Source organism: Aphelocoma coerulescens, chromosome 4, assembly GCF_041296385.1.
Source record: "Aphelocoma coerulescens isolate FSJ_1873_10779 chromosome 4, UR_Acoe_1.0, whole genome shotgun sequence".
Taxonomy (NCBI): Eukaryota; Metazoa; Chordata; class Aves; order Passeriformes; family Corvidae; genus Aphelocoma; species Aphelocoma coerulescens.
The window spans coordinates 48,920,771-49,182,010 of NC_091017.1; the positions used below are offsets into that span (position 1 = coordinate 48,920,771).

Sequence of the window (261,240 nt, forward strand, 5' to 3'; positions counted from 1 at the left end):
AATGTGAGGGAGGATACTGTGCTTTCATAATTAAAATAACAGGGGTGAAGTAGAATGTATGAAATATGAATCTTCCAGTGAAAAAAATAGAGTCCCTTCTCTCCTAGAAAACATATTTAAAGTATGTAAGGAGTCAGGACAGCAGTTACCAGAGACATATCTTCTGCAGGCTGTCCAGACAGCTAATGTACTCATTGGTCACTCCTGTCACAGTGTCATCCCAACAGATGGCAACAGCTGCTTTCAAAACAGAAGGGACTGCAATAGCTATAATTACTAGTGTTGTAAGGTGAAAGTGCATGTTTAATCATGGCAGAAACCTCTGACATTTAAATAACAGATTCATTGCCAGGCAATTCTTGCAGATTCCTCACACACACACCACCACCCATTTTTTAAGCCTGTAGTTCATAGGATTTACCGCTTCAAACAAAATCAGAACTTGCACTGAATTCTAGTAAAGTTTCTAATTCAAATGGTGTAACATTTATTTTGTTAGTGTGAAGGACAACTTACACTTTTAAATTCAGGAAGTTTATGGCATAGAAATAACTTAGCCTAAGATTTTCAGTTCACATTTTTACTCAAGAAGCATTTTATAGGTAATTTTTAATGGATTCCTTTGGAATCCTCAGATACAGACATCAGCTTATATAGTGCTTTGCAGCTTAGTGATAGATGCTGTATGTGTCCAAAATGTTTAAAAGACTTCTGAGTTCCTGTAACATGGGTCAGTAGGTACAGAGTACCCTCAACATTTTGTGTCTGCATCAGTCCTGTGCAAGAAGTGGGATAATGAGCTTTATGCAGATATACTTGGGCCTCAAAACTCTATGCTTTCAGATACGATGCTTTCAAACCAGCAAACCTTAGAAGTAAAAAAACCCAAACAAACAGCAAACCAATTTTGTAATTTAAGTTACTTAAATAACTGTAATTTTAAAAAGCATCCTAAGTATCTTATAGGTAGCTGTTGAAATCTGAGATTTGTCTACGCTGTAATTTCTCATCTTGCATGAAGTTTTAAGAGATTGGTGAAAATACAGTTGGACTTGTCCAGTTTTACACAAACTTAAAAACATACTTCTCATAAGCACCTTGCTTATCTTTGTACAGTAAAAAGCACCATCTGCCAAAGTCCCACTAATGTTTTATATCCATTTCTGTAGAAACATGAGTGGAAATTTTCATAAAGTTGGTGTATCAATAAGCACATGCTGGTATTGAATCATTAATCTTTATTATAGACATTACACTTTGTCTAACCACAAATGCTTTAATGTGTCACCATCCCTGAAAGCATTCAAGAAATGCAGATGTGGTGCATAGGGACATGGTTTAGTGGTGGACCTGTCAGTGTTAAGTTAATGGTTCAACTCAATGATCTTGGAGATCTTTTCCGTAATAACTCTATGGTAGGAAAAGCAGAGTGGAAGCATATTCTGGTTTAAGTAGGTGTTAGCATACGCTAAATGAAAATATTTGTAGTTACAAAAGAAAAAGAAAGATTCCTCAGTTGATAGCTTGCAGCAGTTTAACTAATTAATTCAGAATAGGTTTATGTATAATCTATGTAAATATTTTACTGATTGGAGGCCTTGGTTTGTCTGTGAAAAGCACACATCTGTCTCACAAAAAATTTTTGAAGTTCTGTCGGCTCATGTTTGCAAGGCAGTGAGATACAGTGGTGATTGGCTTGGCCTATAAATTAATTTTCATATGAAACAATGGGATTTAAAATGCTATGGGTCATACAGTACAAAGTATCCATAGCTATCAGTTTAAAGATGTCATCCTTGTCACCATTAGAATAAAAGCTGATAAATATTTTGGATTTTTCCCCCAAATTACTTTATAACAGTAAAATTATCTTGATCCTCTCCTGGTGCACAAAAGTTGCACTAATCTGTAGTTCAAAGACAACTAGACCAATTCAGATTTTAAGTACTTGTCTTTGACAGAGAGCTTTCTCACAAATTTAAAGGACCAACAAGGAATATTTCCCTGTTTTTCAGCTTGTCTTAAAATGTTTTTGCTTTTGTCTTGAAAATAAAATGAGTGAGTTTGAATCTTGAATAGCTGCCCTAAAATACATGGAGACCTCTAATACAAAGTGGCCTAAAAGGATAAATTCTCATTTTACTGGCTTTTGGAGTTGTATTTTATCAGACTATTTTAGACATTTGTAATGAATCCTGCATACACATTATATTTACAAATTGTAAGAAAATAATTATAGGTTAAATAGACTCTTTTGAATAAGATTTAAGATGTCAAGTGCAAATTTTAGTTTTTATGTTGAAGTTAACTAGTATTTCCTTTATTCCTCTATTTCACAGCTTTCAAAATGAAGATTTTGATAATGATGGATTTTGTCCTTGCAGCCAGCTTGATGGATGTCACTGGCAGCTCTGTAAGTTCTAGTACTTAATTTTAATAGAGTTTCTTCTAAATACTGCATACCTTATCCTCCATAGTGTTCACAATGGACATGCCCTCCATAGTGCTCACAATCTCTACATGGGATGGCAGAACCTTTGATGGAAAAGATTAGAATTCATAAAAAAATGAAGGAATGAGGAAATAGCTTCAAATGGTGTTCAGTGGGGACAAGTTTCCAATAAGGAAAGAGGAAACAAATGCATAAATTTACAACGGAAGATAAATCACTAGGCAATGGCACTGAAGAAAGAAATCCAGTCAGTTTGTGACTGGATCTGATATGAAGTAACCTACAATTCTTTCCTAAAAAAGATGCCATATAGTGTATGGAAGCACATTGTACTGAAGGCACACAAGATGTTTATACTACCATTCAGGGGTAATGCTAACTCAGAATAACACCTGTAGTTTTGAGCAGCATACTTAGAGAAAGGCAAAGCCCAGGAACTCCTGAAGTGGTGGCTGCAGCAGTGGTATTTCTGGTCACTGACACTTGGTATGCAGAATGTTTCTGTCCTTTTCCACCTTGTCCACTTGCCATATAACTTTTTCTCAAACAAGATCCATAAATTTATATTCTTACTTCTTTCCATGTAACTACATTATAATTTACCCTCAGACACAATGACCAAAGCTCCTTCAATTCAAGCTCCCAAAAGCCTCTCCTATATATATTCTGTTTCTCCAACAAAAACCCTAACAAAATCACATACCTCTAGCCTCACCAACCCTGCACTGCATGTTATGGCTGTCCTTATTAGTTTGATATTCAGGTCCTAAATAGCAGAAGCCTAAAGGGATTTAATTCTTGATTCATAATTGCCTAGGTAGAAGTGGTTGATGAATTTACAACTATTATTTGTGTCTTATATTACCTTATGGAAAGCTTTTGTTCAGATAAGTAGCTTTATAGAGGCCGAATGGGAAGCACCTGACTGTAATCACTTCTGCTCAGTGGAAAAAAGTATTACCAATTTCTGCAGAGGCCTACTGGGAAATGAGGCATTACAGTTAAATGCATTTACTTATTTTTTAATTATTATTTTTCATTTAGAATATTGTGGACTTTAAATGACCCTCTGAGTAAGAACTAGGAATATACTGAACTTCATCTCAAAGTTTTCACCTTTTAATCTCATTAAAACACTAATCTCAATATAGAGATATTTTGCAGGTAGTTTGTATTCTAAAAATTATAGGAAATAGCACCACAAGTAAAAACTTTGTCTTTTCATAGTTTTCATAAAGTATTCCGAGTCTAATTTATAGCAATAATTTTAGTGAAAGGTCACTAGCTGCTAATAATTCACACAATAATGAAAGTGAATGCACATTAATTGCAGCAGCTGGTTAAATGTGGGACTGTGTGCCCAAGAGCAGAGCTGTCAGCAGTTGTTAGATAATTGCTTCTCAATGTGCAGTGCAAACAGTTACTTCACTGAAACAGACAGAACAGGTTGTGTTCAGTCTGGTTTCAATCAGTGGGCACCACAGTACACTGGACAGAGTCACAGTAAAATTCACATTTTGTTGAGTGTTTCAACAAAGTAATGGTTTAACTTTGGTCCATATCTAACAGATGGAATAGCAATATGTTTTAGCTGCTGACTTATGACCCTAATTTACATTTTGCTTCTATATTACTTCAGCTGTGCAGTGGTTTAACTCCAATGATTTTAAAAGGGTTATCCTGTGGAAAAAAAGTGTAGCAGCACATTGAAAGAATGTCAATTCAATCCTGTAAACTGAAGATCTAAAAGCCCCATTGATCCAACTGAAGTTACAGTTACCTTGTGATCGTCCCATGGAAAAAATAGACATGGAATTCCAAATATGAGAACTGTGGTTTTTCTGTTCAGCAGCAAAGTCTAATGGGATTTGTCTGGAGCTGACAGAGAGAGACATCACTGAGAAGTCAGGGAGAGAAAGGAAAGTATCACATACCAGTACTTTTCATATGTAGGTTACTTTCAAAATTTTATTTCTGCTCAATCTTTTTTTTTTCCTTATGCTGCAGTTTTTCACTATGGTTAGTCATGTCTTGATTGACACTTCTAATTTACTGTCACTTCCTAAGCACTGAGAGCTTAAAACCTTTTTAATCAGAAATTGCTATGTGTAATGTAGATATATTACTGTTCACCCTATCATGAGTGTATTGTCTGTAAAGTAGATGAGAATCAGCTCATAGTTATTCACTTTTATGAATTGATTCATAATTTTTAAGTAAACAATAACAAAAGATGGATTTAAAATGCAAGTTTAAGAATAATAGAGACACAGCCTGTTGCAGGCTTGTGTTTAATTTAGTTCAAAGGAAAGGACCTTTTATTGTGATATGTGAACTGGTGTCATACTGAATTTAAATACCAAGTTTTTCTAAGGTAAGGTAATATTTTTTCCTAAGTTCTATACTTGTAGTATATAATTTAATCACAGTGGGAGAATGGTTTTTAGCAGTATGAAAAGGGGAACTGATAGATGCATTTCTGCTACACCTGAAAGCAACACACATAGCTGCCTGCAGCTGCCTCTCCTCAAATGCACCGTCTCTTGCTCTTTCCAGAATGGAAGCACTTTGTGGCTCAGATCTGGCCATGTGCCAGAGAGGTTCCCCACCTGAAGTCTTGTCTATGCAATTACAAGGGCCTGGCAACGGGAGCCACTATTTCCAGGTCTCTCCTGTTGCATTTTACCATGTTCTTCAAGGTTGTGAGTACTGAGTTAAGACTGATACAGGCTAACTTTCTCAGTAAAACTGGTAACTGTTGTCATGGTGGCTTCTTCATCGCTCTGAACTTAGTATGATTAGAACAAATACTTGATCTGACTGGGAACATGGGATTTTTTGGACAGCTTTTCTTTTATAGTTAGCATTAGCTGATCAGGGCGAGCCTGGAAATACTTTTTCAATACTTCTAAAATTTATTCACTCTTTCTCAATCCACCTGTGCATCTCTTTCTCTCTCTCTAAAGCTCTGCAGTCCTCTAATTTTCTGTATTCATACAGGACTAGAATGACAATTTGCAGACACCTGTCAAGGAAGCCTCTTCTGAATCTCCCATTGAATTAATTCCCACTGAATAGAAAATTCAGCTTTTGTGAAGGATTTGTATGAAGCTGCAGATAAATTGAGAGAACCACCCTGGAAAGGCTGTACAATAAATAGTGCATCTTTTCTTTGTAATATGCAACATGTCCCACCTTAACCAGTGCGTATAGTCAAATAACATCCCTCTTAGCCACTGTAGCAACTTTGTATGTCCATATATTTTAGCTATTTTCTTCTCTTGTTTCCTGCTAGAAGAAAAGGATGATATGCTAGGCATCTCGTACAGTATCAACATAGCTCTCAGCAACCGGAAAAGATTTCCAAGGGAAGGTTCTTATATAAGATAGGACTTCCGGGATACTACTGGGTCGCGGGCTGCTGTGTCCCTCTAAAAAAGGCGTTTGGGAAATGTGCCTCTGGCCTTCCAGCATCCCCTTGTGGCCAAGAGTCACCATGGTTCCCCAGCAGCTCCTCGGCCAGCACATGGCTCAGCGCTGCGGACGCACAGCGGGCCGAGCAGCCCCACTGGGCGGCCCAAAAGCATCCCGCTGAACCTTTCCCTCTCCAATAGGTCGCTGACAAACTGACTAGTTATGCCACATATGTGCATATTTTTTCCCCCATGCTTTTATTTCACCATGTATATTAGATTGCAGTTAAGTATGGATTAAAGCAAGTCTCTGATACACTTCAGTAATACTTAAGGCAGAGTCTGTGTTCAGGATTGTTCTGCACAGTCTTATGATCAAATTTTTGAGTGTAACTAAATATTGCAGACAAGTGGAATATTTTGCTGGGAGTGTTAATGGACCGTGGGTGAAGCCTGAGCTTGGTGCAAATGAAAGCATGCAGACACCACTAAGGTGTGCCTCACCGTGCACAGCAGTATGCTATTGCAGACATTTCTATAGCTTGGTGTGATAAGGCAATGTTCTGAGATATCAATTCTTCCATATGGATGGCAAATATCACGGGTCTACCTGTAAATAATGTTCCCTATGAATAAGGTAGCACCAATTTAGAACTACTGCAAATTTGATCTTACATGTCAGATTTCCAGAAGGTCACCCTTTGATTTTTGCCTCTACAGTGCTAGTTGTGCTCTTTTACAAGCATCATAGCAACTAAACTCTGCTCATATAAAATTGCAGTGTTACTGATGCAAAATCTGTGTCATGTTTCCAAAGGCTTTTCTCCCTCACACTGAAATCAAATTTATTCAATATCTATTTTAAACCATACAGACTATTTTAATTTAAGTTCTCTAGATCAGGTTCTGTTCACTTTGGCTGTTTTACCATAGTCTTTAATCTAAAACCAATTATTTATCGCTCAGCATGCATTCAGCATGTCGGAATTTGGAACAGCTATTCCAGCTCTTGAGGGTCAAGTGAGTGCTAGGTATCACTGTATCAGAATTGCCACATTTCTCACCCACTCTGCATGGCAAAATTAAGTACACAAGTCACAGTGCAACATTGACTTTAACTTTTGTTTTGACTTTTATTTTTCATGCATATTCATAACTTCTTAGGGACTATTTCAGCATGCCAAAAGTGAGCTTAAAACTTAACAATATTTATGTTGGCAATGTTAGGATTCTTATCATAAGAAGTGTGTCATTTAAAAGCATTTGAAAAATGTGCAATGAAGTTGAAAACATATCCATGTGGATTGCATTTTTTTTAAACTCTTTAGAACCTTCACAATGTTAGTAGCAGACTTCACTGGATAGAAAATCTCTGTGCATGGAAGATGATAGAGGATAAGACATCCTTCTGATGGGGCCTGTATCACAGTGTTTTTCCTCGAAGTCCCAGATGCCTGTTTGCATTTAGAACTGGTAGCACTAAAGCAAAGGTCTTTTTGCAAAGTGTGCATAATATGTATGTTTTGTATATTATATGCAGTAATATAGCAAATAATTTTAAACAAGGTAGCAACAGAGTCAACATGTCTGTAGGAAATTGTGACCAAAATGCTTTATCCAAATTACATTTTATTTATGGTTTGGTTAGTTGGCTCTTTGTGTCACATGTTAAGTATCACAAAAAATTTGTTGATTTACAATAAGATATGTTTTCCTCTCTAGAATTTACAGAAATGTTTTCAAGAGCAGATACAACTTCAGGGCCAAGTGAGGCTTCTGGAACACCGTGTGAAACAGCAGCAGTTAAAAATTATACAGCTCTTAGAGAAGAAAGAGGTTCAGTACAGTGGCAGAGAAGATGAAAACAGTGTCATTGACTTGGGAGGAAAAAGACAGTATTCAGGTTAGAAATGAAGCTATTCTTTTCATTTCCATTCATTGTAATGATACCCAGAAGCTTTAGCACAATTGGGCCTATTGAGTTATTGTTTTACAGCCTCATCGTAGAATGTTTGTTTAAAACACAGTGCTTTTACCTGGACCTGCTGTGCAGGGAAAAATTGTTAATGTCAGATGGTATGAATCAAATATGGATTTAAGAAGTTTACTGATTTATTAATAGTGCATAATTCAAAAACAATCAGTGGACAATAAATTAAGCATAAATATCAGCAATACAACAGATAAAAGCCAATAACAGACATTTACAAAATGTTAATCAGGAGTTACAGATTTCTAAACACCGTTCTTTGACTAATGTCAGAAGTTCTAACAATCTCAAAAAGAACTAACAGGGTTAGTTCACATTCATACGTTCAAATGGTTGCCTGGGTTACAAGCATGCACTGACTTTGTTCCAATTTGTAAAGTCCCTGAGACATCCATATTTACACACATAAGCCTGGCATAATGCCATCTGCATCTAACATTAATAATATTTCTATATTGCACCATTTTGACTGAGTTGGATTCAGCTTATGACATCACAGTTTTTAAAATACTGGTTTAAAGTTGTTTTTGTAATTTCACCAGCATTCTGGTGGTGATCCACTCCCTCTACCGTGGAAGGCTTGTAGAATCTACAGGGAGGCCCATACTCTTAATATAATAAAACACCATCCAAAACAATAGTTGGATTGAAAATACAATTTAGGAGTCTGACTTCTAGACGGTGTTTGTTTCGAGCTGTCCACTGCTAGAAAGTCTTACTATTATTTTTAATAGCCTTGTTTGAATATACTCATAGTGCTTATGCTGCTGGAAGAAATACCAATATATATAACACTTGATCCCAAGGTATCAAATATAATAAAACACCATTAAAATGAAATTAAAAGCAGTTGTAAATCTGACTTTTAATTTTAGTGGTGTACTTATGTAATCAGCATCCTGGAACATTTTATTTTTATTATTAGGACTGACTCATTTGTTACTGGAAAAGATTATTAAACCCACATTTCTCTGAAAGGTATTTGTCCTTTCTTAGCACATGCTTCAATTTATTCTTTTACAATGTTATTCTAAAAAACAGATCCAACTTGTTCCCATTTCTGATGATTCTTTCCCCCATTACTTTTCCACTTTCTTGACAGCTTGGAAAATGCCTTTCCCTATTCACACTGCATTATTTTCTCAAACTGCTGTAGCATTTTAATATCAACAGAGCTGGATAATTTGAGTTAGATACTTAGGAGGAAATTCCACACTATATACACCTGCTAAAAATTAAGATATGTTTGTGTTTTGCTAACCTACTAAGAAATTAATGGACAAGAAAAGCTATTTTCTCTAAGCCAATCACACATTCTGTAGGAAGACAACTTCGCTGTTATTTAAATGATGTTTTCTATTAGAGTTTATTCAAATTCTGGCATAGCTATTTTTTTTTCAGTATAAAGTGTTTATTTTTTATGTCTAATCTTCACTGACACTTTCACTGAAAAGAAATATAATAGTTCATAAAGTTCCAACCAGGCCTGGAAGTTCAGCCAACTCAGAGAATTCCTTTAAGTTAATCAGCTCTACCTCAGCCAGGAAAAACAGAAATGCTGAAAATTATACATCTTTTCTGTATGACTGCTTGATGGTAGATTATATATAAACAAAGAACTCCTTTCGTTTCTTAATTCCTAGAGGAAAAAATACAAGACTATACAATTACATTGCTGTAATATTTCCATGGGCTCTGAACTTTGTTTTTGTTGTAAATTACATTCATCAACAGCAATGGAGACCAGACTGTGAATGGTACCAAGTCAAAGTGGTATCATTTTACACATATACTGCACTTTTTGGGTGTAGTCTTCTATATACTTTTGCACCTATTTGGTAGAAGGAACAGGAGAATCAGGCCTTGCAATTGTTTCTGTTTCTAACACTGGAGATTCCATACTTTTGTTTCTGGCACTTCTGTGAACTTCTTGGATGTAGAAGTCCATGTTTGTTTTTAAAGGTTACTGTGTGTTTTACATATAATTTTATGGTTGTAATGGGATTCTAATGTGGATGATACCACTGTAAATTAAAAGTGACACCACTTAAAACAGCAGAATTATTTTGCTAGTCAAGTAGAAACAAAAATTATAATATTTCATGGTGGGAAGATATTATTTCAAAGATATATCAGAATAATTACAGCCCAACAAAGTTTTAAAGCAACACAAGTACCAAAAACATGCCCAAAAATCAAAGAAATATGTTTGCAGAGACATTTCATTTTATTAGCTTGGTTCATATATGACTTCTACATATCATGACTTGATTACTGTTATTGACTTGATTTCTGATTTTGCCAGTAAGTACAGGACTAAAAATGTTGTGTCCAATTAATGTTTTGTGAACAGACTGTGCAGAAATCTACAATGAAGGCCATAAGCAAAATGGATTTTATAAAATAAAACCAATCCAGAGTCCGACAGAATTCCTTGCGTTCTGTGACATGTCTGAAGGAGGTGGTTGGACTGTGTTTCAGAGACGTTCTGATGGCAGCCAGAATTTTGATAGGTAGGTAATTTGATTTGGTAATTAAAACTGGAAACAAAGTGAAGAAACATTAAACCAGATGGAGCTAAGTTAAATCTGAACTTTAGAAGTACATGAGTAAGTTGTTATCCCAGATAAAAGGGAGGAATTGTTATTCTGTGGGACAGCTTCCCCATGAGATACACTTCTGGTTCTGGGTGCCTTCTGTGAGAATCCTTTCAAATCTTTTTCTGACAACTTGTGCATTTGACATGAAGACACTTCAATGTCAAATGCATTAACAACTGTTGGAGCAAGGAGTCTTAATGACAGTAAAGGACTAGCTTGTCTTCTGCAATTAGTAAAAATCTAAAAAGTAAAAAAAAGTAAGCAATATGAGAGTTCTTTGAGTAAAAATGTTCTTCACAGATGTGTCTAGTGGGAGGATGAGAAACAAAGTACGTAAGTTGAAACAAGAGAGGTTCGTACTGGATATAAGGAGAAACATTTTTAACTATTGAAAGACTCAGCAGGTTGCCCAAAGAGAATGTACAGTCTCCATCCTTGGAAGTTTCAAGATCTGAACGGACAAGCCCTGAACAACCTGGTCTGAGCTCAAGGCTGACTCTGGTTTGAGATGACGCTGGACTAGCTTGCCTCCTGAGGTTCCTTCCAGTTTGAGATATTCTGTGATCTAAAATTGTATAATAAAACATCCAAACAAACTTTCTTTTTTCATAAATTAGTAATTTATACCCTTTTCAGAGTCTGGGCTGACTATGAAAATGGCTTTGGAAATTTTGTTTTGAAAAATGGTGAATTTTGGCTTGGAAACAAAAATCTTCATTATTTGACTAATCAAGGTAAGATTTGTATTGCAACAATAGTCTTATTGTTTCTGTTTCTTCCCTCTTTCCAGGCCATTTTTTTGTTTTCCCTTTTTGCTACCATAAATCCTGAGTTCTGTTGTTAGTCTGCATGGACTTCTCTCAGTTTCAGGAAAAAACACATTTGAATGTATGTTTTCTAACAAAAGGTTCAAAACTGTCCTTAGGCCACCAGCACACGGAGAGCCCCTGTGAAACACGGAACAGGAGACAGGAGTCTACCTTAAAATAATTGTCTCTATCCATTTTCCATCAGCATCACTAACAGTCCAGAGTGATGTATATGCTGTACCAAGACATTTAGTCAGGGCTTTTTAGCTGTGTGGGCTGTTACATGAAAGTAATTCTAGGCCAGTCCTGTTGATTAGGCCCGTAGTAGAAAGTTATTTCCATCTTTCTAATAGTCATTCAATGTTAGCTAACTTCTGCTTTGTGGTAGAATGCTGCAGATACAAAACTTATCCACTGGCTTAGCCAGCTAAATCACATGGAAATCAGTGCCACCAGGATGTGATCCTAGTATAACTAATTTGTTTTCAGAGTATAAAAATCTAATTTTCATGGGTGACCATTTATTGATCAATTTTCACTATGCTTTTATTACCACCTCAAATATCTTACTAAAATGTAAAACTTGTAAGGCCATCTTTTTTTACATTTTTTTCCCTATGTTTGAAAATCTGCATTGGAATAATTCTAACATTTTCTAAGCTGACTCAGGTGAATAAAGGCAAAGAATAGCAATATATGCTTTAATATGCATAAAGAAAGAAGACAAAACACATAAAATATACTGAGGTGACAGAGATTCATGATAAAAACATTTTCTTTTAATCTTCTATTATAATGCCCCATTCTGAAAAGTAGTGAGATAGGCTAGTTTAACTAAAATAATTTGTATTTTTGTTTTAAGGGAATTATACTTTAAGAATTGATCTAACTGATTTTGAAGGAGAACGACGTTTTGCACAGTATGCAAGATTCAGAGTTGCAGGAGAAGAGGTAATAAAGACTAAATGACTAGAGGTTTTAATGAAAATGTGGATTCTGTAGACAAACAATAGACATACAGGTTTTCTAAGTTCCATAAAGACTTGTGTAGAACCTTATATTTTCTTTCTTACGCATGCTTACAATTTTCAAATACCTAATAAAAGTGGTTTCCTTTGGTACATCAATTTCACACTTTCTGTAAGATATATTAATCAATTGGTTTAGCAGACATGGATAAAAGCAGTTTTTCTATTTTTGTTGACACTACCAACAATAATGGTACAAGATGTTCTGATTTGTTAACGTATACTGCAAACTAGCCCTAACACTGTTTTTATTAGGTCATTTGTACATAAGGTTAATGACAAATTTTATCCCTGTTAAGCATCTTTACAGCCTTTCATTATTTAGTACACAGTGTTTAAGTGGCATGTCATTTCTTAGCATAAAAATAGCAGCAAATGGAACTGATTAGGTTCTTCTTTGTGGTTTCACTCTCTGACATGCTAAGGGCTAAAGACATATTGAAATTTCTTTTTTTTCTCCTTTCTTCACATTTTTTTATTAGCATTCTTATGAGATGAGTTGTGGTGAATACTCTGGTACAGCTGGTGATTCCCTTACTGGTGGATTTCATCCTGAAATAAAATGGTGGGCTGATCATCGAGGAATGAAATTCAGTACTAGAGACAGGGATAATGACAACTATGAAGGGAACTGTGCTGAAGAGGAAAAGGCTGGCTGGTGGTTTAACAGGTATTTTGATTTTATATGGGTACTGTCAACCATTCTGCTCCATGTGTATTCATAAAATAATAACATATGGTAGAAGGTAGATTGGGATTGTTTATTTATTTCCAATGTGCCCTTGTCCCCTAGCAGAGATCTCAGTGCTGGTTAGACAGAGGCTCACCTTAGAAGGGACAGCACCTACTGTGCAGCTCAAGCTGGTCTGTGATAATGGTATTTGCCACATATCAGGCAGTGAGGAGGAGATAATTCTGCCCTTCTGAGGTAACTAGTTTTTACACAAGTAGGTCATGTGGAGTTTGCAGATATATCCCTGATGTACTTTGCTTTTGCATTTCTCCTGTGTTGCACTAGACCAGATGTGGCAGCACTGCAAATATCTGACAAGCAAAACTGGTGCCAGGTTATCAAGCCTCATTTTTTTCACCTCACTTCACAGCATATCACTCTTGTTATCCTTTCTAAATGGAGATGGTAATGTGTCCACTCAGTTTCTGTCAGTGTGCATGTCTGGACTGAGTGAAAGATTTTTTTAAATAGGGTTCAATAAAAGAATTTTAAAATTCTACTTACATGCAATATACCAAATCAAAAAGAAGGGATAAAACTGGTAGCCTTAGCACAGCCTGTACAGATCAGCTATATTCTTTCCTGTAATTAATTAGATAAATATAGCCATGAAAAGAAACTCTGCAAGCTAGCTATGTAATAGAGAGATTTAAAATACAGCTCAGGGAGGCATACTACTCTCTCACTGTGATCTCAGTTCACTTGGCAAGAGGTGCCAGGCTGGATCAACTCCATTGTTTCTGTTGTGTCATCCTTTGTTTCTCTTTTTAACTCCTCATTTGCCAAATTCTGTTTTCGTAAGTTGTCTGTGACCACCTTAGCTGATATGATGTAGCTATTGATTCAATGTTTCACAATTAACTAGTTATTTTAATATATTTTAATGTATTTGCTTAGATAGCCAGTCAGCAGAATGTTTGAGACATGGAAAAAGTCACATGTAGACAAGTTTTTTTTTGCGTTTCTTGGGCAAGCTAAGATATAAAAGGGAAAGGCAACTATGTTGGAGATTCTTTTCCCATGGTATCAGAACTTTCGTAGATTTAAGGAAGTATCTGGACCTCAAATCACATAAAGCTGATATCATACCATGGAGTTCATTAAGACTGAATCTCTATTCACTTTTAGACCACTGCATACATTTTTTGCCTTTTAAAAACTTTTTTTTAACATTAGATTGGTCTGGACAAAAGAATGACGCTTTGCAAAAGCAGCTGTACAGCAGAACTTGACAGTTATTTATACCTTGTAGTTGGTGTTACATAACTTCTAAAGATAGCTGACTCCTACTAGGCTAGCTCTTATTATGGCTGTGTAGCTCATGCTCTTAAAGTGACAGTCTAGCTGGATAATGAAAATTAGTTACGAACACTGTTATTTCACTGCTTTGTTATTGATTTTTTTAATGTTAAGCCTCCCACAAAACTGAATACTGTGAAATACCAGAAAATTTCAGTATCACTAAGTCCTACTCAAAAGAACAGTACTGGCAGAGAAAGGAAAAACACTCAGAAACACGTATTTGTCATGCACAGATTAGCAAATATAGAAGGAATTAGTGCTCTTGGCTGGCTTGTATAAGAGCTCCCAGCTATGAAGGAATTGTTTATAGCCAGCTCTATGCTATCAGGACTAATGAAATACAGAAAAGCCCAGATAATATGAAAACCAAGGGATGTGACACAAGTGAGGCCACATGGAAGTAGCTCAGATCTAGTTTAAAGCCACGGGTCTTGCTACAGCTCAGCATTTGTTGTCCTGGACTTCTGCAGAAAAATGGCCCCTTTTGTAAGCAAAGCTCTAACAGAGATTTTTGTCTTGAATGCAAATCTATAGAGCTGGGTTCACTCTGGTAATACCTGCAGGTCATAAGCTTTCCAGCACCCATGGCATTGCAAAGCTCAGTAGGTTCATAAGTAGTGAGAGTGAACAATTCTAGTTGGACATGGGCTAATTCTCCCCCAGCACTCCCATTTTCAGTTATACCATGTATGGATGGTAACAGGGATCTGTTAGGACAGACATCACTAACTCAAGCTTCCTGCCTCACCAGTCATCCCAGAGACTGCGTAACTATATTCATGTGGGGTCAGGGGAGTCAGTAAATCCAGACAGAATTCAAAGGGCTCTTCAGGGAACCAGCTCCCATTTCTCCACATCTGTCACACAGTTAATACATAAATCACATAAAATATCCATGGACATTTGAGTCTTGATTGTACTTTTGAAACTACTGCAGTGTATTTTTAACTTTATATTAGCCTATTGAATAGATAGGAGAAACACAGACTAACTTTAAGGTATTTATTGACTTGTGAATAATGAATGATTTTTCACAGTATCATATCAATAATCACATGCCAGAAAGATATTTTAATTTAGTATGTACAGTTACTTCAGACAGCATCTACTTGGATACTGAATACTGTAATTTTCGCTATTCATGCTTCCCAGCACTAATTAAGACTTCTTACTGGCTCATATTGCTGTTGACAAAATTACAGTGTGCCTCCTTATGATTCTTTTAATGAAATCTGTGTTTTGATTCAAAGTAGGCAGAGTGCATGCTTATTGCAGAATTTGTATGATTAGAAAGATTATGCCAGCTCTGATACAAGTTTGTCATTCTCAAAAACAAACTCACTTTTGATGTCCACTATTTATAAGCTTTCAATTAACACATTATCAAAACTGACCTTAAAAATTGTAAGCAATAAATAAGCATAAATGTAGGTGAGAATTTTGCTGTGGGGTTTTAATCACAGTTTTTATCTCTGTTGTCAAAAACTTTGTTAATGAAGTGCAAGCAAAGCCAAGAAGACTAAGATTTGCCAGTAACAATATTCATAAGGTTCATTTGGAATGTTTTTGCATATTTTCTGAAGTCTGCTTTTGGAATCCATCATGGTGTTCAACAGCTAGATATTAACAGCATTTATAATGAAATACTGAACTGGCAGATAAACCAAGCTGATTCATCACAATATGCTGCAAAAGGAACAGCCAGTTTGCTCTCCATATGGTCACATAAAGATCTAAACTTCTTTCTCGTAGAAACCAAGGAAGTATCCAGGTTGTGCTCATTCCTATTCAAGCCTTTTGAGTTTTGCTAGGGTTTTTTGTTTCTTTCAACCACTGTATTTAATAAACTATAACATCATTTCTGTCTCAGTCTGTTAAAAAACAACAAAAACCCCTCAACTTTGTAAAGTCAAATAAAATGCCAGCTCTGATGATCCAGTGAATTGGTACACATGTGTGTAATTAGCTGTCGGAATTAATCTATTTGTAAATAGAAGTCCATAGGTGAATAGGCAAACTGATGGTGGTATTCAGGTTGTGTCATACAAAATACCATGTGATGTAACTGGAAAACTTAAGGGGGGCTACTCTGGAATAACAAAAAACTGCAACAGTATTTCTTTCCCAGAGTATGGTGTATGCCCTGCTGTCATTCATGCTGAACAACTCTGGAAGAATTTTCCACTGAAACAGATTAGCAGGAAAAACTCCAAGAACTAGTGACGTCAGAAAACATGGAAAGAACAAGCAGCACTTTTGTTTAAAAGAAGCAAAAAACATTTGCAGTTCTGCCCTAAGTAAACCACTGTTGTTGATGCACATAGAATCCACAAATGCAAATTTAGGCATCTGTCAAACTAGGCTGGCATCAACATGGCAAAATGTTTGACTCGCATAGAAATAAATGCTTGAAACTCTTCGGCAGGAGGCCTTATTGCTGTTTGCCTTTATTTTCCCACCAGGTGTCACTCTGCCAACCTTAATGGCTTGTACTACGGAGGTCCCTACACTGCCAAGACAGACAACGGGATTGTTTGGTACACCTGGCATGGGTGGTGGTATTCCCTAAAATCCGTTGTCATGAAGGTCAGACCTGCAGACTTTGAACGTAATATTGTTTAAATATTCTATCAACATGAGTCACCCGATTAATCTTTTAGGAAATTCATTCCAAATTAAAATGGGCAGATTTTTACTTCTCAATCTATTAATGTATACATTTTGAAAAATTCCTCTGCAACAAGGAGTTTTATGAGATGTAAGTGAAAAGACAAGATAGCTGATGAACCTTTAAATACGAATATTAATGCTAATATGGGTCCAGGTGCTTTTTTAAAAAGGCAAGTGTTCACCTAGGAATAAGGACCTCTTCATCAAGATGGAGAAATTTTGGCTTTACAGTAACTAGAAATCCTTTCACCCTTAAAAACAACAGTATTGTTACTGTGCAGTCTCAAAAATGAAAATTAATTGTACTTACTACAATAAAAAAACTTACTCAAATAGAAGCATAAGGTTTATTCAGTGGATGGGATATACCTGCTTTGGAAAGGTCCAAGACTTCAGAAATGAGTTTCCTGTAAATTCCTCTGATGTAATGGTTGCATGTGTTGTGTACATAGCATACATAAAAGGTTTAAAGAATGAGGCAGGAAATAGAAGAAAGAGAAGGGGTGCTACCAGGATACAATCAGTTGAATCCAGCATAGAGAAGTGGATTGTCTCTTGTTTGCTGAAGCATTTCTAGGGCTGGTCACAATATTTCAGTCTAACATTTTTAGATGGTCAGTAATTATGCTTTTTTCCTTCTTGGTAACCATAATGCCTTTCTTTCTTTTTTTGTTTCTTTTTTTTTTTTTTTTTTTTTAAATTTTTTTTCTTTTATTTTTTTAAAGGACTAATATACTGACATTTAGAATTTAACAAAAGCTGCAACTAATTTTAATGTGAGCTAAGGTTTGAACAGAAGGCATGTGTAGAGGGAAGTGTATTTCACATGCAGCAAAAATCTGTCATTTTAGAGGTTCTTAGTGCTTGACACTATAAATCTCTACTTTGTTTTTGTATCTGTTAGACTTTACAACTCTCTGAATTTGAATGTCCTGTTCAGTCACTTCCTCTCCTTTTCCTTTGTACTTGTGTAGGCTCTATGTACTTGTGGGGGCTTTTATCCGTCTCAAGCTGTATATTCATATTTTTCTTGTACAAGAATGATAGTAAGAGAGAATTTGCCTACCCCTGGCTTTTGTGCCTGGCACTCCAATAGACTCTAATAGCCAGTAATAACAAGAGTTGCTGATTAGTGCTTGCTGCCATGGAGAAGATAGGAACACTCTCTAGAGAAAGCTATCCAATGAAATGTAGTCCATTTCTGCTGGGCAGATGCAAATGAAGGCCTCAAAAAAAAAAAACGGACCTAAGCTTGCTTTCCTAAAATAATTTTGCTTTTGTGGTTGAACTGCCACTCTCTCTCCCGCATCCAAATACAGTTTTGAACAAGGCAGCCACTTTCATTCACACAACATAATTGAAACTAAGTTTTGGTAAAGGTCAGTTTATAACTACATTGCTGTGAACACAGGTCAGCTGAATGGTAACTCTCTGCCTGGCAATTTTTCCTTCCATTTTCATCCTCCTGAAACAAAAGTTTCTAAGGAATCCTTGAGAGAATTGCATGGAATAAGGGAGGGAGGATATTGCTGATGAAAATCTGCAGTATAGAAGTTTTAAGATCTCTTCTTTTTGTGATAATAGCAGGTATTCTAGATAATCCAGTCTTTTTCTTGATGTATCAATTGATACCGTCCTAGAGATTTATAGCCTTTAGCACATGCCTGTACCCATGCATGAGAGAACCAATGAACAGCTCTACAATTGCTTATTTTGGACTTTTCTCATTAGCTACACCAAATCACATTCAGTATCTGAGAGGAAGGCCTATCACCCTATGTGTGTGTGTGTAAGGGGGGCGAGGGAGAGAGACAGGGAGAAATTCAACATTAAAACAGAAAATCTGATGAAGTATTTTTATTCAATTTCATTACAGAACTTAAAATGGGTTCCTATGTAAGTATGCATATGTCTGTAGGTATGGGTTATTAATAATGTGACGGAAGTTTTGGAGTAGTTTAAAAAACTGTTTTAAGTACGGTATTCCCCATAATGATTTTAAAATTATTTTGCTACCCTGAAAGGAGAAAGCTTTAATTACTTGGAATAAAACCAGAATGCCACTATGTAGAAATTGAAAAAACATCTTTAGTTTTTCACAGGAAAATGGAAAGATTAACTCATGAATTTGGAAAGTGTCAAGGCAGATCACATTCCACCAAAATAAAAAGGAGGATTTATCAACAGGCAAGTTGGATCTTTAGCACACAAAAAAAACCCCTTTCAATATGTACAGATTGTGCTCATAAAATCTATGATAAATTTTTTTATGTACTGCAGCATAAATCCATCCTCTTTATTTATAAGAACACTAATGAAATCTTTTGGCCGAGTTAGGGTGCTTTTGAGATATTCTGATATAAAATTTGACTCCTTTTCTATACTGGAAATCATAAAATGAAGAAGAATCAAATATGTCTTTGTACATCTTATAATGCATTTATATGTTTATTTGGACTGAATTCTGTTCAGAACAAGGAAGCATCTAGCATACTGTCAGCAATGTGCAAATATTGTATTTAATTTCCACCACTTTTCCATGGCCTTTCTTTGTGCAATAAATCTGTCTGGCCACATGAAAAGCATGTGAAAGTGTTGTAATTCAAAATGGTCATATAATTGTTCTTAAATAAACAAACCATTTATTTTCAAAAGGGAAGTTTTAATAGCTACCAGACAAGACACAATGATGGAAGAGAATTCTTTTCTCTGCCAGGCTTGCCTGTTCACATTAATTTATTTCCTCAACAGGTACAAACATGTCCTAAATATTTCTTACAAGATAGCAGAACACAGGCCAGTTTATTTGTTCTGGTGCTAGACAGAACATAATTCCCAAATAGCTGAAAATGAATACATACTATTTCATACAAAGCATACAACCCAACAGAAGAAGAGTAAGAATTGCCGAAATAACAGAGAAAATGTTTTGTCAGTCATGTTAATAAAGAACATAATGATCTCTACCAGCAATGTGGAATCAAAAATATATATTTTTGTATATCTGTTCAAGGGAAACACTCTTCTATTTTATTTCTATGTCTGTGCTCTTGCATTTACTCAACATATTGGAGATTAAAAGATGGAAACCACAATCCCAGGTGAATTAAATGAGCAGTAACAGAGCCTTTTATGTTACAGCATTTGTTTTCCCTAGAAGATCTAGAATGCATTGATAGAGCTGAGGTACTGCAGTCTGGCCTACTGCTTTCCATTGGAGATTCTTCTCTTCAGCTCACTGTCTTGCTACCTCTCCTCACCATTCCCAAAACTGTTACTCCTTACACCAATTCCTGAACACCTTTTGTCAGTATAACATTTGTTCTGTCACAGCTACTTCTTCTTGCTCTTGAAATGGTACACTCAAAAAGGGGATTAGAACCACAGGTTGCCAGGTCTGTGAACATTCCTATCACGTTCCTTTAGTTTACTTCTCATTAGCGCAAAAGAATGAAAATGCAGATTTTCCTTCAGTAGTAGGTTCTCTTTGGCAGTTGTAACAGGAAGAGAGAGCAGAAGTATCCAGGGAAGTATTCTATACCTAAGTTTTGAAGAATTTCCACTTACTGCTGTTTTGGTTTTTTTTTAAATTTTTTATTAAGTGGTCAACTTAGAAAGCAAAAATGGAGCCTTCAAAACCAGGAAGTACTTTGAAATGAATGTGAGTATGCTTGGTGTTTCCTCAGAGCAGGTCTAAGAATTGGGAAATTGGTAAGGATTCAAACATTCAGTTAAAATCCATATGCAAGGTATGCTCAGAGGGAGGTTCAAATTTTTGTTAAAGTGCTTCTTCAAAGAGCGTATAAAACTTTATTGTGATAGTGGCTTTTTTGATGCTTAATTAAGCTTTTTTGTTGAATACACATTTCAAAAATTCCTCTTTTCCAAGTACCTGAGGGCCATCTTAATCTTTGTTTAGTGCAGGATGAAATCTGGCTTGTCATTGCTACATCTTCAGTTAACTAAGACAGTTCCTCTTAATCCCACTCTAATGCTAAATAGATTGCTGATACACAAACACTGAATAAACAACCTTGGGACCAAATTCATGTTTGTTTGCTTGCAGATGAAGCAAAATATGGCCTTTGCATAAAAACTGCAAGCAAACTGTCTTGTAGCTCACTTTTCTGTCCTTCCTCAGCAAGTCATAAATACCTGTGTATAACTTCCTTTTACCCATCTCTCCTACAGAATTAACCTGCTTTTTTTTTCTTCCTGTCTTACTGACAGTCAGATTAATGACCTGTTAGTTGTGCTTCGCATACCTGTGACTGTCTGGCTTAAGGAACCTGGGTAGCTCTGAGGTTCTGCAGAACCCGAGCAAAGGCTCTGAGCAGCTAAATGATATTCTTAAGGCACTCAAAATGGCAGTTGGGAGAACAGGCTGGATTGAATTATTTAATAAATATGTCACCCAACACTATGGGCAGGAAGATAAACAGATTCCTCTTACAGGTAAATGGTTCTCACAAATGATTACCTGAATTTCAGTACATCCAGTTTTGTTGTCCTTGCAAAAGGTCACAATTTTCAATCCATGGTCTGTCATGTAATTGCAAGATTATATTGCCATGGGAGCCCCTGGTCTGGCACTTTATGCAACATTATAGTTCATATTACATTAATTGAACGCAGGCAACTGACATATGAGCCAAAATGCTTTTCTGTTAGTGATATCCTGCACTAGATGGTGCTCTGTACGTGGGTTTTCTTAGGCAATACCACATTTGGAAACTAGTGCAACATTTCTCCTGATTAAGTTAATTATTAAATGATAGAAAGCAAGTGAAAAATATTTATATAAACTTAATCCTTAACTAATTTTTGAAATAATACATGAGTTCCTAAGGTTACCTAAACTGTAGAAATTCACAGCATCTAATTCACTTGAGGTACAGCTCATTTAGGTAGTTAAATTGTGTTTTCTTTTCTTTAAAAAGTCTCGCATTACAACAGTAGTTTGTGACTTCTGATGATTAGGAAGCAGAAGCAAAACTGTGCAAGTTCCAAACACTACTTGAACTAACAGATCTGCACTACTGCATTCCTGCTATGATTCCTCTACTGCTCTTCCCTGCTGGGGTATCTTCTATTTTTCACATCTCAACGACCCAGAAATTCAAGGGAACTTCACTGTAGTGAGGCCCATCTCTATGTCATAACACAAATAATACAGCATTTGAATGTTTCTTGTGATCAAGAACCTGAGATTATGTGAATACTTGTGGAACAAGTAGGATGAAGTAAGTGCTTGGGCCGTACTGAATTTACTGCAGGGAGATCAGGAGATCCATCTCCTGCCAAAATGCCATACAACCATCTGGGAAAAGCTTCCTTACAGAAATCAGTGGGTTATTCATATGGTACTCAGCAAATATAAAATTCATGCTGCATTGTCCCTGCTAGATGTCTTGCAAGTCTTACTCCATAGGTTAGTATCCAAGTTTGAATTGCTAATGCTTGCAAGATGTGCAGTCACTTTGCCTTGTGATGAAGGGGGTTTTAATGATTGCAGTGTATCTCTTTTTTTAAATTTTCCAGTAACTCTGAGTATTTAATTTTAAATGTCTCATGGAATTTTTTGAAATAAGACTATTTCAAATTGTTCCAGTCCTCTGTCACTGAATCCTACTTCTGTCACACAGCATGCTTAATGAGAGATCTCAGCACAGTTCTCATCTATTTCGCTTAGTGACTTCTCCTAACAAGGGGTTAGGAGAACAACACCTTATGAATTGGTTTCACTAACCCTCTGACTCAGCATAGGAGAAAAAGAAAACAGAAAAAATCATACCCATCTGGAAGAATACAAGCCACTCAAGCTAAAATTTCTAAGCAAAAATCTCTAGGATACTGAAGGAAGGGAAGGGCTTCCTTCTTATGTTTACACAATCTGAATAAAACAAGTCATTAATAATACAACTTGGGAAAAAAGTCATTAAATATTTGCAGTCCATGACAATAACTTAAAATTCTACTTTCTATTTCCCTTTAACTTCCCAAAATTAAACTAAAGCACTTGAGCTACTAAATTGGACATAAAAGTTTCACATGTAAGAAAATAACTGAACACCTTTCCTGATATGTAATTCTCAATATTTTTTTCTCTCCCCAAAAGAATTAAGAAAATTAATCTCATGCAAATCAAGAGAGCCCAGTAAAGTTAGAATGGGGATTAATTAGGTATGTCATCTGCTTCTCAAGCAGCTCATTTATAGTGTATCTCAAAGAATTTACTTTCTCATTAGAAAGATATCAACCACATTCATTATTTAGTATTCTATAGTGAGTGTAGTCCTGTTAGTCTGTATGTGCTCCATAATTCATCATATACTAATGATCAGCCACCTTCTCTCATGTTACCAGAACAACAAAAATACCTGTGTATGTCCAGCAAGAGCTGGGAAGAGCTACAGCCAAGAAGGCAAGGGAGTAAAGGCCCCTAACATCTCAGATGTATTTGTTGATGCATGTGACAAGAGGCTATATATTCTCTAGAGAGGTCACATGGTGTCTTTGTCATTTGTACACTAATTAACCCTCAACCCCAAAATTCAAGTGAAATTAAGACATCCTGCAGCTTTTCAAAGAACACCACCAAGAAAGATGAGGAATAAGCAACCAGCTGTCCAACATAGGAAGAATTCCTGACACAAGTCAGAGTGACATTCACTGTTGAGATCTTCTGGTACATCACAGAATGACTGTAGGGAAACAGTACAGACTTCCTTAGAGAACAGCACCACCATAATGATTTCAGCAGGTGAAATATAATTTAAATTAATATTTACTTTTGGTTCCTACTTGATGGGCAGCCTCTTCATGTAAGACAGCTTTAAAGAAAACACCCAACTCTGTATCCTAGACTTCTCTCATGAAAAGCTCTTATCAGAAAATACAAAAGACTGCCTGTTTCACAAGGACAGATGCCACATTATGGTTCTGTATAATATCAGTGAGGATACTGATATTTTTGAAGAACATAGTGGAAGCTCGTATCTGGCAGCTGCCATGTCTCTGTTGTCTCTATTAGTCACCTCCATTTTTTTTACAGGATCTCCTTTCAGTTGAATAGTGTTGGAAGCAAAAACGTAAAATGAGACTCGGGAGAAGTCAGCTGCTAATAAAAGGTTCCCCTGTCCTTTCTTGCTGACCCACTAATTTAAATGCAAGCAGGTCTGCTGTGATATCAGAGAAAGCCTCATTTGAGGTGTGCTTGTGCTTACTCATTAAAAACAAGTAAGTTTCAGCAGACTGCTTCTTGGAAGTGCTGTGACATACATCCTCAGCTACAAATGTGTTTCTTGCATTTTTTTAAGCAAAGTTTGTATTATTATCTGAAAGAAAAAAGTACTGCAGTAGTGTTTATTTCACTGCCTATTTTACCATCCAGTCATTGTGGTAAGAGAACAAGTAACCAAAACGAAAATTCCTTCTTTGGGACACAGAGATTTTGAAAGCAAGGAAGTGGATCATGACTCATGGATCTCATTTTTTAAATATGAAGAATAATCCCCAAATATGTATTTTTTTCAGTTTAAGAAGTGAAACCTAGAATTTGTAGATGTAAAAATGAACATTAACATCTTTCCCCATAACCTCTTATGTTCTCTGAATCGTGTAGCAAGTCATTGAATTCTTTCATACTATCCTCATGTATAAGGGAAATATGTTTTAAACATTTTACACAGCACATTGAAACCTCTTCAGGAAACATGCAATTCAAGAATTATATTTTATTCTATTACTAGCCTAGGCAAATAGTTCTGATCCTCACCTATAATCAGAAGTCTTCAGGTTTTTCACTAGAATAAAACCTTATTAGCAGCAGTTCCTAAACTATACCCAAGATATGAAGAGAGGTTAAAGCTTTTGTCTACTTGCATACAGGTTTACGGTAGGACAACAGGTCCTTTTCAGAAGCATTTTACACAATATTAATTCAGTCCCTGGGAGAAATGTACTGTCTAAGTGTCCCAGGATATATTTAAAATGCCCACAGCTCTCCCTGATAGATTACCTTTGCTAGCTTGCATCCAAGCTGTGTATGTAAAAAAAGAAAGTGCTGACTATAGCAAAAGGCTCCACTATACCTAGCCTTTATTGTCTTCACTTTCTGGACTGGCAGGATTAATTAAGGAATTCTGCAGCTTCAACTTCCACGGAGACAGCAGCACTGAAGAGGAAGAAGTAATCAGCTCGAGTTGGCACCACCATCCATTATAACAATATTCACAGAGACAGGATCAGTTACTCTTATTAAGAGTGCTGCCTTTTATATCCATTTTAAACACTGCAAGCTGCTCATTGTAAATGGCAAATGAAATCCAGAAGTACAAGTTAGTGTCCACAGTATGATACTTCAGTCAATTTTCTATGATACATAAAAAGTAGGAAAAAAAAACCCCAAGCATACAGGGATTCCTTGGGGGAATTCTAGTCATTCTAGGCTTAGAAAATCCTATCTATTACCATAGTTTCCATTTCAGACTGTGGAAAATTATAGAAACTGACAAATGCCCATGAATAGGAGGTTCAGCAAGAAATTGTGGTTACAGAGGGCACCATGTGGGACAGCAGGGATGAGTATTCTTCCGCTGCATATTCCAGCTCTGACTCAGGAGTTTGTCACAACAGAAAACAAGTTTTTTATAATTCCTTGTGCAAATTAACTGACATCTGCCTTCAAAACACTCCAACAATCATCTTGATGGCTTATCTGTGTGCTAGCCTTGAGTTCAGCTATAAGAAAGCAAGTAGCTACTCACAAAGAAACTACTATGTTTGTTCCAATTCCAACTTAACTATTCTTCCTACTGCCCAGGACTACCGACCTATCAGAAAAAAGAAATTTAAGTGAAACCAACAAAAGAAATAGATTTCCCAGACACTGTTAATGCTAATAATTTTGTAACTTTGTATGCTTGGCTTTTCCTTTTTTCTTACAGTTCATTATACTTCAAATTAACCCTTAAGACTGCACAATAGCCAAAATATCTAAAACACTAATTCAACATTTATTTAGTATGTAAATACGACTTTATTTACACTGTCATTACAGTATGAAATATGAACAACACATAATTTCACAGATAAATCATACTGAATCCCAGGTGAAGAGTGCTGTAGACCTGTAATACATGCCTGATATGTGTCATTCACCTGCAATTTTCCAATAAAATAATGCTGTTCTTATTTCAGATGCACCTGATTCAACAGTAATCTTGTCCAGTTTATAAAGGTGAGTGGCTTGAGTCCTAGACAGGGCTAAATTTTCTTATGTAAGGTCTGTCCAGCCATTAATACTATGCCAAGAACAACAGACTTAGGGTTTTCTCCCTAGCAAAGCTTCCTTGGTCAGTTACAACAAGTACTGGGGCAAAGAAAATTAATACATCAGGCCTCTTCTAAGGAAAATAAGGATTGGCTTGAAAATGAGTCCATGTTAAGATCTCTAAGTGATCTACGCTGCTATAGAAAACACAGGCTAAAACACATCAAGTGCAAATAAGAAACCTTTTTTCCTCCCATTGGATTATTTTCACTCTAAATTCCATATGTGTTTCCTTACCTTCTTCCTTTTGGCTTGGTTTACCACCCAGAAGGGAAATATCGTACATTTATTTTCATTTTCTTGCTCCCATTGGATTAAAAGCATTTCTTTAAAATGACAGGCAGAAAAGACTAGTGTTTTCTTGTTTTTCCCTGATCTCTTACTGTCCATTCAGTAACCTTTCATGCATAGAGAACATTGTTCAATTTCAATCACCAAGTCAAAAGCACATGCTATCCTTTCATTAATGTTTGAATTCATCCGTCTGTGTTAGAGAGGATGGGAAAGAGAAATGGAAAGGGTTTAATTCTCCACTTATCTGACTTTGAGCAATCAGTCCTAAATCCTGCCATAGGCTGCTTCAGCATAGCTTCCCCACAGCATTTCGTTCTATCCTGTCTCAGTGAGGCCCAGGAGGGGACATCTTGTTGCCACAGAACTGGTTTCAAGCTTTTCCTCTCTCTATTTTGTTGGGGCAAGCTTCTGTTTAGTACACACTACCTTTATAACAATTACTCCCATTTTTTCTGTTGTTTCTGTCCTGTTAGGTTTATCATACTTCTAATTAGGACTACTCCAGCCAGTGTGAACAATGGCATAACTTGCAGTATTAAGGTGCTGTGTGTCTAATGAAATACACATTCACATACATAGAGATCTGAAACCCACAGAAGCCATTACTGATAGAACAGGATCTAAGCAAAAGCAGTGTGGTACACAACATTACATCGTCTTGTGAGCTCAGAAGTACCATCAAGTTAGCGCCTATTAACAACTTACTGTGTATCACCTGGTTTGCAGAAGTTGTCAGCATGCATTACTTTGCATTTACTGTTGGAAAACCCTGTGCAAGTTAGCTTAGCCTCCTCTCCTGACAGAACAAGTCACATCATCATGTATTTGCTGCTGGCTAAGAGCCTATTCATCCCCATGTCCATATTTACCATGGTGCAAATGATACTTGCTAAACCCTGCTAACTTAATGTCACATCCAAGCTTCACACCGTGGAGATGCTGCAACAGCAGTATCATTTATGTGTGCTGTAATCATAGAAAAGTGACAGAAGCAAGTAATATTCACCACCATTTAAGCAGCTGACCTGCTAGAGATAAGAATGAAATTGCTTTTACTTCAGCAAAACTTTATTTTTTTAAGACATTAGGTCTATAGTGAGGCTAGTGATGAAACCACTGAAAATTAGGAAAAGAAACTGCCTGTATGATCTTTCCCTTCTATTAATTTCCCTTAAATAAGTCTTAGTGCTAATCATTCTCCTGCAGCCCCCTGTTAACCACTGTTATATAGCTGAAGGCTTGGAGCTCTTGCACAGGCACAGCTCCTAAAGGCTCAGACCCACTTGTTTTCTGGCAAGACACTTTCAAATAGGTCTGTGCAAATACTCACTTGGAATTTTTTCTTCACTTTCATTTTTCTGCCACAGATGGTTCCTTTAACAGAAAGATCTTAGGGAGGACTTATAGGAAAAAAAGTTTTCCTTTATATAAACAAAATAAAACAAAAAAAGCCACCCAACCCAAAAAAAAAAAAAAAAAAAAAGGTAAGAATGTGTTGTGCTGTCTCTAATAGCTAGATTATCTCTCACTTCTGCAGCTTTCTGACTCATCTGCCAGCATCTTGCTTGGAGAACCCCTCCACTGTCTCCTCTTATTTGTAATCAGGTGCCACAGAAATTTATTGTCAACCATCGTCTCTTTATCACATCAAATAACCCCACCAGCTAGCATCTCTTGGCACTTTTTTTACAGGTCTCTTCCTCTCTCTCCTTTGACCAAATCACTCATCACATTAGTATTCCTTTGGTTATTTAAGTATCAGCTCCAGTTCAGCATGACTGAAGACCAGGATTCTAAATGTTCTTTCTGTTCAGTCATTTCCTGACATCTATAAAGAACACCACTACTCTCTTAGGAAGTGGGCAGGTTTCACTGGAAATATTCACATTGTGGCAATACGTGACTCTCTCAAACGTCTTCCCATGATCTGTGATTTAACCTTTCCTAGCAGCCATCCTCCCAGCCAGCATACTTTTGCAAGGTTTAGCCATCTTCCTTGCTGTAATATCCCTTCCCTGTTGACTTGACAAAGGCAATTAAATTTTCAATTGTACTGACGTGGATTGAAGACACTGCTTTAAGGATAACTCTGCTGGTTCATTGTGTTCACTATACAACCTTCCCCCTCACCTCCCCAGAATAAACAAATAGCCATATTTGGGGGGATTTTGTGCATAAATCTGCCTATGTGAAAGTGTGTTTGCTTAGGAAACAGTGTATGTGGAAAATGCCAAGGTGTAACAGTTCGCACAGAACAGTACAGTTGTCATTCTGCATATGGCTATGTAAACCCACTGAAATGACAATAAGAAAGGGGGGAAAATCAGCCCATTTTTTATCTAACTACAAAAGCAAGTAATTAAAATCCTCTAGAAGAGTAACACACATATTTTCTATCACTAATATCAGAAAGAAAAAAACCAGTCTTGATTTCTTGACATATTAATAGGAATAAAACAGTTTAAAAGGTTATTTTAACTCCACAGAAGATAAAACTTATGTTATTTGCCATAAGAAAATGCTTCCTAATATTATTGAACAGATTTGCTCTTACCAATTGTGCCAGAAACCATGAGCCCATTATTTAATGTCCATTTAAGAATAATGGAAGGAAGGAATAAATAATTAATAACGGATGCAATGTAGAGGTTTATCCCACAGATAATGGCCCATGAAGGAAAGAGTTTATTACATTACAGAATCAAGCAAACTACAATTAGTCTAATTGTTAGAGCGTTCAGAGTATTTTCTAGTTCTTCACCAGAGCTGCCTGTAAGTAGGTCTGAACCTTCCCTACTTGGAAAGCATATGGAAGAAAAATTACATATGTAACTAATTTAGCCAAGAGATCTGTTCACCAGTACTTTTTGTGAGGATATACACAGTTGATCTGATTGTTTTCTAAACTGTGGAGGAAAAATACCAAGGATTCTTAGAATGATGTTACTTGTAGCTATTACAGGTAAAATCATCAGCAAAATTATGAGATCAACCCCAAATTACTATCCAAAGACATTTTCAACATTTTCAGCAGCACTACTCGATTTTCTCTGGTATACCTCACCAGTATGTATGCCTCACTTCAAGGCAGTAAGTATACAATTTAATTCAAATAAGTTATATGAATGTGAAGTTTGTGGTAAAAAAAAAAAAAATTGAAGAATATTCATTAGTAATTGAGCCTCAGAATATAATGAAGACTTTCAACTATGGTGCTATACTTTTCTTAAACCAAAATTGGCACTGGCCAGCAGAAAGGTTTGTTTTTTATTAATGCAGTACTTTAAATGTAGTCTGCATAAGCAAAGGGGAACAGTACTTATCACTTGCCAAAGAATTTGAATGCAGTTATCCACAGTCATTACTGGCCCTCTCTCCACATAAAAAAAAAAAAAATTCATCTGGCAGAAGTCAGCCTCCTGATGCCACAGAATCACCCATGAACACACTGTTGTGTAACATAAACAAATCCACAACATAGTGTTTTCCCAAATACAGCCAGGATAAGACTTATCACAGACTATAAATCTGCCACAGCCAAGCTATTGCAGTGTTGAGAGCTGCAGCCCCCAAGTTCTGGCACCAGTTTTCTAACCAGGAGCCCACAGCTTTGGGCCATGTGCCCCCACTCCCCACACCAGAAGCAGCAGTACCTTGGACCAGAATCTCCAATAAGTAGTGTGAGAAGCACCCAAGCTGTCAGTTATTGACATTCCAACTACAGTCCTCTTGGCATCTAAAGCATTTAATTCTTGAGTTAGGCTTCAGTGGGGTCTGCACTTAGATTTTGGCATTTTTCAAAAGCATGACAGGAGGAAGGGCAGGTTCTCTCAGCAACTAAACAAGCAGATATAAGACCTGGAGGGTCATGAGGACAACAGTGAAGTCCTATCTGACACTTCCCAGGAAATTCCCTTCATCACCAGGCCAGAGGCTAGCTGGGAAGAATGTCTTTCATTGTGCCTGCTGAAAATCTGTTATTCTGAACAAACTAATCCACATTCATCGGACCAGGGAAGCAAGGCATCACTTTGCAATGCAACAATTAAGGTCCCTAGCTGGGAGCAAGGAAATTTAAATTTCAATTCCTATTACAACACTGCTTTTCTAGCCAATTACCATATAATATTAAAGTACACAAGCAACCATTAAGAGTCAGGAACAGAAACTGACTTCCCTAATAACCTATTCAAAGCCATCCATTACCCTGGATACCAGCAGGACACAGACTTGGCCATCCTGTGCTGCTGCATTTTTACTGTTATTGATACTCAAGTTACCTGGTACCATTTCAAATTATTTATACCTGCTGCAATCATATCTATTATTAAAGACAGACATATATTCTTCTTGGAGTATGAATGTATCTGAAAGTATCTTTCAGAGGCAGTTGTGGAGCCTACTCCTGACTACTCCTACTGACAAGAAACAGGGAAAGAATATAAAAAACTCTGTCCATTTATTCCCTTTCCCATCTATTCTGATATTTACCTCTTGCTTTGGTGTCTGCAATTCTTTCCCATGCTTTATTCTACTTTGTGGTCCAGGTTACTTTCTCCCTCGTCATCCTTTGTCTTTCATTTCTCTTATTTAAGTGGTTTTGCCTTTCTTCCCTCTTTTTTTCTCATTTCCTTCCCTTCAATTTCAACATTCAAAGACATGATCCTGCAGTCTTCCTCCTACATTTATGAAACTCAAAAATGCAAGGACCAGAAGAGCTGAGGAAGGAAAAAAAGCAGAGAAGCAAAAGTAATTATTATTATTACCTCTTTTTAAAAGAATCTAAGTATCTGATTTTCAGTTTGATTTTTTTTTTCCTTGATTGCTGCTGTATGAAAGGCCTAGACAAACAACAAAACCTGGAAAAATTAAAGAGCCATCAGAATGGAATGGTTGCAGCGAACGCTGAATGAACTGTGATCTTTGGCAGGATAAAGATCAACACCACAAGCTTTCAGCTGTAGCGATCAGTCGATACTTTCCAGACCATCCCCACGGTGACAAAGACAGAGGCATTTTTAAGTTGTAATTGAGATTAGCCTTGATACATACAGTTGGAGCCATGCCTGTGAACTTTGCTAAAAGGCTGGCTATGTAAACTATCTATCATTCAGTTTCACATGAGCAGTAATCTAATGACACCACAAAAATCTCACTATGTCCCTTGCTCCACACGTTCAGCCACAGCAGCGGACTCATGCCAGGGCACTTCAGCTGTGCTACTGAAGTGTTTGCCTCCCAAGGTCTGGAGCCCCATATAGACTCTCCTGGGGAGCCCAAGTTTTGCACAATGCTCAGTATTGTAGCCCAAAAGCACTCCTGCTCTGATCCAGCTTACCAGATTTGCAGTCACGTGCTAACTGAAAACCCATACATTATAGTACTGACTCCAGCATGCTTTGGATGAAGCCCATAAAGACACACAAGATTGCTTTTCACAGATGGGAATAAAATATTTTGTTTGTTACTACTAAGCTAACCACAGTAAAAATAAATAGTTCTCTTTCATGTGGTGATGAAACAAAGCAATCATGCTCTATTCCTTTTCTAATTATTAGGTTGAAAGATTCGGTGTCTTCCTGGCATGTTTAATCCTGAATCATATTCATCACATATATAAATAGCCAGCAACTGTATATAGTAGAGAAGGGCAGAGAGGAAGGTCAGGGAATTAGCTTGATGTCAAGAAAGCATTTCCTGTGGAGTCACCAAATCTGTCCTGGATACAGACTCCTCTGTTGGCATACAGGAAGCCTGAAGGCTACTGTGCCCTCATGCACCAGACTTGCCAGGTAAGCGCCTCCATCCTTGCTGGCATTTGGAAGCTTCTCCTCCTCAGAAATCACATAGGCGTAACTTACTTTCTGGGGCTTTGTAATAATGAGTAAAAGATTTTTCCTCTCTGCCTCATGTTATGGGCATTGCCACCACTGTGAAGAGACAACTTTAGTGCCGAATCCCCAGCAGCTAATCCACTGGGTCAGGGAGACTACCACAGTATGAACCTTCTCCACTAAAATCTGAGTGGACAGATCCTGGAGGGAAGTACTGGCTCTACTACCACTGAAATCCAGGATGTCAAGCCTAAATAAGTGGCAGCAAGTAATACCATGGACAGAGTGCTTAAAAGAGTTACAGCAGAGTTAAAAGTTGTAGCCAGTCACTAAAATCACACACTTTCTATTTGGTTTGCATTTATAAACCACTCTGCATAAACACAATTTTAGGCCAAGACTATCATTGCACAGCTTAGGCCATCAAGAAAATTATGCCTGAACCTCCTGAGACTTTTTGTTGTAACCTGGACATTGCCTTAGCATTGCTGTACACTGTTTCACTAACCTCAGACCCATTGCAGCTCTCAGCTGGCTTCACAGAATCATCGAGGTTGGAAGAGACCTTTAAGATCATCAAGTCCAACTGTCAACCCAGCTCTGCCACTAACCACTATATCCTATCACCAGGCGCCAGGTCCAGACGCCTCTTAAGCATCTCCAGGAGTGATGACTCCACCACCTCCCCGGGCATTGCAATAGGTTGCAGAAACAAACTTCTTTTCCACGCTCCCTCATTCGGGACGGCAGCAGCGGGCACGCGAGGGAGCCAGCCGCCTCCCGCAGCAGCCCGGGGCGGGAGGGATGGCAGCCCGGCACGGCGGGGGCAGGGCCCTGCCCGGAGAATGCGGCCCGGCCGGTCCAGGCGCTGCCCCGGGCGGGTGATTTAGCCCGGCTCTCCAGCACCGGGGCATCCCACGGCTTCTCACCCCGCGCGCCGGCCGTGAAGCCACACGCGGTTTAGGAACTGAAGCGAGGCCAGGCAGGTTTTGTCGCCGTCGGTTTTGAGTTTGAACCAGCGCACTTTGCCGGGCTGGAGCAGGGCCCCCTGTCCGCCGAGCCCCGCGCCCCCCCCGGTCCCGTCGGCAGCCCGCAGGAAGAGCGGTCGCCTCCCCGGTTGCCGCGGCAGGATCCTCCTCCATCCCGTGCGGTATTTTTAGCCGCTGACCCAGTTCCCCCGCTCGGCTACCTGCGCCTCTCTCACCGCCCGCCCGGGCCCCCCCGCCGACAAACGCACCGCGCAGGGCCGGCCCGGCCCCGCTGCCCGGCCAGCGCCAGGTGAGCGGAGTGGAAAGCGGGGCTGCTGCGGGGCAGGTGCGGCCGGAACACGGCGGCGGCGCCTCGCTCAGGACGGCCCGGAGAGAGCGCGGGGCTGCAGGAGGGGCGCGAGAGCCGCGACACCAACCCGGCGGCGCTGGCGAGGAGCGCACGGGCTGGGGCTGGGGCTGGGGCTGGGGCTGGTGCGGCGCTGTCGGGGCCTCCGCGGGGGCGGAGGGGGGGCGGTGCCGGCGGCGAGAGCGGCCGCGGCGCAGTTTTTTTCAGCGGCGCCGATCTACAAGTGAAGGGCAGTGTGTGAGCGCCGCCGTAAGTGCTGACTTACTGTCTTTTACAGAAGTGTGAGTGCTTCTCTTTCTTCCCTTCCGTTTCTTTCTCTCCTCGCTCTCTCAGCGAGGGCTTCCCGGGACGGCCGGATAACGGGGCACGGGAGCCGAGCGCGGCTGGGGCAGCCCGGGCGCCGACGTGCTGGCGGGGGAAGCGGGTCACTGCCGCCGCTCCGTCCTGCTCCAGCTTGCTTTCCTTCTTTTCTCTTTGGCCGTTCCCGCCCGCCGCGCTTCCGCGGGCCCCGGCGAGGTGAGGCTGAGCCGCGGCTTCGGGGAGCAGCGCAGGTGCGGCTGCAGCGAGGCCCGCCCCGAGGGGCCTTTCCCCGGACTGCGGGCTCACAGCTTCGGGGGGCCCGAGTTGTGCGTTTGGAATTTTCGGTATTGAGAGATACGGAAATTGTATATTGCTGGCGTAGTTTTTTTAATCTAGATGAACACTGACACCGTGCTTGATACGTTTAAAATGCTTGCTCTTGTGCACCCGGGGTGCTTTGGTCCTGCACGACAAGCACGAACACTCCTGAGATTTTTAAAGGAGTATTTTTAATGGTCTCTCCTCTGCTTGCTGCTATTTATACCACTCAAGGTTGGCGAGGAGAGCCAGAGTTTGAAAAGGACATTGAGCTTTAACTTGATACCATTGTTCCAAGGCCAAGGCGAGAGAGTGCAGATATTTAAAATAAAACAAAACAAAGAAATGCCCAGAAAACAACCCCATGAAAACACCCTACCCCTCTGTTTTTCTACTGCATGATCAAAGCAGAGAACTGAGCATCCCCTTCTGGTTAGGGTATGTAGGTGATGTTCTGTCATGGGGTCTGAGCCTGTGCTTTGATTTTATTATTTGTTTGCTTTATGTTTATAATGTGATGGAACAGTAGAGCTGGTTAAACCCCACACCGGGGGATTATATGAAAGATGAAAGTCTCACACTGTGGCAGATGCATGACTTTCATTTAGGTGAAATAAATAATTACTGGTCACTGCCTATGCATTGTAAGGTCTTAGAGTAGCTGTAATGTAAAATATTAACACTTAAGTCTAACGAATTGGATGATACCTATGTTGTTGAATATATATTCACAGGTGATCAATTTCTTTCTTCTTTTTCTGAATTAATTCAATACACTGTAACACTTCTCTTCCTAACTGAGGAGAGATAAGCTTTTCATATAGTGAAACATAAATTTTGGGAATAGAAAAGCTTTAACCTTCAATACCTGTATCACTAAGATTTTTCAGAGTGGATGGTGATAACTAATATGCTAGGTCTCTGTATCTGGATTGCTAAATAAGATTGGTATTAAAAATTGTTTATTCCTTGTGACATGCACCCTGCTCTGGTGGAACTTCAGAGCAGCATTGCAGCGTCTGGCTCGCGTGACTGTAGCCACTGGGGTTAACTTAGTTCTCCTAGTGCTAATTATTGTGGGTGAGCAATAGATTGCATTTGAGCTCTGTTTTTATGGAGTGTAATTGTACGTGTGGTAACAAGGCTGTACTAAAAATTCATGTAGTCAGTTTTAAAATATTGCAGAGCTCTAACTTCTGGCTGAGATCAGTCTGCTTCAAAACTGTGGCTGAAACAGTGATCGCAGTCTGGTAAATCTGATGCTAAAACTTTACCTAATATGATTTTCCATTCAGGGTAAGCATTATTCTGTATGTAAAGGTTCCATAAGTTGAAAATATTTGAACAAATGTTACATTTTTAGTAGCTAGCCCCTTAAATGGGCTTCATGATCTTTCTGAGCAGTTGCTATTCAGTAAATAGGAAGCCTTACTGTTGGATGCATAACTGTTCCTTAATTCTCGTGTGTTTTACTTACAGCTGAAATCAATATCTGAGAATTGACTAACTGCAAAAGTGCAGTGTCAAGGCCTTGAAGAAGTCAAGATTTGACGGAGTAATGACACTCTAAATGCATTTGGGGCTTCTGTTTCTAACTCTTCCATTTTCTGATTTCAAACGTCCGTCTGCACCCACAGATGGAAGAAGTGGGTTTCTTTTTTAGGCAGAGCCAAGGTCTTGTACAAAAATGTCAAGTTTAAGGAGGCTTTTTTTTAAAAAAAATCTTGTAGGACTTACTATTGAGCTGAAATTTAACTTGTTGGGTAGCTAATGGCCTCAGCAATCTAGCAAAATAATTACTAAGATTTGTTATAGGAACTGTGGAATGCAGATTAGCCAGCTGATAGTGTGGGACTTATTTTTTTGTTTCTTTAAAAATAAAAACACACTTATGTTTTTACACATATATATGTGCCATGTACATGTATAAATGTATATGTTTTGTATAGAAATGTGGCATATTATATATTCATATAAGATGCTAAAGTGTACCACTGTTGTATTTTGATTGTTTGATGTTGAGAGCTAATTATGTGATCAGAAGTGCCACGTGTGGTATGTATGAGTCAACAGAAGCTCCTGAAGTGATTGCCTGCCCTACGTCCCTATTTCTGTTCAAGTCATTTTGTTCTATTCATTCAATTTCATGATGCATCCTGATTTACTGTTTAATTGGGAAAATCAAGCATTTTTAGTTGCTTTTACCCCATTAATTCAGAGGATTACCTGGTGAATTTGTGGAATGCTCGTTCTATGGAGTAGTTTGGAGTTAAACCTGGAAGAGGAAATGCTCTTTATTCTGCTTTATTTGATTGCAAGAATTAGTGCTTCTTCAGTGTTTGTTGTGTGGAACTGGCTGTTGTACAGTTTGGTTTATGCAAACATTAACGTGAGAATGATAACAGCCTACTTCTTTTTAAGGGGGTGCTTGCACTGTGGAGTTTTTTTCCTTTTCCTAATTTATGTATGAAGATGTTTTTAGACTCAGTAGTTGCTCTGATGGAGGCATGGGAAGAATTGTTTTCTGCTTTCCTATTTTCTCTATGGTTGTGGAGATGATTCCACAGATTATGCTATGCATAGGTATGCTTTATTATCTGATGAAAAAGTCAGTGCAAGTTGATGATTTTGTGTCTTCCAAGTAAAAAAATAGTATTAATTATGAGTCCTAGTTTTCTATGTGAGTAGGCTTTTTCAGTACCAAAAAGTTATGTCAGCATTTAAATCATACTGTTCAGTGGGAAATTTCCTTTTTCCCATCCCTAGCACCTATCTTAACTTCAGTTTTATTTCATGGACTTCTTCCCTTGAATGAATTGCCTTAATCCTTTTACACTAAGTTACCTCAAACTGCTTTAGTTACCACTCTTTGGTTTTTGCATCAGGAAAAACTGAAGCTGCTGTTAGTGGATGACTTTGATGTGATCTGTGAGTTGCCCACTTGTATCGACCCCCCCCAGTCTCTGTTGTTATTCCTCTTTAGATGGTTCTGTTACGTCTGTCCTTTTGTTTGGCTTTGTCATAGAATTTATTTTAGCCTTTCCAACTCGGCTAAGTTGCTCTCAGCAATCTTCAAATATTTAAACATTTCACAATTATTTTTCTTTTGGAATCTTAGATAACTATTTAAAAAAATGCAAACTAGCTCATTTTTGCATTTAATATAAGTGTGGATTTATGGATTGCAATGTGGTAATTGTGCAGGGAAATGAAACTAGTGCACTCAAGGCACCGGGAGTCGAGATTTTGTAACCCACATTGGATTTTGATAAACTAGTTCCTAGTGTAGACCCCTGTGAATGGGGCATACAGAGGTTGTCTGCATGCTCAGAGTGACAGTGGTTTTCAGCTGTACAGCAGAATCCCTGAGGTGAGGTAAAACAGTTGGAATGTGTGTGGTGTAGCACTTCATTCTAGTGGCTAGTATTCCTAGTATCTCTGATATCTTTTACTCTGTACTCTCTATACTGTGTCTAACAGGAAGAAATAAGACAAGCTTTCTTCCAGAGTCAGTTTCCCTGCTGTGATTGCTCCATTCATGTCAGTGGAGAAGTGGACAAGCCTTCTTCAAGCAAAACCAGAGTATTGAAGGAGGAATTGTCATTACTATGAAAAACATGGTTGTAGATACATTATATATATTTTTTTCCCTGATCTCCTGTCAATGTATGAGGTCCATATGGTGTGTTCTGGACTTGTTAGTTTAGTTTGATGGCATTAGCTGACATCAGTGAGGTCTAGATGGAGTGATCTGTGAAATGGTGCTCCTTTTTTCTTCAGAAAAGAGATCAGCTGTAAGCCTATGCGACTGGCCAAAAAAGAAATTATTTACATCATTGGGCTCCTAAAAGAGTGTGATTGTACTCTTGGATGAGTGTGAGTAGTTGCAAGTGTTAAAGACTGCCTTTTGCATCCATTCATCCCCTGTTGGAGCTGTAGCTGAGGCTGCTGCCTGGTCATGTCTCCAGCGTTGAATTGCAGCAGACTGAGTAATCTTGACTGAAGAATATAAAAAATAGGAGGATTTTGCTGCACAATCATGCCAGCAGGGTTTGGGAACTAAGGATCTGTATGCCATTGGGCATTCTGAGAGCATAGTGGTAAAGAGTATTGGGCTGATGAATAAACTGCTGTTAAACAAGAAAGACAGTGACTTGTCCGTTAGCTATGGTTTGTGTGCCCATCCTCACAATTAACATGATCTGCCTTTCTTATTTTATTTGCTGTGTACCTGTATGCTTCTGGTGAGTCAAATGTAATTACTCTTGCCTGAGGATGCTAAAGGTAAGATAGTTGGACTATTTCAAGACCATGGTGTGAGACCATTTTTAAACTGGAAGTAAAAATGGAAGATGCTGCTGTGCTGGCTTAGGTATAGCACACATCCTGTTAATACATAGTCTACAAGAGTCATTCATCAGTTCTTGGACAGAATCTGAGTTTCTTGCTCTTAATATCTGATTCAAATGTTCTAGTGGAAGTGAAATATTTCTTTTACTGTGATTATTAGAGGTATTTGAAATACCACTGATGTGACTTTAAAAAGAAAGGCAGGAAGTGCTTTCATAATATTTTCCTCAGGTTGGTATTTTTCTTTTAAAAGTGTTTGAATTTACAGAATTACAGTTTTGCTGGGAAGTACCTCTTTCCAACCTCCAAACCGAAGTAGGACTATACCCTGTGCTAGATCAGGTCAGTCATGTCAGGGTGCAGCTGAGTCTTGCAGATCTGTAGTTGGAGGTTCTGTAATCTGTTTTGGGTATTCTAGCAAATAACTTTGTTTACAGAAAGAAATAACTTGAACTAGGATGGTTGATGAGCCATCATCATAGGCAAGTGTTGTTATCGAAGTTAGTTGGCAGTTGTACCCAGTTTTGGTACTGAACTCTTACAGGTCAAACACAGAGACTTTCAAGAAAATTGATTCAAAGTAAACTGTTGGTGGCCCTTGCCTCTGAAATGACACTGATCAGGTGATTCATTACCATAGCTCTTTATTGAAGCTCTGAATTGCAAGAAGATTGTAGTTCTGCAGTTTTCTGAATGCTGGTTCCTGCTCTAAGAAGTTCTCATATGCTCCCCTTTAAGCCTGTCCTTTCATCCAGCTGAATGAAGTTTTGATGTGTCAGATGTACTTAGCATTGCTTTTAGTTTGAGAGGAAAAAATTCTCCAAGTTTTCTGGGAGAAATTAGCATGAAACTTGACTACTTTTAGTGGTATATGGTTAAATGGTGAAAAATTGGAAGACTGCTTTGTGGATATAAGTAATAGCTTGATAAAAAATTATTCTGTTGAAAAGTGGCATATATACAGTGTGTAAAAGTGGAAGTATGTCTGTCTTTACAAGCTTTATTTAAAATTTTTGGAGTTCTGGTAACCAGTGCTATGCAGTGGTCAGTACGACTTTCACTCTGTGGAGCAAAAGCAACATACACAGCTGTTGTTACTTTTAAACTGTGTCCAGTTTTAGAGATGTATAAAGGATTGATTGGAAATTGTCAAAATTGGATATGTTTCTCACTTTGAGTTGCTTTTGTTATTTTCTTCTCCTGCTTATTTTATTACTTTTGATGTCTTGAATTCTGTGTTATTTGATGTTACTTCTCTGTAGTGGCAGTATTTCATACTGGTAGTTTTCTTGTGTCTGTCTTGACCTTTAAGTTGCTCAATTAAAAAGACAGCTTATGGCAAACCCATTCACCATGAACATTTGGAAATAACTGGAGTAGGTGTTCATTTTGGGAAATGCTGGCTGGTACAGAAAAAATATATGCAGCATGCATCCCAATATTAGGATTACTTATATCAATATTACTTCACCATTTAACTTGCATAAAACTTAATAAAGTAAAATAGTGTCAGGATGTTTTCCTCTTGAATCTTTGTGATGTTCTTTTGGGAAAAACTGAAGAATAACTTGAAATTTGGTTTGAAAGGCTTTTAACACTCCTCTCTGTCACAGGCAGTGCTTTTTTGGACTATCTGTCATCTGCAATGATGTCACTTGGAGATTAAACTCTTCTGGTATTTTATTGATGGAGTTTTACCTGTTGCAAAGCATGAACTTCCCTGACACCTTAATTACTAGGCTTTTATTTAAACATTTGTTAAACCTTCTACTGATTTGCATTGGTTTTGTTCATACTTAAATTGTGCTCTTTGGGGTTAGCAAACCTAAATGTCACAGTTTTCAGAAAATGCAAGTTTTAATGAGTCCCATCATTAAATCAGTGTATAACTTTCCCAGAAACTGAAGAACTAAACGTAATAAAAAGTGAACTGTTGCATCTTGATTCGTGGCTCACATTTGTCTGAAAGCTGACTTTTGTTGGTGAAGGAGCTGACAAACACATTAAAGCTCAAATAAACCCAAAACCCACTAAAGTGAAAGGATGGGTTGTTTGAAGAACTAATTTTTGCAGCAAGATGTATGCAGTATTAGGGTTGTTCCTGTGGAACGTAAAAACTAGCTTCTGTTCGTGATCCTCTATCTTAGTTCCTGGGAGTATATGTTATGCTCAGCATTTTGGACTGAAATAGTGAGCTTGTTCAGCTGGTCTCTGAAATTAGCACTGAAATTGTCTTCTCATACTGTTTTTCGGCACAGAGCTTTAACCTGGCTCATTAGAAAATCTTCTGTGGAGATTGGACAACTGTACTTGGTGTGCTTGAGAAAGCATCTTCTGTTGTCTTTGATGCTATGTTCAAGGTTCTCCATGTAAGGCTCAGTGCAGTTTGCTGCAGGTGATCCTTCCTGCTTTTTTGTTGTTTTGGTTTGGGTTTTTTTCTGTAAAAACGTTGGTTGAAACTAGATGGTGCTTTGTCCATCATTGCATGTGGACTTTGTGATTCCCTGTAGGCGGATTGACAGCTTTTGGTTTTGCAAATGTGCTGGTGTTCAACCCATTACTGGATTATTGTATGGCTCTCTTTGACTCCCCCCCTTCTTTCTGGTTATTGCTTTGAGAAGAAAAAAAAAAGAAGAAAAGGAATGCTTGTATTGAACTGTTCCTTTCCACCGTTTGGACATTAGTCTTTCAGTCCTGAGCGTACATGATTATTTCCAACTCCTGGCTGAAGCTCTTAATGGTCCCGTGGCTTCTTTATTGACGCTGTCTAAGCAGGTCAGGCATTGACACTGCCTCCACTGTGTCCATCTCGAGTTGCAGGACAGTGCACCTTTGATACTGCTGGTTGATGGCTGTGTGATTCAGACCATTTCTGGATGTACTAGCCTAGCAGTTCTTGGCAGCATAAGCAGGCTCTGTCTGTTGCAGTGTGCTCTCATCTGATGTGTGCACTGGTTTTTGCTTTTCTCCCATCAGTCATCAAGGATCTTAAAACCATTACTCTGTGGCTGACTGTTATCTAATCTTGGGAAGCCTATTGATTGCTGTTCCACTGTTGCAGTCTTACCTAATTGCACTAGAACTGGCTTGTCTGCGAGTTTCAGCTCTGCAAGACGCCCTTGGTGCTGACTTGATCGTTTTATTACATTGTAGATATCTAGGAGGTGTCGACAAAACTTTGCAGAAATTTGGTGTTTCTTTGTGTTAGTACTATCTGAACAATTCCCTGTTTCGTGGGTGCTTTCTACCAGATATTTTTAAGTGGGCAGCCTATATGGTGCTGTATCATCTCAGCTATACTTCAGGTGTAAGTTTGCAGAGCTGAACTCGACTGCAGATTTCCACTAAAGAGAATGTTATTTTGTAGGCTTTATTTGCTCCTCATTTAGTGCTACAAGCCAAACTTACGGAACTTTATTCTTACTGCTTTATCTTTCAAGCAGTGTGGAAGGAACATGGATTGTTTTTATTGTCTGTGAAATCTCATCTTTTTCAGGTCTCTATTAGCAGCAGCAGCTGCCATCAGCAGCGTGAAGGTGCTGAAAGAAAATCTGTCGGTATGATTTGTAGTTCATATGTGTTATAATATGTGACTCAATTTAATGAATTTGTTGCCAGAATTGTCTGAGAATAACTCTTATATCACATAGGCGGTTACTTACTTACCACGTACTTTTTTTGATGCTGTGAGGGTCATTTTATTTGTTGCTGAGTTTCGGGTAATCAAATTTTTGTATCTACAGGTGGATTGCTGGAGTTGTTCCTTTGCAAGCTTTCCCTAAATGAAAGGAATTCCTCAGATGTTTTGGTCTGTTTGTGTCCTTACTTGTGTCTTGGTATAGAAGCGTCTCAAAACTACGGATGTTCCCTGTAGTGCATCTGTGTTTCCTCTGCTTTGTGTCATTGTCATAAACAGTTCACAGGACATGTTGAGGAATTGTTATAGTTGAGTATTATGAAACTGAACTGTCTGGGTGTTGTCTCCTGACAGAGTATTATAATCAGCCAGAGCCTTGATGCCAGGAGATAATAATGGCTGGTTCTGCAGTCGGCATAGGTTGGTGGCCTTGGGCAGTTGGATGCCTTTAGGTATTTGCACTCTCAGTATCTGCCTGGAAGGACAGCAGAGGCTTGCCAAGCAGTTGGGAAGCTCACCTACTTTAGCATGCTTGAATCTGTAGTAACAGAATGAATGTTTCTGCTCTCATCTAATGAATAGCTTCTGATTTGAAGTTGTGCAGACCACTGCTTCACCTAAGGATTCTTTGTGCTCTGTAGATCCTTGATATTCTAGTAGCAGGTAGTACAAATCTTGTGAGCTTGGCAGTTTTCTCAGGAGATTGGACATCCTTTTGGACATTCACTTCATTATGTATACTGTTTGTGGTAGAAGCTTGCTTCTACCTTATTGCACAAGCAGACAGATCAAGATATCTGAGCAGTTTCTGTGTGTGGTTAGGACTAATTTTTACATTTCTTTCCTTGCCTTGAACTTTTTTGGGTTTGTGCCCCATAGCTTTTGTGTAATAAAATGTCCTGCTGCTCAGCAAGTGGGCTCCAAAGTCAAATACCATAAAGTCAGTCCTCTGCATTACAAATTTCTCACAGGTTTCATAATAGTTGTATTGGGCATAACTAGTATTTATTCGTGCTTCTCTGCTTTAATCAGGCTGCATCTCAGCACTTAAGAAGTTAGTAAGTCTGGTTCCAAATTTCAGCCATCTTGAGCTGGTAGTTCATTTAATACCTTAATTGCAAGGTGATAATTGACTAAGAGCTGTCTTCAGTTTCCTGCATGCGGAGGCTGTATTATTAGACCTTCTGAAGTCTTGCTAAAAGCTGCCTCTACTGAAAGATGTATTGCAGCTTTAGCCATTACTTTAACAAGAAAAGTATTGAACATGTTTTTTGTTGTTGTTGTATTGGACTAGTAGCTTCCCTGCTTGCCCAGACAACTGTTGGCCAAGTGCTTCAAGCACAAGGCAGTGGTGCATGCCTTGTTAGTTGGGGTCCCTGGATGTTTTTCAGCGTTCAGCTTTTTTCACCTGTCCCAGCCTAGTGGTGATGAGTATTGTAATTCGTCCCCTTGTCTCCTGTAAGCTGGACTCCCAGCATCACACAGCTCACACCGCTGTTGTGCTGGTGTGTAAGCCTTACTCTACAACAGTGTGTAGTCACAAACACACATTTGTAAAAAATGCACTTTTCAGACAAAATAAGCACTGTGGAGCCTTGAAAGGAGTGACTGTAGTGTAGTCAAAACTGAGAAGAGTGAAGGTAAGAAACTGCAGTGGTTAGAACAGCACTTCCAGCAGAACATTTGACACTTCAGTGGTGTAGCTTGGCATGTGGGCATGCCTCCAGCATTTACTCTCCTAGGGGGTACCCTGTTGGTAAGGTGTCACCTAAATATAGTAAGCCTGTGTGGTGGGGGTGTTTTTTCCCCTGCAATGGGCTATTTTCAGTGCAAAGTAAGCAGGAAAGCTTTGTCTTCTACAAGGTCACTCCATTACAGGCTTCCAGATATTTCCAGTTGTTTAGTTTTCTTATTGAAGGCCATGTAGAAACTGTGGCAGACTTTGAGATCAATATTTCCATTCTCTAATATGTAATGGGATGCATATCATTGATAAAAAGTCTGATTCTGTAGAGGTCATTCCATAGTATCTACATAAGTTATATTTAGTTCATGTTCCTATCTGATTGGTGTCAGAATAAAGCTACTGTTACAAACTGCTTGCTTATTTATAAACGCAGAGAATGCAAGGTTCCTGTAGAGGGGCAGCCTAGAATTTTTTCTTAAAAAAACTGGGGTGGAAAAGGTTTCTAGGAAAAAAAAAATCAGTTGCAGTGTGTTCTTTATGGCTGGTTGATGATAGTTTTGTTTTGCCAACGAATGGCTTCATATAAAAGTAGGTTTGTGGTTGTCAAATGTAAACACATGCAGATGCCGTAAAGAAGTTTCTCCCATCTCCAGGACTAATGATGGTCTGCAAGTAGCAGGAGGTGGCTTGCAAAAGTGGTGGGCTGGCTCCTTCCTTGCACTTCTTGGGATGATCTTCTACCCCCACACCCCTCCCCCACCTCCCCCCAAAAAAAAAAAAATTGAAAGTGCAGTATTCATGTCTGTCCCTTTCTATTTACTTATGAGTGAACACTTGCAACAGTGTACAAAGGGGCATGTCCTTGAATCCCTCAACTGTTAATAGCCTTTCAGTGTATGTGTTTCCTTTTCTGTTCTTGTTTTAGAGAAGTCTTAGATGGCAAATTTCTCTTATTTTGTGCCTCAGAATAGCATTGAATAACTCAATAATCATATAATCCATTAAGTGTAGAAACCCTGTGTTTTTTCATTCAGCAAAAGAGTAGCATTTTTAAACACAGAAGAAGTAGTGCAGAAAAGGGAAAATGTCAAATGATGTGTGTCTGTCCACTCTTGTGAAGAAGGCTGTCATTGAAGTGATTATGAGTACTGTAGTATCTTTTCCATGCTCTTCAGCTCTTTCAGAAATCGCTTTCAGAAAGAGGCAAAATGGCCTTTGTACTCAGTGATACTGCCTGGAGAAAAATTTAATCTCTCTGGACTAACGGCTGCCTTTCTACAAACCAGTGACTTCGAGGTTAATGTTTAAATATTTAAATGGATTTGGCATGTTGCCATTTAAATGGAACAGAATGTGCTTAACCCTGAAACTCAAACAGTTCCCTGCGTAGCCAAAAAAATAACTAAATTACTCAATAGTGCAGTGGTCTGGTAAATTGAAAGATTATAATTTAATGCTAATCCTGAACAGGGGTATCCTGAAGGAGGAATATCTGTCTGATTTTTTTCTATTTAGTTGAGGGGAATGTTTATGGATGTTATCGGAACTTTTTCCAGAAGTTCTTAGGCTAAATGGTAGCACTCATCTGTGGGTCAAAGTCCAGTATAAACAAGTTCTAGCGTAGGGTAGTAAAAATCGTCCTAAAGAACACTGATCTGCATGAAGGAACCTTAAACTTGTTGAAAAGTGGGTAACTTGCTAAATTCGGATGATTTTATTTTTAGTTCTTGTTCTTTGGGTTGGAACGTAAAGGTTAAGCAAAGGTTTGATGCATGGAAAGCTCAAGTTTAGTTTGGGAGTCTTGATAATTAGGACTTGAAATGGAAGAAGTTAAAGAAGAAAGGCAAGAGCAAGTGCACGTGGCATTCTTCACATCTCTAGGTTAATCCAGAGGACTGGGTTGCCGGTGTCTGGAAAAGAGGTGGGAGCTTTGATCCTGACACTGTATTTCTAATCCAGTCAGATTCTGACCTTAAGCTTACCAAGAACTTTGCTAAAAGCATCCCACTCATGGGAGCATTTTCTGCTTCTTGTGCCAGATGATGCAAACCCAGGTTTTCTGCCAAGTATCCCAAGGATTTTCTCATTTTCTTCACATTTTACACTGGTGACTGCATGCTCTCAGTAGTTGAGAGAATGAAGCAGTGTACAAGGCATGCTAAGGTAAGCTGGGCTGGACAGGGGAGCCAATCTTCTTTCCTCATCTTGCTTTTTTATACAAATCTCATGTTCAGGTTAAACAGGTATGTGAATTTTTTCAACATTTATAGATGTGAAACCTCACACTTTGGACCTCTTAATGAAAATAATTATAAATCCCATAACTCCAAACCTATGAAAGAAGTATTTGAGGCTGCAACAACTTTCCAGACAAGCTAATATTTTAGTTAACTCTGATTAAGTTGTGTATTTGTATTTGTATTACAGCACAGAAGTGAAATTGTCTGGGCCCGTGTTAGGTATTTGGTTGAGCTCATGTTTGCATCCTAAAGAAAGGAATGATACTGCAAATGGCTAGCACAGAATTCATACATCACATACTATGATGGCATTCATGTGAACCAAAGCAGGGGTCCCCCTCGAAAATGGTTAGGAAATCTGCACAGTACCAAAAAGCATCCTCCACATGAATGCTACAACTATGAAACTGGTATAAACTACTTACTCTTTTACATCATCTGTGTCAGTAGTTGGAGACAATTTAATGATAATTTAATGTATTTGGTGATTTCCTTATAAATGAAAAAAAAAAATCTACTTAAATAACTGTTTCACGGGCCATTTCAGGAAGGGAGGACAGAGAGACTGCTTTTGGTTGACCAGCCTCTTCCTGCTGGTGGTGTAGAGGTAAAGGGGCGATCAAACCAAAGAAAAGTTTACTTTTGAGTGCTTTATAGAGGGGTAGCAAAAGGACAATCTGTGTTTCATTCAAGAAATAACACATTAAATGCCTCAGCTAGAAAACTTTTAGTAGGAGCTTTTAGGATGAAATTTTTAAATGTTACTTCTGAAGAAAAAGGCTCTTTTCTACCCTTTGCGTGTTAAATTAGTTGAAGGAGAACAATGTGTTCCAACTGTCCACTTAATTTTCAGAAGATTACAGTGATCTGTGCCTGGTGCTGCTGTGTGAAGCCAGCTTGCTCCAGCAGCACTCTTGAGCATCCTTAGTCAAGGAAAACTTTTCTTTAGGGAAAAGACTCTAGCAGTCAAAAGTGGTAGTCAAGAAATTGGAAAATCTTGTTCAGGAAAGCATGCAGATTGCAGATTTAATCAGTTTACAAAATATGAATGGATGAGTCAAACAGAAGATGAATTTGGATGTGTTCTGAAGGGGAGAGAAGAAAGAGGGGAGGTTGTTGGTAATCACTTTTTTTACAGGGAAATATTTGGGCTATATTTAAATAGAGTGAAAATATGTTCATCTCCATGAGGGAGATTGTTACGGGCAAAATGGGGAGTAATGAAGTAGAAACATCAGTCCAGAGCTCAGTATTGACTAACCTTAAAGAACAGCTTTTAAGAAATCCTAAAAGTCATAATCAAGCCATAACAAGTTCAACTAGGGACCAAGGAAAGTCAGGTAATGATGAGGTGATGGCAGGCTTGGCCCAGCAGGGGAGGAAGGGCCTGTGTGTGCAAGCTTCAACTGGTGCTGATTTTATTTTGGGGCTGGTGTTAGCACAGGGTTGTTAGATGACTTTGGTTAACATACCCTGCCTTGTCCTTTGTGCCGGTTGAGCAGCAGCAAGATTTACCACCCAGTGATTCTGAGTGCAGAATGCTTGTGCTCAGGGGTGAGGTTCTTCAGACTGAATATCCTTCCAGCTGATAGATACATACTTACTGCTTTAGTTCCTTCTGATTTCTGTGTGTTTGTGTGTTTTTATTTTTCTCAGAGAGATCATAGAATCATGGAATGGCCTGGGTTGGAAGGGACCTTAAAGGTTATCCAGTTTCAACCCCCCTGGCATGAGCAGGAATATGTTTCATTAGACCAGGTTGCTCAAAGCTCCATCCAGCCTGGTCTGGAACATTTCCGGGGATGGGGCATCCACAACATCTCTGGGCAACCTCTTCCAGTGCCTCAACACCCTCACAGTAAATAATTTCTTCCTAACTTCTAATCTAAACCTGCTGTCTTTCAGTTTGTAACCATTCCCCCTTGTCCTGTCTCTACATGCTCTTGTAAATAGTTTCTGTCTTTCTGATAGGCTCCCTTCAGGTAATGGGAGGCTGCAATTAGGTCACCCTGAAGTCTTCTCTTTTCCAGGCTGCATAATCCCAATTCTCTTAGCCTTGATGATTATAGCCTGCAGATAGCTATTCCAGGTGGTCAGCTCTCTACTTTTCTATTAATTTTCTGGTGTAGTGTTTTTCTGATGGTAAGCACAGTGAACTAGTAGTCAGTATTTGAGGCTGTGAGATGGGATCTCAGTGACAAACTGACATTGTGTAGTGCCAAAGTCTTGGCTCTTCCAGTATCACATTCTTCCACTGGTAATTCTATCGAGCTGTAGTATGGTGTGTGTTAGGTGGAGTTCAGAGCCTATTGCCATCCACTTAAGTTTTGCAAGGCAGAAAGAAACTTGATTTGCCAAATGAGTTTGACACCTTGAAGAACTTAAATGCTACAAAGCTCATTGGTATAGAGAGGTTGTTGTCTAAGAACATGGGATAGCTGAAAGAGTTGTTTCCTCATCTGAGAGCAATCATTTTATTTATTTAGTCTCTATTGCTAAAAGGATATCTTAGTAGTGTAACTGTTGTCACATATTTCTCTGTAGGCAAAAGAGTGAGTTGATGCTTTATTCCTTCTTCCATAATGGTGCATTTTCAGTTCTCACTTATAATTAAACATAACTGCATCATTTCTTGTAATACTTTTGTATCACCAACTGGATGCACATTATGCGCTGGATAACTTAGATTCATAACCTCTTTTCTGAACTAGTGGAGGTTTTTTTTTTTTTTTTTTTTTAAAGTGATTTTTTGATTAAGGTATTTCAATTGGCTTAATTCCTTATATCTTGAAAACCCAGTCTTTGAATTGAATAAATTAAATGAAAGCAGAGAAATTTCTCACTCAAAAAGAGAAATTATCGTGAAATGTTTAATTCTTCAACTCTTAAGTTTGTGTACCCAAAGGTAGTGGTTTGTCTGTGTTTGAAACATTGTCAGTAAGCACGTACCACTCAAGTGGCTTAATTTAAATTATGAATGTGTTACAATGGAGTTTAATATAACCATGGTAATTTCACATTTAAATTGACTTTGTTAAAGTGTACTTGTTTGTCTTTATTGTAACTCTTTTATTCCCTGAGGAAAGAAATATTTTCAGAGGGTAAAAGTAACTTTAACACTGTTTTATATATCTAGTTTTCCTTTTTTTTTTTCTTCCCACTTTTCCTGCAATGCCGAATTAATTTAGAAGCCTAGAGTAAATAGGTGTAGCAGGAACTTACACACTTCCAGGTTAATTATATGATGTGGTTTAATTAATTGAGTAAAGGAAAGTCTTCAGTGTTTTAGAAGCACCGTATTCATCTTTCCTTGCCTGTAGCAGACAGGAGTTAAGAGACTGCAATTTATGTCACTTAGAAAAGGTGAGGGAGAACTGTTAGTGCCGTAGGGCAAAAGTGAATAATTGTTTGACGTGTTGCAATGTGACTTTTCCAAACAACTGTTCTTTTCTTGGGCTGTCTGAAGGTAGGCTAAGATTACATTTATCCAAGCTGCTCTGCAGACTTTCCGGTATTAAATTCTCTTCTAGGGAGCTGTATGTTGTAATTTGTGGTGCACAGGGGAAGGACAGTGACAGTGGGGGAAATGCTTGTGTGTGTTTCTCTGTGACCTGGAGCACAGGGTCAATGTTTCGCTATCACAGCACCTGTATGCTGTGAGCACCCAGCACCTTGTGGAGCCCTGTGCAGACAGCACTCATGGCAGGGGCTGCAGAAGCTGCTGGGCACAGCAATTGCTCTGAAGTTGCTGTGTAGCCTGACTGTATTTGAGTTGTGGTAGCCCACAGCTGTATGAAAACAGCAGTTTCTGGTTTTAAAATCTTATGAGTTCCTCAGTTACAAAAAAGTGAGTTGAGTAAGTTCCTCATCCTCTTACTTCAGACCTGGCCAGGCAAAGGTGTGCTTACTTTGTTAACTAGAGGTTTTGTCTCTCACTGTGAACATCATCTGAAGTGTTACAGAAAAAAGACCTCTTTGCAAATATCATTTGTCAAATTTGTGACGTCCTTGTCAAACCTGCTCTCTGGAAGTGTTGGTAGCATGCAGGGAGCTTTTGATGCAGTGCTGGCAGAGCGTCTAAGGAAAATTCCTCAGCCTGAGCCTTTCATTGCTGCGTGGCTGAACTGATCTTTGAAAGTTGAAATCTCATGAGAGGACTCTCAGTAGTCTGGCTTCTATGGTTTTGTTTTGCTTTGGTTTTTCTTCTTCCCTTGCTCTCACTGGTCACTTGTGCTCTGCTGTATGCTACTGAGGAGAGCTTTTGATGACTAATCTAATTCAGCGTTGACTTGTCTCTTTTAAGAAAGGCTTGTGTTTTGACTATCGTAAATAGTTTGTGGGGTATGTTTCTTTCCACAGTGCCCTAGTGTAAGTTGCTGTTACACACCAAATAACTTTCCGGATTTATTACTTGAAGTTGTCTGTTCCATAAACATAGAAACATGCTTTTGTATGTGTCACTTACAGTTTATTCTTTACTGCTTAGAGGTTGAAAAGATTATTAGCATTTTCTGAAGCTGTTTGCTTAAAAGTGTTTCAGAGTAAGTCTTTTAATTGTAAAAATTACATAGAAGCTGGTAATATTTGTGAGTGAGGTTTGGTGGCTTGTACTGAATGATAAGCGTGTACTATCATTGATTTAATGTTCCCTGGTGTGTTAAATTTTACAGCTAAAACAGAAGTGTTAGTGGCTTCTACAATTAAGGCTAAAAACATGCCAGGCTGGGAGACAAATGCCAAACAACCCCCTTCAAGTAGTTTCCATATGTTGCTGACACATTATTTCCTGGAAGGCTGATTGATGTATCGGCAAAACTAGTTTAATATACCATTTTCTATTAGAAGTTTAGAAAGAACAGTCAAGTTCTAGTTCTTAAAATGGAGAGTTCAGGATGATAAAGGACCTCTACTTAGTGGGATTTTTGGTATTGTCAGTATTTGAAGTGATCTTTGATTGTTGATCTTTGCATACTAAGGATTTGCTTTTCTGTCTGTCTGATCTTTTCTGATCCTGCATTAGCTAAGCTAAAATACTGAAACAGGATCTGCCAGTATTTGATTTCTAAATTAAAAGGAAATATCAGTCAAACCTTTAAAGGTGATAAAGGAAATGTAATTTGTTTCTCTTTATGGAAGGGGGGGGAAGACTTAAACCTAGAATGGGGGAAAAAAGAGGAAATGACTATTGCAAAATGTATTCAAGCCAATACAGTTACCAACTTGAATGTATTATTGAATTGTAATAAATATTTTGTTTGTAGGCAGGAATAACTTAACCTACAAACAAGCATTCCATGCTCAAGGACAGAGTTCAACATCGGGGGCAAGAAAATCAGTGACTATGTAAAAATTCATAGTTTGAGTGATAGTGGGCTGTCTGCCTCTTGCTGCCTCAATCCTTTGGTGATTCAGTAACAAGCAAACAAGTAGCCACAGCTTCACCTTAACTTTTAGCTCTACTGTGATTGTTTCAGGAAGAAAGGTAAAAAACCCCAGACTCTGCAGGAGGAAAGGCTGGATGCAGTAGTCTGCATATGGATCTCTGTTAGATAAAAGTAAATTATTTCTAAAGATATCCTGGAAGTAGCTTTTGAAGAATTGTAGTGCAGTGATAATATCTTAAATTTATTATTCTCTTTTTTAGGTTTTTTACCAACCTTTTAAGAATAGTATGTATTTTCAGCATTTTATCATTCTGACCCTGAAATGGTAGAGGAGGAATTAATTTTGTTCCTGCGTTTCTATGCCTCACATCTTCACCTGTGGCTTTCTGTTGTCATAGAGTAGGGACTGGTAGCAACGTTTTTTTCCAAAAAGCTGAAGATTTTTCTTAATAAAATGTCTTTATCTTATTGATGCTGAAAGGTGAAGAGTGCATGCAAGAAAGTGTGTGTATGTGAGGAATAGTGTCTTAAATGCTTAGACAGTCAAAGTGGAAGCTGATGCTCATTATCAGGTGTCCATCATAGCTAGGCAGATTTCGCCTGTAGCATAGTGGGCTAACATCTCTGGCCAAAAGGTCTGGAAAAGCACATTAAGCTGAATCTGCTTAAACATTTAACAAAACCACTGTGGACTCTGACCTAAACCCCCTTCTGTGTGTAAGCACAGATACGTTTTTCAAACTGAGAAGGGGAAATCATTGCCACAGTTCACTAATGTGCTGCTTTTCATTTCTCTCCAAACCAGATATTTCCTCAGCAGATGGAGTGACGGGGAGTGCAGGCTGTGGAGACAGTGATGGGGTCCACAAACTTTGATCACTACTATGATCTGAGGGACCGTGGGATGTGAAGTGATTGCATAGTGCCGATTGTTGGCCAGAATTACATGATTCTTGTGCATCTTGTCCTGTTCCTGGTCACTCTGCTGTAGATGAAGCTGTCTGTGACAGCTCATTCGTGTGCATGTAAAGCAAATGTGCCCACTTGTCTTGCAAGTGAGGCCTCCTGATTTCCAGCTTTCAACTTGACTCTGATTCACCCATGAGGCTTTAGTTAGTGAAAGCAGGTGATTTGTATTTGCATCAGTACAGTGGCTGAATTTTGTTCTGTGTGAGGAATACACTGTTGCCTTAACCAATAAGCACTTAACCAGTACCTAAAGTCTGCAAGTGCCTTCTGTCAGAAGCAGCTAGTGACTGGTATTTCTCTGTATATATTCTTTCTAAATAAGCATGACAGTACTGGCATCTTGTTTCTTTCTGAATATGGTAGGTTATTCAGCAAAAAGCGTTCTTGTGACTCTCACTCGCCCCTAACTCTTTCCCCCCCAAGTCAGTAGTCTAAAAGCCAGCTTTTGCCTCTGAGTGAGGACTTCTGTTGAGACACCCTTTTCCAGAAGGGGCCTTTACTTTTCTTCCTACATTGACCAGAACTTTTGGTTTTTTCCTAAGCGCCTAGAGTGTGTGAACTTGTTGAGGTTTATTGTAACTGTGGGGAAGATGTGGCAGCCTGCAGTCAGGAGAGTCTGGTATTGGGGGTGTCCTATCATCCTGATGATACTCTTTGTAGTTGTTACTGTTCAAGTCAGAGTGCAGCTGTGATTGCGCAGCTGCATCTGCTTGGTTGTTAAATCTGCTTAGGTGGTTCATCATCTTCTGTTGGAGAAGCTGTCCTGGACCTCAGCTGGCTCTGTGCATCCTGGTAAAGAGGTGGAATGTCATGCCAGGGCTGTCAAACTCTTGTAGCTCATGTAATATGGGAGACATGAAACTTGGCAGCCTCAGTTTGAAAGAAGTCTGGTGGTGTGACCTCAGGAATGTTCTCTAAGTTGATATTTGGTTTCCCCTTTCACAGTTAACATTTTGGATATATTGACGACCTAGGTACATGCAAGATGGGTCTGCCCAGGCCATAGGTGAGTCTATGCAAATACAGACTTCTGCTCATGGTTCTGGTGCTGTAATTTCAGTTAGCAGAGCCTGACTTTGGCTTTGTATTGCATAGTTTGATTCAGAATAGAATCAATTCGCTTGTGGTTGGTTTGGGATCCAAATTACTTGCTGATTTAACTGTTGATTTACATACATTTGATGTTGAAAACTTAAGAGGGATCTTAGTAAATATATTTTGTGTTATTTAAAGAGTATTTTATAGTTAAATCTTAGAATTGTATTTTGTCCTTGTAGCCTATAAATGAGTTACACTTTATATCAAAGATAAAGTTAGAGATAGGCATCTGAATAATCAAGTTAACCTAACTGCAAGCTTCAGTGTATTTTTGCACTGAATCAGTGGCTGTGATAAGACTTGTGATTGTTTTGTCAAATAGCTTTTAAAATGTATTTTTCCATTGTATGGTCATATAAGCAGCATACAGGTACTGACATACAAATAAACCTGAATACTGAGGTTTATTCTATTTTATTTCTGCATGTGGAGTCTAATGCTGAGCAGGCTTGTTGAAGTTAGTGTAATAATGGTGTTTCTTGTCTTCAGTCCATTCCATGCAAAATAACTGAACCACGTGATAGGATGAAGATGTAAAAATTGGCTGCTAAGCTGGTGCTTAGCCAATCAGGAGAAGGCACTGATGGCAGCAGTGTTCTTGTGTTAGGAAAGATTACTGTTTAAACCAAAACATGCTCCCTAGCTTCTTGATATGTGAATGCCACTTTATTCTCTCTGTGTAAGGCTCTTTGCTCTTTCAGTGGAGTCTGTGGGAATCTCTCAAGTATATTGGAGATACAAAGCATTCTCACAGAGTTTCCAGCCTCTCTGTTATAGCATGTGATTGGCTTGGATTTAGTTTGTATTACCACCTGCTCTGTGAAATTGCAGTTTCTTTATAGACATGGAACTGCATGTTTGTATACCTAAATAATTTTTAGGAATGAATATAGCTTATCCACAGCACTTAAATTTGTTAGGAGCCAACTTTTAATTTGAAATGTGGATGGGAATAATTTAAAACTCCAAATACTCAGTCTTCTTATGCAAACTTGAAATTCAGGGCCACAGTGGGGAGAAACACACATCGGTTTGGTGCGACTACTGAAACAGAGGCGGGTGGTAAACTGGTAGAACTTAAAAATTTTAGAAACTGGAGGTTTAAGCAGGCAGTTGCTCTTGCTTCTGCCTTAGGTGGGGAGAAGAAGATTTTATGAAACAGTTCAGGAGACTTTAGTACAGTTTAATATTAGGAAAACCTTTGTTTTTCTGCCTTTCACACCTTCCATTCTCTGTATTGCAATGATTTGTGTAGAAAATAGTCAAAGAACTCAGTCTAACAATTTCTGTTATGAAAGGCTTGATTGTCTGCCGCACATCTTGATTTTTAGATCAGTATGTATGCCTACGTAGAGGTTGTTTACCTGTTATGGGATAATTTAAGAATACACATTTTTCTGCTTTCTGATTTAAAAAAAAAAAAAGTTTTTTTCTTAAAATCTTATCAGTGGTCAGAAATGAAGTACAGCACCAGGCAGTCTGTCATGTGCAAGATCAGAAGAGCAGGACTAACTTGAGCACTTGGTACTTGCCCAAAGATTGAACCTTGGACTCCTGCATGACAATTGTTCCAGTTCCTGGGTACTAGCCTCCCTTCTGACTTCTGGCATACCTAGTTTTGACTAGGAACTTCCTTGTAGATGGAAGAAATTCAGCCCAAGGAATCTTACTGTCACCACGCTATTCCTAGAACTGTTTTGCAGGCTACTGTTCCTTGTTACTTCTTTCAGCAAACTTTTGAACTATTTTAAATCTAACCACCAAATACTTCTTTGCAGTCCTGAAGGCTTTGCTGTAGCTGGACTTTACAGAGGATGGAAGCAAGGTGGAAGGGATGGTTTCCAGGTGCCAATCCCTTCCACCCCTGCTTCTTGTGAGGCAATTTCCTCTGGAGAAAGTTCCTAATGCAGCATTAATTGCTTGTAGTTGACATTTGTGAGCAGCGTACTACCCAAATGGCTTGTGAAAACACCTCTGGTATGTTTAATTTGGCTCAGAGAGAGCAGAACCCCAGTGGTGGATTTGAAGGGAAAACATCAAGGTAGAAACAGCCTCCTTTTCCAGGAACATCCCGTGATACATGATGAAGGACAGAGAAAGCACTCTTAAATAGTCTCTAAAATTAGAGAAACAGAATGAGAGATCCAGTGGATCTTGTGGATTCTCCTGGATGTTCTGCTCAGCTCAACTTTTTTTCCCTCGGCTTTTTGCAGTTAGGGCTATGTATTTTCCTAGCAGGAGAAGCTTAATGACTTTTCCCCCTATTTATTTTCTAGGATTACTCAGCACCGGGTGTGTGTTTTGGTTTGGGTTGTTTTTTTTTGTTTTGGTTTTGGTTTTTTCCCCCTGCCCCTATGTAGGCAACTCTTCTCTATTCAGGCTGCTGCATGCAGAGTCCTGATTGAGCAGGATGTGAGGATCCTTATTTGTGCACTGTGAATTGGTGGATTTCTAGATGGAAATTTAGAAACCGTAGCATTATTGGCAAGCTTTGTTGAACTTGCTGCTGGTAGAGGAAATAATTCCATCATGCAAACTTAAACAAACTGAGATTACTTTCAAAAGGAAGTTGGTTACCCTTCAGAGGACAGTATTTGGTTGTGCAAGTTTAATTAACTTTTACTAGGTACCTGAGCATCAGTTTTTTGATAATTTTTTTGCAACAATGTTTCTTCCTCATTCCATAACACCCCCCACCTATGCAATATGCAGCCCAAATACATGGTCATGTGCGAGAATTGTTTTCCTGCTTCTTTAAGATGAAATGCAGGAGTTTCTTATCTGTGTTCCAAACTGATGTCAGCTGTATGAAGTTAGTCAAGTATGCTTCTTTGGGTTAGCCCTGTGTAGGAGCTTTCCACCTGCACTGCTGAGTGGTGAAATACTTGCCTTACCAAAGTGTTTCTGATTTGCCTTTGATATGGATGATAGTTTCATAGATTTTTCTACTGTTCAGTGACTGACCCAGAAGCTGCCATTTGGTGCTGATACTTAGCAAAACTAAATAATGGAGGTCTGTGATCAACATAAATCCAGGAAGTAATGTTCTATCTCAGTTAATGATGTATATGTATTATGTCCTTGGATGAACAGCCTAGAAATCACAGCTTTGGAGAAACTTGTGCACAGTGATGCTTTAAACCCTGTTGCTCTCTTCAGTTTTGAGCCAGAAAAGCTTTGAGTTTTGACTGTAAGAATATAAAGGTATCATTTAAATAGAATCTTTGCCTGTCTCTGTGCAGAGTCTATAGAAGTTGCAGTAATCTTTTTCCTCTTAAGCCTTTTTTAGATAGTACTAATGAGAAGCTCCTTTATCTGTGTTCTCCCAGTTATTTACTGTTGCAGATTTGCGTGTCTTAAATTTGTTTTATCTCAATAAATGGTATTGTATAGGTTGCTGCTGAGAAGACTGGGTGTCTGGTTTTAGAATGACTGCTTAAAAGTGTACCAGATCAGAGTGATGACCTCTAAATCATCATGCTGCTGTCACTGCCTGTATGCAATTTTGTTCCATCAGCTTATAAAGCCAGTGAAGGCAGAGCCAAAAGAATTAAACGTGAGGTGAGCTGTATTGCAGACTGGGTAGTTTATACATGGCAGCAAGTCCTAAAGACTGCTGAGGACCAATCCATGTACATAAGTGAATTTCCTGACTGAGGATACTGTATGGCATAAGTTAATGTGTGATCAGTCCTTGTAGAAAAAACAAAGCTGACTCTCAAAAAAACAGCCAGAGGAAGAGAGAGGCAGTTTTTGCCTGTTAATCATGTGGCCCTATTAGGTTGTCTAGTCAAGGGTTATGATCTAGTTTGTTATAAAACCAGAGGGTTGCTTTTTCACTTGGTAGGACAGAGGCAGTGCCAGAGCATGCAATGTCTTCTAGCTGTTCATATCTCTCATGTAATGGAAGCCTGTACAGAAGCTGAAACTCACTGGGGAACATCAAGTATGGATGTGGCACTGAGTGTGTAACACTTCTGTCACTGCCTGTGGCATTTATTTTAGTCAGTCTTGAGTTGAAATCAATGCTAATGTTACCATATAACAGGTAACTGTAGTTCCAGGGTGTCTGCAATGATGTGATGATGTACATATGCTTTACTCTAGTGGGAAGTTGTCAAGTCAGCTATTAGTTGAAAGGAAAGAACTTCTTGAGGACTTTACATTTGAAGTTGTAACATCCTTCAGCTCCCTGATTAAAGTTTTGGAAGAGGCTTGACTGTACTGTAAAACAACATGTAGCCTATAATAAGCACCATTTGGATTTTAAGCTTGACTTTAAGCAAATTGATTAAAGGAAAAACATTAAAATAATGGATTGTCACCACTTGAGTTTTAGGGAAGAAATTTATAATTATTTTCTAGGCTGCAGCATTGTTGTGGGATCTCAGATGGACTGACGGGATGATTTCTGTACAGGAGCTCTGAGTCCTGCTGTTGCCCCACAGATGCAAAACCGCCCCTTTCTGGGAGTGCTGCTGCTCAGGGCTCAAATGGAGCCCCATTCCAAGAGCCAAGGAAAAACTGCAGGGCACGACTGGCAGCCTGCATGTCTGGATCCCTCTCAGGGGATCCCTTGGATAACCTTGCCCTGGCAGTCTTTCAAGTAACATGTGCCCAGCTTGCCCTTTATTCCAGTCCTTCACCATCAAGGTCCTGGTGGAATTTCAGCCTTTGTGGGGCTGCAAGCAGCCTGTCATCAGCCGTGTCAAGTGGCACGGTGAGCTTGTGTTTTCCAGAGAGCACCGACTGCAGCCTGCTCCCCAGTAGTGTTGCATAAATCAAGCTGTTGCATTTTTTTTTTTTTTAACCAGTTCTGCAAAACTGCCACAGCATATTTCTTGCCATTTGTCTGTTGCAGAGGTGCAGTGCTGTGTTCAGCTTTGCAGAGCTGGTCTCTCTTGGATTCAGAGGTTTTTGCCTTCTGGGTCCAAAGGGAAACAACCAAAAAATGTAGAAAGACTGCAACTCTTGTATCAGGACTGATCTCACTGAGAAATGGTTTCCTTTTGTAGGAAAAATAACAAGATTTTCTTTTAAATATAAACCAAATGTGTTTTATTTGGGTTATTTTTGCCTGAGACTATAACATCTGGAACAATGGTTGTGAATTGCCGCCTTGCTCCAGATCCCAGTTGTGCAACACTGCAGGTGGAGTACTGGCAAAACTGTTGGGATTTAAACTACTATCCAGCAATACTTGTTGAAAGTCCTCAACAACCATTATACCTTTAGGACTTCTGATCATTGAGTTGGTGCTGCTTCCTGTTTGGCTACCAAAATATTATTTCCTGTAACCAGTTTACTGCAGTTTTGTTGGATTTTCTTTTCACTATATAGAGTCAGTAGCCTTAAACATTTTTTAAGTCTAAAAACACTGTTCTTTAATTGGCAAATGCAGCATCTTCAGAATTAAATTCTGCTGTGATGATGTTGCTGTGCAAAAGTGCAGTCCTAACTCAGTGGTAGAATTTCTTGTAGAGCCAGTGGAAACTGTTCTTGGCTGTCTGTTGTCTTTACTGAATGAATGGCCACTTCTGCACAGCAAACAACTTTTGAGTCTGCAAAAACTGCAAGCTAGTTAAATTTCTGACTTGGTTAATGTTCAGTTTCTACTGCAATGCAATGTCATGGCAAAGATGCTGTTCTTTCAGTCATTAGAGACCATTTTGGTCTGCTTTTTTGTATAAATTAATCTAGTTATAGATTCATTGCACAGAATATTCCACTAGAACTAAATAATACCGCTGTACTTACAATATCTTGCTTCTTTGCAGGTTATGTTGAGAGTACTCCAAATGCTCTGCAAACTAGTTCATATCATATGTCTGTGTTAAATATAGCCAAATGCTGAAAGGCTTCTCAGTTTTACATGAAGATCTGAAGGACATGCTATGCATGGGTGCAGATGAATCTTTCTGTGTCCTTAACTGTCCAATTCCATTGATACAGTCCATACTAAGAATACTGCTAATGTCAGCTCTAAGTTGTATAGTACTCACACTAGGGCTGTGGGCACAGATGCTTCATAAAATGTTCAGGAACATGAAAAGTTTCAAGTTAGCACATAACCTTAAGCACTCTAAGTGTATGCTGCCTGGCACATTGTGGTAATGGTTAAAGCCATTTCTACTCTGACCTTCTAGGTTGTGGCCTATTGTTAGGAAACAACAAGCTTTTTTTTTTCCCCCAAGGTTACATCTGGCATTTTAGCCACCACCCTCGCTATGTGGTGCTGCTTCTGCAGAGTACTTCTGCCTCTTGTGCTTGCTGTTTTGTGAAAACTTTGTACTTGTCAGTCAGGAGGAGATTAGCAGCAGTCAGTCTTCACTTAAATATTATTTATTAAATAATCAGGATATTTAAACCCCAAATTAAAAAAAAACCAAAAAACAAAAAAACAAAACATCCCCATAAAGCCACCAGCAAAACCACTTTGCCATTTGTCTTGAGAATCCAAGGTGTATTGACTATTCTGCACTGCTTCCCTGTGTACTTGCTTCTCTACTAGATTTGACTTAGCTAGGATGAGAAGAACATGGGCCAAGTTGAGAGGTTTGACGGCTCTGTAAAAGCAGAGAAACATGTAATGCAGAGTAGGTTGGTGGGAGGACTGATGTGCTAGTTTGGAACAGCTTCTGTTTTGACTGAAGTTGGTTTAAAGGCAAATGGGCAGCAAGGGTGCTGATGGCTGAAATTTTGTCAAAGAATGAGAAATTATGATCAAGAGCATATGATGAGAGGCGTCAGGAAAATTGCTGGATGTCTGAAGACTAGCTTGAAATTCAAGGGCACTCTGGAAGAGCACAAACCTTATTTGGTTTATGTAAGTAGATGGAGAAACCTAGCAGGAGTTCACAAAGTGTTTTTGTTCTTCATAATACATTTCTGCCTTTCTTCCTACACTGATAATATTTCAGTCTTAGAGGGAAAATTCTTTTGAATAATCCTGGCCCATTGTTTCATAGCTTCAAGATACCAAAATCTATGAATGTACCCTTTAAATGGTAGCAGTGGACAAAATCAGTTCAGCAGAATTACAGGAAACAGAAAAGGTGAGCTGATTTGTAATCCCTATCTATTCAAATAACTTGAACACTGATAAGGATTGTTGAACATCAGGCTCTGACAGTCTCAGGCTTGTTTGTGCTTACCTATTCAGTCAAGTCTTTCAAAAAGAAGGATGTGAACCTTGACCTTCCAAGGAAGTGCCACAATAAATGTACTGTTTGTTTTACCAAGTTCCAACTCCTTACTTTCATTTTGACCTGAAAGTTTATCCTTCCTTGAACAGTAACATACGCTTTTGCTAAATAATTTAGTTGTGATAAAATAGCAAAAAAATCCCCAAAGTATCTTTCTGAAAAGGTAACATCTAATTTACCACTAAGAAAGAATTTAATGGAATTCTTGCAAGTTCCTAAAGAGGAACAGGCTGAGTATTGATCTTATGGAAAACCATGCACTGGCTTTGTTTATGTTGGCAATGGATAAACAAATTATAACTAATTATATAACAGTATATAACTAAGTATATAACAGACCGTGTGCGCAGTTGTGTGCTTTGAAAACCTTGTGAGTGGTCTGACACTTTTAGCAATGAATGCTGTCTTAATGAAGCTATGAATGAGAATCTGATTAAGTTGTAAGAGTGTGCTGGACTATTCAAGCAAGGGGCTTATTGCTATTCTCATCTGCACATTCAAATAGGTAGCTTTGGTTTTGTTTGATTATGCACAGTCTCAGACAATAAAGTACACTTGCTTACTTGCAGAGTGTTAATAGCTTGTGTTTGTCACTGGCTGGTGTGTTAGCTCTGTTATTTACGTGGCAGTTGCTGTAAAACAGGGTGGAGGGAAAGACGTGCATTTGCAGAACTCTCTGGTCTAGGAGGTTGCATGTATCTCCAAATCCCCAAAGTACTGGATGTCATTTCTAGACAATGTTGTTAACTATCTTGGTTATCTAAGTAAAGGATGGGCTTTATTTACTTCTTTAAAAAAATCACTGGACCAATCTTCCACTTCTGAATACAGAGTTCTCCTAAAATTTACCTTACAATAAAATTCAAAAGTTGTCAATTATTAAAGGAAGAACTGTGTTATCAAGACACTGTATAAATCTGTTGGAGTATCTCTGTGTGTTATGTGCTTACAAATAGTCATAAATTGAAGATGGAGAGAACAGCATAATATCCTTAAAGATAGGGCAACAAGGATGGCTGGAGTTTATAAGTAATAAATAGATAAGGACTTTTCCTCTTAGGAAAGCAATGACTATGGGCAAGGCAAAAAAAGGTCTAAAAGCCTTTGAAACTTTCCATTGAGCCAACACACTGAGGCGTGAATCACTGGAGGCTGTGAGTTTGGGGAAAGCACTAGCATTTCTGTCTCAAACAACCATTTACTCACTACTAGGACAAACTACTAGGTTTGATATACTTCTTAGGATCAGCTGTCAAGTTTTGGGGTAGTCTGATGGTAGGTGTTATGATTTGAACATCTTATGGAAAGTCAACACCTCTTGCACAACTTTGGGATGTCTGCTTTCTGCACTAGAACTGCCGTTTTACTTTACTTCTTCCATATCTTAGAGCCAAGATGTAACTAATTAAAATTCATGTTCCTTGTTTACTATAACTTTTATGTTAGGCTGCTGTTTCATTATTGAAACAGGCTAGCAAATAGCCAAGTAGAAGGCAAAACCTATGGCTTATGCCTTAGGAAGTGATAGTACTCCTTCAGTCAAACATGCCTGTGTGATTGCTTGCAAACGTAATTTGCGCATTATTTCTGCTGTATCAAGTGTCTAACGTGGTTTTTGACTTCTAAAATGTCTTTGACTAAAGCATACAGATATTGTTTAGCTACCCTGTGGGGTGGTTTTGGTTTGGTAGTTTGTTGGGGTTTTTTGTTCTTTTATAAACACCTTCAGAGTACACTCACTGTTGACTGTGTATTCTGAAGGAAACAATGCCATGAGCATCTGAGAACTTAATGTAATTCACTTTAAGGAGTAGATTGTGCTTATAATGTTGTAAATGTTTGTGTGGAGTTGTTATAGGAGCTTCATTTATCCTCTCTATAATAGTTTGAATTAGCTTGGCTGTAGACTAGTTTACATTAGAGTGTGATGTTGCTGAGGTGACACAGAGGACTCTGAAATTTGCAATTCTGTGTCAGTGCAGCATTACCTGAACCATTTTGTGTTTTCCTAGTGCTTTTTTGTGGAACAGCGTGTTGGGAGGGATGCCTGGTTGCTGTAGACTCCCTCCCAGATGATACCATCTCTGCCTTCAGGTGTATATGCTGAAAAAGTCATACTTCTGTGATTGTGTTATGTTCCAGGACATGCTCAAGTAAACTGGTTGTAGTGTAATGCGTTAACATATGAAATGCTTTGTATGGCTTTTAATTTCAGGGACTGTGGTAATCATGACCATGTAATACAGTTTTCTGCTGGAATGCTGATGCAGCATTTTATCTGGTATCAAAGCATATTCAGTTAATTAGAGCACTTCTAGGCTGCCTCCCTGCATGTCTGGGCACACCCTCTCCTTTCAGATTTATTCCCCATCCCATGTCCCCCTTCATACAGGCTTCACAAACACAGCTGATGAGTAAGTGCTCCATGATAATTTGCTTGAAAGAATCAAGTGCCAGATGAAGTGCCAGGAAAAGCATAAATTATAACTGTCTGCATTGTGCCACTAACACAAACTGACTTGAATTTGTGTAGTGCTTTGTCAGCCTGTGGGTTGAATTATTTATTGTAATTGATCTGGTTTTGATTCCTGTTTAGCTTGCACTGAACAAGTGACTGTCCCCCTGCCCTTTAACAGCACACTCCTGGACACCTCTTGTTGGTTAATAGAAGTGACAAGATCTTGCTGTGAGCCCAGTTATGTATGTTGTAGTGTATTTCTCCTGGATCTGGGCCTGTTGGCACCCAGTCCCTCCTCTTTTTAGGAGAATATATTTGCCAAGCTTCTTTCCTTTTTTTTTTTTTTTTTTCTTTTTTTCCCCAAGTGGTACTGCTGTTACCCCAAACTCTTACATCAGTTGAGGAAGGGGAAACTTAGAGCTCAGGTAGTGAAGGCTTTTTCTCCTTTGTATAAGCACTTGAGGTACACAACTGAAATTTGGTAAGCTGAGCTTTACTGAAGGCAAAAACAGCTGAACTGTTTTGCACTGCACTGTAGTGTATTGTGGAGGCCAGGCATGCATAATGCTTGATGTAAGACAAAGTCAAAGCAAGTTTATTAGTATTTAGTTTAGAGAATTCCTCAAGTCACACTAGTTGCCAGGAACAGTGTGTTCTTGGTGAGGGCAACTGTTGTGTCCGTGCGTCTGCTACTGACCCCTCCCTATGGAGGAAATGCTGGGCTGAGGTTAATTTTTCATTCAGCTTTCTATGGCAAATCTAAAACTAAAGAATTTCTCATCACCAAGAAATGTTTTCATAAGCTTAATGAACATGCTGTTATGTGGAGAGTTACAGAATGTCAATTCTTTAAGGAATAATGTTCATTTAGGTTACAGATTTTTATATACTATAGCTGATCCTTAGGAATACCTCTCTTTTTATGCAGGATGCTTTCAGTACTCTTAAGTGTTGATGTGAAGCTGTATTTGAAGCTGGTCTACTTGTTAGTGAAAGTATTGATTACTATAGTGAACATTTGCTTTAAAAATAATTGAATTAGTAATTTATTTCTATGTGTTCTCTGGTTATGTGGAAGCCCAGAGCACTGAGTAAACAGACATATATGTACATGTACACCTTGGTATGTGCAACTTTACTGTACTTCCTCATTTCTCTACACAGTATCAAAACTACTTTTATTTTTCTTGGAGCTTCTTCAGCATCAGTTGAATCAAAGTTTACTTAGCTACCTGTGTTGTTTCAAATTTTGGCATTATTGGTTACATATACTGTAAGGTAATACACAATTCTTTAAATTCTTGGGATTTTAGTCTTGCTAAGTCTTGATATATTAAAGTTGCCTATTTTCTGTAGAAAGCAAGCTCTTGAAAGAGGTAAGACTTCTGGTTTGATCTGAGCTACTGCTGAATCAAAATGGAATCTTAACATGGCTAGATGAGCAAGCAGTGTTAAGGGCTAGTCTCCAGACAAGTAGAAACAAGTTTTAATGTGTCAAAACAACAGTGAAAGCAAAGTTCGCAAATATTTCTCAGCAGTTGATTCTGTGATTGACTTAAACTAATGGAAAATTATTCACAACAGGTTCTTGCCCTGCCCTTAGGGAAGACTTTTTTGGGAGAACTGTTCAATCTGCCTTAAGTTTCCGAATTGGAGATGAAAGTGAGGGCACTACAATTGTTTATGCTTCTTTAGGGATTGAATAATACTGGGGAGGCAAAAGATCTGGATCAGCCTTGAGGAACCTGGAGATTTTTTAGCTAGAAAAGCCATTTCATCTTGGGGGTGGAAGGGGGCAGAGGAGGGTGTGGTGTCTGCTCAGTAGCTTTTGTTTCCTTGTTTCATGATCTTTTTACCCTCAATCTGAGTCAGATGTTCAAAGCACTGTGCAAAGACCAGATTGTGGGCCAGAAGCCACTCTGTGAGCAGACAAATTCTTGCAGTTCTGGAACAGTCTTACTTTGGGTGCTGCTTTTGCTCTCAAAACTGTTTATGGGCCCTGCAGCTTTATACTTTTCATTAGTATGGTAAAGGATTTATTTTGAATGTAGCTACTTAAGCTATGCTTCCAGCTGAAGAAAGTAAGGCTTTAGGAAAAAAGTGAATTTTGAATAATAACAAAGTAACTTACCTTTCACTAGTTAGTGTGTTGGCTTCGTTTTACACTTTCCAGAGTATTTGTGGATAAGAGTTTTTCTTTCTCCTGTTGTGGTTTCCAGGAAGGCTTATATGGTTTCCGTGACGATTTAAACTTATTTGTTGAAGAACAAATCAAGAGTTGCTTCTCTTCTCAGAACAAACTTGTTTCCCAAGGCAGTCTTTGATTCCTCTACAAAAATATGATCACAGAATTATTCTTCAATGTGCTTAATCAACATTGTTATGCCAGAAATCCCTTATTATTATCTTTTCTGATCTTGTAACAACCGTCTTGTTATATTGCATTTATTATTGTCACCATAGTTGAAACAGTCAAATAATTTCAGACTTTAATGTAATTCTTATGTGAATTATGAGTTATTCTGCCCACCATACCTACTTAATCCTGATGTACATGTCCTGCTGCACCAAATTTCGAATATGTTATTACATCAGTATCCTTGTTTTAGGACACCCCACTCTGATGTCTGCATTTTTGTTTAAACACCACAGACCTGTTTGCTCATTGTTTTTGATGACAAGTGTCCTCCTTCCTGCTCCTTTGATTGGAGAGTGTAATCTGTCATTCCAGACCTGTGAAGGTGTTCAACAGTTGTCCTTTTTCTTCACTTGGGAAGCTGACCTTTGTCCATGAATGCATCTTCAGCCAGATAGCCATGTCAGATCCAGTGAGCTTCTTCCCACCTATTCAGGCTTTATTGCACTGAAAGTGAGCCACCTTCTGGCAGATTCCCCACCCACTGCAACCATATCTTATAAATCTGAAGTTCTTCCTACATCTGGTCTCATTTCTGGTACTAGGAGCCTTTCATACAGAGTGCTACAGAGGTCATCCAGCTGCTTTGGACAGTTTGGTCTTCTGTCTTATTCACGTCCTTGTGGTTTTGGTAACTTGGGTGCAATCTTAGCACTTGTTAGGAACTTGTCACTGTAATGTTTCAAGGGCTCTTCTTTACTGTGGTTTGTGCATCTCCACCCCATGTGTGGTCAGTTGTCCTCCATCATCTCTCCATGTCAGTCCTGCCCCTTTGCCTTTCTGTAGGGTTTTGGGTGACGATATAGGGCTCTGCTCTACTGAGAGGTCACTGGCATTGTTTCCTCATTTGGCTAATCTCGTGTCATCTTTATAGAAGATGGAGGCAGTTCACTGGTATGGAATTTGTCATACATGAAATCCCTAATTAGCTTGGTCTTTGCATATTATGTGCTTTAATTATTAATTTTGAGTTAAATATTTTTAAATTGAATGTTAAAATTAACCCATCAGCCCAGGTACCAAAAATCAAGTTCCATTAATCACTTGTACACCATAAGAGTTATTTTTCCTGTGTTTACTGTATACTTTTACAAATGTTTTAAGATGTGTTGGATGTATTTTTTGGTGGTTTTACTTGTACTTTGGATCCAAGGCAAATTTCCAAAAACCTCAGTTCTAACAGCCAGCAGCTATTTTTAGCCCCATAGCCACCACCCTGTAGGCAAGCTCCATGACAACCTGAATTTTAATGACCCTTATCTCAACTAGTACCACCCCTCTGACAACGATGAGCCATTGGTGGACAATCTGTCAAAGGGAAAGCACCAATCACTTCAAACCGAAGGGGTGGGCTGTGGGTGGAGCAAAGGCACTATAAAACAACGAGGCCGCGAGGGACACGCCCCTTTTCTCCCTCCAGCCTTGCTGAGGTGGAGGTCAGTGCTGGGAAAGCCTACTCCTATTAAGGAGCCTTTAGAAATATTTTTTTTGCTTTTGGACCAGCCAAAAGCCAGCCTAGCACTGTAAGTCCTTTTTCTCTACCTGAGGTCCAGTGCTGTTTCAGCCAGAAGATCTAAAATCCCTGCGCTCCTGGGGCATACCATCTATCGAGCCATAGGATCCCAAATTTTTGTATTTTTCTAAGTTCTGTAATTTTTTCACTTTTCTGTTTTCAATAAATTATTTAAATTTTTTTAACTAAGAGTTGTCTCATTTCTCACAGAATTGTTCTCCATTGACTCTAGAGGCGTCCCACATGCATCTACCAGTTGGCTGCCCCAGCAGCGTGGGGGCAGTGTACTGCTGTAGTCCCAGAGCTGATTACAAACCTCCCTCTCCTCTCTTTATTTCCACTCAGATGTCTTAAACAGCTCTTTGAAAATCTTCAGCTGCCTCTGCTGTGCATTGCCGCCCCAAAGGGCAGGAAAAAGACCTTCGGTGCAGAGAAAAACCAGTCTCTGGGGTTGTTACTGCTCTGCATCAAGGGATGAGGACTGAAATTTTTCTTCACTGGGATTCTGAGTGTTGCTTCTATGTTGCTGCTCTGATGTCTGAAGACTAGGAGCTTAGGAATGCTTACTGTCTTAAAATCCTGGTTTGGCTTATTTTTTTAAATTTCTTTTTAATTCCAGAACATTTGAATCTTCTTGGGAAACATGGAAACAAAGAACCACTTTTAAAATATCTTTCAGGACAGTTGACACATTCCAGGGAAAAGCAGTTGTTTTGGTTTTTTTTTTTTTTTTTGCAAAGTTCAGAAGAATCTGCATTCTCTGGGATTTTAAAGAAGTATAAAATGAAAACGGTTTAAAATTTAGCCTTCAAAATGAATGTTGGAAAGTCCGATGACAAAGTAAAGAATGGCTTGAAGTCTTCCTTACTTATAAGGGATGAAAATGGAAATAATTATGCATGCGACAGAGCTACACCTTCCTCAGAGACTTGTGCCACCAAGATACACAGTAATTCAACTGACCAAAATATAGTGGCTGAGCATGAAGGTGATACCATTTTTGAAAATAAGGGTGACTTCAGAAGTCTTTTAAAACAGCAGTGTATTGAAGTACTTGATCTGCAGAAGACACCTGGTAAATACAACTGCACAGGAGCTCCATTTGGAGATACGGATGCTGTATGCAGGTCTTCTGTGACTGAACAGTCTTGTGTGTGTCCTTTGAACTGTGGCTTGGAAGCAACAACAAACTTACTGAAAGGTGACTTTGCTATGGCAAAAATGCAAAGTCAGAGTATCAAACACTCAGTGCCTTACAGTCAGACTGACTCTAAGTCTGTACAAACTCCTCCTGCTACAGAGCAGAACATACAGTCCCTGAAAAATGACAGGGCATGCTGCCAGCTGAGCACACTGGATGCTACTAATGTTACAGGTGGAACTCTGGGAACTGATCAAAATGATGACATGCATCTGGAGGAAGCATTCATCTCTTCTGAAGTATGTATCAGAGAGAAATTTGATAGAACCAGCTCAGAAAGAACCCCTAATTTCAGCTCTGCAGGTGTTGAACACTATCAAAAAAACAGTATCAAGACTGATAAAGAATCACAGGAAACAGAAGCAAATGTTGTAGAACTACCTGCTGGATGTATAGATCCTTATAAGCGAGATGCATTATCACCATGCATTAATATTAATGAGGATGAGCAAGTGAAATCCTTGAATGATGGAACTGGGAATTCCAGTGCTAAAACATGCATGGATGGTCTTGTAAATAGTGTGCACCTTCTCCCAGTAGATCAAATGGATATAGAACAAGTATCAAACAAAACTAGTGAACCTTTAACCAAAGAACAAAGTATCTCTGGAAATGCTGCTCCTCAGGATATGTACAACATCCCTTCTGTATCTTACAGTGTACCAAAATTAAAGAAGACTGTTATGCCTGAGCTGAAATGCGAAGCAACTTTTGTGGTCTTCAGTCCAACAGCTGATGAAAGCGATTTGTTTCTATGTACTTCAACTCCTAAAGAACAATCAAAAAATAGAACTTTTTCTGCTTCAGCTTTGGAAGAACTTCGAGGCAAGTCTTCTAGGCTAAGACCAAGTGAAGCTTTTGTAGGAGGGCGTAACAAAAGGTCTGGGCTCAAAGCTAGTTCAGATCAAACTGCAAGAAAACCAGTGGGCAGGACTTCTATTGCATCAACAATAACCAAAGCAAAGAAATCAGAGATTGTTAGTTTTCCCAAACCTAATTTTAAAAATGTTAAGCCAAAGGTTGTGTCTAGACCTGTGCTACAGCCAAGAGACAGTGCAGCATTAAAACAGTCTTCCCAGTCCCATCAGCTGTCATCTGTCTCCTCACCTTCTCGGGTTGGTTCCCCAAGGCAGTTGTCCTCCTCTATAAAAGTGCAGAAAAAAACAGTAGATCTAGCTAAAGATATTAAGGTGGAATTGCCTGTAAATAAGCCCCATAAGCTACATGTTAACAAACGCCTCTCCACTAGCCAAGTCGTACATGCCACGACACATCCCAGAAATGCTTCCCACAAGGCTTCAAAAACACCTGCGTTAAAGCAAAGTCTGCAAGACACTGACAAAGCAAGCACTACCCATTCGGCGTGCTCCTTGGTTTCTGCTGTGCTTCCAGCATCTGGAGAGAACTCGAAAGAGATGCTAAATGAAAGTTCAAGCTCCTTAATGATACCTTGTGCTCAAAACATGGACCTGACCAAAGGGGAAAAAGAGCAAAGCAGCAACATGGGAGTGCTTCTGGAAGCAACATTAGCAAAAGACATGGCAAATGAAACATTTGATATGCACTCTGTTCCTTTGGTAAGTTTTTTTGCTTTTATACTTACTTGTATGTTTTTTACATTTGAAGAAAGGAAATTCATTTTTGCACAGTGTGGTAATTGTGGAATGGGTTTGGTGTCTACAAATGTAGCTGTGGTGTTGATTCCTGAGTGGAGTCTCTCCCTAGTAAAGACAGTGAAAAAGTGTTGTTTTACAAATTGGTTGCAGTTGGCCTCAACTACAATTTAGTGTCTCCACTTTCATCTTATTCCAATATAAATTTTTTTAGTAAAGTCTTTTTAAGACAATACCATTTGTAAGATGTCTAATAAAAGCAACCAAATCTTAATTTAGTCAACCTCACAAAATTGCCTAGCATGACTTCATGAGGTTTTCTAAATACAGATTTTAATATATATTTTTTCAAGATAATTCTAGTGGTGCTATAACTTTAAATAGATATTAGAGGTACATTGCTGTTTTCAGTATTTTCTTTCAAAATCTGCTTTAGAACTAAAGTAGACTTTTTAAAATTAGTTATGTAAATGTTGTGCATATATGAACAGTAACATTAAGTCACAGAAAACCTGAAGACCAATAAGTTGGTGAAACATTTTATTTTTAACATCTTAATTTCACTGTCTGCTTTGTACAATTTGGGAGTTTATTTGTTGAAAGTAGAGCCGGGACTCATTAGAATAGTTAGGAGTAGTCAGGAAATATTTCTCATGCAGAGGGCATATACCTGGTTTTAGGCAGTCAGCCAGCTGGAAGATGCAAACTTCCTGGCCGGGAGGTATGCATGTGCTGGTTGGTTGGGAAATATTTTGGGATGAGTCAGCTGCCTGTCAGGAGAAATGTGCTGCTTTCAAATACACTGAGCGAAGGTTAAAAGAAAAGGAACATTGGGAAAGAAGGGAAGAGTGTTGGGGTTGGGTTGACCAGGATTTCAGGAGGTGTGGTAGGGACACAGAATTGGAGTCTTGGTGGTACATGGAGTCTCTCGTGTTGCTGGCTTGTGGGTTCAACAGCTTACGTTAAATTGGTGAAATGGGGGCAGCAGCTGTTGCTGCTAAATCTGTCATTGTCTGAATTTTTGACAGGCTCTACTAATTTGCCAGAAAAATTCCAGTAAAGCTCACTATATGGGGGAAGCTACTTAGAACATTTTTGAAACATCACACAAGAAATTATTAAGTAATATATTTATTAGAATAATAATTTAACTTGAAAACCTAGGTAAGCATGACAGCAAGGATGGTCTTTTAATTCTGTAGTGTTTAAGAGTTTGGGTTCTTTATCAGTCCTTACTTTTGATATCAAGGGTTGGAGAGAATGCTTTTAATTCATCCCATTGCCAAAATGGAAATCTTTGTGATTTTAATTATTCTGCTTGCACCTGGAGAAAAAATAGAGAAATTCTATAAAATGTGCAGTAGACAAATCAGCTGGATTAAATTTAAGAAGCGGTCTTCTGAAAAGTATAGATTAACATCTGAAAATGAAGATGAGGATTGGAGTCCAAAGTGGAAAGTGTGGTACTCCGACTGAATTGCAGCTTGAGTCACAGAAAAGCACATGAAGAGCTGAACTGTAATGTGTGTCTTCATAGGCTAGACAGGAGTGGCTGTGAACTAATGCCTGTATAAACTAGAGGAAGAATTCTGTGTGAAACATAGATGTTTCACACATATAAACCAGTTATTTTAAACCTGTCCTGGGTCCACTCCTGCACTTGTGTTTTATGTATGGCACCTCAATGTGAAGGAGTTTAAGCTGTTCTGACATAAGACCTAGACCAGGAAACTATTACAAGGGCTGTGACATTTCAGGTAGTACAGGACAACTAAATTCTCAGGGCATTAACATGTGTACTTTGTTGGTTAAGATCTTGAGATTAGGTGTAGTCATGTAATTGAGTGGCTTAACTAGAGTTTGGGGAGGAAGAGGAAGAAATTCTGATGTAAAATGACCTCTGTAACCTCTTTTTAGTGTGTTGGTCATTACTAGTGATTAGCTTCAAACTAATAGGTTTGTGTTGCTGGAGGCCATTCAGGAGATGGTTCTTGAGGTTCTGAACTGTAGATGTGGACAATGGGATAAAGACTAACTAAGCGTATTTCCTACTTGGGTGGTCAGTATTTCATTACAGATGCTGCAAAGGGAGATCTTTAGTTTCTCACAGTGGTGGTGTGCGGGTTGTATTGTTGGCTTTTTGGTTTCTGTTTTTTTTCTTAAAACAGATGCCTTCTGTGAAAGATGGGACAACACAAGGGAAAAACACACCAAAGAAAGACCCAGTCCCACTACGAAGTGTATTAACTCCCAAGGTCAAAATGGTGCCATCCGAGTCGACCTTGAAGAGAGGATGTGAAAATAAAGCTATCAGCACTATTAAAACACCTTCTCACAAAGAACCTCTTCTATCTTCAAGCTCTGGTAAGAGAATTTTTCCCTGGAATATTACCACTAACCTTAATTTTAAGAAACTGGTTATTATACTTAATGTGCTTTCTGACACAGCTTTTAGGGTGTTACAGAGCTGTATTTCAGTGCTAAATACAATTCTGTCTAAATTGTAAATTGCTAATACAGGGGCAAAAAAAAAAGGCAGGTTAAAACTCATAGTTTTAAAATCTTACCTTGTAAGGAGTGTGTTTAGGAGGGTGTGGGGCTGTTAGAAAAATCAATATGAAATATTATTTATATTTAGTCATATAACAGTATTTTGTGAATATACAACTAAAATTACTTGAAAGAGGAGAAAATAGAGTGTGCAGGTACAATGCTCTTGTGATAAGCAATTCTATGCTATCCTAATGGGAATGAGCCCTTATTTCAGGACATATTTTGTTCAACCTAATTTTAGTACAGCTCTGTAGTTTCTAGAAAGGGGAGGACGTAATTGAAGGTGAGACTACTGCTTGAGCTGCTAATTAAACTCAGACTGGTTAATAGCAAGGGCAGGTATGAATCTCTCATCTAGTCTGTAGGCTGCTGTTCAAAACCCATGACTGGAAACTAGATTCTGTAACTGTATTATAGAGATTCAGAAGTGCTCTGGTAGTTTATGTGCTGGGTTTTTTAACCAAGTGTGGCAATCTAACTAGTTGCAAAGGTAGCCTGACTATGAATAACTACACTACAATGCACTGTAATTTGGAAAGTACACACCCAGCTATACCCAGTAAAACCTGTTTTTTTTTTTTCTTTTTTAACTCACTCAATCTAAGATTATAAAACAGTAAAAAGTAGTCCTCTTAATTGTATACAGGTGGTGAAGTATGATAAAATCTGTATTCCTTTATGGGATGAGTCCCTTGAAGAAAGTGGATATAGGCTATTCTCCCACTTGAGGCTTGCTCATGTGAGGCACTTGCTCAGTGAACCAGGCACCAACCTGTAGGCTGCCATTTCCTTGGAGAACTCATCACCTCTTTAATACCAATCTAGAGCTTTCCTGTCTGTAATTATGATCTTAGAAGAAGCAAGATGGATATAGATAAAGAGTTTTCCTTTAGTTTATTAATCCAGATTAGATTTATGATACTGTCACTAGAAATAAGTGTAAGCAAAGCTGAGTTATAGGACTAACTTCTTCCCTTCAGCAAAAATAAAATTTAGATGTACTTTCAGAAGAAAGAGAAGTCATTTCCTGTTGAAAATAGAAATATTTACTCCCCAGATTTTTTTTAAACTAAACCTGTCACTCCTTAAATAATTCATGTATGTTGAAATTATGGTAGTCAGTAGAATATTTTCCAAATTTTTCCTGTTGGAAAAAGGCTGCTTAAACTAAAAGCATGAAGCAGCACTTAAACATTTCAAACATGTGGTGTTATGTGATAAGACTGGAACTTTAATGCTGCCCATGAGAAGAAATTTGTTTCCTCTGTGCTCTTTCCCCAAGGCCCCTTTTCCTAGCTCATATTATCCTTCATCTTGCTTATGCAGTGTTTTGGTGCTATAAGGTAGGATTTGATGCATTCAACTGTATCAGGTTAACTTCCCCATCCCTTAAAAAGGAAGGTTTTAAACATGTGTCCTTGCTCCCTGGTAAACCTTGTACTGATGCAAATCAGAGGATAGGATTATGGTGTGGGATATGGGCAAAGTAGGAGGTATTTGGGATTGCTGCTAAACCCCCACAGCATTATGCAACCACACCTTTCAGGTAAAACCATATCTACTGCTGCTTACCCCTTCTGTTTTTAACACTTTTGAAGTAAAACTGTACATACACTTTTTGTGACCAAGTGGCAGTTTGTAAACCAAACCCAGTTACCTGTTTAGGCTAAAGTATCCCTGAAGGGAGTAACTGTTTTTTCCAGTGGAGTCATTTGAACACTTTGGTATTAAACTTCAGCCCCAAGATAAATCATTCGGTAGTTGTACAGTTGTTTGCTGTCAGGATTTTGTCAGACTAGAGATAGACTAGCTAAATCCAGAAAGGAAAGGACTCCTGAAGGTCACCTAGTTCAGCCCCTGCTGCCTGTAACTGGGTCAGTAGTGAATTCAGATTAGATTGTTCAGTCATTTGTCAAGTTGAGTCTTAAAAATGTCCAAATCCTGACAAACTTGTTTCTTCCTGAGGTACTAACATATATGCAGCTATTTCTTAACCAGTTACTGGTAGCATTTGGATCATTGGGCAACAAGAGAAATTGGTGTAGTTGAATTCATTAAATACTCTGAACAAGAGAAATAATAGTATAGCTCTATGTCAACTCTCACATTGAGGGACAGAAGTGATGCATCTGTCCAAAATGTGTATGTGTTATTCCTAGAATAAGAGCTTATGAGTAGTGGATTGTGTTCATACAATGGCTGTTCAAGAAATGAAAGAAAAAATTGCCATGTATAAAACACCAGTTATAAGATCTTTGCAACTTGTCAGGAGTTGAGATTTTGGTAATTTTTTTTTCCACTTGTAAAACCTAAGTTTTTTGTGGTAACATGCTAGCCCAATAGAAAGCCTTCCTTCTCAGGGAATTTCCTGTTTCTTACCTGAACAGGAGACAGCAGAAGGAGAGCTGAACTCATATCCCAAACACTGTATTTTTATGAGCATATTAGAGGTAGAAATAACTGGGTTTGTTTATTTCAAAATGGTTGCTGAGCACTGTTCGCCAGTATTGGTGTATCTTAACCGGAACTTGAAGTTTTTGCTGAATTAGAAATAGGTTCTGTAAAAGACAAGCCTGCCTTGATCCAGTGTACTGAAGTGATTTGCGAAATGGCCAAGCCCCATTTCTGCAACTATGACCAGATTTCTAGATTTGCTGCAAGCTAGATGCCTCAAAATTATTTCTGTCACTATTTATCTCTTTCTTCATAAGAGAGGATGACACACTCATTCTAAGACAAAATTCTTAATTCTCTACAGGTAACTTTTCCATGGTGGTGGGTGTGGGTTTCTGTAGTACTGGATGGCAGGCAGTATGTCTTTTGCTATGTTTGTTTTCTGTCAATGAAAACATTTATTAGAATTCAAGACACAGAATAACATTTGACTTACTCATTTTTACTGGAAAGGATATATAATTTCAGAGCCCTGGTAGAAGACTTTGAACTAGTTTCAAAATCAAAACAACTGTTGTTTTTGTTCCAGGAAACACACAGAGCCTTCTAATTTGGATGTACCATAGCCAGTGTGGAGGAGTAATAGCCTGATAACAGTTGAGGTGTTATGGTTTGGGAAGACTCATTTCTTAGCCTCACTTGAAGGGAGGAGTTGAAGGGAATTGGAGAAGCCAGGGAGCTTTAGTGTTCCCATGGAACTCCAAGATTTTCTGCTGTCAAACCTGCCCCAACAACTGTATATTTTCACCTGTGCAGTTGAACAGAAGCACTATGACAGTTTGAGCCACAGGAAATTGTTTGAACAGCATCAAATAGGAATAGAAATGATTTACAGCACATCTCAAAATGTATATGCCCACCAATGCCTTTTTTACCTCCTTTTGCTGACTACAACCTACCTGAAATTATGTAAAGGAAAAGAGCTTTACCTGCAAGTAAGACTTCTGATATGCTATAACAACTTCTCCACTTCTGCCTTAAAATTACACCATTACTTTAAATTAATTCTCAGTGTAAGAAACTTCATGTTGTTGATGTCTTAACTCTGTCAAGCCTTATGTGTAATTGAAACTCTTTGGGAATCTGAAAGTATCAATAATACTATTCCTCTGCTTACTGTTAAAGACTTGCAGAAATCAATGGAAACCATGTAAATCATCTGTGTAACAAAAATGTCTCTTGCTATCTGGTGGGGGGTTTTGTGACCTTTTGGGTACCCTTTTGTCTCTGATTTAAATCACTGATATCCCTTCAGCAGTGTTACAGCCCTGTGCTTTACTTAATCATTTCCATGAATCTAATCCAGTGGTCACTCCTTTTTTCTCTTGAGGGTATTTTCATAGCATTTAACAAGGCTAATGAAAGCTTGGGTACAGAGAAGGTTGAAAGTACGAATTCTGTGTTTCCTTAAAGATGTTTTTGGACAAGTGAGACCTTTTCCCTTATGAGAAGTTGATCATACTGAAGGACTTTTCCTGTGTTCTGCAACTACCAGAAGCATGGGAAAAATAATTCCCCAAATGCTATAGAAAATGTGTATGCAGGTGTAGTGATACTTTGAAATACTGATTTTCTTGTTAGTTCACAATTGCAGTTGAATTTTGGCTTGATCTTGCACTTAAATGTAAGAATTGAGAGAAGCTTCCAGAACAGGCAGTGACAGATTAAGAATCAGTTTGGTTTTGGGTGTTATTGCTGTTTATTGCACAAAGAAAGGCTTCTCAGATGGAAAATTCAAACTGAATGGTTTCAGTCAGTTTTCATACAGCTGGAGACATATATAAACTTGGTAATTCAGGGCTTCTTGGTATAGCCTTTCACAATACTACTGAAGCAGTACCAAAACAATTAAATTCCACTAAGCATTCCCACAATCCTTGAGTCTTTGTTCTGATGCTGAACCAGGAGCCAACCCAAATACAGTTACTGCAAATAATTTTTCAGCTTGTATCATTCCTCTTATCTACCATGTGACTCTTTAAAGCTGGATTGACATGCTGCCAAGAGGAAACAAAGTATTTTAAAAGGCGAACGTAACTTCCAGGGTCTCTGGACTGAAACAGTCGTGACTTTATTCAAAATACTAGAATAGACAGTTACTTGTAAAGGTGTCCGTATACCTTCTCATAAACAGTAATTTTTATATGCAGATGCTGGAATGCACCAGGGTCTGCAAATAAGGCTTAACATTTAGTTTCAGCCGGTCTTTTTACACTTCTCTTTTACAGAGCAGTCAGCTTCTTTTATGGATCCTAGAAGCAGGTTCCTCATACACTAATTTACTGATGATTATTTGTCCTTCTTAGTCCATATTACTTGGTTTCAGTCTCCTTTTCAGTTTCCTTTTCTTTACTACATCTGTACTAGTTCAAGCCTGTGTTGAAAGTGAACTTAAAACTTGCATGTTCCCCTTCAGAGGTATAGAAAGGAGGAAATTAATACATGGGTCTTCACAGAACATAAGGTCTTGCAGTCCATAGTATGACACAAAGCTTGTCTGTGACTCTTCTGCGGTCATCTTAATCTAGACATCTCTCGTGCATAGTGACTCTGTATCTCATAACCAGTTCTTTAAACTGGGGAAAAACTTATTCAGTGTATCCAAAAGGACTTTCGTCAAGTTGATGAGTCTGTGAGAGTTCAGAAAACAGTGTTAGTTGTGAGGGCTTGGGAGCCTTGCTGTTTATTGTTTATCCAGTCACTTGAGTTGGACTTGCCTGGTAATGTTTCCAGTCTACTTTGCCCTCACTTCCTGGACATCCTCAACAGGAATGGTTTGCTGGAAGCTGCCTGGAGCAATGTATTTACTTCTGCCAAGTACTGATCAGTAGACCCCTGCCCCAGATATTGGTCATTCATCTACAAAATGGTCAATTCACAATTTGCAGCCAGAAACGAGCCATAAAATGATGTAATCTGAATGTAGCTTCGTCAATTTGCTTTTAACCTTGACTATGTACACTAGCAGAAAAGCTTACCATAACTTTGACACCTGTTCTCTTTTGTTACTTTTCATTAACAAGGATCTCTTCCCGTGGGATAAGTGCTGCTCTTATTTTTGCAAGCCTTTCATAGGGTTCATCATAAAAACGTATTTTGGAATAAAATACTTCCTATTTATCTTTAGAACTCAAGTTGACCTCGGGAAACGAGTAGAAGTGAAAGGGTTTTTGTTTGTGAGGTAATATGGGATCTGTTGTAATGAATGATTTCAAAGAAAATTGGTTTATTTATCTCTGGATAATTTGGGTGTGGTTCTCTGAGTTTTGGGGTGATGGGGGAGAAGAGACAGAGGGAGTTGGAAATATTTGCGTTTATGGGTAATTCAGGTAGTCTACTGGCTTCCAGAAGGGGGCATTTCATCCTATCAGCTTTGTTTAAGGTGCCATCAGTGACCATAGTTGGGGAAATAATTTTTCACATATGTTCCCAGACTTTTTACAGGCAATTTTGTGACTAGCCCTGTTGAACTTTTAATATGTTGTACCTGTACCAAGAAGCGTGATCATACTTGCAGAGACTGATTCTAACAGTCAGCATATTGATGCTGACTATTTCTGACGCTGTCAGAAATGTGGATGTATCTAAAGGAATATTCTCTTTAGGAGAGAGGTGTGCACTATTTCCCTGCAGGGGAATTTCTTGGTACCTAGTCATTTACTTGCAAGGACATGCTGGTGTGTCTTCAAATAACTCTTTACCTGTACTGCTTAGTTCTGAATTCTCTCAGGGTACAGGTAAAGGAGGAGGGAAATACGCGTAATTTTCTTTGAGAAGAAATATGTATTTGTTTGCCGCAGTGATCTTCCCCTTTCATTTAAGGAGCACGTGAACTCCCACAACAGAAAACTTAAAAGATTTGTAAATAACGTGAGCTTTAAAGCTGCAATCTAAGTCAAACAAATTTCTGTGCTTAACATGAAGGGCTTGTGGGATGGAGAGCTGGACAATAATGAAAAGCGTGATTGGATGGGGTTGGTAATTTTCTTTTGCCTCAGCTTCCCTTGCAGTACATTGATTTGACTTCTTGTGCCCAGTACTTCTAAACAGACAGAACTTTACCATAGCTGTGTTAAAGCTAGTGATTGGGATTGGATTGTTTTAAGTCAGCATGCAGCCTATGACAGTGTCCTGGCAAAACCAGAGTGGGCAAGCTTTGCCGCTACTGTGCCTGGGAAGCTGGTGTAAAACTATCTGCTGTCCAGAGACTGGCATTGCCTGGGGTCATAGAAGGTGGTGGCATGACTGTGCAGACATGGACTCTCTTGGGCCTGCTCTAGTTCACTCTACAAAAGGAAAAACCTAAAATGGACTAAATCAAGCAGGCATTATTATGGGCAGACAGAAGGTGAGAGAGCAGGTGTGAGCTCAAACTTGAGGCCAGGGAAGAGAAGGGCTGTTTCTAGATGCTGGAGAGGTCACAGTGCAAGTGGTTGAAGGGAAGATGAGGAATGGAGAAGTCTCTGATTGTAGAAGGGTTTAACTGGAGGGAAATCTGCCACATTTCAAAACTGGACCAGATAGGAAGGTGAAAAAGTGAAATTCAGCAGTAGGCATACACGAGACACTACTCTTCCTCTCTCTTCCCCTAACTGAAAACACCCCAATCGCTCTTCTGATGGTAGGATCATTTGAGGGAAGAAAAAGGCTTGTTTTGGTTGTTGGTAACTGCTGATAAATGCTCTGTAGTAGGAATGATTCATTCCCCAGTTTTAGTCCAAGAATGTTTAGCTGTAAGAGGAAGAACACGTGAACATCTACCTGCATGGCTACTGACACCCCAGTTATATTTTTGGCACTAGCTCACTTCTGGTTCCTTGCTACCTGTCTAAAGATTGTAGAGAAATGGGAAGAATGCTGTGGAAGTCTGTATCAATGGAGAATTGAATCTTGCCTTAGTATATAAACTGTTCTCTGACCATCTGTTATCCTCTAAACAAGTAAATTTCTCTCCTGTAAATATTTCAAGAGTCAGAAGTAACTTGACATTCCCTGGCTTTGTCCATGTTAATGTTGAACATTTGAGCATTCGTAGCAACAGAATGTAACTGTGTCCTGCCTTCTTGGTAATTTTGGTAGTAATTTGAGACTTTAAAAGGGTGATATAATTAGAAAGACATTACCTTAGAATTATGAAACATACTGTAGCCACTCTTCTTTCCTTGAAGGAATGCTGATACATGTATAGCATACCAGATAGTATAGTTAATAATGCTGAACGGCTGATCAGGCAAACTGGGGAGCTTGCAGCCAGAAGAAAAGTGTTAGTGTTGCTACTGCTTTATGCTGTTTAAAATGGCAACCATAAGCACTCTTACACCTATGTTAAGATTGGTCTGCTGGAAAGACCTTGTACTCTTAGGCTTGGACTGGGCTTTTTCACCAGCTAAGAAGTTTAGCATTTTTAAAACAGAGCCCTTTGGATTTTTGAACTCTTAAGGAAAATCAGAAATGCATAAATCAAAAATCCAAAATTCAACATTTTCAAGAGATTAAGCAATGAAAGGCCAAACCAACTATTAGTGTTAGCTTTAGTTTTAAACAAAAGCAGCAACAACAAAAAGTATCCTTCAAAAAACTGCTTCTGCACTTAGTGTGCCCAAAGTTTGTGTTTAGAAAAGGCTTCCAACCACTCATTTCCAGGTGTCATGTAGCTCCGTGAATGCCAGTTTCTCAGTGTTCAGTTCTAGATGTAAAATGTGTCAATGTGTTTTGAAATGGCAGACATGACATTTCAGAATTTGTGAACAGGTATTTGATGTTACAATCTGCCTCATGTCAACATTCTGGCAATGTGAGATTTTTTAGGCTCCAGTACTGTTTAAAGGAAGCCTTAACTTTTTCTTGGCAATAACCACCTATGAGGGATTGATATAAAAGGATGATTATTTGAGTAAGGATATGAAAGCTGACTTCAGAGCTTCTTGAAGAATGAGCTTTGTTCTTCACTTATTTCCATTCCCATACAAGAGATACGCTAACATAGTTCAAGTAACATGGTTGTTGCATGGAGACTTTTTTCTAAAGGATTGCCAACTCATTAGTTCAGTGTAAAGGAATGTGATATTTCTGGTATCCCAGTTGAGTGACTAGATTAAATAACTGGTGAAAGCCTGTTACTTTGATGCTACTGCTTGTTGTCTTTATAATAATGGTTGACTAAATATCCTGCTTTTCTGCTCATTTCCACTACTTTTGTTTGTATACCATATCTTCCTGCTTCCGTCTTCAAAACCTTTCCATGTAATGATGTGTAACTTCTTAGGGCATGGTACTTATGAAAAAACCTTTAAAAATATTAGTTGAAGTAATACCTAGTTGCTTAATGATCTTGTGTCAATGACTTAAAAGAAATTCTCCCTCGAGCTGGGCTTTTGAAAAATGTATTTGAGTGCTTGAGTAATTACTTTAATAGAAGCATTATAGGAAAGTACTAAACAGCAGAAGAACTAAGAGAAAAGGTCATCTGCTTGACCTGCTTTTGAAACTGGGCATCCTAGAGATCACTGTGCTCACTGGATGGGTTTGAGCTCAGAGCACTGCCACACTCCAGCCTCTGCAGAGAAGTTGGGCTAGCTGCAAATCATCAATAGGGAACATGCTGTACTAGACAAGACTGAGATTTTCACATGCTTACTTTGACCCTTCTTGAGTGAAAATCACTGTGAAGAAAACCAGATTTTGTTCCTGTATGTTTTGGACTGGATGAACAAGTCCAGCACAATAGCAATCATACATGCTACATTCATCTTTAAGTAATCAAATGCAGCTGATAAAACGCATTTGTTCCTCTAGCTGCCTTTTGTAATGTAGAATTTTAACTCAGTAAGTCATACAAACTTAACACAGTGTGTACAGCAGCACTTTTTTCTGTTTGTTTTTTGGGGAGTTGTTTGGGTTTTGTACCTTGTTTTTCTGGGAGGCTATTTAGAAAAGGAATTTCTGACTGGTCTGGATTAATTATTTTCCTAGTATGTTGACCCATTAATGAAAAAAAATTTTAGAAAACAATGTGGAAGATTTTATAAAGCTGTCAGGTTTGTTCTATGATGTACAAATGTGACAGAAACTTTTTTGGTCGAACACATAAAATTATTTCTGTTACATTGCCTGGAGTGCTGTTTCAGAGGTGTTTTTAATAAATGTGAATTTGTGGTGTTCTCATAGCACAACAAAGCTTGTATTCTTTTTATCATGTTCCATATATTCAATTGTCCTTTTCAGTAACTTACAAAAAAATCTAAAATATGGCTGATAATTTTGTCTCAGAGGTTTAATAACAGGCTACAGTAAAGCTATATACCAAATCGGAGTTCAGCATAGTAATAACAAGTAGTAAAAGTGCACCTGTGAAGAGAGATCTGATGCAAAGCTTGTTTAATTACTCATTGAAGCTTGTATGTTATATTCTGTGACCAGCAGTATGTAATATGCTAATGCAGGTTTAGTATATATTATAAATGAGGTTGCTCTTTTGTTACTGAATTGATCTGAACTGAGGGAAGTAGCTTTGGATGTACCTTCCTTTACCACTGCTGTTCCTGTTTTTGCATACTTGATACAGGATGTTTTGAGACAAGTTATCTAATCCTGTCACACCACCTACTGTTGAAAGGCAGACACTGGGCATGTTTTTCTTGTCTAAAATTCAATGCAATCCTCTTAATGTCATGATTTCCTGGGTTTGGTGCAAATTGAAGGTTTCTTGGTGATTAGTATTTAAGAGTAGAGATCCTGTAGTAAAACTGGTGTTGCTTAAGGTGAAATTACTAGCTAATTTTGTCATATTTCTAGCTAGTCTTCTAGCTTAAGAGAAGTTGAAATGGGGTTTATAGTAACAAGAATAAAGGGAAGGGTATTCCCTTTAAATAGAAATTTGGTTGTTTTAAGTCAAACCTGAGACACTGTAGTTGTTTCTTTTCCAGTAAGATAAACTGTCTTATCAGCCTTGAAAATGGCAGTGACATGAAAAATTAACGTATTTTAGATAGTTTTGGTTATAATAAATAACAAAATATTTTCTAAAAAAATATTAAGTCTGCCTTCCATATGTCTGGGGTTTTTTTTACAAAAATGAAAACCTCTTATCCATGTTCAGAAGGCTGTATTAAGATCTCAATACTGGAGGTGGCAGGAGTCAGCTCAGAGCTGGCAAGAGAAGTCTGTGTGTTTATAACATCCCTGGGCCATTGAAATTTTAATCTAGGTGCAGACTTTTCAGAAATAAACTGAAAGCTTAATTTGACTAAACTCTAATTTTCTTGTGGAAAGTGTATTTGCTTTGTTAGTAGTGCACGAGTGAGCTCCTCTTACATCTATCTTCTGTATAGGTGCTTTTCCTATTTGATTAGCTTAGCTGTTGGGTGTTCATATTCAACAAGCTCAAATGAAAACTGGACTTAATATAAAAATGTTGCTGCACCAGCTGGCCATTAAGAACTTGGTTTTGGAAGAGCTGTTGAACTGGTTCTGTAGAACTACTCAGTTTTTAGTATGAGTACAAAACAATTTGATAATCTCATGCTGTCTTATTCCTTGAAAGGATATTATCTTTTAGAGTGTTCTGTCAAAGGGGAGTGGGGTTGTGAATCTGTTTTGGGGAGGAACAAACAGAAGAATCCTTTCTTGGATTGTCTTTGAAATGGAGGTTATGTTTTTGTGGGATTGCCGGTACAGCAAACCATAATGCTAGGTAGGAGAATGCAAAAACAGACTTTCTTTTTGTGCAGATGTCTGCACTAAGGCCAATCTGTAAAGCTCTTGACTTGTTTCTGAGGCTTTAAGTCCTTGGAATGGTTTTTCTGCATCTACAGCACTTTCTGCCATGTCAATAGGAAGTAGATTAAGCCACTTTATATGGATTTTTACTGTGTAAATATTTTTATTTGCAGGCATACATGTAAAAGAAGCAAATGTTTAAGTTTCTTGCCTGTGCCTTTTGTTCTTCTTTCTCCCTCCTCTTTCCCCCCTAATTGACAGGCGTAGGATCTTTGCCAGGAGAGAAGCATGCCTCAGTGAAAAATTCTCCAGCCTCATGGACTAGCTTTGGTAAATCCCTTGCCAAATCCAAAGTGCCTGTCAAAAGATCAGTGCTTGAGAGAACACCTAGCCTCTCATCAGCCAGCAGTGCTCAGAGTGAGCAAAGTCTTTTCAGCACTAATTGTAAGTATATGTGAGGGTTACGGGTTTTAACTGATTGATAACCAACATCAACTGCTTGTGGGAAAAAATCCTCTTGGAAGGGAGTCCTGTCTGACAAGTACCTGTATTAATTCTGATTGTACTACTTACTAGTTCTAGGTCTTACTCTTTTTGCCTCTTTACTTAGAGCTTTCCTTTTTGAGACCTACTGCCTGAAGGAGCTTTGAGCCCTGGATTTTGGGTTGATGAGCAGAGATTTTGGTACAACTTCTCTTCCATCCTGAAACATGACATAACCATCATGTCTTCTTAAGCAAGATTTTCCAGTGTTTACGAGTAGTGTAATAAAGCTGAACAGAATGGTTTACTTGGCATAATATTTGGAGCAGTGTGTTACAGGATTTTGATACTAATTATTTTCTTGAACCAATTTATATCTGCTTTCAGAGTTTTAACACAAAATGTGTAGATGAAATTACAGGCAGGTAAGTGCTTGTTTTAGAAGATCAGCCATTGCATGGGTAGACTTCTGTAATTTCTAAGGTAGCTGTAAACATTGGTGTATGAACTAACCAAATCCATGTTGATTAAAACTAGGGAGAAAAATAACAGAACTTGCTTTGTTACGAAGTTCTACAGCAGTTCTTAGGAGTTCTGAGGGCAAAATATATGAAGGAAATAACATACAACTATCAGACATATTAGTATTCCCAGCTATGCATATTAAATAAGTGCATTCAAATATTCTGCTACTATCATATCACCTGTTATATCTTGAAGACTGGGCCTTTTGTTTGTGCCAAATGTCACTTAAGTCTGTCTTCAGTGGACTGAAAAAGAGAACTGTGATTTAACATACATCTGTGGTTTATGTATGCGCATATGCATACATACATAACTACATTTTCTCGTGTTCTTCTCCCCCAGCCCCATACTGCCTTCATTAAACTAAAACCTAACATATTCCTCAAACGAATAAGAGTATGTAATAAAATATGCATTGTGTGCAGGTTGCTTTGTAATGAGATTGGTTCTGATCCTGTGACAGCCATGTTGACTTTTGCTGTTCAGGTTTAGGACTGTATCTGGAATTGCTAAGCAGCTTTGTCTGCTCTTCATTTTGCTCCCTCATGTAACAAAGGAAGGGGTCATCGCTTCATAACAAAGGAGTGTATTCAGATTAAGTATCCAAACAGATGACTCCTTATTTAGCCTGATTTGCTAGCTGCTGTAATCTGTTTTGTCCACTGCCTTCAAGCTTACAATTTTTTCCACTCCGATTCACGAAGACCAAGCAAGAGCAATATGAGAGGCTGAACATGGCTGCGGTCTCGTAGACTTTAAGCTTGCTTAGATCTTTTTTAAATGACTATACCAGGAGGACTCCGCAGTTGCACAGAAACTAATTTTTCTCCTATTATTTTCATCAATTCTACACTAACACCACCGACTGACTCAGGAAGCCACTATGATATTACCTTACTGACATTGCTGGTAGTGGGGTCTTACAGCTTTTGTATTGTTCCTTTGTTAGCCACGTTTACTGGGAAGAGAAGTAGGTTGTATTCCTTTTTTATTTCTATTCTAAAGCATGTATTTTGTTTTGTGGAGGTTGGTAAATATATGCAATGTTTTGATCTGCTGATTTTCTGTGAGATTATTTTTCTTTAGAGAATTTTTTACACTTGATGAGAATTATTTATGTCTAATCGTAAGGTTTTGTGAGTATAATGACTTTAGATTATGTGTAATTCATATGTTAGCGAAATTTTTATGACTTTGAATCAAATTGGGAAGAACTAAGGAATTTACTTTGTACTCTAATGCTAAGTACAGTGCTGTTCTTGTTTTTTTATTCTTTCCTTTAGTCTAATATGTAATAATGTCAGGAAGAAAATTGTAAACCTGTAGTGTTTTTTATTAGATTCGTGGGACACAAAAGATCATAATGGGTGGCTTATGCTGTGTGTGTCATGAAATTTATGACAAACTGTTGTGATCCTGTCAACCATATTAAATCAAAAAGGTGCTTGGCTTGTTCGGAGTTTGTCTTGTGTTAGCAGAGAAAAAAAATGACAAGAGAGCATTTATCGTGCTTTGTCAGCTCAGCCCTTTGTTGTGGGATGTCCTTGGATTGGTAATTCCGTGTGGCAGCATTAGGGTTTTTTTTTTTTGTCTAATGAACACTTGAACTTTTTGATTCTTTTCTCTGAAATGACTTCTTATTTGAGAAGTTCAGAAATCAAGAGGTTTGAAATGTTGTTGTTACTAAAAGCATATTTTGCATGCAGGCAGTCAGTTTGGGCATTGAAAATCAGATTTTTTTAACAGTAATCTCAGTTTTAGTGCTGAGCTGAAAATATTATCCTTTGAACATACTGAAATGTTTAACTCTGAGGTTAAGAATATGAATCCAGGTTTTAATTGCATTAGAATAATTACATATAAAGTAAATAGTGTTTCAGAAGTTAAAAAGCTGATCCTAGCAGTTGATCTGCATCTGCATTTTTATACAGTCAATACTTCATTAAAATTCTTCTAATGAGTTGAGTTTTCAGATCTTTATTGGGCTGAGATCACTTCAGACACTACCTGTCTGTCTTTATTCAGGATTGAAGTAGCTGTTCCAAATTCTATAAATAAACAGCTTTGAATCCGAAAGTGATCAAACTCTGAATCTGTGGGGTTTTGGTGGGGTTTTTTTGTTATTTGTTTGTTTGGTTGTTTTTCCTGCCCACAGTTTGGTTAGCTGACTCCAGAGTTTTCAATAGGACAGAGCGCTGTCCTAACTAGTCTGCACCAGAAGGCTGCTCACTCTCCCCAAGCATGACTTCCATGGTGTGCTGCTGATTTAGAAGAGGAAATAGCACACTAGTTTGCAGGCAATTGTTAACTGCTTGCAATGAACTCTGAGCAAACAGCCCTAATTTAGTGATTTACAAAAAAAGTTAAGGACTGCTTCACACTTCATGATTTACTAAAACAACTTGGTTTTAATGATCTGATGTTGATCAGGGTCAGATTCCCACAGAATAACTGTTACTGATGTGTTACGGAAATTGTTCCTCGTTTATAGATTTTTTGCAAATATTTAGCTTTTGTGTGTTTAGAGAGACTCCAACTTCCTTTTTTAAAAAAACAATGATGGCTTCAGCTGCATGTGTTAGTTAAAGGGAAACCTTCTTTCTGTGGTTGAAAATATTTAGTGGCCAGAAACCATCTTTTTGAAGTAGTTAACTTACATGGTGTATGCTAGTCTATTTAAAGACACTAAAATAATCTCAAGAGTATATGTTTCATCTTTTGATGAGCAATATTAGACATGTAGTTCGCATTGCCTTTAAAAAAAGTCCAGTCTCATTAAAACACTAATCTGAGGCAAACCTTGTAATATATGACAAAAGCTTCCCCCCCACCTTTTTTTTTAATGACTAGAGAGAAAAGCAGCATTGTGACAAACAATTCCACAGTGACTTAATTTTTCAGTGCCCAAACCAAATACTCAATCTATACTTACTTCAGAAGTATTTTCATTTTTTTTCTGGACAATTGATACAATGTTTTCCCAAAATTTCAGTTTTTTGTGTTTCACGGAAAAATTTCCATTGTGAGCATAAACTCAAACCTCTTTCAAGGTCCTTTAATCTCTAGTAAAACTGTCTTGGCTTACGATTTAGTGTTCCCTAAACTCTATATGCCTGAAGAAAATTCTTTGTGATTCTGTTTTGCAGCTGCAAGTGCCACAGTCATCAGGAATGGAGAATGGCCTTCAAAACCAGCCTGCCAGAATGGCACTTCGGGGTCTGTCTCTTTGAAAGCATTACCAAGACCTAGATTGCACTCGTTGAGGTCAACTCCAAAAGGTATATGAGTCTGTTTGTAGATAGCTGAGGTAAAAATCACATCAGTGGTGCTTCAAAGTGTTGTAAGACTTTGTAGGAAGGCTGAAATGTTCATGGTACAGGGACTATAAATGCACCTTGCTACATGGCAGGTGTCATTGCATGGGGTTTGCATTGTTTTGAGAAGAGTTCTTTTCTTTCAGAAAGTTCAGGCACAGACTCTGTCATTGCTGGTAATCTGCAGAACAGATGTACCCTGAATTTATCCTGAGTGTATGGTTGTTCTTGTCCTTATGCAGACTTTGTATTATCTTCACCCCTTTCAGAGCTGAAAGGGCCTTGGGGGATGGGGATATATTTTTGAATAAGGTATTATTAGATGTATCTTCTTTTGTAGATCAATGACATTGTCCCATCTTTCGAAGGGAGGAGTCACAGAAACTTAGCTTTTCATGCTGCTTTTTCTTGATATTCTTCTTACTGGCTGAATTAGAAGCTTTAATGGAGACAAGAAAATTAATTTTGTTTTATCATCTTGTGCTAAAAGAAACATTAAATGTAATTCCTTTGTATTAAACATTGTTCAGGTTCCTATTTCTGTTTGGCCAACAGTGCTTATTCTACTCAAGCCACAAACACCAGCTGACAACTCATTCTCTGAGCAAAATTAAAAACATAATGGGAGCAGATAAATAAGCTTGCTGTGTCTCTTTCCTAAGTCCTAGCTTTAATCAGCTTGCTTCTGACCGTCTTTGTGGTGAACTGGTTATTGTAATTGGATAAAACTAATTAAATACTGTACTCCTGCTTTAGACTTAAATTTTTAGCTGTTATCTGACATAATTGAGAATAAGTTAAGAGATTCCTGCCAAACGTCTTGCTATAAAGACATTCTTTAAAAAAGTAAACAGTGAAACAAAACAGAATTTGCCACAAATTAGAAATCACTTTGAAACAAACACGAATCATATGGCTTTCTGACAAGCTGATGCTTTCTGTTGGGGTCCAACACATGTGGCACAACTATGCATTGCTCATCATCTTCAGTGAATTGGAAGTGTGCCTTCAGCACCTGCAGGAGCAGTGTGGCCAAAGGAAGCTGGTATTCCCCTTCAGATCAGTGTTACCTGGACTACTGTGTTGTGTTTTGGGTCCTTCCCAGGCCAAGAGGGTTGTTTTGAAACCAGAAAGATCCAGTGAAGACCTAGGAAGATGATTGGGGTCTCTGTCCAGTGAGAAGAAGTTGAGGGAGTTGAGCCTGTGTTGTCAGTAACTTGAAAAGGACAGCTATAAAGGCCATGGTGTCAAACTCTTCTCAGTAGCACCAGATGATGTGGCAATCAGAAATGCTTGCAAATTGTAGAGTGGGAAATGCATCCTTGCCCGGTGATTCCTGGAGGTTTGCAAGGCTCATCTAGACAAAAGCGTGGTCAACTGATCTTGTCTTAATGGTGACCCTGCTCTGAGTGGGAGTCTGGATATCTGGTCTCTGGAGGTCTCTTTCAGCCAGTGTTTCCGTAGCTGCGTTGTATTTGCTGCTGTTTTGAGATAAAGTAACTTGATCTTAGTGCTAAAATGAAATCTTTACTAATGTTTTCTCCTGCTTAGAAGGTTTTTAAAACTATCTTTTTATTTCTTCCAAGGTGAGTTCTGGTAAAGCAGAGCTAAGTTTAAATACAGCTTGAACGTTCTAGAAGGTTTATCTTTTTGTGTTTAAGTAGATTTGTGCATCTTGTACTTAACCGTAAAAAGTAAGATATGTCTTTAATTGCTGACACAGTTCTACTTTAAAGTTCATCTAAGCTTTTACTTTTAGGAGCCAAGACCAGGTCTTCTTCACTGAACCAGTGCACACCAAAATCATCTGGGCCACTGCATTTAGCAAGGAAAGTCAGTGAGACCAGAGGTAATCAGCTGTTGTGTAGTCAGTTTTTTACTTGAATCTCTCTGTCTTGAGAAGGAGCAGCTATGCTTTATGATTTCAGAATAATTGAGATAGTTGGATCATTTTCTTTGCAGTTCACCATATTGGACACTGGCTCTGCAAAATTCTGTTCCTTACTTATTTGCTTTAGGGACATTCACTATCTACTATCTGCTTGAAACTTGCATCCCATTAAGGACTAAAAATACAGGATAATTAATCTGTCTGTTAAACGATGTTCTGTCACCTGCTTATAAGTTGTATGCTTGCAAGACACAGTGTACACTAGATTTTGCCTAGTTTGTGTTTAATTTAAGCAAGATTCTTGTGAGAGGATGCTGATTCGCTCTGGTTGTTGAGGATATTTACTCCACTTCATGTTTCTGTATCTGAAGTTTGTTTTATCTTTAACTGTGAATTAAAATTAGTCTTTTCTGCCAGTGTGAATCAAAAGAACAGATACAAACCTTTGGAAAACCTTTGTAAGATTTTCACTTGGGAGCAAAGCTCTATTTGCAAGGCTGAGGTGGGGGGAAACAAGTGTAGTGGCAGTAAAAAACAGCTTGTTTCCTGATGTAACCCATGCCATAGGATCACACACTATTCCTAAAGCCTGCAGAAGGGTGTTGTCAAAAGACCTTTCATGAACTTCTGCACATGACTTTTGCGCTTAACTCAGTAGTCTGAAAGATTGCTTTTATTCAATGGCCTTCAAAATAATGAGGTCCATAGGTCAATTTTCACATAACTTTCAAGTAATACAGTAAGGGTGGGTTAACTTTCTCAGTGGTTTCATTTATATCTAACTTGATTGTTAGTACATTTGACAATGTTGTTAATTTGTTGCTCCTCTATGCAAATAAAGTAACTGTAGCATATCGAAGGAAAAAAAATTGCTATAATGCCGGTATAGGTGATAGTTTTCCATTATCTGTGGTCTTCTTTGCATGAGTAAAGTAAAACAGTGCTACCCAACTTAAATGAAATATAATAATTGTAATGGGATAGTTGTAATAGGGAATGCATCCTGCATTTCCATTATAAGCAGTTCCTTATAATGCTAAATCTTGCTGTAGATCATGCCATCAGCCATCACAAGAAAGAAACTGAAATAGCAAAGTTTGAGGACCTTATGTGGAAAGAATCTTGAATCTTAAAAAAGGCAGCCTTACTGGCTTGAAGTACAATTTTTTTTTTTGTTGTTTGTTTCCTTTCTGCAGGTACTCCTGGAAGAAATGCACACCAAAGCATATCTTGTTTGGGTCCTGGTGAGTTTTCTGAATGCATTTTATATTATATGTGGTGCAACTCAAATTAAGTTAATGTATTATATTAGTATATTGGTTCTTTTCTGGGAAGAACAGATACATGGATAATTCTGTAAACTATCACTGACTCTAGTTTCAAGGAATATGGAAAAAAGCCTATTTTCCTGGGTTTTGTTTACTTCCTGTCTTCTGGCTACCCAAGTCTTAGGCTATGCAGTCTGTTCTGTCACGCTGTTTCCAATGAAACCTAAGGAGCTTTAAACTGTATTAAAAAAAAGTATGGAAAGTATGGAAAGGAAATTAGGGTGTAATTTTTACTTTTTAGCCAAAGTAAGAAATGAATGAACTCGTGTGTTGCAGCTTTACAAAAAAAAAAAAAAAAAAAAAAAAATCCTGCAGAGCCTTCCTTTTCTGGGATGTTCATTGTAGATAACCTGTGGGTGTGAGCTGTCTTTGTGTATCACTGTAGACTGCATTTGTATAAGAAGTTGAAGTTATCGGAGCATGTTGATGTATGTGTCTGCTCTTATGGCAGAGGGAGAAATCGCAGCTGATTAAGTGGCAGATGGCATTTCAAAATCTGGCAGAGTTTTAAGGAGTTCATATTGGGTTTGTTTTTGGTGTTTGTGCCAGTCCGGACACCTGGTGCTAATTTCTATCTGCCAAGAGACTGAAAAGTCCTCAGATGATGCTTCTACTTGCAGCAGTTTCCAGGTCTTTTCAAGAGAGTTGGCAGTCTAAATTAGCTTCCCAAGAATGAGTGTATATTTGTTGAATTAAAAGCTACTCGTAATTAATTACTTGTTGAAAAGCCCTTTTTTAAAGATACTGAAGATCACTGGAAAGCCCTGTGTCCCCTGAGTGAATAGCAGATGTCTTTCTGAAAGAGGTGCTGTAGCCAAGCAGATGTTGTAAATTTGAGTCTGAAATGACTGGACAAATCAGTTCTGATCTGTAACTCTGGTACTGTGGCAGTATTTTTTAAATTTCCTGTAGTCATCATGTGCGTTTAATGCTTTTGTCTTTTACTCTCTTTCTTGTCAAATGTCTGCATATTAATTGTGACAGAGTAGTTCGATATCTTCTGTTAAGAGTCAGGGCTTCTGTCAGACTTTGCCCAAAGTGCTTGTTCTGTTTGCTGCTTTTATTGATACTTGGCTGAACTAATGTTAGTTTAGGTAAAGCCTGACACTGAGTTCCCAGAGCTCAAACATAGTCTGTTGTATAAGCATGTAGGTCATGGTTCAGCTAGCAACATAATGTCTTGATCAGCTCAATTGAGGAAACTCCTAATAAGCAATAAAATCTGTTTCTGGACTAGAAACTAGAAGAGTAAATTTCTCTTATGCTAGCTTACAATAGTCTCAACATATAACTTTATTTCCCTCTAAACTTAGTGTGCACATTCTCTCTACTTTCCATGCAGAAAAGTAGTGTTCCCTCCCCTTTTTACTGGTTTAGTAGAATTTTGCTTATGATTCATCTTTTCTGACCTAATAAAGCATGTAGCTACGTAACTTTGAAGTGTTGGATTTGATGCCTTAAAAACACAGTCATAAACTCCAAATTTGCTGTAATTTAGCAATTCTTTAGTAAATGCTCTTTACTCAGACTTCTGCCAGTAAAAATGGCTGTATTTCAGTGTTTGTCTTAACAAACCTGAACTGCTTACTGTACTGAGTCAGTTTCCTAAACTGGAGATGTGAGGCATTCAACTTAATACATTTCTAATTTGTAAAGAGCATTAGTATAATTTCCCATTTATGAATGCAGAGCTTTCTGGTGGAGTATTTTGCATTTTTGAGAAGTTTTTTTTCTATCCTTACAGTTGCAGATAGTTCTTACAGAATAAAAATACTGTGTGACTGCTTGGATATTCTGCAGTACAATGTCTTACATTTTAAGAAAAGACAAATGATCTTTTTTGAAATGAACTGAAGTAATGCCAGCCAGTACCATGTAGAATGAGACCCGCTATCTTCTATTTTTTTTTTCCTTTTGGCTTTGATACTATAGTGAAGCTTTGTTCAAGTGACTGCAGCTAGTATAAAGCTTTTGTTCTTTTATTTCAGTGCCATAGTTAAGTCTGCAGTTTTTAGCCTTATCCAGTGAGAAGTTCCAACACTACTTCTATTTCCTGCCCATGTGCCCAGGACTAATTTGTTGCAGCAGGACTCTGATAATTGATTACAATATTAAGGTATTGACTAAGTGTCTAGCTCAGTTGTTCATGCTGCCTTTGACAAGCCTTTCTTCAAGGCTGAAAAAATAGCAGGCTTTTCTAGATATGCTGTCTGATCCCTTACTTTTGATGCTGTTTCTCCATTTTCCATTCATTTACAGCAATGGTGCACAGCCAGAATCGGCTTGACACGAAGCAAGTCACAACATACTGTTAGTGTGCCTGTAAAACTGGAGAGACTTGCCTGTTTGCAGCTGTTAATTTCTTGTTTGTGTTAAAACATTCACAAGGCTTCTTTTTCTGAATGCTTTGTTTTTCATGGCTGATGCTCAGTGCATCAAATAAATTTACAGGTTCTGTGGTATATTTCTTCAGCACCGGCTTTAAAGCTAAGGCAGAATTAACTTCTTGGGAATAATATGTTTTATTATACTTCTTAACTTGCTAACTTCAAGTAAGGATGTTCATGTGGACTTACTGTAATGTTTTAATGTAAATATGAATAAAAATGTTGCCTCTTATGAGATGGAATTTTGAACTGGATGCAAAACTGTCTCTGAAATTCATAGTTAGTGCTGTTTCCTTTTTTCTTCAGCCCTCCCTGTAGGAGAAGGTGCCTATGTCTAATCCCTCTGTTGTATATTACAGTGCAGTGTGTGTGGATGCAGTGGGTATTCACGTCTCAGGTCTCTGTTATTGGCCAAATGTTAAGGATAAATTACAACACAGTAATCTCTGAACCTATGTAAGCCAAGCTGAAGCAAATACCCTGTTTGGCAGTTCCAAAGGTAAAGCAATCATTTTGGGAATAAAGCATGTGAATATTTGGCTTATCCTGTTGTTCCATGACCCTGAAAGGGGTCTATGGTGTATTATGGATAACCAGTTACACTTATACGTGCAGCATAAGCCCATTGGAAGGACAGCTGCTGGATACACCTGTAAAGTGTGATTGATGTCGTATCTTGTAGCACTGTGCTGGAGTATGCAGAGTGGAAATGGTTACTAGAGTCTGTAGCAGCCATGAAAACCAAAGAAGCTTTATCAAATAATGGTACATGCTCCATCATGGTTTTCTTACTCTCATAAAGAAAGGCTGTTTGTTTTAGTTCAACCATTTTTGAGAAAATATAACACTGGAGGAGGGAAGAAATTTGTTCAGGGGGCTTACTGCAAAAGTGAGTAATAGTGCTCATCAAGCTCAAATGGAAAAATAAAGGATAAATATAACAGTCCATGAAGTTGTCCCTTGGAACAGGTTGTTAAAGGTGGCGGATGGCTCTTCCCTCTAACCCTTAATACTGGGAGAGGATGCTTTTGCTAACAAAAGACTCTGGTTCAGACAAAAGTGGGAGGCACACTTTAAGGTTCAGTTTACCCTGCTTTCTTTCATGCTCTTAGTCATCCCTTTTGCAACTCAGAGGAAATAGTTCTTACATTGTAGATTCTTCGATAGAATAGGTTACCCTCAACATATTTGCACTTTCCATGTCTGAAAAACAAGGATTAATATGTATCACACTCTGTGCTTTGACAACAACAAAAAAGACCTAATATTTAAAATATGTTATACTGTATCAAAATGTATATTTCCTTTAAAAATTAGGAAGACTGTTCTGACATCTGATGCACATTGTTATGAATGCCAAATATTTAGGTCTTCAGCTGACTGTCTGTAGCATTCAGCAATGTATGGCAAATTACCCCTCCTGATGGGGCATATCTGCTCAAATAAATTATTAGGGCTCTGTTCCTCCTTTCGTATTTGATCAGCAGATCTTTTGGGGTTTGTTATTGATTGGGGCTTGGTGTGTATTTGCTTGTAAGGGTTTTTGTAAGTGTAGAAGAAACTGTGCAGGCAGTGGTGTTGCTTGGAGACTTGAAAAGGCCTTGATAGATATGTGAATATATATGCCCTAGCAGCCAAGAGGTCCACGTCTTCCACATTGCAGAAGTGGGGCTTCTGACTAATTGTAACTGGGAATTTCAATGTAGGTGTATTGGATAGACTGGATTCTCAGTCTCTGGTGTTAAGAGCTTCGGCATCTGTAAATAAGTCGGGTTCATCAGTTTTTCTGTCTCTGTCCCTATCTCCAAAAGAAAAGCCAGGAAATCCTGCAGAAGAGCTTAGAACACTTTTGCATGCTGTGGGGTGATGCAGGTACAAGATTAGATTTTGCATTCATTTAATTTACTTAATGTTTTACACTCTGGAAATTCTGGGAGTTGAACAATGTAAATTAGTATTTTCCCTTTATCCCTTGAAAAGCAACAGAGATCAGGCTTAAACCTCTTTTTGCAGATATTTTACTGTGGCTGGACTATTTTGTTGCCTTTCAAGCTGCAATAAAAAGCTGGCTATAGTCTTTTTTTAGATGTTTTTTTCATCCATGTGAACTATGAACTATCTGAATGACTCAATTGTCTCGTGATCTAGCCTTAGAATACCTTCAGGCTAATGCTCTTATAAACAGACAGCAAAGCTACTAAGTAGTGTAGCTACTGCATGTGAACTAACTATGAAAGCTGGCATTTGTTTTGCCGTTTCTGTATAAATAAATGCAGAATTAATCTAAATGTATGTGATTTGGAATTTCTTAATAAATGTGTTCATTGGGGACATATAATGATACTTATTTTGAAGAGTTAAGGGAATATCTATAAAGCTGAAATAATCTTTGAAACACAATAGCTGTTGCCTTCTTGGTCAGATTTTTCCACTGTTACTAAATAAAGTATAGTACAACAGCTGGATCTAAGGATTTAATTTCTTGGGTGAGAACTAGAATGCTCCAGAAGTCTTCAAAGTGAAATGGCTGGTGCTGATGTTCGGCGAATGCCACCCTAAATTAGAAGTCATCTGTTTTGAGTGGGTTTTTTTTGTTTGTTTGTTTTTATTTTTAAACAAATGGTGTTTTCCTGACGTAATATGTTTGTTAGAATAGACAATAGGATTGACAATAGGATAGACAAAAAAACCAGAGGTACATGACAACATAGTCTTAATGTATTCCAGGTTGGTCCCTTCAGCTGTTAGGTAAGTCTGTCAGTGTATTTGCATTCATGTTCCTTGTGTCCTTCTCAAACTTGATCTTCTGAAAGTTAACAATTTGGGGAGGTTGTCTGCTGTTCCGTGGTAACAATCAGCACTGTTCCCTGTGCTTTCAACAGATATTTTTACAAAAAACCCAAGGAATTTACAAAAAACCCCCAAGGTTTGCTTGAGTGACATATGAGCTGTGTAATCCCAGTGGTATTTGTATTCTGTGGGCAGTTTCTTGAATCAGTGGACTGAAAATTTTGGGATTATATTTCAAATCCCAGCAATGAGGACTTGGTGTGAATTCTGTCAGTTTTCCTGTAGTGACAGACGCTCATTCATTAATGCCTTTTGTAGCCCAACCAAAATGGTTTTCACACTACAAGGTCTGTTTCTTCTCTTTAATGCTTCTAAGTAAGGAGCTGTGTTCTGGATTACAAGTTAGATATTTCAGAATGTTTATTATTATTTAGTTCCAAACTTCTGTGAGAAACTTGCTCTCCAGCTCCACACATCCATACTCCAGACAACTGCTGATGCAGAAGTATGTAGGCTTTCTACAGCAGGAATATTTGTAGTTTATTTCTGTGGTGTTTATTCTGTTGTGGGGAAGAACATCTGTGGTTCTCTTCCCTGGTATTTATTTTGATGTTTCACAATAACAAGCCACACAGGAGAACAACACTAAGCTTTGGTTTTCTCACACTTGTCTAAATATTGGATAGGCCAGCCTCTTTGTGAGTAGAGAGGGCAGCTGAAAGGGATTTCTACAGATCACATCAGCTCAGTCCAAGTGATAGAGAAAATTCCCATGTTGGGAGCCGGAGTTCATTGGACTCTGTTGGGGTGTTAAATGGACATAATACTTGAAAGATCACTGAACTGTCTCAGAAACACGAAACTCATGGTCTTGTGTCAAAGATGGTTAAACAACTTGTACATCTGCCTTTTTTGTCTGCATGTCTGGGGTAATGGAGAGCATACAAAGCCCACAGAGGTAAGCAAAAGACTGTGAGTTATCTTGAATGTGCTTTGTGCTCTCCAGATAAACCACTAGCATGTCTTAGGGCATATACTTGCCTAAATTGACCTAATTTGCAATGCTGCTCTTTATTAGAGGGTCTCTGGGTATTGTTGTGCGGCCATGGATGAAATACACTTGCACAGTGAATCTAAATCAGTATTGTGTAAATAAATAATTAATAAATCTGTAAGCTATGGCCCTGGATTAAGCATTTATTTTTCCCCTGTTCCTTGAGGCTTGAGCTCACAAAAACTTAAGCATACACCTACCCTGTTTCTGAACCACAGAAGTCCCTAGCAAAAAGGTGGTTGCGAGTTTTTGTCACATCTGGATGCATTGTTGAAGTTTCATATTTTAGGGCATGTTACCCTAATGTTGGTGATATTGTACACTGTTATAGAGTAGCAGCTTTGTAGGATTTTGACTGATGCAGTCTAACAAAAATGCCATTTTGAAAGGGACATCTTGAAAATGCACTTCCTTAACTCACAAGTTAAAAATGAAATGATTCTTGCAGTGTTTTGTGGCTGTTCTCAATTGTAAAAGAGTGCAGATAATGCATGCACTGTTGCATGAGGGAGACACAGATCAGCCTGATTCCTGTAGCAGTTTGCCTGGGAATCCACTGCAGCATCACCTTCAGTTTGACAGGCTGCTGAATTTATAATGATTAAAAGCTTCTGTGTTCGGAAAGAAGAAATGTAAATTATTTAGGATTTTAGTTCCTGCTCCAAGGAAAGAAGATGTTTCCTTTTTTCTTCAGAAGAGGATTTGAGCTTAAAATTAGTCTTGAAGCTGCAGTTTGCATTTATTGTGGCAGCAGGTATTGTTGCTTATAGGAAGATTAGCTTTTCATACTGGAGCACTGGCTAGAGCAAGGTGATCACAGGAAAGTGGACTGGGGGCAATCATTTTCCAGAAATAAAAATGAGGACACAGATGACCCTTTGGCTCTTAGTAGGTTCCTGCTTCTTGCATCTCTTTGCATAAGCAATCACCCTTCAGTTCTTCTTGAAGTAAAACATGCCAGGAAAATCCATCTGCTCTGCACTGCTCTTGCTGTTCTGTGACATGGAGCCAAGTGTCCTTTACATGGGCTTCTTGGATCTAAATATCCAGCTCCTGATTTAGACTTATACAGTGAGACAGTTAACTGTGTTCCAGTGGCATTCTTAGTGATTGTTGGAGGAGGAAAGAGGGAAAGGGACAGCAGAAACGCAGACACTGTGGATTTGGCCTCATGACGCTGAATTGAAAGCTTACAGATGCCAGTACACTTTGCTCCTTTTTTGTCATGTTACTAATGTTCCCAGGGAGTGGCAGATACACTAAATCTTCTGGGGTTAAAATAGGTCTGGCCCCTCCATCAGACTGATGGTGTCATCAGGTAGTGATGCATTTAGCAACCTAGACTGAATTACGTGGAAACAGGATAGAGCCCCTTTGTCCATGTTGATCACCAGCTCTTCCCTTGGAGTCTGAGGGAAGCCAGCAGTAAGGTGCTAGTACATAAAATCTGTCTGTCCTTTTGTCCTCTGTATATTGCTTCCTATTTTATTCTGCTGTTTTCTGGTGCTGTTTTCTGTTGCCCTTCTCTAATGTCAGGAAAGAAAAAGACCTCTCTGTGATCCTCATGTTATGCATGAAATGTAGACAGTGCATGTTCCTGGCATGCTGTGTTAAGATCCTATGGATTATACCCTGACTTTGTAGTCTGCCAGCACGAGGCACTGGATGACTATCGTGGGAGTACAAACAAGACTGGAAGGTGCTGTTTTCCTGAGCCAGGGAACCATGCTAGCACATGCACAGCCACCACAGTGGAGTATGCTGTGGTGTGACACTGAGCTCTGGAAAGATTATACTGGAGGAACCTTGCTGCAAGTTAAGTCTCTCGTGGAAGCTGTTCAGACTGGCATGGGCAGTCCTCTTGCTGGCTGCTGTCAGAGCTCTCTAAGCTTTGGGTACTAGATGGCACTAGATGAGACATGCATCCATTGCTTTTCATTAGTGCTGTCAGGTCTGCTTCTGAATAATGCAGACTTGTTTCAGGTTTCTGGGGTTTAACAGAATTAAAACTCTAGAGGCTAGAAAGGCATTTTTATCAAATCAGAAGGTTATTTACAAATAATATGATGTGTCTGTTTCTTCATGGCCTATTTTCACCCAAACAAAGAGCAGGAAAGAAGAGGCAGTAAAAGTACTATTTGTGTATCACTGTAAGAGGAGTTTTGGTCTTTCCTGCAAGGATTTTGATGCCCATATAGAGCTTTATCTGCTCATATTTTGTATGGTGATTCATTCCTTCCGCAGTTTCCAAACCGGTTCATTACATCATCTTTGTCCTATAGAGATTCTTTGTTCCAGCTCCTATTCCTAGGAAGGAAGTGAGGTTTCAGCAGGGTGTTCCATCTTCTCTGGTTTTACAGCTAATGAGGAGTTCTTTAGCTTTCTCCTAAGCACTATTGCAAGGATGGGGAGAAGTGGTGGGTTGTTTTTTGGATGTGTTTTGTCAGTTTGTGGTGGTTTGGAGGGTTTTTCAGCCTGATTGGACTGTTTCCACCTTTTTGAGAGCATCGAATTGGGAAGATGAGAAAATACTTACTACATAAGGCAGTTTCTCCCGTGGAGAAATGTGGAAACAGAAGGTAAATAAAAGGGAGTTCTTGTAGGTGCCCTAGCAAAAGGGTAAAACCTGGTGTCGCTAGGTGCTGAATGATGTTTGAAGACTGTAAGCCCAGTCAAAATCTCAAAATGCCTTAATTAAGAAAGGATTTGACAATAATGAGATAATATTTGATGAGATGTGCTAATGAACTGTGCATGTGTGAATACACAAGTCTACTGTACTGTGCTGTAACAAGCCTTCTGGTTTACTGCTTAGTGTGGTTTTCAAGCATCATAATAATGCAGCCAAGAAAGGGGCAATATCTTTGATAATAGTATTGGATTAGGAAAGAGTCTGGAACTGCAGGCTGTTGGAAAGATAGATGAACATGCATTGCTAGTGCCAAAGCTCTTCAGACTAGAAGGAATAGATGAGGTTTTATCACAGTAATGACATGCATGCCCTGCTGTGTGCAGAGGCTGCCCTGGGAACCAAACAAAAAAACCTAATTTACTGTCTTTGTACTTATTTTGAATGGGTTTGTGTGGACTGAAGATGTATTATAGTAATTCAGAGTTGGTGTTTCATCACTGTGCTGGGAAATAAATATTTTGGTGCCCGCTTTGAAAACATGCCAGGGTATTCTCACACAGTCTGCCGTGGAGGTTGGCTCGACAGGTCTGACTGTCTCGGTGCTGGGCTGCAGCTCTTTTGGTCTACATACAGTGAGCATCTGCTTCACTGTCACTGCACCAGGCTCTGCGTGGTGGTAGAGATACCCGGATACAGCAACAACATGCTATTTTTAGTTCTAGCTGATGTGCTACAAAAGCACTGTGAATTTAAAGTGTTATACACCTTGAGCAAGTAAGACACGCTATTAAAATATAAAAACTAGATTTGTGAAGGTAAAGAGAGGACAGATAAGGCACTGCTGGAATGACAGCTGTCACTGTGATACTTGATTTGGCTTATACCTGCTTTGGAGTAAGTTCGGTTAATTGTTTCTGGAAGTGGAAAAACTGTTCAAAGGTATAGATGTTAGACAACATTGGCTGGGGTTTGCTGAAGTGGTAGAAGTGGAGAATCAATGAAAAAGTACCTAATGTTGTTGTCTCCAAGAGTTACAAAGTCTGTGGAGGCTAGCTCTTCAAACAACCCCAAAGAAGTATGAGTTGCCAGTATCTTGTCTCCAGCACTGGCTGAGAGTATGTGGGTGGTCCCTGCTCCACTGGCTGCCTGGTAAAGCAGCTGCTCCCCTCAGGAAAAGTAGTGAAATGTTTCTTTTTGCACAGGAAGGTGGCCAGTGCATGTATGTCTAGCCATGGTCGCAAATAAAAAGTGTGGCATTTTCTAATCTGTAAAAGATTTACTCCTTTATTTTCTAAATTTATTTTTAATTTAATTTTTACTAATGGCAGTGGACTTCACCAAGTATATGCAAAACTTTTCGGCTCATTAAATAGTAAGAAGAAACTTTTCATATGAGGGCTAATCAAAGATGGGAAGAACATCTATTTTGTAAGAATTCCCACAACACTGCTTATTTGCGTCAGTGTTTGGGTGCCTTCAAAACCCAGCTGGCAGAGAACTGTTTTAATATGAATTAATGCCTGAGTCTTTCTCCTCTGATGATGAATGGAAGCATCTGCAGCATTGAGCTGCCAAGCTAAGCAGAATTTCCCTTAAGCAGCTCTCAAATACTGAATTGTTCTTAGAGAATAGATGTGTCTTTGGATTTGTTAACACTTTAAATGTTAACATAATATTTGATTGAAAAAAACAGTTTTAAGAAGTGCACCTGAAAAGATTTTTGGAGAGCAAAGCTGAAATATGCCTCCAGGAATATTCAAATAATGTTTCTTACAGTTTCCAAAGAAAAATTTCATGGACTGTGACATTGCCGGATGATATATTCAGCTGGTGAGACCACCCACTTCCTCCTCCTCCCTCTTCATCCTCCTCCTCCCACTTCTCCTTTTCCAGTTCCCAGCCCACAGAGTCCCATAGCAGATTGAGCATCGGTACTGTGATGCAATTCAGAGGCTGCTGGTTTTCGAAATCACTAAGTCGGTTTTATTCTGAGGGCAAGCTTTGTTTTCAGAACATCTGGTGAGGAGAAGCTGCCAGCAGCATTTACATTGTGGATATCTGCTTTTACTGATTTTTTGCTTGTCTGTGCATAAGGAATAACAGCAAAGGAATGAAGACCTGATTATTTCTTCAAGCATGCTTTCTTTAGCAAGAATTGCTCACTTCTGCCAGTAGCAATTTAAAAACATAGTATGTGACAGTACATGGAGGCTGTTTCTTGCTTGTTTGTCTTCCAATTGCACTGAAGACATGTTATGGTCCCCGAAATTTTCCTTATCCAACATGCGCATAAGGCTGACAGCAAAGGGGTTGCTTCGAAACATTCGTCTACCTTCTGGCTACAAGAAAAGCACTGTTATATTTCATACAGGTTTGTGTATTTTAAATACGGTGATCAGAGCATGCATTGAGTGAATATCTTGTTTACTTCAACAGCATCTTATTTTTAGTGAATAAGAACTGTACTGGGCATGAAAGTGTTTGAATTTCAGACAGAAGTCTGACTTTTAAGCGAAGTAGTTTCATATTCTAAGTCTCTGCATGCATGCTGAGCTGCTTGTTTGGAAGATGGTTTTTCTATTTATGAAATGCAAATTGGGATTTGCTCTTTTCCTTGCACAAATCCAAAAATAGTATCAGGAAGTCTGTGATATTAAATATTTATCCAATAATTTTAATGATTATCTGCTGGGAGCACTGTGTTTTCTGTGTCTTGATAGGGTGCAAGGGGGAAAGCAGAGAGGGAAGTGGAATGAATACAGGCTGTCATGGTGTGGCTTTCTGTCTGTGGGAAATACTTGAATACTTACCTGTAGGTATCTCTTATCACAGATGTTGTGCTAAATACATCTTTTTTGCAAGTGGAACAAACAAACTTTTGTGCCTCTTGTTTCAAGACAAACCTAAAAGATACAAAGTTTTGAGACATTGAGGACAACTCTGTGTGTGTGTTTAATTCATACACACACAAAAAAACACAACAAACAAAAAGATTTACAAAATTCTCAGCTGCATCTGACCTGATTTTCATCTTCAGTGTCAGGAAAAGCAAATAAAGCAAATTTATGGAAGGTGAGCTTTATTCCAGGACATACATGTGTCATTTTGGGGCTGAGGCTTGGAAGTTGTTTGTTTGTTTGAACCGAGCTACATGACATCTAGAGACCCCAAGAACATCTTGCATGTTACATAAGTATTTTCTCCAGTACACTATTTGTAATTTTCTTGCATTTTACTTAGAGGGGAGCAAGCAGCTACATAAGCTAGTTTTGCAGAAGCTCTTCACTCAGGAATTTCCTCTCTCACTTGAATACCACCCTTTCTGCTTTTATTTTTTTGGAGTTCAGTGCTACCAGTCAGCTTTCCTTACTGTCCTGTCTTTTCACATGGCAGCTTAAACCATTTGCTTTGTAATTTCTTATCCTTGCCAAAGTAAATCCAGCTTTGGAATTCTTCTGGGACGATAAATTCATTTATGAACATAATACAGGCCAACTGTACAATATAGGCTTCTGTTTGCAGGTTGCTTGCATTGGCTTTAAACTAGGATTTAAATACCTTGATGCCAAAAATTCTTATGTAAAGGGTGTCTTTGTGCATATAACTATATAAATAATGTGAAATTTCTACGTAACACATACTCCAGGACCAAAAAATCCTTAAAGAGAAGGTGAGGGGAGATAACATTCAGTCTTCCAAATGTTCATTAAGTGCTACTGAAATTTGTAAAAAAATTTATTTGAAAAATAAATGTCAGTTCATGTATCAAGAGAATTTTACAATTGGAAGAATGAATTTGTGGTTTAATTTCATTTGAGTGGATGTGAAAGCAAAACCTGCCTGAAGGATGTCTCTGTGAAATACGTGTAAAATAGATTGCAAGCCCTGTGTTCTAGTTAAGGAGCAATTCATTAAATAAGAAGTGCTGAATAGACCTTCTGTGTGTTTTCTCTATGTACAGTATGTACAGCATTGAAGCTTAGAGAGGTTTTTGCCTGATTTCCCGCTTCTGCTTTGCTGTCCCTGTGTCTTGTAGGAAGTCAGTATGTTAGCAGAAAGCTGACCAGTGGTTAGCTAGAGCTGAATATACCAAAAAAGTAGGGCACAGGAAAACCAGGTCATAGTCTGTAGTGGAGAATGCAAGTATGTATAGATAATACTGCAGTTTTTGAAACAGCAGAATGCATCAAAGCTTGTTAGTGATTATTTCAGGTTTGTAAAACTCAGCAACAGTATATCAGGCAATGACAGTGTATATCACAAACATAAAAGGTTATTTTTTATTGTTATTGTTAAATGCGAAGAGGAGCCATATTTAATTTTTCAGCATCTATATGACTGTCTTTTCTGGTAGTGGTTTAATTTGATAAAAATGACATGTGGCTTCTTTCCAAGGTCACATAAGCGATAGGCACAATAAGTAGTAGGAAGTGTGTCAATAAATAAGGGAAGGGGTAATTGCAGAAAGGAATTTCAGGGTCCGTGTAGGAATTTGAATATGTATGAGTGTTATGTAAACAATACTGAATTCCGGTTTTGACGTAGATTGCACTTCTAATAAGCCTTATCATGGATTTCATTCTTTGCTCCCTTCGATCATAGCATAGATCAACTGCCTTTATGACTGAAGACCATCCTTGAGATACTTGTGGCAATTGTTGAAATGTAGAGTTTTAAAGTAATTTAGAGCCCAGGTCAGGTTGGATTCTTCTGTTGCCATGTCCTGCCTGACAGTTGCAGTGCAGTAATTTGGTGAAGTTGGAATGTAAGCACTGTTGGGAGGAAGAGGATAGAACTTGTTCTTGGGTTTTCATTCTGACTCAAGGATACTTCGCAGCAGCCTGATGCAGCTTCTTCACATGGAGTGTGGGGGGACATAGAGTTGTTTACACTGGTCTTATATTACTCTAAGTTGGTCATTGCACTTAGCATTAAATGGATCCTTGGGCTGGATGTGTTTGCACTACTTGCATTCTCATCCATGGGAAGGTGTTGAAGTACCTAGAGTAATTCAGATATGTTACAACATAAAGCATGCAGTCTATTCAGGGGAAGCCAAATAAAATCAGATTTTTTTCCCCTAGGAATGGAATAAATCCAGGTGAAATTTACGTAATACTTAAAGTGTTTTTTAAGGTCATTCAGCTCTACAGTACTTCAAGGTTATGATACCCAGAAGTTTCTTCTCTCCTTAAATGCAGGCAGACATCAAAGTATAATTTTTCTCAGCAGCTGGAAGTATACTATACCTGCATTGTTAGCTGTTTGTAATGGGTGCCCTCTTCAGCAAAATAAATTCCTGAAACCTTCAGGAAATAATTTATTTACCCATCCTGTGACTTATAAAACTTACTTGTAGCAAGTAACTGTGAAAAATCTTAACACTTCAGAATTGCATAAACATGGCAGAGGAGAGTGGGAACCACAGTCTTTCAGTGATGAAATACTATATTTGCTTCCTTTATTGAACCATTTAGGATTTTTACCAGAATGACTAAAGTGCTCTTATGTTCTTCATGCATCAGTGGTGTGACAGAGTAAATTATCATCTCTGTGTAGGTCATCAGTTCTGTATAAACTGTGAGAGAAAGACATTCTTTTATGAATTACTCTAAATAGTAATTTTGAGTTGCTTATGTTTTCTCTTGTATAAAGATAAAAGTCCAGACAAGAAACTAGCTTTGCAAATGGATGTCAAAGCTCTTGTGCTTTTTGTTGAGAATTTGTCAAGGTTTGTGTACTGTTTTGTCTCAAAATGTTTTCATCCAGCCCTTCTTGCTGCTTTTACTCTTTCTTTCCTTCCCTTAAGCAAACTGCACTTGGTGCTCCTGTCTTGCTGGTGACTTCCATTGCTTACTAAACAAGTCTTTTCAGCAATACCAGTTTTAAAAACTTCCGTGCTAATAGCAAGCAGACATCATAGATATGTTTATTTGAGCAGCTGACATCTTTTTCAATGACTTCTTCCCAGAGTTATTCTTCAGATCACATTGGGAAGTATAAAATTACTTCTGTGGGTTGCAAAGCAGTGCTCTTAAAAAAGGATTCTGAAAGCCTGAGGTGTTATGAGTTGCTTAACTGTTCACACAGCTTTTTTCCCGTCCCCCTAAAGAATAAGTGAAGTACTGGTTAATGTCTGCCACTACAGTGGCATAGAAAGATACCCAACACACTGAATCCTATTAAGTATTCTAAATCTAGAAGTCTGCTGAAGAAATTTTATACAGGGCAAGTATGTTAAATATTTATGTCACCCACCAAGGAAAAAAATAGTTCTGAAGTAAAGCCAGCTTATCTGTTCTGAGCAAAAGAAGTTGAATAGCTGGAAACCATTCGTCATGGAGGATTTTGAATTTAATCATGTTCCTGTTTAAGTCAATGAGATTCTGCTCCTGACTTAATCTATTTAAGACTGGGTACTAAATGACCTGCCTGATGTGCCTGATTCCAGTCTTAATAGGTCATGGCTTCAGTAGACATGTACATGATAACTAAATGGCGATTTTATTTTCAAGTGTCTTGGCTCTGTGTTTTGGGGTTTGTCAGTACAGTTTGTACTGTATGCAAGTCTCATGCAATGGATGCATTTACAGTAGCTATAAAATGAAGATAGCACTAGTATTTTCAGAGAAAGCTTCAGAAGCAGAAATGACCTTCCAAACCCCCCCCCAAACAACAAAAGAACCCCCCCCAACCCAACAGAAAACATGCCAGAGTCAAAACAGAGTCGCCTATATGTGATGTTAACACTTAACCTGTGCATGTATTTAATAAAGTATGAAAATTGACTGAAATGGGGAGCTTTTCCCAAAAAAAATCTGGAGACAGAACAACTGGTGTGCTGCTGAAAAGCAGATGCATGGCAACTTGCATTCTACTCCACTGTAGCAAGTGACGTTGGATTTTGTTATTCCTTCACTTAAAGGGATTAATTATATATGGAGGATGCCTCAGGTATTTGTCAATATGAAATAGAATTGTTTATTCAAGCTCAGCTTCATAGAAGAAAAGTTAATTGGAGAGGAAATATAAAGGACATAACAAATAATCTCTGCGAATACCACTGCATATTCTAAGTGTGCATTTTTTCCCACTTGACGTGTCTAATAGGGTCTGGCTGCAAGTTCTGTTGCTGTGAAGTAGGTTAGGGTTTGAAAATGACAGGCAGCTACACTTACACTTAAAAACTTGAATAGCTTTTAAATTGCTTCAGGGGATTTCCAGTGTGCTAAAACAAGGCTTAAACTTCTAAAAGCTGCCTCTTCCAGTTTTGCAGTTTGTGTGAATGAATCTGTTACCATAGTAGAAATGGCTTGCAGCATTAAGACAAATGAAGTATTACTACTTACTCAACCCTTCTAATCTGAACTTTCTAAAACATAACAGCTATAGGTTTTTTTTGAGGAACATACCATTTTCAGTGTAGAATGCAACGTTTTGAGTATTTGCAGCCAGTTGTCTCACTGTTTTGTGTTACCCTTCTTTCTTTGCTGGCACAGGAAACTCTGATGTGTGAAGGAGAATAGAGTTTCTTCCATCTCCAGTTAATTTCACTGTATGTTAAGTAATATGTAGATTGGGACCACACCTACCACTCATTGCCGTGAAGGGCAAGAAGAGGTGATTTCCATTTATAGAGATTTGCTATTAATTTAATGTCAGATAGTGAAGCAGCATCCCTACTGTTTTTATTTTAAATTATAATCTCTCAGTATTGCAATTCATAGGGATAACATGGGTCCAAAGGTGATGGATTTGATGTCTTTAGGGACATTGGTGTTTCAAACAGCTCTTGACTGTTTCATCCAATATCATTCTAAAACCTAACTTATTTGGAGAATTATTTGCAAGCAGACCCTATCTCTCCTAGCTTGTTTTCCAGAAAGAAATTCTGTGAAGGCTGCATTGGTCAAGCTGGCTAGCTGGAATAGTGTTGTTACAGTGAAACAGTAACAAGTTACAAGTTGTTACTGTTAACAACAAAAAAAATTAGAGGTGTGTCTCCAGCACCTTTCTAACCATGTCCACCAGCAGTGCTTTTCCCCATTACTTTTCTAGGTCATGGAGTATTGTTTCTGTTCTCTCTCCTACAGGAATGACGAAATAGCATTTGATCTTCTGGAAAATGAATGTATTGGCAGTGTAACTTACATCTTTAAATAGTGTAAAAAAAAAAATCCCATTTAATTTAGCTGTCCAGATACTCAGATGTGGAAATAACTCACCTTAAATAACCTGAGTTGTATCTGGACATGATGTTTCTTTACAGTTTCCATTTATGAACCTTTCATTGGTATCATCTTTACTGATGTCTAGTGGTTGTAGCAAGGGCATTAATAACCTGGAGTCCTGTGTTCAACTCTTGGTTAAATTTGTATTTCCTACTTCTTGTCATGATAGTGTGCTGCTTGTACACTTATAGCGAGTAAAAGATCTTCCTCAGGATCCTTGGGTAAACAGTTTGTATGTGATGTTGTGGAAATACTTCTCGTTAGGCAGGAAACAGAACAGCTGGGAACATCTGTGGTGAAAGTCTTTTAATGAAAGCTCATCCTTTTCTCAAAGAGAACTAGCAGTCCTTCGGTAGAAAAGTAACAGTATTACAAATAGTACTCATTAATTGCTTAACTTCTGTAATAATAATTTCAGACTCTCAGATACTGCTTATAGCAGAAGCATCTAAGCTATTAAAAATGTTACATTTGTATTTATTACAAGAATAGAGTTTGTGCTAAGCCTTTTCAGACATTTTCAGTGGTAATACAGGATTATTGGAAATGTTTACTGCAAAAGAATAACTTTCTTATAAAGCCAGTTGCAATTTATTCTACTCCAATTAAAACAGAAGACTAGAAAAAATTTGCTTTTCTTAGCCATAATCATGGCTGTGCTGTGTATCTAATATAATATTGCTTGCTTATTTCCGCAAATATTACTGTACAATCTGCCACCTGCTTAACTCACCAAGTTAAGACATTTTGCCAGTTAAAAAGATAAAAGGTCCTGATATGAAATGAGTAGCATAACTATATTAAACCTGTATTTCTTTATTTCAGAAGGGAACTCAGTTAGGATTTAAGATCAAGGAAGGCAAGATGCATGTATAATGTGCAGTGAATATTTTTCTTGTTGCCTTTGTTAGTTGCACAAGTAAAGGTGTTCATATTTGGAGATTTTTCTCAGGGATTAACCTCACATATGGGTTTTGGTCCTTGAGGTAAGTTGTAGGTATACCCCAGTGAACCACATTTACCTGAGGTATCAGCTCTGCAATAAAATTTCTGTAGTCTTCTTTCCCTCCCTCCCTCCTAGCCTGCTGCCCAGTTAGGCAAAAATCTGCTTGCCATCTCTGTAGTTTGTTAGCTTGTACAGAAGAGACCCAAGGGAACATGAAGTGCAAGGAATGATAGGCTGAGTGTTTCAAACCTTCTCCACAGGAACTGCTTGGTCTCCACAGCAGGCATGACAAGGAGTCACTCCTCAAGGGGAGCACTGGTACCTGTCAGGCAGCGTTTGACAAAATGGTCTTCAGTTGTGCAGTTTGGTTAGGAGTGCCTGGAAAGAGAATTCCTTTAACTGCTCAGCAAGCAGCAGAAGGACTTTGTGCCTCTCAAAGGGTGGAGACATATTTTTAGCTAATGAAAGTGCTGGATGCTGCCCGTTGTTCTCTGGTTTGTTTTCAGCTTGGCAAGATGTTTTCAGATAGGCTCTGATAGGTTGCACTTAAGCTGTTCGTGAAACAATGGTGTGCAATGTCCTAGGCACGTCCCTGAGGAGGTATCTTTGCTGCTTAATTGCAGGAAAACTGCTTAACATGACAGGAAACACTCAAATAGGTCCTTGATATGGTGACTGCCAAGATTTATATAAGTGCAGTTTGTGTGTCTTTTGAAAATGTGGAGCTCCAGCAGCTCTTAGAGCTGGTATGAGGCACTTGAGGTGCGGTATTTTCTGTCTTGCAGTGAAGCATAAAAGATTGAGTTCACATGGATGATTTTAACCAGCAGCAACTGAAGTGGTTCTGTTAAGGTGCTGTTCTATTCTGTTGACCAGCAAATGGTTTTTCACTGCTAGGGTAGCTTTAAAGTACCATTTCAAGTTTAGTTTTAGCCACATGTTCAACTACGTTGGTGTTCCTTAAAACATGCTATGCTGCTGCCTCCTTAAATTCATTTTCCTGAAGTTGTGAGTTTATCTCTAATTTTGATAGCTTAAATTTTCTTTCATTCTGCAGGGACTTTACTTAATGTTAATTGTGCTGATAGGTGTAATCAAAAGAATGAAAAGCACAAGTGCTTAAAGTTTAAATTAGAAAAACGGCTTTCACTTGTGTGAACCAGAGCAGTGGGGGTGATTACATGCAAAAAAACATTTCTAGTGCTTTAGAAAATCAGTATTGATCTAGAGTAACTCAGAGTCTTAACTGAGTTGTGAAACAATGTAGAAATAGATAATCCTTTATTTAGATACAGAAAAGTTTATTGCAATTTCCCTTATGTAATCTTGTCATACCTAGGTATTCATCTGCCAAGAGGCTAATGGTATGTCTGTGCCCTGTTGTGTGGAAATGACGGTACAGATTAACACTTTTTGTAAAGTAATTGCTTGGTTATTTTTAGTCATGGGAAAACACCAGATCTGGGACTGATCCTGAACTCATCAAATGAGGTCAGTGTAGCTGGGGAAGAGCAGTCTGCTGGGTTGTCATTTTGAGCTGTGATTGATACCGTAGTCAACAATGTTGAAACCACCGCATTAGCGTTTTCTGCATAGCCCCTGAGAGTGCTAGGACTGATTCTTGAAGGGATTTGGGAAGTTGAACAGTTACTGTAAACTTTACTTTTCTCAGTTCATTTCCAGCCTATAAGCTTAATCATGCCTATATCATCAATGATTTTTTTTTTTTTTTTTTTTTTTTTTTTTTTTTATCCTTGGAAAAAATTCATGTCCTACCATTGTCTCTGAGTTGGTTTATACTCTACTTTATACTCAGAAATTTGTGACTTCTTTTACCAAAGTGGCTCTGTATATGCACCAAAATAGAGAATTTGGATGCTAGCTATTTGTTTTGTAACTTGAAATTGCAAATTGCGGCCATCAATTTTATGAGGAGCATGTTAGAATTGAACTTTTTTGTGATCTTTTAGTAGGTAAATTATGATTATATTGGATAACTTAGCACTGATAATAGTGCTTCCTACATGCTTAGAAGTGCTGTCACTTTGCTTTTTAAGGAGCATTATCAGTGAATTTTATTATAATCTGAATTTGTTTTTAAATGGCTGTAGAGTTTCATAAACACAGGAAGCTGTGTTTCAGCTTCAGAAACACTTTTGGCACAAAGACAGTAATGCAAAGTACAGGCAAGGCTCTGGAGGCTCTTTAAATTCCCACTGTCTGCCCTACTTTTTCTTCCATAATATCCTTTAGGCAGGATTTCAGTGCCATAGTTAAGTCAGTGACATTTGTTAGAGTCATATAACATCAGCTCACACTAGTGTGATTAAATAAATAGCTTCTGAGTTCAAACTAAAAACCATTCTGTCTTCTCTATCCAAGATAGGTGCAAATACTGCACAAGAAAAAAATGTTGCATATTAATGTGCTAGTCTTGTGGTCAAAAATATGTTTTCCAAGTCTCTATTTGGTACAGTTGTTTTCAAGGGAAGATTATGGTTCCTTGCAAATTACTAAGCCTTACATATCCTTGTCTCTGAAGGACTTTCAGTAGCTGAGAAAAAAAAAAATCAAGTTCTTGAATCTAACATTAGTCTGAGCTAATATATGTTCTGACCATTAACACTAATATGTTGGTTGTGAAGAAGGAATTGTCAATTGTGCCTGCTTCTACTTCAACATGGCAAAGTGCAGTTCAGTCATCCAGTCAAAATTCCAAATTCATTCTGGGTTGATTGGTTGGGTTTTTTTGCCTTTACTGCAGTAAAGTAGACCTCTATAGTACATGAGCAGAAAGTAGTTTTCAAACTTAAAATCTTAATTGTATATGCTGTAAGACTCCTGTTTGGCGTTCTTCCTAGTTCTTTCTTGGGTTGTCGAAGCCAAGTTTTGTATGTAGATATAGATTTTATTTATGATGGAAAAATTTAAGTCTGTGAACTTCTCTAACTTGGATTTTTAAGTAACAGCATCTCTCCCATTTGCTTTATGTTTATCCCTAGCATAACTTAAAATGCTTGCCAGCTCTTTTGGAAGGAATAATGTTAAAAAGTAGTTGAAAAATAGTTAAGCTGTTCTCACATCTGACTTTCCAGGACATAGGATACTGCTCTGCATGCGTGAGAGCAGAAGAGAAAACTCAAGCTAACCTGTTAGTATCTGTGAAATGTGGTGTGAAGAGAGACTAAAGTCAGTGACTTAATCTGTGTGAAATCAGGTTGGGTTTCCTGTGGAAGAAAATGTATAGTGAAAAAAATGCAGCAAGGTGTTCTGTGATAAGACTTAAAACAGTTGAGCAGTGTGGTGAAATAAATGCCTTTTGTGTCTAGGTAGTGTTTACAAGGAGTGAAGTAAATGGTTGCTGGAGGCTTCTACCAGCCCTATATTCCTGATGTTGAGCATGGTAGGTTGGACTGCAGTATGAAAGAAGGAATGCGTTCAGGCGTTGCAGCTTAAATGGCTTCCTCCTTTCTGGCAGTGTTTCAGCCATTTCACCCTTGGTAACTGTGTGAGAGCTGGGATCTTCGCAAAGGCTAGGAAAGGAAGAGGGCTGTATTGACATCGTTCTGTTCTCTGGTCTTGTGTGAGGGTTTTCTACACATGTCTGGTACTAGCCTCCTTTCTGTAATTTGCACACACACTCTCTGAGTGGATCCAAGAAGGGTATGGACAAACTAAGGGATCAGGATTTGTACTGGGGAGGAAGTTCATTGGATCTGGAAAGGGTTTGCCAATAGTGTCAACTAATCATGGTGAGATCCCTGTCCCCAGGGACTCTGGGTCCTGATTTTGTTGACAGAGGCCGCAGAATGAAGGGGAAAAATGTGCCATACTCTGTACTTGCGATGAAGCAGTAGAGGGCACCAGACAGTAAGGAGCAACTTTTTGTACAGGAGTTAGGGAGAGAACAGACTCGGAGGACACAGGAGCAGAAGGGAGAGACACCAGTCTTCAACATCACTCCATGCTTGTTTTTTTTGGAAGTTGTGTACTTCATGGATGTCAAGGCACAGCTGCAGCTATAAGAAAAAGGAGGACTGCTTCACATGTTTCTTTGCCTACTCAGAGAAATACCTGAGCTAGAAACTTACTGAAACATAAACCCCTTATGTAAAATAAGTATAGCTTCCAGTATATTGTAAAGTTAGGAAATTCAAAGATTTAAGGTTGCCTGTAGTGTATATGATGAACTGATGTAGCAGAATTCAGATACCTAAACTGAGGATAATACACTGAGATATAGTTCAGTCTTGAATTCAGTCCTCATTGGCCAAAGCATCAGCACACTGTAATATGCTCATGCAATTACTTTCCATCTTGTCATCTTTTGTTGGGGACCCTCCCCCGCGCCCTGTAGCCCTGAGGGAGGCACGGGGTTTCCCTGCCCCTGCTCAGCCTCGTTCCCCATTGGTTGGTTTGTGTTCCCCTGCGCGGGCAAAGCAGCTCGGGCCCCGACTGTAACAGTCCCTCAGCAGAGCCCGGCCATGCGGCTGGGGAAATAAACATCTCTGAAACATCTAGCAAGAATCCGTCCGTATATATTTCTTTTCCACGGGACTCCTGGTTTGATATATGCGTGTTGCAGTATCCCCACTGTAACATATGGTGGAAGATTGCGAGCAGAACGATCCCCGCGACTGATTTGTGTGAGTAAACCCTGGAAACTTTGGATTCCTCTTCTTGGTTTTGTTTTGCTATTGCATATCTGGACTATGGAAGAATCGTGGGAAATGGGGCTCTCTGAGCCACAGAAAAAAATGTATCTAGAAGTAAAAGGGATCCTTGAACAACAAAACAAAAAAGTATTGGAACCGGGAGATCTTGAACACTTTTTTATCTGGCTTTTCAAAGAGTTCCCCTATATTTCTCGAGACTTACTTTTTGATATCAAACCTCCTGGATATTCTCAGGAGTGTTTCTGGAACGAGATCTGTGATAAGCTAAGGGATGGACTAGCGATAGAAGCTCTCCGTGGATCCTTTATAATCAGTGACGCTCTTCAGGAGCATCTGTATGATCCCATTACCCCTAAAGCAGAAGATCATACTTCTCCCGTGGCCGAGACCGCGTGGCAGCCACCCCAGGAGTGTATGACTGCAGCCGTGCCAGCGGAGGTGCCTGCGCTGGATGTGCCCGGCCCCCTCGGGAGCGTGCGCCTTACCGCGGACCCCATCCCTGTCTCGGGGTCCCCGGCCACCCGGCTGCGAGTGAGGGAGCGACGCCGCAGGCGCCATGGGTGCCGTGGGCCACGAGCAGCCAGGAACCGGAGGTCAGCGTGGAAGCCCGCTCTGTGCATACGGCTCGGAGAGCCCTATGCAGGGAGAAGCGGCGGTTTCCACAGCGACACGAGAAGCCGCGCAGCGCAGCGCCGAGCCGGAACGGGGCCGCTCTCGAAGCAGCGTGGAGTTTGCGGAGCGGAGCCGCGCAGAGCCCAGACACGCGCCGGAGCGGGGCCGTGCAGAGAGCGCAGAGCGGCCGCGGCGCGGGGGCCTGACCGAGACGTCAGAGTCGGCGAGGCGGCGGCCACGCGGGACCAGCAGCCACGACAGACACGCAAGCACGTGATGGGAGACGTTCTAGCAACGAAAGTCACAGGAACTGTGAAATGGTACAATGTAAAAAACAACTATGGATTTATAACACGAGATGATACAGGGGAAGATTTATTCATCCATAGAACTGCCATTAAAAGGAATAACCCTAAAAATTACCTGCAAAGTGTAGGAGATGGGGAAGTTGTTCAATTTGATATAGTGCAAGGAAAGAAGGGTTTACAAGCAGCGAATGTTACTGGGCCTGGAGGTATTCCCGTCAAAGGCAGCCGTTATGCACAAAATTATAAACAATATCCATTCCAGCAATTTCCCTACCCACAGCCTAATTTCCCCTTCTACCCTATACCCAATATGAACCCTTTCCTAAGTTTACCCTATCCCCAGTTTATTCCCAATCCGTTTTTTCATCCATGGTTTCCCTCACAAAACCCTGCCTTTGCCAATTGTTTCCCCTACAATTCCTCTCCGATGCCGATGGGGGGATGAAAAGGGGGAGGGAAGAGATTGAACCCTCTCCTGCCTCAGTTTCCCCACAGGCATGTCCAGAGAGTTCTGTCTCCCTTCTGTCAGCCCTGAGATGTTCCACAGAATTTGTTTGGACATTTAAAGACTCAGGAGGGTGGCTTGTTTTGTTTTGAAACTGTTCTTGTTATGTTTATCCAGTTGTCTTCATTCTCCTTTTATTAAAATAAAACGGGTGAGATGTTGGGGACCCTCCCCCGCGCCATGTAGCCCTGAGGGAGGCACGGGGTTTCCCTGCCCCTGCTCAGCCTCGTTCCCCATTGGTTGGTTTGTGTTCCCCTGCGCGGGCAAAGCAGCTCGGGCCCTGACTGTAACAGTCCCTCAGCAGAGCCCGGCCATGTGGCTGGGGAAATAAACATCTCTGAAACATCTAGCAAGAATCCGTCCGTGTATATTTCTTTTCCACGGGACTCCTGGTTTGATATATGCGTGTTGCAGTATCCCCACTGAACAATCTTTGTCATTAAAAATGGATGACAGTGGGTTTTTTTTTAAGGTGGATGAAGTAGTTTCATTAACGTAGATATGGTCAATCCCTCTCATATCAAAACACCCATACTCTAGGCTTTCTAGTACAATAAACTAGTTCTGCCATCTTCCTTTTCTTTTCCCTCAGACAGTGGTATGTAGCACTGTATGGGTAACTGACATGTGTTAGGCTTTGTCCCAGTTCAGACAAGCTAAAAAAAAAAAAAATCAAGCATCAATATCACCCTTGGTTATTTGGAAAATAACCAGGACAACCCTGATGCCCTGGTAGTCTAGCTGGTGCATGTTAGAATTGTTTTCTGTAGATTGCATTGCATTCCAAATTTGTTTTGTTTGTGATCATCTCTGAATGTATGGTGGGCTTATTAGTATTTTTATCTTTGTAGTAGACATGTGACTCATATGCATGCTTTATATTCACTAGCTAGATCACACAGGATTATGCAGAATATTCTGAGGTGGAAAGGGTCACTGAGTGCAGCTCCCAAGTGAATGGCCGTGGAGGGATTGAACCCACAACCTTGGCATCATTAGAACTGCTCTAACCAACTGAGCTATGAAACCTTAATTCAGTTCTACATATTACAGTTCCTGTAAACTTGGCAAAATACATTGTGAATGCAAAGACAAAATCACTTTGTATATTAGATGTTCAAAACCCAACTAGTGTTCCTGTAAAACACACCTGTGGTACATAAGGTAAAAAATGTTATGGGAACCATGGTGCAATTTTAGAAGAACATACATACTTCTGAGATTTCCCTTTCCTTTTCATTATTGTGTGTCTAAAGATAATATCCAGTTGTGGCTAGAAGTGGGGAGTGAAAAAGGATGGATTTAAAATGTTGCATTGAGGCTAGAAGTCAGTGGATGAGCATAGACACAGACTTCAGAAACAGTACTTCAAACTGAATGCCTGGAATAATATGTGATGACTCTGCACTCCCCCTTCAGGCTGTACAGCTTTTAAAAAATATGTGCTGAAAAACCTTTGTACCCCTGCAGAAAAAAAAAAAAAAGGCAGAGAGATTTCTGCTGTGTGTTTTACTCCTGCTGAGTCAATTTAAGCATCTAGGTCAGGTTTCACCTGCCTGCAGTTAAATTTTGTTCAGTTCTTGCATCATTTTTAAAAGCTTCTCTGGTGGTTGATTGGTTTGTTCAGAACAACTTGAAAAGGATTTGATGACAGCTGAAATAAGCTGGTGTTCCTGGACATGAGCTAGTGCCAGACATTAACAAAGGAAACTCAAGAGGTTACAGTAAGAGTAGAGGAATGGGAGAGCTGCCGTACTGCTTTAGGAAGCATTTAGTTGTCGTCTTGGGCTTCACATCATGTTGATGCAGGGGGAGATGCAAGATGAGAAGTGCTGTTTCTCTTCACCCAGTTGCTTTGAGACAAGACCAAAGCTAAAGAAGCTTCTGAGGTACAGCATCTTAAGCATTTCAGTTGAGCAGATTATTCAGGTACCACTCTGAAAAATGAAGTCTCTTTGCTGTGAACTAGAACTGGCTCATGACTGGCATGCTTGAAGTGTGAACAGAGCAAGTTGGGACTGTCTGCACCAGCTGATATAGGCAGGCCCGAGGCCTTAGAAGCAAAACATCGTTTCTTCAGGGGAGTCTGTGTTTGTACAGTCAGCAGCCTGGACTCTGAGAGGCACAGCAGGAAGGTGTGTGTTCACCACTTGCCAAGAGGGATGCAGGCAAAAATTACAGTTGACCAAGCTGTGGAGGGTCTGGGGGGGTTCGAAGACTTCTGTCCAAGTCCAGCCTTCCCAGGCCCTCTGCAGACACCATTAATTTAGTTTTGTGACTGCTTTCCCTGTGTCTTTGTCTGACCTGGGTTATGTTACAGCCTAGAGCAGGAGTTTTGGAAGAATTTAGGGTGGTAATTTACAGCTAGCTGAATTTCCAGGTCCTCTCAAAGGTACTGTATGTACTGCTACAGATTAAACCCAACAGCTTCCTTATTTGCACGGATGTTCTTAAGTTGTCCTCTCCTGATGGCCATAGCTTGTCACAAGGCAAACCTTAAAATGACAGCTGTGTGATCAAATGGTCTTCCTGTTGCATTGCTCAAATAGCTTTTACACATTGTGATTGGGGGAAGGCAATATTGGAGCTGTAGAAATAGGGGTGTTTTGTGTTTGCTGGTTGGCAATTGTCTCAAAGATTTCTGTGTTTCTGTAATGCAAAAGAAATGCCTTAAAAACAAAAAATGCCCTCCAAAAACTCTCAAACATATCCCACACAAAGTAGACCAGATTTTATTTAAATAAATGAAGTCCTTTTTAGTTCTGCCCTAGTCCTTAATGTACTTTTGGGAGGAAATCCTCAACAAAGGTTGATTCATGTCAATGAAATCAGGAGTTTTTTTCCTAAACAGAAGAAAATGTTAAGACACTTGGGATGCATCAAGGATGGAGATGTCTTAGGTGGAGCAGAAGCTGATGTACAGCAGGTGAAATGGGTAATTCAGAGACAATGAATTCTAGGTTGGGAAACCTGTGCACTGATAAAATGTTTTTCATCTGTCATCAGCTCTCAAGTATTCCTGTTGAGAGACAGGTTGTAAAATTCAGAGTAGCAGCAACTTCTGTGGACTTAAAATTTTCTTTGTAGTATTAACCTATGAATTTAATTTTAGGTAGGGTTTTAAAGAATCTTCCAAGGTGGAGAAAAGTAAAGGAAATCTGCCTGAAATCTATGTCAAGAGGGTGATCTTTATAAATTGCCAAAGATTCTTTATGATCAATCAGTCCATCTTAGTTGAAGTGAGGAAGATACCATACACATTGACTGCAATCTGGATAAAATTAATGTATTCATATAGTGCAAGAGACCAGTTTCCAAAGACAGGTTTTCTTCAGTGTATTAACTTATAGCAGCAAACACCTGGCAATTAGGGTGGGTGCACACACTTGTAGAAAGGAGGCTGTACCTTTTGGATTTGGTGATGTTGGACAGGAATGACAATTGAAGTACCTAATTTAGTCACCTGAGCTTCGTCAGACAGGCTTTCAATGTAGCTTATAGAGAAAGGCTTCTCTCAAGCACTCACTGATGTTGTAGTTAGGCTTGTGCTCTGAGTCAGTGTCTGGAGGAACCTGTTCCACTACAGAGGAACTGAGGGGTATCAGTTGGAAACTTTATTTTACCCCAAAACCTTTTTTGTGGAGTGTGTTTTGTTTTGGTTTTTTTGGTTTTGTTTTTTGTTAACTCAGCTGAAATCACTGCTTTACGTAACTATACCTTTAAAATCATAAGAAAGTGAAACTCATGTAGGATGGCACTTGAGCTATTTATCTTAGTATAAACACAGGATTCATGTTTGCTGCCTAAAGTTTTTAGGAAGATTTAGATCTTCGATGGTTACGTCCATGAGTCGGAGGAAACCCTTCCTTTCACCTGTTTGCCAGCTGGATCACAACTGTTGGAACCAGTTGGAAATAATTTCAGATGGATTTTGCTGTCTGACAAGGTCTTTGAAAATGGTTCACCAAGTGAGATTTTTAGGAACTACTAAAATATGGTGAAGGGTGGAATGAAGACTTACACTGCTCACCTGAGTTACTGCAGCTGTTTATCCAGGGATGCAGAAGTACTGCTACTGCTCTTACCTGGCTCTCTTCACCTACCTGAAACTTTTGTCAAAGGTGTTACCTGGGTTCAGACTTCAGTCTGGGCTTCTGCAACCTGTGTACTAGTCTTTAGTGGATCTGTGTGAATAATAATGCTTAGGAGCTCTTGGGATAACTATTCAGCTACGAATGGGGCGAGGAGCCGAAAGGGGAAGAAACTCTACCTGAAGTCTGTAGCTGTGCTGGGAAATCCCATCAGAAAGTCCATGTCTGGCCTTCTGGCAGGTGAGACAGAGACTCGGAAAAAAACTCCACCATTGACTTTGTGTTCACCAGGGGCTGCGACAGAAAAACAGTCGGGGAGTACTTGCAAGCTATGAGATGCTCTGTGTGGAGGGTGCATCTCTGATATCTTCCTGGTCCCATTAGTGTGCCTGGACTAGTGTAGGAGGAAAACTGGCAAGTCAGCAGTACACTTTCACTGAAGGCAGGACTCCCCAGATTGGCTTTTTGGCCAGCAGCACTGTGGTGATTTGGAAATCCGGGATCTGTGCATGCATGGGTTATTGGCATTCCTAGTGATGCTTCCCAGCCCAAAATTGTGCTGTGTAGTTATTACAGTTTTTGATGGAATAGCATAGGTTTCTGCACTGGGATCATTACTGCCTCTGAAAGCATCCTGGAGTCATAACAGGGCCAAACGTGTGGTGTATAAGTTCTCCTTTGCTCCTGCTTGTGTGATCTGACTCCTGTTCTGCTGGGTGTTGTCCCGAGTATTTGCACACCTCTTTGAAATCTGTAGATGAAGATCTGCATGGTATTGGTCATTTTTTCCAAACTGAATCCAGTGATTGGGTAATTAAACTGCTGTGTAACACAACAGCTATCAGCCTGGTGTCACTAATCTACCTGTTTTCACATGGAGCCTAGGCCTATTAGGAGTTCTATGCTTAAAAGTAAGAAGCCTTAGCTTTTACAGAGAAAAGTTAACACTCAGATCTGGTAGCTAAAAGGCTTGGCTTCCTTAACCTGTCAAAAATATCTCATCAGTCAGTTTTCCCATATTGCTGTGATAACTATTGTTTGTGGATTAGAGGGTTTCCTCATGAACTGTGTTCTTCCAGAGATTGCCAGTAGAGTATTGCTGTGTGAATAAGGAGAGCACTCAGTGGGAGGGGTGCAATGTCAAATGTGCCCACAGAGGTACTCCTGAACCCTCACTGCAAACATTAGCAGAAGGACAGGTGCATAATCACCTTGTTGAATATACAATTAAAATAACTACGCACTGTTGAACTGTTTGGCTTTCAGCTCCTGCAGGCAGTTCAGGCTTCCTTTGAGCCTTTGTGTCGTAAAGGAAGGGCCACTGCGTTCTTGCAGAGTGTTTGGCTGCGTTGCAACAAACCTGGTTACTGATGCCCAGGCCTACTTTGATTGATGCACAGATCAAATGACTTTTGGGAGTGGCTTTTGGGGTGACATCCCACGTACAATGATGTCAGCAAAAGATTTTAAAAAATTCAGGTGTGGCATAGTCTGCCAATTAAACTGATTAGTGCTCTGGCTGAGTCCTGAGAAGGAGCTCTGACTACAGCCCTGCTTGTTGAAGTCTTTTATGTGGTGCCTTTGGCTCACCTTGTACGAGACTTTTACTTAGTACCTTCACTGCAGGGTGCTATAAATTGAGGTAGGATACCATACCAAGGGCTATGTGCTAGCTTGCTTGCTATCAGGGGAAATCTGATACTGGCTCACAAATGTCCCTGACTGCTTGGAACCTGTGACACTGGAAGAGGTCCTGCGACTCCTGTGGGATCGGGATGGAGTGCATCGCTGCTCTGTTGGCAGAAGTGAAAGCTAGCCAGGAGGCAATGCAGGCTGGGCAGAAGGCACTAAAGCATGATGTGGAAACATCTCAGAAGGAAATCAGAACGGTGTTAGCATTGCAGAGGAGCCAGCAACAGGTGAAAGAAGATCTCAAAGCAGAGGTGAAGTCCAGTCACTTGGATATAAGAGCTGTGCTTGAGGAAGTCCAGCGAGTGAGAGAAGAAATGGAAGCTCGATTAAATACTCAGGCTGATCTGGTCTTACTGATCAAAGAAGTGAGCACCAATTTAACATGTGTAGACAAGGCTTTCCAGAAAATGGAGGAGAGGGAGAAAGTTTTTACCAGCCTGAATCTTCCCACGAGAGAAAATGTTGAGCAAGGATTTTTCTTTGAAAAATGCTTACACCAGACGCGCATGGGTTTTGAAAGACCTGTGGAAGCTAACAATTTGGATGAGGAATGTGAAAAGAAGGTGCTTGGGGGTAAGACAATTGTGACTGTAAGTGTGGGGAGAGAAGTGAGGTTGTTTCTACTTGTGCTTGTCAAGAAATTATTTTGAATGCTTTTAAGAAATGTAAATTTTTTTAGAAATTTAATCTCTTGCTTAAAATAATTTCTAGTTAGTGTAGATACTACTACATATACCTTCCTAGTACATGATATGCAGAGGAAGGCTTTGATTTGGTTCTGCAAACCAAAAAAGTGTTTTATAGATTTTTCCGGTAATACAGCAACAGTGCACAAGATAGGGAGGCTCAGGAAACCAGCAGCACAACACAAGCTCTGAGGTAGCCAGCCAGACAAGGCAGAACCCCAGCACCTAAATGTAACTTTATGGAACACACCCTGTGTACTGACAGTTGTGTATTTCTTGCTTCTTAACAGCTATTAACTAGAGAGGCAGTGTATGAGATACAGTTTGCTTCATGGAGAAACTTGGAATGGGTTTAATGCTCTCCTCACTGAACTAGAGTCAGCTGCTGTGCCATCTGTATAATGACTGTTGAGGGAGTGAGAGGATTTGTGGACCTTTTCCAATATCCAAATCAAATCTTCTGTGTATGATTCAATGATCAAAAGGCTTAGTCTTTGCAAAATCACTGCTATTTTTTTTTCTGTACTGGTATGAAGAAGGATAGGACTTTAGATGGTGATTCTGTCCAGTTACCATACTACATGCAGTACTTGAAAATCTGATTTTCTGTCTTCCAAAACTGAGCTTTTCAACTACATTGGGTAAAGTGGTTTTGAGCCTGTTGGAGAGGCGTCCAGAACCTAATTTAAAGGCAGAAATTGTTCTTCTTTACAAGTCTGACTGTATAGAGGTGGCAGGTGAACAGGCCAAAGTGAGAAGGACTTGGGCTGTTAACCAATACTGTCTTTAAATTAGACTCTGTCATTGATGTGGTAGTATCAGTAATCAGACTCATGATGTTTTTGTCTTAATGAAAGCATGGCTTTTATTTTGACACCACAGCATGCCTTCTATACAAATCTGGAAACGATCTGTCATTGCCCAGAGGTACGTAGGCCATAAATAAACATCATAGTGTCAGTGGTGTTAATCTGTAGAGGCAGTTCATGCTACAGAGGGTTCATGCTTTTCAGCATTCGAAGTGGCTGTGTCTAGCACATGTCTACGATACAATTGCCAACAGGAATGTCATTGAGTTTCACTTCATGCATGTTTTTTGTTCAGCTTTATTTAGTATAGTATCAAGGGCTGGCTTGGTTGGATGCTTGAATGAGCTTCTTGGAAAATACTTGGTGGTCTGGGCAGCAGGATAAAAGTAGTGGTATGAAACTGACAAAGTGATAAAGGCTGACTGAACTCTGGAAGCAGTGGATATTTGGAGCCTTTTGTAATTGGTGGTTAGCTGCTGTATCACTTCATTTAAATGAATTTCTTCATTAGGTAACTAACTGTAATGCAATTTTTTTTCCAGAGTAAAAATTGTCTGCAAACATTTGTTCAGGTTTAACACAGCTCTGTCAGGGTCCTAGAAATAGTTACAAAACTAATTTCAAATATTTAATTAAATAATGACATTAGCATCTCTATCAGTGAATTTACCCAATACTCTTAATCAAGAATAATGTTCTAGTTCTCTATTTGTCATAAATGGAGCATTCAGGAAGGGAGGTGGAATATATGAGAGAGTAGGAGTATATAAGCCAGTATGGAAGGGAAGAATTGACTGTACATGTTTATTCTCTAGTCCCTGCTCTTTTTTTTTTCCTCTCTTCTTGATTATTACCTCTTGTGATTTTTGAAGTAGCTTCAGAAGGTAACCAGTAATTTCCTACACGCAGTATTGTCCATAAGATTGCTGAAAATTTTACATGGTTGCTCTCAGATGTGAACTAGCATTTGTGTAAAAATGTCTACTCAAAAGACATTGTTACGTCTGCACAGTGAGAAGTGGTCATATTAGTTAAATGGTGGTAAGAATAACTAGAACTGGCAGCCAAGCTCGATCCTTTCGTCATACAAATTTTTATTTTGATTTGGGTTGATACAGCTCTGCTATTAAACTGCACAATGGTATGTTTCTAATTGAAAATACACCCTTTAACAGTCTGCATCTCTGAGCAGAAGTGTAGGGAAATCAAACCAGGTGCTTGGGATTCAGAAAGGATTGAGTCTTGTTGGTTAGTTTGTCACCTGTTTTTTCTTAAGGTTCCTATTTTCCTTTCTCCAGATCTCACCTCTCAGGTTTTTTCACTCTATCGTGAAGAAATCTTGTTAAGTTGAAACTGTACAAAGTAATCTCCTTAGATGTCTTCATTAAACTGCCAAGGGATATTTATCTGTTGCATCAGCCTTTTATTGCAAAAGTGTTTGCTCATTCCCTTTGTGATCAAGGGGGGAAGACTGGCCCTATCTGCACAGCAGTACTGTACTCCCTTTCCAGTCTGAAGGCAGAAGAGAAACCTGTAACCTATACAGTGTTTACAAGTCAACTGCTATTTTATGTAATCTGGTTTCCTCTGACATGAGATAATTGTGTACTGTGAAAGCTGTTGAAGTTGCCACATAAGTAATAATATGAAATCCACAATGTAGTTTCAGGACTGTGAGTATATATTGAAATATATTACATTTTAGAGCTTTTTTAAGGTCTTATCCTTGTGACTGAAAATTGCTAGCACTAAGAAATGCTGCAAGACCTCTGGTTAATAAAGCTCAGGCCTGAGCTGCAGAGAAGTGACTTTTTACAATTAAAATTTTAAAAGGAAGAAAAATAACGAAGGAAATGTAGAGAAGGGTTTTGTATTCAGCCATACTTTAGAGTGAAGGAAATACAAAATCCATGTTGCATACAAAAGTGGACAACCCTTATGTTAGAAATAAGTTACTGAATAGGTAGGATAACAGAGATCGTGCATTTTATAAAAGTATTTGTTCAAAGCACAGTGTGAAGAGTATGCTGGAAAGTATGCCACAGAATACATGAAGGTGAGGATGAAGTGCAAAACACTCCAAGGTTATGGTGTTAGGAATTAACAGATTGATAGTGGCTGCTCTGCAGTGCTACTGAAATAACCCTTTCTTCTAGTTAGTATTTCAGCAAGTGTTTGTAGGAATTTATAACTGCTTTCATTTGCAGCTGTCCTTTAAATTTTGGTGAGATTTCAGCATGAAATGCATATTAATTAGTTGTTGTTGTTGTCTTAGTTGACAAGGGCAAGCAGCGGAGTCCCAAGAGCTCATGCGTACGGACTCAAGCCTCCACAGATGCACGTTCACCTGGCACAAAAGCAGCTGAGTTGACACAATACAAAACAAAATGCGAGACTCAAAGTGGAATCATCCTGCAGCTGAAAAAATTCCTGACGTCCAGTAACCAGAAGTTTGAAGCATTAACAGTTGTCATCCAGCACCTGCAGTCTGAGGTAAAAACTCACAGCTCATCAATTTTGGCTTTAATTCTTTGAACTCTTCTCAGCAAGGGCTTCAGAAAATATTAATATACTGATACTAAATTCTGTGTTTCCATTCCAGTGGTTTCTGTTTTCCTGTGGAGGTGATGCTTCTGGCATCAGTTGGATAGAAAAAAAATCAAACCCATGACACTGGGCTTTAGGGCCTCTGCAGCTTCACATGCTCTTTAGAAGAGTTTTTAAATGTTTGTAGTTAGAGAGTCCTTCAGGGTTGAGTAGCTTTCCAAATACGTACTTCAAGTTCTGCCCTTGTAGGAAAGACTAGTTTCAACAGATAATCTACATGGCCTTGCTTTGTTACCTGACATTGAATGGAAGAGTATTTAAGAGATGGATATGTTTTTGAGCTACTCAGAATGAAGTCTGAGTTGTTACAGTTTTATTTATTGACTCTTGCATTGTTTATGGTGTCTTAAAATTATTAATAAAATTATAGAAATGCATCTGGAATTACAGAGTGGAATTAATTTGATGTGGTTTAATGTTAATTTTTCTAGTCTGTTTGAAATATGTAATGACCTAATCAGTTTGATTCTACACTAGAAACTGTTCATCTGCTTTAAAAACTTTTGAGAAAAGAATAATCTGATGTCAAGGAAATTATAACAGTTACGAATTTATACTGCACAGCTGATGCAGGCTTTAATAGCCATTTCTCGTGCATTTATAACTAATATTCTAAGATTGGTATCAATTTCATTTCAACTCTTTTGCTACATGGTGATTTTACAGTCTAGTATTCAGAAAAGCATGAAATTGTCTTAGTACATTGGCAGAAATGTAACATTCTCATGGGATAATATCTGCTTACTTCCATTTAATCTAAAAATACTGCATTTATCTCCTAGTTTGGTTCAACTCTAAGAGCAGTGGCTCTTAGCCAGTTTTCTGGGATTGGTTTGATTGGGTTTTCTTAAACTCTTGGTTGGAACACCTTTCCCTGCCTAAGGAACTAGTTTGAGATCTTCAAAGCAATTTGATACAGGATTTTTGGATGCCTGTCATCTAACATGATATTGTGAAATTTATAACTGAAATTCTCACTGCTAAACTTCTGTGCAATCTTCTAATTACTGTAGAATAAGCACACTGACTTTTTTGGTAACTCTTACAATTAAATGTCTTGGCCTAGTTTCTTCTCTCAAATATTTTGTATTGTAACATTTTAAAATTTGCAAATACTTCATAAATGTCATGTTAGTGAGAAGAAGCCCATCATACTAATTTGCTTCTTCCAGGCTATTTTACAGGTTGCTTTAGCCTAAATGTGGGGTTTTTTTAAGAATAATGGGGGGTTTAATTAAGGAAAAAGTGATGTTGAAGATGAAGGGAAGAGAAAACTGCATGGAAGAAACAGGTGATTTCGCTCCTTATTCCTCTTTGTTAGTCTTTTGCAGATGGAAAGAAAAAAAATATCTCTGTCAAATTATATAAAATTAGTAGTCTTGGACAGTTAAGTTTGAGCACATGAAATTGAGCTAGATACGACAAATTGATGTATTTTCATACCAGTTACTGATTTTGAGGTTGCTCTCTCCTGGGATAAGACAATACTTGCTGAAGGCTCACTGCCTTACTGTTGTGGAAATACCATAGGGATGAGAAGGACTCTGCTGTCGTGGAGCTATAAGGAATACTTAAAATCTGTTAGTTAGGTGGGGGAAAACATCCTGGAGGATTTCCCTGTTTTAGGGAACACTGTGAAGAGTAGTTTCAGTTTTGTTTGTTTGTTTGGGATTTTTTCCTTTAGGGTAAGGAGTGGAGTCTGGTATAGCTAACAATCGTAGCTGGCCACTGGATTATTTGAAGTATCCTTTGAGGACCCCTTTGATGTAGTTTTCAAACTCTGGAGAAACTTGGGGAGAAACTTCAAGTTAGGCTTTAACTCATGAGGTGGGGTCTCATAGGTTAACTACTGCAGAGCCAACTGAAAGTAGCTTCAGCTTCTCTGGTTTTAAAAAAAAATTGAAAAAATCATGCTTAGCTGATTACGTGAGGAACAAAGTTGTGCTTCCATTCTTCCCACTAGAGCAAGTGTGAAGTGACATGATGCAGCCTAAGAAATACCTCGCTGGAACCAGAGGGAAGGCCTGCTCTGGACTCCTCTGGTGCTGCTCTGTCCCTAAAGAAGGCCAATTCAGCCTGCCACTACCAGACAGCTAAACCAGCAAAAGAGCATTTCTTTGCCAGGTGGTGATGTGCACTGTCCTAACGTGTGGTCAGAGCCAGTGCAAGGGTGAGATGGGGTCAAGGACAGCCTGCCTGGCCAAATGGAGTAAAGTACTGGAGTGAGCACTTGGGTCACTTCAAGGCTGGGCAGCCCAGACTAAGCCTCTTGGCAAAATCTGCTGCGGCCTCTCCTGCTTTCCCTCCAAAGCTGAAGTTACTGGGATGTGATTTGGCTGTTAGATTTGTTTGGTTTTACTGTCGTGTTGTTTTTTTCTTTTTTTTCCCCAAGAGTTCCCAATGTATTTCTGCACAAAAGTGGTTTCTTATGAGCTCATTTGAAGTGGAATATAGCTGCGAAAGAAATCACGACCTGCTGGCAATGACTTCTGTCAAAAATGCAGCTAGCCCATCTGGAGTGAGGTTGAGATGCTGCTGTCAAAGGGTTAAATGGGATTGAGCAATGCTGCAGTGCTGTTTCTAGCTGAGCAGGAATCTCTCCAAAAAACCCTGAGCTCAAACCTGTTTGTTGCAGGAGTTACCTTGGAGCTGTCAATAGTAACAGCTGCCTCTGATAAAACCTTCCCACTTGATCTGTCAGTGTTTCTTTAGGGGGTGTGGGGAGAGCGTCTATGCATAGCTACCTTTACCAAGACTCTTCCGAGTTTAAAAATCCTAAAAACATGTTTTCTACCTCACAGGAGCTATTGTTGCACTGGGTTAATGCTAGATGGAAAGCCTCTTGGCATCCAGAGTATTTGATGGCAATGAACAGCGTGGCTGATGAGAACACTGAGTTTTTCCATTGTTGCACGGCTGTGTGTGTGCTGGCAGTGATAGGAACACACGTTAAACTGCAAACTGATCACAAAAGCAAGTTGAGTCTTTCTAGAGTACTGCGCTTCCCCTGATCCCCTGGTAATTCCTGTTACTTCATGACTACTTTCCTGTTTTTTAAGTTCAAACAAGAAACAAAAAGTGGCAGTACAGAGGAAATGGTGAATTTGGCCATTTACAATAAGCACATGAAGTGCGTGCCAAGGAAAGCCGTTTGCCATTAACCTTCAACTGCATTGAGCTCTAAAATTTGCACTACTGCATTTGAGTTGATCTTTTAACTTCCACTACTACTCATTTTGAATTTATTTCTTGTCCCTTCAGTAAGAGATATGTTCACAGAGGCTTTAAATATGTGGTTGACATGTCTGTGATAAGTCAGGCTGGGGATGCCGCTCTTGCAGCCCTCCCCTCTGTTCCCTAGCCCTTGTGTATGCTTGGGCTTCTTTGGGAAGCCAGTTCAGGCATCTAGTCAGGACAGGGGGAAAAAAATTGTTATTATGTTACAGGTCTGTCCATGTTGAAAGAGTTTTGTTTATGTCCCCCTACAGTGGTTCACTGTGGGAAGGAGTGGAAGTGAAGAACTGCCAGTGCTGGGATGGGGTGGGAATGTGTGCCTGAGAGGTCTGCAGCTGTGGCTAGGAGCCAGATGCTCCCTTGGGAAGCAAAAAAACCCCAGTACATCACCAGCTGATGAGGCTGAGGCTGTGGCAACTTCTTCCTGAGCCTCTACCTCTTGCCTTCTGAGAGGTGTTCAGCCCCTTCCCCTGCCTTGGGCTGCCCCCAAGGCTGTGTGAGCCCTGCAGTTGGGCTGGTCAAACCTCCAACTCACTGCTGTGTATAAACTCTTTCTTACATCTTTGGGAGTGGAGGGTGATTGTTTTAGCAGCATGGTACTAGCTTGGTTTTAAATCTAGTTTTAAATTTGTCTGTCTAAGGCAGATGTAGCTGCCAAAGGAAAGGGTAATGTGTAGTTAGAATGGCTTTGTAACTGTTCAAAGTGTGAATTGACAGATACTTCATTTTCTCATTTTAGTGCATAAACTGGCACATTCAGAACTACTACCCAAGCTGTTTAAAAAAATTTTGGATGGTAAAATGTTTAATTTTTATGAATACCCATTTTTATTCTTCTAGTTTAATAAATGAATCTAATTAAGCATCTCAGTAATTCTCTACAGATTCTGCTCTAGAAATGGGCTTCAGATTTGTATCTGTGAAACAGGGATGAAAAGAAAGTCAGTTTCACTGTTGTGCTTTTCTTGGTATGGTTATGGGAAGACTGCTATTTACAGTTCAGACTTTACTTGGGAATATTGTCGTGCCATCTTTAAGAAGTGTCCTTAGTAGAGGAAAAGGCCATTTGAGAGGCTATAGAGCCCTGACAGTAATATGTGGATAACACTAATTGTGGATGTGACACAGGAAACAACATGAGGAATGTCCTAGAAATTGTGTGGCTGAACAGGCTTCAGTATTTCTAGGTGGAAATAGAAATTAACCATTAGTGTATGACCTGTTGTAACTGGCATTTCCTGACATGTGCAGGACTGTAAGAGTTGAGATAGTAGCTTCCTTGGGAACTTAGCAGTTTAAAACAGTTTTTTTTTCCATTTTGGAATACATAAACACACACATCAGAAATGTTTGTCCTGGCCTTTGTGGAAGTTCAGCAGAAAATGTTTATATTTATCAGATGAGAAACACATATCTAGGTTAAGGAGCAGAAGTACCCATTGCATCACTAAACCCCAAGAGTTTTGGAACAGTCATATCTTTTGACCTATAAGTCCTGTTGTTTAGAGCAGCTGTCTTTGAGTAAAATTCTTAGTTTTGATTTTCTAGAACCTAACAAGTTTTCATTAGAATTTTCATACGAGGTGTATCTGGCTTCCCAAAATATGGACATAACTTTTTACAAGAGGGAATAAGGACATGTAATTGAGATTAATTTTAGTGCTTCTTTACTTTAAAAAAAAAAAAAAGAGAAAAAGGAAAAATCACTTAGAAGTCAAAATGTAATATTCTGAATTTGAGGAATGCAAATATTTTCTGTTTTGTAACAGAGAGTATTTGAGTAGTAACACAGTAGTTTCCCCCTGTAGAGCAAACCTAGGCTCTGGCAGCTTGTGTCTGACAGGTAGCATTTGGAAAGCAAGGAAGCTTCATATGATTCTCAATGTCTCTATAAAACATGGTGTGAATGAACAAGAATGGTTTTGGCAACAGATTGAAGATTTGTGAGCTCTAACATCCAGAATAACATTTTAATCCATTAATTACTATGAAACTAGGCTCTGATGGAAATAACTTTTTATAAGATGTGTCAGTTAAGCAATTTATTTGGTACACCTGGATATTCAGAATGGGTTACAGCTGAAGAGAGTTGGGAGTCTTGTCCCATAGCTACTCCTAGCAAAAAGTGTCTTGGAAAAAGATACCTTTGACTGAAACAAACTTGGTGTTTCAGACAACCAGTGTTGCTTTCCACAAAGAATCTGATTTTCATGACTACCTCATTTCTTGTAACTACTGTTTTTTCAAGAAGCTGCAGAATTCATTACAGTAGCAAAGCAGGGGTATCTATTGCAGAATTTAAGGGAGCAGTTAGTGGAAGAAAGAAAGCAACATGTTTTAATCTTGTTTCCATCTTGATTTGTACTACCTTTTCATGGGAAATTCTAAATAGTCTTAAAAATGAAATTAAGAAAATAGTGTAATATTATGCTCAAACATAGGCTCTTATTACAACATTTTGAATAACTTTATAATGGTAATAACAGTTTTATAGATGTGAGAACTTAAGTTGTGATGGTATAACTTGTCAAAGTTGCATAGTATCTGGTAGGGACTGTGTCATATTCAGATGAGTTGGACTGAGTTAGAAAGCTGTAGAAAATACTGAGAAATAAGTAATTGCTTAGATGAGGTAGACTTAGTTTTTATGAGATTGGAGTTTCTTCAGGGAAGGAAGGAGTCATTCTGTGTGAGAAGTAAGAACTAATATTAGCATTCAGAAACCCAGTAAAGTAGCAAACAGGCTGTTATAGAGAAGTAAAATAGCCCATGTTATTACATCTGGACCTATCTTTGCAGAGCTATTGCATGAAGGTAGACATAACTTCTAAATGGGAAAACAAAGATCCCTGAGAGCCTAAGATCCTATGTAAAGCTTGCAAAAGCATAAAGAGCCTGCAAGTAAATGTGTTAAATACATAGTGACTCACAGGAATCCTGTTTGGCTGGTTCTCTGCTTTAGTGCTTCATACACTAAACATCGGGGCAAAAACATCTGATTCTCCACAGATATCTAATATATAAAAGAAGTAAAATATTAGAAATCACAGTGAATCTCTATCAGTTAATTGTGTAAGTGTTGTATTCTGAGTCTTAATTCTGCTTGAAGTAATGTCAAGGTGAAAACTGATGGCATATTTCACTTGGTAAGAATGCAATGCATAATACAAATGAGGCCAAGAATAAATTAGAAGTATTCATTTCACTGTATATTTCTTGATTGGAGATGGTTAATACATTTTCATTTTATCACAGTAATAATCTGCTGCTCCTTTCAAAAATACGCATGGAGCAGAGAGTGTAAATCCTGTTTGTTGTACTGCTTCCTTGGCTCATTTCTTTTGTTTGCTTTTGCATTGAGGATGCAGAGTAAATGACATTGCAAGGGGGTTTTAAGTGAGGTATGGAATAGGTGAGTTTAAAAGAAATTGATTTCTAAAATTGCTAATATCTAATGAGAAGATTTACTTAGACGATTGGATTTTGCTAGGAAAGAAGGAACAGGGACAGGTAGAAATACTGTGGTATAAGGACCAAAATCATCAAGTCAAATGTCATACTGCAAAGCAGGTATGAATGGCCCTTTTGTTGCCCCTTCACACAGCCCTCCAGGCTGTAGCTGATGACACATGACTGACTGGCATTTATGCAAAGATGTGACTCAATTTCTACATTACAGCCAATGATGATGATCATCTTTTTATGACTGGAGCAGCACAAGGATGGAGTAGACATAAATTTCTAATGCTTTGTACCCAAGAGGAATATCTTCTTGGATGAGAAAGACACTCAGTTGACAACTGATACTGTAGCAGTATTAAAAAATATTTAAATTATGATCTTTTTTCCATACAACTTAAGCACATCTCCAGTAGGGTCTAAACATACATGTTACAGAAGTGCTTACAAATGTATTAATTTATTTAAACTACAATGTTTTTTAAATGGTCAGCATTTCTCTCTAAGTTTAATTTTAGGAGTAAGTGCTTGTGGTTTGATTTGACAGTAAAATGGCTTACAAAAACCAGACTCTTCTTTCCAAGAATAAAATTAATTTGGCCCTGTATATGATAGTAAAACACATTTAAGTGCTTCCGTTTTTTGCATTGATTAATTTGTTTTATGCACTGCAAACAAATTTTATTTAGTCTGTTACAATAAAATGCTTTTTGAAAAAAGCATCACCATGCTTTTATATTTAACACTTAATTTTCTACTCCTTTAAGTCTTGAAATGACTTGCTTGCAAAGTGTATTGCTGATGAAAACTAGAAGGCTGATTATAGGCTGCACACTGTGGAGGGCTTCGTACTGGCATTGTCAGAGCCCTTCTCCACCTTCCCTGGGCAGGGTTGCATCCCATGTTGTATCCCAGCACTGAGATGAACACTCCAGTACAGCTACTCCATTTGTGTCGTGGGAAAATTCCCACAACATGGCCTGATTCCCCAGGGTATTTCATGGACTAGAAGTGAGTTGTGTCTCTTCCTGTGCAATATATCAGTGCTTTACAGATTTTGGTTGCAGCAATCTATAATGCTTCTGATGAATCTGTTACTGGGGTAGACTATGCAACTGTGGCAGGTGGCTTATCACATAGATATCAGTGTTATATAGCTGCTTGAAATTAAAAAAGCAAATAATTACTGTATTTTGGTATGCAAATGTGAACTTTTCATTATTGGTTCTTGCGAATTTTTCTTCCTTTAATACAGCTCCAAAAGAGTACATATTTTGTTTCCCAAAGGAGTGTGCTTGTTTAAAATGTGGGCTGTGATGTGTGGATAATTACTACCAGATTGGGCAGTGTTAGCTTGTTTGGATACACATACTTGAAACCCGTTTTCTGCCGTGATTTGCTTTTTTTATATTCAGTAACTGTTGAAGAACTTGCAGCTCTTAACATGGAGGGAAAACTTGCAAAAGGTGATTAGGACTTTTTGACCAGGCACAGCCTATCCATGGCTCTCAAAGCTTTGATTTGCAGGCGGAGCATGGGACTCCCACACCAGCATCACCCCACCTGGCCAGGAGCAGGAGTATGCTGGGAAACCTGGAATGCTTAGTCTGGCTAGTTGCACATCCTCTCAAGGAAATACAAAGTTGCCAGTTTGCTGTAAAACTTCATGGTCTTGTATTTGTGCAAAGTTGCTGTGGGATACTTGAGGAATGCCCACCTATTCCAGCTTGAGAACTACTCAGAACCGGACATCTTGGAGGTAACTTGGGTCTGTCTTACATGAAGATTTGGTATAGGTACATAGCCAGGAAGGTTGTTTGTTTGTGTGCTTGGTACAAATAACCCTCTTGTTCATTCTGGAGTGTGGACTTTTGTAGAGCTTCCTGCTTTTAAAGCAGAGCAGTGGAAACTGTTCAGACAGTGATACGTCCTCGCCCTTGTTTGTATCTAAAATGACCCTAGGCTGGTCTGCTTGAATCTCAAGCTGTAGCAAAAACAGCTAGTTGCCAGGAAAAATACTCTTAGGCCTGTAATTGGGCTGTGTAACTGCCAACAAAACAAACATGAATAACAAACTTTGTAATTTATTCCATTCCTGACTTGGTAGTTTTTGTCATCTTGAAGCTGTTGTGTTCTTTAACCTTCTACCTTGGATCTCACCTTCCCAGGTGTCCTTGCGTGGGGGATATGTCTACCTGAACTTGTCAAATTTTCAAAACATGAAGGATTTTTAAACTGGCTAATCTTTCTCAGAACGAGAAATGTCCAGGTTTCCTTTATTATGCTGGGAACTTTTTTGTAGCATTCAATGGCAGAGGTGCACCACTCTAATATTGCCTGTGCAAACCTTTTGTCCCTAAACTCTGTTCTTGTTCCTACCTATAGTTTCCATGTTTATGGCAGGGGGAATGTTTTGGTTAAAGCGCAACCTACAATAGATTCGTCATAAATAAGAAAAAAATAGGTACCAGATAATCACATAAATTCATAAATTGTACCAGAAGAAATTGTAAAGGGGTATGAAGATCCTTTACGAGTCTCTGACAACTAAGCGAGGATGATCCTTATTGCCGGATTTACCTGGGTAACAATGCCAAAATTACTTGATCCTGTATGCTCCAACTTAGTTCTGCTCTTCCCATTTCTGGTATTGATTTTTCAAGTAGAATCTTGTTACGCATAAACTTATGTTTATGTTGCAGGATATTTCAGCCCAAAGCATATCCTTACCTGTCTTTAAATTAAATACTGAAGATAGGCCCTTACTGGATTATTCAAGTGCTTTTGGTATTTTACTGCATTCAGATTTCAGATTTGGGAAACTTTGATGTTTCATTGGGGAAACCCACATACCTGGAGCTTCAGTTCTCTCAGAACTTAGATAAAAGTGTACTAAGTTAACTGCAAGATAGTCTGACTACTTCATGGGGCTTCTTCTCCCTATAAGCAACTTAGTCTTATTTTCAGCTGGCAGTTTTTTTCTGAGTGTATTCATTAGCAGGAGGTGGTGATACAAATCTGTCTGAATTTCTTGGATTTGTGAAACTATGAATGGGTAAGCTGAACCGAGGCAACAGGTTAAACACCAGTAAAAAGCAAGAGGGCTTAGGAGCAGCAAGAAACATGAAAAAGATTACTAAGGCAGTGTTACTCGATTTTGTTTTGGATTTTTAGTCTCAGCCTCTTGTTAATCCTTAGTATGCTGATCACACATGCCCTTTTCTCATCAAATTTCTTTAACTGAAAGCAAATACAAAATGTGTTGACCATGAAGAAGCCCTTTTGGAAACACTAAACAAAAATGTTAGCAAAGGGTCTGCAGCATGGTCCAGCCACTAGGGAGAATTTGAGATATTTTACTGACAGAGCAGGCTGGAAGAAAGCAGATTGTGTTCAAGGATGCAGCTCAGATAACTCACTGCAGCATTCCCATTTTCATCATCAGATGCTGTGTCCGTAGTGGGAACACTGGTGTTGAACTGGAGTGAGATGACTCATCTCTCCTTTCTGAGCAGAGAAGCAGGGGAAGAGCAGGGCAAGTCCTTTCAATAACTGAGCTCTCTGCTCTCCTGAGAATTGACTGTGGAGGGTGAGGCGTGGTTTTCAATCTTAGCCCACTGACACTGTAAAAAGCCTCTAAGTGCTTAATATAAAACTGCAGCACAGCTACTTAATAGCCCTACCAGAGTGTAAAGTTAAGAACTGTTAAGACTGCTTAAATTGAGTGATTAAAAGGGAATTTTTCTCATACAAGATCAAAAATATAAATATTTCTAGTAGGCTGTCAGTTTCTTCTAACCACCTTTTACAGCTGCATAATAATTTCCTAAAAGTTGCAACTGAGCGTGTAACATAAAAATTACTCATTTGCATTAGTCTTGTGTCAGATCTTAATATATGACGGGGTTTTGGTGCTCATTCTCGATTTTTTTCTTAAGAATGGTGTATTTTACTGCTTTATTTGTTCTGCAGGCATGCAGTGAAGTATTCCCTGCCTTCAGGACAGGGTGCTCTTCAGGTGTAAGCCTGTGGTCAGGCTGCAGTGAGAGTGACCAAGGGCAAAGGGGGAATTTGCAGTAAAGGTGAGGTTTTCCCTGGGAAGAACCAGTTGTAGGTGTGGCTAAACCAGTCTGCAAATTCATCTGCTGTGCTCAATTGTGGACAAGTCTGTGATTTTTGGGCCAGTGCTTTTTTTTTCCTTTTCCCTCCCCCCCCCCCCCCCCCCCCCCCAATGTATCCTAGCTAAAAGAAGAGCATGCAAACTGAGTTTCAAGCTCTTTGCCTGCACCGGGGCTATGAACATAAGCCTGGGCATTGACAGCAGCAAACCTGCTGTATCTGTGGCTCTCCCATTCAGCTCAGGCCTCCCATGGCTTATTTTTGCATCAACAAATTTAGTGTGAAAGCAGTGTACAGCAAGCTCGAAACAGCTAAAAATAAGCTCGGTTTTCTGCAGAGAAGGGCAGTGTTTCCTCAGTGATCCCGGCTGCCGTCGGAGCAAGTGGAGATCGATCGATCTAATGTCTGGGCTCGCCTTTCATAAAAGAAGGGCTGTGGCTTTAAGTAATCGCTGGCTGCTTGTGCCAATTGCAGAAGCTGCAGTATCTGCCGCTGTCGGGAGCGCTGGGCGCGGAAGCAGGATAACCTGCGGAGGCAAGGTCCAGCCTTGACGCTCGGCCCTGGCCAGACCTGCCCCGCTCGGTGGTGCCGCCGCCACCCGCGCGTCGCCGATGAGGGCCGGGGGGCCGAGCGGGGGGCTGCCGGCGCTGGAAGATGGGCTGCTCTAGCAGCAAGCTGTGCCTCTATTCTCAGTGTGCTGCAGCAAGGGTAATGAGTGTTTGTTTCGCAGGGAGCCGGCCGGGAGCACGGTGAAGCACCCTGCCAGCAGGGCGCGTGGACATTGTCGCCTCCTCGCGTGGTGTGAGCTGGCGGCCGCCGGGCCACGGAGCGGCTGTGCCGGGGCTGTGCCTGCGCTGCTCCCCGGGGTGCGGGTCTGGGGCACAGCGGCCTGGCCAGCCGCCGCCTCCTGGCCAGGGCACAGCTCCTGGGAAAAGCAGGGAGATGGGTGCTTCTGCTTTGTTGTGATCTCTTCACACATTCCTTACGATTCTCTCGGTATAAGAAACACCATCTATCTTAACATTAAGAACTGCGAGCAGCAGGGTGGGTTGTATTCAACTTTGAACAGGGCTGTGCCTTTTCTTCATGGAAGGCTGAGCATTTAGCAAAGTTCTTGGTTTTGTGTTTGAGTAAGCTTAAGATAAATATTTAATGCATGCCTCTTTCACATACACACTCTACTTCTGTGCCCTTGACAGCTATCGCTTGATTTGTTCTGGAGGCTTATGTTGCTACACCCACCATAAAATATATAATTAATTGCTGCAAAGTAGGATTTTAATTGCAGAGTTAACCTGGAAAAAGCTGTTCTTTGTTTTAAAGTGTAACTTCCTTAACAACAGAAGAACATCTGTGTATATTGTAACAGCTGAACTGTTATCCTAAATGAGTCATATCTTGGCTTCTTGCTCCTGCCGCTAGTTTTTCCTACAGAACACATGTAAGTTAATTATTGGAAGGTGCCCTGCTCAGATCACTAGTAACCAAATGTTTGGGGTTTTTTGCTCTTTTCTCTGCAGAGGGAGGAAGCGCTGAAGCAGCGGAAAGAGTTATCTCAAGAACTAGTTAACCTTAGAGGAGAACTGGGTAAGAATTTATTTTTGTATTTTTCATGAGAACAGAAATGCAGCAAAACAGATCTGCAGAAGACAGATGCCTTGGTACTGTAATGGCAGTCATTTAATTCCCTGACTGAATTTCACTCAGATGCTGTAGCGCTGCAGAGCCCTGACAGCGTGACCCCAGGTTCACTGAATTCCTGGCACTGATATGACTGCACCTTGTGGGGCCTCCTTGCAAAACATGCATCTGATGGCCAGAGCACTCACTTCTGAAAAATGGGAGGATGGCTGACAGTATATATACTGGTTTTTGATCCCTAACTTATTTGTGCACTGTGTTCTAGAGATTTGCTGGCAAAAAATTCAGAAACCTGTAAAACATACTGTGCAAAATCTGTGTTTTGCCTTAGTGACTTGTAGGTGAATGAGTCTAAAATTAACAGAAGGAAATGCTTTCAGGCTGATGAGATTAAAATTTTGAACTCATTCTAGTGGACAGCTATAACGTGAAATTGAGCTGTAATGTGCAGGGGCTGTTTTTGCCAACTTTGAAGCTTGATTTAACTGCATTTAGTGGTAACCCCATGTATTTGAACTTAGCAGTTGTTCCAGGCAGGTCTCAGTAGGGGGCTGGCTTTGAAAGAGCCGGGCCTTCCTCTGCCTTTGCATCCCTCTGTCCTCCTTGTGCTAGCATTGCTGCTGGAACAGCCATGCCCCCAGCGATGCAGTGAGCTGCCTGGGGACCTAAGCCAGCTGAAAACAGTGGCTTGAAGTGCTCTTTTGCCAAAGCTGTCTGGCCTGGCTCAGTATGTGACTGAAGGAGCACTGGGACCGGAGCAGAGAAAGGGGAAGGAGTAGCAGGGTGAAGGGTCATGTTCCCCATCAGCTGCAGCTGATGCTTATATGACCCTAAAGTGACAACAGAACTAGAGTTTTAATGTGGAAGTGACCTTCTTGCATCGCTAAAACATTGTGTTATAAACTTTATAAACCACATTTATTTTTATTTATGTACTTAATGTGACTCTCTGAACAACCCCATTTGTTTGCCTCATCAAGAAAATGACTTCACAAGGATTGCTATCAGAGCAAGAAAGTCTCTCTTCTTCCCTAGGTTTGCATCTTTAATACTATTTTTCCTTTATCAGCGTAGGTACTATGTTTATCACTTATCTAGAGAGGGAAAATTCTGCTTAGATGGGTAGACCATAATCTGGCCAACACTTTTTGCCCCTTACCACTTCTGAGGGTTTTGGTGGAGGTTTTTTTTTGGTTCTTTTTTTTTTTTAAAAGCTTAGTTCTTTGTAAGGATGCCTCATGGTTAAATGAGCTTTCCATAAACTTGTTACCTTCCTGCTTTGATTAACAGCCTGCTGAGCTCATAAATGAGACTCCCAATGCAAGTATATGTTATTCAGTAGGTTGATAACTAGAGAAAACTTTAAATGCAACTGTGCCTGATGGGTCTCTGACACCCGAATGCACAGAGCTCTGACAGGGATGCTGGCTCATGTGCTGCTGGATGACATTGTCAGCTGTTCCCCTCACAGAGCTGATCTTACTGGGTCAGTTCTGCAGGAGTATCTGAATGGCAGCCTGGGGCTCACTTCCCTTTGTAAGGTTTCCAGACCATGGATTCAGTGAAGCATTTGTCTTCATGCAGCTCCTTTGTCTTAACCACGTCACACGTCTAGCCTGTCTGTACTGCTCCCCTCAGCATGTAAAGGGAGTGGATTTAATTACAGAAATGAAAAACTATCCAGGTTTTCAATTCTATCTAGCTTTAAAAAGAACTCTTTTGTTTTGGGGTTTTTTTTAAAGTTAAATTAATAAGTTGTTGACAAGGTGTGAGAAAGTCATTCTTGTAACAGTAGCTTTAGCTGAAAATAATCTGCTGGAATACATACCTTCTAATCAGCTTCCTCTTGACACTGTTAAATGGTTACAGCTGAACTTAAGATTTCCATAGACTGTCTTGACATAAGTACTGTGAATTTTCATTCACAGTATGATCTAAGCATAGGTTTGCTGGGAAAGTTAAATGCAGTTTGAATCTTGTTTTGGCCATGTAGGCATGTTTTGAGGAATCCCAGCTGCCATGTTTTTAATGACTTGGTTTGCATCTTGGGGACAGGCCGTCTCAGAAGAGGAACCAGGTGTGCCCAGCCCAGTGTAGCCTGTTCCCTCCATGCTTCTGAGTTTGAGAGGAACATGAAGTCTCCTGCACAGTTTAGACTCCTCAGTTTCTTGCTTTGAAGTTCAATTGTGCACATTCCCAAGCTCCTTGATTTACCTTGCAAGAGCAAATTGACTTGCTGTCAGATGGTCTGTTTTGCTGGGTTATTGCATAAGACAGTTTCTACTTAAATACCTTTTTGTTTAATGGCTTGAATATGCATTCTGGTCCCAGAATGTGTCTTTGGCAGCCACCATGTGACTGTGCTAGCCGTGGGGCTGATGGTTACCAGACAATGCTTTCTGCTCTCAGTAGCTGGAACCATGTTCAAGGATTAGCAGTGACAGGTGTTTGGGGATGGGCTTTTCCAAAGGGCGGTCAAATTCAGTAACAGTTGGGTTCTGGACTTGGGCTTCCTTAAAATCTCCAGCTGCAAAGACTAAACTTTGTGGTTTGAATGTAAACACCTTAGTTCTGGGAGCCTGGAGCAGGTAGGGATGTCCTACTTGTCAGCTGTTTCTCTTCTTAAGATGCAAGCTAGTGCGTAAACTTCTAGTTACTTGTTTAATTATGTAAGTAGAAATTGCAAGAGCTGCATATTTCTGGAGAGGTATGAAACTATTCCTCTAAATTAATTGCACTCCAAATTGTTTCAGAGCCTCTTCGCAAGCAGGCTGGATGTGATCCAGCTCAGTTCTGCTACAGAACAGCAGGTGCAAAGCTGACTCAGCCTACGCCTGCCTTGCCCTTTGAACATCGCCATTCGAGAGCCTTTCTCGGTGGCCTGGAGAGGCCTGTGCGTACCCTGGACAGGCAGCCAAATACCAGACCCCTCTCTCTCACCTCCAGTTGCTGCATGGCAATTGATAAACTGTATTTTCTTGCAAATACCTTCATGTTCTTTTTTATTACTAAATTATCTTCAAGATGCTTTGCAGGTTCAGATGGAAGAGACTGTTGTGTTTTACAGTGAATGTATTTGGTTTTCAGGTTAAGGTGATCCTTAAAAATACTCAGTAATAGGTAGATGTTTCACTTATTTGAGAGGGTCTGACTTGCCACACTTCATACACTTGCCTGTTTGCCTGCTTGAACACTCTGTCACTTGTAGTGTTTGCAGCACAGGGATGTGAATTTAATTCCCAGCAGAGAAGTGAGTGCTTCACATCATTTATTCAATCATACCTGCTTAAATGTTGCTTAAAGCAGGCTTTTTGGCTACATGCCGTGTCTAACTTGCCCAAGAACAAAAATACGCAATGTGGTTTATTGTCCTGTATCATTATCCTCATTATGGAAGTAACACCAAGGGAAACTTGGTCATAAACTTGAAAGCATGTTTGGGTAGAAGAATTTTCAATATTGAGAATCTGCCAATACCATGAATTAATTACTATATACATATAAAAATATATATTGCATAGAGAAGGAAATTAGCCTGTCTATAGCAGACTTGTCAAGTGAACGTACATCTTGCAGTGTGAAATATAAGGTTTGAGCAATTAAGTGTTAGTGCAGTGTAATATCACACGGTACTAAATACTTGGGGTTTTTTGTGGTAATCATCCCCATTTCACATCCCCCACATCTATTAAAATGCTGACAGTTTAATGTCCTAGTGAACTCTGTTTTAGAATTCCAGACAGTCCAATGCCTTTTCATAAATCATAACCGGGCCAGTGAGTGACCTGGACAGTTTTATGAAGATAACTACTGTTTGCAAAAAATTTAACTCTGGCTTCAAGGAAATCCATTGTATTTTATCTTAGAGCTATGTTTATGGTGGCTTTTAGGGGAATGTAAGTTGAAAAATGTTTTTTTCTAAGCAGTTTAGCCATAAGGGCTGAATTGGATGATGGTTTTATAATTAGAACAAGGAAAAAAAAGTGAAAGGAGATGCTGCACTATTGTAAGGTCTTATGTCTTGGCTACTTTTAGTGGAAATACAAAATAGCTTTCTTGGAGATACAAAGGCAACTTTTGCAGTCCTCTCCTTCAACTGCAGCGACTGTTGATGTGGTTTGGATGTGCTGCTGTTGGCACTTTTGCAGGGAGTTGCCATGTGCCTGGTTCTCCATGCTGTTCTTGCAGGCATTTGTTTTATGATTTTGGCACTTAAGCTTTGTAGTGAAATACCCAAGATGCAAGTGGCTGCTGTTAACTACTACAAATAAAGGGTAATTTTACATGTCAAAACCAGCACTTCTGCTCTGAAGATTTGCTGTTACCAAATCTCAGAAACTTTCCATGATTTCCAAAGGTCATGGTCTGGCCCAAAAGAACCGGGCTCTTCATTTATAATTAACAGTGCTAAGAAGCCTAAATACGCAGATTAATCTTGCTGCATGTTGTAATAATACAGGGAAGGACAGTTGTATGATTGGGAAGAGAGGCTGGGATGACCAAGTGGAGGAAAAAATATTAATATTTGGAGGAAAAATATTAATGGCTCTGCTATTTGAATAAAGAAGTAAAAATTGCTTCTGGCTGCCAAGTACAGCATTTCATATACTCTATCCTTAAAGCTTAAAACTGTTTAGTGTTACAAGTAGAATTGAACAAACTTCATGGACAAAAGAATAGTACATCTTTTCATTTCTATGGCTTGATTTTTCCCTGAAATGGTGTTGGACTATTTATTTCCTTTTGGGTTTTTTTTTGCTCAAGGTTTGTGGTCTAAAGAAGATGTGGAATCGTGGAGGAAAGCACTTCAAGAAGGGAAAGGAAACACAGTAGTAGTGTAAAAAATGCTAAAGTATGCGCTTTGATGACAAGTTGAAATAGATTTGTGTGTTTACTACTGGAAGAGCACAAATATTTGTTACAAATTTTTCTTCAAAGTTTAGCATCAGATGTTCAATGAGAAGACTCTTCAGTTGAGTAGCAATCAAGTTTGGTTAGTCAGTGGCTAAACAGCCGAATTAAGGAATTAGGGACAAATAATGCAAAAGACAACTTTTAAAAAAGGCAGAGCAGTCATAAAATACATGATTCAGTCTGCAGATGGATAGGGCTGTGCAGAACACTTGCTGCAGATTTCAATCTTGAGTACTTAGACAAGCTTTGGTTTATGGGACATCTCATAATTTCAAATTAACAATTCTTTAGTTGGTGCTTTTGCTGAAGCCTTACATGGTCAGTTTCTTGTACCACCATCATACTGGGAGCTCACTGGTTTTGTAGTTCTGCTTCTTGTTTGGATAGCAGGGATTCAAGTCAGGCTTGTGATCTGCAAGGAAGCATTGCAGCCTCTAGCTTTGTGGATGCCAGAGTTACCTTCAAGGTAACAACATTTAATTGCCAGTGCAAGTTTTAAAAGTTTTTAGTTTGCCTTTGTAACATTTGTCTTCTCATAAATCTGAATTGCAAACTGCCTGAAGGGGAACTGATGCGTCTGTTTTCTTTGACAAAGGCGTGGTTTGCTATTTGCTTTTTTTCTGAAGTGCTTTGCATCATCTGAAGTTCTGCGTGCTGACATTTAAAGATAACACAAGGATAGGCAGCACATTCTTCTGGCTAACTGGAGGCAAACGAATAGCTCTGGCCTTGCAAATAAGGAATTTGATGCTTCTTCCTCTGTTGGTTTGAAGTGAAGTGGATCATTTGAAGCATTTTGCTACAGTTACCTCAACTGAGCCATGCAAGTTGCCTGCCTCTCAGCTATGCCCTTAACTCTGCTACAGAAGGTTAGATCAATCTGCATGTGGCTGCCTGTGTAATACCTCCATTTGGCTTGCTGCCTGGTCTTTGCATTGTAAAATAATGTCCCCTAACAATGATGTTTCCTCTTCTCCAAAAATGTGGCAATGCAGAGTATATCTATTCAATAACTTCGTGCCACTGCGGTGTGAAAGAAGTGTGAATGCTAATTTTCTTTCTGTGTTTTTTTTTAATTTTTTTTTTTGTTTGTTGGTTTGGTTTGGTTTTTTTCCTTTCCCTAAGGGAACAGAAGTTTGTGGAAGGAATAAAGATAGAGAGGTAAAACCATCTCTTGGTGCTGGTGCAGAAAGTAGCAAAAACTGTGAAATCTGCTTGGGTTGCAGAGAACATTGTGATTTCAGTTGAGCCTCTGTTGCATCGTTGCCAGTCAGAGAATGAAGAGCTTGGCCTAAATCTGTCCAGATCAGCGGATCTTTCGCACAGACCCAGCACAGCTAAGCTTGCTGTTAAGCCTAATTCAGGTAGACACACATGCAGATTGATTTCCATGCAGTACAGCTCACTTTCTTAACACTTTCTAGTTCTACTGCAGGTTCCAAGTGATAGTAGCAGGGCCAAGACTCGATACAGTTCCCTTAAAAGAGAGTGCAGGTATCATTCATCAAGTTACTCACATGCTTTTAATGAGCTGTAGCAAAGAAGAATAAGACACGTGTAACTTGAGGCACTCTGCTGGGGCAGGCTGCCCCACTACTGCTTTGGGAATCAGTCATTGAAGATACTGTAATTTATTTATCTTAAGGCTCAAACACAGCTGTGATGAGCATTTCCTGTACTGCCTGTACAAAAATCCTTGACTCTTCCCATGCTTTTACATAGCGTTTATATTTACACTGTTTGGGCAGTGTGCCATTCTGCTGTGAAGTGCATGCATACATAACTTCTCCTGCCTTTGAAGATCAAGTTAACATTTTAGTTGATTTTTCTCTTAAGCAGCCACTCATCTCACTAAGTTATTTTAAACCATAGTTCTAGAGTCTGTATAGAACCAGTTTTGCTCAAGGTCAGTGACCACACACTTGTGTTACAGATGCTGTTTCACCTTGCTTCCAGGCTTTGGGTGGAGCTGGAACTGCATAAGGCGTTTGCTGTAGTAGGAGGGTGACTCCTCCTATTCAGGCTTGGTTGGCTGGAGTTGGGAATGCTAAATTTCAAACTCAAAAATGCAAGTTCTTAACTTCTGTTTTGCCTTTTAACCGGCCGCAAATAACGGGGAGACAAATGTGGGCAGCCTTCTTAGCAGACCTGTGTTAATGCAGATGTAAAGAGAACTGCACAGCATTTCTCTTTTCTTAATACTCTGCACTTTTTGCCTAAAACTGTTCTGTCTTGCATATTTAAATATCTCAGGCATAAACACATGAGCAGTACCTTTCAGACTGGCAGATCTGTATGAGGCTGTCCATGTCAGGCTAGAATTGCTTCTCTGCTGTGTATCTGAGCGTGAGTGTCATTAAACATATAGTATTCAAGTTATTAAGACTTTCAAATTTAGCTAAGTGGTTTATATGTCAAAAAGTGAAGTACTCTGACAAGTATTCTACTGAAGTGGAATCAAATAAGGTGAAGTATCAAATGCAATTATTTTTTTTATTGGAGCTCTTCAGTGCCTCTCATGAGACATTCTTTCTTTCATGTCATGTTAATCTGCAACACTTGTGCTTTCTATGTGGGTTCCTGGCTTAACTAGGTTCAATTAATTCTCAGCCTAAGAAACATGGAATTTGATATTTTTGCAAAGGTTTTTTCATATGCCCTTTGAGGGGGTACACATTCAATAGCTATATCTATTTGTCTTTGCATATAACCATGTTGCTATGCAGTGTGTTCATTATTTTTAATACCTGTAAATGAAGAAGTGACTTTAGGATTGAACTTGATCCACTTTTTTCTCTCTTTTTTTTGACATCTTCAGTAACCACTTCTGCAGCTTGTGAGAAATTGGAAAGAGACAGGAATGAACTGCAAGTTGCTTATGAAGGGTTTTTGCAGAAGTTAAACCAGCAACATCATGATGACTTAGCTGAGCTGGAGGAGAGGCTTAAACAGTTTTACACTGCAGAATGTGAGAAACTCCAAAGTATCTGCATTGAGGAAGCTGAAAAGTACAAAGCCCAACTCCAGGAGCAGGTTTGTAACACTCAGTGCAGAAAAGTTCTCTAGTAACTGCTTTCTGCTATAAATGAGCCTTCAAAGAATCCTGGGTTTTGCTAATAACAGTTATTTTATTTAATGTGAAACTCCACTTCATTGCAGCGATAAAAATACTACCACACTAAGCTGTACAGATCTTAAGCTTATGTTGAAATGTGGTGGAGATTGCTTGTGTTCTACCAGCTTAAATAATTTCTAGAACTCCATGGGATATTTGAGGCAGCTTGAGTTTTAAGATTTATAGAAACACACCTGCCCTCTGACCTTGCTGTGCAACAACTCCATGCGTGTGACAGATGCACACATCATCCTGTTGGTAGTGGTAAACTGTAAGGCATTGTTCTCATTTATTAAATGTTGTACAGGGCTCAGCGTCTCCTTTTAAGTCCTACTAGACCATTTAAAATGTACTTGACATTGTGCATGAAGCCATTGAAACAATGCTTTAAACAAGGGTTGTTACATGTAAGGGGAGAAAAATCATGTTGTCATATTGCAGGTGGACAATTTAAATACCACACATGAAAGCTTTAAGCTGGAACTCGAAAACAGACACTCAGAAAAAGTAGAGGAGCTGAAAAAGAAGTATGAATCCTCTTTTTCAGGCAAGTATTTTGTATTTAAGTACATGTGCTATAGTACTGCTAGTTGCTATAGTACTGCTAGTCACAAACTAAAATATTCAGGCTTTTTGATCATTATGTCCACTTCACTGTTCTTTGTGGCCAGCTATCTTTAAAATCATTGGCTGAATTCCTTCCTTTGGAACTGACAAGTCTTATTTTACATACAGCAGTAACCATGATTCTGTTGTAGTTGAATGAAACTTTTGAAACAGTTTGAGTGGAAGTGACTTTTTCTTGCAGTAAAAGATGTCTGAATTTCCCTCAAAATCTCAAGTGACTGAATAATTCTTTCCATCCCCTAGTTCTGTAAGGGGCACCTCAACATTGAAAACGAGGATAAGTAGGGTTGTGTGCTTTCCATTATGACATGGAAATGTTGAGAAATATTATACACTGTGTACAGTACACTGTGGTGGAGGTGGTTTTTCAGGGAGCGGGGGTGACCATGCTCAGGTTTAAATGACATTGCATCTTACTGATTTAAGTGATGATGATTTCCATCCTCCTTCCAACTCAACTTGATAGCCAAGTTTCCAGTGATACTTTTTTGTCTTGAAGACTGCTCAGGTTTCCATTGCTTTCAAAGAACAAACTCCTCTGCATGGCATCTAAAGTAGGAAAAGAAATGCTCTTCTAGAAGTTTGTGGAAGACAAAATTTCAATTTTTGCTGTGTTTCCTTCCATAAAATCAACTTTTGTCAGATGTGGCCTGTGCTTAGTAAGTCCATTTGCTGCATGCAGATGAATGCTCTCAAAACTGTCAGGCTGTTCGCTAGTGAAATGGATATGTGAGGGGACAATCAGCAAATCTGAAATGGGAATAAATCTGATACTTCATGCATGCTTTGCATCAGTTAATGGTCAATGTTCTTTCTGTGCTGCCATCAACTGCATCTGTGCTTATATATGTAGGCTGGCTCTTCAGGCTGTTTCTTTTCAAAAAGAATTTTCATGTCTTACGTGGTATTAAAAATCTGCAAAAATAATTTGTTTTAGAGCTCAAGAGCACCCATGAATCTGAAAGGAAGTCACTTGAAGATTCCTTTAAAGAGAAGCAGGAATTGCTGGAGGTTTGTTAAGGGCTGGGTTCATTGCAACAGTTTAAAACTTGAAAAGCAGTTTGGAGATGTGCACTGAATTCTTGGCCTAACTTTACAATATATTTGCATTTCAGAAAAAAATCGATGAACTAAAAAGTGAAAACAACTCTCTGAGTGAGAAGCTGAAATTGGAAGAACAAAAACAAATAGCCAAAGAAAAATCCAATCTTGTAAGTCTTGATCTTCCAAAGTAATGTGGATGAGCAGATCTTGCCTGGGTTTATTTTACTGCATAATGCAGAAGGTTTGCAATGAAGCCTGATAGGGCTCCCATACTTGGTAATACTTTTCTGTAAATGGCTCACCTGCCATTTTTCACAAGTTTTTTGCAAGCACTGTGATGCTGTGTATTAACTTTACCATTATAATTCTATAAAGCTGTTGAGTGTCTAAGTCAGGGGTGTAAATAATAGCCTAAGCTAAATTGAAGACCTGTGTGTGTGCGGCAGTTGTACCATAGCATTTTTCTGGACAGTCAATAACTGTTGTACCAGTGCTATGATCAGTGTGGGCTTGCATCACTACTGCAAAGCTCATTTCTAATGCTTTTATTCAAACATTGATTCATACTTTTTACTGATTTATCCTTTAAAGAAGCTTTTATTTTGCCCTGCCTTTCCTCCCAAGGCTGCTGTTACCTCTGATGCTCCTAGGATAGAAATGTGCTCTGAGAGAGGGTTTTTTTATGCACTGGGAGGGTTAGACACAAACATGCTAATCTTTCTGGTTACCCAGAAGTAAGTGGAATACCAGGAGTATTGCTTATTCCACAAAGAGAAATTCCATGCTTGAAGACTCACTTAGGATGCCTCTAGTGGAAGTTGCCCTAGTTTTCACTGGAATTTGTTTTGTTTTCTCTTACTGCTTATTCTAGTGGCAGGACAGAGCTGCCACAAGAAGAATCTGCAACCACAATATTTCGCTGTGGCAGTGGGAGTTTGAACTGTACTCCACAGGGATGCTCAGATGTTGCTTAAATTAAAGTAGCAATAGTCAAGTGCCTTTACATAGCTGCAAATGTGCTTTCCTGAGAGCGTAAGATGCATGATAAGCTTGAGACTTCTCTTTGGAAAAGCACCAGTTTGACTCAGCAGACTCTTCTGTACTAAACACAAATTCTGCAACATTGGAATTCCCAATAGCCCTTTGAAGACAGAGATGTATTTCCAGCTCTCTGGTATCATTTAGATAGTGTCACTTGATAATCCCAGTTTTTTGCTAAAAACTTATGTAGGCCTTTGAGTCTTTATTTGGCTGTGTGTTCTCCTGTGAATAGCTAATGTGGGGAGCTCAGACTTAACTTTAAAAAGATATTTTAAGGCCAATGGGCTTGAAGAAAGAAAGAAAAGAAATTGAATATTGAACATGCTGTAAGCTACATTTCAGCTTCTCAGGACTGCTTTTCTTGTTAGCTCCTAGATTCCATGCTAAAGTCACAAAACGGAGGAACAAATTGTGTGCTGCCTTAACTGAGGCAGCGCAGCATGCTTCACCCTTGCACAGACTTCTCAAAAGAAGTTAAACAAGAGCCACTAATGCAACAGGCCTTAAAAACAAGCAGGAGAATGAACTGTGTAGGTGATGGAGCCCCTACTACCTGTGACATGTCCTGGCCCTGTCCTTCTGGGACCACACCCCACAAAACTGCAGGCACTGCCCTCCTGTCCGAGGTTTCTGGTGTGGCAGTGAAGCTGTTACTCAGTGCGGTGCACCCGTCTTCTTACCCAAATACACTAAAACAAGTTTTGTTTGATTTTGAAGATAAACTTAGTTACACAACATGCTTAATCATTGATTGATTTCAGCTTGTGTTCCATTCTGACTACTTGGAAATGGACTAAGACTTGCTTTTTTTTGGCTGTGACTGCCTTGAAATGCAGAGAATGTGTTTCATTCTGCAGTGTTTGACTGGTTTCTTACTCTGGAAGATAGGTCCTTGAGAAAACCACATCTTACCCTGCTCTGGCTTCCTCCTGCTCTCCCCTCCACCTCCCAGAAAATAACAGGAAAAGGAAAAATAAAAAACTCCTAACTTGCTATACTGTAGATAAGTAATGGATGTGCAGCAGGGCAAGATTTGTGTATGTAATTGCATTTTCAGGCTTTAGAAGAATGTAAAACAGAAAAATTTTAATTTCTGTTTATGAGCCTTCAGATTCAAACCAGGGAAGATAAGATACAGTCAGGTTCAGAACTTAAACTTCTGGTGCTTTTTTGAACTATTCCAGTGCCTGAAAACTCTTCAAATATTTACTCTAATTTTCTCTTGGGATGGGTTATGAGTAATATGAAATAAATTTTGGAACTCCTAGCCTTAAGGCCTTTGGGCACTCCTGCGAAACAAGTTTTGCTGTGACAGCATTCATGCCTTCCTTTGATTCACAAGGGTTTTTCATGTCTGTGCATTAAGTGTTTTCTGAACAGCTTCTAATGAAGCAGCTGCAACTGTCCACCTATCCTGAAGGACAAACAAAAACTGAGGATAAAGTGATATCAGATCTTCTTATTTATTGTAGTGTTTGACTTGATTTCACGTAGAAAAAGTAACTCGTTACCGTAATTATTTTCTTGTTCTTTCTAAGTAGCAGAGAAACATCTAAATTATTCCTGAAATTCAGGGTACTAGGCAAAACTCTCTGGCAATCTTTCAGAAAAACCCGCAGATAATGTACCTGGAACAGGAGCTGGAAAGTTTGAAAGCAGTGCTGGAGATCAAGAATGAGAAACTCCATCAGCAGGATATAAAGCTAATGAAGATGGAAAAGCTGGTGAGTGTTCCCTGGGGTCTGGCAGGCTGGGGCTGTGTCTCCGACTTGTGATCCTATAATGAACTTGGGCTGGACAGACTTACATGCAACAATTAATCTTTTTTTGTTACAAAGGAAACAGGAATTCATGATGGGACATGCTCACATTGCAGATAAAGCATTGGGATATATGTCAAGAGGGGAAAAGAATGACCTTTTAACATCTTGAGACCACTACTGCTTTGCATAAACTATTGCTAAGTTAGTACAGGATTATCTGGGAGCCTCTTCCCTCTCTTCTCCCTCATCCCCCAAAGAACAAAATCCTTACCTGCTACATTGCTCAAGTGGTATGGAAGATAAGATTGCAGTGTCAGGAAAACATTAACAAGGAAATGATCCTAATTTAACAAGAAGGGATTAAATATGAAATGGAGCACATCTTGATTAGCTTAGGCCAGTCATTTTAGCTGTTAAGCTGCTTGTTTAGCTGTGTGGCTGTGCCCCTGACCTGTGTGTAATTCCACATGAAAAGTCAGGTTTGGAGGCAGAACTTGTAATTTCTTAGCATGCTCTTGTTTGTGACAGGACAGGGTCCTTCTCATGGGTGGGGCCTTTGAACACTGTTGTAATATTTGCTTAAGCAAGATTTTAATGTGGAAGTATAGGAAGAGGTTTGGATACAATGGAGCACATGTCAGTTGTTGTTCAGTATTGTGCAGCAGTGTATGTTACTCTAGTCTACAATTACTAGCACATTACTAGTAAACCTTCATCTTCTGCAGCAGACATTGGCCACAGTGCAGAAGGCCTTGGACCATCCAACCATTTATTCAGTTTTTCCTTTTATTTTTGATAACATCCTCCAGCAACAAAGTAGAATCAGAAGAGCAATAGGGAAAGCTGTTTACGCAGGGGAACTCTTGAATTTGTCAAGGTATTTATTTCTGGACAGTGTTTGTCTAGAAAGATGCTAGAGTGTCTAAAACTGCTGTCCATTGCTGGCAGAAGTTACTGGAATGCGCTGGTTAACAGGAGATCCCTTATCCAGCCCTCCTTGTTGGCATCTAATCAGCACAAGTGGCCAAGTGCCAGTGCTATGCAAGGATAAGGTAAGCAGGATCTATTTGACTGTTACAGAACATTAAGCCATGGCAGCAGGTCAGTCTGACGTTACTGCAGGTTTTTTTAAGTACTCCAACAACCTCTGCAAGCTCCAGATCACCAGTGTCTGTGATAGCTCAGTCAGTATCTTGATGAGTGCATGTATGGGTTTTATTTCAAATTGTGACCTTCTTTCCAAGGTGGAGAACAACACAATCTTAATGGATAAATTAAAGAAGGTTCAGCAAGAAAATGAAGAATTAAAAGCTCGGATGGACAAACACATGGAGCTTTCAAGGTGAAAAATATCTTTAATAAGGGCATTTAGATGCCATTATTAATCAGGGGAAGGGGTTCCTGTGACAAAAAAGTAAATTCTGCTGAAATATCGGTGAATACATTTTTGTAGTACTCTGTGAAAGAACACATCCATTTCTTCCCACTTTTATCTCTACAAATGTGCATTTCTTTGTAGAGTAACAAGCAGGAACATACTGAAAGTGGCTAAAGGTTTAGTTTGTTCTTCAGTACTCCAATATTTTAGGGAAGAAAAAGCAACTCAGAAGTACCATCATACAAAAATTGTCCCTTTTAAGTACTACTGGCTTGTGAGCTAGACCTGGGTCATACTTATAACCACTTCAGTGAGTAATTTGTCCCCAGTTTAGATCAGTGTGGTTTATTTAGCAATAACAGTAATATTTAACATGAATAAAACAGATCTGAGGTTTTCCTAACTGTTGCTTAAATGGATGGTCAGACTTTTCCAGTGTGAAGGAATCTGCAGCTTCTATGCTGAGCTGAGCCTGCAGCAAGACCCAAAGGCTCCAGCACAGCTGTTTAAAAGCATGTGTCATTTCAACTAGGACAAGGATAACTTTTCAGATGCTTTTTCTGGCCCTTAGGGATGTTTCTTACTGGAACTTTCTCCTGCTTTCTGCAAGCTACTTGTTTAAATATAGCTAGGATGAGAACATGATCAATCCTCCTAATAAAGATGGAATTCAGTTGTGAGCCAAGCAAGGCTTTATGCACTTTCAAACCTCTCTTTAAGTTTCAATACTGCAGCCTCCAAGTAGGGTTATTTATTCTGATGTAAATCTTCCATTTGCAGGCAACTTTCTACAGAGCAGGCTGTTTTACAGGAGTCACTAGAGAAAGAATCAAAAGTAAACAAACGCCTGTCAATGGAAAATGAAGAACTTTTGTGGAAGTTGCACAATGGTGACCTATGCAGCCCAAGAAAACTGTCTCCCAGTTCTTCATCCGTGCCTCTTCAGTCCCCACGAAATTCTGGTAACTTCTCTAGTCCTGCAGTGTCACCGAGATGACATCTCTTGAGAGAAAGGGGGGCCTGCATTTCATTTCTGATCTGTAGAACCTTTCCTAACTTTAATCACAGGAGCAAGAGCTGTGTTGGCCGCCTATGACAACTAAACATAACTGGAAACTATTTGGTGCAAAAACAGCGATAGGAGACTGTGAATATGGGAGTAGGACATTCACTCCTCCCAGAAAGACTTATGACCTCTATGGACATTGTTGCACAAAGCACTTACAGAGCAAGGAAAGACTTGTTTGTTGCCTTTTCACCTAACCATAAGAAGAAGCTCAGGGGCTTAGAGATAAAGATCACAACCTTTATAATATGTTCCTTATCACCGACACTTTTTTAAGGCTGTGTGTGTGCGTGTGTGCGAGTGCTGTGGATGGAATGGGTGTAACACACTGTGCGTGTGTCTAATGCTGCCTTCTTTGCTGTGTACGTAATAAAGGATAAAAGCTGAAGACTATACATTGACATGTACTTCCTTGATACTGCTCTCAGTATGCATGCTTTACAGAGTACCCTTGCCTGGGAATGAGGAGAAACTGCCACTGGTACTGTAGGTTAGTTTCCTTCATCATTCTGGCTTCAGTGTGGTAAAGAAATGGCATGAAGAGCTTTGTCAACTGACTCATTAGTGTCTTGGCCAACCTGAGTATGCAACTTTGAATTAATTTTAAAAACAAATTGAACTGCAGCCATATTTTGCACGGGTTCTTGGTTTCATGTCCATGCACAACTCTGCCATTTATGAGGAGAACTTTTCTTTGCAGGGTGAAATGGATTTTGGATTTCAAGTCAATAGGGTTGTAGTCAGAACCACAGTAGCACTCAAGGTCAGAAGTTCTTAGTTGAGTTGCAGGTTCAGAAGCCTAGACCAAGCATCTTACTTGCTGAAAAGGAAGCACTAATCTCCCCAAATTAGCATGTCTGTTCCTGAGGATAAACTAGATTTGAAAGCCAAAGAGAAAAATGCAATAATTAAAACTAGGTGCATTCTTTTTTCAGTTCTCAAGAAGATTAAGTAATTTGTGAATTCCAGTGTAGCTGGTGACACACTTTGCCTTTTTAAGCATTAGCATTTGTATTAACATTCCTCAGGGTTGGCTAAATTCACCTGAGGAAGAGGGAAAAAGTGATATCTGTGTATTTTATCTTGCTAATTCTGCCATACCTTCCCTCTTAGACTGCAGGATATTGGTGTTTTGACAGCTCATCAGGTGAAAAATCCTGTACAGGAGATTCTGTAGAGTAGGGGAAAAAATTGTCCTGGCTGCTGGAACTGGAAGATGAGGGTGTCAGCATTTCTGGAAGTGTCACATACTGAGTTTCAGCTTCAACAAGGTAATTGTGTAGCCTTGCTCCACCCTTGATCAGACCTGTTTAAGATGACTGCTTTGTACCTACTTAACCAGGTTCAGCTTCAGATTAGTCTTAGAAAATACTACTGATGCTTACAGTAGCCTGGGTTTCACAGTAGGGCCAGGACCATTGTTACACGACTGGTTAGGTAATGCTGGTAGCTGGCTGAGTTTCCCTGTCTTTTTCAGTAGCTTGGGGACAGGAATCAAGGGCATGGGAAAGCATTTAGGGAACACAACTGGAGAACCACTTCAAACCATTTTACCTGAGACTTGCAAAATCTTGGCTAGTAATGAGGAACACAGACACAGAAACAAGACTGTTAACAGTGCTCATACAGTAAGTAAATTTGTAATATATTTAAACTTGTGATTGACTGTTTCATCATTAAATTTACTTACACCTCTCATAATGTACAAGTTAAGGGTGCCATTTCTATGGAACATTATACTTTCTTTTAATCCTTTTTAGGGCACTGTACATACCACTTACTAGTGCTGTCAGTACTTAAAATTTTTACTATGAGGTTCAAATTTAACTATGAAAATCCTATATTGGCTACAACTTGGCTTTAAGTATGTCCTGGAACATTCTTATTTTATATGGTCAAAGAGATTTGATCGCATGTATTTGAGCTGAATGCTTTACAATAAATTTTTTGTACCAACTGAAGGATTTTTCTCCTGCTTGTGTAAGTCAAATGATCTTTAATCTAAGAAGGAATATTTTTTTCCAGCTACCAAAAGCTCTTAGTATCTGCTCAGCACAGCAAAACAGCAATGGTGAAGCTTCACTGCACAAATTATTAGTGTTCAGCTAATCCTTAGAAAATGTTCCCCTTGTTACTCCACCTGTAGGTAGAAGACACATGGCGCTTGTTTGTGATTATTCAGGACATTCTGCATGTGAGAAAAGCCACAGTTAGAGGTTAGCAGTGGAACAGGTGATGCCACAAGGACACTTACCTAGCCACCAGTAAGAACTCCATGACTTTAGCTGCAGTGTAATGCCTCAAATAAAACAAGCAAGCAGAGTGCAAATGTTTGAAGGTCAAATATGGCAAAGCCCTTCTGGTAACAAGAGCAGGGAAAGCTCTTCCTGGCTATTGTGCAGAACAGTGAGTATGGTGTAGTAGATAATACAAAGACTAGTAATTCATTGATAGAATCCCTCCACAATACAGGAGACTTTTCATGTCTAAACTGCTTGCAAGTAGAATCTTTAATGCTTTTATGAAGAAATGAAGACAGCTTGTATGTAGAAATCTGACTACAGAAATACCTGTTTAGTGTTTGTCCTGTTGATCTCAACAAATTAAATAATTCTGCTAATCTGTAAATACTGTTTCAATGTTTTTCTCTGTTTGAATATTAGTATTTCAAGCTTTAACTTAAGTACCATGTGTTAGTAAAGGCTTTGTTCAATCCAGCAACTTTTATATATTTTGGAGTTTTTTTCTTTAGCATAAGGTTTCCTTCAGGAAAAACTAGCAACCTCCTCACCATCATCATAACCCAAAGATTAAGCAATTGAACAAGTGATTTTCTTCAGATACTCAACTTTAACTCTCAGTTCCAACTCTAATGATAAGTTTCAGAGGAAGCTATGGTGAGATTTAACAACTGTACCAAATAGTTTGTTGCCATTCAAACTATTCATAGTATGGTTCACCTTCAATACTTTTTTCTAAAGGTCATTGTAAGAGTTGCACTGTATTTTGTATCAAATTTGAGGTGAATCATTTCCTTGAGTTAACTAAAGACTTGATGTTTCTCATTACTAACACCAAAGACACTTCCATGTAAACTGGTATCATGCAATTCATGCAGGAAATTCCTTCTACACAGTAACCAACCACTGATCTTGTCTGACAGCCAGGAAATCATTTAGGGCTGAGCTGGAGTTAAAAAGGTCATCATAAAGTTGGTATAACCACTGAACCCTTGAGGAACAAATACCTTCTGACCATTGCTGCTGCCTTGCCTTAGAAGAGCAGTGACACAGGTGTGGAAATGGAAATAACAGCACTGGCAGCTTTAGGCATGTAACTTTGACAAGTCACTTAAATTTCATTTCCAGGGCGTCATTCTCTTACCCTGTCACTGTTCATTTAGGTGGAAATGTGCAATTAACTGCATCAGTGTAACATCAGCTCTGCCCAGAAGGCTTTTGGTAAAGTAAGAACTATGTAAAATACATAGTAAAAGAATTCTCATAGTTTTGAATTACAAGAATTATTTTGATGTTTGGTGGGAGGACAAGGACAGAAAGGATGGACAGGACACAACACCCACCAAAACTCTTCCTTAGAGGTACTGCTTCTGTATCAGTCTTGAGACCTCCAAGTGATAGGTAGGCACAACCATTACACCTCAGGGGCCTACTCAAGCAATGGATTTACACTGTCTGTTCCTCTCCTGCCAAAGTGCCATCAAGGAAGTGATGTCACCACTGTGCTGTTGAACAAGTGTGGGGCAGGTGACATGATCTCCCATTTCCCAGATACTTTGAAGGAAGTCAGTTGTTGAACTACAGGCTCAAATGCATTTTGAAATTTAAAAAGCTGGCACAACTTCTTTAGTTCAAAGGGAAGGACATTGTTCTGAGAAATGAAAATGCTAAAAAGGAATGAACACATTGCACAGCCTCATCTAAAAGCTCAAGGGTTGTTAAAGTTAATTTGGTCAGAATAAAAAAAAAAATATACGGTACAAAGACTTTTTTCCCTAAAAAAAAGATACTAAGACCTTTTTTAGGTATTACTATGAAATTGTATAACCTACTTAGTCCTTTGGATTACAGTGTAATGTTCTTGATACATTTTAACATATTAACCTTGCCTCTTATACCTTCAAAGTTAGTTCTGCTGCATGCTGTATTTAATTTTTTTTTTTTTATATCTTATTTTCAGAGGCCAGAGATGAAAAAGCTCTTGGGGAATGTTCTCCATGTAGCCTATTACATGAGACATGCATAGAACCTTTTCAGTCTTTATCATGGGTATTTCTCTTATCAGTTAAATTGGTTTAGGTTCCTGCATGCTGAAGAAAAAGCACTCAGCAAGCTTGTTTAATGCTTTCATTAGCTACACTACTAATCAGATTATTGACTTTATTGGGAAGCTGCCATTTTTACATTAGCACTTAGAGCTGTCACTTCTCAAAACAGTGCTGTACACATCTGCTCAAAGGTCTGAATTACCTGGAGCACAGAGTTACCTCAGGCCTTCACCAGAAGCTTTAGGAATTCCAGTCAAATGCAGGCTGAGACAGAGGGAAGTGTGTGCCCAAGGGACCAGTTCCTGCTTTGCTTCCTTGTATGCTCAGAATAAGCTGGTTTTCACTTGCCTTGTCACTAAAATGGCTCACGTTAAATTAGTTTTTGTCATTTCGCTACTAAGGAATAGATTTGTATTGAAAGTTCTAGCCCACATAAAAGTTGGTGCTTGAGACTAAGGAAAAAAACATTGCCAAAATGTCCAACAATGTTGTTACCAAGTTCTGACCTTCTCCTCTGGCAAGTTCTTTCCTTGTACTGGTAACTAAACCCAGGGTGAGAGAAGCAGTGGCTTATTTATCCAGGTATAGTTCTGTATAAATGAAAATATCTTTCCTTTTCTCCTAAGTAAATCAATACAATCACGTTGAGCTTGTTATTAACCTAAGAAGAAACTCTGCTGTAAAACTGAACATTATTCTAATGTTTGCTTTTTTCCTTTTTTTTTCTTCTGTAAATGTTAATATATAAATAAATACAAGTTTTACCTTTAGCAACCATAATTTGCTATATAATTTACTAAACATAACACTATACATCTATTATAAGGTTGTAAGAATGCAACAACATAAGGAAAACCGAGCATATCCAACTGCTTAGAAGTCTCTGGAAATACTAAATATGTATGAAGATGCTAGAGGATAAATCTTCACCAGGAGAGAAAATTTTATTTGTGTTTATGTCTTTACACATATATGAAAATGAGCACACACACATTTATATTTTCATAATGTTCAGAAATTTAATTATTCTTGCAAAATAAACAACTGCTATTGGCTAACTTTGTAACAAGGCTTTTTTAGTTTGCTTTTTTGTTGTTGTTTTAAACATGTACAGTACTGGTAATGTTAAAATTGCACGTTCCACACAGCGGGTTGACCTCATGCAAGAGTCTGAGGGAAGAGACCACATGCAAAGGAAAGCCCAAAGAGCACCTGTTTCTAAATATGCACACACCCTATGCATGTTGAGACTCAAACTTTAATGCTTCATAGTAGTTTCATTAACTCACAACTCACTACTGCTGGACATAGGGAACTTTGTTGTGGCCTGTCGAGCTGGTCAACATGGCATGCACTGTCATATAAAAGAAACAGTGAGAGAGAAGCTTCATTTAAACATCAATAAAGAAAATTAATGGCTATAATGTCAGATAACATACAGGTCAGTCCATGTCCAGAAGTCTTGCCTATCACTTCAGTTCAACTTTGGTAGCTACTGTTGTTTCTCCTTGTAGGTTCTGAGCTATACAAACATAGTTTCCCACATCTATGTCTTCAAAATCCTCAACAAGAAGAACACTCTTTGAGATTCTTGTAGTATGTCCAATTCCTCTGTTTATCAGTCTCCAGAAGTTTTGAATAATCACAGGCCTCTCAGACTGTTTAAAAAAAAAACAAAACACAAACAACCCACCCACATGAAATAGGTGATTCTGAAAAGTGCATTGAGTGACACCATCCTATCACCCTGAAGCAAGAGGTTGGAGAGTAGGAACCTGTATCCAAAAGTCAGCCCTAAGTGAGAGAACTGAAGGTGTCTGGCAGTTGCAGCAACATTCCTGCATTAAATATTGATGTACCAATAAGCTATGCCAAATAAGGATAATACAGTGGCTCTTCCACTCCAAGCACAGGCACTGTGTATCTTTAGATCAGAGATGGGCTTGCCAAAGCTCTGCCTGGAGCCTGTGCGTAAGCTCAGTTTTAGGCCGCTCACAAAGGCTGCATTTGGGTACCTCATCAAATAGGTGAGGTCTCCTGGGGGAGGTGCCAGGATAGATGTGTGAGCTCATTTTCAGACTTTCAGCATGTCTCAAAAAGAAGGCAGCAGTGGCATGCCTTCAGTCAGGGGTAGCTGACTGAGTTTTAGTTCTCTTTTACCACAGCAAATAGCTGTAAATCACATGTTGAGAACTAATTTTTGCTCTAGTTTTAGAAAACACTGTATTAGAAAACATACAAACTAACAATTCTCAAATACTTCTAAGTTAATCCTCACATTCTGCTTTCCAAAATGTATATGTAACTTCAAAGCCAAAAAGACACATACACCTGCCATGTTTAGATCAAAAAAACACACTTTTTGGGGTGTTTTTTTGTTATTAAATAAAAGGTGGTTTGGGGTTTTTTTTGTTTTTTTGGTTTTTTTTAGTTCTGTAAGATAGTTCCCTAATGGACTGGTTATAAGGTCACACTGCCTGGAACCTCAGAAGGTCACAAAATACTGGGTAAGAGAAATTGGCCCACAGATAGACTAAGGCAGTCTCTTTTCTTCCAAAATCCATCAGCTGCTAGTCAGCAGCTTTAAGCACACTGGCTTCTACTACACCAGTAACTGGGATAAAACTGAGAGGTTTCTGCTTGGAAACAGTCTTCCCTTGCTTCATGAAATGGATGGATTATCCATTTACCAATATGAATGCTACAAGACTTAAGCTAAATGTAGCAAAAGGGTAAGTTGGACACTTAAGCAGAGTCAAAGCTACAATCTCACACTTGCAAAAATGACCAGTACAAAGGCAGCTGCCAGTCTTCTGAACTTAGGGTTGAGTCAGAGTGCAGTCAGGGAATGCCGTACCAGCTTTAAAAAAATATATAAAAATTCTTGGCTGCAAATTTCATAGAAATTCTTAAACTTTTAAAAGTAATTAAGCCACTTAGCAAAACACTACCTCCTGTTCCAAGCCTCAAAATTAAGTGCTACCTGCAATCAAGTACTATTGCACACTTTATTCAAGTCTAAGTTAGTTCTTAAATATAGCAAGTGGAACTTCCTTGACCCTACTGAAAGTGAAGGTAAACGCTGTGCAAGGTGGACCCTGTTTGCATGGCTGGGCTCTTGCTAGTCCATTTTTCCTCCAACTACTTGCCTTCTGCTTTGAAGCCTGTTGCACGGAATCAGATTAAGGGTGGATCTGTATGCATTCATAGCAGGTGAAGAGCAAATGCAATTGTCAGGGAGTGGCAAGGGAAAACAAGAAAAAAAAAAAAAACAACTGAGTGGAAAAAAAGAAGAGGGAGAGGTTAGTGACTACAGAGATGAAATAAGGGTCTCCACAATGCAGCGTACCGAGGGACAAGCAGGGATTAATGTGCTGCTTCTGCTCAGGAATTGAGCAGTAGGTGAGAACCCAGCTGCTGGGTGGCGTGGGGTGGGACAAAACTATCACTGAGCTCCCAGCACTGAAAGCAGCAGCATGAATGGAAACATCCAGTGAATCTTAGAACCATGTCAGTCCTTCTTCTTGCATGAAAGGTCTGTATGACCAGCAACACTGATGGTCCTGTCTCTTCTCCCTCCACCCCCTTTTTTCTTTGCAGTATGTGAACATTCTCAATAAATGTTAAAGTCTCCAACAAAGCACACTGTGCTTCTACTCTGACATTTACTTGATCCTTTTGTTGGGGCAGAAACCCAAACACAACTCTCCCCTCCCTATCCCCAGGCACAGCTGGAGCTGAGATTGTTTATTCCAGTGGATAAGCACATCAGCCTTTTCCAGGGCAGATTCAGGTCACAGGCCAAAGCCTCTCTCACCCCCGTAGGTGGGTGCAGTGAGAGGGTGTCCTCTGCTAATTGCGCATGTGCCCTGCACTGCAGCTCTAGTATCCATAGCAAACAAGGGAGATAATCTGCATGCTTTAGCTGTTTATATTCAGTGCTAGAGGTGTAAACGTGTACATGCCAGCATGTATCAGGTGCTGTAAAACTACTGGGAGCAGCTGGGCCAATAACAGCCAGCAAACCAGGCTGGGGGCAGCCTGGGAAAGATGAAAAACTAGGGTGGATTCTAATGAGATACACACTTTTGGAAGGCCAAGCTGAGTCTAGAATTTAGTTCCTTTAATTGTTCTTAGTAATTACAGTTAGTTACAAAAGACAAAAATGGGGTTTGTCCAGCCAGTTATTACAGTCTAATAAACAGATATCAAGGTAAGCTGAACAAAAGAAACCAAAAAAAACAACACAAGACAAAAAATGGAAAACTGTATCAATCAACAAAGCTAATGTGATCAAGCAGGGGCATTTCTTCCCTTCCAGAAAAGGATGGCTGGAGGGGGATAGAGGGAGTGAAAGGACAAACTAACATCTAAGCAAGGAGCTGGTTCTACACGCCCAGTGCTCTCACCAGAAGTTCAAATCCCTTTTGCGTTTACTTGCTCTCTCACTGTTGTCCCCCTGAGGACACACACACACCCCCCTTCCTGTCTGAATGGCTACTGCAAACTTCTGAGGCCTTAGACTTGCATTTCCTGAGGCCTAGTAAGCACTGAGCTCAAATCACTCATTTAAGCAATTATCTCTGCCATTAAATTACTTACTTCTCTGCTCTCTCAAGGAGACCAGTGCTGATAAAAGAATCTTACTAGCAAGCTCCACACTGTCCTTTGACAACCCAGCACCAGAAGAGCGGGCAAATAGGATGCAATGCCAACCCTCCAGTCATAGAAGATCCCTTTTCCCTGGTGAAGGGCTCCATCCTCCAGCAATCCTTCCTCTGCTCCTTGTCTGCTTAGGATAAACAGCAATAGGGATGAGGCTGATGAAGAAATGAGCTCTGCTGTAACAGGTGAAGGTGGTTAGTGGGAAAAGAAAGGGGACGCTCAATGATGCTAGTTAGATACATCTTATTTTGTGCAAGAAAAGACACCACGGATTCACTCTGGGTTTCCTGTGGATTCTTTCAGATGAGGCTGGGCAGAAGCATACTCTGCTTCTGGATATGGGCAAGCTTAAAAGTTCTGTGCTGGGATGATTCATGCACTCAAGCCATGGAGAAGGAAGGAACGTCAAATGCAGACGCATCAGTGGGCCTTGTGGTTTGCCCTAGAACAGCCTCCTAATGCTGGTTGGCTTTGACCTTGTCGGAGGCTTTTTTTGGAAATGCTGCCAGAGGCCAAGTATCACTGGAACGGATATCTGAGGGAGGAGTGAGCTTTGCTGAATTTGATCTTTACTAACAGGGGTAGAGCTCTCCAGCTTCATCCCTGTGCTACTTCTAGATTCTCAGGTAAAGAGAGGCTCTGAAGTTCAAAGGGGATATGCTGCCTTCTCCTGCCAGCATGCCTGAACTGGCAAGAGCATTCAAAGTGCTGCCTTTGTGAAGAACAGGCAGGGCATTTCAGGCAGGGCATACACCTCTTACCTCTTGCCCTGGGTACTGCCACCTGAAGTTCACATCCACATCTGGCTCCCCCAGGACTGTGCAGACAACATGAACTCTGTCACTGAGTCCGGCTCTACTGGATGACACGGCAATTGTGGTTGAGGGCGGGCCCTTGGGAACTGAGACAAAGATAGTGTTTAGAAACAGAAAATTAGCTGCTAAAGTTAAATTCACTGATAAAATTCAGAGTCAATTTTTGACTCAGTTTGCTTAATGCAACAGGTGTTTTACACCTGCAACTTTCCCCTCTAAACTGGGAAACTTGCTTGAATTTAAACCTGATAAATGTTTTATCGCATATACTTTTGATCAAGATTTTCAAACTCTGATTGCATTACTTACTTTACTTTTTAAAAATTATTTTCTTAATGTCAGCAGAAGAGTCAGTTTAAGCATAGAGAAAACTGCACTTTACCTTCCACATACAGTAGGTGATATTTGATGGAAATCTGAGGTGCTCCCTGTGACTCTGCTTTGCAGTAGACAATACCTTTATGATCAGGAGTAGGGTGCTGGAAGACAAAACCCTTCTTTGCATCATAAATAATACCAGTTCCATCTATTTGAATTTCTTCTGCTGGAAATTCCCTGTGTAGAGTCACTTTTGCTGAAGGAGTAGTAACACGGCATGGGATGACTGCAGGTTTATCTGGGTTCAGGTAGACAATCTCAAAGTAACTGGGAGTAGGTACAAAAAGTTCCTCTTTGTCTGTGCAGAAGAGTTGACATAATTACAGAAATATTTACATCTTGGTTTAAGAGAAAGAAAAGTACATTTGACAAGAGAAAATAGCTGTGAGCAACATTTAAAACAAAAAGCTTTGGCTTGATTTTAATATGCACCACGAAAGAAAAAAGAACACTGCTTGCATTAAAAACATTAAATTGAAACTAAAAATGAAGTATTTTTTTTAATCTTAAGAAAATCTTTGGAATGTCTTTTAGTAAGCTTCCAAATACATACCTGGATCCCATCACCACTGGTAATATAAGGACTACTAGAAAAAGATATCTTTGAAGCTACAGCCTTTTTATACCTTTGCTTTTAGGCAAAATGTTTGATTTACTGTCCTAAATAGATGAAATATTTAGTGCCCTTAGAATTGGAGTTAAGGAATATTTCCATAATTGGCATGCTTTTTGGAAATATAAATCTGAAATTCCTCTTTCTTACATGAGCATTTACATAATAACTTGATGAGAAGTTTATTCCAGCCTTTCTAAAGGAATGTATCCTAAAAACATTAAGCACTTCTGTCTCATGGTCCAATTTATCTCCAAAATGTAGTGCAAACAATCCTATCTCAACATTTTGTACTAAAACATTTTCTTGCCATGGATACTTTAGCTCTAGTGAGGCATCAAAGGTTGTTTTACCATTCAGAATGGTTTCCAGAAGAAAAAATGAATCATTTGATTTCAGCTCTGTTGTACCAAGTAGCAGCAAACTGTGCACAGGCTCTGGGGGACATCACATGTACTTGAAGAGTGTTTTGCCTCTTAACATGCTATAGTGACTCCTCAGAGAAATTGTGGCCTTACCAAGGTCAGCAAGATCAAGATCTTTAAGGCAGTGCACGTAACTGGAATAAAGTGGCAGTGGGGGAGAGTCCATGGGGCCATCTGAATGCCGTGACAAAATGAATCTTCTGCACAGATTTATTTTCTTTATCAAGACATGTTTTCAAGAATTAAAATATTTTTTATTCGTTTTGTAGAAAATTCTCAGAAAGTGTGTTATTATTTTCTAAGGTTTGTGCTTTTCATTACATTATGCATTACTCTGGGTACACATTTCACATAATCTATAGAGAAAATGGACTCAAAAAATCACGCAAAGCAAGTAATTTTCTGCCCACCAGCACTGTCTTCCTTAACGTCCACTAAAAATAGATGAAAACTGTGGGAGTAAAATCTCAACAGTGAAACCACTGATGTAGCTTTCTTCCTGTCTTACCATTAATAATCCCCCAGTCAGTGAATTACCTGTGAAAAAGATGTACGTTGACCCTGTTTTAGTCTCATCCTTCCTGCATTTGTTACCACTGCACAGCTGAAGCCAGCAGCTGTATTCACCTGTGTCTGCTGCCGTGGAGTTTGCAAGGATCAGCTGACTATACCTGTCAAGCTGCTTTATGCTGTGGAAAAATAAAAACAGATGTATTTCCTTGTACATTTCTGTCAGCTCATTTCCATTTCTGGCTTTTTTTATTCCTTCTCTGTAACTGACCCACTTTTCACTTTCAGAGCTCTGTTGTAAATTCCCCTTTTGCTCCAGCAGAGACTGTTTACATCAGTAGTTTTATTGATTTTAACTACATATGAGAGCTTGCAAGCTTTTGTCTTGTACAGTTCATTTTTGGATTCCTTCAAGTCTCCATTTTGAAAATGGGCTGCAACAGTTCTAGGCAATATGTTCATCTATGTTTTGTCCCAGTTTGTCCATGTACAGCCCTTTCCTTCATTCTACAAGGCAACACACATGCATTTCAGTCCTTTTTAAATACTGTAGCAGTGCTTTGATAGTATCTAACAAAGATAATTCACAAGTAGTTAGTAGCAGATACTCTACAGAAAGTTTGTTTAATAATTTGTGCCTGCGTTCAGTGTGAATGCTTTACCAATCTTTAACATACTGGTCAAAGTTTCCACTTGCAAAGAGCTGCCATCTCAGCTTGGATTTGTCCTGCAAGTTAAATCATTTTGCATCACCTACACCTCTGCTCTAAGTCACCTCACTGGAGTTTCCTCCTCATCCCTCGGCTATTTTAGAGCATGACCCTGAGAACAGCTGGAGGTGTAGTGGCACTGCCGTCGTGTAACTACACAAAATTCAGCCTGTGTGATTATTTCAGACTTCATTTGCTTTTTTTTTTCTTTTCTTCTCTGAATTTCCCAGGCACCTCTCTCAGTGGATTGACATTTGTAAATGTGCAAATATTTATAAATATGTAGACGTATACATAGATACTGACAATTTTTCTAAGGGGTAAAGGTCCTATCTTATGAAACACAGCAGGTAGTCTCATCTTTTTTTTTTTTTCCTATATATTTTAAGGTTTACTTTCCTGGCTCTTTCTGGCAGACAGATGGTGTTGTGGTTGGCAGTCTGCTGGGTTGACTTTTGATGGATTGCAAAAGCAATGGCCCAAGAGTACCAGTTCTCAGGGAACCCTGTCAGCACAGCCATGTGCCAGTAGTGATGCACTCTGCTGCTGCTCTGACCCTTAAAAATGTTCTTTTCAACCACTGCCTTTCATGGTTGTGCATCAAGGTCATGAAGGGTTCCCTCTTTCCTTTGAGAGACATTGAGTTACAAGGTAGTTTCTTTTCTAACCAAGTCAGGAATGATTTATCCAAGTTTAGGCATTTGATAATAAACTTCTTTTTACTGTTTTAAATGGGATTTGGACAAATACACAGCTTGCATGAAATATGAACAGCTCTCATACTCATTCAACTGTGGGTTTTTTGAGTATTTATTATCCTCCTAATTCTTACTAATGCGGCAGTTATTCTGTGAGGCAGATACTGACTGAGACACTTATTTTTGGGATTAGCAACTTTGAAGAAATTTTTATCCTCTAAAACACCTCATCACTGAGTAACAGCAGTACTATAAACATGCCTGTGTGTGCTGTGTTCTCTAAATGCTCTGTTTTCCTTAACTCCATTGCAGGCAGAATAACTGTGTAAACTGAGGCTGCCACTTCAGCTGCATGTGCTTCCCAAAAGTTCTGACTCCCTAGGTGTTCTGCTAGCAGTCTGCACAACTACCAGCCATCACAAGCAGCAATTCATGTAACCCAACATTCAGCCTTCAGTCAGACCAGCAGCTTAGAGATAAAAGCACACCAAATACACACCTCAAACAGAGATAACTGAGAAGGACCTTTTCCAGTTAAGCCCTCAGACACCATTAGTACATGGATCCACCACAGGGCAGTTTTGAGGCCTGCTTCAATAAACAGGCAAATCATGTCTCCTATCCACTAATGCACTTGTCCTACAAAACCTTGTCTGATTCCACTTTTTAGAATAATGTAATTATGGTGCAGTAGCCTTTCCATTTTTAATTAATACACTACCTTACATTATAAATTATCTTCAGTTTTTGGATAACGTTTGAGTGATTCCTATTTGTGCAAGAGAACAACAGGAAGAAAAGATAAATCCAAAACATGTCCCAGTCTGTATTATTACTATTTAGTTTCACAGTTCACATTTCACAGGCTATATGACTACCTCAGAATAAAATGTTTTCCAAGGACCAAGTACTAAATGTCAACAATACGGAGAAACCATTACGCCAGAACACTTTTGCCTCCAATCATTAATGCAGACACTGAGCTATAGCTTGAAATTCTAATAGATAGAAAAATAAGGTCAGAGTTAATTAATTATTGTACAGTGTGTTCTTCTCAACTGAGAACAAGCTATCCAGTAATCAATGGAAATAACCTAGCAAGGTAGTCATCCACAAACATGCACTAACAAAACCTGGCAACTGAGAGTGGAAGTGTTGAAACTTGAGATATGACCATATTAAGCAGACAAAACATTTATAATTTACTTATAAAGTAAATTATAAATGGTAAATCCTACAGCTGACCAATATTTCCAGGATAATTTATTATTTCATTAATATTTTAGATGCTGGGAAGTCTGACTCAGAAGCCAAAATTTTCCTGTGTTGTAGATGTCACAAAGTAAAAATGTTGTATACACCAACATTACCAGACTGTTTAAAGGAACTAGAAAAGTAGCCCAAAATCTTATTCCATACATTTATCTTATTAAACTGGAGATATTTACAGTTCAGAAGATTTTTGCCAGAACACTACGCCACATTTAGAAGCTAAAATACATATATATACACATATATATATATAAAGACAGTGTACATAGCATCACTCAAAGAGCATTTACCAAACTCTTCTCCAGCAGCTGCATTCACACCAACAAAAGAGAGCTTATCTCAAATATACGCTCACTAAGACAGGAACATAACATTTCACTGTTTTACACAACAAAAAAATCCTTAGCTTTCAGACTTCAAAGCACAAGCAGCAAAATTAAATTCAGTTAAACACATGAGCACAACAGACGTCCCACTAAGCCTGTGGGAGTCTTCATTCAGTGAAAGCAGTCTAATTTCAGTCTAATTTTGCCCCCTAAAACATCCAGTTTCCTCAATTTTTGTGAGAGTGCTCCTGTCCAGACACCCTCCGCTCACAAGAATGTACATGTGATGCATGTCCAGCTGTTTGCCCCAGCTTCTTCCATTAGAGCAGCTCCATTTCATGTGAGTTCACTTATCAGACAAAGTTAAATGCAGCTGGTCTTTGGCAGGGGAGAGACCCATGCTCCAATCAAGCAGCACAAAAACTGGGTGAAGTCACACTGCCTTCATCTAGAGCAGCTTTCTGCTATAAAGCTTTACTAAAGGGAAAATGTGCCTGCCCTTATTTTTATTTTCATTCCTCTCATATGTTGTAGATCCAGTTTCTGGGTGAGCCTCCAGTCATTAATTTGTTATTCACAGTCTTACAAAATAGCATTCCAGCCCTTCCGTACTGGGGGTGCAAGAGCAACCTCTGACTCTTAAAGCCATCAATGTTTTTGGCCAGTTCAGCCAGCACACAAAGTTTTCAGACAAGAAGTACTTATGTGCTGAACAAAGGAAGAGAGCATTACAGATAACAGGCTAGTTCTGAAGCAAGCCTGTGTGTGCCCTTGAGCTGGGAGCCATGTTTGCATGATTCGAGCTTTCTCCCAGAGTTGTATGGCATGCTTCAGTCTCTAAAGCTAAGTAAATTATTTCAGTGTGTACTGTTACATACTCCAGTTAGAACAGCGGAAAGGCAGAATTTCTGCTCCATCTCAGCAGGAAACAGCCAAAGAGTCCTCCTCCTCCTTTCACTTGGCATCTCTCCCTCCCTCGGATATGATAATTTTAGCATGTGTAACAGCTCCAGACCTATTAAAAACTGAGACTCTCTAGTACAGCAAGCAAAATATTTTATTTACCAGGTTGTAAAGTATGGCTACAAGGACAAATTCAATAAAAGCATAGCCACTAATACTAGAGAAATGGCTTTTCTAATTAAAATCTTCCTCCTTTGGAAAGTCATATTGTCCCCCAGGTTGCTGTATTCTCCTTACCATCTGAGTGAGTTAAAAACGTGGTAAGCATAGCATGGAGGCAAAACATCCAGCTTTTATCCCTACTTCTTCTTGCAACCACCCATAGAAAATACATTACATTGATGCTAAATTTAACTAGTTGCAAACCAAAATGCCACAGTAGTTGAATTTGCACATCCTTTCTATTATTTAATGGAAAAGTAGGAATTGGATGCCTGAGCATCTGTTTCTATAGGGACATTAAAATGAACAGAAGAATTGTAGTCATTAGTCTCCAGCAACTGGACCATTGTCAGTTTTGTCACCATTGTCCCTCCTCCTCTTCACTTTTCCTCTGGCACACCAAGCCACTCCTTCTTCATTTTCCATTACCTCCTCATGGCCCCATCACTTCCCCCTGCTGCTGCCATCAATTCTGGTTTGCACCCATGCCCCAACTCCAGCAAGGCCCGCATGGAAATCTAAGGTAAAAAAAGCCCAGCCCAGTTAATTAGCTTGGGTTTTGCCCCACACCTGATTAACTGGTAATGAAGGGATTACCTTATTCTTGGTCTTTAAGTACCCAAAAATGTTAGAAGATACTGGCCATATATCTATCTAGATGATTAAACAATTTCTGCTGTAGGTTATTATTTGCTAGGAATTTTTCTGAATTTCCCCCTTCTGCCCTATATTCATCATTTTGTTTTAAAATAATGAAGGTAATATATTAATAAAATTTTAAAAATTGCCTATTGCAGTTGATGCTTGGTGCATGGTCTTGCATGTACCACAAGGAAGATCTAAGCTCCTCTTGAAAGATCATACCTTTACTAACCTTTTCTGGTGCCAGCTCACTTACAAACACTGCCAACTGAGCTAAGTACATGGTACCTTTATGGTACTTCCAGTTAAACTCCACCAAACTTTCTAAAACCACAGAACACAAATTTCAAATTTCACATTCTGTAGAGCAGACTTTAATTCATATGCACCTATTAGCACTACAGCAAAGACCTTGAGATAATTACCAAAGCAATCCTAAAAATGTGATGAAAATGTAACTGCACAGGATTCTATGGTCAATGTCTCCATAAATTATTACTATTCTGTGACTGAAATCTGCTTCTAATCTATGTTTTCAATTTCTCTAGTTAATTTTAGGATGTCCTGCTTGCATTCAAAACTGTTGATTTAGTAAAACACAGCCTTACTGCTTCAATAACTTATTTCAAAAGTCATGAATATTATATTTCAATACAGATCCTTAAGTATATGCCTTACATACTTCTAAAGGAAAAGATATACTTAGGCAAGTTATATCCACCCAGTCAAAATGTTTTGTTTTGTGTGGCATTACTAGCCTTTGTTGTATGGTTAAATTACTACTGTTAACTTGACTGAGAACCGAAATGTAAATTGCTGAGGCAACAAGATCCCAAACTCCTTCAAACTGGAAAACAGAAAACTACACATTGTTGACACATGTATTTTTTTTGTTTTCCCAAACTATCTCATTTTCTTGTATTTTGTCCCATATGCATCAACAGAGAACACTTTAATTTTGCATGAGAGGACTAGACAGCCAAATAACCAATTAAGAAGCATTCAGATTTCTCTCCAAAAACTCTGAATACTTGCCCTGCCTTCTTCAATGCCAGATGCTGATACTCAGATAACATGGCGTGGAGGTCTACAGGACCAAACCATGTCAGCAACCTATTTGCAAGTGTACAAAATTAAGACAGACTTGAGAATGACAACCACCACCATGTATGCACACACTCCCTGTTGATTTGCACATCCAGCTCTGGCTTGCTGGGCCGCCAGGTCTGTACGGCAGCTAATAAACGCCACCTACTGAAAGAAACCTGGATAGAACAGTATTCCCTACAAAAGAGTAGGCAGTAGCAGTTTAAATCGGCCACAAGATCTTTTGAGAGATACTCTTGCGATAAACCCACAGCAGGAACCGGCTTGCAGCTGTAACTTACTGTGGCAGAAGCCTTGCACTCAGAGTTCCTGAGCTCCTCAGCCAACAAGGGACAAGCAAATAATTGCACAGAGAACTGGCTCATGAACTACAGGAGGATGTGCTAGAGATCACAGCGTGTAACTGCCAGTCATCAACACTCCTCTTGGGAAAGAGAAGTGGAGTATCTGAAATATTAATTAACTGGGAGTGATTTTAAGGTAACATCACACCTGTAAGTGAAATAGATCACTGGGATTCACATAACCTTAGTTAGAAAGCATACACACTTGTACTTAAGAACAGAAGGAAAAGACAGCTGATATCTTGACTCATCTCTGTGCCCTTCTCACCTAATAATCCAAGAAAAGCTCCATACAATTATTTCTTCAGGTATCACTCACAGTGCTTCACTCTCTCAATAAAACAGCCGGTGAAAACAAATACTACTACGGCGAAATGCCTGTGGAAGACATCCTTAAGCTTCTTATATACCCCTCCTCTTTCTAATACAGGACCAAATTACTACATTTAATCTACATTTAGCTATGTGTACTATCCTAAAAAACCAGGAGGGAAAACAATGTATGGAGTCTCAGAAAAGATGTTCAGAGCAACAGTACACTCAGATGGTGGGGCAAAAAAAAAGGAGGGAGCTCTCCTCTTCCTGCTCTAACATACCTTTATATGGCTTTCATTAACATGTCTCTAGATGAAAGAAAAAGCTTTCCTCGATTTAAAGTGACAATCTTCAGCATTAAACTCTGACACAACACAAGCCCTGCAACTCCCTTTTGCACACAAAGGCAAGTCTGAACCACTACTTTCACTTGCTCCTTAGCATGGAGGCTGGTGTATTTTTTGCTAGTTAAGAGATGTGGGTTTGAGCCTCTTCAGGAAATTAACCTTACTACCTCATGTGGTAGCCACATTAGCAACCAGTACAGCCTAACAGGAGCAGGTCCCTGTAGAGCAACAGGGTTTGTAGTGAGCACCTGACATCCACACACACGTTTTGAGTGTTTTACTTTGGACCAACCCTAAGGTGTTCCCTGTTTGTTGTTAGAGCACAATGGTGAACATCATCTGTACTTTAGATTCATCTGAAGGAAATATAGTTCACATGCTGTAAGACTATCTCACAGTGCAAATCACAAGGCTGTAACTGGTGATGACTAAAAGTTGCTCATCCTTTTTGCTGACACTAAAAACTATTAGATAGAGCATCTTGATTGTAAAAATGTAAATAAACAAAGAAAAACACCAATGGTGCTGAAAGCAGTAGGGGGAAAAAAGTTCGGGATTTTTCCTGCAAAAAATGAAAAATAGCTTACCTGAGTCTGGAGTCTTTAAAGGTGTCTAAATATGAAGGGTAGTTCCAAGTAACATTACTCCCCTTACATCGCAGCTCTATGCTTTGTCCTGCAGTCAGGCTTAAAGTGGCAGCTAGTTTCTGGAAATGACCTTTATCCATCACCTGTGTCAGTATGGACTGGGACTTCAAAGAGGAGTCCGCAGATTCTCTCTCCTTCGTTTTGGGAGTCTTGGGTTTTAGTTTCTTGTTAACAGGCTTAATTTTATTTTCCCCAGGTTCTTTTGGACGCTTACTCTTCGCAGGCTGTCCAATAACTAGTGAAATAAAGAAAACAAGGCAATGTTTATATAGTCTTTTTGAAAAAAATAACTTCCCTATTATCCCAGAGAGTAACTGAAGTTTTGTTCTTCCTAGAAAAGATGCATAAAACTTAGTAAGAGTTAATTTCCCTAAGTTTTTGAAGTCTGTCATGACCCATTTTCCTGGGGAAAAAGGGAAAAAAAGAGCTTTCAACAACATGTGGAAAATCTATACTTATATAAACAGAGAAATATGCAAGGTATGAAAACTTTACAGATGGAAAGGGAAAGAAATACAGCACTTCTATCTCCAGCCACTTTTGTCATTTCTACCTCCTGGCACTGCCGTGCAGTACTCAATGCCACACAAGCTCTCCAAATTCATTGCACGTGCTCATCAGTTCTGCATAACCTCTTCAAACACCATACCACCATAAGGGGCACATGAAGAACTGACAAATGTAGAACTTCACTACAATTCACAAAATACTGATGGTGATGCAGTTTTCTTCATTTACAGTAATTACTGAAATGCAAATGACACTTAAGTCACTTGAAGTTGACTTAAGTCATCATTTCTCCATAAGAGCCATTTATTTTGACAGTCCAGATGAAGACAAAATCTTATTCAGAGACAAACAGTTAGCGATTTCATTTTCTCCTAGAGACAACAGGGAAGCACAGTTGCCTTTACAAACAAAGAAAACAGAAAGAAAAAGTGAGGTGTCTCAAATACTAAAAAAAAATTTTAAGGAATTTAAAAATTCCAACTTTAACTGACATCAGGAAGCACAATTCTTTGGTGAGACAAGCCTAAAACTACTTTTGCTAGACACCAGAAACTCCACTAGCTGTGCCTGACAGCTAATTCTTGTTTTCCACATGGAAACACTGAGGTATTTCATTGTACAAATCAATCAACAAGCTCCCTCTGGAATGAAAAACAGCCCTGCTGTATACTCAGCATGAATTAAAACTGGTACTGGCTGCCAGTATGAACAGCAGGACTTCCAGATTCCTGCCACTGATGGCTCCTGTGACACTCCTCAAACCCCAGCTGGACACCTTGCACTGCATCAGCTTTGACTTCTCCAAGTCCAGGCTGATGTACAACACTTTTTTTTTTAAAGGCATGGTGCCTACTGAGCACGAATTTAAAAATCAGAAAGTTGTAGCATTTTTTCCTTGCATTACATTAGAAAGGCTACAGTGGGTCAGGCCAAAATTATTGGCACTGACACCACCTAGTGTCAGATGCCAATCAGGGAACAGGGTAACCAACTCTGCTCCTTTGATACTACTCACCTAAGCTTCCAAGAACCTTTAGCTCAAGGGGTCTGTGAACCACAGTTGTCATCATTTTATTGTGCTTGGCAGTTTTTTGGGGTGTTTTTTTGTATTTTTTTATTATATTGTCCTTGGGTGTTTTCCTTCATTAATTTGTCTGGTCAGTTTTCAAAATTACACAAATTACACATAAATACTAGAGGCCTTATAGTTTCTGTATTAAAAGAATAAATATCCATGTTTCTCCAACAACATTCTCTCCAGCACATATACTTTTACAAAACTTGAGTGGTTTTGACTCATATTCTTTCCAGACTGACAAGTCCTACTCTGTATAATTGTTCCTGTAAAGAATTTGCATCTTACAACAGTTCCACTACACCACATTTGGGTGATGACAAGAACACAAAAGCAGACTGTACACCAGGTTCAAGGTATGCTCAAATTCAGTTCTACATATTAATGGTGTCTTCTTTCCTGTCTAGAACAGCTCATTACTTTTCAAGACAGCACTGTTAGGAGGTGACTTTCTTTAAAATAATCAAGTGTAATTCCAAGATCACTTTCCTAAGTATAGGAACTATTGGTTAATAATTCCTAAGTAGAAACTCATCAAGGTATATATGAAGGGAGAACAATTTGTGTTACTTAGCATCTACCAGCACAAAATCGGAAGTCCTATTTTCCCTGCCCAGTCTTTCAAAATTGAGAGATCATTCTACAACTCTTTATTGACAGTTTTCTTTTAACAGATACTTAAACATGCTGAAAAGCATGTGCCTTACAAGATCCCAGTTAAATTCAACTGGATAAAAGCAATTCTATCCATACTGCAAAAAGACTAACTCCTACTCTTTATTTCCTATTAGTTATTGTTTCATGAGAGGTCTTCCCTTGTCTCACAGCACCTTGGTTCCCAAGGAATCTTTTACAACAGGCTTAATAAAAGCCTTTGGGAATCCAAATACATCAACCAATTCATCCATGGCCACACTCTTAGAAAAAGTCCTCAGAGAACCTCAGCAGATATGAAAAACAGAAGACCCTTCTCAAGGAAAAAAAAAAAAAGGCAGTCATGCCAAAACCACACTGACTTTTCTGCAATTCATGCCTGTTTATTCATGAGTTCAGTTTACAGAATACAGATATCTGGTTTTGTACCTCTACCTCCCTCAAATATTGTAAAATACTGGGATATTTCCACTTCCCTCAAAAGGTATAGTTATATCATATGATACAGTGGTATGTAGTGATATCACAGAATCAATTCAGTTGGAAAAGACCTCTGAGATCATCAAGTCCAACCTTTGACCAAAAACCACCATGTCAATTATACCACAGCACTAAGTGCTATCCAGTCTTTACGTAAACACCTCCAGGGACGGTGATTCCACCACCTCCCTTGGCAGTTCATTCCAATGTTTGATCACATCTACTGTGAAGAAATTCCTAATGTCCAACCTGAACCTCCCTTGGTCCAGGCCTGAGGCTCTGTCCTCTCATCCTGTCACTGGTTACCTGGAAGAAGAGGCCAAGCCCCACCTTGCTACCACCTCCTTTCAGGCAGTTGTAGAGAGTGATAAAGTCACTACTGAGCCCCACCTTGCTACCACCTCCTTTCAGGCAGTTGTAGAGAGTGATAAAGTCACCACTGAGCCTCCTCTTCTGCAGGCTAAGCAACCCCAGCTCTCTCAGAGGCTCCTCATAAGACTTACCCTCTAGACCCTTCACCAGCTTCACTGCCCTTCTCTGGAAAAAGATGCTAAGTTATGACAAGCTATGCACTCGGGTTAAGGCTTCACCAACTTCAGGTTCAAATTTCTCTTACCCCTCAGGTGTATACCATAAAATCATGGCACTTAAAACAGTTTCTGTTGCTGATTTTCTCTAACACTGATTCTTTTGGCATATTAATGAGATGTCCTCTAATGATTCTCCCCACAGAGAAGAATTCTGTCTCAGAGTATGCTGTTGTAGTGCTTTGTAGGATATTGCACTCTAAGTTTCTTCTATGCTTATGTCACCATTTTCCATTAAAACATCTCTAAGCACCTCCATAGTGAACATGGGTGCACACAGATAAATTTTTAGATTTTACTTTCTATAGATGCTCTTTCTTATCCCTCATTCCTACCAGCCATAAAAACTCTGCAGCCATGTCTCCCTGCCCCACCACAGTACACCTGAAGAAGAAAAAGGATTTATGGCTGGTTTTATCCTTTTTTAAGCTGTTTCTCAAACTCTTTTTGTCTGCTTTATTCTGGTTTTTATATTTAACCCATATGTGAGTTAAGGTGCCTCCTCCTCTTATGTAATTCCCCCTTCCAAAATTAAATACATCAGTGGTTTCTTTGTCTTTTATTATTCCTGCAAGAATATTAAAACTACAGTCTGGCTGTTCCACAGCAACATCTGAATCCAATTACCTGAGTACTGCTCCAGATCAAGTCAAAAATTGCTGCTCTTCTCAGGGGCTCTCTGAGTAGCAGCTCTAAGTCATTATCTGTGGCATCTTAACAATTGCATTCTGCACCACACCCTGATGTGTTCGACCCAGCCCATGTGAGGGGAAGTTATTCTTCCTTTTGCTTTTCTATCCAGTCCTTGCTGCCCCTCTGATTATCCTTAGCAGACCAGTCATTACACATTGGGTGGTCAGTTACCCTTCTCCACAGGGCTGGTATTTCTGTCCAGATGACTTCTACCATCAAAACCCACCAGGAAACAGGTTTAACACTAAAGTTTTCTTCAACACGTACTGCCACTTCTCCCTTGGGTAAGCTATTCCATCTTAGTGGAATTCCATCACACTACTGTGCCCATCACATCCACCGATGGGCCTGATAAGCCTTTTGAATAAGCATTCCCATCAAATTGGCCAATCCAGTTCCTTGTTGAACTTTCCAGAATAGTCTGTAGCAGCACAAAAGCTTTGGTTCAGCCATCCTTTTTCATTTTTTTTCCCCCATTGAATCCTATGGAATTTGTTCAAACTACTCTTTGACATTTCCACTACTTTCTGCCAACCTTGATCCTGACACTATTTCAAAGGCACATGGATCCTGCAACCTCACCCCTATGAAATGCTTCATCCCATACTGTGTGTTCTGCCACACCTGACATTCTGCCTTTAAGAAACTGTTAAAGACTCCTCTATGAAAGCTTTTCAATTTTAAGTGCCAGAAGCCTGGTTTTGATTTTCTCAAGACGAAGTTTTTTCTCTCCACACAAGCTCCCTCTGTTCCATGTTTCTGCAGTTCAGCAAGTCTGAACACTTTCTTCCTATACCACATTCCCAGCTGCTCAGTGAGACCCTTGTCTGCCTGACCTTGTATTTCCCTCCAGGTGACAGCAGGGGCATTTCAGGAAGCACCATCAGAGGAGATTTTATCTTCCTACACAGAAAACCTGGTTCTGCCTCTGTTGCACCTCCCAGAGAGGTGAGTTTCCAAGCAAGCTGTGGCCATGGTCCTTCCCAACATTCCCTTAATAAGTCTGCACAGATATCTACTGACACCACCACTTCTGCACCCCACAATCCTGTCTTATGTCATAGCTGAATTAAGTCTTTCTATCCCAGATAACTAAATTAACAGTATCACCTAAGGTAACGAGGACACACAATCAAATCCTTCCAGGAACACAGAAACCATCACCAAGAGTCCTCCATTTCCTTATCCAACCTGCAAGACTTTCCCAAGAAAGGGAACAAAGTCAGCTAGCCCATTTATGCAAGCACATGAAGATGCCACATTTGGGATATTTTACCGTCTCACTAGAGGTATGCACAGAGCCCTCACTGTTGTAATAACATTGCACTGTTTAATGTTGCACTGCTTTAGCACAACAGCACTCCTTATTAAAAATATAATAAAATTAAGACTTAGAAAAATATTCATTGAGAAAATGCCTAATTTCTACCTCTGATCAGCTCCTAATGTCAGTTCTAAGAGGCACTGTACCTATTTCAGCTGCACCAGTACAGTCAGGGTCCCTGCTAACTCATCATGCCAAAGTAGGAGACTATGCCTCCCTGCCACAGAAACACATCATGCAGCACTTCTGCTCCTGGTTCACAGTATTTGTCTCATCCTTTAATGTTTGTCTGCCCCTTGTTCTCACAAATGTCACACACAAAACAATTTCAAAATGGGTGTTAGTCATACAATCCTAAAGAGCATTCATTTTTTATTTGAGACATCACCTACATACACAAGAACATTCCACTGGTCTCACAGCTGCACAGGTTGTAACTCGACTAGGCCCCCTGATCTTCAAGTGTCAGCCTGGAGAATCTGAGAAGCAGAGTGGGAGCAAGGTCTCCCACAAGTACAAAGGAATCAGGTTCACTGTTCACCAGACATACCCATCCCACAAGGCAGGCCCCATGCTACATCTTGGCACCATCAGAGACTGAAAAAACTCTCAATTAATACTGATAAATTCTTCCTTGAGAAGAAAATAAATTGCAAGGTTACCATAATTTTTTTTTTTAATTAATTAATTAATTAATTGTGAGGTTACCATAAAGTATAATTAAGCAGTGGGATTACTGTGTGAGGAAAGAGTCTTTGTGATTACAAGTAATGTAACAGAACAAGCAGGACACAACATTTGTGGAACTTCAAACAAAAAGGCAATCATCCAAACACACCGCCAACCTGGAGAGGCATATTTCATTAGTTCATAAATTAATATAAGATAAATTAGGAAGACTATTTTGAAATTACAATACCTATATTAGGACTTCTACATTTAGCTTTAGACAAGAAACTCTTATTAAATATGCCAGATAACTTTCTCCCATTGCTAAGCTTCTGGATGGCAGAGAGGGAAGCACCCAGTCAAACCTCAGTATAAGCATGACAAACTGACAAAAAAATAGACTTGGGAAATCTTTTGCCCAAGTTACAACTCGTTTCTTACTCTGTGCTTTTATTGTCTACTTCTCAAATGGAAAACACTTTTCTTGATGTGGTATACCCACATCCCAGATCTTTCAGCAGAAATCCTCTCCCACACCACTCTGATCCACAGTGCAATTCCCCTGCATGTAGTAATGAGAAAAACCAGGCTGGAAAAGGCTTCTGGAAGTCCCTTCCCATCTCTGTTTAGCTGCTCTGAGCCTTGTCCAGTTGAGCTTTGACTTTCCCAAAGGCTGGAGACTCTACAGCCTCCTCTGACAAATTCTTTCTATGCTTAACAGCTCTCAGGGTAGAGGATTTTTTATGTTCTTACAAGAATGTTTTCCTTATGACCTCCTGAAGTACTTGCTTTGCTGCTGCCTTTCACCACTCACCTAAGAGCCTGCCTCCCATTTCTCTACAAACCCTCCCACGGGCTACACAGGCCTTGATCCCCAAGCCCTTCCATGGTGAAAAACAATGGAATTATTTTTTTGTTTATACTGAGTAAGTATTAATAAGTTCATTCACATGTTTCTAGAGGGAAAGAGCCTCTCTTTTGCCTAGTTAAAGTCTACATGAGTCAAGAACTAGTTATGAATGTCCCTTCTCAAAAACTTGCCTTTCCCCACCAAGACCTTCTCACAGCCTGAAGCGGAGTTACGAGTCAAGTTCGATGCTCTCAATAGAACAACGATGCACAAAACCAACAAGTTTTTTGGTTGTTTTCTAAATCCGGGCACCACGTCCAGCACTGTCCCACGTCCAGCACTGTCCCACGTCCAGCACTGTCCCTCCTCAGACGCCACACCGGATTGGACGCGGACTCAAACGTTTCACCCCAAAGAGCGCGGGCAGGAGCAGCCGGGGCTGCCGCGAACGCCTCTCCCCTAAACCCAAACCCACATTTTCGCCGGAAGGCTTCGGCGACTTGCTGGCCGCACACGATGCGAGCAACCCGCCTTCCCTCCGCCTCTGCCCAGCGGGACGGGAGCCCCGCCGCCGCCCCCCCATCCCGTGATAGCTCCCGCTCCTGTCCCGGGGACTGTCGGGCCGCCGGGTACGACTGGGGAAGGGAAGCCCGCGGCGCCTCGCAAAGGGGGGGACCCGTCGGGGCGGCGGCTCACCGTGTGGCAGCGCTTCCTGCAGCAGCAGCACGCTGAAGAGCACCCACAGCCGCATGGCGGGAGCGGCCCGGGCGCGGCGGCGGCGGGGCGGGCGTGGCGGCGGGGCGGCCCCGGGGCGCCTCGGCGGGGAGGGGCCGGGGCTGGGCCGCTCCCGCCGTCACCCGCCCTTCCTCGGGGGACACCCTGTGTGCGGAGCGGAGCTGCAGCCCCGGTACGTTCGGGGACACTCGGGAAGGCCGTTCTTGAACCAGCTCGTCGGTGACAGCTGCCGCTCGCCGTACGAGGCTCTGCATAAGTCCGGCTGCTGGCTGCCCTGGGTGGGCAGAGTGGAGCAGCGAGATGTATCACAGATGACCCCAGGGCTGCACGTCGGGCACCAGCAGAAGTACATCTTTACGTCAAACTGTTGCACTCGTACCAGTCTGCCACCGCAAGAGATTCCCAATAGCTTAGGAGAAGCTACCTCCCAGTGGAAAATAGAGGAAGTCTGTCTCTGGTCCAACCTGAGGCTCCATAGGCCGTGAGAGAGTTCCGTGGATGCCCGTGTGGAGCACATTGAGACGGTGCAGGTATCTCTTCGCTGCTAGCAAAGAGATGAACGTGATAAACTTGATGTTTGCCGCATGTATGTTTCTGCCACAAGGAGCTGTAAAAAGCCATTCCTTGAAATTTGAGGGTTTATGTAGATACAAAAATGCTGCTAGCAAGGATTTTCTTGCTATTTTCTAAGTCCGTGAGAGACTTTTCTCTCTCACAGAAGAGGCAGCAGAGTTACGTAAACAATGAAACATCTGCAGCCTTGAAAAGTCTTGTTTATGGTACAGTAGAAAAATATTTTGACAAGGGATGTTTTAGGATTTTAGCCAATCACCCCAAGGGGTGGGCGATCTTTGTCCAATTAGACTATGAAGAAAAAAGTCTATAAAAGAGTTTGTAAAATAATTAAATAAATCAATCTTGCTGCACAATTCCTGCCTGTTGGATCTTCTCTCCTCCTCCTCCTCCCTACGGCTGCGGGACACGGTGATGTACCCTAGGGCCTAGGCTTGTGGTAATAGGTTTACTTGGAGGAGAAGGGAGAGGAAAATACAACTGGAGAGGCCATAAAGGTAGATGCAACACAAGATGAAGACACTGGACTGGAAGGGGGGCAGAGTAACAGCTGTCAGAGATCACAGGCAGACCCTGTAATAGACACAACCACAGTTCAGTGTGAATAAAAAGAAATAAAAATTGTGTCCCTGACCACAGCTCCAGGGCCACAGCAGTTGTGAGAGCAGAGTATTTACAGATATCTTAAAGTAAGCCTAGGCTTCATCTGCGTCCACACAAAAAAGTTAGAAGGTCTGTGCATAATGCTCCCCTACCCTCATAAATACATGCAACATGCAGAGTTTGGATACTTGCTTGCCTGACCCTGCTCTGAGACTTCACCCTGGAGCACCTGGTTAGCATAAAGAAGCCAGTAGGGCCCAGGAGTGGAATAAGATGATGAAATTTCCTGATCTCTTTTTCATTCTATTATCAGTGTATCGTAAACATGTCATCCATTATCTGTGACAAATTAAGAAAAAGAATAGTTTTGATGCTACAGGATATTTTAAAAGTCTTTCCCCCTTGAAACAGTTAGGATACCACTAAATATTATATCTGAAAAGGTTATCAGTCTTTGTTTAAGATAAATGAATCTCAGAGAGAACTCAGAAAAGTTGTGTAGTATAAACTGCAAATTTGCATTAGAAATATTTACAACTCCTGCTTATGATGAAGAGTGGTTTTGGTTTGGGTTTTTTTCTACCATCTGCAAAACTGCTAGTTGCAATCCTTATGTGCTTTCCTACATGAAATTTTCCTCTTGATTTCATACACAGGGTAGGTCAATGATCTAATGGTGTCTGAGCTTCAAGTATTAGTGTATTATGGAAAATATGGTAATAGCACATGGAAATAACACTCAGACTGCATTAATTTTAAGACATTTTTAAACTGACATATTCTTTTTTCCTATGCAGATGTATACAATGGAGAAAGAAAACTATTTTATGAATTTTGTGTCCTACTTTACCATAGGTATGCATGAAAAACATTTTCATTTATAGCCATCAGAAGAACTAATATAAACTTTCATGTAGTGACCCCAAGTCCTCCACATGAGTAGGCTGACAGATTAAATACATATTTTCAAGTAATATTTTAAATGTGATGAGATGCTTGCAGAATGACTCATCCTCATTTAAATCAGTGGCCCTATTCCACTGCTTCATGGGACCAAGATTTTCAAGACTGGTCTTAGTATGTCTGTATGTAGAGTAAGGTGATTATTAATAATTTGAAAACTATTATATAATTCCTTATAAGGAGTATACCTTGGAAAAAAGACTGTCATAGCTACTTTTAAGTCTGTGAACAAAGATGACTACTCAAATGTATTTGAAAACAGATGATAATCTCGCCCTGGCAGTAGGGTTCTGTGCCCAGACTATTGTTATCCATTGCTCAGACACAAGCTTTTATTCTCCTGCTATACTCACAGTACTATTCAAAACTGAAGAAGGTTTTGGGGGTTGGTTTGTTTGGGGTCTTTTTCGGTTTTGGAGGGGGTTTTTGTAGGATGTGGGGGAGTGTTGTTAAGTGTTGTGGTTAGTTGATTTGGTTTGGTTTTTCTTCACAAAAAGGGAAAAAGGAGACAATGAGTTTATTCATCTGGCTCTGAGGTTGGGTGAGTACCAGGACAAGGCTTGGTGCTTCAGAAATTTGAGCATAAATGCCAAGGGCTACTCACCCCCTTTGGAAATCAAACCTAACATCATCTCTGGTTTAGTAGTGTAACACAAATTGCCCAAATTAAAGGCTGTTAATCTCTATTCCAGTAATTTCTTCAGTGCTTGGAAGCAAGAAGAAAACAAACACTGCAAGTATCCTCATCTCCAGACCATCTCCCCATTTAAACATAAAACATGGTTGTGTTTTCCCCTCTATAAAATGCATATGTTATCATGTTATTTATTTTAAATGTGCTATGATTTGTATAATGTCATGACATTAGATATCTGGCATATGGATGATTTTAAGTCACTATATTATTTTAGTGTTAACTAAAACTATAGTCATGGTTAAAATTACAGCTGCTGTATAAAACACATACAAGTGATATTCAACTTTATTTTAAAAATATGGAACAAATGCACAATTGTTATCCCACAAAGCATGTTTTACAGTAAATGAAGAGCAATGTAATTTCCATTAGAATTTGGAACTAAAGTAACTAAAAATGTCACTGATGACAATTCTGTTGTAAAGTGGAAAAAAAAGCACCGTATTTTTAAATACAAGCATTTTTACATTCATAAAAATTCAAGACTTTTCATTTTGGTAGAGCACTTCAAAGAATTACAAATTTGTAGTTTAAATTGCATCATAATCATCCTATCTACACTTTAAATGCTCAGCAGCATACAATACAGAATTAATTACTAAAATGTATATATGAACAAAAAGAAAAGTTAAGATGGATATGAACGCTAATGTTTTTTAAAATGATGCACACAATTGTTTTTAAAGACATGTAACATGTATTTCATGCTTTACTTTCTGGTACTACAAAAGAAAAAAGCTCTCCTAAATATTCAATATTCCTCATATTCTGACTCCAACTAAACTTGGTGAAGCTGGAGTTTACCTGGCACAAGGCTCATGAAAACATACAAAAACAACAGAATTTGTCCAACTGACAGTAAAAAATATATATATACATACACAGTTCTTTGTAATGCATGTCTGCATGTCTATGCACAGAAATCCTTCAACTTAGTTCATGTTAAGGAGTTTGATTTCTATGATCAAATGGAAAACAGATCAGTACCTGGTAAAGGCATTATATTTAGCTTTGAAAAGGTCTAGCTAGTAAAAATGCAGAGGTCCTCAAAACATATACCAGAAAGAAATACTAAAAGTACAGGAAATTAAAAACAAATACAAAGATCCTATGCTATGTGAAATACCACCTACTCTTTCTGTAAAATACATATTTTCTTAACACTGAGTAACCTCAGTGCCTTCAGTGAGCATACTGGAATTTGTACAGACTTCCCAGCCTGTCTAGGAAGAATTAGGGCCCAGGAGCATTAAAAAGGTGCTTTTATTTTCTTTTTTATGCACTCAACTAAGACATGCCAGCCTTCCTGTGAATTAAATTCCTACTGTACAAAATGTGCGTCAATGTCAAAAGCCTCATACCCAATTGCACAGTCCAGGTTTCTGGCACTGTCACAATTTCATCATCTCAGGATGCTTATGGCACATTGATACTGGCCCTTATTAAAACTTCTATGAAAACACTATGCCTTATATTTCTTAAATATAGATTTTTTTGGCATAAATTTTAGGGGAAAGGTGACTAGACTTGTACATTTATCATGTAACAAAATACAGAATATATATTTAAGCTTTACCGGTAAAGTTTTGCCTCTAAATTCATTGTATCATTCAAAGTTTCTGGATGACACAGGTCAATTCCTACTTAAATACATAAGTAACTCTGTATCACTACTCTTGACATTTATTGCTGATAGTTCTGCAACAGCAAGTAATATAAATGGCTTTAACACTTGGCAACATATGCACAATATGACAGATTTCAGGAATCTGACCAGCATTTGTTGTGGTCAAATGTGGGAAAACGCAGAAGGTGAGAAGGCTCTTAGGTGTAAGAAAAAAGCAGGATTCAGGAATAAAGCAGAAGAGTGTAGGGATCAGCTTTAGCTGCGAAAACTTGAAGGTAGACGAAGATACAATTAATAGCAAGCAAGGACATTGAAACAATGGTTGGAGTTTCTAGGTTTGGCAGAGATAGGTTTTGAAGTTGCAAAAAATGTGCTTAGCAGGATCGATAAGTTTAAGCTTAATAATGGAATATTGTGCATTGTTCTAGAAAGGTGCAGCAAGCGATGGTTGTGTACAACAGAAGTACGGGCGCTGTTGAGGACTGGTTAAAACAGTTGTGTGTAAATTTTAGAAGCACACTAATTGGCTAAGAAGCTTTTAAGACTGGTCTGTAACCAGGAAGTCTCTGGATGCCTGTGCCAGAGTGAGCTTTGTACCATCTCTGTCTCAACTCAGTATGTGAGACTGATAATGGAATAAAATAATAAAAGGCTCCTGGAACACCTGCCCAGGCTTCCCGTCCCGTTTGTCGGTGAAAATGCCGACACCCAAAAAAGCATACTATTATTAACAGAATTGTTTTATTCACAATAACAGACAATGAAATCTAAGTTGCCTCATAAAACTTCCCATTGCAGAATTAGGACTGCAATGCCACAGGAGGATCCCTTCAGCTAACATGAAGCATTCAGAAATGTTTTATGACTCCTATACCTCAGAACAAAAAGATTTATTTGTTCTCTGTTACATATGTTTTGGCTTACTTTCTTAAAGCCAACTGGCTAAGAATAATTCCTTTATCTAATGGCATATCCAGAATGTACCAACACAAATTAATTTCTGTAACAAGGGGGGAGAAATATTCATACAAATGAAAGGGGAAACTGTCAATACATAAAGTGCTGGCACATCCATCAGGTAAATAAGCTAGAAAATTTACTTCCTTTAGTTCCCTCCAGAGGCCTTATAGAAATTATTTTAATCAGTACATCAGATTTGCTATGGGCTAATGTCAGACAGATGCAAATGCATAGACACGTGTGCACACACACATTCTGTATGATGGCCTTGGGAGGGAATGGAGTCTTCCTTGCACGTCACAGAACAGCAACAGTTTGCATCTGGGGAGCCTGGCTGGCCTGCTCTGTGGCATCAACAACCACAGCAAAAAGCAAGTCTGTGCTTCCCACATGCTGAGATGTGGAAGGAATTTTAAGAGCTGTGTTTCACCGTAGGCTTGTAAAGACATCACGCAAAAGCTTTAAATGGGCACAGCTGACTTGTTCCCACAGCAATGGCTTTTTTTGAAGCTGAGGATTTAAGACTACTGGGAAAGAAGTCATTTTAAGATTAAAAAGAGTGACTTATTGCTCTGAAAAAGGAGAGAGGCAGAAGCAGCATAACTAGTTTGGTTTTTTCTTTTTTTTTTCTTTTTTTTTTTTTTGTGAAATTCCAGCTGTTAAAAAAAGTAAGGTGCTTTTCAACCAACATAGCTCTCATGGCATTTAAAGTTCTAATACCTACCAATAGAGATTAATACCAATGGTTAATACCAGCAGCAGATTGCAATTCTCCATGACAAATTCCAAGACAATTCTTACTATAGGGAAGGATTTGTAAATACATTTTTGCAAAATACTTCATATTGTGAAATCATTCATGGGACTTGAACCTACTCCTTGCTGAGAAAAAGTCTTAAAATACTTGGGTGCCTTTGACAGATAACATGATTTATGCTGAAAGAAGAACAGTTTCTGGTTTTACCAGCATTAAAATAATTGTTCACCCAGCACAGCCACACCAGTTTGGTTCTTTACATAAATTAGCATTTGGACATCATACCCACATGAAGGGGTTTGTGGATGTAGGCCTGGCTCACAAAAAAGTGCTGTGCTAACATATGTGTAGGACTTAATGAAGCACTGAAATACTCTTTTGATAAGGCTTTTTCCCAAAGTCCAAACCTCTGGTTTTTTAACCTCCCCTGAAAAGAAAGCCAGGATTTTGTGCATTAATTTTTCTTAGGAGAAGCAATGTGTAACATAATCTCAGCAATATCAGTTCTGGAACATGATAAAGGAGAAAGTATAGGGGGAAAAATGAGTAGTTAGGAGGAAAATTGGATGACTGCTGTAGGAAAGTACCAAATTATATAGTGGGATAAAATTCTGGCCCTTCTGAAGTCAAAAGCACAAAATTTACTAAATCACATCTGATTGTCACTGTCAATACTGTAACCAACAGATTATTCCCCAGATGATTTTGCAGAAAACAAAAGAGCTCCTCTTGTATTATTCTATACACACAGCATCCTTCAAAGAAAAGGCATGCAGTTAAGCAGAAATCCTGAATGCTATTTAGAGGGACTAAAAACTTTTGAAGTATCTTCACTGCTTGAGTTCTCCACGACTACTGATGAGTAGTCATGAGTAGTAAAGAGAAGCAATTACTTATTTTTACATAAATATATGATCCTCTAATTTTTACAAAGTATCTAATCCATACAATTACCATTCATTTTGCAAATACTTTCCAGGCTTGTATGAATGAAATTTATCTCCCATGAGTTACTTCAACAGAAAGAAGAGAATTTAGATTGTTACCAAAACATGTAACGAAGATGAGGAGAAGGTATGAAAGGCACTTGTGTTCACAGTGCATTGTCAAATACTCAGAACGTCTTGCAGACAGTTCTAAAATTCTTCATATTTGATGACTGACAGTGACTTTGCATGACACTTCAAATAATGTCTCCAAATTTTTGCTTGCCAAAGGGTACCTTTTTTTTTTAATTTAAATATTAATCTCCATGCTGTCAGTTCTGAAATGATGAAGATAGATTAGCAGCTTGTCCAAAATACCAGTCAGGCCTTGTAGTAAACACTTTCAATAGGCCCAATGTTGGCAGAAAGCTTCCGAAATTTCAGTCTGCAAGTAAAATCCCAATTGAAGGTTTAAAATATTTGTGTGTTTGCAGAGTTTAACATTCACTTGTCCTTTCATGTGGAAGAAATTGATCCCTTTCATTTGCATTTCCAGTGTCACCCACTTCTTCCACTGGGCTCTTTTCTTGCAGCCCACTATTTTCTGAACAAGAATCATCATATCCATCTCCACGATGACCTTCAACACTGTGTCTGATGCCATAAGCAAAGTAAATGACGAAGCCTTCCAAAAGGAGAAAAAAAAAAGGTTCATAGGGTATTCAGGCAAGTAGTGCATTAAAAAGTAGTTATTTCTCTCTGGCTGAACAGATTTTGCAAAAGAATTTTCTTCTTCAGATACCAGAATCAGAGCTCACGCTTCAGGTATTCCCTGTTTCTATAAGAAGTTCTAGTGCATAATTTTTGCATAATTAAATGTTCTAATAGATTATGGAAACCACTATCTCTAATTTACGTCTAGATGGAATTAATACAGTTTCTAGATCTAAAAGAGGACAGATTGATATACTGGAAAGAAACCTGTTACAAGCAGGTTTCTACACAATTTTGGCTATACTTACTAGAAAAAAAAATCATTGCTCATTGGAATTCTTCATATTACCTAAAAGCTATATTTGCAATTTTGACTGCATATAAATACTTCTTCTGAAGCATGTTCTTGTTTTGATCAGAAATATTAGCTTTTATTAAATCACAGATATTTTTTCAAATATGTAAGGAGAAGAATGTTCTAAGATGGAATTCATAAGATCTAGTGTATGAAGTGACTGAAATGAACAGAAGTACATACCAAGTGCCATCCAGATGCTAAATCTCATCCAAGTTTCTCCACTTAATTGTACCATCAAGTAAATATTTACCAGTATACTGAATGATGGCAAAAATGGCAATAGTGGAACCTAAAAGGAAATATTTAATATGCTTGTATTAAATATATATTTTTTTTTTGCATGTCACACTTCAGGTATATAACACAAACTAGAGGTAACACATGCAAGCACTAATAAAGAATTTAAAATTTTTTTGCTGTTGTAATGTAGTGAAATTTTCACTGGGCTTAACCAACAGTTTCTACAGATCTTAAACTTTTAAAATACCTTATGTTTAATATATATTCTCTAAGGCTATAGAAAAACTTTGCAGTTTGTGCTGAACATATACTAATAAATTCCTGTATTTACAGCTGAAAAATAATGTATCTATCTCTCTTATTCTGGAATGCTCCCCCAGCTCCACCAGATTCCCTGACCTTCATCACTGTACTTCATTATTTCCATTAAATAACTGATCTTAGAATATAAGTAAAAGTGCAAAAGGAAAGGATTTATACTCTGTATTGAGGTCCAAAGGACTGCAGACTACACAAAGTGATTGTACACTCATCAGTTTCTGAGTTGTTTTCCAGCTTCTAAGTTCTCCCTTCCACTCATTAGAATCCATCCAAAGCTCTCATCAGAGAATAACATAGAGAATACGTTATTTACCATAAAGGCTACTTTCTGCTGGTTCTGAGGCTGCCTTTGGATGAGGAGAATCGTAACTATGAATGTTACCACCAACAAAGCAAGAAGGCCAATACTCCAGGGCTCCAAGTTAGCAATGAAATGAATCCCATATGTCATGAGGATACTCAAGCCACAAATCAAGCAAGCTGTATAAAAACCAAAAAAATTATGGAAATAGGTCACTTAATCTCTGCACTGAAGAGGAAGTGACTTCTAAGAAGAGTGATAGCAAGCTTCAACGTGTACTGTTGTTATGAATATGTTTAATTAAATGAAAATGACTACTGATTAGATTTATTCATCAAGAAGGATAAAAGCACAGAATGACACCTTTAGTATGACTGAAAGAAGGCTTGTTATCAGTGGATTTTTAATTCTGCCTTTAATAAATTCCACCATGTATGTTAATGCATACATGAGTTTGTACAGCTGAATACTTACCTAAGAGACCCACTAAAAAGTTAACTATAGTTGCAGTCTGCTCAGTTGGTAAACTGGATGGACTAATCAAGGCCTGAAGATGGAAGCTATTCTCTTCTATCATGTTTATCTGTGACTCACTTACTGCAGATTCCCTTTCAGCTGCAGCCAGAGCTGCTTTCTCTGGAGAGTATTTTGGTTCCTCATAGGTGGGTTGGTACCTATGCATAAAACAGAGTAATATAAAACCATTAAGCATACTTCCGGATTTGAAGCAATATGACTCTAGGAATGTATTTAAGTACTAAATTCTTTTCAGTAGAGCATTGGAATTTCCCAAGTTTTAACTGCACTGCAACAGCGTTATTAGTCACTATCATATATAAAAATACTTGCAACTCGCTTTTTGGATTGGTTTGTTTGGAGATTTTTTTGAGCAGTTTTTTAAGCTACGTGAATGCACTAGCAGCTCTGATAAATGACCCGTCCCATACAGAAAGAAAGGACAGGCTCTGGTAGTCAACAGCAAGGAAAGAGTAAGGGAGCTTGTTTCTGACTTGCTTCCCATACTATAAGAGGCTTCTAACTGGAATTAACAGAAAATTTACATCTGCTTTGTTAGCTTTTAAGTGTATTTTTAAAAATACATATGGTAAATAAGTCTTTTTAAATAGAATAGGCTTCTCTTTTAGAGTGTAAATTATTGCAACAGTGAATTTGAGCTGAATGTAAGCTGTTATACTTTTCAAAGTTAATTACTTAGCCTTAAGTAAAAAAGGCTGACTTTTTAAAATAAAAAGAGCAAAATATAATAAAATGAGCTGTGGCTAGCAATATATAATTCTATAGCTTTACAAACATGACCAATACCAGTTTTACTGAGAAGTATTTATATTCTCACTCATTGAGAGATAATATTTTCACTCTCTTCTAGGGCTACCATAACTTAAAACATTTGTCTGGTCTTATATTTCTGACTAGGATAATACAAAGCAACTATTTGAACTTGTTCATCCTGTTAACCACCTAGAACATCTACGCCTTTGACATATAGTCCCTAAAATGCAATATGCCTGATGTACAGCATAGATTGTATTCATATCAAAATATCATTCATTGAATTCTGTACTGAAGCTTATATTTAGTACCTTTGGAACTAATCTGTGGACCAATACTTCTTCTGGAAAATAAAAGGGGTCTAGATTTCACCAGAAGTTTTGACCCAACTCACTGCTATACTTACACAACTATACCAACACAAAGTAAACCACAGTAGAATACAAAGGATGTTTTTGGCTCACCTAAGAATGAGGACACAGGTTGCCACAACTGAATAAGCAAGAAGTGTGCCAATAGACATCATGTCCACTAAAGCCTTTAGGTCAAACAGAAATGCCATTACAGCTAAAAAAGAAAAGAAATTGAAAAAATTCCATGAGACTGACACAGAATTCTAGAATCATTCACATTGGGAAAGAAGTTTAGGATCATCAAGTTTAACCACAAGTGCCAAGATTAATATTAAGATATATTAAGCTAAGATTTTCAAATCTGTCCTCAGCTTAACTTATTGTTTTACTGACAGCAATGTGAGTGAAATTGTGATAATCCTTAAAACCACATTTTTTAAGGCACTAATTTAAGGCACTAATTCCCTACAGTTGGGGATCTTATTCCTATAGATAGGCACTGATGAGTCATAGAGTCATGCTGCATAATCAAATGCTTATACTGGACTTATTTGGATATAAGTATTTGCACATATATTGTTGAATTTGGGCCATATTAAAATACATTTTTATAGAATAAAGTTCAGATGCTGCAGCAGAATCTCACCAAAGCTGAAAGGATGGATCCCATTGCCAAACTGAGAAAAAGTCATTGTGATGTAAAATTTCTGCCAAGCTGGGAAAGAGCTCTATGTGAAGAGGACTTTCAGGAGTTGCCTCAAATAAAATAGTTTTGTGGGTTTTTTTTAATGGTTATCTTACTAAAAATAGTTTTCAATTCACCTTCAGGAAGGACCAGTAACATCTCTCAAGAATGAATATTCTTAAGATAACTGAACTCAGAGGCAGAAACTTCCATGATAGTGGAAGTAACTATAGAAATCTTGTGTTTATGAAAGTTTATGAATGCCACATTCATTTGGAGATTCTGGAATGTCTTTTTTTGTCTATGCTGTTTGCACACAGAAGCCCATTATTCATAAAGAAATTAGGAGAAACTATCAGTAAATGAAAGGCTAATTCCAATTGATTTGAAATACATGTGCTCAAAGAGCCTCTTAAAATATTTGTATTTTTTAAATATTTTTGAGATGCATATTTTTTGAGTCATCAGTAATCTCAACATCAAAAGAAACTATTAAATGTAGTCTTTATACACTGTGTATATATGCACACTATATTCAAAAATATTTATATTTCATATTTATGGTGTGCGTTAGTTAATGTATTTGTAAACAGCTGCGTAAGTGCACAAACACACGGACACATACTCCCCTGGTATTTGATCATGAAGGAGGAAGCAAAATGTGATTTTCTGAAAACAAGACTGCTGGATTATAAAACTATATTTTATATAATTTGGGGGTCTCTTTTTCCAATTAAGAAAGAGCGTCCTGTTTTCTTTAATGACAGTGGATGTTCCTAAATCCAAAAAGCAATTTGCAGCGTAGATTTTTGAATATCTCACTGCTTTTCATGTTCTAAAGAGCAAAGCTGAGGAAGAACAGAACTTAACTAAAACCTCATGTACAGTAGCTCTACTTAATTTTTAATCCTAGCTTCAAAAAGCTACTCTATAGCCCAGATATTCTTTAACTTTAGAAACGAAGTGAAAAATGCCTTCAAGTTTTTTCTTAGTAGTTCTTCTCTACTAAGAGAAAAAAAGGCAGACTATTTCTCTTCCACCTATCTTAATTCTACTCCAAGAGACAACGGTAGGTCCATTTATGGTGAAACTGGACTGACAATGAAACATTTTGCCAATTTCACGCAATTACCACCTGTGAAAACATCAGTCACATAATAACGTGACAATTGCCTCAGTTGTAGTCTTGACCTGATAACTTTAATTAAACATCTCATCTCCTTAATATTTCTTACAGCTGTAAAGCTATTCATGCTACAAATGAAAAGTCAGATAACATAAGCTGTTGCATACATCCATAACTATTCTGTCAAAACTACTTATGACCACAAAATACCAAATATGGATTTTTTTTTTAAATTAGAAGAAGAAATTAGTCTTTCTTCAGCAGTAGATAAAGCTGTTTTCCGGTGAGCTGTTGATGCACCAAATTCCCCAGACTGTCTAAAAGCAGTCCAATGTCAGCTGCTGCAGAGCTATAGGCAGGGCTGTATAACTGTATCAATCACTTTACCAGCTGGGTAATACACTATTCTTCTCCTCACTACTGTGATTTCACATAAAGATCTTGATTTCACACCACAAAACTACACTTCCAAATTCTTATAGGAGAATATGTCAATAAGATAAATTCAAATAAAATAAAGTTGAAATAATAAAAGTAATGCTAAGCAATCTATTTGTACTCTGACCAAAGGAAAGGGAACTGATAATAATTCTTCATGTGGGAACTATCTGGACAATGACTGTGCCTTTCTGCATTATTAAGCACGCAGTGTGAGCAGTTCCAGTCTTGTGGCATCTGACAGTGACCCTGACTATAAATAAAAATAGTTTAGTCTCATTCCTGAAACTCTTATTTGAGATTAATTTTAGCCAAGGTTGCTAAAAGTTCTAGGGCATGTATTTCATATTTGAATTAATTTAAAAAAATTATTTATTTGCCTTTGAATTAAATACTTTTGAAGCTTCCAGTTTTCCTGGGTGATTAGACATCCCACTGATCAATAAAATTTGGGCACAGCTACATGTCCTCTGCAAGAAATATGGACAAAAGTGAAGCAGTTGTAGTTTAAGAATTGACCATAAGAGTTGACAACAGCTCCCAAAATACTGTTTTCATAAAATATATGTAGGCATGAATGTGTATACATATATGTACAGACACAAAAGCTCCCAACACACACATGCCCCTCAACCACAACTTGGTAACCCTATACAACAACAGAATAATTTTCTTTGGAAGACAATTTTAAAACCTTTGTATTTTACACAAAAGTTGACCCTGCTGCAAATGTAATTTCTTTTCCCTATATCTCATAATAAAAAATGTGGCAGTTCTTTTCCCCTCCCTTATGGATGGGATAAATATATTGGGTCTACATCAGACAAGGAAGCCCTGTCAGCAGAGCATCAACCTAAGGGACTCAGATTAAATAACAAGCTTATTCACCATACAAGGGGTTAATATTGAAAAAAAAAATTGAATTGTGTGACATTAAGACCATCACCACCACCATGATTGGCTTGATCTGGAGTTCTTACACCCATTGATTACTCAGTAATTTTATTCCCATTGTACATGCAAGGGAAGTTAAAAGCAGCCCTTTTCAAAAATATAAAGTACCATGCACGTGCATAGAGCGCTTAAATCCCAGTTTTAAGTAACATGGGCTTTGAGAGCTTACCAGAGATGACCCCTGCTGTCAAGGTGGCAGAAACTGGTGCCTGCCTCTTACTCACTTTGGCAAGAAAACTAAAGAGTAAACCATCACGTGCCATGGCAAACAGAATTCGGGGCAAAGGGAACATAGAGCCGAGAAGACTAGAACAGAAAAATGTATAGTTCAAATACAGGTTATTAAAAGCACAATGCTTTACTGGTAAACCCAACTACACAAAAAGAAAGCTTGGAGGAATTAATGGGTTTAGGTATAGTTTTTCTTAGGCTCTGTTGCTGCTCTTGGTATTTTCTTTGGTCGACTGATGTTCTTGCTTTTGGGTTGTTGTTTATTTTGACCCTAGGCTTTGAAAGCACTTGAGATAAATCAACAAATAAAAATCTGTGGTAGACAAGTTTTACTGGTAGACTAGTTTACCTAGCAACAAGCAGATTTGATTATTTCAGTCCAAAGCAAATCAAAGCTGCACAACAGTGGTTTATTTCCATATATGCAATCTGTTTAGCAGTGCACCTTTCTTTACAAGGATCAACTCTTAGTCTCACCTGCTACTGCACCAGACGATAGAGTAGCAACTAGTGGGGTCTTCGTTTTGGGATTGATTTGAGCTAGACATTTGAAAAGCAACCCATCCTTCGCCATAGCATAGATTACACGTGGTATTGGGAAAATGGATCCAAGAAGACTGAGTAAAAAGCAAACACATGCAACATGGCAAACACAATTCATGCAGAGTTGTATTCATGGACAAAATGAAAAATGTTAATTAATGGCATGTATAGAAACAAAATGTATGGTTGTAAGACAAAACCAGAAAGCCCCATAGCCCAAAGTACTACAGATCAGACACAAATAATTTTTTTTAACTATAAAGTTGATATTATTATTATTATTATTATTATTATTATTATTATTATTAATGAATCAAGATTAGCAAGATAACTCTTGCCATCACTGTAGTTCTTGGGTGTTAGTGGACCAGGAACATGTTCCAGATCACACTAACTACGCAATTAAGCTTTAGTAGTCCTGGAGAAAGTCTGTCAGTCAGCAGCAGCAAATAAATAAGCATAAGCAGCATTCCTTACACAATATATTTCCATGTAAGCCTGCTTATTAACAGTAATTCAAAGTAAGCACCATACAAGTATACTTGGGCAGATTAATTTTTTCGAGTAAAGCACCTCTAGGCAAGCTTCATTAAAACTTTTTTTGGAAGAAGTAAAGCTAATTAATTTAGATTTGTTATTAGCAGAACACATAAAGCTTTTAAACTATTAATAACTTGAAGCTCTTAAACATACTTCTTAAATTAGGTGTTTTCTTTCCCTCAAAGAGAAATACTTCTAATTAAGAAAACAAAAGGTGAAATCATAGCCAGTATAACCTCTGCAGCAAGCACACAAGTTTTTAACTAGGTGAATGGTTTCCTTTCTTACTTTAGAGAAACAACTACATCACTTAAAGAAGGCACAGCTTTTACATACCACAGGTGCTAGGTACATCCAGTAACGCTTGTGGGACACAGGTGTTAAGGTTAGACAGGAGAGAAGTTTTATTGCAAATGAACTGATTTTGATGTACGAGTTATGAGTGTACCTTCCACAAAGAAGGTACATTCCAAAAAAATTCCAGTAAGTTTTTTGTTGTTTTAGCTTTGTAAAGTTCATTCATCTTACCCTTCTTTAAGTACATTCACATACATAATGGCAATATTAACAAACATCTTTACCCTGGCAAAACTAGTTCATGATAGGAAACTGTAAAGACCAAAAGCAATTCATTCCAAAGCTTTTTCTTAATTGTACCTCTAAACTGAGGGATATGAAATACAGTTTCCTTTGGTTTGTTCTAAACTAACATCAGTCAACAGATTGAAAGATTAATCTCTCCACAGGAGTAAATATAATTCTTCAGGATACACTGGAAAAAGAGACCAACGGTTCAAATTTCTAAAAACACATTCTTACCATCTCAGTTCACTTTGTTTTCCAGTATTAATTTCTTTAATCTAGTTTCTTATATGTAACTTTTACTATTTATCAATGTAAAGAAAAAAATCAGTGAAACCCTCCAAACTGAGAGGACCAAGACATCTATATAGAAAATAACTATAATCCCAGGATGAACTGTGTAACTGTGATATCCTTCAGTCAGTCCTACATTTCTTTTAATGTCCTTCCTGAACTACTTCATGTTTCTATCCCCTCCTGCATCTAAATGTTCCTTTCCTTTAAACCACTGCCCACAGTCAACAAGCTCATATTCAGGCTAATGCCTACAGGGTTATGTTGGAGTGCTGTTGTAATTAGTGCTTCCACAGGCAACTTGTTTTCCTTTGTGGAAAGGCAGCCAGTGTTCTTACCACTGAAGCCCATGTAAATGACTCCTTACCTACACAAGCTCAGGTAAAAGATTGGCATCAGCATTTTTCTATCCCTAAATTCAACTATCAAGCAATTTTCTATTTTATTAAAGTGTTTATATCACATTACAATTGGGGTGTATTATATCTGAACACATACTAATATATATCATGCCCTCCCTGATCTTTTTAATCAAAATAATACGTTAAGTTTACATTCACAGTTTCACAAAGGGGAATAAATTATAATATTTTCACAGCTATAATCTACATCTCAAATACCCACACAGAAACCACAGGAAGGGATGATGTCATAAGACAGACTGGCTACTGGAGGAAAACAGAGACAGGCAACGAAGACGAGGAGTGGAGCTAGTTAATCATGTCTTCAATTTTGCCTGCAAATACACAGAGCCCATAAAGCTGCTGAGTCACTGGGAATGGACAGCGAAAAAGGACAAAATGGGTGAGATTTACTTTGTCAGTTAATAAAGTAACTTGCAGGTCATATGTTTGAAAATACTTACTTAAATTTAAAAAAAAAATTTGGGGTAATAAGCTTCTACCAAAGAGGTAGAGTTCAATAACAGTACAGTTTAAAAAAAAAAAAAAAGGTACCTAAATTAACACAGCTACTGCCATGTAGACCTGCTTAAGTTTAAAACTTGCTTATAATACTTAGTGCTAATTCTTTGCATGGACTGAGCCTTCAGAATGAACACACAAATATACATATAAATGTAATATATTATTCATCAGAGCTTTTCCCAATAGAATTAGTATTTCAATGTTTTTACCTTGTAGACAAAGCACAGAGGGATCCCACTGCTACAATGTATTTAGCAGGACCCCATCCAACATATTCAAATGCTACTGGCAGAGGACTTTTCTCATCTAGCAGATAATACGGCATCATAAGTGTCAGTGCAGCAGAAACCCCAAAATAGGCCATGAAGCAGAAAAGCAGGGACACCACAATTCCTATGGGTATGGCTTTCTGAGGATTCTTGACCTCTTCTCCTGAAAAAAGGAAAAGAAAATGCCCCACCAAAAATTCTTACTAATTTTCCCCTTCAGCTTTAAAAGATAACATCAAAGACAAAACACTTGTTAATCTAAGTCATGGGAATCATATCTGCAATGGAAGTTTTAAAGACCTGAGTAAAATAAACTGAGACACGCAGAATAGAACTCAGTATTTTGTTGTCAGAAATAGCATTAAAATAGAGATAAATTAAAGGTCATAAAATACATTATAATATTCAGAGTACTCCAAGCCCATTATTTTTAGTTATTTACCTACACTTTATAAGTTCAATGTACTCATTCCCTATCAGCCATTAGAACATCTCAGAGAACTGTAAAAGTGAGCAGGTGATTAACATTATTTGAGCAGAAAAATTGTATACTAAGCACTTTCCAGACTTAGAAAGCAACAATCATTTCTTTAGAACAGGAATAAAATAAACAAAATCTCCTCATTCCCAGAAAGATAGCCACGTTCAGGAATGAACTTAGACTCATTCTACATTGACTGAAAGAGGTTTGGAAGAAAGCAAAGTAAGAAGAGTAGACAGATTATTATATTGTTTGTAGTTCTTTGGGGGTTTTTTGCAAAAAACCCCTGGTGTTAGACATATATACACACATATAAATACTATACCAGTTGTTGCAATGCAGTCAAATCCTACAAAAGCATAAAAACAGGTTGCAGCACCAGCCAATGTTCCTGTGAAACCATATGGCATAAAGCCACCACTCCCATACATACTTGTCACATTTTCATGGGATGAGTAGTTCCTATAGAGAACAAAAATACAGCAGAAAGATAACTTCTTTTTTCATTATTGGTAGGATAAATACATGCACCCTCCTACCCTACAACTCTGAAAAAAATGTTTAAGTGTTCTCATCATGACAGAGGTCTGCTTTACAAAACTGCATGAGATGACATTTTTATGTCCAAGCTTGTAAGAAAGACAAAAATAACAGCAAAAGGAAGAATATCTAAATCAAGTAACCATCATCTTACTTGCTTTGAAGGTTTTGACAAAACATTTTAAAACACTAATAGTGTTTATTACTAATAAAGCACATGTAACAGAAAACTGCTTGGAATATGAGCAAGTAAATAGATTTTTTAAAATTACTCTGTAATTGCAGTAAGTTTTCTGAGATATTCTTCACTTATTTTCCAGTTGTCAACTTCGCCTTTCACAAAACCAGAAATCACAACGAAGATTAGGACCAAGATGTTAATAGCAGTGAAAATTTTATTCACCCATGCAGACTCTTTTACTCCAAAAGATAAAAGACCTGTAAAATAAAAATATTTTATAGCTGTGAATGGCCCATTATACTAATAAAATGGCATTTCAAAGAAGGTATACACGTAAAAGAAGAACTTCAAACAATCTGAAAGTTATTCCATCAGGATTCTACTTTATCATTAGGTTTTAAACAGTTTTAAGTGTTAAAGTGTTAACAGTTTAATGGAAGAGCAGGCAGTGAGCAGATCAGGAAAAATTAAATACAATTGGAAAGTTTTCACAGGTCCTTTGCGTTCTAAGTGTTTCCACTAACATCCCATACATACTTTCCCTCATTATTTAGAGATTAAGTCTGAAAATTTTAAGCCTCTCAAAATAATATCTAAAAAGTCTCTGACTCCGCTAATGAGATATTTGCTCTCTTACCAGAACACAGAAATTATCTTATGAGCTGCTCAGCTTTTCTTCACCAATGACATTTTTATTGAAATAGGTGTATGCTTTGTGCAGCTCAGTTTTTTTCCAAAAAGGCAGTGTCTCAATCAGCCTAATGCAGTATGAATCATAGTATGTGCATTTTTAAAGTCCTTTCTTTATTAAAAAAAAACAAACAAACAAACAAAAAACCCCCGAACCCAAACCACATTTCTGTGTGCTTTCCCTTGTGCCTAACACATAACATTGTTTGTAAAATATCACCTGCTACTCCTATGATCCAGCTTTACACAGCTCACAATCCAATTACTGTATCATGCTCAACCTATACAGTCCTGAGCCATTCCCACTGACTCTCCTCTCAGCAGTGGGGAATTCCACCCAGTTCAGTCACTGGGGGTTTGACTCCTTATCACAGACACCTGGAAAAGCAATTTGCAGCACAAATGCTAAAAGAGTGAAGGAATGATGGTAGGGATGAAAAGACAGGACACAAATGAAAACTCAGAAGCAGTGATGAACAACAGGAGAAACATTTCCTCTTTTATCAAGAACCTCTAATTCTTATGTTCTGAAGCAGCAATGGCAACAGAGGAAATATAAAAGGTGTCAGCATCTTAACTAGTACGGTATAGTTTGGTTTGTGGAGTTTCAAAGGGTTCAAAGGCTCTGCTTTTCAAAGAGTTACTTTTTCCTCCTTTATTTGGAAGAGATGAAACTGAAAGTTCTGCTCCAGTTATATTCCAAATTCATTCCCAACCCTCCTGAGGACATAAGGGTCTGAACTGGTCCTACAGGCAATTCAGAGCCACAAGTGTGGCAGGATGCTGGACTAAACCTAGTCAAATCAACTCCCAGATCTTCCTAAGTGTAGGAAGTCATACTTTTACGTACAGAGACTTAATAAATCTTCAGATGCATTGATCACTCATTCTAGCAGTAGGTTGAACAGAAATGTTTTCCTGTGTCAAAAAACCCCCACTCAGAACAAGCGAACCAGAGAACAGGTTATATACATATAACTTAGTTTCACTTCCCAGAAAAGAAAAGCTCCTGCTTTGGTTTAATCCAAAGAGAGACTGAACAGGACAAGTATACAAGATACGGGTAAGACCTCCACTGAATATTGAAATGCTTCTAGTATTACCTGAAAACAAACTGCACACTTCAGAATACCCTTCCTGCTTCCTTCACTCCCAGTGGCAGTAGAAACATTTCCATGTGGTAAATAATTGTTAAACGCAAACATGGAAGTAAGTTGTAGTATTTTTGAGCTTTCTGATCCCTCAAATAGCATGTAGCTGGTGTCGATGCTTGCGATTCAAAAGTGTGATACGTGAGTAAAGGCAAAAAAGAACAGGACTTGGAAGAGTAGACAGGAAAGGTTTACTCAGGTTTCAAACTGGTCTGTTGGTCCATCTAAGTACCCTGGGGTGCCCTTTAGCTCAAGCAAATTCTAGGATAAACAACTGAAGACTTAGAAAGAGGAACATTATTTTATACCAAATAAGTGACCAATTTAGATGGAAAAGAACCCTTACAAATGCCCACTATGTGCACAATATATGATTTAAGGAGACCACATCACCAAACTATAGAGCTCAACCTCCAGGCCACTCTGAAAGCATTTACTGGTGGTAAAGCCAAGAAAACACAGAGAACTGTGTAATTTTCCTGTCACCATAAATCTGCATCATGAGTTTTATAAAAAAAGTACTGATAAATGATTAATTCATGTCTCACTTTCAAGAGAAGAGGGTGCATGTGAAAATTTGATTACATACATTTAATTCACAGAGCCATTGTGCCAGTACAAAATGTGCATCTGAATTTCCTTAAGGTACTTCTTGTGCAAAACCCTACAATTTAGCACTTTTAGCTGTAAAATACCACAACCACCATAAATTAAGCCATATATTGTCTTACCTGATAAAAGTAATATAAGTAATACAGCGAAGAAGTCAGGATACTCTGCTAGCCCAGAGTAATTCATTTTGAAGTAGGCACTGAAGAAATGACCAATCCGTTTTCCAAGAAGTTCATCAAAGGTGCCACTCCAGGCTCTTGCTACACTTGATGTACCTTCAGAAAACACATGCATGTTCAGTGTTTTACATCCATACAGTGGGATACAGCTACTTCTATTGAAACAGAAACAAAACTAAGCCTGTTGCTACTTGCATTTAAAAAAGCAGAGCTTGTGCTGCAAGTGAGTTTGTTTTGCGGAAGAATTTTAATGTTACAGAATTTTGCTTGTTAAACGGTAACAAGTTTTTCTAGAACTAAAACATATAGATTTGTGCCTCATTTATTCCCAAAATACTGCAGAAATTATTTCTGTGTCATTTATGTCTGATTCTGGAAGAAGCTTTTTTCTAGAATTACAGTATGACATATGTTAAACAATACAAAGTAATGTAAGAAAGCATTTGAAGAAAGAACATGAAGGAAAGTTTTTACACCTGTAAGTAAAGCAAAAAAAGAAAAAAATTACTAGCAATATGTATGTTACTAGAGTCTGTATTTAAAATTAATGCTCTCCTGTGGTAAAGAGTGCACAACCAAAGACAATCTTATTTTTATAACTCTCCTCTCATGAAATACATTTTAATACAATACTGAGGCATATCAGTTTTGTAATGATTTGAGTAACCATCCTGTAGGTACACATATAAAGCTAGGCATGCTCACACACAATATAATGGAAGTTTGGGACATGTTCCTCTGGGAGAAATAATTTTTAAATCAAAAAATGTTTTTTTCTGCTGAAGCACTGAAATAGTTATTTGGCTATCTGCCACATAAGCATTGATTTTATTTGGATCTGGTCAACTTTGTATTTTATGGGATTACCTGAGAGGACAGCACTTAATTAGCACAAGGATATAGTAGCAAGTTAGTACTTAAACACCATGACTTTCTTGTAAGATACTATAGTGATGAGGTCCCTCCAAACATCCTTGCTGTGTATATTCAGAAAAAAAATGCTTATTGATTGTACTGAAATTATTCTTGCTGACCAAAGATGGCAAAGAAATCCTGATTATTCTTGTGTATCATCACTGAATTGTCTGACACAATTTTCATACAAGCTATGTGGTTCATACATCACAGTCTTACAAAAATATCTCGCAAAAACCCCTGTTTGCAATGGTGATGCACAGAAGGAAATAACCTAATCAAATTATTGCAGTTATTTCATCTCAGCAGAACTAAAAAGAAACGGTAGCTAAGCATAGAGACAGAAAAGAAAAACAGCCCTAAATCAGTATCTTTTATCTGCTTTTATCAGAAACCCCTGGAACCCATGTTCTTAGGCTTACCTATAATATAGGACAAAACGAGATTCCAGCCAGTGATAAAAGCCCACAGTTCACCAACTGTAACGTAAGTATACAAATATGCAGAACCAGTCTTGGGAACACGAGCACCGAACTCGGCGTAGCAGAGACCTGCCATCACAGACGCAAGGGCAGCAATGAGGAAAGAAACAATGATGCTAGGGCCAGAATTGGATTTGGCTACTTCTCCAGCAAGGACATAAACACCAGCACCAAGGGTACTTCCTACACCCAGGGCTATAAGGTCCACTGTCGACAAGCATCGGCACAACTTGGTGTCCTCAAGACTTTCGCCACTGATGTTCTTCTTCCGCACCAGACACCGAAGAAAGGACAGGGCTGGTCCACAGGGCAACATGGTGGATGTAGAGCTCTGAAAGAAAGGAAACGATTGCAGTATGCAAAAGATAGTGCAGACTCTGGTGAAAAACAATGAAAAAGAAGTATTTGCATGAAGAACTTTAATCATGTCTACTAACTAATACATTCACACTGTTTGGTGACATTAAATAAACTGGCATGCGTTTTTTCCCCAGGAAACAAATTATGGATACAGTATTCCTAATTTTATATGTAGCACTTATTTCCCCAGGGAAGGAGATCCATTATCTTTAGGTTTATTACACTGCTAATGGCCACTTCTTAACCACTTCTAAAACAGAAACAGCCTATTATCTCACATATCATAAAGCCTTTTAAGATAAGGATCAACACCAACATAAATAAGGGGTTTGGGGATCTGAAACCCCAACAGTAAGACTGTAAACAGCAAAAGCTTTAAAATACAGCATTCTGACAGAGCCAATTCAATATCCTTTTGTCTTCAAATACATAGCTTTTGCCTTTAGAATTTGCTTCAGTAAGAACTGCTTGAAAGCAGATTAAAATAGTGTTTCTCGTCTCTCACGCACCAATGAAGTTTCCCCGATCTAATTATCCTTACAAGAAATCTTGTACATCTCTGCCTGACAATCATCTAACAAAACCCAATGGGCATCTAACAAAACCCAATGGGCTCATCCCATGCCAACTGCAGTTCTTCAATATTGTGAGTGCCTGTCACAGTGTGGGACGTGATCAGCTCTAGCACACAAGCTCAGATTCCGTGACCGACCTGGTCCTGGAGGCCAGCAGGAAGGTACCACTTCGCTGGCCTGTGATATGGGTGCCTGCTAGGAACAGCAGTGATCCTACTTCCCAACTCAAACAATGGTCACTGAGGGTCCAAAGCATTTGCTTGGGGGGGAGGACATGGGCATCCCATAGAAAATAATATTTTAAAGAGGCAACATTAATGTACAAGTTCTGTCTTTATGTATTTGTTTGAACTGTATTGTTGATGGCTAAGAGTTTGGTAAGAATCAAGTAATACCATCTGTCATCTTCCCAAACAGATGGTTGTCTTTGCAACTCATACCATATATATCTCTACTCTGCTCATGATTTGTTAAATGGAACCCACCTGGGAACTGAAAAACTATTTAATTTAGACAAAGATATTCTGCTGGTGTATTCCTTCCTGGTCTGTATCAGTTTCCTAGAACAGTAAAGGACATTTCTACTCCCACTAGTTCAATCCACTAACAGCAACGACTTTATATCAAAATGGATAGCTCAATTAACAGTGTTTGATCTTAAAACAGAGAGTCAGAAGCAGAGAGTATCAGGGACTGCCATCCTGATACAAGACTGCTTGGGAAAAACAATCCCCTGAGAAGAGAAAAAACATTTTCACCCTATTCCTGTAATAGCTCCCCAAGTACACTCAAACATGCCATTTCTGTCTTCAAAGAGCATCCTTAAGAAAAAAGGTCTCCATTCCCTTTTAAGTAAAGAAAATTTGGTAAAGGGTAGTGAATGGAATTGAATAGCTGTGGATGTTATATTAATATGCTTATTAGTCTGTAGCCCATGTGACAGGCAGCAACGCTCTTGTGACTCCATGCTCTTCACCTTAGCAATTTCAATGTGGCAGAAACAGCATTTTTTAAGGAATTACTTCTCCCTCCCCCCAGATAATATTTCATTTGGTATTTCATTAACAGGAAAAAATACTCTGGTAGATCTTGTTCTCAGACCACTAAGCAATTTCCAAGACTCTTGTTTTTCCGAAGTAATCTCAGATTGTTTTGCTTCTTTGCCATTTGGGACAAGAAGTCCTAAAAATCGTACAGGCATGTACTGCAGTGGCCAGCAGTAATATTATGGTTTTCTCTGCTGAGAAGGAATCCTTATGGCAAAATAGGAGGAGTTTTTCTGCTTCTGATTTCTGCTTCTTGTGGAGAGGAAGGAGGCTAGTTCTTGCCAGCCACAAGCCAGTAAGAGAAGATGCCTCTTCTGACTGAAACCCAGCCTTTCTTCTTCAGCCTTAAGAAACTGGAGCACAACCAAAGACAAAGTTCAATATACAGACTTTGTGTCTGTAGAGGAAAAAAAAACCCACCTCATGTGCATGGAAAACTTCTCTTTGTAAGTATATCCATCCTAACATGGATTTGACAAACACATGGCCTTTTACAACAACCCTGGAATCCAGCATATCTTCCACAGTTTCCTATACTTAGTATGCCTAAATGTATAGCAAACAATGCCTGAACCCTGCTTCACAGCTTCTGGTGCCAAGTGCAGCACTGTACCTCAGACATGGCCCCCTTTCAGATTTGGCTGAGACATTCCAAGACTTCAGATAAGACAGTGAAGCAGGAAGAACTGATGAGCTTACAAAGCTATTTGGCTTCACACAGGACCAAATTACATAGGTATGAGGTGACAAGTGTCTTCAGAAATAACTGACCAGTGTAATGTTTCTCTGAGGGTGTCCCTTGTACAGCAGATCCTTTAATGCATCACCCCCTGCAAGAGAACAGCCTGGACAACGACTCATTGCTGACATGTGCTGACTCACAATCAGTTTATCAGAACACTGAGGCTGAGCACATCTCATGCTAAAATACAAACCTACAGAAGCTTGGGTGTGCCTTTTGGTGGCAGCATTGTCCTAGACAAGCTTATACTGCCCACCACCACATACTCTTATAAAGGGTCTTATTCCTGCAGACTCACAGATCTTATTCCTGAGTTTGGACAAATATTGGTTTTCTTTCCTGTTATCTTTATGACAGAGAGGAACATAAAGTAGGCTAAGCAAACACATTAAAAAATTCTCTGTCTTACTTTTCGACTAGCAGGTTTCAGTATTTTCCTAACTGCTCCTTTTTTCTTCCTCTTTTCCCTGCTGCAGCCTAACCCTGCCTCATCCTAGCACACGACTTTGGGCTCTGCTTCATCTTGGTCTCTACTGCCATGAGCTCTGTCAGCACTGGCCTGGGCCCCTGCTGAACATCCTGCACAGCTGAGGAGCACTGGCTCTGCTCTGAGCCTTCCTGGGAAGACACACTTGACAGCTTGGAAGAGGGGTTTTTTGATAATTACACTGGGTAATCAATCAAGATGGGAGTGCTTTAGAGGCATCTTTGGTGCACCCGTCCCACATTTCTTGGAGCAGACTTGGATACCTGCTGCCCTTGAACAGCAATGTTAGGCATATAGCCTGCAAGGACGACCAGTCAGGGTGGGCTGAATTGTTCATGCAGTTTAAACAGAGAAAAGATTGAATCCTTACCTTATGCAGAGTTTAAACACAGGCAATGAGCAACAAGAAACCAAAAAAAGGAAAATGCCCTTGAACTCACCAACGGTATGCAGTTGTTTCTAATTAAGGTGTGGAGCAGACACAACCTGATGATTCTCTCATGCATTCAAACCTGTGCTAGGCTCCACTTTGAAGTCGGCTTTACAGAGAGCGCTTCGTCACAAGCAAACACCTGTGAAGTCCATTTGTTACCAGTGTTGGCACATTCCTTTTCCTGCATACAACTGAGGTAGCAGCTCTTTGGCTCTGCATGTGCTGGGTCACTGCACTTTTGAAGTCTCTTTGGGACTAAGTTTTAATTTAGCTACAGATTACGCCATAAACACAGAATACGCCTCCAACAGTCCTCCAAAAAAGGCAGGTCTCAGTTCAACTGCCTTAGACTTGAGGACCAATGATCAGCCCTTACTGAAACCTCCTCCTTCCTTGAACTCATTCCTAGAGAGAACTGCTAAGCCATCCACACTACAGTTTAGTTTTACCCCTTCAACCGCATTCAACAAAGATACAGGCAAGAGAGTAGGACACAATTTAGACAGGAAAGGAACTTGAAAGTTTTATCTAACATAGGGGGAAGAAAAAAAACCAAATAAAGCTTCCTCACAGTTGATGGACTTCATGGTATTTGTCAGAGTACATGAATAAGCAGGTATTCCTCCAATCCCTTTTGTTCTTTATTGTCTTCGTTAATTTTTTTCCCTACAGCATCTGCTGATAAAATCATCTTAATTTCAGCCTTTCCTGGCCAATTGTAAACCAGATCATTTACTGCTTGGCCACTACACATCTGAATGCCAGTCCAAGAAGATGAGTTCAGCCTTACAATTGATACCAGCTGTTTGTTTAGGTGGATGATCAGGAACATTTAATTGTCATCTGTTGTTAGCCCTCTTCTGTCAGGAAATGTTTGGTGTCAAAAAGTTGGACCAAAAACACAACTCAAGGGACAAAGTCTCTATCTGCAAAGATTATATTCATATTTAAAACTGCTTCGACTCCTTCACAGTTATGTAAAATCTACCACTTCTGCAAAGTGTTTTTCATGCAAAAATAACCTAACCTACCCTCCTATCCCACACAAAATTCAAAAAATAGGTGGATATTGGAGCAAAAATGGTAATTTACATCATGTGTCAATAATTTTATTTCCATTAAAATAAAATTTTAATCTAATTATGTCTCATACATGGTTTAAGTTAGTGCACATTAAACCCAAGCTACACATGAGAAAATCCAAAGTTTTGCTGCAGTTGCCATTCAACTTTTCCTACAAAATTTTCCATTAAAAGCTCTAATAAAAAAACATTAAAATCTCATATGGAAAGCAAATGTTATAAAGCAATATGAAACCTCTGAAACTTGTAGTACTGTTATTAAGATTTATGTTCAATGATTTTTGAAGCCAAAGTAAACCATAGATATTTTGCTCAAAACTATTCTAATATTATTATATTAGAATATATAGCTAATATTATATAACATACTATTAATTTTAGATGCAGTAGTTAAAACATTTTAAACACCGTGTCAATTAAGGATAAAAGACTCCAGTAAGTTTGTAATGTATTGAAAATGGGAAAATATAAATATATACTGGTTAATACAGATTAATTTAGCATCTTTCTTCAGCCTCATTTTCCTGAAAAAACTGTCAAAGTTTATTAAGTACATGTAGCCTTATTAAAAATTGCAGTATTACATTTATTAGATCTGGTCCAATAATACATGAAAGGGAGATCTTTCTTGAAGTGAAATAACACACAAAGAATTGCATTCATTGGATCTTGAGCAGTAATATATGAAAGTAAAAGAATTCAGAGATGAAGAAAAACTAGGTATTATCTATGATTTGCCTGCATGTGCACACATGCACAGCCAATAAATTGTTTTAGTGCAAGTGTCCTAAAAGTTCACGTGGTGCCCAAGACTTTCACAAAACTCCTAATGCCTTGGGATATTTAAAGTAGCGTATTTCAATAATGGTTCAAGCCGTAAAATTGGAAAGCTGCACCTGTAACAGAAGTGTATGATGCATAAAAGGGAAAAGGAAAAGCAGAAAACACCTTCTAGTCAGACTGGGAAGGAAAATATAACTGCATCTTCTATATATTAACACTGTAATTTTTATTTCACCAAAGACAGAATAATGCTGTAATGTAAACAAACTGCATACCACAGCTCTTGCTACTCAAACAGCACATATGTTAAAGGCAACATTTCCTATGATAACCTAGGTTGCTTTCAGGTTACTTCTTTCAGCAGTAAATTTCATTACTAACCTGATTCAGAGCAACTTCTGCTGGGGAAATTTCTGCTCCTCTTACTCAGTCCTGAACTCCTGCTGTCATAAATGGAAGAGTAATGACTGAAAGTGATTTTCTTGAAAGATTTGCTTTAAAAGCCAGCTGCAGGTGGTGTGGGAACCCTCAGTGTTGAGGGGTGGAGGCTTGGCAGCCCAGGTGATTGGAGGGCTGTGAGCTGGCCAGCTATTTGCCCAGCCAAGCAGAGAGGGAGGGAGGGAGGGAGGGAGAGAAAGTCTCGCTGGTGTTCAGATAAATCATATGCACTGTATTCATGACACAAAACCCAACTGGAATGCCATTTCCTACATTTAAACACACCTGTGTCAGGGAAATGTTTCACACATTCCGAAGGAAATGCAGATGTCAGATCCCACAGTGATACCAAGCAAAGTTTTCCCATTGCCCTTGTGAAAAACTAACTGGTTTTGGAGCATGCTGAAGGATGCTTTGCAATGTTTTGAGACCTGAATGCAATAGCATAGAATGAAAAGTGTTTTTGTTGAGTAAATTTTAGAAGAATATAAATAATTTTAAAAGTATTGCTGTGGCTAGAACCAACACAGAAGGCAGTATATTTACAGAGATGGGTTAGAGCCCACTCTGTTGAACTGGGGTAGATGTACCATAGATGATCTTCTCCTTTATATAGCTTGAAATGAAAAATGCTGAAGACTGGAATTAGAACAAGCCAAATATTCCTGTGACACAACCAATAAATAAACCTCAGTTTCTAAAAAATTAGCTTCCAGAATAACCCCAGAAACCCCAATGTATAATTTACAGCTGTATTTTTATTACTTCCAATGGCAGACAACCCTACTCTAAACATGTAGTAGTATTTCCAACCAATATTATTCACAGCATATTGTTTCCTTCTAAACACTCATGTTTCAATCACTTTATTTTTGTTGAGCTAATATAAGATAAACCTTGTAGAGAAAAGCACTATGCTTCTTGTCATTAAAAGGACTTTCCTAGGAAAACACGTAGAAAAACATACATTGTGTGGCAGCCCACTGCAGCTTTCTCTCAGCTTTTACTTTTCCCTTAGTGTAAAGTCAGCCAGTGCTCTAGAAGCAGAGAAGGCTCCTCCTTTTTTGCTTCAAGAATAGCCCTATTTCCTGCAGCCTATGCAAGGGAAGAATACAACCTTTCCTCAGCTCTCCCAGAGCCAAGGAGAAATGCATCCAAGAAAGTGTGCTCCACAAGGATGGGCTGTGTTGCAAAACCATGAGTCCAGCTTATGCTACCCAAGGCAATTATTTTCTTACAGGCAAAAACATGTTAAGAGAAAAGGTCTTGTTTGCTGAAGGTCTGATGATGACAATGCTAATTCTTCTGTTGTTGACCTCATCCTTGTTAAAGATGAACTTTATCTCTTTCACAGTTAATACACAGTTAGAAGATAGAAACAAGAAGTTATGCTACAGGTTAGGCTTCTTGCGCAGCAGCACATGACAACCACTTTTAAGGAGCATCACTCTGACCCGTGACAGTATCTAGGCATTTTTTTTATCAAACTAGCACTCTCTAACAAGTCCATGGATGACTCAGGAATTACTCAGATGGTTCTTGAATATCTCCAGTAAAGAAGACTGCAAACCTCTCCAAGCAATCTGTGCTGGTGCTCTGGTCACCTCACAGTAGAGAAGTTCTTCCTTATATTTAGCTAGAACTTCCTGTGCGTCATTTTCTGCCCATTGCCTCTTGTCTTGTTGCTTACCTCCTGTCTGTGATAACATTTCATTGCTGGTAATAGCAGTACACTTATGGATCATTACAATGACAGAGCTAGGCTGCTTTTGTTTGTCTGACTTTCTAAAACTTAATCCTGAGAACAGTAGCACACAAAAGCTACACTGCTAAAGGCATTCAAACCTAGAATCCTCCTGGCTCAGAGGCAGGGAGCACACTGGCTGGTAAAATGAAATGGCTTACATTTTGGGGCTCCCATCTCGATCTAGTGCACCGTGGGGCAGATCAGTACATCCCCATTATGCAGTGTTTGGATCAAAGGTCCTATGGACAGACACTCAGACAGTTTTGTGTGTGTTTTCAATAACACATGCTTGAAACCACAAGAAGACCATGTTGCCACCCAGCAAAAGTCATTTTTGTAGATTCAACTGGAAGGTGTATTTGTGTGCCTGAAGGTCTGTGACAAAGCAGCATGAGAGAGATGTTCATAAAGGGATGCGTCTAGTGGGGGATCAGTGAAGGATGCCAGACCCGGTGCTCTTTGGACAAGACTGAGCAGAGTGCGGTCTGGTGGCAGTTACCTGCAATAGCATTCCCAGCTTCTCTCAGAGGAAATTCTTGTTTCTCCCCAGGAAAGAGCTGTGGTAGATCCACTTTGTGGCTCCCCGTTTGTTTCAGTTAAAAATCCAGCTGTGTTTGGACCAAGTTCTGACTTTAGAGACTTTTCTGCTCCTTAGGAACTATATCACTTGGATTAATCCAAAGAGCCTCATCCAACAGTTCTCTGATTTACATACCCCAAGGACTTCTGTAGCACATTCTTTCCATGAAAATGTTGATCAGGAATTCCCTTCTTGCCAGGAAACAGTTGACCACATTAGAGGGAATGAACTGAAGGACAAAATTATTTTATTGTATTTTTCTATGGAAGGCTCATTTTAAGACTTTCCTTAGAGTATCAGAAGAGTATGAACATATTTTTATAAATTTATGCAGAAATTCACGCTCAGAGGATTTTAATTTTACAAAAAAAAACCCCAAACTGTTAATTTTGAAACTCTTGCACAGACTGAAACAAAGTTCTACAGATGCCCAAGTGACAAACTGATTAAAAGCTGCTCTGTTGTTGACTCTGACTTGTCTCACAGACACAGCCTCACAGCTACAGGCCAAAAATCTGTGGAGTTTTACATAACTAGAGGTGTTAACTGTGCATATGCATATCCATGTGCTTGCCCATATAACCACCACACATAACTCACCAAAGTTAAACATGAACAAAAGTGCTTGCAGACCCAGGCCTTAGTGAACCATGGCAATCCCTCCACTTTGCAGCCAACTGTAACAAACCCAACTTTTGACACAAACAATGAAAAAGAATCACAACATGTTTTGTACACTTTGTGTACTGGTATTTGTAAGAGGATTCATCAAGTGCCAGGAAGAATCTTTTCTAGATAAAGTAATTACATTTTAGTGGTTCTGACTTGTGCTTCTTGTGGTTCTGAGAATAAAAATACACTGCAATCTATGTGCTAATCTACAGAAAATGATCATAAACATTCAAGAGAGAAAGAATCTTTGTAAAGCTCAACAGTAGTGTAGGCTGTCTCTATAATCTTATGACAGGATCTTTTCTGAAGAGAATAAATTACAACTCAACACTTTTTAAAGGACTTCCTATTTATTAAAATAAAGATATACTTATTTTAGATTGCTTCTCATGGTTTAAACAGATTACTGAAACTAGTTCCTACAAAATATTGTACAGACTAAAATAAAATTATCACTTACTAATTCTCTCAACTTTTAATAATTCTTTTTTCAGTTTGTACTTAGGAAAATACCTCAAATCCTGACCTTCTGTAAAAGAAATTTAATACAACCTATAAAAAATAATCACATGCTACTAGACTCATCTAGGCAGGAAGAATATACCTGCAATCCTGCATAATTTCATATGTAACAGTAAGAAGGGCTACATTGGCACAAATTCCTATTAGTTATTTTGATCCAGGAATGAGTAATTTAACCTAATATTAAGCATGTCCCAAACAGCTACTAGCTGTCATTTGCTGAATTCCAAATATTCCCAGGGGTCTAAAGGAAATTTTTTCAGTGCTGACCCACAGTGCTGTCCCTAAGTCTAAAATCAGAGTTTTTGAGAAGGAAAGTAACTATTTAAAAGCCATATTGTCTATAAAAAAAAATCCACAAATACTTTTTTGGCCTTGAATACAGGATAAATATAGATAAGAAATTTAAACAGAAAACTCTGTAATATATGCAAAGAAGAACCAAGAAAATCAAAGTTAAAACTAAGACTTGATCTGTAATTGAAAATACATTGTGATGCCATGTCTTGCCAAAAGAGAAACTATTCTATTTTGCACCTCCCTGGACACCTGTAAAAGGAGCATCAGATGCAGCTCCACACTGCAGCTTGGGAAGGAGCAGGAGAAGGCACTCCTGAAGCATGAGTACACTTCTCCATCAGAGACAGGAAGTTACAAACAGGCTTTCAAAAAGAGAAAGGAGAAAGATCTACCAGAAAACAAACTATTAAGGCATTGTGGATTTTTTGCAGTGTACACTATTGGGTAACATCTTATTCTGCTTTTCTATAAGCCTGTTTGAACTTACAACATATTGAACTGAAGCAAACGTTAAATAAAAGTATTCCATTTGTGACAACATTTGAGCCAAATGTGCGGTAACACACCCTAAAGGCCACTGAGGTAGGTAATTAGGCACATTTCAGAGAAACCATCCCAGCCTATGTAAATGCAACTGAGATTTAAAAGTAGTACTTAATGTCAAAAAAGACAAAATACCAAGCTTTTTTACCCAAATAATGAGGCTCTGTGTTATTTATTATTAAAACTTGTATTATCATGTATGGAGATAACAGTTTTTTAGTTGTTTTGAATGTGCTTCATTTATAGCTTTTCAAGGTCACCCTGTTCACCCTGTTATTGTTATCACTTTCTTCATTACCTGAATTAACCAACTGAAAGTTTATTTCCCAATCCTTCTGTAATATAGGACTTCCTCTGACTTACTGTTTTTCACCCCAGCCAATCAATCCCTTTCCTCAGTTTACTTGGATTTTTTATTCTTGGAGTATTTGTGAGGGGGTTTTCTTTCTCTTTTTTTTTCCCTTTTTTTTTTTTTTCATTTTTCTTTAAAAATTTTTCATCTGGAAAGGCTAAAAGTGATCTTTTTCCCCTGAGTCAAAAAGGGAAATCTTTCCAGTTACTGTCTTTAATGAACATTTTTTTCCTATAAAAAACAATTTTGTCAAGAAAATTTCTATTAACTCAATTTCTATTTAATAGTAATTTTCCTTTCCAGATAATGACATGAAGGTTGCTGCTTTTACTTACTCTTTTTAATCAGTAACAGGGCTTTACCTTTCACCCCATGGTTACCAAGTTTTCAGTAACAGCCTCTTGTGTAAGACACAAGCAAAAGCCTCTTAGAAAGTAACATTGGATCAATTCCATGTATTCTGTTCTGTTGAAAACCTGACAAAATCAAAAAATGAAACTAGTAGAAACTAGTTTCAGAAACTAGTAGAGACGTATTTACAAATACAGTCCTGGAGTATTTTTTTTCAGTGATAATAGGAAATATACACAATGACTGCAGGATCAAAATTAAATCCCAAACATTTCCCTGCTGAGAATTGCACTGATTTTGACAAAAGCTGGTGATTCTCTAAAAGAGAGTTAGACACTGGTTTTAAAGTAGAAATAATGAGAGTCCTTTCACATGCCTAAACTCCAGAGGTGGCTTCTAAAATGTCTATAAAATCTGTATTTTTTAAATGGCTTTGCCCTTGTGCTCCTGTGCACTTCCACAGGGGAGCCAAAAGGCCCAAAAGGTAGCCTAATTTCATGGTGCAAGAATGGAAATTAAGCAAAGAACTAATGATTCAGCTCACTTCTCTCCTCCCTTCCCGACCTCAGCTGGCTGGTTTGATGGCTCAAGTAGCACCAGCTCCAGGGATTCATACTCCGCTAGGGTTGTCCAGTCCCATCCCTGGGTCACAGCACCTCTTACCCCATTTGACCAGTGCACCATACACTTATGGGCTCCAGTGGATCCTTTTGTTTTAAAAAGCAGTGCAATTAATATTCTGTGTTGAGTTACTGAAAACTGTTTAAAGTAACTCAATTTTATATATAAAAAAAAGTGGCCTTTTCCCCTATTTTCTGTGGGGGCCAAGAAAGGAAGAAGAGTGAGTGGAGAAGAAAGAAAGGATGAATATATCTAATTTCAGATTAAAAGTAATCACAGATGATCCCAGAAATAGCCTCACTTACAAAAATATCATGGAGCAGGGGAAGGAAGGGAATTCCTATTACACACCTTACTTGTTTCTATTTGAGCTTTTAAGGCACCTGGAAAAGATGCCATCTCAAACAGATTACAAAAACTCAACAAAAAACTAGGTCTAATCAAGGTGTCACAACTTTCTCATAATGGAACATCTAAAATGAAGTATGTTTTAATTATCTGCCAATTATAAGAGTTTTAAAAAGTTAAATTTGCTTTCTTTTGCCTATAGAAAACCAAGAATTAGATACACATTATTTATATTCCATATTTCTTTTATGTTAAGTCAATGGCAGTAAGAATTAATTTAAGAGATTCTTGCATTAAAGTTTTGAAAAATCTCTTTGCAACCAAATATTACTATGAAATAATGGCAAAGTATTTAAATCAGGATTCTTCACTGGATCTGTAATGGACTTGAAATATTGAATCAGAGGAGTATTTTGCTTCCATTCTATGTGAAAATGGAACTGTGACATGCCCAGCATCACTGCCATACATCTCACACGCCAGACATAAAACGTCCACTAAGTGCACTGCTGTGATTTTTTTTTTTAGGTTTATATATCAGAACAATACAAAACAACATAAACAGGAATGGTTTGTTCACACAATATAAATAGCTGCATCTGCAGTGCTTAATCCCAGAGGCATTAAACAGCATTCTGTGGTCTGAAGTTAGTGCTGTTAAGACCACCCCAGATTCCTTGGAAGTACTTTCTGCACCCTGCAAAATCAAACACTGTGTCTTTTGTATATGAAATCACTGGAATAATAAGTCACTGCAAAGTCACTAGAGCAACCCTGTTACAGAGCACTACCCTTTGACATTAAATGTGGACGCTGCAGAGAGACATTCTCAATATATACTGTACATATCAAGATCATATAAATCCAAACATCTAACATGATTTATAACTGAGGTAACTAATGCCAGAGCGATCCCTTTTCATTCTTGGCTTTAAATAGCACCGCTACATTTAATGCTTCAGGAACAGAGTTTGAAGAACACTATAACCTTCAACTGGGCAATTTTTTGGAAGGACTTCCAAATTTCTCAGTATCTTTTAAACAAGTCAATAAACCGCTTGACTGCATGTAACATCTCACAGGCAGAACATGACCAAGACTTTGAAATGCAGCAAAAAACAGTACTGACCTCGACAGTTGCACACTGAGATCTTGCTCACAGATTTCCAGGGGGGTTAGCAACAGGTACAGAAAGTGACCCTGACCATGCGCTGCGGCTTTCCAGAGAGCCTGCACAGGCTGCAGTGCTCCACGATGTAACTTAACAGAGCACTGCAGACAGCAAGGCCCTGGTCAACATCTTCTGAGGGTACATCAAAAATCCTCTGTGAACTTCCATTAAGAAAGAAGTATTCTTTTGTATTTTAATCAAATCACAGCTACGCATGACAATTGCATAACCGTGATGAAGACATGCTTTCAGATCCACGCAGATTTGATGTAACATAGAAAGACTGAAACATTGGCAAGTCTGCCTGAAGAAACCAGATCTTCTCTTGGAATAAATCCAAGTTCAGCAATAACAGGAGAATCATTTCAGCAGAGCATTGAAGAAGCACAGGCATTGGTTCATAAAGCAATGAGTATTCTGTAAATAATAAACATATGGAATAACGCAAATATTTGAGAGAAAACCCAACTTAGGTGCGTATGTGTGTTTCTATACTCCCAGCCAGCCAGCATGATAGTTCTTTACTTGCAACTTTATCTTCAATATAAATCATCTGAAGTATTAGAAAAGCAAACAGCTTAGCAGTTCCATAGTTTTGCCAGGAGGCAGTTCTGCATATAAAAATCAAAAGTCACTTAAGCATTAAATTGCATTTACTGTACCTATGAAGCTACTTCATGGACTAGCAAATGGCACAGAGGAACAAACCACATGAATGTTGCTTGCTGTAATGTACTTGCAGTAATAACTGGTGCACTAGTTAAAATAAATACTAGCAAATGTGTTTTCAGGATAATTTGTGTCACATAGCAAATAGGAAGTTGTTGGGACCGCCATTACTTCTCCCACACGAAGATTGGGTGAAACACAATTTTGTAATTTTTTTTGTTGTGACAGCAGAAGGCCCCATAAATGTATAACTTTGTATTCCATCTTCAGCAGACACAAAGCATTTCAATAAACATTCTATACCACCTCCTTCCCTCAGTCACTTTCTTCCCTTGCCACATCCAATGACCCTGAATGGCATGACCAGCTTCTGACTGAAAAGGTCAGGGGATGTCACACAGATAACTCCCTCAAATGTCCTCTTCTAACTAAGAGGTACTGAACATCAGCAATACAGAACAGCAAGCCCATTTAGTTACCAACTTGTCTCATATTTGTTCTTCAAATCTATGTTCACATATTTCTTCTTTATCTTTCACTGATTTAAGTGAAACCAGATATTTCTCCCCTTATTTTTTCCTGAGTCAACCACTTTTGCTAAACCTATACACAAATCAGCCTCATCTCCAGCCATGCTGTGAATAAGTTGTGGGGAAAACCCCATAGAAAGCTAGATCCTAATACAGCCAAATATATTTGCTTAAAAAACCCCACTCCAAATGCACAAGTCAGGCCCTCAAAAGTCCATACACTGCAAATAAGTAGACTAGCTATCACCAAAGAGATATCCTTCCACATATTTTGTGTGTATGTGGCTTTGTGTGTATTCATGAGTGCAAACTACACTATTTCTCAGTTCCTACTATGCAAAAAGATACTGTTATTATGGCTGGATCACAATTTTGGAGTAAAACTGTTCTGCTTGCTCACTTTCTTCTCATGAGCTCTGGAGACAATGACAGCAAATTGAGTTCCAGCTGCCTCTGTGAACAGAGGTAGGATCTGGCCACAACCCATTCCTTACTTGCTGCAGGAGAAAAAGAGGTCCAGGACAGATTCACTATCTCAAGGGCCAAACCCAGAAAACAAGCTGCTAGTTGAAATGCAATGATCTAGGAAATGACAGGCAGGAAAGATGAGACAGCTCATTTTAGCAGCTACTTGAAAAAAGCTTCTGACATCAGATATCTTGTTTCATAGAACTAGAACACATACAACTCCTTTTGGGTAAAATATTGAATGGAAAATGTCATTGAAATTACTTCTAATTTCAAAATGCCACCACTTCCCTTATTAGTACTAGATGGAATATTTCACCAACCTACTGATTTTTATTGAACCTGACCATTGGTTAGTACCACCTGTAAATGATACATGTTTTCATAATGCAAAAAAATTTTGGCACAAAGAGTAAGTACATATTCCTCATGGAAACACTATAAAAACATGAAGCTTTAGTTGTTCTATACCAGCAACAGATACTCATAAAATGAATTTTGCTACATAAAATTATTATAATCAGTGTAATTAAATTAATGATTAAAATCCTTCATGCCTAATCTAAAAAAAAAAATCTTAGCTAGTTTAAATGATAATCAACATGTCAGCAAGTATACCTTGGCTAAGATCCTTTTTCACCTATGCATTGCTTTATTGGCCTTCAGAAAATGCCACTTTGGCATGCATTTGTCAAACTATTGCTCTTTATTTCTGTCCCTAGAAACTTAGCCAGCAATACACATGCATATCTCATGCATCTCAAGTTCCAGCAGCTGAAGAGGCTGAAGCCAAATGTTCCCTGTGATCAGACTCCCATAACTTCCAGTTACTTTCTTTTATTTCCCTTTAATTCTGACCTTCTTTCACATTTCACATACATACTAAGTTCAAACTTTCATTATTTTCTGCCTTTTTCAATCATAATTCATCAGACAGGAAAATACTAAGATACAGTAATTGCTCCACCATAAAAATATTCTTTAAAATATTTTAAATTGCTTCTAGTTTTATAATAAGAATTGTTTGCTTTGGCTCAAAGCCACCCCCCCGCCCCCAACATAATTCTAAAGTTCAAAAGAAAAATAATTTAGAAATACTTGTATGAAAATAGAAGGAAAATCACTGCTATTCTTCAGCATTTCTCCACTGAAATCTAAAAATAATAGGTCAAAAGACCAAAATACCTCCAGTTTCACAAACTTTATGTAGCCTTCTCAAACAAACCATCCAGAGTTCAACATCTGTTATTGAACTACCTAAAACATTATCTATCAATTTTTTGGTAAAGAGGGGGAAAAAAGAAGAAAAATGCAGCAATTACTAGTCCACGCATCATCCATTAGTAACAACATGATTCTTTCCGGTTATTTGGTCTGAGATTATAAACCTTTTTGAAAAATATATCCTTGTCAAATGCTATCAATCCAGTATACTTAAAAGACAAATAACAAGCTCTAATTGAAGTAACAAAATAGGATGGAAGTTTGGAAATCCAAGGCAGGAAATCTGGGTCTAGATAAAAGGATATGAAGCACAAAAAGCTCCTTGAGATTTTCTGAATTAAGAGCAACTTTGCACCTTCTAGCAAAGTTTCAATGGTGCACAAATTAGACATGTTTTTTGGTGCTAGCCAAAGAGAGTTTTAGAGATCTATCATATACACAGCAGAATTTCTGGCTAGAACAAAAGGTAAAAATCAACCTTGAAGATAATCCAGATGACTCACCTGGAATTGTCATCTTCTTCTGATTTAGGCAGGGATTTACTCCCCAAAGTCTAACTTCCTCTCTATTTCCAGACCCTGCAGGCACAAAACTTTAAAACAGAAGACAAATATCAATGAAATCTGATACTATGCTTCAGCACTGCAGATACTTAAGGAAACTGCCATAGAAGCCTGACTGTTGTGTGCAAACCATCTGCAATTACTTTGCCTCTAAATGATGGTAGATGTTCTACCTCCTCGTGTGTAACTCTCCAGTAGCACCACTCTAATTATCCCTAAAGATTAACTGGATGATGACACACTAGTCTCCTGCTGACATAATGTTGAGAGAAATTTTTGAAAGCTGAGAGTACAAATCTGAGAAAGAAAAATGCTGCTCCTCTAGCCATGCACCATAAACAGGTATTTCTTCTGAAATTTTCAAGACAACTTATTCTACATGTCAACTATAGCAAGGTAACATCCTAAGCAGGAAGGCTAAGACTCCACAGGGGTCCAGATGGACACATTTCACTTACTCTGCAATTCCCAACAATCGCAAAGAAGAGAAATGAAAAAAAAAAAAAATCTCCAAATCATTCGAACTGATCAATTACCTTCAAAAGAAGCTTTAGAAGAGGTTTTTTTTTTTTTCTGATGGGAATGACAAAACCCACCACCTAGAGCAGACAACTGTGTGATGGTCAGGAATACTTCTGAAGGGGTGTTCAGGGAAGGCAACAGCAAATGGATAAATTGTCCAGAGCAGAAAAAATAGGTTTACTCTTGAAGGACATTGGTGGGCTCAGCACTGGACTGCAATGATTCATATGAAACTGGTGACAGATATTAAGCCAAAACATGAGAAAAGGAGAAAAAGGCAGTTAAGCTACTGAGACCAGAGATCAAACAGATCAAAGGCAGCTACTCCTTCAGAAAAAAGACTCTTTTTTTTTTTTTTTTTTTTATAACTTTGCTCTTTGCTGTGAAAGTTGCATGAGTGTGTGACATTAGAAATTTTGTCATAACCTAGACATAAATCATCCAAAAGAGCAGAAATCTGACAAAGCAGGTACCTCACATTTCATGCCTAGCACCATAAAATATACACTGGGATAAATGATGTGATGACATGCCATGACTTCTTCAATAATTAAAGTAATTTCATATTTCCTTTCATTCTACTTTCATTCTATAATGCAAACTTTGAAAAAACTGTATCTCTCAGAAAGCTATTTCATATGATTAAAGTTATGTTCTGCTAAGAGGTTCTCTTCAAAGACATAAACAGCATGAAAATATCAATCAGCTGGGGAAATTGTTAAAACTATGAGTCTGGCTCTTCCTAAACTTAGCTTAACTCAATTTATTCACATTGCTTCTTTTCGTCTCCCCATTCTACCACAAAAGACAAAAGACCAAACAAAATAATGTTCACAGTTTTAACCACTTGGAAGTAAAACAAAGCACTTGTTGGAGGTTGTGTAAAAGCAAGGAGATGGACTAAGTGAATGTGAGTAGTGCTCAGAGGATTTTTTTGTTCAAAATTTATCAAACTGAGTATATGGCACACAGAAAGCACAAGTAACAAGTTCATGCTGGATCAAAGTCTATTTTGAAAGTGCAATCAAAACCAGATGAGAAGTCATGGATAAGGAAGAGTTAATTTCTGGCATTGGTATGAATTTTGGAATGTTATAAAAGATCAAAAAGAAGCTATAGACTAATAAGATTATGACATCTCTACTTCCCCAAAATGAATTGAACATCTCCCTAAGAATATAACTGGGTATTACATGGACTTCTACTCTTAGGCTAGGCATCAGATGTTAGCCACAGATTATTCCTTATGAATCTATGCTTAATACAATTTAGCAATGCTGAGAGACAGCCAAAATTATTATGCAACAGAATGCCCACTCTGATGGGAAATATTTTTAACACTTAGATGAACAGAAAATCTTAAAAAAAGAAAAATAAAAGAAAAAAGAAAAACAGAGGAAAATAGAAAATAAGAAGAAAAGAAGTTGGGCTGTATCAGATAAGCAATTTTCTGTCAGCTTTATAGATTACAAGCAGTGTTTTGTATTATAACTAAGAGTAAAATGACTTGGTGACCCCATTTATTTGGATAATTCTTGAGGCTGATGTGACTCAAATTCATGGAACTAATTTGTCTGGATAACAGCTTTACAAAGGTTCTGAAGAGTCTAGACATTTTCACTGTGGGAAAAAAGATGCACAATCCATTTTATACAAACTTTAAAAACAATATCCTGCAGTCATCCTGTCATATTGCAAATTGTACTTCTAAAGTCAACAGCAGATAAACTTAAGCATTTGAAAGTAGCTGTGTTTGTATGACACTGGAAGGTATCATGGGAAATGGAAACAGCCTTTGGTTCAACTATTTTGCAAGAAATGATGCAGCAAAGAAAAAGATCAGTTATCTCCAGTGCTATAGACTCCACACAATTTAATTTTTAAGGCATGTGAAAATTTTATCTAATGATGATATATGATATATGATATATGATATATGATATATGATATATGATATATGATATATGATATATGATATATGATATATGATATATGATATGAAAAATAAGCTACTTTTCGAAGAACTACTTAACTATGTCATTTCCATCTACACTGATTGAGGCTCAGGCAGAAGAAATGCAGGATCCATGAGAAATCTGGGCACTGTTTCTAGCAGTCTAGCACAGCTTGACTAACTGGAGAAGAAGAAAAAAGGAGGCGAGGGAAGAGGCAAATATTGTATTTGAGTTGCACATCGCTCTCTCCCACTATAGGTATAATTTTAGCTTACAATTAGGTTTTAAAACTTACATCTAACATACTTTGGCTTTACTCCACTGTGGCCTGCCAAACTATTTTCCAAAACTAGTTTAACTAGAACTTTTTTAAACACTGCTGCCAAGATATTTAAACTCCAGAACAGGAGGAAAAGGAAGAGTCAGCATTTATTTCTTTTAAAAAGTAAAAAAACCCCCTGATTCTTTATCCTCAGTCCAGAAATTCAAATTTATGCATAACCAAAAAGACTGAAATCCCTTCAAAATTAGGGCTTTGTTATAAAAGCACTTGAATTTACTACAGATTGTAGCCACATGGCACAATTCTCTCTATAAATATTTTGAGCCCCAGTTAGTGAAACAAAAAACTTTTCAACTGTGCTAAGATAAAAAATATCTCTGCAATTATTCATACTGCAGTAATACTCAGTTCAGAATCAAGGCCTTAGAGCTTAATCTAAGAAAAATCAATAGTATGAGAAAAGTGGAATTAAACAGTGAAATGTGCGTGTGCTGGCGGGTTCATCTGTCCTCCTACAGATGCACAGTGAATGTGAAAATCTATCTAAATACCAAGATACTATCAAAATACCAAGAAGCACCAGTGTAGCTATTGCTGGTCAAACAAGACCAAACAAGCATGGAAACAGTCAGTACAGTTCATCTGCCAAACATACATCCAGCTTTCTTTCCTTGGTGCTTTGTAGATTATTCAGATTCAACATTTTCCATTACACAGCAAACAAAACACTTTCAAGCACTGTCTTTACACTTCCCTCTTTTTGGCAAAGCCTCATGGAGATGGATATTCCCTTTCTGCATGGAGTCACATGGCAAAGACAAGGGGTAAGGGGTACAAGTTATTCCTGGGGAGATTTCAATTAGACACAGGAGGAAAATCTTCCACAAGAACATTCAGCCATTGGAATAAGTTCCCCAGGGAACTGCTGGATTCCCCAGTGTCGGATGCTGTTAAGATTCAGCTGGATGCAGTGCTGGGCCATCTTGTTTAGACTGTGCTTTTGCTAAGAAAGGTGGGACCAGACGATCCTTCAGGTCCCTCCCAAACTGGTATTCTGATTCTATGTTTCCATCAGTGGAAGATCCACAGTCAGCCTGGAACAAGACATTCCCTTCTTTGGGTACTAAATTTCACATGTGCACACCAAGACCAGTCAAACCAAAAACCTTTTATTTGATTTAGACTTCATGCTGTCATACTTAGCTCTATTTTCATGGAATACTGCCAAGGTAGATAGAGATGGGTGATAAAATGTGCTGAAAAATATCTTTTTTCTGACCATTACCACCAACAAAGAGTGAATGAATGCATCAGTCTCAGAGCTTGGAGAGCCACAGTGGGACTAGCTGCTGAACTGTCAACAAAACAGGTTTTGAAGTGGAATCAGAAAGAATGGGAGAGTCATGTACAACAACAGAAACCCCACCAGTACCACAGTGCAACATTCTGACTGCAGCATCTACAGGCAGAGCCGAGTTACCCTTGGCACATTTATACTGGCATTTTCGCTCAGATGCATATTTTCAAAGATATTTTCCCTGTCATACAGACAATTCAATGTGCCTCGGTTCAGTCCATGGAGCAATCCTGAGATATCCTTTTGTATGAAAGAAAATTTGGATACATATTCCGGAACAGCACCTAGTACGCTCCAAGTGGTAATGGAAATTCAGTCTGTGAGACCAGACAAAAACTCCCAATTCTCCCACACACAGCAAAATGTAAGTGGCGTGGTCAGTGAATCCACTGCATCAGTTTTCCTCTACAGCTTCATTCCTGCAGAGCTGCACCAGCTGCTGAAGTAGACACTGCCACTGCACACAGATAATACTGAATGCTAAGGTGCAAAAGTTGCAGGCTGGTCTGCAACCCACCTGAACACAAAGGTGCTTATCAGAGAGCTGAGCTCTGTGCTGCCATTGCTTCATCAGCAGCTATAGCACAGTTGGAACTAAAACTTCAAACCAGCATTTTCAAAATAAGTGGTGTACCCTAACTGGATGCTTGCTCCTGCATTCTTCCCTTGGGCCAACATAAACATTTCTGTGGCTGAAAAAAGTGAATTAAACTGGGGGAATGAAACCACAGTAACACTGAATAGGTACTAAGTCAATTTTTAACCAGATTGGTTTCCCAATAGAATTTACTATAGAGCTGCACAAGTTCTTGTACCACCACTACTGCAGGGTAGACATGGAGAAGGATTAACTACTGTAGGCAAGACTTAAAATATTTCAACTCTTTTTGGTGCAACCATAACTGAGCAAGGAGAAGATTATTCTCAAGGAAGGCTACAAAAGTGTGAATGGCAAGATTAAAGTCTAGAATGTAACACTGCAGCAGCATTGATGATGAATGACTCAGAACTGTGTAAAATCTGATCCCATCACTGGTAGAAACACGTGCAAAAGACAAATCCATTTTAAGTAAACTTGGACAATTCAGTTGCTCAGCACACGGTATTACTGGTACATCTTAAGGAAATAGATATATTTAGAGAATAACGACTACAAAAGTTACTTTAAGTCTTACTCCATTCCAAGTTCTGTGAAATGAATTGAACACTGACATCACACCCTGCACCCTCATGTGACATTCACTGATGGGAAGGCCAAATGAACTTCTGACTCCAAGTTACGTGATCTGAAATATGAAAAGCATATTAAGGATACTGACACTATTAGTTCTGCATTATTTATACAAAAACACAGCCTAAGTTCTATTTCAGTATGCCTGATTTTCAGTGTGCCTACTCTTATTTCAGTGCAAACTGTAGGAAAAAGCAGCTGAGAAAGACAAGGACAGCAATCTACAGAGGCTGCATTTGTATAGGAGGGATTTATTTACTCTCTTATTTCAATCTTCTGTTTCCACAGTTTCTGGAGAAGACCATTACGAAAGCTCCTTCCCACCACATGCTGAGATAGTCTTAATACATGAACTTGGAATTCAAGCAGGAAGTACTGCTAAATTCTAGGGTTCATATGTCTAAATCCATACAAAGTAGACTTCTTCCCCTTCCCTTCAGTTATAAATTTCTTATTGGTAACTGTCCACCTGGTTCACAGGGCTTAGTACATGCCTTTTTAGTACACAGTATATGCCTCAGTATAACAAAAGGGCTGTGGCAGGCATACAGGCTGTTCCTTCTTCCCACCACCCAAAAGCAAGCTGGTACACTGTACAAGCTTGAAGGCACACACAGACAGCCACTCCTCACTGTGCAGCATGGTGCAGGACCGTATTCTGAAACATCACTTTGAGCACATATTGTTTCACATTTTGCAACCTTGAGTGGGATTTTAACTCTATTGTTTCTCTTTTGGTCTGAAGCATATCCCACTCCTCCAATTCTTGAAGGCTGTTACAATATCAAATTTCACCTCTTCAGGCAAGAAAATATAGTTTTGTAATGGCTCCTACCTCAGAGTCTGTTTGCAGAACCTTATCTTTCTGTTCTGCCTACTAATTTACCCAAATTATCAGCAATAATGAAACAAGCCAAATACATTTCAGCAGAACTGTATCAGTCATGAAAAATGCTGATGTCAAGGACTGCAGTATTTCTGATGGGGCAATCTAAACTTTCCCTTCCTGGGCCTCCAAAGTAGAAATCCGTGACAAAATAGTCAGCCTTATGCAAGTTCCCTGTCTGACTGTTCCAGTTTGGCCAAATTTAGAAATATATCCTCTGAGAGAAGGCACAACCACCCCTTCCCCCCCAGGTTCGGGAAAAAATAAATTTTCCTCGAAGGAAAGTGAAGGAGATAAAACTATTTATTTACCAAACACACGGGAAAAGGAAAATAAGGCTAAATAATAAAATGTTTCACTGTGGAGGAAAAACCTGGGAAAGTGTTAAGAGTCCTCCCTTTGGTCTCCTCGGCTCTGGGGCTTGGGCCAGGGCCAGGCCCTCTGTGCCCGGTGGAAAGTCCTCCTGATGTGCTCTGAGGTTGAAAAGCAGTCCAGTAGCAAAGGGAGAAAAATCCGGAATTCCAGAGAAGGAAAAACAAAGTCCAACTCTCAGTCTCTCTCTCCGGAGAACAAGAAACTGAAACAACTGGCCAAAAGCTGACTGGAAAGCAGCAAGCCGGGTGCTTCCTCGCTCCCCTGCCGCAGCTGGGAAAAAAAAAACCTGCTATCTCTGTGTGACCTTGAACAAGCTGCAAACCGCCCTGAAAAAGTTTTGCTCAGTTTTTTCCTTCCCCCTCTCAGGCTCAGTTTAGAGGCATAGAAAGACACAGAAATTAATTTCTGGGCAAAGGCAGCGATATGGGATACACATCATAAGGTCACCCCAAGACACTGACTCAGTTTCAGATCGAGGAAAACAACTTCTATAGCCTATCCAATTCACAGATTTATTTCCCAAGTAAGTTTTGTGGAGACTTATTTGTTGTGGTTCCTGAAACCCTGCTTTCTAAGTTTGCTAAAAGAAATGCAGAAGTTCTCCACACTCAAGCCAGCAGCCATGCTAGTTGTTCAGGAGAACACCACGGAAGTAGCATTGTGAATTAACTTGGTTTATACCACCATTTCAGGTCTTCCTTCAGCCTTTGGATGGGTTTTCAAGGTGGTATTTACTATCAAAGAAGATTCTACATATAGCACTTGGAAGCGTGTCTCCAACTGCTCCAACTTTCCCTTTCAACTCAGATGATGTTTTCAAGGGTTTGCAGTCTCCTCCAGCGAGGTGATGAAATTCAAAGTCACATATGTTACATGCCCTGCTGTGTGTTTCCAGAGTCCTGTTTCCCTAAACATAGAAGGAATGAAAGTACCAGGAGAGCTTCTTCGCTTTCAGTTCCAGGTTTCTTTCCAGCCACCCCAAGCTGCCCCTCCACAGAACACTATGAGCAACATTCACATCACTCTGTTTTTCTGCTGCCTTTCTGCCATTTGCAAACAGCTGCAATGAATCCAACTCACTGTCTGTGTGCTATCAGCAATGCCTGTTATCAAATCCTTAGAAAGTATACAGAACCCTGAAAACCACACTTCTATTAGCTAGGTTTCAGCCAAGCTAAAATACTGTATTTCACTGCTCTTTTATGTAGATTAAAGGAAGATACTTATCACATTCACCATCCTCTACAGGAGAAATTTGTACCAATCATCACATAGCTGTTTGGACAAATATGCTGTAATATTGCCATGTGTTTTCATGAAAAAGCACAAGGAAATAGTTCCGAAGAAAAAAACTTTTCAAAGAAATTCTGATAGCTTATAGTGTACTAATAAATGCAAATGAGAGTTGAGATAGTGTTTGGGATGGGGAGGGAAGACAAAAGATATTTGCCACTTTGGTAATTTCACTGGTTCTATGGAAATAATCTCTATTTACAATGCCAAACAGAGATCAGAATCAGGTGAAATATGCAATAGAGGAGCTACACTTATAGTAAGGATGTAGCAGATTAAAAGTAGGAACTATTCAAAATTCTTCATTCAGAACCATTTCACACACAAGTCATTTACCAAGCCAGTCTAGAAAACCATCACTAAAAATGCACTTGGTAAGTGATATCTTCTTGTTTGAGAAGTTATTAGTTTCTTTAGCTCCAGTCCAAAGGAATGAAACTATGGAACTGAACTCTACACGACTTCCTTTGTTGCAGGAAAGGAATGATTCTAAATGCCAAAACTTAGTTCAAAAGTTTGAGGGATACCACAGTCATGGTCAAAGTTTTTCAACTAATGCTTTCTTCAGTGACAAAGATGGTCTAAAAGGAAGGTCTCTTGGTTTTGAAAGACAGGTGTCTGCTAAGGAAGGCAGAAGCCTCCCTTGAAGTAGCAGATGTAACCCCTTTCCCTCTGAGTTATTATAATTTTGAAATCAAGGGCTTTTAGGCAAAGATGTGGGAAATAGGAATAACAGTTCTTTACTATTATATATATAACCAGTCAAACAAACAACAATAACTCTGGCAGTAACAGCAAACAATCCCAAACCCAGTCCCAGCCTTCTCGGCTGTCGGGCCCTTTCCCCTCGGGTGCAGTTCCGCTCGCAGCCGGCAGGGGCGCTGGCGGCTCCCGGTGAGCAGGGCAGGTGCGATGGTTCCCCCGCGGCTGCAGGGGGCGCTCCGGAGCGAGCTCGGGGAGCACGCGGCACCGGTGCCCTGGGGTCCTGGGAAGGGATGGAACAAAGGCTTCACAAACCCCCAGAGAGCTGGCCCTGGTGTCCGGCTGGACCTTCGGAAACAGCAGGCTGGAACGGCAGGCTGGAGTGGCAGGGATGAGCACAAATCCCGGGTGGCAGACGCGATATATCCAAGCAGGGAACCCCCCGGAGGTCTGGGCAGGCAGGGCGAGCACGGCTACAACGCGGCGGGGCAGGGCGGCCACAGCCCGGCCTCCAGCGGGGCAGGGAAGGTGGGCCAGGGATCCTGGGATCTTTCTCCGCAGAAAGAAACGCGGCCGAAAAGAACCAGCAGCTTCTCTCTCTGAACGCCAAGAGCGAACTGACCCCACACCCAGGTGAAACAAAAGAGTAGCCAGGCCCACCCCACCTCTAGTGGGTAGCTCTTTTGTCTTCCTTAAGTACCCCAGCAATTGGTTGTCTTAGTAACAGTGTGGGGCAAAATTCCTTTAACAGAAAAAAACTAGAACTCTTAAAGAAGGGAAGACAAAAATCAGAGGGAATAAGAAAAATTACAGTATGTTTTACAGCTATGTGGAGCATATTGAATAGTTTCTTCCAATGGCAGTACAACTGAAGCAGCTCACACTGCTCAGTCTGTTCTCTCCTCTGTGTCCGTTCCTTAGTTGTGGCTGCACAGCCATGTGTGTGGCCTTTCCAACTGGAATAGAGAACTGATCCTCATTCAAAAGTATCTCAAGAAAAAAGATTAATGTTTCCTAATCCAGTTCATTGCACAGAACCACAAACAGCTGTGTAGGCACAGAAGGATGCTTACAGGAGCAGGAACAAGAGATAGCAGCTGGGAGCACAACATAAGAGTTCCTTATGCTGATACAGCTTCAGTAAGAAATGTACAAATTGTACCTATGAGCTCACCCAGGCCTGGAAAACTACTTGTTTCACAGAGCAGAGTGGATACATTTTAATTAATTTCAATGAAGGAGTGTAAACATTCACTTTACATTATCAGAAAGCTGACAATTTATTGTGTGTGAACAAAAATGCAACATAAACAGTATTTTACTGCAAATTCTGCTCATTTTGCATCTGGTTCATTGAACTAAGTGCAACCCATCTGTTACCATATAGGACAGAAAAACTGTCAAAGAGGAAAAAAGCCCCTCTTATTTAATACAAATCTAAAATTATTTGCTTAGACAACCAATGAAGTGGAGTATATAGGCAATTAAACACCATAGAAGGCTTTGCAGAGTACTGAAAATTGCATTAAGGTTTGTAAATGTTTATAACTTGGACAATTAGGAATACAGAATGGGGTTATTAAGTCTGATGTTGAAACTAATTGCTTCAGAATAAGACACATGCATAAATTAAAAAATAAGTTTCAACAGTCTAATAAATGGTTTCTAATAGCTGGACATTGCATGGGAGACTGTAAAACATTCTGGACCGGACACTCAGAAGCACTGTTCCACTAAGGAATAAATGTTGAGACAATTAGAACTGATTTCCTTCACTTAGAGGAAGTACATTACAGAGCTGATTTTTCCCTTTCAGTTTCTTCTCTCTCTACCATGCAAAATCCACACAATGAATCCCCCATTGCTCTAAGACATTCATTCTACCTCACAGCAAGTGATAAATTGCTACCACACAGTATTTTTCAGTATCAGGCCCTACCATGATGATGAAAGTTGCATTTTCATGGGACAAATGGGATGTCTCCAAATGATACGCTAACATCTACTTTTTAACTCCTGAGAACTTACTGTAATTGCACTAAAAATCTAAAGGAGTCTCAGCAATAGCTGGTTGACATAATTTCCAGAAAAAGATGATACAGTTTCAGAGGTTGGACATTCAAAACAGAGCAGGAAAAACTAAGCTGACATGGAGAAATGAACAAAAAGCAAGACTGCTAGGAAAGTCATATATTACTATTACATTGTAATTGGAAAACCTACAATAAAAATAAGCTGTAACATCCAAATGTATGATTTTTGGGAGTACATGTGTTTGGGGAGGGCAGTGGAAGATCACAGATTAGTCTGCATGATGATCTTGACCTAGAGCATCCATGAACTCAGGTTCTGGTGTGACTGTCATGCACTTGAGCAAAATAAAATAATTATTGTTGCTAGTTAGGAAGCAATTTTTAAATTGGTATTGTTTTTAGGTAATAAAATATAATAAAGGAAGAAACAGAACACATCAATTGTGAAGTCACAACGCTTTCCATATAAAACATACTTATGAACAAGTCACTCCTGCAGAAATATGTTTTTAAATAATTTTGGTGTCCAAAGTATGCAGTTAAATAATTTTGGTGTCCACTGTGGGATTGTTCTAACCTATTCATTTTGTTGTCAAGGAAATTCCTGATAGCAGGTCAGCAAGAGCAAAACCAAAGACCACAAAGTAAGGTCTTCTTCCTAGTGTTCTGAGAATATGTAAGCAAGCCAGCTCTGAATGTTTTACTTATAATACATTTAATTTTCCTGCAATTTTCCATAGACTTGATATGGTGCAGCACAAGAATTTATGCAGAATGTGACTGAAAACCTAAAGCTGTCAGGTGACCTGGATCTACCACGTCTTAAACAAACCTGTTCAAACTCTCAGGAGCAAACACCATGTGAAGCACCATTGCTTCTCTATGCAGCATCTCATCTTCAGCTACAACTACCATAGAGAACCTCACAGCATTCTTTTTTTCTCATGTAACTGGCATAACACAAGTTTGCCACTGCTCCACCTCCATACGCTCCAAGAGATCTTTCAAATCCAATGGTCTCTCTCATTTTTTTCCCAGATGTTGCGTTGCACCAACCATATACTCCCCATAAAGTTATTCTATACAAACTGATGTCAGCATGAAGTATAGCAGTCTACTGCACTGAAAAAGAAGTTGGGAAACAGCAAAAACAGCACACTGAGAATATGAGGAACAGCAACTCACCTTTGAGGCTTCCTTGGGAGGTATTTTAATCTTTTTTCATAGTAACTGTTCAGGCCAATTTGGGTTTGGGGTACTGAATAAAACGAACAGAAAGGATCAGATACTTGTCAAAGGATGGCAAGGATAGGTACACAGGCTACCTTAAAACAATGAAAACTTCAAAGCAGGTCTGTTTGATACAACAGGAAGTCTACTCATAGATGGTGTTTTATGAAGCACTAATTTCTATTTCTCTGGACTTCTCCATCTGACAGTGAATATTATAATTGCAAGTTTCATAGTATTTTTAACCAAGTACTTCTTGGTAATTCATATCTTTGAATTTTTAATATTGAATCTTTTTACTGATCTAGTGTGAGTAAGTGCAATTTTTCTCTTACCAGTTTGCCAGCATAGCAATTTACCTAGGGCATACTCATGCCTTATTGAAAAATATTTTTTTAAAAAAACCCAAATTCACAGATGTAGGAGGCACCTTCTACAACAGGCCTCCAGCTCAGGACTTCCCTCTTTACTAAGGATGAGGCCTTGTTATGCCTGTAGAACAGGCCCTCTTCATCAGAAAGTGCCCAAGGCCCCTCCTTGAGTCTTTGTAAAGAAAGAGGGTGAGCACAGGCTGGTAAACAGTGCATAGAGATAAGGCATCAAGATTTTCTAAAAACATATTGCTGAGGAAAAACAACAACCACAGAACATACAAATTACTATGCACATATTGCACATAACAAACCTGATGTTTCAAGATACTTCTTCAGTAATACCCTAAAAAGTTCTCCCTCTCTTCAAATCCTTGCAGCAAGAATAGAGCAACTAAATTCTGAAACTGATTGTACTCAAATATGTACCACTACTTTAAACCTTAGACTGTCATTACAAGGATCAAAATTATTGCCTAGTCATCTAAGCTACTGCTTCCAAAAAGCACACTGAAGCACTGTACCTTTGAAAAGAATCACAAATGCGTGCTAACTCTATATATCCACAAGGCTTTCATCTAATTCACAGTGCTGAAAGTCTTTCATGGCAAGTCACATCCCATTGTTTTCTCTCAACTGCATGTGGGTCCAAAAACATTTGAGGGCAAAATAAAATCAATAGCAGACCAAATCATTCATAAACAGTGTATTTGGAAGAATTAATTTAGGTCCTCATGGGAGTAATCAGATATCTTGACGATATCCAAATGTTTAAATTTCCTTAAATAATATGGAGATGTTTCTCAGTCTAAGGAAACTGAATAAAGGACAATAATAATCCCTCCTAAATTCCGTTTCAATTATTATTTATTCCATAACCATGATCTGCATGGTACTGCACAAACAAAATAAAATAAGCACAATTGCTTTCCCATGTTGTCAAGCAGCTTGCAATCCAACTCAAGGCAAAGAATTAACTAACTTCAAACAAAATGGGCAAGGAGCAGAAATCATCTACATGAATTCACAGAGCTATAGAACGGCTTATCCACATCATTCACTGTTATTACAGTAAAGGAAATGAAGATTAAATTGCACTGAATCCAACTCCCTCCCCTTAAAAAAGTCACCTAAAACATCATGTTCTTTAAAGCAAAAATAAATTTATTCCATACATTTCTCAAAGAAAAATATTCTGGAAAGCAAAAAGCACAGGTGAAGTACATTTCTATATTAAATACAGATGATGGAAGAAAAATCTGGCAAAATCACTTGGTACAGTTTGTCTTTTCCTTCAGTCCAATCTCAACTGACAAATGTTTCCTAGTTAAGCTCCCTGCAGAAGTTTATTTATTTGCATTTTGCCAGTTGATACCTTTCTATGTTTTGTTACCTTGCTACAACAGACAAATTCACAAAAATTCCAGTAACCAGTAAATTGGATTAATGTAATCATCCCTTTCTGGTAGTACATCTGACAGAGTAACTTTAAGAAATGAGGTCATTTAGTGAGAACAACGATGCAAGAAAACTCTGAAAACTGATGTTACCACCACAAGGAGGCAAAACTACCCTGCTATTAGTGATAGAGGGAACTACAGCATAACACTGAATCATCAATACTGACTCTGCCTGCTTTGATTACTAATCAGAAACAGCAGATGTTGGGTGCACTCCATTGCATTTCTGATGAGTTGTCACAGGGAGCTGAGGACACCAAAACCCACCCTTCTCCAGCACCTGCATGGAGGTCCTTTGGGTGACCTACATTAACTACTGGGTGTGGCAGGAAAAGGTAATTGCAAAAGTGAAAGGGAAGAACCAGAGTCAGCGAACAAGCATGATGGTAATGGGATGGTTTATATAGGATTGTTTCCTCGATTTTTTTCCTGTGTGGCTGGTTTACTTCTACTTGTCAGACACATGCAGCCATTCAGACGCTAACGAGAGACTATACTCTTCCAAAGTAAGTGTTGTGGAAGTCATCCTATGGCCTGGATTTTTATGTAAATTAGTTTTAAATAATGCTTCTAGAAGCCATAACCCAAACTAGAGCAGATGCTGTCGTCAGAGCTGTGGTGTTACTATTCCATACTATTCAAAAGTTCACCGCTGTCTGGGCAACATTTTGAGAGGCTCCATCTGTCTTTGAGATTCTATTATCTTTATGATATGTGAACAGAGATATATTTTATTTGTGAGGACTTCTGTTATTAAGTTTAACCATAAAATATTCTACTCCAGTTTGTTGCTTAATTCTTCATAACAGTTGTTGGGGGGCTGCTTACTTATCTTCACAACCGTCACACATATACTTGGGAGTCTACGTAGTCTAGGACAGAATCTTTACAGCCACAGTGAAGAAAGATATGACAATTGTCTATGTATGCTATTCCAGTAGCACCCCTCCACAGTCAATAAACACAGGCTCAACACCAGCCATTAAACTATCAGTATTTTAGACCGTCACAACCTGCCCACCCTCACTTCTACAAGGGTTCAGTTTATGGTCAAGTGAGGAAGAGAGATATTCATGTGTGTAACTGCTGTAGATCATATATTGGCATTAAGAGACCTGCAACAATCATCTTGCAACCAGAATGCTTTATTTGAGGTGATTTCTTCTCCAGTTGTGTGTAGAACAAGATGTCCTGAGCTCATCCTGTGGTCAATCACATTTCCCATCAGTATCCTACATCCATTCAGAAATCTCTCATTTCCCACATATGCAATCCTATGCAGGAACTCGTGAAGACAATGACAACATTCAGTGCATTTCTAAATGATCTTTTTCTTGGAGTATGTCCACTATGTCCACTCAGATAAATGAGAATTTTGACATCAGGCAAGATAATGTCGTGGATCTTGGATCATTGTCAGCAATGACTAAACTCAGGAGTCCCAGAAGCCACTTTTACTAGTAACCTTTATAACTCTCACTGGAGTTGTAGTGGCAGATCACTTACACAAATGCTTTTCCCAGAAGAGAGGAGGACACATTTGTCTTTTTCAGAAAGCTCAACTGTTTGCTTCCAAGAGCCCTGTCAGCTGACTTACCAATACTAAATTTCTCAACTTCTAAACTAGTGGGATGAAGCTCTCCCCAACTGGAGAACGAACAAAAGGACAAAGAATGAGAAGCCAGAGGATCAGAATTGTATCATAACACCGAGGGATCAAAGCCAATGTGCTAAATGGCAAAGGTATCGTGAAGATGGACACTTTCAGACACATGAAAATTTACACACAGAGAAACATGACTCCAAGTATTTCTGTATACTTTTCAGTAATTTCAGCAATGCATAAAATAATTTTTGATATCTTAGTATGGAAAAAGCTAATATGAATGCATGAAGTTCTGCTTTAAAGTCACAAATATGCATTAAAATGGCACTGCTAACTTTCTACATCTTTGGCTATATGGCATCAAAAGATCCCTAACTAAAATATGCTAAGTACATTAATTTATTAACACAATGCTCTCAGGCCCATGGTGTGATTTTTGGGGCTGTTCTGTGCAGGGCCAGGAGTTGGACTTTGATGATCCTTGTGGGTCCCTCCCAGCTCAGGATATTCTGTGATTCTATGAGTAGTAAGAAAGTTGAAACCCATTCTGAGTTAATCTGTAAGGGTGTATAAAGCTAGAAACAGCTACCTTGTCATGCATCTTATCAAGTACATTTCTACTGAGGTCAGGAACCTTGGTCAGACCATTTATGCACGCAGACATACTGAACTTCAGGATCAAAACTCATTGCATTAAAACTTCAAAAAGTGCCAGTTTTCTTCCACATCTGAAGAACCAAAGTTGCATTTTAGTAACATCACTTAGACAGAAGATTACTCCATGCACAAATAACCTTCATCACAACATGTGGCAAAAGGGTAAAAATGCATGCCATTCATATAAAACATCATTGCACTTTTCATAAGATATCAATATGGCTACATATTATGTCTCTGTGGGGTTGTTTCATTTCTGTGCCAATTTGTATCAGAACCCAGTGCACTGGGGTTTAGAAGAATTGTGTGGACAGGGGTAGAGTCAAATGAAATCAATTGCAGCCATGGAGATCTGCTTACAAAAGCAGGGCAGGCAGGCAGGCACCATGTCTTTTTCTGTCTGAGTATGTAGTACATTATAGATGTCAACGAAAACAAGCTTAGGTTTTGTATAGGCCTGATGCCTATTTTTACTGTTGATGTTTTAATGCCATTAGGTAACACAAACCAGAACTCAAAACATTTTCCGCAGTGTGTAATCCAAATTCTAATCCAAGACCCACTGCGTACTGAGTCTGCACAGTGTCCACAGGACCTTTTTATAGAACGTTTTGTCTTTCTAGCATAAACAAACTGCCATCAGCTTGTTTCAATATATACAAGTCCTATATGCCATGATCCCTTGTCTTACCTCCATCATTTCTGAAACAGCTAAATGCCTCACAATACATTTGTTTTGATTTTAATAGGAAGGATATAAAGAGAAAAGTTAGAAAGCTTCTAAAATAATTTTGGGTATTAACATACTTGAAGCAGAGGGTAGGCTTGAAGAAAGTCCTTCCACACCTTAGGCCAAACTTCAGGAAACTTCTTTTCCTTTCACAGGTAAGTTACTGGAATGATGTGTTAAGCACCAGCATAAAAATCAGCAGAAACTACATGTGCTGTCAGAACTAAAGTGGTGTGATATCCCTGCTACCCCAAAACTAATGTAATTCAGCCAAATTAATGGAATTCACCCAGACCCTGCATCAGATTGATAATGCTCTGCCATCCAAACATGGTATCACAAATCTCAACCAATACCAAATATTTTACACTGAAGGATTATGTTCTCCTGCTTCTGATACCTTAAACGTTAAACTTATTTTACTGGACTAGTTTTCTCCAGCTGTCAGTAGCATTATATGTAGGGTCATATATACTTCAAACACATTTCTACATTTAAACATGCAAAGTTGGCAGAAAGGAGTAATCTTACATTTCCTAAATTTGTTTTACCACAGTTAGGGACCTGCACCCGCTCTCTGCTCTCCACTGAAGTGTGATTTCCCCAACTTCCCAAAACGCACTGAAGAACTGGGGTTGCACTGCAACTGTGTGCTTTGAGTCAATAAACCCCTGCACGGGTAACACCTGCACGGACAGCACCTCCAGTAAAGTCAGTGCCTTGAGCGAGCTTATCAGAAACCCAAGGGGGGCGTTTCACCCATCGACGCCTCCAAACCTTTACAGCAGCAGCAAATGCTACCCCAGGACCAGCAAACAAGGTCCCACACGTGCCGCCCAGGAGCCCTCAGGTGCCTTTCCCCTTGTGCCCGACACCCACTGGTGCCACATCCAGCCCCTCTCTCCCTGGCTGCAGCAGCCCAGCGCTGGAACCAGGGCCAGCGGGGGAACGCCAGCGCCGTTTTCCCGACGGCGGACTTTAAAAGGCAGCAGAGAGCGCCTTCCCTCCTCTCCCCGCGCACGCCGCTCGATGCCAGGAATAACTCCTCGGAGCGAGGTGGGGATCAGGGCCCCTCCGGCCGCACCGAGGCCTCGCTGCACCTGGGACTTGAGAGCCCTCCCCACCACGTCCGAGCCAGCCGAGAGCCCCCGGCAGCGGCGCTCCCTCCAAGCCCTTGCCCACCCGCTCCCGAGGAAGGGAAGGCGGCAGAGGGGAGCCACTTACGCGGCCCGGGCACGGCTCCCTGCGGCGGCTCCGGGGCTGCGCGGAGCTGCGCTGGCAGCGGCCGGGTTCTTTCGGCAGCCGAAGTCGGGGCTCTCCTCCCCTCAGGGAGCCTCCATGCCCGGCCTTCCCACACGTGCGGGCCGGCAAACCCCACCCTGCCGAGCCCCTGCCCGCCCTTCCCTCTTCTCCATTTAGGAGAGTCCGCTCGGCTGAGCGGCGCGGAGGCGTAGCAGGGACGGGTGTCTTCTCTTAAAGGGTCGCACCGCGTTCCCCGCCGTCTACCCCGGGGAAGGGAGGCCGGACAGGCCCGGCACGGCGGTCTCAGAGCCTGTACAGACAGCCCCGCTGCCCCCGCCCTCACAGACCCGTTGCACCTCCGCGGAAGCGACCATTGGAGTCCCACCCGCGACGCTCTCCGGATTCTCAGTCCCAGCAACCACGGGCTGCTCCAACCTTGTTTTGTCCCGAGTGCTTTGATATTCTGCACGCGAATAGCTCTGGCCGGGGGGTTCACGAATGATCCGCCCTCAGAAACAATTTTCCCGCAGCCTGCGGGCGGGTGGGTGCTTTGCGCTGGGAGGCAGGAGGAGCGCCTCCCAAAAGCCCTTTGCCGCTTGCTGGACCTTGAGGCGTCCCGAGGCGCCTTCAGGAGCATGTGGTGGGATTTTGTGAGGAAGCTCCAGGCAGTGTTGGGAACGAAGGTAGAAGAGCCGCCCTGTCCGTCCTAGCCGGTAACACTTTGTTTTGGGAGACATCATAGGCAACATTTGTCTGAGAGCAGCAGAAAGTGCCACAGGATGGGTACAACAATTACAATGCAGCTTCTTTTCATTCTAGTGTTGTCAAGCACTTCCTTTTCCTACAAGCCTTGTCACATTTGTTTGAGATACCTGGAACTTGGCAGCTCCAACTGTCCACAGGTTGAAGGGTTTTAGTCCCTCCCTCTGCTTCAGCCTAAATAATTCAAATAATTTCTCTCAGCCAGATATCTTTAAAAACTCATTTTAAGGCTAAGAATAGCCTTAGGCTAAGAATAGCTAATGCTAAGAATAACATTGAGAATAGCCAGAATAGATCTTACAGACATCATCTTTTTCTTCCTGCATAGATTCTGCTTAAATAGGTCCTTTCCTTTTAACGCTATAATCTGAATCACCCATCTGGTTCATGGGTTATCAGGGATTATCCCACTCTGCTCTGTGCTGCTGTGGCCTCACATAGAATATTGTGTGCAATTTTGGGCACCAGAATACAAGAAGAATATAAAGCTATTAGAGAGTGTCCAAAGGAGGCCTACAAAGATGGTGAAGGGTCAAGAGGGGAAGCCGTATGAGGAGAGGCTGAGGTCACTTGGTCTGTTTGGCGTGGAAGAGACTGAGGGGAGATGTCATAGCAATCTTCAACATCCTTACGAGGGAAAGTGGAGGGGCAGGTTCTCTTTGGTGACCCAACAGGACCTGATGGAATGGCCTGAAGTTCTGTCAAGGGAGGTTTAGGTTAGATTTTCGGAAAAAAAATTTCATCCAGAAGGTTATTGAGCACTGGAACAGGCTCCCCAGGAAATGGTCACAGCACCAAGCTGTCTGAGTTCAAGAGGCTTTTGGACAATGCTCTCATGCACAGGGTGTGACTCTTGGGGCTGTCTTGTGCAGAACCAGGAACAGGACTTTGACGATCCTAGTGGGTCCCTTCTACGAATACATAAAATCCTTGGGCATACCTTCACAAATTTTGGCTATGGATCTGCTCATCTCTTTTCTATGATATTCTGTCACCATACATGGTGTGTGTGTACATATATATGTAAATATATACATTATGTATGCATATACCCACACACATGCATCCCTAATGTAGGCTTTCAGGAACTTCCTTTCAAAAGTACTTTAAATTCCATCTTTAACCATCTCAGTTTTGCCTTTCTCCTTCTACAAGGAAACTCTTTCAGAACTGCAAATCTGAAAGAAGTCAGACATCTATAACTCTGATTGAGCTCTCATTCTCTGAGTCTCTTGCTTCTCACAGAGGAAGATCATGCAGAGGGCCAATCTGACAAGATAAGAAGAGCAGAAACATATTTGGGGGGGTGACTGTTTAGTGACTTAGCACTTCGTAAGTGAATTTATGACTATAAATTAAACTATTCTCTGTTTATTTGCAGAAAAATAATAATTGACCATTCTGTTAAAAGTCATGTTGTGTTCCCATGTTATTGGACTACTTTTACATTTAAATTATCATTAGAACTTTTCATCTTTCCTTTTCTGAACATTTCAGGTCCAGTGTCATCGGCCTACTAAGAAATAGCTACATCAATAAGGTAAGCAATACAGTGAAGATTTTTTTTCAGAATATGCATCAGTTATTCAGAGAAATCATGTGACTAAAGGGGCAGCCTATTCAACCAAAACATTGGCAATCAGAAAGTTATTTGCCTTTGCCCTTGCCCTAGCCATGTGTGCAGAACAACAATTCTGACTAAATGTTCCAATCAGTATCAGGAAATTATGTATGTGATACATAAAATCTTCTGAATACTACTGAAGGGTAATTTTCGAGTAACTGGATTTGTAAACAAAAGTGTTTCACTAAATGCTCTATATACTACATTACATGCGAGAAGTCAGATGCTACAATAATTAAGCAGAGCAGAATAAATTAGTCTCACCAAAGCTGTGATACAAAATTACTTTTGTGAAATTCCAGTTACCCAGCATATTCTTGCTGCACTGTATGTGCTTTTGTTGCATTAGTATGAAATGACCATTCTCCACCACATTCTTTAGCTGATAAATGCAAGGAAATTTTTATCATGTGTACAAAACAAAGTGAATAAATAACACATCCTCTTTCTTTCCCCACTATTCATCTTCTACCTGAGTGAAGCAATTGAAACATGACTATGTTCTCATTTTGAAAATTCTAGCATTTTCCTCTGTTAATATGTTCCTTTCACCTTCTTGTTTTTCACTGGGTTTTTCTATTTAATTGTTTCTTTTCTGAGTATTTATTGTCCTGTGTGTCCTATTGACAGGAGGAAATGTTGAAGAGATAGTACTAATATACTTAATGGACATATAGTAAACTTAGTGTCTTGACGTTTAAACATGTACTTGTGAGCTGTGCTGGCTGGTGATCTGGGGGGAGGAGGCTAAGCTCTAGCCTCCTCCTCTTCACCACCTAGCTCATGGCAAAGTTATTCACAGACAGTGGTTCTTTGAGTAATGTAAATGCTGTAAAAAGGAAGGCATTCTTCCTTGAAAACAGGTTAATGCTGATATGGCCATGACAGAACTATGTAGCAGAGCAAAAGGTTCATGTTTTGGCTGCCTGGACTACATTTAGCCATTAGATAACTAAGGACTTTTATTATGCAGGACAGATTGTCCTTTAAACTTTTAAAATACAAACACAAAGGGGAAAAAAGTTTGCAAAGGAAGAAAAAGCCAAGAAGTATTTTTAATCCTCATTACTAAAAGAAACCCACTGTATTTTATTAGACTGAACAACAACAAAACAGCATTTAAATAAATTATGGAAAAGTAGTGTATCTCTGTAAGTAATTAATTACCCATTTGCAGAGAAAAAAGAAGTATGGAGGTTTAAAAGAACATTTACATGAACACTGGATGACAATTTTTAATAGTTGGAGATTTATTTTCTTTAGAGAACTTGGCTGTGTAGATTCAAACATTAATTATTGCTTTTCCCCAATAGGAAAAAGTTCTAGCAGGACTTGATCTGCAGCTGCCTAAAGCAGGCTTGCCATTTGAGACTTCAAGGGGGCGTACCAAGGGGAGTGTAAGGGGGAGTGGCAGGAGAGCTGCAATCATCTCCTGTTTTCCAGCGAACAACACTAAGGTAACTAACAAGTACCTCCAGCAACCTATGGCAAGCCTCAGGCATTGAGCAACTGAGGCCGTGTCAATGAAACTTTTAAAAGTAGGAGGAACACATGCCTAGAAACTTGCCCAGCCTCATCAGCAAAGAAAATATACTTTTTGTTTCTGTTTTCATCAGGTTGCTTACATATTAACCACTGCTTAACAGTCTCTGTTTGCAGGCTCAACATACTCTCTTCTGGGATCAGAATTTGCTTAAGTATTTAGGCTTTGATTAGCCATAATGAATCACATGAGTGGCCTCAGTAAGATAGTATTAGGTGACCTGCTGAAGCTGAACCAGCAGCATGAGTTTTGGCCCATTTAGAGAGAGAAATGTGCCTTATGGGATTGTGAGTGTTGGCTTCTTTTCATCTCTTCTACTTTTCCACATGACCTGTGCAGCAAATTGACACCTTAATTTGTCTGAGAGAAGTTAAGGAGGTAATCTCTTAAATTAACTTGGGATAGTGATTTTGGTTATTGACTCTTTCTAAGACATGAAATAGCTGCAAGTTTTTCAATCTGATCTATATAGAGCTGCTAGCTAAATTCAGAAATTGTATGCCCTACTTCTGCATTTATGCATCACATGCATTACTCAGTGGAGTTCTGCACAAAATTAGCATCTGTCAATGCAGGCTTGTCTGGTATGGAGAGCAGCAGAAAGAAAACTATGTGTTGCAGCAGAATTGAAATGCTAAGGCTTAAACTGGAACTAAATATGGTCCTGTAAAAGTGATGCTGTTGGGTACTGCTATTGTTATCAGCTCTGCAAACTCAGAATATCTTCTGAACCATAAACTTTTCTTCTTTCCCAGCATCAACAGAACCCATAGACTGTATCACTTAATGTCCTCACACACTCAGCTATCTTGAAGAGTCCAAACTTTTCAGTTTAGAGTGAAGATAGTACCTCGCCTGTGATTTATAAAGAAAGCTTGGATAACCAGATACAGATGCTATCTCATTGAGCTTCTGGGATTCCTGAACGAAGTTCACACTTGAGAACAAACCTCTGTGTAAAGGTTTGTATGTTTCTGTGTAAAGGATGCTCAGGTTATCTTTTAACAAACAAGTCTTTCTCTAAATTCTGGTAACTATTTATATAGAGCTTGGTGTCTCTGCTGTTGTATTTTACCTGACACGTGAACTTAGTTCTCCAAAAGTCTGGAGGCACTTTAGCAGTCCATGTCAATTGTGCACTGTAGACACATCATGAGAAACATGAGCTGCTTGACACGTTTCAGCCAGTTAATTTTAATGACAAAGGCAATTCTACATCAATGGCACTGGTCAGTAATTAATTAACAGTTCATTACTTTGATGTTTGCCATACATTTTAGTTTCAGTTCAGCAGTTTTACTCTGTATCCTCGAGCTCCTGCTTATCACAACCTCCAGCTCTCCTGAATCAGTTTCTGTGGTTCGACATGTCTCAGTCACTCAGAAAACTGACCAAAATTTTTTAAAAATCACTTTTGAGAATAAAGTAATACTTTTAATCAGCTTTCCCAGGAAGATTTCACTGACCTTTGGGTTGCTGTGTAGTCCCTCAAACAGCTATTCTTCCCCTTCTCTGTAGCCAAAGATATAAGAGAAGAACTTCCCACAGGAAAAGGGTGGGAGAGAGCAGCCAGATGTGAAAGACTTAAACAGCCCTTCTGCCCTTGGAAAAGAAGGAGTATAAATATATACTGACACATTTTTAAGTTCAGCTCTGCCTAGCATGGTGGGAAGGAAGTTCTCTGAATCATTCAGTCCCAGTTATACCACTGGAAAAACCATAATGTCAGCACACTCTGCTCCATCTCTGCATAACAACAGCATTCATTAATTACTGAAATATTCCCTGAGGAAAATAATGTTTACAACTGGGGCTTGTAACTGACTACAGAGATGCCACAGATTCTATGACTAGGTGCATTGTGTATGTCCTTGCTCATCAGTGTTCCGATGTGTGTACTTTAAAACTAAGTATACATTATGCATATATGTACTCTGAAGTGGACTAAAATGATATGTTTGCAGCTTTTTGATGAGATGAAGCTAAAGTTTTAAGTGGTAAGGAAGAATGCAAAATTTTGGATATTGCACATAGGTTTTTTTCTTGATTTAGAACATTTGCTCTTCAAGTTTTTTCTTCGTAGAAAAATATCACCTAGATAACTTTACAACTGCCACTGAATTTTGGATTTGCTCTTTTGTTGCAGTGGCTAAGTCCACTTTACACCCCTCAAGTTGCCTTAAAAATGGTCCCTCCTTACAACAATGTGCTAGAAAGTTCTCCCTTTGTCTAGATTCTTCTGGTCACTGGCCCTCTCCCCCTCCCATCCCTTTTCCCATTGCCCCCTATTCTGTCATTCAACCTTGCCTCTGCCCCCTAGCCCTCAGACTGTTGGTTTTGGATGCTCTGCCCGCCTTTGGGAGTTTTCGGGATAAAACGGGCGCGGGCTTTCGGTTGTTTCTCGTTCTTGCCTCTGTTCCTTTCGGGGTGTTGCCATTAAACGCCTCAGAATTGCATGCAGAGAGCCCCTCTCGCCTCCCTGTCTCTGGTTCATGCTCAGACTGTGTGTGCGAGCAGCTGTTCTCGACCACCGGCGAAGGTGAGATCGAGTGCACGCGTGGGCGCTGGCAGAGCGCCGCCCGAGCGGTCCACGAGGGGCCCGGTAGGGACAAACACGGCATCGATCCACCGAAGCCCTTTCTTTACTCTTTTTGTTCACTTTCTCTTTTGAAAAATACAATAGAAGGCACCAAAAAAGTGGTTGTATTGTTCCACTCCTGCAATTATTATTCATCAGTAAGAGATGACATGATCATTGAAAATGTATCCTGCAAAATTCATTGAACCCACCAGAGGATTCTAGGGTATTAAATTTGGGGTATTATTCATATGATGGGTTTGTATCCACCACTTTTCTGTACACTGCTATTCATTTTCTTGAATAAAAAGTATGAGTCATGCAATATTATTATTTTCTTCTTTTGATACCTGAAATGTGCTGAGCTTAACTGAGCAAAAAGTGATAGAAGACTATTTTTCTCATGACATCAATACATATATTTTATCCCCTCTAGCCACCCACATGTGGCCACTTACACAGGAGGAATAAACAATCTACCATGTAGAAAGCAGTGAATCGTTACTTTAAATGTGAATGTGAATTTGCATAATACATTTGTATATATCTAAGTTTGCATTAAAATTTCTTATTATTTGGCTGATCTTTACATTTGTTAAAATGCTGATGCACAAGGCACCACATAGTAAGATTACTAAATACATGGAAACTGCAAAGAAAAATCTTGTCAAAGATCTGCCAGCTGTCACAGGACAATTGCCCTCATCAAATCCTACTTCAAGATGTATATATATTATACTGAAATTTGCAGTGCAAATACTCAAAAAAGAAGGTTTTTATCCCAGTAAATATAAGACTGATAGGAGATATGATTGCAGCATATATTTAAAAGGCTAAGTTTTGGCAAGAGAGAGGAATTGTTTAGATTGGTAAAAGAAGATGTTGGCACAAGAAGCCCTTGAATACATTTGGCTGAGATATATGAGCCAATATCTGAATTTTTGTAGTAGTGGTGTATGTAGAGGGGAACTAAAGTTACTGGTCTTGAAATGGAGCTGGCTGATTTATGAAGAAGATGATATAATGGAGTAGTTCACAATAGCTTCATGATATCCAGAAGATCCCCTTCAGTCCTCTGTCTTTCTGAAATGGTGGATGTATTTTAATTTCTAAAGTAGTTTTGGAGAACACTGAATGTGTTTGTTACATTGCCTGGGAATCATTAGGCCTAAGCACAATGATTTAGAGACAATTTGTGTTTTTATTTTTTATGTATACTTTTTATAAGAATGAGCAAACATGGATTTGATTTATTTCCCAATTAAAAAGAGTGTGGCAAAAAGAGGTTGTTTTAGTATGACCCAAAGAAGCAAGATATCCAACAGAGAGCAGAACTGAACTCGTTACAACAACACCATAACTATGAGGATTAACAGGTTGGCTCTAAATGCTTTGTAAGACATAGAACTTAACACCCTGCAAGTGCCTGTTGGACATGGACTGTACTGGTCTAAAAGCAATTCTTTGCAGGGTAATTTGTTTATCACTGCTCACTGTCAGAAATGATACAGAGCATGACCTATTAATCCTAGTATTGAAGACCTTCCAGTCCCAAGTTTTGTGGTATCCAGTTTGCTTAAAAATGGCATATTTCTAGAGCTAAAGCTAATGGCAGTGGCTATGGTGCAGTTTGTAGTCTTGCAGCTATTACGGTTCACATAGTAAATGCCTGTGAGTGTACAGGTCAGAAAAGGTGCAGTTCTCTCCCTGTAACTTGTGACTTAGTCTTTTCCTAAGAAATCCTGAATTATGCAAATTTCACAAAACCAAGAAACTGTATTCAAGACATGCTTCAGGCTACATGCTAAAACAGAATGACTCATCATAACCAGAGTCATATAAGCAGTTTTTCGTTGCTGAAGTACAAAAGCTCTGAGTTATCCCTCTGGAAGGGTATTTCAGAGCTTCACTGCTCTGATGTTAGGAGATATTCCTGTTTCATCCTCAGGTGAATCCACTGACAGATTATATTTTTGTTCTTTTTTAGAGTGTCAGTACTATCCTCTAGTTGGAGTAACCTTCCCTCTCCCTTTCCTTCTCAAATGGGTTTTCAGGAAGTTACCATATTCTGTCTCTGATTTCATTTTGCCAGCCTCAATAAGCAAAAAGCTTTCAGTCTTCTCCTGTGTAGCAGGTTCTTCATATCCCTGATCAAGCTAATTGCCTTTTCTTACACCCATTCAAAGTTAGTTCCTATTTCTTGAATATGGATGAAAAAAATTTGTAGACTCTTTCATATAGGCGCTTACCAGGTTGTCTCCACATGTTGCCTACAGGACACTAATACTTCCTGTATTTCTATATGGAATTCAAATCAGGATTGTGTTGGCTTTTTTTGTGTCTGAACTACAACTTCAAGAATTTGATTTAATCTTCTTACATGCAATTTTAGATTTGTAGAAATTTTTTTCCAGCTGACTCATGGATGTATGAAAAATGGAAGGTGATTAAGTTTTTTATTCAAGTAGAAGGACCTTAAGACAAGGGGATAATTCAGACAAGATTGCTTAAGAGGAGAAATTGTGAGTCCATGCTAAAATAATCAAAGAGTCAAACTGCTAATACTGAAACTTTAATATGACAGAACTTCAGGCATTTGGTAAGTGTAGGAACCCAGAGTGCCGAGAATATTTCTCTGCCTGTTTTTAAGAGTTCTTACCCCCCTGAACAACACTGTTTTAGTCTCAAACCTTGGAAAAAATTACCAACAGTCAGACAACAACTAGAAAATACAGTGGTGTGAATTAGGTGATAGACTACTATGTAAGATTGTCACAGGGTGAAAAATTTAGAGGTTTTGGGCTTCTCTTTGTAGTAAATAGATAAGAGTAAAAAATATCAAAATGGAGGATTGTTGTTGTTCTCTAAACCTTCTTCTCCTTCTTCTACTACTCCATATTCTGCAGTAAAAGTAGTTTGGATTGATTGGATAGAAAAGTCCGCAATTCCTAGTTGCGTTACTGAATAATTGGTAGGAAAGTGAAAATAATGTACGTTTTTAGTAACTATTGGTTAAAATATCTTTAAAAGGCCATGTAAATATTGATAATTAGCTCTCACTCCTGCTTTTCTGTGCTCTATGCTGTACCTGGGTCACGCTAGTGGCTCTGTTCCTCTGATAAGACTTAATAAACAACTATCTGGCAGCATTGAAACTCCAGGAAAAGTCTCGGTTTATCTTTGAAACTCCTTGCAAGGACTTTCAGCAAATTCTCTCCCATCCGGAGGGACTTGATTTAAGGCACGGTTCAGTGTCAGGTAAGAAAACATTACAGAAAGCCCAAGTAGTGGAAAGTGAAAAAGAAACAGGATTTCATTGCAAAACCATTAAGTTTTAACTCTGGCACTGCTCAAGTGAAAGGGAAACCAGCTGCAGCAGAAAGAAAGAAAATGCATATTGTTTGGTTTACTGAAGTAACTGGGTTCAAGAAGAGAGATCTTGGATTTCTCCCACACCATCTCATGTCAGATTCCCTGGCCTCTAGTAGATGTTGTGCTCACATTGCAGCTTGCTGTTTAGGTGAGACTCTCTCTTTGCAGCAGCCAAAAACTTATGGAAGCTTTCTCTCTCTTTCTCTCTCTCTCCTCTCTCTCTCCCTCTCCCTCTCTTTCTCTCTCTTCACTCCACCCCCTGCCCTTAATCCCATTGCCATATTCACTGCATTGAGATGTTAGTAAGGAAAATTGACTGCCTTTAAAAGTCAGACCAGGTACAGTTCCTGAATATTATACTTTTTATGAACTCTCCAGTTTTGTGGGAAAAATCAACCATCAGAGTACATAGAAATTTGCCAAAAAATCAAGACTGCTGGAAAATGGAATAGAATAAAAAAACTAACAAAAACTTCAGGCTTTCTGTATTGCTAGGCACATTTCCAACACATCAATCTATTCAGGATGGACTTTCCCATGCCCAGTATAGAAGCCAGAAGTGTTACTGCACATTAATAGTTAGCCTCTACAAGCTGTGTCAGTCTTCTTGTCCACAGGGACTGATGATCACATATGGGAGTGGGGATGGATCTGGCAGTGCAATGTGGGAGCCAGCTCCTCTCAGAGAAATCAGAAAGTGGTGAAGGTCATCCAAAAGTGGCTCAGGCTATCATTGTCACTTCAGCTTGCATGAGCAGCTTCCCACTGATGCTGAGTCTTGCCCAGCTTGTTATCAGAATACTTTGACAGGACTGTGATTCAGCAATGTCAGAGAGATGAATCGATGTTACTCCTCTTTTACGCTACACATAACATTCACACTATAGAACTGCAGGCTTCTAACTTAGCTAGCTTTCCTCTCGTCTCCTTCAGAGCATCAGTCAGAGCAGCAGTGTAGTGTAGGTGCACTGAATGCTTCCCTCCAGCCTGCATTGAGTACCTATGGAGTTTTTCAGATCAGCCCCTGAAGTTCTGGGCCTAAAGTGAATTAATGTGAACTGTGTCATAGATGGATTTGCTGCAAGTTAGTTGTTTTTCCTCTCCTTTTCAAAAAGGAGAGAGCATTGGAGTGACAACAGAAGCAAAAGAGTTTTGCTGACCTCTTCACCCATACATCACAAGGATACAATAAGAAGTTCACTGCTGTTCCAACTCAAGTCATGCAAGGACTAAAGAATGAGGTTCAGACACTGAGCACTTGCTGTAAGAGGTATTTATGTTAAACCTGATTGTAAAAAGGTGACAAAGACTGTATGTATCATAATACTGAAGGTGCCAACTCAGACATTCTCATTCATTGGATATATGTACTGACTGGAAACCTGTTCATAGAGAAGTGCCTTTTATTCAGGTTTCAGTTTTGTAAGGTGTTGCATACCCCCTGGGAAGATTCTTGGGATGTCCTGTGCAGGGTCAGGAATTGGATATGGTGTTCCTGTTGGGTCCCTTCCAACTCAGCATATTCTATGGTTCTGTGATTCTCTAATGCACTTTAATCCTCCCAATTAAAGCCCCTTGAGTCTGAGTGAGTTTAGTGTATTGCAGAATTAGATTCCTAATCAAGAAACAAAATCATCCGTTAAAAGGGAAAGAGTAGTGCAGGGTGGAGGAGGATGGGGATTGTTCAGAGAAGTGAAGACTTGCAGCTGTCTTATACAATGTGTCATCCACCAACAATAACAGAAATATATTTTCTATTCTTAAATGCTACTTATGTGGGTTTTTTTTGGTGTGTTTTTTTTGTTGCTGTTTTGGGGGGTTTTGGCTTTGTTTTGTTTTGTTTGTTTGCTTTATTCATCTTAAAAGAGATTTTGGTGTACTTCCTCCCAACAATACTCTGATACATTTGTCATGACTCATTCTGCGGAATAGGAGCTTTCACCCCATTCTCATTCACACCCTCCAAATAAGGCTAATTTTAGCAAGATGCTTTTAAAAAGTGGCCTCAAACTTGCCACTATTTAGTTCTATGTCAAAGGTTACAATCAAGAGGAGAGACGGTGGCAGAAAACTTCTGAAAAATAGCTATTTTTTTACCAGTTTTTATTTTAAAAACTAGGAATGTCTCAATTTGTACAGATCAGAAAAATCACACAGAGAAAAAGCAACTACCTCACACTCTACTGCCAGTAAGAATGTTGGGGTTTTAGTTTAGTCCTAGTTTTTTTCTGTTAAAGGAATTTTTTCCCATAGCATGTTGCTAGGAGATAAATGGCCATACTTGAGAGGAGATAGCCATACTTAAGAAAGACAAAAGGGCCCAGCCAGGCTTTTGTTCTCACCTGGCGGACAGTTCAGTTCGCTCTCAGCGTCTGGAGGGAGAAGGTGCAGAGAAAGGAGCTGCTGGTTCCCGTTTTCGGCGTCTTTCCTTTCTGCTGGAAACAACATCGGGGATCCCAAGGCTGCTTTCCCTGCCCTGCTGGAGCCTGGGCTGCGGCCGCCCCACCCCGCTGCTGCTTCGAGCCTTCCTTACGCTGTAGCCGTGCTCACCCTGCCTGCCTGGAGCCCCGGGGGGTTCCCCTTTTGGATACATCTCGTCTGCCACCCGGGATTTGTGTTTGTGCCTGCCGCTCCAGCCTACCAGTCCAGCCTGCTGTTTCCGGGAACCTGGGACCAGCTGCCCACCGGTTTGTGAAGCTCCTTTGTTCCATCCTTCCCCGGGATCCCAGGGCATCAGAGCAGCCGCGTGCTTCCCGAGCTCGCTCCGGAGCGCCCCCTGCAGCCGCGGGGGAACCATCGCACCTGCCCTGCTCACCGGGAGCCACCAGCGCCCCTGCCGGCTGCGAGCGGAACTGCACCCGAGGGGAAAGGGCCCGACAGCCGAGAAGGCTGGGACTGGGTTTGGGATTGCTGTTACTGCCATGGTTATTGTTGTTTGTTTGACTAGTTATATATATATCTATATATATATAGTAAAGAACTGTTATTCCTATTTCCCACATCTTTGCCTAAAGACCCTTGATTTCAAAATTATAATAACTCAGGGGGAAAGGGGTTATATCTGCCACTCCAAGGGAGGCTTCTGCCTTCCTTAGCAGACACCTGTCTTTCAAACCGAGACAAAGAACAAGCACATGACAATTCCTATGATGTAAACAGCCTTGTTAAATGCAAATTAAACCAAAAAACAACAACAAAAAAGCTCCAACAAGAAAACCAAAAGGGAAACCTCAGAGTATTCATATACAAAATGATGAAATAAAATATAGTTTTTATATTTCTTCTGATATACCGTTTATGTCTGACTACAGCATTTTCTGTCCTTTGAGTAATATGACAGCTCTAAATTCTCAGGGAAAATATCATAATGTTTACCAGGCTCCAGCAAATACCTAGCATTGAAATCTATTGAAAAACCTGTGAGTAGAAATCTTTATTTAATTCAATGTTGTAGAATAATCTTCTCGAATGGAATCATGGACAAGGTCAACTTGATGGGAGTTTCATGGTGGGAGAGCATACTGCCATTGTCTTTATGGTATTTAAAATATCTGCTCCAAGATCTACAGTTACCAAGGTGCTAAGGTAAACCTTAGCGTGCTTGTAAGAAGAGAACTACGGATGAAATCATGAGAAGCACTGTCTGCTACAACCATGTCACATCCTGGAGTAGAAAAGCTGTTTGTCTCCTTGCTTAGTTTTGGTCTAACCTCTGGAACAACGCGGTTTGGTAGGTTGACCTTAATACAATAATTTTTGGAGCAAGGCTTGGCCCCGGGCAGTATGATTTATGTATATCTATGTGGACATTTTATTACTGGCAATGCTACTTCAGAGTATCTTTTCCTGAAGACTTCCAGTGCTCATGCCTTTGCTGCCTCTTACTTGTTGCAACTTGACTCCTCTATTCACCTGGTGAAGAGGGAGCGGTCACACTTTTTAAGTGCAGAGTGTTACTGGCTAAGAAATCAGTTAATCCTGCAATTTGTTTCTAGTTAATTATTCAAAAATCATCTAGGAAATGAAGGATCTGATTGCACAACTTCTGAGAACCCATTAAGCTGTCCAGATGACAGCCAGAATTCCTAATCCCTTCAATATGTATCAACAAAGAGTATAACAAAGAGAAGCACCCACAAAAGGATTTCTCAAAAGAATGAAAAAACCCCAGCCTTCTAGTCTGTAGTTCATATTGCAATTTACTTACTTATGTTAATAGTAAAGCATTGGATCATATGGCAAATAGAATTAATTGATGAATTGTTAATGTAATGAATGCTGGAAAAATGAGTTTATGATGGAGTTGGTGTAGACTGTGAAATCTCATTTCCTAGAAATGATGTGGCATGGAGTTTATTATGATTTATGCCTACATTTATTGCCATATCAAAATCTAACTAAGGTCACTGCTGTGAGGGAGACCACATGTGATTTACCAACCAGAAAATTACACAAGGTCCTAAATTACACAGACCTTGGATTTCTACTGTTCTAAATACACGTCACATATTTCTATTTAAATAAGCCCTCAAGGGCTTTGTTTGACTGATTGTTTATTTAACTGGAAAACATACCAATGTAATATATTTACCAATATCAAATATGGAAAGAGATTCAGACAATAGCAATTAAGACTATGTAGTTTCATTTAGGCATCTGCTTTTCATATCCTCCATTTATCTTCCCTGTCAGATACCAAAAATTATGTTTTGATTATCACGTTGAAATGGACAAAAAATAGCACAGTGGCATATTATCCTTCACAGTAAAAATGTACTTGGGTGTTAATAAGTGACAGCCTAGTGAAAACATCAGGTCTTCCCAAAAAAAGTGCATTTCTGCACTGTTTAATCAACTCAATTAAATCTCAGGCTAATCAGTGGAGGACCCCCTTATCTTTCTTAACTTGACAAATTTTTTACTGTCACGCTAAAAATGTTCACTTGTGAAGACAGACCTTTGGTATCTTTAAAGGTTCACTTCAAATAAATCTTTGGGATATCTGGAGAGGGTTCTTTTTAAAACTAATTTTTTTGAGGTTTTTGTTTCTTGTAAGTTCCATATACCAGAAATATTTCTTACTGTCTCTGTATTTCTCTCATGTAGCCATATTTCTTTTGTCCATTTCTGCATTATATTAAGAAGATAAACAAAATCCAAACAAATAAAATAATCATACTTTTCAACAAATACAGATTTAAAGACGAACATTTAAAAGGTCACTGGAATATGAAACAAATGAATTGACTCCTTTGATTTTGGAAATATTCCAATAAAGGGCTTGTCCAACAAACAGTAGAAACCTTCACAAGCAAAAATATCCTTCACAAGAAAAAAAAAAAGCCAAAACATCTTTAAAAAAAAAGTTATATTGAATCCCAGTATTTTCTTGAATGATTCCACAAATGCTGAACTTTCCCTCTTGCAAAACACAGCAGTAAGGTTAAGACTTCAAATAATTCAATTAGTATAAAAATTTTCTAAGATAATAGAGTTTATAGTACAGAAGCTAGGCTTAGACACTTGGAAATTTAGAGAAATTGTTCTCTGAAATATATTTTCCATGTACCAGTATGTAATAAATACTACATACAGACACTTCTGAAGTGTAACTTCTGTAAAACAAGGAGGCAGGGAATCTGTTCCTCAAACACCAGTCCACGAGTACCTCTACCTTATCAATCTGGCAAATTTTTCCCTCTTTCTTCCTCTCTCTTCTTGTGCCCATCAGATGTAGTCAGAGACAGTGAAACTAGATCCACCTCAGACTTACTGGGAACTGCTGGGAGGAAATTTTTGTAGTTGAGCACTCCTTGACTGTGTAGAAACATGAATTGCCAAGTGCAATTTTCTCTCTCCCTCTGAAACAATCCCAAAATTTTCCAAGAGCAGTCTGTTCTCAGGAACGCCCTAAGATGCCCGCAATCCTCATGAGAACCACCAAGCAGTGTGCTAAAAAACTTAAGTTCTGCGTGCCAGAGAGCAGCCACTTCAGGATTTGGCCCTAATCTTTACTGTCCTGTTAATTCTCAGCAAGAAAGAAGATGCCTATGGGACACAGAAGAGTGAGCTGGGGACTAGAATAAATCTCACATAATTACTTAGTAATGTTAACAAAGGACTGGAGATGTTGTTGACAGAAGACAGCCAAAGAGCTTTCTGGGGTTTGTGTATGTCAGGCTCACCCAGGGAGTCTGATTCACACTGAAGAAGACAAAGGCAGGTCAGGAACCACAGCCGGTACCGTGGGGCAGCTTGCCACATGTTCACAGCACAAGAATCTGTGACACCCTATTTGCAATAAGGAAGATGCTATGTCAGAAGATTTATCATCTGATCTTTACATGAGGGTCCGGACTCTGGGATGTCAACTTTGAAATGCTATCACAGCAGCTGAATCATTAAACTCTTACTCAGCCACTGTCTCTGCAACATCAGGAAGGACAGAAAGGGGAAGGTACTCTCTGCTGGGCAGGGCATGAATACCTCAAGCAGCTTCCAGGACTAGGTGTTCTATATACATCATGTTGACATAGGAGAACAGGAGTCTCTAATTCAGTTTCCTGTGCTTTATAGAGCACTGACAGCTTGGCTTTGTGGCAGCTGTGGATGAAGTTTATAGTCATACTGGTAGTTTTCTAATGAAAAATGATCCATATAAGTATGCATGTGTTCCCTCAACCTAACCATGTTCTTCCCCCTCTGCCAAAGTGACATTGTTCCTTGGGATTATGGAAAATAGCTTTGCATAAATAAATTAAAAACAAAAAAAAACAAAAAAAAAAAAAAAAAAAAAAAAAAAAAACAAGACCACCAAACCCAACCACAAACCCCATGCCAGTTACATCTGAAAGGGATAACATGTGTTCTGCTTATGAGTAAAAACATGGTGAAGTAGTGTTTGCACACCCTTTCAGCTCTGTCTTTGCTAACGTTTCCTGAGGGCTTAAGTCTGGGATATCTTTCCCCATAGTCCAACAAGCAAGAAAAACATCTTCCTGCAGTTCAGTCACACTGACAAGCTCATCAGTTCAAAGCTGGGTGACTCAAAGATTTGTCAGAGACCTTGTGTCATTGACAGCTCAGCAGAAAAAAGGTTGAGTGTTTTGTGCAACTTCTATCAGCCGCCTGACTGCTGTTAGCTCCTATTTGGCATGGCAGGGATGGCATTGTCCAGTAAGCACCCTCTATAGATTTATGGAACCTCAAATGAAAGAAGGAGCAGGGCCTATGGAAACAGACCATCGTCCTCAGGAAAACAGTCCATCTCTAGCAGTGTGTGCACTGATGGGACAAAAATTTAAGTGTGATGAGTCATGGTGAAGATTCACAAAAAATCCAACCTTAAGTCCATGCCAATTGGGGAGGAGGTAAGGCTGGAGCACGCCACCCAATAAACTGAGTGAAGAACAGCTGTTTTGAAGCCACATAGGGCATAAAGTTAAATCCTTTTGAGAAAAAAGTTTGTTTTCCTGTTTCCAACCTCTTCTCCACAGAGATAAATGAGGAAAAGGGAGGATATTGGTGCTTGTGAAGAGCAGAAAGTAACTAGAAATGGAGGCTTTCCGATGTGAACCTTCATACATGCAAGTTCTGCTTTCAGCCCTGACAGTCAGCTTGGGATACAATGATATGTCCCATTCCTAGCTTTATAGAGACGAAATATTTTCTGCCTCTGAGGAGAAATCTGCCTCTGAGAATCCCCTGCCATAGGGGATTCCAACCAAAGCTCAGGCCAGGACACAGCATTCTGCTCTTTAAGGAGTATTTCCTCAGCAGACTCTTCCAGCTGCAGTAGTAGCAGTTTCTGCATGATGATCAGATTTGGATATATGTTGGGGTCCCCTCTGGGGAGTCCAACAGCATCAGGACAGTTGCCATAGCCTGACTTGAAAAACAGCAGCAGCCCCGAGGCAGAGGGAAGGACTAGAAAGGACAAGACTCAAAAGCATTGCTCTTACATAACCCAGTGATGTATAAAATGCATGAGGCAGGTGGCTAGTGAGCACAGACACGAGAGGTCTGCCCCTGTGTGGGCACCAAAGCATGGCATAGCTTGAGACATTAGGATGTGAATGGTTCTCTTGATACTAGTACAGATGTAGATGAGCAGCATTAGAGATGTAAGCTGGCAAATAACAACCCAGTTCAGTGGCTCATGTTATGACATGCAGCAAAAAACACAGTGTAGTCATGTGCTTTATGAGTTGACTGTAGCCATTAAGTTAGTTAACTGTTAACTGTAAACTAATTTGCTTTTATAACTGTTGACTCAAAGTGGGTAGTTTTGTACAACCATGTCCATAACTATCAGAAGTTAATGATACATCTCATCTCACAGATATTTTTTCCTAGACATCGCATCCTTTCCACTCAGATGAGGACCATTCAACCATGATAATTCATGCACCCTGTGACCAATGAGCAAAAGTATTTTGTAACAATACTCTGGACATTCCACTCTGGGAACAGATTACATCAAATGCTGTGTTCTCATGAAAATAATTGACAGAGATAAAGAACACAAATTTAATACTACACAGAGTGAGAAAATTTCAAGAGTTAGAGAAAAGAAATTTCCTGTGCTTCAGAGCTTTCAGCCCAGGAATGCCAGAAGCAGTTTGAACTTTCTTCAGAACACACCCCAAGATTTAACTTTTTTCCTAAACCCAAGCAGCAGTAATGTTTCACCTGGGCAGTAATACTGACGAAGTGAAACAAAGTGAATTAAATGTGCAAATAAATAAATAAAAATGTGCAAATTTTTGTAAAAGCACACATGAATTTAATCATAACGCCTTTTCAGTCTGAACACTGAGGTTTTTATGACCCTTGCGTAATCAGCTATTTCTCAAAAACTAAATTGCTTGTCAGTAGCTTAAAGATTACCATGTAATCTGAGCCCCTTTACCACAGAAGTTTACTGAGACTTCACTGAAAGCTTCCACAGTGTCATTTTATTTCCATAATCCTATGGTAGATAAGGGGCCAAGGCAATCACTTGAAATTCAGAAGGATTTCAAGAAGCGCGAGGCAGCCAAAACTGATTCTGGCCACTTACTGTGATGCCTGCATGTCAGCCAGATGGTAGGAATCACATCAGTTTAAGTTGTTCTGCAGAGACATTTGAAGAACTGTGTTTGGCTTCAGCATCATACTAAAAAAAAAAAAAAAACAAAAAAAAAAAAAAAAAAAAAAAAAACAAAAACCTAATCTTAAGGTTTCTTTTTAGAGGCAGAGAGACAGAGAGACACAAATTATTTATCTCAAATATATACTTTCATATGGTGTGAATTTGAAGTATGAAACAGCATTTCAGTGAGGGTTTTATTAAATATTTTTGGGAAACAAATGTAATTTTTTAAAAAAATTCAGTTCATACAGCATTGTAGTTTCTGTGAAATTTGGAGAGTAATCAAAATTAATTTACAGCTATCACACACTCGTGTAATCGTGACTATAAAAGCACAATTGCTTCACTGAATTCTGATCATCATAGGTCAATGGGAAGCTTCAAGATAAACTAACTCTTCAGTATTTTAAACATAGCATTACCTAATTCTTACACAAAGTACAGGGAATACATTTCCTATGTTATCCACTTTTTCTTTCGTCTCTAGTCTTTGTTCTCTAAACCCAAATATACCATGTCTGTATCTTTTTCTTCATGTTGGGAAAAATGCTCTGAGCAGACCATTAGTATGGTCCCATAAGTTAAGAAAATTTTCTTTATGAAAGTGTTGGATGCTGCCTCATTATCATGATGTTATTTTTCATAGAAAAATACTGCTTCTGACTACACACAGTTGCAGTCTGCTTTGAGCTTTTTATCTTTATTTTCTTCTCCTAAGTTGTTGCTGAGCCTCTGACTGAATGTTTCAATGGAAATGGACTAAGATAAAGGTGTTTTTAACAATATATATATATTTTTAAAGTTATTTTTATTCTTTAATATCATTTAAGGGAGTATTTCCTGCCTAAGATTCAGGACAAGCTAGTGTAAAGGTAGTCAGAATATCACGGATGCTACAGTTTGGAGAATCCCTACTGTAAAGGGCTGTAAAGCTTCCTAAAACTTCTCAAGAAGAATTCAATTACTCACTGTTACTCAGGGTTGATACCTGACCCTGCAGTAAAGTCACTTTCAAAACACTGAATTCCCACTTTTAAGTGGAAGAAACACATTTTTCTGCTAGATCTTAAAGAAAAGTAAGTTCTTTAAAAATTAATAACTCATCCTTCTTTCTAAGTTTCTCCACATAGCTGGACATTTAACATAGGAGCAGACCTGCTTAGATATACTCAGACATAGCTGGTGCATGGGAAGCCACACTTACAGGTTCCCAGTTCCCATTACAGCAGCATCCTCCTGAGAAGCAGCAAAGGCCAAGATGAAGGAATTGCTCCTCACTGGATTATCTAACTGGCAAAACAGCTTAGGGTAAAATATCTGTACCTATGGATTTTCAAAACCACTATTTCATCACTTCAAGAGTTTAGGAGCTTTTGTTTCTCTACTGGCTATATTATGAAGCACTTCTCTCCTTTTTGCCCTTACGATCCATGTTGTAATAACCATCCCCTTCCTGTATTTGCTAAGCTTTCCTTAAACTGCTGTGTGTGATATGACAAATACCAGCTCCAGGACATCGTGGCTGAACTTCCCCTACTCTATCTCCAGCTGGTTGTGCTTACAAGCTTTGTTAAGAAAAATGCAGCATTTTCAGAGTAACAGGAGTGAGTATTCTAATCTTGTTGAAATGCTCTTATTTAATCAACAGTTATCACTTTGGCATAATCATACCTGTTTCTTCAATTTGTGAAATCCTCATGTAAGTAACTGGACATATATCCTGAGTAATTCTAGAGTTTTGTCTATTTTGTTTCTCTACTATGCATTTCAGGCCAGTTATCACAAACCTGGCCAGATATCATGCATGTTGTATCATATATCATGTATCACAATGTTATATGTTATGTTATATGATATAAATATCAGTTTGTTTGTCTGCAGAAAAGCATCAAAACCATTCCAATTTCCAGAAGTAGGCTGGTATTTTTTCCTGCAAAAATATTTGCTTTCATAACAATGTAACAGTGTTTTATAGCAAGGCCAAATCAAAGACTTTGAGTCATTCTTGAAGTTAAAAGGTCAAACCTAGTAACAGTCAAGTTAAACAATAAAGTGGAAGCTGCTCCTCACATCCTTAGCCTTGTCACATGCAGTTCCTGCTATATTAACTGGGGGTGAAGTCTGTCTGTCCAAGTCACTTTTCAGGAGAAAGTTGCATGTTCCCTGAAAAAGTTCAAAAGTTATGAAACAAATATAAACAGACACACTGTTTCTGAATCCATGGTACTTATTATCCCGGGTGTAAACATGTTCCAATAGAATGAATATTTATCATTTGACAAGTGGCATGAAAAACCATGACAAAAGGAAATAACAAGAACAAATTGTATGAGGAGCAGAGCAGCTGAGGGAGCTGGGGTTGTTTATCCTGGAGAAAAGCAGGCTCAGGGAAACTTTATCACTCCCTACAACTACCTGAAAGGAGGTTGTTGCCACATGAGGGTTGGTCTCTTCTCTCAGGTAGCAAATGACAGGATGAGAGGAAATGGACCCAGGCTGTGCCAGGGAAGGTTTAGATTGGGTGTTATGTTTAATGGTAGCATGGTCAGGTTAATGGCTGGACACAATTGTCTTAGAGGCTTTTTCCAAACTTAAAGATTCCATAATTCTAAGAAATTATTGGGCTGGTTTTTATCTTATGAAGGGGTTAAAACAACAAAGCAGTATTGTGAAATTGTGGAAGAAAAGCATTTTGAAACTACAAAGTAATTACAAGTTACACGGTGTATTACTGGTGTAGATATGTTTAAAAAGGTATTAATGTACTGTTCTTTATGGTAAAAAGTGGTACTGTTTCCCTTTTTCTACTATACAAAGTCTATTTTGCCATGCATCTTACTGGATATTTTCATTAGAAGAAAACTGATAAGAAAGTCAGTTGACTTTCATATAGTCATATTTGGTTTGTGTGCAATTTTCAACAAATAATGTACAAAGATCTGTATGATGGATTGCATGAGAAAGAGTTGATGCCCACAAACCACTTTTTGCCATCAATGGGTCCAAAAGCATTTCCTTGGTGAGTTGTTAAGCTGGGGTTTTTTAAGCTCCATTCCTTATCCGCAAACCCAGGGCTGCACTCAAACCACTACTGTTTGCCTCTAGCCCACAGTAAGATGGGCTGACCCAAATCTCCACATCTTCATCCAATATAGCAGACTCCTTGGTTGGAGTATTCTGTCACCTTGGCTAGAGCTGTCCCAGCAACAAAGCTGTTATACCACCAATTTTCAGTTAATTTCTTCCCTACATGCACTAGCATTTAACTTATGTCTACAAATCTGGAGAATAAACTTTAAAATAAGTATTAAAAGTACATAAATGTATTCTTTGATTTTGTATTATATTAAAATACAGCCCACAGCAAACTACCTTTAAACAAGTAAGACATAATTGGAAAATACCAATAAATCCATAAAGCCTTCCACATCTAGCACGATGGTTCAAATCCAGGCCAGGCAGGCAGTATGAAAAATGTCAGAGTATTCGGGTGACTCCACTGAATATAACAGAAATATTTACATATTGGAAGTGAGGTGTGTTCAGGTTTTAATGGATAAGGCTGAAAGCTGACTCTACTACTTAAGGATATAGAAAATAATTATGCTGGTATGATTCTAGTCCTCAGTGACCAGCCTTCTTCACATGACATTAATTAAGAATTTTGTTGGCAGTTTCAGCAGATAGGTCAAAACCTATGTAGGTGTAGCAATTTAATTTTCCTGCCCCTACATCTTAGTCGAGTCAGAGCAGTAATCAGCAGAGTTACTTCTGGTTATACCCTTAGAGAGGATTTAATTTCCAGACTGTTGATGCAGCAGTCTCCATGAGCCTGAAATGCAAATGAAAAATGTAAGAGAATTTTTAGAAGGCTGTGCTTGCTGCAGCTTTCCATGACAATTGCAGTAGACATAAATTTTATCTACATTTTGTTTACAGCTGCATTCGCCCATCAATTCTTTAATCAGCCCAAGATAGTCCAAAAACTCTGTCAGGATGTTGAGCAACCAATTGCTACATGAAGAGCAATGCTTTAGTTTTGCAGCTATTTATGAATGTGAAGCAGAGTCAAACTGCATTGTCACTTACGTCTGAAAGTTTTCCTGACATCAACAGTAGGACTTGAACTTGGCTGCGATGAATCACAAGATGTACCAGAGTAAAAGCATCTCTGGGGACTGAAAGGATAAATGTGCTTTCTTCCAACTTTACTCATTGGTGGTAATGCCAAAAGATGATAATATATGCAGTGAATCACATCAGCCATAGCTACAAAGGAAACATATTCCATGGCTGGTTAATTCTTAATTGATTCTGATGCTCTGGCCTAAAATAGAGAATAAAAAATGCCACTGAACAAGTCTTGTGAAGTCCACACTTCATGCACCTTTATAGATGCTATCCAGTGGATTTTCAAACAGCAAATGGTATTGCCGAGCCTCATTTCAGACCTGAGTGAACAGAGTGAAATGCAATGATTAGAAACTCCAAGAAGAGTTTTTATTAATTTTATGGTGTCTCAGACTACGGCTATAACAGCCACTCCTGCTCAATAACAGCAGCCGAACTATGAGAGAAAGGAGGGCAGAAATGGGCCAAAATGGGAGGAGGAAGCAGAATGGTCAAATCCAGGGGTGACTTATTTCCACTCATGATAGTACAGCTTCTGTCTCCTCTAACCTGAGAGTTGATGCAAAAAAAACCTCCCTTGATGCCCTGGGTTTTGTGGATAAGAAATGGAGAAAAAACCCCTTCATATAGCCATTCACTAGCAAGAAAGTGGCAGGACTTTGGAGACACTTTGGAACCAGTGCTGCTGTACCCATTGCTCCCTTTCCCTTGGGGTAAAATGCCTCTTAGTTTTTTGGTAACCCCGTGTTATTTTCAACCCGCATTTTATCTTTCACAAAACAAATTAAGCTTGCTCTGTTCTCTGCAGGCAAGAAGAGGATATGTGGAGAGCTTCTGTTGCTCTGGAGCAGAGTCCTCTTGCTGTGGCCTTTGTGGGGTTTGACAGGTCTCCACATTTATTTCTATGCCTTGATGAGGCTAGTCCTTACCTGTGAAGAATTGCTGGAATACTGTGATCAATATAGAAGACCTGGGCATTTTACATTTATGGTGTACCTGAAATAATATACTAGCACCTCTAGTCATTTGGACATTGGCATAAACACTGAGAAGTTTCTCTTTTTGCTCTGAAAATGACAGCAATTCAAAGATGGTTAGAGATACCCGATCTTTATCTTCACACTGGTAAACTGGGAAAACCGTCTCAGTGTCATTTCTTTTTGCTCCACGAGGTAACACATCTCTATAAATAGGTAAGGCAAAAGATGTGAAAAGGCATTTCTGGCCTAAGGCTGAAAACTCTGAGTCACAGAAAATACTCCCTTGTGCAAATCGGAGGATGCAGCAAAGTCGTGAATTACGGACACACAGAGCTTGAGATAAACAAAATTCAGTGCTTCAGTAACTGCAGCTTTTGTCTTTGAGTTGCTGTACA

At 39.0% G+C, this 261,240-nt stretch overlaps 4 protein-coding genes and 1 long non-coding RNA gene across 21 annotated transcripts in view; 3 read left to right on the plus strand and 2 right to left on the minus strand.

The window, feature by feature from the left end:
- FGL1 (fibrinogen like 1) overlaps positions 1 to 19,579 on the plus strand; it is a 22,270-nt gene extending 2,691 nt beyond the window's left edge. The window contains exons 2-8 of the mRNA XM_069013968.1: positions 2,340 to 2,413; positions 7,588 to 7,768; positions 10,209 to 10,368; positions 11,092 to 11,189; positions 12,127 to 12,215; positions 12,775 to 12,962; positions 16,790 to 19,579. Of these exons, the coding sequence (XP_068870069.1) occupies positions 2,348 to 2,413; positions 7,588 to 7,768; positions 10,209 to 10,368; positions 11,092 to 11,189; positions 12,127 to 12,215; positions 12,775 to 12,962; positions 16,790 to 16,949 (942 nt within the window). The 5' untranslated portion in view covers positions 2,340 to 2,347 and the 3' untranslated portion in view covers positions 16,950 to 19,579. The remainder of the gene's footprint in view (positions 1 to 2,339; positions 2,414 to 7,587; positions 7,769 to 10,208; positions 10,369 to 11,091; positions 11,190 to 12,126; positions 12,216 to 12,774; positions 12,963 to 16,789) is intronic.
- Positions 19,580 to 33,661: 14,082 nt separating this feature from the next.
- MTUS1 (microtubule associated scaffold protein 1) lies at positions 33,662 to 154,837 on the plus strand. 9 transcript variants are annotated; one of them, XM_069013972.1, is made up of 17 exons: positions 33,980 to 34,075; positions 67,989 to 70,147; positions 72,352 to 72,547; positions 84,170 to 84,352; positions 88,063 to 88,194; positions 89,990 to 90,079; positions 91,318 to 91,365; positions 125,144 to 125,361; positions 137,808 to 137,874; positions 145,661 to 145,875; positions 146,399 to 146,504; positions 147,522 to 147,595; positions 147,700 to 147,795; positions 150,277 to 150,393; positions 151,677 to 151,774; positions 152,591 to 152,772; positions 152,879 to 154,837. In XM_069013972.1, the coding sequence occupies exons 2-17, from the start codon at positions 68,183 to 68,185 to the stop codon at positions 152,911 to 152,913; spliced, it is 3,822 nt and encodes a 1,273-aa protein (XP_068870073.1). In that variant the 5' UTR covers positions 33,980 to 34,075; positions 67,989 to 68,182; the 3' UTR covers positions 152,914 to 154,837. The 9 variants fall into 9 exon arrangements, with proteins under 9 accessions (XP_068870072.1, XP_068870071.1, XP_068870073.1 ...); XM_069013971.1 differs by lacking the exon at positions 33,980 to 34,075 and adding an exon at positions 33,662 to 33,737 and having other exon boundaries at positions 152,591 to 154,837; XM_069013970.1 differs by having other exon boundaries at positions 33,963 to 34,043; positions 152,591 to 154,837.
- A 3,320-nt stretch (positions 154,838 to 158,157) lies between these two features.
- PDGFRL (platelet derived growth factor receptor like) lies at positions 158,158 to 179,729 on the minus strand. Of its 6 annotated transcripts, none has more exons than XM_069013979.1 (6): positions 179,642 to 179,729; positions 172,044 to 172,338; positions 164,598 to 164,749; positions 163,027 to 163,320; positions 162,591 to 162,730; positions 158,158 to 158,822 (listed from the first exon to the last, which is right to left on the minus strand). In XM_069013979.1, the coding sequence occupies exons 1-6, from the start codon at positions 179,694 to 179,696 to the stop codon at positions 158,634 to 158,636; spliced, it is 1,125 nt and encodes a 374-aa protein (XP_068870080.1). In that variant the 5' UTR covers positions 179,697 to 179,729; the 3' UTR covers positions 158,158 to 158,633. The 6 variants fall into 6 exon arrangements, with proteins under 6 accessions (XP_068870080.1, XP_068870084.1, XP_068870083.1 ...); XM_069013983.1 differs by lacking the exon at positions 158,158 to 158,822 and adding an exon at positions 161,124 to 162,002; XM_069013982.1 differs by lacking the exon at positions 158,158 to 158,822 and adding an exon at positions 161,124 to 162,005.
- A 3,054-nt stretch (positions 179,730 to 182,783) lies between these two features.
- On the minus strand, positions 182,784 to 236,845 carry SLC7A2 (solute carrier family 7 member 2). 4 transcript variants are annotated; one of them, XM_069013987.1, is made up of 13 exons: positions 208,072 to 208,228; positions 205,833 to 205,964; positions 202,123 to 202,513; positions 200,726 to 200,881; positions 198,245 to 198,410; positions 197,758 to 197,894; positions 196,892 to 197,114; positions 193,736 to 193,872; positions 190,475 to 190,577; positions 189,195 to 189,394; positions 188,733 to 188,899; positions 188,039 to 188,147; positions 182,784 to 187,471 (listed from the first exon to the last, which is right to left on the minus strand). In XM_069013987.1, the coding sequence occupies exons 2-13, from the start codon at positions 205,896 to 205,898 to the stop codon at positions 187,284 to 187,286; spliced, it is 2,043 nt and encodes a 680-aa protein (XP_068870088.1). In that variant the 5' UTR covers positions 205,899 to 205,964; positions 208,072 to 208,228; the 3' UTR covers positions 182,784 to 187,283. The 4 variants fall into 4 exon arrangements, with proteins under 4 accessions (XP_068870088.1, XP_068870087.1, XP_068870090.1 ...); XM_069013986.1 differs by lacking the exon at positions 193,736 to 193,872 and adding an exon at positions 194,275 to 194,414; XM_069013989.1 differs by lacking the exons at positions 193,736 to 193,872; positions 205,833 to 205,964; positions 208,072 to 208,228 and adding exons at positions 194,275 to 194,414; positions 236,705 to 236,845.
- Positions 236,846 to 238,974: 2,129 nt separating this feature from the next.
- LOC138109062 (uncharacterized) lies at positions 238,975 to 243,513 on the plus strand. Its single transcript, XR_011150244.1, has 3 exons — positions 238,975 to 239,024; positions 240,422 to 240,565; positions 241,407 to 243,513. It is a non-coding gene; the product is annotated as an uncharacterized lncRNA (long non-coding RNA).
- The last annotated feature ends 17,727 nt before the right edge of the window (positions 243,514 to 261,240 follow it).

What these genes read in the sequence shown, in the direction of transcription:
- MTUS1 (XM_069013971.1), top strand. Translation starts at nt 68,183, where the DNA reads ATGAATGTTGGAAAGTCCGATGACAAAGTAAAGAATGGCTTGAAGTCT. An exon ending in AAGTCTTTTCAGCACTAATT is followed by an intron (nt 84,353 to 88,062) that starts GTAAGTATATGT and finishes TCTGTTTTGCAG; the next exon opens with CTGCAAGTGCCACAGTCATC. An exon ending in TCCAGCACCTGCAGTCTGAG is followed by an intron (nt 125,362 to 137,807) that starts GTAAAAACTCAC and finishes TTTTCTCTGCAG; the next exon opens with AGGGAGGAAGCGCTGAAGCA.
- PDGFRL (XM_069013979.1), bottom strand. Translation starts at nt 179,696, where the DNA reads ATGCGGCTGTGGGTGCTCTTCAGCGTGCTGCTGCTGCAGGAAGCGCTG. An exon ending in GCAGGAAGCGCTGCCACACG is followed by an intron (nt 172,339 to 179,641) that starts GTGAGCCGCCGC and finishes TTATTTCACTAG; the next exon opens with TTATTGGACAGCCTGCGAAG. An exon ending in AACGTACATCTTTTTCACAG is followed by an intron (nt 163,321 to 164,597) that starts GTAATTCACTGA and finishes TCTTCTGCACAG; the next exon opens with ACAAAGAGGAACTTTTTGTA.
- SLC7A2 (XM_069013986.1), bottom strand. Translation starts at nt 205,898, where the DNA reads ATGCATGAGAGAATCATCAGGTTGTGTCTGCTCCACACCTTAATTAGA. An exon ending in AAACTTACTGCAATTACAGA is followed by an intron (nt 197,895 to 198,244) that starts GTAATTTTAAAA and finishes TGTTCTCTATAG; the next exon opens with GAACTACTCATCCCATGAAA. An exon ending in CTCTGTGCTTTGTCTACAAG is followed by an intron (nt 194,415 to 196,891) that starts GTAAAAACATTG and finishes CTTTTTACTCAG; the next exon opens with TCTTCTTGGATCCATTTTCC.